The 262947-nt window shown below is 39.2% G+C and overlaps 12 protein-coding genes and 3 long non-coding RNA genes across 25 annotated transcripts; 9 read left to right on the forward strand and 6 right to left on the reverse strand.

Annotated features, from left to right (window-relative positions):
* Positions 1-15487: 15487 nt before the first annotated feature.
* LOC148414827 (uncharacterized) lies at positions 15488-36613 on the forward strand. 4 transcript variants are annotated; one of them, XR_015867527.1, is made up of 5 exons: positions 15488-15591; positions 17484-17788; positions 32683-32810; positions 34683-34854; positions 34950-36613. It is a non-coding gene; the product is annotated as an uncharacterized LOC148414827 (long non-coding RNA). The 4 variants fall into 4 exon arrangements; XR_015867528.1 differs by lacking the exons at positions 32683-32810; positions 34683-34854; positions 34950-36613 and adding exons at positions 18607-18684; positions 23171-23548; XR_015867529.1 differs by lacking the exons at positions 32683-32810; positions 34683-34854; positions 34950-36613 and adding an exon at positions 29957-30195.
* Positions 36614-65737: 29124 nt separating this feature from the next.
* On the forward strand, positions 65738-67927 carry klf2b (Kruppel like factor 2b). Its single transcript, XM_088430518.1, has 3 exons — positions 65738-66049; positions 66225-67149; positions 67246-67927. Exons 1-3 carry the CDS (start codon positions 65978-65980, stop codon positions 67419-67421), a joined length of 1173 nt encoding a protein of 390 aa, XP_088286644.1. The 5' UTR covers positions 65738-65977; the 3' UTR covers positions 67422-67927.
* A 2665-nt stretch (positions 67928-70592) lies between these two features.
* Positions 70593-92187, reverse strand: LOC148414829 (uncharacterized). The gene is given in 25 exon segments (XM_088429821.1): positions 70593-71738; positions 71741-71964; positions 72291-72307; positions 73005-73039; positions 76562-76625; positions 78442-78527; positions 80224-80284; positions 80360-80466; positions 80541-80649; positions 80733-80894; positions 82338-82535; positions 82622-82783; positions 82872-82944; positions 83401-83483; positions 84327-84504; positions 85777-85934; positions 87322-87576; positions 87653-87712; positions 88273-88398; positions 88489-88548; positions 89970-90065; positions 90175-90222; positions 91593-91682; positions 91768-91809; positions 92113-92187. Coding segments are annotated over 25 exon segments (2583 nt in total). The 5' UTR covers positions 92140-92187; the 3' UTR covers positions 70593-71676.
* A 581-nt stretch (positions 92188-92768) lies between these two features.
* On the reverse strand, positions 92769-96027 carry calr3b (calreticulin 3b). Its single transcript, XM_088428632.1, has 9 exons — positions 95831-96027; positions 95499-95600; positions 94981-95184; positions 94802-94896; positions 94520-94729; positions 94252-94365; positions 93734-93877; positions 93566-93658; positions 92769-93494 (listed from the first exon to the last, which is right to left on the reverse strand). The coding sequence occupies exons 1-9, from the start codon at positions 95925-95927 to the stop codon at positions 93306-93308; spliced, it is 1248 nt and encodes a 415-aa protein (XP_088284758.1). The 5' UTR covers positions 95928-96027; the 3' UTR covers positions 92769-93305.
* Positions 96028-100716: 4689 nt separating this feature from the next.
* On the forward strand, positions 100717-135806 carry LOC148414831 (dynein axonemal heavy chain 8-like). Its single transcript, XM_088428631.1, has 84 exons — positions 100717-100794; positions 100892-100990; positions 101088-101234; positions 101583-101780; positions 101858-101934; positions 102011-102110; positions 102177-102296; positions 102398-102533; positions 103075-103262; positions 103339-103419; positions 103529-103645; positions 104632-104751; positions 104811-104949; positions 105124-105197; positions 106257-106363; positions 106436-106511; positions 107081-107207; positions 107273-107448; positions 107723-107849; positions 108620-108855; positions 108926-109030; positions 109176-109289; positions 109372-109434; positions 109684-109784; positions 109864-110001; positions 110527-110767; positions 110836-111035; positions 111159-111312; positions 112468-112631; positions 113023-113125; positions 113282-113386; positions 113506-113667; positions 113823-114047; positions 114115-114287; positions 114360-114538; positions 114995-115182; positions 115250-115336; positions 115428-115535; positions 115650-115784; positions 116226-116387; positions 116463-116709; positions 116958-117199; positions 117317-117460; positions 117521-117752; positions 118109-118251; positions 118322-118456; positions 118616-118738; positions 119152-119365; positions 119441-119550; positions 119785-119948; positions 120342-120534; positions 120616-120738; positions 120932-121062; positions 121954-122107; positions 122195-122359; positions 122512-122738; positions 123152-123270; positions 123476-123579; positions 123665-123841; positions 124575-124742; positions 124829-125044; positions 125235-125372; positions 125440-125567; positions 126342-126510; positions 126589-126744; positions 126815-126970; positions 127210-127392; positions 127928-128033; positions 128111-128363; positions 128445-128635; positions 129219-129340; positions 129413-129528; positions 129665-129867; positions 129952-130025; positions 130199-130351; positions 131191-131346; positions 131431-131547; positions 131632-131733; positions 132290-132450; positions 133029-133185; positions 133258-133410; positions 134059-134248; positions 134779-134900; positions 134968-135806. The coding sequence occupies exons 1-84, from the start codon at positions 100732-100734 to the stop codon at positions 135253-135255; spliced, it is 12540 nt and encodes a 4179-aa protein (XP_088284757.1). The 5' UTR covers positions 100717-100731; the 3' UTR covers positions 135256-135806.
* On the reverse strand, positions 111831-123812 carry LOC148414832 (uncharacterized). The gene is made up of 3 exons (XR_015867361.1): positions 123449-123812; positions 122510-122726; positions 111831-118746 (listed from the first exon to the last, which is right to left on the reverse strand). It is a non-coding gene; the product is annotated as an uncharacterized LOC148414832 (long non-coding RNA).
* A 2914-nt stretch (positions 135807-138720) lies between the features above and the next one.
* Positions 138721-143534, reverse strand: LOC148414833 (retinal homeobox protein Rx2-like). Its single transcript, XM_088428874.1, has 3 exons — positions 142979-143534; positions 140827-141077; positions 138721-139696 (listed from the first exon to the last, which is right to left on the reverse strand). The coding sequence occupies exons 1-3, from the start codon at positions 143277-143279 to the stop codon at positions 139256-139258; spliced, it is 993 nt and encodes a 330-aa protein (XP_088285000.1). The 5' UTR covers positions 143280-143534; the 3' UTR covers positions 138721-139255.
* Positions 143081-164265, forward strand: LOC148414834 (caytaxin-like). Of its 5 annotated transcripts, none has more exons than XM_088428872.1 (14): positions 143095-143234; positions 151602-151697; positions 153853-153950; positions 154962-155017; positions 155096-155305; positions 155511-155669; positions 156923-157025; positions 157118-157249; positions 157326-157412; positions 158321-158419; positions 158512-158538; positions 159600-159647; positions 159873-159921; positions 163816-164265. In XM_088428872.1, the coding sequence occupies exons 3-13, from the start codon at positions 153874-153876 to the stop codon at positions 159910-159912; spliced, it is 1038 nt and encodes a 345-aa protein (XP_088284998.1). In that variant the 5' UTR covers positions 143095-143234; positions 151602-151697; positions 153853-153873; the 3' UTR covers positions 159913-159921; positions 163816-164265. The 5 variants fall into 5 exon arrangements, with proteins under 5 accessions (XP_088284999.1, XP_088284998.1, XP_088284996.1 ...); XM_088428870.1 differs by lacking the exon at positions 143095-143234 and adding an exon at positions 150501-150626; XM_088428871.1 differs by lacking the exon at positions 143095-143234 and adding an exon at positions 151289-151488.
* LOC148414835 (uncharacterized) lies at positions 156033-172011 on the reverse strand. 2 transcript variants are annotated; one of them, XR_015867395.1, is made up of 5 exons: positions 171968-172011; positions 171716-171802; positions 167703-167787; positions 157516-157562; positions 156033-157426 (listed from the first exon to the last, which is right to left on the reverse strand). It is a non-coding gene; the product is annotated as an uncharacterized LOC148414835 (long non-coding RNA). The 2 variants fall into 2 exon arrangements; XR_015867394.1 differs by having other exon boundaries at positions 157516-157565.
* Positions 165018-168384, forward strand: LOC148414836 (nicotinamide riboside kinase 2-like). Of its 2 annotated transcripts, none has more exons than XM_088428876.1 (8): positions 165018-165288; positions 165371-165461; positions 166453-166501; positions 166731-166908; positions 166989-167060; positions 167143-167249; positions 167938-168023; positions 168144-168384. In XM_088428876.1, the coding sequence occupies exons 1-7, from the start codon at positions 165263-165265 to the stop codon at positions 168021-168023; spliced, it is 609 nt and encodes a 202-aa protein (XP_088285002.1). In that variant the 5' UTR covers positions 165018-165262; the 3' UTR covers positions 168144-168384. The 2 variants fall into 2 exon arrangements, with proteins under 2 accessions (XP_088285002.1, XP_088285001.1); XM_088428875.1 differs by having other exon boundaries at positions 165021-165288; positions 168141-168384.
* A 1985-nt stretch (positions 172012-173996) lies between the features above and the next one.
* On the forward strand, positions 173997-178508 carry LOC148414837 (protein-lysine 6-oxidase-like). Its single transcript, XM_088429357.1, has 7 exons — positions 173997-174708; positions 175326-175434; positions 175511-175648; positions 176465-176621; positions 176783-176878; positions 176950-177062; positions 177138-178508. The coding sequence occupies exons 1-7, from the start codon at positions 174087-174089 to the stop codon at positions 177142-177144; spliced, it is 1242 nt and encodes a 413-aa protein (XP_088285483.1). The 5' UTR covers positions 173997-174086; the 3' UTR covers positions 177145-178508.
* Positions 178509-184608: 6100 nt separating this feature from the next.
* LOC148414838 (uncharacterized) lies at positions 184609-193422 on the reverse strand. The gene is made up of 3 exons (XM_088428656.1): positions 192412-193422; positions 190955-191593; positions 184609-187634 (listed from the first exon to the last, which is right to left on the reverse strand). The coding sequence occupies exons 1-2, from the start codon at positions 193339-193341 to the stop codon at positions 191072-191074; spliced, it is 1452 nt and encodes a 483-aa protein (XP_088284782.1). The 5' UTR covers positions 193342-193422; the 3' UTR covers positions 184609-187634; positions 190955-191071.
* Positions 193423-210357: 16935 nt separating this feature from the next.
* Positions 210358-236001, forward strand: LOC148414839 (unconventional myosin-IXb-like). The gene is given in 41 exon segments (XM_088429736.1): positions 210358-210657; positions 211853-212603; positions 216334-216428; positions 216490-216552; positions 216643-216742; positions 217394-217494; positions 219013-219136; positions 219244-219333; positions 219410-219526; positions 219650-219784; positions 219946-220058; positions 220144-220285; positions 220506-220695; positions 220768-220843; positions 220931-221023; positions 221166-221205; positions 221286-221396; positions 221479-221559; positions 221921-222031; positions 222155-222277; positions 222347-222496; positions 222695-222840; positions 222924-223268; positions 225678-225759; positions 225893-226090; positions 227175-227281; positions 227372-227454; positions 228092-228276; positions 228763-228870; positions 230897-231067; positions 231140-231181; positions 231293-231404; positions 231793-231866; positions 231946-232138; positions 232313-232441; positions 232787-232892; positions 233344-233475; positions 233552-233680; positions 233682-233834; positions 233916-234040; positions 234914-236001. Coding segments are annotated over 40 exon segments (5616 nt in total). The 5' UTR covers positions 210358-210657; positions 211853-211871; the 3' UTR covers positions 235123-236001.
* Positions 236002-236949: 948 nt separating this feature from the next.
* On the forward strand, positions 236950-252261 carry slc71a1-2 (solute carrier family 71 member 1-2). The gene is made up of 12 exons (XM_088430055.1): positions 236950-237200; positions 242224-242319; positions 243743-243805; positions 244562-244689; positions 244768-244882; positions 245609-245827; positions 246233-246346; positions 247333-247404; positions 247574-247686; positions 248689-248786; positions 248874-249031; positions 249453-252261. Exons 1-12 carry the CDS (start codon positions 237117-237119, stop codon positions 249663-249665), a joined length of 1473 nt encoding a protein of 490 aa, XP_088286181.1. The 5' UTR covers positions 236950-237116; the 3' UTR covers positions 249666-252261.
* Positions 252262-253077: 816 nt separating this feature from the next.
* LOC148414841 (zinc finger BED domain-containing protein 4-like) lies at positions 253078-257512 on the forward strand. 2 transcript variants are annotated; one of them, XM_088429876.1, is made up of 9 exons: positions 253078-253133; positions 253213-253436; positions 254202-254712; positions 254870-255013; positions 255249-255373; positions 255660-255814; positions 256154-256255; positions 256601-256917; positions 257150-257512. In XM_088429876.1, the coding sequence occupies exons 2-9, from the start codon at positions 253236-253238 to the stop codon at positions 257509-257511; spliced, it is 1917 nt and encodes a 638-aa protein (XP_088286002.1). In that variant the 5' UTR covers positions 253078-253133; positions 253213-253235; the 3' UTR covers position 257512. The 2 variants fall into 2 exon arrangements, with proteins under 2 accessions (XP_088286002.1, XP_088286003.1); XM_088429877.1 differs by lacking the exon at positions 253078-253133 and having other exon boundaries at positions 253191-253436.
* Positions 257513-262947: the final 5435 nt, after the last annotated feature.

The following is a 262947-nucleotide window of genomic DNA, read 5'->3' on the forward strand; positions in this document are numbered from 1 at the left end:
ACCAAAAGAGTTGAAAACTTTCCCATGCCTCTCATAGGAATGTGCCCACAATATATTACTCATCCTGTCAACTTAACGAGATAATGAGTTCTGTGGAAAAAACTTACATTTTTAAAAAATGCACCTGTGTTGTCTAGCCTGGAGGTGCAGAGCGCACACAACAATGCCACTTGTGAAATGGATCATTAGGAGCCTTGCATGCGCATCATCGCATCTGGAACGACTGGTATGAGGCCGCTAATAGCGTCGTACAGATTAGACAGACTATCTGGTCTGTTGTCATCGCCGCCGTCTGGTGATAAGAAGTTCCGCTCGGTTTTAACGGAGTTTCTTTGTGATCTTCGGCACACAGCAAACAATAGAGATGGAATTCATCTCCTCCGAGGTGAGACCGTGGCCGCCATCATTCTTTTAGCAAATGTAGCAAAATACTGTACATTCCTAACAGTTAGAGATCACAAATAGGGTATACATTTTTTTACATTGCTTGCTTGATTTATCAAAATTTGAATGGCACATGCATATTGAAGGCTTAACGTTTTTCAACAAAATAAAATTAAAATTTTGAGGTCACAATTGGGACTTACATTTTTTCTTTTTTGGGGGGGATGCAAATTGAAAGAGTTTTAGTCTTTCTTGACACTTTTTTTAAACGTATTTTGTGATTTCCAAACCGGGAGAATGGGGTAGGAAGGAGAAAAAGAAAGCTGCAGTCAGACAGACCCATTAAACTAAATGTTTGCGTATAAATGTGTTTTTAGTTGGGATTTACAGATTTCTACTGAGGTGGCTGCGCAAACTTCCATAGGTAGGGCATTCCAGAGGACGGGGACCGGGATCCAGCTAACTTTTTAGTCCCAAAGGGTCATTGACAAACCAGCGTTTTGTGACCGTAGTTACCGGACGGGACATACGGTGTGGTGATACTAATTTTGACGGGATAGGAAGTATTCCATTTGATGCCGAGAAACGTCCAAAGCAATAAATTAGTTGTACATATTGTGACTGTCACACAAGTGTAAAAATAAGGTATGCACTTTGTAGCAAAACCTAAAAAACGCTAACTTGCAAAAAAGTCTACTTCTGTTTTTGTGGTCGCCATCACTCGTTTCCTTCTTGCCAGATCAGTAAAGAAAAAGCAAAACAGCAGCGTGTCATTTCTACCTTGTCCTCTTCATTGTCACGAGGGCTTTTCTGACAGATGTTAAAAGCAAAACCGATGTAAATTGGATTAAATACTTTTAGATTAGTCTATACAGATAAAAAAATAATGAACCGCTCTGGCTCTCTCTCACTATGCTATCTATCATGATGTCACACTCGTTTCCTCTATGGCATCACTGATCCCCTTTTGTGATGACATAACAAAACATGTCAAAGGTAAAGAAAGTCAAACCAAAAGGCAAAACATTGTCACAGGCTTACACTAAAAATATACTTTACAGTTGAAATCACATGAAAATGAATCATAGTTTCTAGCCGGAGCACCTGTCATACACAAGAGCTTGTTTGGTTGCCACAGCGACGACACACAAACGATTTTATGGCTGATAGCGCTTGTAAAAAAATAACCAGAGTTGCACAATGCATGATGAGGCAAGAGCTAACCACTGTTAGACAGGTGTTCCGTGATAACAAAAAGGAACCCCGCGTTATTTTTCCTCCTGTCGCCTGGCAACGGAGGGAAACCCTCAACACAGAATCTTGACGTCAAAGTCGAGCCCATCATTAACTCCTGGCGTATGCCCCCATGATTGCGTCGACGTATGATGAGTCACCTGGAGACGGTTGACAGGTGAAGGATTGCAACCCGCTTCCTTCCCACGGAGAGAAGTGTTTGCGGGGCCGCGCGCTTTCTGTGTGGTCCTTGGCCCGCGCCGGGGGAACTTTCCAGTAGACTTTGCAACAATATTGCTTTAAAGCGCACACGCAGCTGACTGTTCAATTTAGCTGACCTTGACACACACGTGAAACCTCTGGACCACTGCCGCTAAGTGTTGGTATGCTAACATATAGTGTAATTACAACCTAAGAACAGAATGCATTCAGGCAATTACCTTTTGCCCCGTAGGCAAGTTCTACGTCTAATAAGTGATCAAATGCTGACACGCAAACAGCTGCTATGCTTTATTCGTTATACTGTGTAAGGCAAGAATGTGACCTGGGTACAAAAAAATGTAGTCAGTAGGCAATGGGGCGATATCTCGCGAGATTAGAACGCCGGAATATTTCTAGTCCCTGTAAAGCAGGGGTTTCAAAATCATTTTTTTCGTGGGCCACATTGTAGTAATAGATTCTGTCACAGGGCCGGAATAAATTTTAAGTGTTTGTCACACGATTATCTAGATTTGAAATCAGAGGCCGGTAAAAACTGTTTAAAAGACAGATCGGAACAAAAAATGGTTGTTTTTAAGTGTTTTAAGCCAGAAACTTAAATCAGCATTTTGTGGGCCACATGAAATGACGTGGCAAGCCGAATCTGGCCCTCGATGAGTTTTTCTTAAATGATAATAAAACACGCAGCCAAACCTGGTGAAAATTCAACAAAATAAATCTTACTACACCAAATAAAGTATGGACAAGAATGGTTGTTGTTGTTGTTGTTGTTCTTTTTTTTACTCAAAGGCTATTATTTTGAAGTCATTCCTTGGAAGCAAGTGGTGACAATGTATTACTTGATACCACACAACCTATTGCTGCTGAAGAGTCAGGTGTCGCGACTCGATACGAACAACCCAACTGCGTTCTGAAATTACATTCAATCGTAATCGTACGTAATCATGCTGGCATTTTGTTTTATGGTACGCCCGTTGCTGGTGTATAGCCTCTAGCATTAATTAGCCGCTAGCTAGCAGCCCTTGAGTGCGCCATATTACCATTCAAAGACAAATTAATATCAGAATATCACTTGCTTTGATGCTGACAGCCTGACACTTACCATTCGTATAAACCGAGCTGACTCAAATGTGTGTTCTGTGATTCTGACCTCAATTCATCTAGACTAATTTTATGGGTAGTTGTCCAAAATCTCAGTTTATATTTGATTGTCAAAATAATTATAATTCTTCGTTCATAATGAAGTAAAATTTGGTATTTGGTCTTTTAAATAAACACTAGCAAAGTAAGTGCTAAAGCGACTTGATAGGGTTGTTAAATCATATCCTGTATGATTGTTAACTGATTAAATTCTAACATTTGTGGTTCTCGGTAGGTTATGCTGTTTTGGTTAGCAAAAGAGTTGTCTTCAACACTGGAGTATTTAACATTACGTCGGGGCGTGACGGTCCAAAGCTCAGGTGTGGGTAAATATTAGCTAGCTTAGCGTCACTATGTTTAACTGGCACTAGATTTCCAGAGAGTTTTTCCTGCTTGAATTCAATCCCGGAAATTCAGGAGTGAAACCGAGTCTGCCGGATCAGCAAAGTGGAGTCGGTGCGTGCGTCCTCCTTGCTCCTGTCAGCGCATGCCGTGTGAATTACTACCGCTGCTGCTGCGGTAGTTCCCCAACCTGGCGGTGTGTCGGACCTCCCAAGTAGTCTCCAAATAAATCCCAAGGATTATTTTAGTACTATTTTTATAAATGGCAAATTGTCCATTTTTTGGGGTAGTCATTTTTCACAGTGTTATTTTGGCATGTCTGTGGCTAAAATACTATCAGAAAATAAGACAAAAATGGTAAATTACATTTGCACGCGTGGGCCACACATGGTTCTTGGATTCTGTCCAAAAACTACACTTTGCAATTCTCCAAAAGGTCATTTTCATTTTGAAATATTCTTATTATTCAAGGATTGTTATAAATTTGGGTTCAATTAGAATGGTTTACAGGTATTGTAAATCATTTAAAATTAAGGTTAACAGCAAATGAGCTAACATGAAAATATGTAAATATGGTACACTTAAAAAAATATGATTTCTAAAATTATATTGCCAAAATATAGTAAATAAATTAAGTTTTGTGTGAGATTTCCATTTCATAAAATGTTATATATAAGCTCGGTGGCGCATGGTTGGCAGTCCCCCTCACAGTGAAGGGACCCGTGTTCAAATCTAGCTGGATCTGGACTTCCTGTGTGGAGTTTGAATGTTCTCTTCGGGCACTCTGGCGTCCTCCCACATTCCAAAAACATGCATGGCAGGTGTATTGGACACACTAAATTGTCCTTAGGTGTGATTGGGTGAGTGAATGGTAGTTTGTCTCATTTGGCTGGCAAACAATTCAGGATGTCCCCCCGCCTACTGCCTGAAGCACCAGCAAGCCTGTGACTCTTGAGAGGATAAGAGGCCCCAAAAAAAAGATGGATGAAGCTAACAACTGCTCTGGTGTATCTTAGCACAAATGCAAACAATATTAAACCAAAATCAATTTCTTCACTACCATTGATGGCTATAGATATCAGAATTCCATTTTTACTGACCTGGCAATGAATAGGTTAGCTTATTCACTGCCTTTGACATCTGTATAAGTAAAAAAATCCATTTTAACTGGGCTGGCAAACAATGAGAATGTAGATTGTTTCATTCTTTGAAGAACAAAATGTAACACTGTTAGAGAATTAAACTAAAGCAAACTACAGTTAAAAGTTACCATGAAAACACTTTGAAGTAAAAACAATGTGATGTAATATAATCCTTAATATAAAAGTTTTTTTTTCTGAGATAAAACAGCCAAATCTTATAGTGTTCTTCAGCATAACTTAAAAACAATTCTAGCCTATCCATGAGACAATTATAACATCACAACAAGCATAATTAATCAATCCACACATTGTTGTATTCCATCAGGTCAATCTTATGCTAAAATGTTTTTTGTTGTTGTTGTTTTTTTTTTAAAATCTTATTTCTATTTTATAAAAATAGATATGCTAGTGGGTAGCCTGTCACTGTCTAAAAAAATAATTTAAAAAAAAAGGTAAATTGTTAGAATTAACCACCTAAATTTAATATGTGAAAATGCTTAGCTCTAAAAGTTCAACAGACTAGATGAATACATTTAAAGATGAATTGGTTTAAGAAAAAAGTACAGCTTTTTTCACATTACAAATGCTAGCCCATCATTTTTCAAATATTGTTAAATCCAACAACCGACTTGAGATGATTTAAAGGGAAATGTCTAATTCATGTAAACAAAAGGATGATTTATAGATTTAAAATAACCGGATGCTAATTCGACTGTCTATTACCCAGACGGAGCTGTTTTGAGTCGGACACAATCCGAACTAAATATAAGAAAGAAGACCTGGAAGTTCTTCTCTTGTTTTTCCTGGAAAGCCTCCCTGGATTCTGTCACGCCATCCTAAAAACACAAAACAAACACACCCCTGAATAACACTCGCTAGCGTTTGTTTGTTTTGCCGGTTAATAAACGTGTCATCCTCCAGTGCTCTTATCCAAACCAAAAGACAAAAGGGAAGACTTAACAAATATGCCAACTACTACGACCGCGGCGCAATGCTGCGACTTGCCCGTCATGCAGAAGGACTGCGTGGAAGTGATAGCACTAAATGGCTTCGGGTTTGCAAAGCAAACATCCCCGCTTAAAACAAATACAGGTGAGTTGTCATGTTCCAAATGGACGAATTGTGAAAAAAAAAAGAAGACGCACAAAAGGTTCCAAATAAATGTCTCTGGAGGGCCCTGGGAATCTCTGAGTCTTTTCTAGGGACACAAAAGAGGCTGAGTAGGATGGAACACCTGGCGTGGAACTTCAAAAGCCTTTATGGCTTTCTCGCATTCTTTTTTTTATATATCGTTTAGGAAAGGTTGACATACACAAAACCAACATCCGACACAGGTTGTTTTGGATCTGTGCTGGGTGCAATAAAATCTTAAGGGTACGTAGAAAAAAAGCGAGGATTAGGTATGTTTAAGTAGACCAATGCGGTCAATGAATCTGGGACCTCTGAACTGTGAGAAGAAACATGCTAACCAGTGTGACACCATGCCACCCTAATGTAAATTTAATAAAAAAAGTAAAATAAGAACACAGATTACCATGAGGCCCCAATAAAAGCTTTTAATTTTCTTAAAAATCCACAGTGCGCCCAACGGTCTGGTGTAAATCCGGTAAACATATTATTGTACAACTTTGATCACAGGGAAGTAAGGGAAGGAATACACATAGTATGTACGCTGGGAGCAATAAACCAATCAGAGAACAATACGTAATACGTACAGCACTTACGATGGAAGCGATGAACCAATCAGAGAGCATTATGTATTACATACAGTACTATGGTGGGAGCGATAAACCAATAAGAGAATACTACGTATTACATACAGTACATACGATAAAACAAAAGAGAACATTAGGCACATTTCCTTTTATTGTTGATCTTGAGCGTGCATCTTTCAATACGGTGTGCCTTTCGTAAGAGTTAAATATTAAAATAGACCCCGTAATCAAGACTGCATGTAAAATACGCTGCACAATATAATTCGAAAATATGGTATAGAGTTTACTGGTGCTGCTTTGCTTTTAGCATCAATTGTCTTGAATCTGTACAGAATACAATGAAATCTCAAGAGAATCTGCTGACCTCCGGGCCGACCAGTTTTTTGTTTTTTTTCACCAATGTGGGTATTTTTCTCTTTCTGCGTTCCTCTGGAAATGTGATCTTGACATCTATTCATTTTCTTTGTGTTGTCTTAATGCCCGAGCCACATTTTAGCACAAGCGCATGGCAACAGCAGCAAAACAAAAAGGAATTCTTCGGGCCCTGACCGCTTTTTTTTTTTTTTTTTTTTTTGACTTACTGATCATGTAAAAACCCTCTGTGGCAGCTCGCAGATTGCAAACATCAGGGCCTTGCGGAGCCTGCATGCTAACCAGCCCTAGAAATAGGCCCGGCTATTTCCGCGCACGATCTGCGGGGGGAAACATGTGTTTGACATCAGCGTCACTCTGCGCAAGCCAGCGCTGCTGCACCATTGTCCCCTTCCGATTTACACTCCAGTAACATAATTACACATCAATCAATCAACAAAGATCCAACATTTGGATGCTCGGCGGTGACCGGGGTGCGAGCCAGGCGGCAACAAGTGGCTTTGTTGCCCGCTAAAATCATAGTCATGCATCATATTTGAAAGCTCGTCTTGTGAAACGGTTTGAAAGGTTCAAGGATTAGGTGATGGCAACATGAAAAGAGGCATCAGACGCTGGAGGATTTTCCCTTAAATCAAGTGGGTCCAGAGCGGTTGCCGCATCCGAGCCGTCGTAAAAGATGAAGCCCTGATTCTTTTCAGAAAATCAAAACTTTATTCTTTCATTTTCCCTCATTCCCGCTTCCCTTCTGACAATTTAGGTTGTGCTCTACCGTTGTGATATGCATTGTTTCAGTTGCATGGGAATGTATTCGTCACCTTTGTCGTTTTTATGTATTTATCACGTCATATTGGATCGTATATACTGCTGCGACTGGTTTGTTTGTTAATGAATCATGATGTAGTTGCTATGGTCTTTGTTTGCTTTGTAGAATAGAATAGAATACATTGTCATCGTACACAGGTATACAATTAAATCGGGAGTGCCGCTCTAGTGAATATTAATCATTTAAAAATAATAACAATAATAAATAATACATAGGTAAATGACCAAATTTAGGCTCTATGTTCTCAATGTCACGAGTGTCAAGCTGTCTCAAGCCCTCATGTCGAGCGGTCTTTCTTGTTTCTAGTTTCTGAGTCTAGTTTTACGAGTCTATAGTTTCCCAGTCAACCCAGTGCATCTAGTTTCTGAGCTTCCAAATTTCTGATTTATGCTGTGGTTACAATTGATTTTTTGTATAAGACTTACTGCATGCATAAATAATATTTTGCACTACATGATATTTTGCACTGTATTATTAGCAACATTGTTTCCGTTTGATTGCTTTTTATTGCTATTTTTTTGAAATTGCTATTTAGTTGCTCGATTACGGAATGTGCTCTGCTGCTCGGGAAGTGAACAGAATAAGAATTTCATTGTGTGGCATAATAATACTATATATATGACGATAAAACTCTTGAATCTTCCTGCTTTCCAATTCCTTGTCCTCTCTGCTACGTGGCTAAAACTCTGCTCATCAGGGGACATTTGTTTGATGTTGCTTTTTTATTTTACTTACGTTACAGAATATGATGTTATGTAAAAAAACAAAACACATTTTTATTTTATACACATGCACTTTTACTTGAATTTTATATTATGTTACAATTTGCAGTTTGTATTGTACTCTTCTTGATGCATGTATTGCTATTAATTTGCTTTTTATTTAACTTTTTTCTATTTCCTATTAAGTTATCTTTTCAGCTTTACTTTTCTTTTGCTTATCATTTATTTTGGCTTTTTCACTCACCTTTGCCTTTGATGTTTTACTTTTTACATTACGATTGCTTTTTGTTTGACTTTTAAATTTTCGACGTTTGTCCAAGTAAGTCAATAAGGATTTGCTAAAATGCAAATCTCATTGGGTTCTCATTATATATGACCATTTTAAATTTGGGAACTGAATTTAGTGAGCATCGTGGAAGCCGACATGCTTTCATGGTCAACATAAAATGATGTGGTGCTGATCTGGCCTCTGGGGCTTGTGTTTGACACCAATGCCCTATAATTTACTTTTAATTTATCACTTTTCAAGCCTTAACTTTAACCTTGAATATTAATTTCTGAGACTTTTTACTTTTTCCGTTGTTTTACTTTACATTACGTTAATTTACTTTTTCTTTTTTGCTTTTGACTGTGCTCGAGTTTCTGTTATGTAGAGTTCACTGTTAGTCGACTCCACACCTGGCTGTGAAGGTTGCTGGGCTGCGCACGGATAAAAAGGCAACTGAATGAAGCTTAATGCATTCGGACTTGTTTACACCTTGAAGGCGTGTGGGGGGGCTCCTGTCACTCACTGGCTATGCACTGTAGAAACAGGCGCGTGCTGCTGTTATTCAAACCGCTTCCTGTGACCCAAAATTGGACGTGGGGCTGAAAAGGAGCAGACCAGCCAGCGAGGCCTCGAGACCACCCCCACCATCACAACCCCCCAACTTGAAGCCCACCGCTTTGACAAACCATGAGTGTTTACCCAATCAGCTTGCGGGGAAAAGGACCCGCCGGCTCTCTAATTTTCCAGCCTGCAGCCATATGGCGCTTTGGTGCCGTAACCACTCGCAGATGAGCCCCAAATAAGACGTTTGGGGTGCATCCTCTACACTCAAGGGGGGGGTGCTAAGTTGACTTTGTGCTGGTTATAATAACCTAACTGCAGATTATTCCCCCTATGTAATTTGCAGTGGGGTCAGGGGATTCCGAATATAGAAATCTAACCACATGAAGACGCTCAGACCCCGAAATAGCAGGTTTGATGACTATGTGCATTTAGAGGTGGGGTCTCCATGACTTTTTTTTATTTTAGCGGTGAGTGGGGGGCGAGCGGTTGAAGAAAGGCCGCACGTGTCACACAGCTTTTAGACAATAAACGTGACACGCACAAGTACAGAGATGTGCCTTAATGTTCATCTGGGGCCTCAATTAGCCCCGTTTTTTTTTAAGTCTTGCGGCAGCTTCACAAGCGTTGTTGATGTGCAGGTGTGGTCGCCGCCCACAGTGCGTGTGTGCGCTGTCAGACTTAATGTACCTCACTGCAATTAAACGCACACACATTTCTCAATGTGTAATTGCTACTTCTGATTTAGAAGCATTTGCATAGCAGTCGGGAGTTGTGCAATTGGAAAAAAAAACGCTGATACTTGTGATTCATCTGATTATTCACCTTTAAAAGGTGACAGACTATATTGTAGCAAAATGATTTTAATTGCTTGTATGCCACATCTTTGGCAGTGTGCCATTGGCTCCTTTGCACGCGAGAGTCCACGCCCCCCCCAAAAAACAGCAGAGTTCACATCTGAATAATACTCTAGGACACTCGTGACCCCACATTTGTTTTTTGAGATACGAGGTGAAATTTCAACAGTTTTTTTAATCTTGTATAGTATTTTTGTAATATCAGCATTACGATAGCTATTGCGCTATTTCATAACTCTACCATCATGTTACAAAATCAACACATCCTACTACAGCATTGGAAACAAAAAGAACATTATACTTACACTTAATTGAAGTGAGTGAATGTCGCAACGCTGCGGCAAGATTTGTGCAGTGGTGTAGAAGAAAGGTGTGATGATTAGGCAAATAACATTCAAGGTCACTGAGTTGTTACTCAAAGAATATAAAAGAATATATACTCTATGAAGACGCATTCCTTGTACAGCTCACTCAAAAGAAATCAAAATTAGAAATATGCAGTGCAAGCGATAAAGCCATTTAACAAATGAAAAAGTTGTTAGGTTGCCAGAGCAAAAATCGAAACTGTCAGGGAGAAAAACAGAAACAAATAGCGACAAATATTTTCATTGCAAGCACTTTTATTTTATTTTAGTTTTTGCTTGGGTCAATTATATCCCTCAACATTAACATTGTCAGAATCCTGTATGTTCTGTTTAAATGTTATTAATCTGCTTTTTTTTATTGATAAAGTAAATATCATAGAGTACTACTTTCACTTGAGAATTTTGAAGGGGGAAGCTTTTCCATTTAATTAGGAAAGATTTGAGTTGTAATTACAGGTATGTATTTATTTTTTTTCCTGGGGAGATAAAGTAGATATTTTCCTCTCTTTTTGGCAGTTTGATGAGCAAATTTTATAAATTCATGCAGCAAAAAATGTAACACCAGGGGGATAAAACTGGCTTTTAAATACGTACATTCAATATAGGCTTTAGATCATTTATACGAAACCATTGGCTTCAATACAGGCAGATAAAATTATTACTCTTTGTTTCAACGTGTGATCAAAAACAATGCTTGTTGAATATTTGCAACAAAGCATGGGTATCTTACCACAAACTTAATTTTCTGGGTATGAAACGTAGCCATTACTTTAGGCAGATTAATCAAATACAGATTTTAACTCTGCTCATTTTTTCAGCATTTCAATGTAGCTTATGAAAACAAACACTCAAGTCATACCAGAACGATTTTACTAATGATTACCAGAATAGATAAACTGCAGTTTCAGTAGAATCAAAACAAAAACTACAACTCATGACAACATTTTTTCCTGAAGCTTTTTTTTTTCCAGAACAGGACTTAATTTGAATAAATTCCACAAATGATTTAGAATGATACAGTACTTTTTACAGTATCAGACTGTGTGATATCATGCCAGACTTTCAAAGAAGTGACCCAGGATGTGCTTCCTGGTTGATTATTTTATCACAGCTCAATATCAGGGCCTTAAACACACATAATGCAAATTATTGTGGTGTTAATGATTGACATCCAACAGGAAATAGCTTAAGGAGCCCACAAGTGAGGAAATCCCACTTTTTGTCCCAAAAAAAAGCTGATAATGAAGAACAATTCATGTGTAATCTGTTAACTGCTTATCTGTTCTTCGTATTGATTTTTTACTGTTCCAGGCACTCTTGCTCAGTGTTGACCTCGATGATGAACTTCAGCCTTCATGTGTGCTCACTGTCACGTCTTCAGGCGAGTAACAAAAGTACTGCAAGGTGCTTTACTCACATGCCAGTGACAGTACGGCAGTGTACTGCAGGTCAATAAAATATAATTGAATAGGACTATGGAAAAAAAAATGTATGGAAATGCTAAAAATCCGTTGTCTCCCCCTGAAAAACAAACTTTTCTTATTTAATAGGGAAAAACCACTGTACGTATAATACTGAACAGCACTTTATAATAACAGTAATTACATACTAAATAAAATGCAAAGAATTAAACAGTTTGTGCATGATGACTTACTCCTGAAATCCAATTAAGAGGAAAATTAAAAGGAAAATAATACTCATAATATTATCAAACAAAGTAATGACAAGCAACATTTAAAAGGAAAAAAAACAACAACATTTTTCTTACACAATGCATATATAATGGTAACGTCTCCTTAGAGTAGCAACTTAGCACCTTTGATTTGTTCATGTCTTTGGGGGTCTCTGAAACAAACAAAAATGTCAGTTATAACCATCAAAATTGATTCTTTATGATGCACAATGAAACCATATGTTGCGGAGTCACTGCCTGCCAACCGTACATTTGACTATTCTGGCAGCATTTATTTATTTTTTTTCTATTTAGTAAGATTTTAATCTCTAACATAGGAAAACCCCCCATATCCATCAACTGTGAAGTTTCCTTTCGCCACTCAAAACACACCTGATGAGACAGGTGGCATTAGGGCAACAAGAGACCCCTTGGGGGTCTCCCGTCCCCCCCTGCTCTCCAAAACGACCTTCAGTCACCCCTTTGAACCCAAGTGGCGCTAATCTCTGTGATCTTTATCTGCACACTTCAAAAACAAAATCCTCTCTCAAAGTAAAGAAAAAAAAAACAATCCTAATGAGCCTAATCAGCTACGCCACCTGTTTTAGCATCCATAGGCAGCCCGAAGGGTGCAGCCTCTCTGGTGTCAAGCTTTTAAGCAGACGCCACCACCACGCTGGCCTGGATTTTTTCGCCTTGACCCATGCGGTTTTTCTCTCTCGAGTGCTCCAAAATTCCCATTGAGGTAGCCCCGGTCGGACCAAATATATCAAGCAATTTCAATTTATGACTCACATTTGGCTCGTTTCTAGCGCCCGCTGTAGGCTGATGTATTTTCAGGGTGAAAAAAAAAATGGTGTTGCATGGGAGCCTGACGAACGACACTATTTCTTTTTTGATCGAATGTCAGACTTTTTAGCCATTGGCACTGTTGTTTACAATTCCAACACTTGTAACTGAAAAAATGGGTTGAAATTCAATTTTCTAATTCGTCCACATAAGCTGCTCAGCAGACAATGCTGCAACAGTTCCAGTCTAACAGTGGTGAAGTATCAGATGACAGAAAAACACAAAAATGTTAGTTTTGGAGTTGTAGTAGCCTGTCATTCCCCGTTGAGACTATTCCAAGGGGTTTTCCGAAAAAACAAAAAACACACCGAAAAAATTGCAGTTTGTAACAGGCAGACAGTTAATTTGACTCTAATTGCACTGTGTTATTTCATGTTTACAAATACTTTTCTGCATACTTTTAAGTACACTCTGTTATTTTATGCATACATTATATTGTTTCTGTCGTCAAGCGGGTTCAAACATGCGGATTTTAGTCAAATTTGGCGTACTTGTTCATAGTGATGGAACAAAACTAATCTCTAATTTTATGTCAGCGGTAGCTAGGATCAAATTGATTTGAATAATTTGACATTTTAAAACTTAACGATTTGAAAATGAGTTCAATTGTAAATGTGAGGATTTTGCGCAGAATGTTGGATGAGTAACTTTTTTTTTGCATGAGCTTTTAATGTTAGTTTACTTTAAAACTGATTTAAAACCAGTTGTCTGAATATATTGAACATGATTTGTTCTGAATGTCTGTTGAGTTTCTTACCTAAATTAAAGTAAATTAAATCATAATATCCAGATGACTGAAAAACAAACAACTAAAAAATATTTTTATTTTTGGAGCCGAATTGTCCAGCCCAAATTGGAGCGGGGCTTTGAGAGCTACAGCTCAGTTAATTTTTGGCAAAAATGGGCATGGTGGACTTTGTTTAACCCCCTTATATCGAAGGAATTTTTACCAAATTTGCAGTAATTTTTAAAATTCGTGCTTTTTTTTTTTAACTTTATAGTTTGACCTATGACACTTTGAATTAGCGTTATGGATCCAATGACCTTTACAACATTTGTGATGAACTGTGCTCTCTCACATGGTCTCAAAAACAGTGGTGGTATTTATCCACCTCACTCAAATCCACCAATTCCGGTCTTCCTCCGTGGAGTTTGCATGATCTCCCCGAGCCCATGTGGGTTCTCTCCGGGAACTCCGCGCCTCCCACAGTCCAAAAACATATATGGCAAGTGTATTGGGCATACTTAATTGTCCTGAGGTGTGATTAGGTGCCTGACTGGTTGTTTGTCTCTGTGTGACCTTCGATTGGCTGGCAACCAGACCAGGGTGTCAACCGACTACTGCCCCAAGTCAACTGGGATAGCCACCAGCAAACCTGCGACCCCTTTGAGGATAAGCGAAAATAGGTGGAAATTTTTGAGGCAGATGTGCTAACCAGTCACGACTCTTCCGGTAGCAGCGACAGATTACTCATTGCGGCAAGTGCTGATGGAAAAAGGGTTTTCCAGATAAGTTCAACTGTGCAGTACTGTACACTTTTGACTTGCTGGACGTCTTAAGAGTCATTTCCTCAGCAGCTATCCGGGAGCTGGTGACAGATACAATTGCGGCGGGGTGGAACCCATCAGAGAAGGCAGTTTCGCAGGAAGGAATTAGTCAAACGTGTTGATTGTTCTTGTCCAATTTAACATAAGGCCGTCCCTGCCCTTGCTAATCATCCATTAGCCTCCTACGTGCACATTTGCCTCAGCTGCGACGGTTTTATAATGGCCTGGCTGCACATTGAAATTTCATATGGAGGACGGGAAAAATAATAACAGTAGCATTCCAGAGGGGCTGTAATTTTGTTCCGGCGGCTAAACCGTGTCCATTATGGTCAGGGTCAAGGAACACATGCAAGCCCGTCATCAAGGGGCACGGCGGTCGGCCACATCTGAGGCGCCCGTCGCGACTAGTGGAAAGTCGCAGCGTGTCAGCGCAGCGCGCAGCCAGTCGGTAGCCGCAGTCCCCCGGCTCCATCGCGCCCCCCACCCCTCCCTGACCACGCCGCACTCTAATTTAGGCACACATGTCCCCATTGAAATTACATACCCACCCTTCCCTGCAATTGACATGCTCTGATACAATGGGATTCAGATTTGCACGCCAATGCGTCGAGATGACGCGCGCATGAATTGTGGTAGTTACATTGGTTTTGAGGTTACAGTTGGGTTTACATTGAGTTTGCTCAGAGGGGAAATGCAAAACTTAAAAGTGATTTTCATTTAGCGTATACGGGAGCGCATATGGCAGCTGAAATTAAAATTGTAATATCTCACGGCTGAAAGATTGTCAAATGAATCACATCTGAGTTTTTCATAATATATATTTTTCTTTAGAAAGAACCAGACAAATGATAAAATAAATATTTTGTCTTCTTAAAAAGTGAATTAGGTCCACATTATTTGAACAGTGGGAATTGTATGCCAAGAAAACACAAGTTATTTAAATATTTCTTATTGTCGTCTCACACACACACAAATCAATCATGAATAAATAGAATTCAGAACAATAGTAGAAGATGTAGAGGAGAGAATCATATATATTTGGGAGTTAGCTAGTATAAATTGTATACTTACTAATTGATCTATACTTTGATCTATTGCATCAGAACAATTAGAAGGCATGCATAAGGCTTTGATCCATTACTTTGAAATAATCCAATTGGTTACTAGAGACCTCAATAATTTTGATCGGTTTTGACGTCTTTGATCAATGACGCCAGAACTATCTTATTGGACGCTTAAAGCTTTACTCAATGACACCAGTTGAATCTGATTGGACGATTAAAAGCTTTCATCTTTTTTGTATTCATTTTTCATGCTAATGTTGCTTCGCAGTTATGACTGAATGCTTGACGGGAGAACAGAGAACGCCTGGCTTAAAGGTAGGCATCTAGGTCACAGGTTCGAATCTGCGGCGCATGCCAAATGGCACGGCAACCGGTCTTGGGGAGGATACGCAATGTAGTGAAGATGGATGGATGGATTGAAGAGTGTTTGACTCAGCAGGCGCTATACAATGTTGAGAAGGTTTCATGCTGGATCAATTAGATGCAGAAGAGCTACAATTTTGAGGCTCCCACACTGGGTAGAGCACCACGCTGCCATTCCACTGACACAAGTCACTTTTCGATTTATGCTCAGCAAGCGACCAACGAGCTCAACAGAATGCGAGCCGGGTCCACTTGAAAAAAAAAAAAAAAAGAACAAGCTGCGCAGGAGACCCTGAGAAGCCAAAAATGGCGGTTAACTGACGCATGTTGGCCTACATTTTTTTGCAAGTGGGTCACCAAAATGTGAAGCATTTTTAATCATGAAGGCCTGGTTGGCCAGAAATGCTTTAAGTGTGGTATCAAGATTACAGTACAATCAAGTCCAACTGTCTGCACAGTCAGAAATAGAGTCACTTTCTTGACTTTAACGATACAGTCAACACTGGTGTACATCATGTTGGGTTTTGTGGTGTTCTTTCATTATTTGATCATTTTTAATAGCTGTTTATACGATGTCATGGACATTCCTCACGGATTGGCTGGGAGAAATCACATGAGGCATCAGGCATCCATTTTGAATCATGTTTGTTACCAAATATGGCTCCTTACGCTGGAAAATCATACACTATTCTAAATAAAAGTTATTATTATCATGATGGGAGGAATCATATGGTTCACCTGCCTCATACGAGGCGCCATTTGGCGCTATTTACCATGAACTCTTACAGTGCCATGGATGAGTTTTTTTGTCTTTTAAAATACTTGGGTTGTGTGCCTGTAAGAAGAATTCTTTTTTTTTTTTTTTAATGAACGGATAGATGACACTCGTCGCCAACGCTCTCCTTAATATTGTGCTGATTGAGCGCTGTCGCAATGTGCTGCAGGTATACACATATGCAAACTGTTATTTTGCCATCAAAAACACATTTTCACTCTTATTGTTCATGTTTTATCAAAGGGAAGGACTGTTGAGATGTTTGTGTCTAAGTTTTTATGTGCAAGGATTTTGTCCAAAATAGCATGAGTGACTGAGTGAAAAAGTGATTACTAAAGAACGGAATAGGAATAATAAGAAAGGAATCCAATCATTTGGTACCATCAAATGTCTACATACTCCGATGATACAATATTCTGTCCGCCTTGAAAGAGGCATCAAAATGCTCGGCTAACCCTTAGTCTTTTCAGATCATGCTTGGCACTAAAAATGTTAATGGCAGCGTTCCCCTCAAGACTATTAAAACGTTTTCTTTTAAAAATATTTTTCAACCGTTGTTGCTGCTTTTTAATTTTCCAAAACATGTGTGACATCATATCTATGGGATATACAGTCCCAGTGATTTTTCATGGTGGAATTTTTTTAACAAATTCTCCAAGTATCCTAGACTTATAAAAAGAATATATATGCCATAAGTTTGATCGTTTTGAAAAAAAAAAAAAGGGTTAAAGCAGTCCTTTTGGTCCTGGCGTCATATTTTGATGAACTCCCTACAGGGAATTAACTCCAAAGATCCCCTTTGTGTTTAAGGATCGAATGAGTGTACTGTTGATGCGTGGTGCATCCGTTTTGACTTATGTTTGAACCTGAACTTTGACCAAACCTTGTCTCGTGGCCTTAGTCACCAGTAGCCAAACCAGCTTGAAGCAACGACGTACAGTTCTTTACAAATGCTTGCATGAGTGCGAACAAGGACACTCTGCAAACGCGACTTTCCGAGCGAAGCTTAAGCCGTCGTGGCATTTTGTCTTTCGGTCACGCAAGCGTTCACTTGTTTCTCTTGAATTAGGAGTGTGCGGAATGTGAGGCTATCACAGAAACACACGTTCCGACACCGGAGAATGGCGGCAACGAGTAATCGAAAGGAGGGCGGAGCTTGTCGACTGTGAGAACGCTGTCAATGGGCAAGGACTGTAGGACCTCCACCAGTGATGGACTCATTGACAGACGAAATAGACAGTCCTAACATTCACACCCCACCTGGGAATGCCTCCCACAAGAACACACACACAAGTCCCAGAGTGGTCCAGCAGCAATGAGTCACAGCAGGGTGTGTTTTCATTCACCTATCAGATCCAGACTACGTACATGCAGGTAATGTGTGTGTTTTTTTTTTGTTGTTGCTTTGATTCGCTTGTGATCCGTGAAAGCACATTACATGTCGAGTTGTGTTTACAAGCAATAGTCTTAAGTATCACCAAGGTGACGTGGATTTCGATCCTGGACGGATCAGAACCGAATGGAAACTTGAAGTAACTTGACAAGAACAATGAAAATAGTCTTCTTTGTCTGGTTCTGATAAAACAGGCACTGTAATCACACATGAACAAGCTTGCACACAATTCAGTGCAACTTTCTGTGGATGATCAGCTCAAGTTTTTGTTTCACATACAGATGACAACCATATGAGCGAGCAGTAACATCCATATCATCTGGGATGAAAAACTGTAAGAAACATAAATAAACGTAACCTTGTTGCAAAATGGGCTTCTTGAGGCTTATTTATAGGTGAGCTCGTGGGAAACGTGTCTACCAAATCTCAAGATAAAATGAGCTGCACGAAGAAAAAGAAAAATCCAAGGGAGGCCACCAAACCAAAATGTTCACAGAAATGACCTGGCAATGGTTAGTTACCTCTAAAGAAAATGTCAGACTTCCAGTAACTTGATACTTTTTTTTGTGGCTGTCAATCATTCAGAACCTACTAGACCAAATAAAAATAATTTGTGGCCGTAATTTGCTTGATACTGACATCCAAAAACACCACTTAACTAAAACAGGCACATGGTGTGCGATTGTTTATAATACAAAGAGAAGTGGGGTTTCTTACTCTTTGTTAAAGTCTGTGTTTATGGATTGGATCCGACTGGTTCTAATAGTATAATGATACAGATTGAGTCATTTTGGCCTAGATCCAGTGGATCAGTTGGGACCATCCCTATTCATAGCCAGACTTACAGCGGATGATTTGGACACGTCGAGACACGAGAGTGAGTAAATTGGACCATGTTATGATCTGATTTTTTTTTTAACTCACTGATAGTGATAGTGCAAAGCATAATTATTATCTTTGTAAAATTGGAATGCTTTTCTAACAGCTCTTATGGTTGGGCGATATGTCCAATAAATAAATTTTGGATTTTAGCCGAACATTCTGCAAGATTTTAATTTTATGGAAAACATTTATTCAAAGGTGTGATTTATTTGTTTTAATCCTTTGGATAATATTCAAGCAAAAATAATGAATACTGCTTTAAAATGACTTTTAACAAACTTAATATTCATAGCTTTACATACAGTAACTTCCTTGAAAGGGTTGTCCTTTTATTTTGCCATTTATAACAGTTAAAATTTAATATTTTGTCTATGATTACTTTAGTAACACATATTTGTATCTGCTGTTGACTGAAAATGATGCTCAAAGTTCTTAAGGTTCAGGTAACAACCAATCACGGATTACCTGTTGATCATGTGACATTCAGAAACTGTGGTGAGTGGTCTTCGTCTTATGCTATTTTCAGGTCAAAGGCAAGTGCATTTTTTTAAGTATTGATTATACACAAAAAAAACAATTTTGTTTTCAAATAGGATTATTCAAACCCAAAGAAGTAGTGTTATGTTTATAAGAGTCCAGAAATTTGATCCCAGGTACTTATTTACATTTTTTTTTTAAGTGTTTGGCTAAAGGAGTAGGCGGCTCGGTGGAAGTGTGGTTAGCACGTCCATCGAGATCAATTGCAGCTGGCTCTGGCCTTCTTGTTTGGTGTTTGCATGTTCTCCTCAAGCTCGTATGGGGCACTCCGGTTTCCTCCCACACTCCAAAAACATGCATGGCAGGTGATGGACACTCTAAATTGTCCTTAGGTGTGAATGTGAGTGTGAATGGTTGTTTGTTTCTGTGTGGCCTGCAATTGGCTGGCAACCAGTTCAAGGGCGTTCCCCGCCTACCGCCCAAAGACAGCTGGGATAGGCACCAGCAAGCAAGTGACCCTATTGAGGTTTGGCGGCAATAGAAAATGGATGGATGGATGGCTAAAGGAGTGTCTAAAAATGGCTGTTACTAAAAGAATCACTTTCCAACAGAATTGGAACTTTTTACTGCTAAAAAAAATGGCTAAATAGACTATCATTTTAAATACGACAATGAAGTAGTTCGTAACTCTTGAAAGCCTTGTCTTGTAAACCATCATCCTGCATTCTGCCACTTTTGCAAAATCTCAATTTCACATTTTAGAATCCACCTCAAGCATGTAATCTGCGTTGGTCCTGCTTCCCTGGCCCGTTGTTATCGTGACGTGCATCAAACACGTCTGTCACGGCCTCATACAGTTCAAGGTTGTCTTTGTTTTCGCCCCTTGCGCTCTGGTTCATTCATTCATTTACTCAGGTGTGTCGTAGGGGCCCACAATGGAGGGCTATCACACAGTAAGTGCTTTTCAATGGCAATTTGTTCATTGTCACACAAGATGGAGCGAGGTCCATATTTGAGGGCCTCCCTCGGGGTGAGTGTTTACCCGCGAGGACAAACGAAGCCATTGACTTCCCCCCGGCGAGCTGTGAATGAGCTCCTTTTTGTAAATGCACATCAAAACAACCTCAAGCAAACGCAGGGATGCATTCCTCGGGCTGTTTAATGCGAGGGCAAACAGGCGACCACTTCAATAAAATACCTCTCTCGCTCGCTCGCTCGCTCAGGAATTGCATAAGTCGAGCCGAGAGTGGAAGTTTACCTGAATATTTGCCAGTTAAAAAGAAGGAGGGATGGGGTTTATCTCCTTGACAAGTTTACAGCCGATAGACATGCAAGCGGCCGTAGGGGTTGTAAGGAGGCTACCAAGCAGAATGTAAAGATGTTTAAAGCATATAGGAAAGAATAACAAGGTGGCAAACCTGATAGTCAGGAGTAAAGTATTTGATGTCTTCTTTGTGCGGCTCTGAAGTCGCTTTGCGAAAGACACGACTGGTCGAGCTTTACTGTTTTTTACTTTTTGCTTCCCCAGAGTAATATCATGTAGACCTCAATCTCAAAAAAATTGCAGCAAAATTTGTGAACGCTCTACATGACAGTCGCTTTTATTTTGAAGTTGTTCCTGGCAGCTTGTCGCAGCAGAACAGCTTGACTGTTTTTTTATAATGCAACTTTCTAATACAAACAACACTATGTTGTTCTGAAATCACATTCAAATGCCAATTCAGGGCTTGAACAAACAACTTATTTCTGCTGACATTAACGTATGGCACTTGTTGTCTATGCTTATATGTTGTCTATGTTATAGCGGCAAATTTATAAATTTGCCGCTAGCTAGCAGTGCTCGAGTGCTCCTTGATTGAAGTAAATGACTCCACCCAACTTAGAAAAGCCTGACAGTTGCCATTCCTACTGAACGCGTTTTAACAAACCATGCTTACTCAAATGTGCTTTTTTTTTTAGTCAGCAAATTGATCTCGCAGACCAAAATTTATTTGAATACTTAAAATATCCGAATACCACCTAAGGTCAATAAGTCTTTCACGCAGTTTAGTCAAGTGAATTGCAACTCCTAAAGTTGCTGACTTGGGTCTGACTCGAGGCAAGTCAAGTGATTCGAGTCCCCCACTTCAGATGAACAGGCACATAAAACTGAATGAACTGTACCAACAAGGATGAATAACCCTACGCACGGGCATAAAAAATACGCACGAACAGCTATGAAAACAAAATACGGATGTCTATTTTTTACATTGAAAAGACAATAAGTCAAGTCTGCTTTAATTATATTGTAACAAATGTCCCCCCAGCCCTCTGCCCACAAACCCCTTCCCATTGCAAACAAACGCCAAACGATAACTCTCCCTGCTGTGTAATTACCGAGGGGAAAAGAAGTTTATTTTTGGTGTCTGTAAACGTTTGACTTTTGCAATGGTGGCAGGGGTTGGGGAATGTATTTCACAAAAACGTTTTTTTCAACAGCTTACAAGTCAGAAGTCGTTTCAATTGGACAGTTAGTCTGGTAGAGGATCGCATGCAAGCAGTTTGCTGATAAGGACAGGTGCAAATTGCCCAATGTGCTGCGCATACCGTATAGATGGGGAGGGGGAGATTTTACAGATGAGTTTTAACATCTGGGTAAGAATGGCCTGTGTCAGGCTTATGTTTTTCATTTGGTAATTGACTGTACATCTGCTTCAGATTGGGGCTCGTTTCACGTTGAAACTGGTTGCAGAGTTCTGAAAAAAAAAATACAGGGTATACAAATCACAGACATGACAAGTCATTTCAAGTGCCAACTTTCTGATTTTATTCCGATACAGGTGTTAGTTTTGGGAATACAAATTTACAGTGTGATTCCGGATATTTTTTTCACATCAGAATTGAATGACTCCATTGTTTTTTTCAACCTCCGCTTGGTCTAAAGTTACTATGAAAGGTTTTGTTGCGTTCTTCCAGCCTTTCTTAAAGCCAGAAAGGTATTTAGGTTTTGTGTCTGGGATACGCTCTTTTCTAGGTTTCCTTTCTACATATTACAAATTAAAACCTTGTACAATATTTTCATCATTTTTGGGTCATTTTCTCCCACATCATTCTCACAGTATTTTAGCCAATGAATGGCACACTCCTGGTAGATAGTGTGAAAATTTAGTGGTCATGCCAGTTTGAATTTTGACATGTTGTCAGCATATGGGTGGAATTTCAGCTCCCTGATTGACTGTGTTTCATGATTTTCCTGTGATGTGAAATCCCTTTTATGTAAAGATCAATGGATTGAATAAAACACTGCACAAGGGTTAAACAATAATTAATACATTCAATATTTTTGCCATGGGTAGTATGATTATTGTACCAATTCTGACTTGGCCACTTCAGACCCATTTTTTTTTTTTTTTAATTTTCATAACAGATATGACATGATAGGCATGTCAACCAACACTGATGTTAAATCAAAGGGATATTGCTGACTGAATTTCTGCTAAATGACACATTAGCAACTTTGAATTGTTCCCTTGTTTGTTTTTTGGTAAGACTCACGATAGGTCAAAAGGTCTTCTGTTACTGAATTTCTGCTCAACTACACACCTGCCCTCTTATTTTCCCTTCTTTATTAATCTCCTTACCTCCACTACTCCTTCACCATCAGCCAATCAACTTCATGCTTAGCCTCCTCATTTTGTATCTAGCAAATAACTCTTCGTGATCCACACGCCTGTTTGTCTTCTATGTGATTTCTACCTATCATCTTTTTTTAATGTATTTAAATACGGATGAGGTGAAGTCTGGATTTAATCCGATCCGCCCACACAAGACTGACATTTCAGCCGACAGCAAATATGTGAAATAATTCTAGTGAATCATGCGTGTTATCTGGTGGATCACAATGTAATCCGGGTGTATCACATGAGATGGTGTGTCATCTGGAGAGATTGGGTAAAAGAATGTTCTTCAATGTAACGACGCTACTAATTACAAGTTTGAGGCACAACAGCAATTTTTGGTTTCAGAAAGAACATTGTGGATTTCGTTGGCCTTGACCCTGGCAGAACCTCTGTACTCCCTCACAAAGCTCGACGCTATCTGCGGTCTGCGCAACATCCATACCGACGCGTCAGGCATCTGCCAAGGGGCCTGACTAATCTCTATTTTGATGCAAGTGTCAACAACTCCCATGCAAAGACATGCAAAAGGATGGATGCACGGCCAAGAACAGCCAGAGAGGCACGCGGTTTCTCAGGATGGTTCGCATTCATGCTGCAACGTTGCGTTTTACAGTTTGGGTTGAGTGCTTTAAATCTTTACGTAAATTAGGTAACATGCTGGCGTTCAAAATGGATCCTGCACTTTGAGGCTGTGGAATAAAGTGAAGAAAAATCAGCAAAGAATTTCGATTTATGATTGGTTCATTGATACAAAGAGTACTAGCAGGTTATAATACTGATCATAGTGATAATTGCAAAGGTTCCAAAAAAAAAAAAATCCAACTTTTAGAAACTACACAATGAATTTCTTATTCTGTTCCCCAAACAGAATTGCATTTTACACAATGAAAAAACAGTAGTAGGTCAATAAGGGCAATGATAATGAGGCACTAAAATAAAAATCAGAGTCACATTCTGAACATATAGATGGAGTGGAAGATGCTAATTTGATTATTTATTAACTCATTCAATGCTACATTGAAACATATGTTGATGGGGTTTTTTTGTTGTTTTTCAGAGTCACATTCATTCCCAGTTACTTATATATGCACACATATATTTAAAAAAAAAAAAAAAAAAAAAAAAATATATATATATATATATATATATATATATATATATATATATATATATATATATATATATATATATATATATATATATATATATTACTGAAGTAATTATTTTTTGTAACAAATACTAAGTTAATAACTTCAGTTACTCAAATACAAATGTAATTGATTACTTTAGGAAGTGCCAAAAATAATTGATCATATTACTACTTGATCACTGACCAAAGTACCTAAGATGATTGATTATTTGATTGTATAAAGTAATAGATCACTTTAATACTCAAGTAATTTGTTATTTTTGTACTTTTAGTCATTTTTAGACAGTCCTTTATCATGCAAACAAAAACAAAAACATGTCAAATACATGTATAAGTACCTGAGATTGAATGTCTGGAATCTTTAAAAAAAAAAAAAAAAGAAAAATATTTTTTTGTGGTTGAATGAGTTAACTACATCAGTCATCAAAAAGTAACACTGCACTGTAGCTATTGCTCCAATTTGTCAAAATTATATTTTATTTAATGTTATGACAGTAAGTCAATTGAGTTGATTTTATATTATTCAGTCGCAATAACAAAAGAATATTTGATGTAAAATTTCTAAAATGTGAAAGTCTTGTTAAGTACAACATGTTAACACTTTCAGCTCTACTGATGTGAAAAGATGCCAAATGAAACCCTACCAGGAGCACCACTGAAGTCAAATACCTTTTTTTTTTCTTTTTTAAGGAACTGGGTAGTAAGGCTTTGAAAGGGAAACAACCACAAAAAAAGGAAACACACACCACCTACTAGTCAGTCAGAAGGCTCAAAACTGTCATTAAATCAGTGCAGCATATATGACAAAAAAATCAAAAATTAATTTCCATAACAAACAACAAATGATTCTATCTTTTCTGATTACGAAATCGCTTCCAGCATGAGGGGTGCAAGAGTTTAACAAAAGAAATATATTTTAATGAGAAAATAATATTTCATACATGTATGTACTCATTTATTATTATTGTCATGATTTTTTAAAATCTTATTTACATCATCTTGTTACTGCTATGCTTTTTAAGTGCTTGGGAAATAATGTTGTTGACTAATATCTCTGTGTGTGTGTTGAATAATACTTTACATTAAATGCATACCCACATTATACCTTTAAGCTGAAGAAGAAAAAAAAAACATAAAGGTGCCTAACAAACACTTAAATTTGGCCTGTGGAGAATATGTGAGGATCACAGAGTCCTGGTTTAAGGCATTGCTGCTGGCAGAGTAATAAGTCTCCACATGATTGCCTCCCCTATTATTTATTAGTGCAGAAAAAGTCATCAAAGCCTCTGGAGGGGATAATAGGCGCTTGCTTTTGCTCCGACTTGTCCGAGTTGTTATTCACAGATGCACCGCTTTTCTTTACGAGTCATCTTGCTGTCTGGGATATGTTGCTCATATGCAACGTTAGCACACGCTAGCATCTGCCTGTGCACATGCAAATGCTGATTTGGGCAGCGACTCTGACGAGGAATTGCACGTGCATTTGACGCGATTCGAACACACTGGTGGTTCCCGTGCTTTGCCAGCAACAATGCTTTACACGAAAAATGTCACGTCCATTTTTTTAATGTTGTTGTCTTTTTATTAAACACAATTTTGACAATTGATTGTTAAATTATAACATATAATATTTTGTCTTTTTATTTGATTCGTTCCCTGCGTCATTGCTAAGCTAACTGCTGTCATAGCCCATTTTGAAGTTGGGGCTCCAATCAAATGCCCACAAAGACATGTAAACGAGACTGCCATTGTCATTCCATTGAAGGAGCTTGGGGCTGCTCGTTACCTTCATTTTCTGTTAATAAAGATGAGAAAGGGGGCATTGGGGTTGGTGGGGGGCTTACTTTGCAGAGATGCTATCAGATGACAAGAGTATTTACCTCCATTCTCTGATGAAAGACTGGTTTACACCAAAAGGTGAACATTTGCTGTCTACCTTTCTGTTCTGTCTCTTTAGATATGCGGCAAAAGAACTTAAATGAAACAGAATGCAATTTGTAAAGTAACCTGAAAACGCAAATGTAGTATTGTACTTTGTTACTTCACTGGTTTTGACTTACTTGCACAATCGGAGAAGTTCTTTACTAATTGCGCCATGCCTTTGAAAGGCGATTCCAGCAGCGAAAAAATTGTCTATACCCGTAGGAGATAGAAAGAGGAAGGCCTCGGCCAGGGTTGCGTTAAGCTCATCTTATCTGCCACACATCTGCAGGGCTCTGCTTTTTGCATTCTGCAATTACAGCTTGTCACTCACAAAGGAGAAGAGATGAGTTAAGCTCGGCTCCAGGAGGCCGGCGGATGTCATTGAAAGGCTGCAATTTACAACCTGGCACCCCGTCAATAAAAGAATGAAAGAGTTTGTTTTGATTGTGCTCCCGAGCGGAACAACCGCAAGATGTTCTTTTTGTATCAGAGGTATAAAGGCCAAAATCGTTAAGGGTTACTTTGATTTGCCTACATGCTTGTCACTGTTGGTTTTTAAGGTTTCAGATCCTCAAATGCACTTTGGATTCTGCTGGCAACTGTGAAAGTGTTAGAATTTGATCAGTTCGCATTTTTAAATAGTACTGAACTACAAAATACGGTCAAATGTCTATATTTCTATATGTCACCGTGCAGACTGTTGTCATGGTATCATGAATTAGTGTTTGAAATTGTACTCAACAAAAGAGCAAGGCGTTTAAATTGTTGTGAACCTGCCTAGGTCCTTTTATACAAAGGTTTCTGTTCTGCAACTTTTAGCATGTCAACTGTTAGCATGTTAGCGACTGAGTGATGTGTTTCCATTGCTTTTGACCATATTTTGCATATCATGACGTTTACGGCGTTTGGAGTAAATGCAATTCTAAACAACCGCAGGAAAAAAAATACATAAAATGACACCAAAAGAGGCAATGAACTCTGTGTGTATATATATATATATATATATATATATATATATATATATATATATATATATATATATATATATATATATATATATATATATATATATATATATATATATATATATATATATATATATATATATATATATATATATATATATATATATATATGTACGTGTGTGAATATAATATGCACTGTGATGAAAGGAGTAAATCTAAGAGGTGAAGAAGTGTCCTCATTCCCATGCAATACAATACTGGAGGAGAAAATTAGCCGCCGTTTTGGGATTGTATGACCAGATCCAGTTACATACACATCCCTCCTTTTTTTTGTTTTTTCATTTCTGAATAATAGCCATCGCTATGCATTCCCACACTAGAATGGTTCATTGTTCCTGTAGCTGTTAGCATGTAAGCATTTCAGTCATAGAAATAGTATACAACAAGGAAAGTGCTGTCAGTTATGTCTTGCTATATGCTAGCCTAACAACTGTTAGTATGTTAGGTTTTATTTTAAATTCATTTAAAAATTTGCCTGACTACAGGGTATGATAATAAATCCTAATATTCTAATTAGCTACTCTGGTAACTTTCTGTTTTTGTATAAGTTAGCATCCCTGCTACATGTGCACTACATAAGTTCTTGTTAGAAGTTATATCCAACTTAATGGAAAGCTGTAAAAAAAATTCTAAGTTGAACAAATTTCAACGTCCAGTTTTAATCGGGACATTCACGACTGTGAGCCTTGTGTCCCAAATCTCGACAAATTTCACCAGCCCCGTTGAAGTGTCTTGAGTTTACAAAAGTCACTCCACAATATTCCGTTTTATTTATTTATTTTTGTCTAAAAAGCCAATTATTTGGACCATGTAATGTTTAATTACACAATTGGCAAAGTGAGTTATACAATAAACTAAACAAAAACTTAATTAAATTGTACTTTCAGGTTCTCTGGAACTGTAACTACTTCCTGCTTCTGTGTTGATGAATCATGGGAAATGAACTCAAGTCATAGTGAATTGCTCTGTCTGGTGTCGCATTGACAGCAATGAGACAGCAATGTTGTGCCAAACGCTTTTCAGTTTCATAAACAAAAGGTTTTGCAAAGAAAAACAACAACAAAAACTTAAACGATGGAAATGCAGTTGACTGGAGATGCCTTCAATAACCACTCACTCACCAGGACATCTCAAATGTCATTAGAAATACCAATTCAATGCACCAAATAGCGATGACTAGTCTGTGAGCACATAGCTTGGAGTACATGGTAACTTTTTATTATTTATTTGACAAACCAAAATCATGGGATACAAATTTTACTACACTGGCACAACACAGTGACCAAGCAAAACAGGTTCGAGCGCATTGACCAGTTTAGCATTAAGATAGCATCAAGGATTAGCTTGAGTAAAAACACAACTAGCGATTAAATTTGTTATGAGTAATTTGTGGTAGGAATAAACTGCATATTTAATTTTCATCAAATTTGTCTCTGTGTTTATTTGCGAAGAGTTGACAATCAGCATTTGCGTTTTTCTGATTACTTTAAACTTGCCTGAAGAGCATCTGTCTCAGCAATTTAGTAAATCAGAGTATTTTTAGAATATAATCTTATTTCATTTGTTTACATGTAGTCCTCTACTTTTTTCAAATACCTGCTTACTCTAAAATCAAAACTATCAACGCAAACGTCAAAATGTCAATGGTATTTTCCATTATTGTGTAGATAAGGCCTGACTGTTTGAAATTTTCCAGGATTGCATAAATTTGTTGAAAAATGATATCCACCCTCTCTCAAAATCTGATGCCATACCGAGTCAATAACGCGCTTCCCCTGCTGCGTTTTAAACATGTTTAAAGCAACAGTACTATCTTGGTAAATCACTGATAACTCTTTTGAACATTTGCCTCACCTGAAACCTATTAAAGCTCCAAGCGTGTGTGCCCAGCCCCCAAACCCCCCCTGCCTGCGTCTCAGGTTGCCCTAAGTCAGGTATGATGGCCCCCGAGGGCCTCGGGTTAAATCCCCCCAGCCCAGACGTCTGCGCGCAGGCCTAGTTTGCCCCCGTCAGGAGCCCTGCATTGTCCACGGGGGGCTCCGCATTGTGAGGGAAGCTCCTCTATTATTATAGTTATCTCTGTGAGGCCTGCATTGCTGCCATCGCGGCAGGCTCTGTGAGGTCTGAGGTACCCCACAGAAAAGGGCGATCACCCCCTTAACGGGAAGCAAAAAATGAAATGGAGGATGATACTTATTGAGACCGCAAAATGTAATACTCACGTCATTGGTATCTATAGACGCGGCCATGACCACACACGCATAGCAATAACATAGGTAACTGTCATGCCTAACAAATTCAAGAAGTGTAAAAAGTAGCTACAATAAGTCAACCACTTTCAGCCTTGATGTCAATACGTTACCAACAAAGGAGAAATACATATGCCATGCGAAATGTATTTACAGTAGATTTTACACGGAAAAATATTTTATATATTTCATAGTAGACTATTTTGCTCTTATGGCTGCTATATTGATGTGTTTTAGCCTGCTCTTGTCTACACAATCATTCTTCCGGTTAAACTTTATTTGATGGGACATACATTGCTTTTGAGCCTCCCATGCCAACATGGCCACCACATCGAAACGCTTTTTAGCGACTATGGGTTACTTTCGTCTATGTCTATTTATGACAGGAGAGCAACGTCAGCTAAAAACACGTTTCAGAAATGTACAAAAAAAAAATTGTCCTAAACAACGTACACATAAAAATGACTGCATCGTCATTCCTGCAATTCCCTTACTGTACTGTACACACCAAAACTATGGTACCCCTCGGGGTAAAAATAGATGAAATAAAGAAAACCTCCAGGGCTGGTGAGTGGAATTTCTCCATTGTGAGGGCAAGGAGGCCAGATACATAGTACCTGGGGGTGGAGGGGTTCTTTCTTTTGTTACCGCTGAATAGTGATAAGACCCTGGCTAAGGTGTACGTAGGGTTCCAAGGATGTCACCGCCAATGTTTGCTGAGTACTTTTGGGGCTTTGCAGCAAATTGGCTCTTGTTTTTTCTTTTCCTTTCTTCTTCCACTTAGGTGCTTATCTACGTTTCTGTTGATAAGCCGGAGTTGATACATCAACGTCAAGTCGGGAGGACCGGAGTGGGAATTGACTCCAATGCAAGCCGTGATAAAATATTCCACGTTGGAGAGTTTGCACACTTGATTTATGTGCCGCTAATAGCTATAAATCAAGCATGGACGTGTTTGTACAGTCACATGACAGAGTGGGTGCGCTTTGTGTGCAGCCGGATTATAAAATTATTACAACATTCCGTGTGTGTGTTAGCGTGTGTATTTATCTTCGCAGTCCATTACAGCCGACTCAGTTTTATTACCACGCCCACCGAGCGTTACCATGAAAAGACAAGACACTCTCCTGTGAATTGCTACATTCAGAGGTCTGAATTTTGCATTATTTTTTGTGCTGTTAAATAATTGGTTCATTTATTCATTGTAAATAACATGTAAGTGAGGGAATGACACACACTTGGCCAAGCAACGGCTTGAGTAGCCGATTGTCAACATACCTTTGCCCACTTAAAAATTTGGAAGGTAAATATAAAATGTGTTATTCTTAAAATAGTTCAGAAGCACAATTAAAGTACATCTTAATGCAGGGGTGTCAAACTCATATGTATCGCGGGCCACATTGTAGTTATATTTTCTGTCAGTTGGCCGGTATGACTCTGAAATAAAAAAATAAAAAAATAGGTGCGTTTGTCACACTTATAAATACTTTAGAAATCAGAGGCCAGAAAAGTTTCAAAAGAGAGACTGTGAACAAAAAATGCTTTTATTTCCCAAAATTTTTACAAGTTGAAGACAACTTGCAAATTTGTTATTTTAACCGGAAAGTTGAATTCGAATTAGCATTTGTCAGGCCACATACAATGACATGGCAGGCCGGGTCTTGCCCCCAGGCCACCTGTGTCTTATTTACAAAAGATATTTGTATAGTAAAAATGTTACATTATACTACAAGAAAAAGTACTTGGTAGCTTTAGCCTTTAAGTGGAGGCCCTTGAGCACAAAAGTTAGCCGAAGCGATGTAAAGGATCAGCAGCAGCAGCTCCACGCTAAGTCGTGGGAACGTGGATTCGGCCCAAAAAAGAAATCCAACTTGACCCTAAATCACGCAAAGCGAGGAGCTGCGATTCCCCTCGGAAATACCGATGGATGTTGTCAAGCGCTTTGAACGCGTGGCGGCGTGTCCAATAAATCCGACGGGGTCAAACGCGATCCAAAACTTTCCCATGGAAAAGGAAGGCAATGCGGGACTTCAGCACCTTTGTCAAAGACAGTCAGTCGTGGAAACAACCTAACTGACTGACAACTTTAGTACTGCTAATATGACCGCATCAGCATGACATTAATAATTCTCACAGTCTGTAATAAACTCAAAGTTTTGCCACAAAATTGCTACAGAAAATGTACCAGGCGTAATATGAAACCCTGGTTTAAAAAAAAGAACAAAAAACGCCAATTTAAACCTGTAACCTTGGCTTTGAGCCCTAATTTGAAACCATACACATAGTTTTACACTCTAACGCTGCCTTGAATCATTCATTTAAAACATGAACCCTAACCAGATCCTTAATTTGACACCCTAACTTCAAATATTAAGCCATAATTTGAAAACACTAATCTTGGCTTCAAACCCAAATTCTCTTAATTCTTGTAATTTGAATCCATAACTAGAAACTGTAACCATAAGTAGAAACCCTAAACTTAGCTTCAAAGAATAATTTGAAGTCCATCATTTTAATGCACTACTACTCTTTCACTCACATGCTATTAAAATGCTTTCAGACACACCATTAAAATGCTCTCACACACTATTGAAATATATACGTCCTCAAATACGTTTTTTCAGTTACACTCCTGAAACACAAGAAAAAAACTCACATTCTGCCGAAATATATTCACTCATGTGCAAATGAAACTCACATTTCTCGTTCATTCACACATTACTGAACCGCCACCATCACTTACACAACTGTTCTCACGCAAAACTATTTATTTGCTCATTTACACAAAAGAAACACAAATGTTTTTTTCACACTTACCCATTACTGAACCACCACTAAAACATTAACGCTCTCACACACTAGTCCCATGTACAAAACAGATGCTATCAAACACTACTATTTATTTGCTCATTTACACAAACGAAACCCAAATGTTTTTCCCCACTTATAGACTCTCACACACCACTGAAATGCTCTTTTACATATAACTGAAACTCTGAACACTTCAAACATTATTAAAGCACTCTCACACAGCCTACTAAAATGTTCTTTCCTTCAAAAACCATTGAACCATACTCACACAGCTGAAACAAAAGATTTTTATTCACGTACGCACTCATGAAACACTCATACACATTACCGAAACCTTTTCGCACATCGTCCTGAAACATGTTTCAGTGTGTGAGAGGTAACCCTGAATTGTGCACCTAATGGCCCGTCATCATGATCCCTCAAAGATAAAATAACACTTTTATTAATGCGATTGTAAATGGGAGCAAAGTTTGACCAATCAAGCCATCATCTGCCTGAAACGGGCCGTTCCTTCTCCTCATTATCAGTCCCGAGTGAACCCGGCGTAAGGACACTCGCGGAGCACCCCGTATCCCGACGTGACCTCCTCGCATCCCTGCGAGTTTTCTTGGATCACCCCTGTAAAACACGCTAATTAGAGACCCAGTACAGTAATCAGTCACTCGTGTTGTTTTATGGCCTCTTTTTCTGCTGTTAAAGTGTTGCCAAGTGCGGTGGGGTGAAGAGCGTCCACGAGGGCAAAGATAAGAGCTTTTTCTGTATCAGCTTCACCGTGTCAACACCTTTGTCCTTTGACCAGGATATGACTACAACACTCACAGTCGTGTGTAAGTATATGCATGTGTGCACATGTGCGTGTGTGTACAGGCACGTCAATTCTAATATGCCTTCAGGTGAAGCGGACTTGAAGACTTAACAAAGTTTTGGTGCCCTAAATTAAAGTCCAACCATAGTTTGAACCCCCAGTTTAAATCCTAATCCAGGCACGACACCCCAATAAATTTGAAACTCGAACCCGTCGTTCAAACATTTATTTGAAAGCCCAACATGTTTTTTTTAAACACAACTGGAAATGCTTGCCTCACCTATTCTAAAAATCATAACTACAGCTTAAAAATCCTACTAAGTCCTTATTTTAGAGCACCCCTAGAAATGTGTGTACGTTGATGACATCTTACCTTTTGTCGGGATTACTACTAAATTCTAACTTGTGCTTTGCGCTAGAATGTACAGCATTAGGATGAGACCTCTTATTAGTCTCCAGATTTTTTTTCAAAGTGTTTTTCCCTGTTAGTTGCACTGCGTTGATTTGCACACTATTATATGAGAACGTGATCTTCAGGAACTAGTGTGAAATGTAAAAGTCTATTAAATATCATGTAAACTGTGTTTAAGTCAACCAAAACATTTTTTTTTTTTAATTTCAATATTTTTATGTTTGATTTTTTTTTTTTTTTAAGAGAAACGGCTTTCCTTTGATTATGATGCAAATATTTAGGTAAATTACCCAGCATGCATGTATACTGTCTACACATCTACTTAGATTTTTTTTTGTACAAAATCCAAATATTTTGTGGGGCTAGCTTTCATGTAACCCAGTGCTTCTCAAAACGTTTCACATCCCCACTCGACACACTGACTATAAATAACATTATTATTGACAAAAATTGTATAAATGTACTTAAGCCTATTTAAAATGACAAAAGAAAAAACAATACAAAACAACTTTCAACAACAGTTAATTCTTTTTTACAGCGTTTATACGGGTCACAGCTTAGTCTAAAACAGATTTTTTTTCTTTAAAGTGCATCCAAGTGCCTGAAACTAAAAAAGCAAAAATAAAAATAATTTGAGGTAACTTCTACCAATTTCACATGACAACATTATGTAAAATACCTTTTTCCATCACAATTAAGGCAGTTTATTTTTATAACATTTTTTATACAACTATTTTCTATTAAATGTTGTTCTTTAATTTGCATAAAAGGCTACTTCTGCTCTTCTTCTTGGGACCTGGGTCAGTCAGGGCCAGAATTGTCCAAAATCCTTCTAAAGCTTTCCAAAAAAGCTGTCTTGAGTCCGTCGTTATGTTTTGTGAAAAGGCTTAAGAGGCCAAATCACCCGGCGTTGGCGTGCAGATGAGCACACCAGAATTCCTTCACCCAAAATCTCAAAGAGGCGTCGAGGCAAAGAAAAGATGTTGCGGGCCCGCGGCGATGACTCATGGCTTCTTGGGCAAATATTAGCTGCCGTATGAGTCACGGGCGCTGGCACATGGGCATGTGGCACACGTGGACTGGCACTCACCGGGCAGGTTCCAACAGCAGCACATTCCTTTTGTGTCTGCTTCTACAATGCATTGAAGTGCAGACAGTGCATACAAGTCTGCATGAACCAGCACGTGGATTTTTTTCATCAAATTATTACAGCCAAAATATTTACTGATGAAAATGGACAAATAGGTTTAGTATGCCTTAATATTACAAATAAATGACATCTAGTAATATGAAATGTAACCATGTTACTTATTTTGATATACGACAAAGATACTGTAAATGCATTAATTTAGCATTTCTGTAAATAGATATCTGTATCTGTAAATACATATCCTATGCATTGCTAACAAACGTTTTCAAAAGAAGACAGTTTTTGCCTGCCCTCAGTTAATTGTTTTTTGTTTTTTTGTTTTTTTTAATCAGGCACCAGCACAATAAATACTTTGTGCATGCGTTGTACTGTACATGTGTGGGAACAGGAGTTGAGTGGAGCAGGATCCTGCTGGTCCAGCCACTCGCCTGCTCTTCAATTCTTGTGCAAACAGCAAAGAAAAGCCGCAATGAGTCACTGCGTCAACACACCAGTTGTTTTCAGGTGATATCGCGGCGTCCACATCCGCCACTGACGCTCTGCTCGACTTTGCATTTGTATTGCAAGGCGAGTATCAATGTGTAGTTTTTGTTTCTCAGGTTTGTCGAGGGGACCACACACAGATTCTTCACACAAAGTCACTTCCTCTTTTGAACAGGATGTGGAGCTTTAACGCAGCGGCCGGTGAGGTTCTCCGACCTAACCGAGCTGAAACATCAGGGGTCTCCAAACCAAGATTTGTAACTTGGAGATGACGTTTGATAATGACTTTTCACAGGCCTGGCCTTATTATCACCCAATTTGGTCTGGCTTTGAAATGGTCATAAAATCGTCAAATATAAATACATATTTACTTTCAACACCTCAAAATGTTCATTGGCATTGGCCCTATCCATACATATACACGTGTCTTTTTGTACAAAAATAGTAAAAATGCAAAAATAGCAAAAGTAACTACGCTGTATATTTATATATGTATATGTATATGTATATATTTATATATGTATGTATATTTATATATGCATATATGTATCTATGAAATTGAAATATGAATATTCATTATGTCATAAATAGACTTGTAAAGACATTTGCATTAATGGGGAAATGCATGATAAAACATTGGGTTTTATATATTTCCAAAATTGACAATTATGGCAGTAAATGAGCCTGACATGGGCTAAATTTGACACCTATAGAGTGTACCTCTCGACATCCCGAGACGGCAGCGTGGCATATTGAAAGTCATCATGTTTTGACAATCTATGCAATATTTTAGCCTCCTAGAGTTTTTATTTGGTATGCTTTTCCTTTGATATCACCATCAAAAACATCAAAAATCCAGAGTTGGGTCAAAATTTCTCCCAGGTGTTAACTATTGATTGAATTTACTCTTAAATTAAGTGAACAAAATGCTGCTATTTTGTTGCAAAATGCTAATAGTTCTGGTATCCTTCAAGGTATTAACATTGTCACTCCAATGCTGACGATCATTTCTTCAAGTTTGACGGGCCGGATCAAAAAGCTTAACGGGCCGCATATGGCCCCTGTTTTGCCCATGTCTAGTTGCTACTGATGCTGCATCATCAGTTGGCACTCTGTTGTGGTGAGGAAGAAGCTTAGCTGATCGATTTACGTTCCCACTTTCACCTATGCTCACGAAGCTGTGGGTCACGACTAGAAGAAGAAGATTACAAGCACCTCCGAAGAGCTAGGAGGAGAAGCTCGGTCATCCAGGAGGGACTCCGAGTCCAGCTGTAATTCCTTCATACTGAAAGGAGCCAGCTGAGGTGGCTCTGGTTGGGATGCCTTCTGGATCCCTTCTCAGTGTGGTGTTGCAGGCACATTCCTGTCTGAGATGTGTCAAGTGGGAGAAGGTCCTGGTTAAAACACACTAGAGAGGCTCTCTGTCCTAGGAACATGATGGAATCCTCCCCCGATGAGGTGGATGAAATGTTTGCTAAACCTGCTGGCCCTGCCAGCTGACCTTTGATAAGCAGAAGACAATGGATAGCGGGAACTTATCTTGATATGCAAAAACGCAAAGAAACTACAAAATCCTGGACGTGGCCTTCTTGCTTTTGTTTTCTCTGGATACTCTGGTTTCCTTCCACATTTCAAAAACATGCATACTAGCTTCATTAAAGATGGTCTTAAGTGTGAATATAGACAGCTGGAGGCATAACTCTGAAGCAAAAGGATGAATGAATACATAAAAACAATATATTTTACTAAATGTTGAGCATATTTTTACATATACTTAGTGACTGCTTTTAGCATGCTACTGGTAATAAATGAAAGAAGAATGTCAAACTGGCCTTCATCTTTTTTGTACGTGGAAGAAAATGTTTCGACACCATTGCGATATTTGGCGTGGTCCCGGCAGGTGCCGGTGAGGTTAAGTTTAGGTCTAAAAGAAGAACTCGACAATGCCGGTCAGTTGACTTTTTGTGGCGCTAATCCATTTGCATGGAATGTGGCAATTCCTGCTGAACACCTGACAGGTGAAATAGAAAGCTACAAACCACTTTTTCTTTTTAAAATGTCAGCATTCTCATCCAGCCCGTGCGTTGTAAGCCGCAGATGTTTCCTCCTTCAGAAAATGTGAAACCCAAGAACAAGGATCATGTCGAGCTTTGCGGCAGGTTATACAGTTGGGCCGCTCCGGGGAAAGGGGGAAAAAAAAAAAAAAACAACACAGCTGCTCAGCATCGAGGCCAAGCTAGAAATAAAATATCGGGTTGCCATTGCCAAAAAGCTGTAGTGCTCGACTTATGGATTGATGAGGGTGATAAAGAGGAGTCTTAATATAGAGCATATGTGGACCCGAGAGCGCAGAGGCCTAACAAGCTGCCTGCGTCGCACCTTTGCTGGCTTTCTTTCAGCGGACTTCAAGGTTGTCTTTTTTGTGCGGTCGCTTAGGATCCTGAAAACTGGTCCCCGGGGTCTTTTCTTGCAGAGTGATGACTGACAATATAGACTAACTATTCTTGCACATAATCGAATGGATGGTCCTATTAGTGGCGCGCGCAAACTCGAAATAGACTAAAAAAATGTTTCTACCAAAGGGCTCCGTTTCATTTCAAAACCAGTGGAGGGCGTGGCATATTGCGCATTTCACATCAAAGGGGAAGAATTGAAAGAAGACACTATGGAGCTGAAATTACACCCAGATGACAACAACATGTCTAGGTTCGACATGACACCACCACTTAGGTGTGTGCCATTCCTTGGTTGAAATACCGCGAGAATGATGTGGAAGAAAATGAGCAAGAATAGATCAAAATACTGCACAAGGGTTATACAATTAAAACAAATTTGTTTTGCCTTTTGATGCGATGCATTTTGGGCTGTTTTTTTCAAGAATATTTTGATTTTTTTTTTTTTTTAACACTACTACCATACACTGCTCATACCTTAACATTGCACTCACAGGGCATAATGAAAATTGTGAAAACTTCTTAAGTCAGGCCACTCGTATCTCAAGGCGACACATTATTTAACTGGTGTGCCCTTGCTCATGCGTAAGTATCAAGAATTCTATAGTTGAAGAATAGTTCACATTATATTGAAAATGCATTTTTTAATGTAATAAAAATGAAAATAAAAATAAAAATAAAAATGATTACCAACTGAATTTATAATAAACTAAAACAAATTGGAATTTTAATGAAAACACCCTCTGATTTTGTCTATCAATTAATTCCATACATGAGCAGAGACTTTATTTTAAATGTGTGTTTATTTTAAAAGCGTTTATTTCGATAATATTGGTCATACAAAAGAAAGGTCAAACAGTCAATTTGTAATTGCTTTGTCATGCATTACTCATTGACCTTTTCTTTAATCTTGCGATATGAAAATAGGCCATATATTTACCAAAAAAAAAAAATTAACATGTACCAAAACTAATAAAACATTAGAATAAAATTATTTTCGGTTGGGATAAACCAAAAAACTTCAAACTGAAGATCATTTTCAAAACAAAAGTTAAAATACAAAATAAGATAATTAAAACAAAAAAATTCAAAACATATTCAGATTTATTTTTTAAATTAAAAATGATTTTACAACTCAAATGCTAGGGAGGATTCGTGATAGAAAATGAATAAATGCTCGATGACTGATGCATTTTCTACGCGGCGCGCAAAGTTTGCAATAAATGTTGTGTATCCCTCCAATATTTGCCTCAGCGGGAGGGAGGCGCACGGAGGAGTTTATCAAGTCCTCGTCAGCATCGCTTGGCTTCCCGTGGCACACATGTCGATAACCGCACTTCACTTGTAACGTGAAGCCGGCTTGAGGACGGGGGGGAGCCAGCCCGTAATTACAGGGCCGCGCCGGGGGAGAGCCATAATCACAAAGACCCAAATAGAAAGATGCGAGTTGACAGATGAGTGCAGATTGTTTGCTGCTTGTTTCTCTTTGATTTGCGGTCACAACAACGGGAAAAGCAGCTTTTGTCCTCTTGGCGTCAAGCTTGCTATTTGACCCAATGCTGACCGCTTGTTGTTTTAAGATGATGGAAACACAAGTGACCAAATATGTCCCGTTTTTTTACGCCCCATAAAAAAGACACTCCGGAATCAGTTGACATGCTTTTGCCTCTGGTGACTTGTTGCATGCATTTTACGTTTGGTGGTATGACAGACATGACATTACCTGGCATCTCACTTATTGCAGAATAAAGACGTCACTACCCCCTGGGTGTCCGGGAATTTTTCACTAGCCTGGCCTTATTATTACTCAACTTGGGCTGGCTTTGCAAAGGTCATAATACTGTCAAAGGTAAATATTTACTTTCAACCCCTCAAAATGTTCAGTGGCATCAGCCCTATGTATACATATACAGTATAACTTTTTGGAGGGGGGGGTGGGGACCTACAGCCCCCTTTGTGTACGAAAATTGTAAAAATGTGAAATTGGAACAGGAATATGTATTATGTCATAATTAGAGTATTAAGACTTTTGAAGAGTTTTGCATTATTAGAGTCCAGGCTAAGCCAATCATCAAAGTCACCAAAAGGCTTGCAAATGTCCCACGTTGGCAATTAGCGCAACTCTGTGGTTTTGCGGTGTCAACACAAAAAATCTATTTTGTGTCTATTTCCAGTTCGAGAGATGCCGTTGAAAGATTAATGCAAAAATCAGGGGAAATGCATGAGGTTTTCAATATGTCCAAATTTTACAATATTTCCAATTTTGAATGACAGTAAATGTGTCCTACATGGGCTAAATTTGACACCAAGAAGGTGTTGTCCTCAACCTCCAGTTTGCAAGTATTTAGAAGGGATGGCAGCGTGGAATATGGAAAGTCATCATGTTTTGACAATCTATGCAATATTTTAGCCTCCTAGTGTTTTTTTTGTATGCATTTGCTTTGATATCACATATCAAAATCATAAAAAAATACAGAGTTTGGTCCAGAATTCTTCAGGGGTTAAAGGGTATGTCATTTTTGCTAAAACTCTCAAAAATATGTAGGATCAATTCCATGCCAAATTTTGTTATGATCATGTGAGAGATCTTTCTAAAAATTGACCTGTCAAGATCACGTGATCAAGGTCAAGTTAAAAAATTTCATCCATAGGTCAAGTGACTAAAATTTTAGTCAATCTTCTCAATGATTTATAATCAATCTGGAATCCTTTATGAATTCCCTTTCCAATGATCCTTGATTTATGAAGATTGACCAAGTAGTTCCTGAGATATAAGGGTTCAAAGGAGGGCAACCACACCCCTTTTTGCCACAAATGCCAAGTGGAGTCTCCCAAAATCCAGCTTCGATTGATCTCAAATTTTAGATTTGGTGTTACACCATGATTGGGGGATCCAGAAATGATGAGGAACTAGCTAAATTACTGCTACACAGGTTAATTTATCAGCTCTTTGATTTTTAATTGGTTGTACTTTGAATAAATAAAACTTTAAACTGTACCTGGGTGTTTTTGTCGACAATATATTGCATTTCTATCAGTTACTGTACGTTCTTTTCTACAGCTTATTAAACAAGGAGACACAATAAAAAAGATTTTAAGGTCTCTCAAAGTTTACCGGTGCTTGGAGTTACTTAGGGAGTGCTTCGGCCCCTCCAAAAATGGGCTAGACGTGGTGCCTGTGTGAGTTACAGTCATATTCTAACTTAAAATGACACCCGAGTTGCTGGCTGTGGAGTCATTCATTAGCAGGCCTACTTCCCAGTCATTACAGACGGCACCATTCGATTGCTTGAGTTCATTAGGCTTCAGTAATCTGCAAGTCAGTCATTACAGGTCACATCAGGGCTTTCAAATCAGAAGGCTTTGTCACCTGAACTTTATGCAAGCGCTGGTTAATGTATGTCAGTCATGAGAGAAAACGCAGAGGGCCTCGTTGGTTGTATCATTTTTCACACCAAAAGTCATTCTTTTCTGTAGTGATCAAAACTCAGGCCCAGGTGTAGAGCTTTGTCAAAGGTCGCACTTGTGAAATCAAGTACGGGGACCCATAATCATGGGAAATGTCGATTTGAATTGGCAGCGAGCTGATGAATCGTTTGCATTCAGCCTCTGTCTCAGTGTGGCGGTGCACTGTTCCACAACAGCTGGCGGAAGCTGTTAAATGAGCAGAACCTATGACACCTCCGTAACTCGCAGGGACGATGTCATGGCACATATTTTCCATAGAAGTGTGTTATTTTAAATGGAGGCCCTGATTTTAGTGATTGTTGTTGACGCATGTGCCGTACGACTCCATCTGTTTTTTTTTTTTTTTTTTTTTAAGCTGTGAAATACATCTAGGCGTGCTTTTTGTGTCACACGGTTCTTTTTAGACAACATCTTAGGAGAAAATGATTCATTTGGTGATAAGATGAAGTTTTATGATCTGGCTTGGATGCGTATTATGAGGCTTGTGTGACTTATTTCTTCTGTGAAGGTCACGCAAAGTTCATTCATGCGTCAAACGCAACATCCGAGGAGCTTAGGGGCTTCCTCGGGAGAACAAACTCCCGCGCTGTTTTCAGCCTCGCAGCTTGTTACTGTCGCTTTAAAAGTGGTGCCGTTGCTCAATGGCAATTGCCTAAGACACCCCGTTCCTGGCAAATGAATACAGCGCCTTGTTCCAAATTTAGTGTTTTTTGCTTGCCGCTGCGCGCTATTTGCTCTGCCGTTTCTCAGGGTTGTGGGCTTCTTTAATGACCGCTTTGATCCCGTTCAGGTCTGGCGCTGGTGTTTACGTGACCCTGGAGAAAAAACTGTGAAAACATATCCCATTCTCTACAAGATGAGAAGTCGTATACTTTTGAGGTCTCGCACTATAGCGCCGGCGCTAATAGTAGAGACTTAATACTGTGATTACGGACACATTATACATTGGTCATGTGATCTTGCCGTCATTACAGGCAGTACCGCTGATTGGTCAGCTCTACAGTCCTTGTGTAAGCATTGGTTAGCCAATGTCATTGTTACGGGCAAGGCCAGTTAGTGGTCAGTGTAGTTACTCGCTGTTCATCCAGGTATGACCAGTCTACATGTCACAAAAGACCTTAATCATTATCATATAAAATGATCATAATGGTATTGGCAGGTCTACTTGTTGGCTATTCCTGTCCACGTCACGAGAGCCCTTGGTTCTGTCAGTTATTGGTCATGCAATCATTGGCTAGTCATTCATTCATTCATTCATTCATTCAACAGGCAGCGCCACTAGTAGCTTACTCTCAAGGTCTATTGTAGTTAACAAAAAACAAACGGAAAAAAAACTGAAATTGAAGAAAAATGCATTAATGCAAAAAAAAACCAAAACTAGTGTGGTTTTTAAAAAAAAAAACAGATAAAACTGAAATGAAATGTTAGGTTTTGTTAAATTATATTTATAGTAAAAATGTCCAGTTTTGTCTGTCAGTATAATACGTGGCTTTTTGAGGTTCATTTTAAATATATGTATTGTACGGCCGTACGAAACGGCGAAAGTAAGACTGTCATTTGCTGCAGTTTATTATAACACAATACTTTATTTTATTTATTTTCTACAAAGCACCAAAAATAAATCCACTTTTATGTTCTGTTGGTAGTTGTGGGTTAGTATCTGGGATTTCTGTTCTTTCTGTTATGGGCTTTTTGGGGGGTTTTAATAGCGGGTTTGTTTTTTTTTTTTGGTCATGTGTTTAGTTCATGTTTGGTTCCCCTTGGGTCTGTCCTCCTCAGTGTGATTGTGTCCACCTGTCTGTCCTCCAATCAGCTCTCTCTTCCAGTTGTTTCTCATCCAGGTGTTCTGTGTTGTCTCGATTATTGTAAGTGTATTTACTTTCTAATTTCCCTTCAGTCCTTGTCGGGTTGTCTAAATGTTTTTTATGGAAGTGGTTGTTCCTGTCAGTTCCTTGTTGTCCCTTTGTCCCGTGAATTAGTTTCCTTTGTTTGCCCGAGTTGAGAATCAAGTCTTTTTATATTAAGATTATTAAATCATTATTAAATTATCAATTTTGAGCGCTACTTTCCTCCCTTCTTCTGGGTCCACACTGATGTGCCGAATTTGGGACTCAAAATCAGATGACTTGAACTTGGACATAAAATAATATGATTGTGACATCCTATTGTATTGCATGTATTGTTTGTAGAGTGCTGTTTTGATGACATGTAACTCAAACGTTTTTCCAGCCATTGGGAGAGCAAAAAAACAAAACAGAAAAAAAACTGCATCTGTCGGGATGCTGTTCATGGTGTCACACAGGGGTGAAAGTTCGCAGTCCACGGCACCGCTTGGTGAGTGCAGATAGCAAACGTCTCTCTCCGCCGAGACCCCAAAGTCGCATGATGAATTGCAGCATTCACCTTCTTCCCGGTTCATAAAGACCTCTATGTGTTTTTGTCGCATACAAACATAAGCACGCCTCTTTAGCCCCAGACCCAAGTATGTAAAAACAGAGGAAATAGCTGAGAGAAAAGGTGTCATTTTTCCTCAGCTGAAAGCATCGACGTGTGTGTGTGTGTGCGCAAGCAGAAAGAGTAAGCAGCCTCTAATTCGCTGATCTCAGCTGATTGCGTTTTCCCGTCCAGACGGTAGACATTCCTGCAACCTGCGGCCGCAAGCATCGGGCCCCTCGCTTCCAGAAAACCTTGCTAGAGGCGCACTTATCCACATACACACACACAGGTGAAGATTTGTAAAGCCATGCGTTAACCTCAAAAGTGTAAGTTCAGAGGGTGTAAATTGTAGATGATTTGAGCAAAGTTGTCACAATGTCACTAAACAATTTGGGTTCGCTGTAGAATTTAGATGGAAATGCTCCATAGGTGCCCTTTATCCTATCAAGAAAATGCCATATTCTGACAATCCCAAACATTATCGTCACAATTTTCCTAGCTGTTAGCGTACAACAGTAAGATTTTCAATATGTGGCCGGTACGCTTTGATGAATGTTATATTTTTCCATCCCAAAATACAGTATACAAGGGGTGTGCCGCCTCCCCCTCAAAATCAAATCACTATTCTCACATTACACAATCCCGAATCTATTTTAAATGCCCTCAAATCACTATTATATAAAATAAATTCATCTTATGTAATTCTATAAAGACTATGACATTTGTTCCTAGCTTCAAAGAGTAGCAGTTGTGGTCCACATGTTGTTTTAGTGGAAAAACATGGCCGACGGGCAATGATGAAAATGCAGAGGCTTGAGATATGAGTTTAATTTGTTATTTGACCATGTTTGTAGCTCAAGACGCTCATACTGTAAACCAAATTTATCCCCATTCAATGAATGGCTGTTAATTGCACTAGCCTTGCCAAAAATGTACTGTAATGAATGCATTTGTTCATGAAACAAAGCACACATTCTATAATATTATACTAAAAAACATTCAGTGCAGACAAATTCAATAAAAGAGGGTGGGGGTAGTCCATGACAAATATACTTATGTAATTTATTGTAGGCTCAGCTCGTCTCTCGATTTAAGATTACGGCAGTAATATTCGTCATTGTTTTCAGAGGATAAATGATAGCCTTTAGTATTTTTATACGATCTGTCTGGGTTGTTGCACATTTACGCTCAGGTATCCTTTGTTGGAAAGGTAAAATATAAATACTAATTATTAGCTCATGTGCCTATGGAGTTTGGTAACTTGTTAGCCCTGCCACAACATATGACAAAAAAGATATTTAGACAACATTTTGTCATGAAAATGCTCATCATGTGCCCCAATTACAATGCAGATGTAAGCAGTTTGGATTCGTCATTATTTTAACTAACCAGGCATTCAACAGAGGGGTGACCTCTGCCAAGGCCAACAAAACTCATTTCATTTGAATTCCTACATCAGACTCCATGCCTGTTTTTTTTCTTTTGCCACTAACAATCACAAGCATTGTTAATAAATGAGGAAAATAAACTGAAATACACAATTTGTAATTTATCACATCATCTGGCATTACAATAACAGCAAAAGGCGATACCAGATTTTTCTTTGATGTAAAAATGACCTGTGGGTTTTTTTTTGGAATGAAATTCTACTACGCTCTCATGAGAACAAGCTCACATCACAATGTGAAATTAGAGAATCTGCCATCATCATGGAGTCACATCCGTGTGTGTGACTCAGGCAGCTTCTTTATCCAAAACCTGTGAGGGTCAGACACACACACACACAAAGTCCAAACACACACTTCAGCCGGACACGACCATCAGTTTTTCCAACACGAAGGTCCAAAAGGTTGCGGAAACAGCACCCCTGTGCCCCCACCTTCTCTGTCCTTCATGTCCTATGCTGCACACATACTATCGACAGGAAACATCTTTGGCGGCACAGGAAGTGTTACTCTCTAATTGGCCTGACGTGATTCGACAGAATCTCGGCCAATAGCGGGAGGGCTTATTTTAGGAGGTGGTATAAAAGAGGCCTTCAGACGGCACAGAGTTCTCACACTTTGGAGAAGAAGCATTAGTAAGCACATCTGCTTTCATTGTTGCTGTAAGTGCAAACTTTTGGACAGTGGTGGGAAGTTACAAAGTGCAAGCACTTTGCTGCTGCACTTAACCCTTACGCACAGTTTTTGTCCAATTTGACCCATTGTGACATTTGACAGCAATAAAAATATCCTTAATGTCATTGTGCACACCCGAGGCTGCTCCAGGTCAAAATTTCCTCAATCACAGTGAGTTACTGAACGTGTACATGACACAAATACATGACTTTCATATTACAGTACTTGAAACTACACGAGTATATTATTCATGGAGTGTTAGAAAAAGTCCCAAGAGCATTTGCAGAAAAATGCAAATGTTTGTCCTTGAGGGGACATGGACAAGGAGGAATCTGGAGACAGCGTAAAAAAGCATCAAACGATCCCAGATTCTAAGCATAAGGAGCGTACAGAGGTCAGAAGATGCTTTGACAATCGCAAGATCAGCACCTGCAAAAACAAGTATTTGGAAAAAAATGCACTCTTCCCTTTTACTGAAACAGCAATAAATGATTGCTCATCCATTCATTAATGTCAGACATGTCTTTGAAAGAAGACTGATAATGCAAAACATCTGCTTTTACTTAAGAAAACAATAATCAAGATTTTTGGCTTTTCAGACATGTTACAGACTAAGTCAGTAATGAAATCCTAATGAATTTATGTCAATGTGAAATAATGGCTTGTTTTATGAAGGCATGGGAATAAAAACATCTGAAAAAAAATCAAATTAAGTTCCAAAATAATTGACAGATTAAATGATTTTCCAAAATACTGTTTTTCCTGAACTATAAGATGCACTGGAATATCAACCGCAGCAGCAAAATTGAGCACAATGAACAATTTTGTCATGGATAAGACACACTGGACTATGAGAAAAATTGACATGGACACAGAAAAATTGTAAATGGAAATGGATGGATGGATTTTTTCCAACATAATACCAGTTAAATAGCAGTTAAAAATCAAAATCAATACTTCAAGAGTGCCTTCTTATGTCTTCCTTTGTTTGTTTGATTGATTATTTTAGTGAACATGAGCACATTGCACATACTTCCTATATACGATCATATGTACAATCATATATGTATATATAAAATTTGCACATCACAAAATTTAAAATAATATTTTATTCAGTTTATAGATCATTTTTATATTTTAATACGATCTTTTTAAAACGTTTTAAAAACAGTAATTGATTCAAATCTTTTCAGTCCTATTTAATAACTGACACAGTGAACAGATACACACATTTTCTTTACCGGTGCATTGTTTCCTGGTAACTAGCAAAAACATGAGAGAGAGAGAAAAAAAAAATAAGATAAGCCACACTGGACTATAAACCACAGGGCTCAAATCATGAGAAAAAAGGGGCGGCTTATTGTCTGAAAAATAGAGATATTGTTAGTTGCGGCACCAATATACAGCGGGTCTGTATGGAAACCGAACAATATATGAATCTTAGGTCAATATTTCAATTACCTTTACTTGTGTAATACAAGCAAAAATTAATTTCCACCCTTGTAAGCCATTTTAGTCTGTACTTTGCCTTTGCTGAAGTGAAGGAGTTGAATCCGCACTTCTACATTTAGTCGAGACATTTTAAGCGCTATTATTTCATCTTCTATTTACATTAAGAGTGTGGGTACTTTTGCCACTTTTACAATTCCTTCTACTTCCTCCTTATATATTTGAGGAGGCGTGAGAAGCCACCCGTGCAGCGCAGTCAGGCCGCCATGCGTCCAGTCGTCAATCACACCGCGGTTAAAAGACCCCACAGAGGAGGGGTTTTTCTGTGTTATTACAGAAGTGGTCAGACGCCTCACACAGCTCACTTTTTTTTATTGTTTGTCTTCACGGCCAAAAATATCATAACGGTGACGCCGTGTCGGAGCTCCCTGATTAGCGGCAGACAAAAGAAACTAGAGGGCCTCACAGGAAAGAGAACAATCAAAGCGCACATTCCAAGAAAAGTGCGACACGCACTGCTACATGGCGGGGACACAAAGGCTTTACCGAGGAATGATATCAGCACGCTTTTGGCTGATTAAATCATAATGTCTCTGTTGGCATGAGGAAAGAAAAAAAAAAACATGATAACAGCATTTCATAACTGGGGATGGGGGGAGGGGTCATCAAACAGGGATCTATTATTCTCCGCTAAATCTGAAATGAAATGACCATGGAAAATTATATACTTGTGGGAATAAGTAAACGTGGCCATCAAAGGCTGCTGGAATGAGTTTGTTTTAAAAACAAATGCAATCCAATGGAATTACTATGCTAATATATAGCTAATTTGTATGTCGAGTCACTCATATCTCAAGAAAGACTTTTCACGATAGCAGATCTAAGTCTCGGACAAAAACATAAAAAACTTGTTATGCAATCTACAATTTAACTGAAGTTATAAACAAAACCATCCAACTAGCTCAAATTGGGAAAAAAAAGAGAGAAATTGCCAAACTTACAATAACCATACATTTTCATTCTTCATCAATTTCTTGCTTGATGTCTTTCATGTTGCTTCTTCCATTTTTGATCTGTAATACTTTTATCCTGTCTTCAAGTGTTTCAAAATCAACAGCAAAAAATATATACTGTAGATATCATGATGTGCAGGGAATGGATGCGCTTTCTCCTGTTTCCCAATTGCAAAACCAAGCGCCGGGAAAAAAAACAACAAAAAAAAAAAACTGTAGATCCCGCGCTGTGCAGGGAAAAAAAATCCTGTGGCATTCTAATCTTGTGAGATAATTTTATGAGATATCATTCCATCCCTAATGACTACGTATATGTATATATATGCTCAATAAAATGGTCATTATAACATAAACATACATAGTGATATGCTAGCTAGTAAGATAGATGGATATCATACATCCAAAGGACCCTCGATTGTTTAATTTTCCAAAACACTCAACAAAATTGCATGCTGCAAATGAAATGTTATTTTTTGTTATATGTTGTCCCAATGCCAAAGCAGTACAGAATTAGCGGATTAAATTTTTTAGGGTTGACTCAAATGGCTGATGTGCTACGATTAAAACGCTGTAATAATTTGAATGTTGCGTCTCGGGTAGGATATGGTTATGTTAGATTCCCAATACTTTTGCACATTAAGTATCATTTCCCTCAAACGCTACCAGTCCCCTTCCCCCTGCGGTCACCACCTTTGACGAAACATATAATCACAAATCCAAATCTAAAAAAAAAAGTCATCCCTGGTTGAGAACAATCCCCCCCATAATTAGTGGGATTCTCTCACCAGGCCCCACCCCACCATCCATCTCTATTACAGACCCTCTCTGATTATGAGGCTATTTCTGGGTTTTAGGGGGGCTTCGCAAAATGTCTCCCATTCCTGCTGGTGCGTCCTCATGTGGCATGTAAACGACAGGGTTTTAGAGAATAAGTGGGAGCCCTGCGCACGATCCGGCCGTCCTCAACTTGTGTGCCCTAGCATAGCATGCTGTCGTAAGGGATATCGTTGGTAAGCTCCAAAATAAAGATTTTCCTTGTTCACAGTATTTGACCTATTACTGTGTTTTTTGTTGTTGTTTTTTTTTCTGTACAGTTCTTGCCCACACATTAATGGGAAGGGTTCTGGCTACAAAGGTGTTAGCCTATGGTGTTCAGTAGGACCATGTTAAGACTCGCCGCGATAGAGCTAGTCAAAATTTTCATCCACTACCATCTTATTTTTGTACTCCGGAGCCCACGGAGACGTATTAATACCGCGTTGCCTTGGTGGCCACAAATTTCGCTGCTCTAGACCTGCGATGCCAACAGATGGGCAAGTCAAACTCACAATTAGTGGTTACTCAACTTCAAGCTACAAATGTTGATACTGTGACCAGTCGATTCATTGGTTCAGCCCTGAATCAGTATAGCTGAACTTCTATAGAACGGAGCCAGTTTCAACAACCTCATTCAATGGGCAGAGTCCAGTCCATTCAAAATGTGTTTTAAAGTTACCATCAGACTGAACAACTGTCTCCAGCTACTTGCACTCTCATCATAGATCACGAGAAGTTAGAGTAGATGATAGCAGGCTAAAATGTCTGTCAATATGGTGGCCATGTAAAAAGTGGGGGTGTGCTTGTGCGCTGGTCATTTCTATTTTGGTGCATTGAATGAGTATTTCTAATGACGTTTGAGATGTCCGAATGTGCTAGTCTTCATATTATCACATATCTTCAGTCAACAACGTGAGCGGGTACACTGTTTTGTTTCGCTTCTCCCGTAGCGATCCGTTATTGAATGTAAGCACTGCCAGAAAGTTCAGCTCGCTATTTTTTGACTTGATTTCCCATGGCTCGTCGACACGGAAGCAGGAAGTAGTTCTCATTCCGGTTTGAATGTAAAAGCAGTCAGCTTAAATTCCTTTTTAATTGGTTTACTGTATAAATCATTATGATAAAAGTGGGATTGACATCCGCCCAAACAAATGGCTTGCTGGCCTAAAGAAAAAAAAAAAAGACATAATACCTCGGGACACATGGTCATCTTTTCATTATGTTTCATCTTCTTCTCATACCTGGTTTTTGATTTACATTTCATTCCAAAAATGAGCATGAAAGTGAAAATTTGTGGTGGTTGCTCTCTGTGTGGTCACAGTCTTAACGGTCTGATATGTGTCCTCAACTTGTCATCAGTTATTATTTATTTTATTGTTACAATACATAGTTCGAGTACCTGATGACTCAAAAGGTATTTCAAAACTTCTTCCTTTTTAATTTACCGTAATTCCCCAAATATAAGACTCTTTTTTTCCTAAGAATGAAGGCCAAAGTATGGGTGCGTCCTATAAATAGGAACTTAAAGATATATTAAAAAAAAAAAAAAATTACACTATTTGAGGAGGATTGATCTGTCAGCCACATTCGCCGAGTTTTGGCGCACAAATGAGCATTTTTATATCACCCATATTCTTACTTACAATAATTACCATAACGGTATGAGCTAAAGCTTGGACTTCAGTCGTTATTTTCAATAAAAGAACCGAGCAGGCTGAACCAACTTTCGAGACCATCCTTGTTCACACACAAGAATATTACTAAAACGAGAGGATCATACAAAGGTTATGAGCTCTCCAGAATGCCAAAGAACGGAGCTTTCTGCACCTGTTAGAGGACACGGAAAGGTATTCCATTTGACTTGTTTATTTATTGTGGTCTCTTGGCATATACACACAGTCGTTGACTTAATGAAACACGGATGGTGTGTAACTTTGGGTATTTATGGCAAAAATGAACTCGAGTTGGGTCGCGAGGAAATGGACAAACTGATTTGAGCGTAAGGAAATAGAAAAACTGCTTTGAACACATTCACTGTTAGAGTGGCGCTGCATTCATGACCGCTCCCAATGTGGGAAACCTGAAACACACTTGATTTAACCCGCAACAAATATACAATAATTTACAGATGTTAACACAAGATAATATGAAGAACAAGGAAAAATGATATTTATTCTGTTTTGCTATAGTTTTGACGCCAAACTATAGGTGTGTCCTTTACATGGTAACATAGAAAATACTAGAATTTGATGCTAAAATTAAGGGTATGTCCTATACACATGTTGAGGTTGTTTTTGTAAAAATCCAATAATTTACATTTTAGAGTAAAATTCATAGTTTTGTCAATAACTGAAAACTAATATCCCCGCCTGGTTTCTTCAAAACATGACATATATATTTATTTACAGTTCTTTACTCTTTTGGGAAGTTTTAGGCTACAGAAACCGTACTTTCATGGAACAGAAAGTCGGCTCTAGCAGAAATTTCCTTCCTCTGATTAGTCTGTTAACTGAAGGTTTGACAGCACTGTACTTTTATCACCTTTATTATGAACTGATATAACGGAGGACATTTTGCAATGGCTGCACAATATTTCAAACGCCTTACTTGCAGCAGAGAAGATCTGTGATTGCCTCCACAGTGCATGCGGCACACCTCGGCTTGCACACATCCACCGCTCACTACACACCACACATACATTTCAGGAAATAGTGGCCGAACTGCAGAGAAGATTCACTGTTCGAAAAACAGGAAGTGGTTAGCAGCTGCATGCAGCATCGGAGCGTAAAGAGAAGAGGACACCTGCATTTTGGCTTCCATTATGAGATGCGCCGTCCGCTGCACACGCCTTATTAAGTCTCGGAATGCGCATTCTCAAGGAGTGTGTTAGAAAGTCATAGCTCGCAAGGCCCTTTTGCCCTTAGCGCGCAAGAATCTGCAAAGCGCGTAAAAACTGCAGAGCAGGTAGATTAGTCAGGGATTATGCCTCTCCTCCAGGTGACATGCAGCAGCTGCCATTTGCGGGGGATCAAAAGGTGTTTAAACGCACCCCCTTATTCCATCGTCCCTCACCATCGGGTTGAATTGCACGACTTTAGCTTGCCGGCATGCCGACACTCGCAGCAAAAGTTTAGATGGGAATGGAAGCAGGCGAAGCGTAAATGAAGCGTCGTGACCTGAAGATGAGGATGAAGCGCTTGTGACAGCCAAACGGGATGTGAGGTGAAGGGAGGCGAATGAATTATTTGAGAATCTACTTTTCAGACATCTTGCTCGGAAAATCAAAAAAAGTGCAATCAAATGCCGTTCGCTAGTAATAGATCCCACTGGGGTGAAGTCTGGAACTCAATACTTGATTCAAGACCGCTAGGAAATAGTTAAATTCCACTTCGCTCATGTGGTCCAACCTCAGCCCCCAAGTTCGCGTTTGGCTTGAGTATTTTCAACTTTACCGAATAATTCAAGGGAGCATGGTGTAATAGTGGTTAACACTTCAGTCTAATAGTTCTGAGATTCGGAGTTTCGATCCGGTTCTCGGCATCTGCCTTGGCATGCAGTTTCTCAGGGTACTCTATCTACATTCCAAAAATATTGCATGTTAATTGAAGAGTCTAAATGTATTTAGTCCTGTGAAATTAATATGAAGGTCAAAAACCAACAACACCAAAACCTATGCTATCTTATTATGTTTGTCAGCCATGTTTAGATTGGACCTCCAAACAGGACATTTCGGAAATTCTCTAAAGTGGTCAAGTTTGTGGTGGGGCAGAGGTATGGGTGATTTCCAGCTTTACTTGGGTCAAAATGTCAGGCACACTTTGATCTTTGACCTTCTGACATATGCTCACACCTGTGTGAATGACTGACATAGTTGCGTTGATTTCAAAACAATGTTGCATGCATCCAGTTTTCAGATATGATAAGAAGCATGACAAAGAGGAGACTATAAATCACGGGCCTGAACGCAGGTTTTGTAGAAGCCTGAATAGCGACACGGGTTATTAAAGAGCAGCAGTAAGGAGCCCTCAGGGGGACCATCACGGCGGCTTAACAGCTCCTTCAGTTGAAGTGTTAAGTAGTGATAGTAAATACATCAATTAGCTACGCAAGCTAAACCGACAAGCTTTTCTTCTCAGTAATATATCGCGTGTGTGTGTGTGCGCTCAAGCGAGAAAGCTGCAGCGATTCATTGTCAAACGTGAAATCAGGTTACATCACAAACTGACAGGCCGATAGGAAACCGCGCTCTATCGACGCTACGTTAGCCGCCCCAAACGCAAACTTCCTGCCACATCAGAATATGAAATGCCGCGCGTGCCGCCTTCCACGCCGCCGTCCACGCCACGCCGGATCTCGTTCACTTTTGCCGACCGCCGTTCACAACCATATTAGTCAGTGGTAGCGATACCTGGAGAGCCGCCCTTTAACTGATTTAACCGACTGAATGTCACTATTTTGCTCCCAGGAATTGCTAACTGCACTTTTGCTGAGTTGTTGATAGTAGTTGATAAAACTGACAAGAAAAAGGTGCAACAAAAAGTTATAATTGAAGCTACCACTTTTCTCGTGAAGCTAGCTAAGTATTTGTATTAGTCATTCAAAAGAAATAGAACACTTGTCTTCAGTAGCATGGCATAGTAGCATGACAGTAGCATTTTTGGTCTATGAGCTAACAACAGCATAGCATTATTTTACAGATAATGCATTGTTCATCTTTGCAGATGAAGTTGGTTGGTTGAAATTAACATGCTGACCGCATTAAACTGAGTGTATTGAGGCATAACAGCTAACAACGATGCAACATTACCTTATAACAGATATCGAGTTTCTGTGTGATAATTTTACTATCAATTCACATTACTGTGAACAAGTGTGTATCTAAAGCAGTTATTTTACAGAAGGTACAATTGCACTAAATCGCCGGTATATTGTTTTTGTTTTGGGGTTTTTTCCAGTCTTGCGGGCTGATTTGTCGTGACATTGCAGTTCTTACTACATGTTTAACACTGCTTGTATAATATTCTTTGTTATCCATCACTGTTTTGTACCCATCACTCTCAATATCAAATACCTTTGCATTTGTTTGTATCATTTTAATGTGTTAAAGGCGTTTGAAAAACGATTAAATACAAATAATGATGAAAAAACATACCTTGAGTGTCTTTAAATTTCTGTATTCTAGATTTATGTACAGTGTCACAGATTTTCACCTTGCAGAGTGGTCTGGAACAGAATCATGGGCAATGAAAGGTGACCAACAGCCCAAAAGCAAGTGCAGTGAGAATGTACAGTAGCAGTAACTATGGGATGAATGAGGAGAATTTTATTATTTATTACAAGGGTGTTTCAGTCATTTGACCAAAAATAACACGGACCTGGCAATAAGAAAGATAGTGATATAGTTGGAATGGCGAATGTGAATGTCGGTATTCACGTTGAGCAGAGCATGAGAAGTAGATTTGGAGCAGACAGTGTTATGCATGTTGAATTTGAATTGATTCCAATAACTTTGTATATGATTGCATAGATTTATCCAGAGCACCCATCAACCTAGAATGTGATATCTGGATTAGAGGTTGGAAGTTTGATAGATCTCTGACGCTGTGATACCAAGTCTACTGAAGCAGATAGCATCATTTCACACCCCGCACCCACCACTAAATCAGGTTGTTTTACAGCCTTTGGATGGGGGGGGGAGCATTGGGGGGGTTTGGCCTGTGCCCCTTTGAGATAACATCAGTGATGTTCTAAGTAACTTGTCTGACCTTGTAGCTTCCATTCCGGAGGGACTGGTCTAACAGACCTGGGCCTCTGGGGCAAACTGGGGCAATACCCCCAGATACAAGGAGGCTAACTCTATAGCTGTGTTGATTAATATCAAAGGTCAAATCAGTACTGTGCATCAGAGCTTCAAGAGGAATCAAGAGGAATGGAGCTGTTTTCTTTAATCAATTTCTAAGTCATAAGAAATTAACATCACAATTAAGTTCTGTCTATTATGTCCATCACAGACAAACTCTGCAGGTTTTTAAGTTGAATTGGGCAAAGAGCTTTGCTATGGCTGGCTGCATTAGTGCCTTTTTTGTGATCGATAGCTGCGGCCGCTGGGTGCTTTGCATTTATGTGGTAAGCTAAACTTGAGACGTTTCTGCGGTAAGTAAGCTATTCCTTACAAAGAATTCATATCACTCTACGTTTATGAAATGTGCCATTGGGCTGTTTTTTTAAACCTATGTATACCAACTATCGGCGCAACTCACATGCTCTTTCATTTTCATATAACTTGCCCTCCCACCCACAATAGGAGCCTATCATGATAGGCCAAGCACAATGACAGCACATCGGTGTCCACTTTAGGGCGTGATTGAACTTTGTTTTCCAACTCCAAATAATTCAAGCACAAGAAGCGCGAGTTGTCAAAACGCATACAAAATACAATAAAAACAGATGAAATCAGGCAAAATCCTTATTTAAGGCAACTTGAGCGACCTCAACTAGCAATTTGGGAATGCTGTTTTTTCACTGCAAGAATACTATTATTTTGACTAAATGGCTGGGATCAAGGGAAAAATCTGGCAAAATTAGAAGTTCGGCACTGTAACCTGTTTTATATCAGGTAAACTCTCTTTTTTTAATCAGAATCCATTTTGATGAGGGAAGACATGAACACTATTCATTTTGAACAAATTAAAGTGAGATTATAAAATATGCTTCATGACGTTAAGAAAATAAGGCTCAATTAGGATAAATTAGCACCATGGGTTTCTATTTGAAACTACTTGACCAATGACTTTTAAAAGCTCATAAAACATCTTTTCCGTGACAGCAACACTGTCCAGTATGGTAGTAAATAGTTCAAAAGAAATCAAAGGTAATATTAAGGTCAAATCAGCACTTCTGCGTGCTTAACACAACTTGAAACATCTTCATCAAACATTTAACAATTTTCTTTTCTTTGAATTGAATATGAATGAAGATATTCTACAGCCGTGGTTAAGAAACGGATGGATGGATATTTTTTTTAGCTTTATTTTTCTGGTTTCAAGATCAAAGATATCTTTTAAATATGAACTGGAAAAATAAACTTCCATTTGCCTCATGTTTTCATTCATTTCTCTGTTTTAAGACACAACAAGAAGATCCTGCCCCCCAAATTGGCCTGAAACGCGGGGCCAAGTCCAAGTCCGGTATTGAGCAAAACATAACGCCATTGAGCACGTATAGCAGCAACAACAAGGCTTCTGTGACAGAGCGCGGTCCTGTGCAAACACACCATTGCACTCAAGGAATCGTAACCAGGTGCAGGGGAGGAAATACCTGGAGCATTCCACGCAGCAGGAATGTTTTTATTAGCCCTTTTTTTTACTTTTTATTTTTATTTTTTTACAAATGTCGCCATTCGGAGGTGTGTACGCCATAAGTGCACTGCGGGCCAGATCGCTCAATCAAGGGCAAGCAGCGGCTTCAATGGAGAACCTGTGTCTCGGGCCCCGGTGGCTTATGCTATTTGGACAGCTGGCACAGTTTAGTTCGGCATGTTCAAATGCGGCCGTGGAAAGAAACATAACAGAAAGAACTCCACGTTTATTCGATACTGTCACTGCACTGCGCTCAAGGTTGATCACGAACATATCAGTGGACAACTTGCGTTCTTTTTTTTCTTTTTTTAAATACTGTCAATTCGTTGGTATCACGAACATGAAAGCTGCACGCTGCAAAGAAGCGGCATAAATCCCAGCCTTTGTGGTAAATCTTTCAAATGTCAATCAAACTTTGACGGCACGCTCTGCATGCATTAAATGTCGTCGGCCGAAATGCATAGGCGCTGTACAGTCAATGTGGTTCTCAATTGGGATGGGACGAGAAACAAATCCCATGAGAACTGGATGAGATTTTTGCAATATTTGTAATAAAAACGTTTTTTTTTTTTTCAGTTTTCAAAATGTTTTGTTTTTACTGAGCAGACGTCTACAGAATTAGCAATCTAGTGTGAAAATATAAAAATCCAAGGAGAGCCAGGTGCACTTTTCAGCGACAATGGAGATCTTTCTTAATATTTAATAGTGCAAAATGCATACAGCTCCTGTTAGCTGCTGTATATGGCCATTTTCTTTTTTTTTTGCAGTGTTCCGTGTTGGTCTCATCTGCCAACATTTTACCATCTTTTATTTCAACTGGAAAACCAAACATGATGTTGTGTAACCATGTGTTTCATGATGGACCATCAAAATGGATCACTACAGGCAATATACGGTACATCCGTGTAAAACTTGAATAAATTAAGGCATACAACGTTTTGCAAAAGAGTCATGATAACAGAAATTAGCAAAAAGTTACTTCATGTTTCCATTGATTTGTTCTTAGTTTGAAAACTGTTGGCAGACAGTTTTTTTGCCATTATGTTTAATGAGTTTCACGTTTTACACTGAGACAAACTTTTCCTTTAACGTTTTAATTTAGTCACATGAAATCGGGAGCTTTATTTTTGTCATTTCTGGGAAACATAACCGACATTTTCCTATTAAACACAAAGGCAAAAGTTAATGTTTCTCAATTTAGCATCCCTCTTATGCCTGGCATACACACATTGTTCAGTGCAATTCAGTAACAAACAATCACAACTTCGGAGTAGTTTGTCTTTGAAGAAACCTTGAAAATGGCCAAAATGACCCATAAGTGGCTGTTGCGGACCATGATGATAGACTTTGTGTCCTTTCAAGCTTAGGTTCTGAAGACTTTTTGTAAGTCTACACATGATGGACATGCATAGCATAGCGTATGGCAACTGTACAATAACTTGCTCAGTGATGAGAGAGAGAGAGAGCGAGAAAGAGGGGGGCACTCAAGAGGCCACCCACTTGTCTGCAAGTTCTGCTTTATCATATAAAAAGCGCCTTTCTTCTCACTTTGCAGAAACATAACATTTTTACAGCAAGTGGATCAGTGTGTGAATTCATGTGTGTGTGTGCGTGTGTGTGTGTGTGTGTGTGTGTGTGTGTGTGTGTGTGTGTGTGTGTGCGCGCGCTCGTGTGGTGGGTTGGTATGATTTTTAGTGTTAACAGCTAGTAAATTAGGGCCCCTGAAGTGCTTCATTGGCGCAATGATATCCACATGCAGGCATCATTATTAGCGTTAGCCACGCTGACCAGACAGAGTGCTACAGTCATAGACTTCAGTATTACAGTAATAGTGAAGTCTATGCTACAGTATATCCGCAGTTTTTAACAGTTTTTTCGGATTTGTTTTTAGCCTGTCAACAATTTTTAATGACCTTGAGTTGTTGAGTTTTCATGTATCAGATTTTAAGCATATCTGTCATCAATTTTCTATCGTACCCAGGGAAGCCGAATACCGTTTTTATGCAGACCAAGTCCAGTATGAGTACCAAACTCTTGAGTAGTGATTGATACCAAAAATGAGTAAAATTGGTACTTTTGACAAACAACTTTTCAAACCCCATGAAAACCAAGATAGTTTAAAAGAAAGCCATATTTTTCTAATATAACTTATCCCTTAAAATTTCATGAAATGAATGGCAATGTTGTTTTCTTTTATTAATCATAAAACAAATACCTAATACCTATTGACCATCTTTATTTTATCAATTTGTAATTACATCTATTTCATTCCTATCATAAATACCAGTTTTATCATTTTAGTTTTGGTAATATTTCTGAACAGAGTTTAATTGTATGCTTTCAAAATTATTATTGTACAAGTTAACTAAAAATTGGCAGAAGTTAATCACACTTATTGATGATTTGATATTAGTTTTGATCATACCCATTGGGAGTTTCCACTGCATGAATTTGAATTATATCTGCCCTCAACTATTGAAGGCGTTCATCACATCAGTTTGAAATCAAAGTTTTTATCATACATTGATAATACATTTCATCGTATTTCAAGCAAAGGTTTTTCGTCTCGATGTATTGACAGGTTTTGATGTATCACTCTTGATAATTCCAAATGATCATCATCAACATCATTTTTTGTCTTAATCATTGAGGGTTTTTTTTGTCATTTATATCAACTATTTGCAACTGTAACTTTTTGCTTCAACCTTTTGACTGTACAGTATTTAATCTAATATATAGCTATTAACAGTTCCAGACACCGTATATTTGTGTATCCAGACAAATACAGTAATCTCAACGTATGTGATATTTTTTTTTAATTACCAGCTCTTGTTACTTGCTGGCCTCTCTTCCAGGTGATTGTTGTAAGTACATAATGTTATTTGCACGAAGAAGACCGGCTTGTGCAACAGTTTGAAAGGTGTCATATACACAATATTTGTTTTCTGTGCAGAATATCATAAATTATTAGCATTAGTGAATGACATACGACATACACATAATATTGTTGTAATGAGGCTATATGGGACACTGTTTAGTGTGAACCAGACATACAGTACATAGGCTGCAAAAAAAAAAAAAAAAAAGCCTAGGGCAATGTTTGTCTCACTGACGAGACGGTATGCTGTGAAAAGGTTTCACGTTGTGATTTATGCAAATAAGCGCAATTAAGATGAAGGATTCTTTCTGTTTGGTGGCTGTCACAGCTAAACTATATTCGTCTTTTGTGATGCTAATAGGCACAACGAGACTTCCTCCAGAGAGTTTCGGCATGTTTCCCTTGGGCCAATGTGACCGATGTCAGAGTTTGGTCCGCGTTGCCCACAATAAGTTGGAAACGTTTTCAGTGAGGGTTGGACTCTGCCAAGTCTGTCTTTTGTCACATTCTATTCATAACCTTTATGGACAGAAATTCAAGGCACAGCCAAAGCGATGAGGGGCTCCGGTTTGGTGACCTCAATTTTCCACCTCTGCTTTTGGTGGATTATGGGGTATTGCTGGCTTCATCAAACTACAATCTTCAACTTTTGCTGGGGTGGTTCTCAGTCGAGTATGAAGCGGTTGGGATACAAACCAGAATCATTTAGAGTCACAGTTTAACTTAAAACTGTCCAAATCTGTTTTCAACCTCTCATCAGTAATTAGTTTATGAATTCTGTCGTCTGCCATGAAAGCATGTTGATGAACTCGAGCCGCTTATCCTCACAAGGGTCGCATGCTTGCAGGGGACACCCTGAACTGGTTGCCAGCCAATCGCAGGGCACACAGAGACGAACAATCATTTATGCACCCAATCGCACCTAAGAACAATTTAGTTTGTCAATCCACCTGCCATGCAAGTTTTTGGGGTGTGGGAGGAAGCCAGAGTACCCAGAGAGGATCCACGTGGGTTTGGGGAGAACATGCCTGAACCGTGATGTGCTAACCACTGCGCCACTGACCCTGCTGATGATTTTTTGTGTTTCAACAAAATAAGACATATGTAAACATCTACTCTTAGTTTGACCATAAACAATTCTAAATCCCAAACAATTCTAAATAAAAAAAAGTAAAATAATTTTCAATACAATTTGATGTCAAATGAAATTTTATCAGATTATTTGATGAAATAATCTATAAAATATTTGATTCTATAAATATTCAATAATGACAGCTCTAATTGGTATGTTTACATCTTATTTTGAGACTCATGCAAAACTGAGGTTTCCAGTCCAACACTTAAGAGCCATTATCCGACCAAAACTTGTCCCCATCCTGTCCGTCCTGCGACTTTTTCCCCCCACTTTTTGTACCGAAATGTTTTAGAGAAATTGGAGCGGTACTGGAATGTCAGACTGTTGGCACGTGCTTCATCTTTTAGGCTAAACATTCTCTTACTCCAAAGAGGAGAAGGAGGAAGGGGGGGGGGGGCACTTGAGGCTGAATGCTCTCATTCTCTGCCTGCGTTTGAATGTGGAGCGTGCAAGCAGGAAAAGGAGCCAAACGTGCTTCCTGAGTGGGTCCGAGAAGGGGGAAACGGCTGTAATGAGCGAGGGGTGGGCGGATAAAAATAACTAGCTATATAAGCCCAAGCGTCGGGGCCCGCTCGCTCTCAAACATTCGCTGCCTCTCACTCTAGTCAGGACGTCCCGTAAGCTCACACACACACAAACACACGCAAGCACACCGATTTTCCATGGACGTAGTAACGCAAGCGGGCCGGTCCCCCTGCCGAGGTGACGGAACGCTCCTTCTTACAGACTTGACACAGACGTGATGCATGCTTGGCGTGAACCCCACGACAACAACAACACCGTCATGGAAATTATGAGCCTGTCCATGAAGTTTTCAACCGCCTTCTATTTGCTCATAGGAGTTGCTTCAATTTATGTGGCATCAAATCGCTGCAGCAGTTTTCAAACGTACCTCTTGATCGAGGTGGAAGACAGCGAGAGTCAATGAGGTTCCCCTACTAAACACCATCAGATTCAATGGCCTACAACTTAAATTCTAGCAATTGTTTGTTAAAATTGATTCCTAATCTGTTGTTTCCTATTAGGTTTGTGTTTATTTATTTATTTTTTGTCCAATGCCTCAAATGCCATTTTTTTTATTCCTTGGTGTTCAACATGGCACTAGACTTGAGCCCTATGTGTTTTTGTGTCTTATTTGTTTTTAATGTTTTGAACTTGTGTTTATTGGTTTGAAATTGTGTTAAAATTGTTTGAAGTTTGAGTTGTATTCATGAACACCGCTTTGTTGCAGCAGTAGCTGTTGCAGGCGTTGAGAATGAGATGAATGAACTGTCAAAGAAAAATACTTTGAGTGGCATGTTCCACACCTTATTTGAATACCCTCGTTCAAAGAACTACAACTGAAGGTTCCTGGAACTGTTTCTGGAAGTGTGACAGTTTATGGAAAGCCCACTGGACAAATAAAAGGCCTAAAAAGGAATGTATGGAAATGATTGACATGGAAGAAACCCTTAGAAACAACTCTTAGATGAAGTGCGGGAGAGATTATTGGAGCAAGTTTCAAAAACCAAATGATGCATGTGACTTCAGATGGAAATGCTGCAAGATTTGTGGCAGGCAAAAAGAAAGGTCCAGTTTTGAAGAGCAACCATTTAAACACCTTGTCTTTCAATTTCACTTGCTGGAAGAGCAAATCGTCTCCTATAACTAAAAGCAGCCAGAACCTTCGGTTAATGACTTGAACCTTGTTCGAATGAGGATGATTTTAAGCAGTGAGAACACGGGGCCGCCATATGCCTCGCCCAGATTCCTGAAAGCACGCCTCAGACAACAACAAAAAAACGCTCGTGAGAAAGCGGCGAAAAAAGAAAACAATGCATCTCCACCAAATGGGCAGCCGGCGTGAAGAGCCGTCAGCGACTCGCTTAGCCATGTGACAACGCGTTGATAGCGCAGACAAGTCAACAACTGTGCTTTTACAGTTGGACATTTTTAAACATACGCATATGTACGCACACAAAAAAATTTGCGAGAAAAATACAAACTCGGGGAGGTTTTTGAAGCAAAACCTATTTAAAGCAATAGGAAATAAATAGTGACAAATATTAGATGTAAAATTCAAAGATGCTCGACAGAAAATAAAAATGGCAAAAAAATCCAGAAACAGATCATACACACACAACACACACACACACGCAAACGTGAGTTGCTCAACGATGAGAATTGCGCAAACGTGCATTCGGGAAAGACATTCTCGGTATGGCTTCTGTAGAAATGTTGCTCATTGACTTTTTGCAGCCACGGCTTCTGCTTTCTGCTGGAATGGCTGCAAAGTGAGGAATGGCCAGGTCAATAAGGCAAACTTGACAATCCCGACAAGCTGCTTGTCTTGTTCTTGACCTCGCGCCTACAGACTGGCTCAAAAAAATGAGTGAGAGAAAAGTGTTCCTAGAGGGGAAAGCAATGACTTGAATTTACAAAGTCCCAAAGATAGTTCAACCCTTCATAATCCCCATTGGTTCACTTTACCAACATTAAAGCAGCAATGCCTTGTGTTTTTTTTCTCCTATGAAAATGTCACAAGCCATTTTAATCAACACAGTTGTGAAGGATATTGAAGATTTATAAAAAAACACGAACATTGAAGAGTAAAATTGAAAAAATATAGAAAGCAATGCAAAATATTAGATGGAAAACTCTCAAAATGACTAAAATGACAAAATAAATACAAATTTATCTGAAAATGTCAAAATAAATATTTTTTAAATATAGAAAATATGAAATGTAGAAAAGTCCTACAACAGTAAAAGGTAAACGGCATCGTATTACATTTTGGATATAAAATATAATACATAAAAATTACATTGGAAAATATAAATGGACAAAACACAAAAGGAATGTAATAAAAAATTAAAATGCAAAAAACTGGGGGAAAAATAAAAATTTTGGAAAATCATGAAAAAATGAAAACATGGATATTGATATCTAAAAATGAAATTTTAAAAATATTAGGTAACAAATAAAAATGCTAATTTTATATGTGTGCATATATATATGTATATATATATATATATATATATATATATATATATATATATATATATATATATATATATATATATATATTAGAGAGAGCGAGAGAGGGATACGGTATATGGAAAGTGGAAAGATAAAAAATTGCGCTAAACTTTACATAAAACAAAAGCACTATGACAAAATAGATGACTCATTTCATAAAGCACTATAATTTATGCATCTGATTGATTTGAGTATGTTATGTCATTCATGGATAACGATACCATTGTCAGTCTTACTTGGGGGTACATGAAGGGAAGAAATGTTCCAAAAAAGCTTTTCTCATTAAAATGAACACGTTTCGGTTTTACAGCTACAGTATGCATACTTTGCGCAAATTCACAAAACGCCGGTTCTCACATGTAGGGGGAACCTATTGGCTCACACAAGTACAAATTCTTCCCGTGACATTTATGTGATTGTTTTGAACTTTCCAAACACCTGACAAGAGGTTACTACAATTATGAAGTGAGCAGCTGTTGAACTGAGTAACAAAAGGAGTAAATACAAAATGAGTCACTAGTATTAACACCAGTTAAAAATTGCGACTCATCGTTTCGCCACGCTAGCAAAGCTACCACGTGCTACTTTGACGAGTGTTATTATGCGAAACCAAACGACAGCCGCGCTTCAGCTGAGCTTACTGGATCAGAGCTTCGTGATACGCTTTCCAGTTAACACGCACACGCACTCTGAAAGTGGTGTGGAAAGCTCACAGGTGATGGCCGAACATGACAGCTGGATGCTAGGTTGAGCTGTCCGCCTGTTTGCTTACATCATCGCGCCAACTGCTCACTTCTCTCACTGCTGTGCAAAACTGAAAACCCCCTTCCCTTCACATCCTCAAAGCAACAAACATTTGGACACAAACGGTGCAGCAACTCATGCAAACAGAAACTACAGTACAAGCATTCGTTCTCCACTATGAATAAATAATACAGCATAGGTTTTATCCTTGGTTTTATTGTCCTTGGTGAAGCTTGACTATATGACAAACTATATGAATCCCACTTGAGAGGCTACTCAGCAAAGCATGCCCTGCTGCAAAATGATTGGCGGATGGATTTGGGCAGGAAAGTATTTGTGAAATCGGATTGAACTGGTTTTCAAATTGTCACTGGAATGAGCAGCACAATGGGGATGGAATTTAGTGGGAAATTATGGAAAAAATTTTTTTTCTTTATTTTATTATGGCATTGCTGCATATTTGTAATACAATTAAAGAAGAACATTTTTCATGAATCAGATCAGAGTTATATTGGAGGTTCTTGTGAAATTGTGTATAACAATGATGAAACAGAACTGAAAAGGTGTGAATTTTGAACACCTACTTTGTTCAAAAAGAGATAGAATCAAAATGGAGTGTGACAAAATAAAAAAATAAAAAATCGAACTCCACATGAATGTCTGTACATATTTAAATGTCTATTTTGATTTCTTTTATCAGTGTGTGTCTAAAAATACGTTTATAAGTCATGGTCACATTATAATGATGCATGCGTTAAGATGATCATGTTTTGCTTGGGTTATGTTTTCGTATGAGAAGCAAAGTATTTACAATGAGTAATGTGTAGAAAAATAAGAGAAGGACAGGACACGTTTTTGTACTTCTTCCCACTATCTTTGAACGTGTAAAGCACTCATCTATGACCTCCATTAATAATTCTTTTTTTCCTTTTATACCACTCTAACTGTGTATTTCAATCATGTAAGTCGTTCACATGTTCGATCAATCAATGAACGAGCTCAGCATTTTGTGTGTGTCCGAAAATGTGTACATTGCATGTACGCTCATTTCATATTTCTTTCCCAAGTACTATCAAAACTTCTTGTATCGATCATGCTGGGAAAGCAAGCTGGAGAGCTTGTTGGAGTTGTAATGTAAATCCCCCCTCCCACTACCATTAGCAAGTGAATGACATGTTACCTTAAATCGTGTTTACATCGCAGCTGCTTTTTTAGCGCGTTGGCGCCTGTTTGGACAAGCCTGCTGGGCTTCCATCTAAACCCGCTTCCATTCGTTCCCACCGCTCACGTGCGCGGCGCCACGCGCGTAACACCGCATCCGCAGCGGGCTGATTCATCAGGCACACCTTCGGATAGATACTGTGCATTTTGCAAAGTCATGGTAAGTAGTCAAATATAAGTTAAGTTTAGTGTGATCCACTCCTAACATTTAAAAAAAGAGAGAGAGAAGCAGGTATTGCTTTATGATTGGTTATCGCTCTGAAATGATGCAACATTCCCCAAATATCATCGTAGATTACATATAGGGAGAAAATATTGGAAATATGCCTTGCTTTCTGTCCAGTGTTAAAGGTCAGCAATCTTGTCACCTAATTAGACGCACAGAAGTGCAAAATTTCTATTGTTAAACTGGTGATCATCTGCCAAGCAGTTCTCTTGTTTGGATGTCTTTCAGACGTGAGCTAAACGCTGTGACCGGAATAGTTATGTTTGTGTGCGCCTACACCGATTTAAAAAAAAAAGTGTTAATTTATGTCCGTGGGCTTTTGAAAATGTTCTCATTTTTTTCAAAAGTGCATTAATCACGACGGCGATGCCCTGACAGCACCGTTTTCATCCTTGCGCCAAATTACGTAATCCTCTACGGTTGCTATACGAACCGCTTGTGTGTGTTAGAAAATGTTTCCAGGTCCAAAGTGGGCGTGTCCTAAGAAGTGCGTCATTGAGCCTACCCTTTCCCTCCCTCGCTCTCTCTCTCTCTTAATAAAGGATCTCCTCTCACTCCGACCCGACGGCCTTCAGCACTTGGGAGTTTTGCTCGCGCGCGCAACTTGAACAGAGAAGTCCCGCTTTATAAAGAGCTAAAATTACGCGACGTCGACGTGGTTTCCTGGGCGGCAAAAGAGGAGGACTTTTATAAAGTGCCGAAACTCCGTGCACCGAGAACACTTGTTGCGTGGCGGTGGAGCCGCACATCCAGTAAGCGAAGCGCACGGATTGCGCGCAGCACTTTTGGAACAAAATCACAGAGAAAACATGGCTTTATCGGGAGTGATGCTACCTTCTTTTGCCACTTTCACCAACCAAAGGGAGAAAAGCTGGGAAAACGTAAGTAAAACCGCAATTGGCTTTGCACTTGAGAGAAAAAAAAAAGTTTTGTAAAGTTGTAGCACCACAGTTAAAATGATAACTGTTCTGCGTTTGAATAAATAGTCTCGTTGCATGGCGCGTTTTTTTCCCGTTTTGTTGCGCCTGTCTCTGAATGCTTGTTTTGACCTTCCAGAGGTGGAAAGCGGAGAGCGACAACAAGTTCCCCAGCGGCAGCTGCTCCATGCTGGAGATGGTGCACGGCGTGGACAACCTGTTCCCCAGGAAGGACGACGAGGATCTGAGCAACTACTTAGATCTGGATTTTATCCTCGACGGAGCCTCCGCCTACGTGGCCCCGGCCGACCCCGGCGCTTACGCCGCGACGGACGCCGTCGCGCCGGCAGCCTTCCCCGCGGGCGAGCAGCGCTCCCCGCCACCCCCGTACGGCGCCAGCCTCATGACCGAGCTCCTGCGCTCGGACGCCGGCTACGGGGCGACGCGCAACCCGCAACAACAAGCGGTGCAGGGCCGCTTTTACGCCGCGCACTTTCCACGCCAGGACATCAAAGTTGAGCCCCCCATGGACAGTTACGGCCCCGTGTTGGGCATGGTGCCCCAAAGCTGTAGCAAAATCAAGCAGGAGGGCAACGTTTCGTGCATGATGCCCTTCGAGCAGCCGCGCTTGGCCATCTCCCCGCGGGCTGCCAGCAGCAGCATGACGCCGCCGCTCAGTCCGGACGAGCAAGCGGCAGCATCGGACCTGTGCGCTCCTATGAGCTGCTTCGCCGGCCACAAGTACCACAACAACGCCCCCTTCCAGCAGCAGCAGCAGCAGCAGCAGCAACACATACACATGGCCTATCACGGCGCGCATCACCCGGCTTTCAGCGTCTACGACGAAGCGTTGGTTATGCAACAGCAGCAGCTGCCTCCCGGCGCGCAGAGAGCGATGCTCACGCCGCCCTCCTCGCCGCTGGACCTGCTCGAGTCCAAACCCAAGCGCGGGCGCAGAACTTGGCCACGCAAGCGCACCGCCACGCACACCTGCACCTTCGCCGGATGCGGGAAGACGTACACCAAAAGCTCTCACCTCAAAGCTCACCTGCGGACGCACACAGGTAAGCTCAGCTCGCCGTTTTATGCTACGGCCATATCGGGCTCACCTCTCACCCGTGTGCGGTGCTTGATCATGTTTTGCTTTTGCTTTCTGCCAGGTGAGAAGCCGTACCACTGCAGTTGGGAAGGCTGCGGCTGGAAGTTCGCACGCTCGGACGAGCTGACGCGTCACTTCCGCAAACATACCGGACACAGGCCCTTCCAGTGTCACCTGTGCGAGCGGGCCTTCTCCAGATCTGACCACCTGGCGCTCCACATGAAGAGACACATGTAAAAGCAGCCTGCAGGACAACAACAAGAGACTCTTTGTGATGTTGCTGTTGTTTTCTTTTTTGCATTATTTAAAGTGTTCTCCACATGACCAAAGTCTCCCCCCCTTAAATCTATATAAATATATTATTTCCAATCGTGTAGCTGGTACTACTTTGGTTCTATGAGAGCAGACCAATAAGGGGCTGGCCCTTGTACTGTGTACTTAGAACTGGAATGTCTTCGACACACAAAAAAGTGCCTTTCTATGACTCTGCTACTGTTAAATAAAAAACTCATGGTGACAATCACGTTGACAGGAGTGAAACGCACACCTAGTGTATAGACAATGTTTTTCTTCCCAAAGAAAACTGCCTCCAAGGATAATTCTCTCAATCCAGCCCCTTCTGTACACTATCAGGGCTTGACGTCCTGTGCATTATTTTCTACTTAAAGTTATATAAATATGTACATGGATTTTATACTGCCAAATGTGTATTTATTGTAAATATTAAAAAAAACAAAACTGAACATCCTTCTCGCTGTCATTGCTTCTTTTACTCCAAAAAGGAGCTGCAAGCCATCACGGCAGCGGCACCTAAGTGGGTTATACATGTTGCCATTGTGTAAGCACTTTAATTTTAAAATATGAGCACTTGATTTCCACTGCTGTGATGTTTTGCAGCTGCAAAAGACACACACACACACACACACACAAACTGCAGCCACTTGCGGGCTTTAGCCTATAAATACAAACACTCCATCTCAGTAATTACAGAGGGAGCCCGGAGCCGTCTGGACAAGGAGAGGGGGGTACACGGCAAAAGCCTCATCAGGGAGCCCTTCTTCCACTCGGCTTTCTGATGCCTCCCAATTATAGTCGCACATCAAAAAGGCCCCTAATACTACAATTACACGCTGCGCTTTGAAAAGCTGCTGAGTCCAGCGTATATGCGACGTCTGTGTGGCGCACGGTGTCATTTCAGACCAACTTCAGGAGCATTAAGTGCACCCAAGAAGGCTACCAATTAGTATTTGGACAATGACAGAGTTGTCATGATTCTTCTTTTCGCCTTGATACACCACCGCGACAGATTTCAAGTATTACAAATCAAGTCGGGATTGAAGGGTAGACGTTGAGCTTTCAATTAAGATGTTTTATGAAAAAAAGAGGAATGAGCCATTTTATGCAGAGCGTTTCTTTTTCCACAAAGCGGTATAAGCTAGTTTTTTTTGATTGACTAAGACTGAGGAGTTAGTTTTATTTTCACTTCAATATTCCATTTTAAAATGTTCCACTTGTCTCCACTAGCCTGAATGCGGCTTTCTGATTAATATTGCGTTTGTGGAATATCAATTAAGCTGCAAAGTCAACCTCTCGCAATCCTTCTCAGGGGGATGCCATTTTGCCTATTGCCGTTGACAGAAAATGACATCACAGTTGCTCAGGTAACAGACAATCACAGATCGGCTTATAAATGTCACATGACCAAACACGGAAAACAGGTGAGCTATGATGGTTGTTACCTGAGCTCTGTGATGTCATTTTCAGGTGACAGGCAGTGCCAAAATGGCCACTTATTGAGATGGATAAAAAACAGGTGGATTTTGCTGCTTAATTCATATTCCACTAACACAATATTAATCAGAAAATGTAAACTAGTGGGTGCGCACAACATTATTGTACAGAAAACCTTTGATTTGTCTTCCCCTTAAAGCAGCAAGACAAGTGCACTTCCACTTGTTTTTCCCCATCTCTGGGGTTGGCCACGTTGCCTTTTGTTGTCCACTGAAAATGACATCACAGTTGGTCAGGGCTCAGGTCACGGTCTTTCTGTTCGTGCATCTCGCCACCTCACTTTGGTCTTCATGTGTAAAACATACTCTACTGGATTGCGGTGAGACCACTGATTGGGGCAATATCATGAAATGAGCGAGCTTTCTTGCGTGTGGGAAAACGTTCAAACCCCGCTGCGCAAACTAGTTCATCGCACTGCATGATGTGGTATGCCTTGGATCCGTTCCTTCTCCATACTTTTCGCTCCCCATGATTTTTGAAACAAGTTGACCCAGGTTTTCTTCTGTTCAAAGTATCCGATTCCACAAGATATCTTTGATGTTTTTCTGGCTGGCTAACCTGGTTTTCCCGTTTTTCGATGTTACCAGTGGTTTGCACTTTGTTGTCAACCCTCCATTAACATTCATGAAGGCGCCTCTACAATGTAGAGCAGCACATTCGCTCTCTGCATTTAACGCTTCCCAGAGGAGCAGTGGGCAGCAACCGTGTCGCACCCCGGGAACTGAATCCAGACTTTGTTTCTGTAGTGTGGTCACTGGAACCGACTAGAAATTGACAGATGTTTTTTTGGTTTTGATAGAAACGAGAGAAATCAGAAACTCCACACACAACGGTTATATAAAGTAAGGGGTAAAGCCAGGTTCAAGGTCAAATTAAAGGGATATTTTGATTATTTAACAATTCTAATCAGTATAAAAATGATCTTTTGTCTAATAAATGTTAAAACAATGATTTTTTTTTAATCATGATTTATACATTTAAACTGAGACAGCAAATACCAGTCTTATAACAACACTGATAGCTGGTTTAGCGAAAACATAACGCTTCACTCCTAATGTGAAACCAAGTAGTAACTATCCAATGCATAAGCTCACTAGCTATGCTAATAAGACTAGCGTCATCATGGGTGTGACATACATAGGCTCAATATGGAGTTATTGTCATAATAAAATATTCTACTTAAATGTTACTTTTCATCAAGCTGTTGTCATACTTGGGTGGTACATTTTTGTGAAACCTCTGGCAATAAAGTTGAAAGTCCACACATCAATCGCGTTATTGTGGTGGATTTTACATGCAGTTGCAGTACATGTCTAGTCATTGGCTAAACATCGTGTGTTTAGTACAAGATCAAAAGGAGAAGGCCACTCACTCAGTTGTTTTGCACGTCACTCTCATCCATTCCGAGTCGTTGCAGCTGGCCTAGAGTAGTACAGTCCGATTTTGAAAGAACAAATCATTGTTCATATTCAAAAGAAGGAAGTGCTCACAGGGTCCAAAAATATCTCAAGTGGTCGATGCAAACATATCACTCTCATTTCACTTTTTCATTTAGGTCCAATATGAAACCCTTACTGTGCCCTGAAGCTACAAGAAGTGTTCAATTTCACGCAAAACCAATGTTAAATAGCAGATTTATTATTAACGAGATAAACACAACCTTCTCCCAGCATTAAATAAATCAGTTTCAAAGTCCATTAGCTAGTTATCACATAAAAGACAGAAGTCTAGGAATGAACGCGCTTCCCCATATGTGCCACATAACTGATTTGTGTTAAGGGTTGCAGAGGCATTATTTTCAACATTTTGGGCACACAGGGACAAAAAACAAACAAATCCCAACAGATTTCAAATCGACATGCACAAAAGGAGTGGCCTTGTAACATCGGTAGTGTGTAGCCCTTGAGGTTAAAGTGATGAGAATTGATGTAACAGTACCATTGGCTTCACACACTCTAGAGCCACAATGGAACATTTAGTGCTGGCGTCTTCATAAAATTGACAAATCAGCAGCAACTTTAGGACAAAAAAAAAGGTAGAAAATTGGAAAACAATCATTGCTGCTTTGGATTTAAGACTCAATAACTATGCAAAGGCACAAACATATTGTAGTGCAAGGGAATTAAAAAAAATGTGACATTCTGATTATCCAAAATATAATACATACTTTTTTAAGTATGCCTGCACAATCCAATGCATCAGCGGCATCAACATGGTGTCCCTACAAAGACAATAATGGCCACTTTTGATTGATACTAAATATTCATTTAACAATGTGTTTTGAACTCTTAATATACAAGTGTACAACAATTTGGATACAGCTCTTGCTTTGGAGCTCATTAAGTGTATGTGTAATGGAGCGATACAGTTTATGTGGAAAACGGAACATCAGAAGCAACATCGACCATCCCGGGTCGTCAAAAGAGAATTAAAAACTGTTGATTTAGTGCATTTCAGATTCATTCATACTATTCCTTTGACAGTATAGACAATATAACCGTGAAACAAAAAAAAAGTTAGTTTTCATGCAGGCTTTGGAATAAGGCAGCGTCAAGTACCCATCTGCTTCGTGTTTTCCCTAAATCGCTACGTTGTGTCCAGATGAAGCCACACTCGACATCAAGAGGATCCATCCTGGCCATGATTATAGTTGCCTTGTCGTTTGGGAGCAATGAACATAGATTACATGCTAAATATGGAGTCATTTGAGGCCAGTGCTTGGCAGGGGGGCGGGGGTCACCGGGCTCGTGCGCAAGGGTGGGCTTTTGGGAGTGTGGTCAGAGTCAGTGCAAACGTCTGCAGGAAGGGTGCTTTCAGGTGCGGGGCTGGTCGGTGGGCCCGCTCAGGAGCCGGGAGCGTGGGCCCTGCTGAGCGCGATGGCCAGCTCCAGGTCCCGCTGCTCCTGGAGCCGCAGTCTCCGCATTCGGTCGTGCTCCTCGCGCTCACTCTCCCGCTTGGCCCACTCCAGCTGCTGGCTCTCATTTCCAAACTGCGAGAGCCAAACATTGAGAGGTTAGCCGCGGAAACGAAACGGAGGCTAAAAAGGCGAAGTTGACCGGGGGACAGGGCTGAATTCTGGATGCAAATTTGGGTGGAGAAAGGACATCCAAAACATGGCCGGGATGATTTAACAGAATTAGAGGATGTTTCGATTGATGATACAGGAAAAAAAAAAAAAGCAATACAGATGATAAAAAGCACACCAGATGTTGCCCTGTGCACACGCGAACTCCAAATTGTTTGCGTTGGACGGGACGTGTTCATGATTGCGGCACATGCAAAAGCTTAGAGGCAGACAGTCTGACTGAACCTTACCTGCTCATCTTCGCAACCTGCCAGGAAAAAAGTACAAAAAAACAAAAACAAGAAAAAGGAAGCCCTTTGATAACTCTTCATGCTGACAAGAAAATTGTTTCTTATGAAATAAAAAGGGGGGAGGGGGCAAGGGGGATAAAGACAGGGCCGCCATGCACCGTCATACCTCTTGAAAACCTTTATGCGTGCAATGAACCACTTCAAGTTGACGGAGTAACTTTCAGGAAATAAATACATTCAGCTTACATAAGCCACGTTTCCACCAAGCATTAAAGTTTTGCTCAACAACGACAGGACTTTAAAATCTGCCTTGGAAGCTCAACCCCCCCCCCCCCCCCCCCCCCCCCCAAAAAAAAAAAAAACAACAAAAAACGAACAAACAAAAAATGTAAATGATGTAGGAGGTTGCCATGTATTACGTGTTCCCACCTTAATATACTTAAAAGTTTTCTTTCTGTGAACTCCCCAGACACTACAAAAACAAGGGATCTGCACTGCTTAGTGGAATTATAGAACGGAGCACCAAGGTGTCCAGGTCAGTCATGCAGGCTTTGCTTCTCCTCCGTAACAAACTCAGCCAGTAAAGTCGTGCAAAGTGCCGGAGAGGGTTACCAATGCTGGACAGCCATCTTTTCAAACAATGGCAATTGGTTCTTGGGCTCATGCAACAATAAATACAGACGGGGGAAAAAAAAAAAAAAAAAAAAAACTTACGGGGGCAGGAACATCTTTGGAAGCTCTACCTGAGCCTGCTGGAGCAAAAGAGAGGACACTTGACTGCCCGCTCTGGGGCGGCACTTTAAATCCAGATGTGCAATACTGTATTACACAATTTTGACAGGAAGCAAAGTGTGGCGAGCTGACAGCACGCGCACACACAAACACACACACACAAAAAAACGATAGTCAGCAAGGCGAACCTGGCGAAACATATAAGGCGATTTTGCCTACAAGTTTTTTTTATTTGATTTTTTCCGATTTTTAAACACAATGCGTAAAAATGAAACAAATTCAAATCAAGTTTTGCTTTAATTCTAGCTAGCGTTTAACGTACGTATGAATTCCCTCTTAGATTTGAAGTGCAAAAAAGCCTAGAAATACTTGTGTAAATGAAGCGTAGTACAACTTGTATCAGATTGGTAAAGTGCACACTTATAACCATTATCAACATTGTTCAAGATAAACATTGCAACTTGTATCTCTTGAATAAAACAAAGCATGTATGTATGTTATACTGTATATGTATTTGGGAGCTTGATCTTTAGTGCAAAGTGATGATACATACTTTCTTGTCTAAGATGCTTATTAGCTGTCTTATTCCCCTCGCAAAGCTTGACGTTTGACATAGTAGGGTGGGTGCTGAAATCAGTTTGTTGTGCTACTACTGACTTTGGTTTGCAACGGGCTTCAAAGAAACGTTTGCAGCGTGGTGTCACTTGATTCACGTCTGTCGCCGCAAACCTAAACCACTGATGATACAACGCCTGTCTTTTAGGAACAAACGGTTCGTTTTCATTAGCTGTGGCCATGCTGCGCTAGCCTGCTGCTTGGCTTTTGTGTAGCGGAAATGGGACAAAGGCAGAAGCTACTGAAGGTCATGAGGGCCAAAATGTGCCGTGGCAAACAGTGGAGGAATATTTAGGGGAATATCAGATACTATCAATCTCAATTATTTTTTAAATTTCCCACAACAATAAACCAAAATTATCCGGGAAAAGAAAAACAAACAAAAACCTTTCAAGATATCGTCCAGGCCTGCAATTGCAGAATGTCTTACATCAAGTTAAAAAGGTCAAAATGCATTTTTGGGGGGGCCCTGGCCCCACCATTCCACAAAGGTGACTTGTTCATTTTCGAGGCGATTCTTATCATGGCCAATTCTAGCATTATTTGTTTTGGGGTGCTGAGCTCCAGATCAGACAAGATACATGTATCTGTTTTGTACATTTTGACGCTTTTTGGTCATTTGCATTCAATAAGTTAGCGTGGCAGTAGTAGTAGTTATTTTGCTATGAAAATATTGCCTTTCAAATGCTTCATTTAAAAAGGGACTCAATTTAAAAAGAAAACGCTACTAAATTTAGGGTGTACTGGGATTCAATTTGGGTGTTTGATCACTATCAATAATGGGCTAGGACTGCATGGTTGAAAAATTCTACAAGACCTCCACTTAATAAGCAAGCATCCAATAAACGCACACCACAAATGTGTTTAGCTATTTTTTGTCGCAGAAAATTCCAGCAACATACAAAAAACAAGTAAAATTTAAAACATAATTAAAAAAATGGCCAGAACGTTTAGAGACTTTAGGATTTTGAGCTTTGAACTTCTAATTACTTCAAATGGGGGAAAAAATTTGCTTGAATTGATTGCATTCCATTTTGAAGGGTGCACTGTATTTATTATTCGTGCCCTACTATATTTTACATCGCCCACAATTTTGGGCCTTTCACTTCCCCTTTCCGAAAGAGGCCTTGCACACCTATGCCACTCTGCATGGTCAAGCAAAGGGGAACGGCAACTTTCTCACGCCACCGCTTCTGCATAAAAGCAAAAGTGCAAGGTCACAGCGGAAGGGCAGGCAATGGCCACGGCCCGCTCTTTTTGCATGACTTTACACGTTTACTCACAAAATGTGTGTGGACAAGAGCAATTCTCTGAACTATCAACATGATTATAAGAAGAGATCTGAATTTTCTTCCACAGTTTGAAACAGTTCCAAGATGTCATAACCTTTTTCAAACTGTCTTCAAAATACCCGAAAAATCAAATAAGAGAAGAGAGATACTAAAATGAATCATTTTTAACAGTTCAAGTTGATACCTTGTCTATATTGAATTTGATAACTTCATTTCATGTAGAGTTAATAACTTTCAACACATTTTTTCACTTGCTGTCGACTGAAAATGACATCACATGGTCAGGGCTCAGGTAACGACTAATAATGGCTCACCTGTTTCCTGGGTTTGGTCATGTGACATTCACATGCTGAGCTGTTATTGGTTGTTCCCGAGTTCTTGAGCACATTTGATGTCATTTTCAGTTGTGTTTTAAAGTATTATTGTACATATGTACATTTGGTTATCAAAGTAACTATCAACTAACTATAAATCTTTAAGCAAAAAATGATTGAATAGCTTTAGTATTCTTTCAAAGTAAGGGTGTCCAAACTATAGTCTGGGGGCTATGTGCGGCCCGAGAAATATGGAACTTGTTTGCTTAAATTCATTCATGATGGGCCCCATCCAGGGCCCCAACTATTTGTTTTGATCAATATTTTAAAAATTATATTCAAAAGTCTTATTTCCATAATGCCTTATTGAATTAGAGTAGCCCATTTAATACACGAGGGAGATTTTAAAGTTTATACATTTCTGTTAAGCCCCTTCGGTCATCGTCAAAATGCTCATTGTAGTCATGAGTGATTGTTTCATTAAGGTGATTAAAAAAAAAAATAATCAGCAAAATATTTTATAACTTTTTCTTCAGCTTAAAACCAAGATATTGGGGCTCCTGTGTTAATGATATATAAATATATAATTCAGCATCAAACGGTTCAGTTAGAAAAAAATGTTTTTAGTTTAAGTAAAGATTGACATTTTTTTTGTTTCAGACTAACCTATAACCTGTGTAAATCTCTGTAAAATGAGTTAAGATTGGCTGAAAGTTGATTAATATTGCTTTTTTCTTTTGTTAATATTGAAAAAGATACAATTTTGACCGATAATGATCTTATTTATAGTCACCACGGTGACCCCACCCCCATCCACCTAGGAGATGGCTTTGCAAAAAATAATTGAGAAGCACTGAACCAGAAGGTTGTGTCACTGTGAGCTCATGAGGTATCTCAAAGTTGCAGGTTTCCTGTTGACAACTTCAAAAGAAGAAACTACTTTCATTCTACCTTGCAACGTAATTAGGGAAGTGGCTTTTTTATTTTTTTGTTGGGGGGGCATTCTGGCACACTTGAGTTTGTTGCGCTAAAGCAATGCTTCTCCAATAGTTGGGATGACCCCAGGGAAAAGGCTTTGTTTTTGTCATGTGAAGTGTAATTGCAATAAAATAAGAAATTTCTGTTCTGAAGTTTCAGGCACTTTGTTTCACCTGGGTATTTTTTATAATAAAATATAATTGAGGAGCACTGTGCTAAAGGAACATCAGAATGGAACCCTTGAGTCGGGACTGTGATGAGCTCACAAAAGACAAGTATTTGCAAAGAACTGCTGCTTGTGCTAGCAAGCTCTACTCAGACACTCACAAACTATGCTTACCGTAGGGAGGGGCAGGCCGGTTAGGCACACTTTTCTTTGATGGCAAAACAGGATTGTCAGTCTTCTGTTAACATATAAGGACAGTGATTTAAAGAAAAAAAATCAACAACCGTCACTCAGTGAGTAGCCTCTGGCATTGTACTAACAGTGTTCATACATGTGGTTGAAACTGAAGAGAAATAAACCAGTGTGATGAGAGAGGCATGCTAGATCATAGCATTCAGAAAGTTGAAATGGAAACTGTAATTACAGTATAAAGATTACCGTAATTCCTTATACAGACACCGTGTCTCAATTAGTCACTGGGTGCAAATAAACGCATCCGCTCCAATAGACACCCCCCCCCCCCCCCACACACACACACACACACACACACACACATTCATACAACACTATTGTCACAACACACACACATTCATACAACACTATTGTCACAGTCACAAACCGACAAAACTGTTAGCAACTTTCTGTTAACCAAGAAAAAAAAAACAAACAAAAAAAACATCGCAAATACATAAATCTGACAAAGGCAAGAGTAAACATTTCATGAAAATGAACAAATTCTGCACAAAAACAACCTTAGTACTTTTGCATGTATCTGATCTAAGTTTGTATATATATATATTACAGTGTTAGATAACCAACACCAGTACAGCATCGACTTTTGCATTTGGTGCTGATGATATGGATGCAGTTATGGGAATGCGGTGTTTTTCACATCGCTTCATGCAGATTTCTCACTTGTCGAATGTTTAGACATCTGTACTGTACCGTACTGTAAGATTTTAATGGAGATATCAGAAGTGGGCAGTCTGTGATGACGGATTGTCCGTCAGTCCATCAGTGACCGACGCCTGTTTTGCCGATAGACCAATGAGTGACAGCGGCGAATAAGAATGTTAAAACGGATATGTTTCGTCCGTCATTGTAATGGTCAGGACAGACATTCCACTCTTTTGCCTGCTTGTGGTGTTGATTGCTTCCATTGACTAAAGGATGGACTCCCTAAACAGCGGACTATAGAGTTAAATGTGTGGGATGAGTAATCATAGTTCAGTACTTTCACATTAAAAAAGCCCTCCGGTCTCGTGTGGCGTTAACTTCAATCAATACAGTTACAAAACCAAATGCCGTACAGTTAGTTGCTAATTAGAACAATCCAAGGGATTTATGTCAACCCTCTGTCCAATTAATTGCCCATACATGATGTCCTACACACTATTAGGAAACTGAAATTTTGGCTATTTCAATAAAGCCAGGCATTTTAGAGTAAAGAAATTTGCACAGGATTCATCGGAGAATCCACAGGAGATGATTGTTGAAAGAATTATAGAGGCTAGTCCCATCACCAACTCTTATGCAATCATAACGCAACATTTGATTGTGTCCCGTCATTACTCGACGTCTTTTTGGTGTGAACACTAATCAGTTTGTGATAACATGTCTGCCGAGCTACTCCTTAAAAATTTGCTCTGTCGTAGTTAAAAATGTGTTTCTGCATTTCAGACGGACTGACGATCACAATTTGGTCTGGCTTGAAAAAATGGCTGACCCACGATGACGTAAGTGGGGCAGGGCACTGCCGACTGTCAGACCAGAAAAAATGTATGTTGCCCACCTCTGGTAGATTTACAGAATGTTTTTTTATTCTTTATTTGGGCAAAAATAGGGAACTGGCCAAAGTATTTTGAAGATGTCAGACTCACATTGACGCAACAGGTACACATTTATGTTTGGATGCTGCCTAATTCCTATGTTTTTCTTTTAACACTGTTATGATGCATCTCCCAATCGTGAATTTAAGATTGAAACAAAACAAATACTGAACTGTGTCACTTAAATCACAAAGTGTAAATCAATCATTGTTGTTTGAAACTCACCTTGGTCATCTGGCTAAAATCTGGAAACCCGGTGTTGCTTCTTAAAGTGTTGCCTCCAAAGAGGTGGTTCGGCACCCGAACCGACTCTGCAAACGGAGCACAGACAAAGACTTGTGGAGAGTTTTCAAAAGTTAACATAAAATTTACTCATGAGCCATATGCTTTAAAATTACACTTTATTCCAGTGAGGAACCCACGTGCTATTTTTAGGGCCCCACGGCTGCTCAACGTTCCATGACATTCGCCCAAGTACGAAAAAGTGGAGGGGGTGGCGGGGTCTGTTTAACCTGACGTATGCATCTGATTAGCTAATTAAAGGCGTCAGTTGGAGCACTGTTAAACCAGTACTGTGCCCAGCTTGTTTTGAAGCTTTGTGGTATGCCGCTTAATGAAAAAGAGAAGGAAAAAAAAACATACAGATGGTTACAGTGAAAAAACAAAACATTGTAAGTGAATATGTTTGTTGTGCATGTGCAACCACAAGAGGGCCCATTCATGTGGAGGCCGACCGTGTGTTTTCTTTTTGGCACAGTAAACCGACGTAAGTCCACAGTTGCTTCTGTGTTCGTTTGATGACGGGCAACGTGCCGGTCAGCGACATAGCGTCCCCTTTTACCTTTTACCCCTGTCGCTGACTTAAAACAACTTCCGCACTGAATGAAGAAAGTGAAGCACAGCAAGCGTTAAGGTAGGTGGTGGTGATGGTGGGGGGCGCTTCAAGGAGTGACAGACTTTCTGTTGTGTTAGGCTCCTGTCAACCTCCTGTTTTTTCCAGGATAGGTGTGTGAGTGAGGGTATTTTTAGTTTGCCTGTAGTTAAGTGAGCAGGCCCTCATCTAAAAATAGTCAAAAACCACGGGAACATCGAAGCCATGGTCAGGAAAAATGCAATTATGACATGTCATCCAAAAAGAGTGTTGCACAATGTTCCTTTACGTGAATAAGGGGTATTACATTTCAGAAAGAAATATTTCTATGGACAGGGAGGGGGAAGTAATGATTTCACCAACCAGTATGGTGTGTGTGTGTGTGTGTATATATATATATATATATATATATATATATATATATATATATACACTGTATATACTGTGTATATATATATATATATATATATATATATATATATATATATATATATATATACACTGTATATACTGTGTATATATATATATATATATATATATATATATATATATATATATATATATATATATATATATCCAATATATATAACCAAATTTATGCAAGTATGACGCTGGATATCAGTTGCTATTGCATGTCCTGTATTTAATGCTGTATGTATGTTGCTACAGTTCTTTAGTTTGGCTAATGGTGTCATATAGGGTTTATGTCTTAGACTATTAAAGCTGTAGGTTGTCAGTTATGCGTTGTTGTAATATCAAGCTAAGATCTCAAGCTGTCACTTCATGTCTGGTTGCTTTCAGATTCTAGTTGCCGATGATCACAGAGGTTACAATGGATTTTCATGCATAAAGATTTTTTGCTTTTCCATTTCCATGTCCTATTTGTTTCTGGGTCCAAATGAGTGAAATAGGGTTGAAATTTATGATTATATCATCTGTCAATCATTCCCATTTATATCAAAAAAGGGTTTCTTTCTCTCTATTCAAAAACAAGACATTCCTTCAAATTGACTGCATCAAACATAGCACATAAATTAAAATTTAGTTACTCGTTTGGTCTGTAACATACAGTATCAGAAAATTTTATATTAATCGCAACAATAGTTTTGTGTGATGGTATGGAAAGGTGCTAGTACCTGAATGCTTTGGTTTTGGGCTGGTGGATGAAAAGCCAAGACGAGCACGTACAGAGCCAGGCTGAGCGGAACAAAGAAATAAAGTTCTGTGATTGTGCTCAGATTCAATGCAATGCCTTCAATGTTTCACTGTCACCTTTACTGGTGGCTTGGGTTTTTCTGCAAAGGGGTCAGACGATGCAAACGGGTCCGAATTGCCTGCCCCACTAAAAAGATTACCAGCCGAGCTACTCTTGAAGGGATCTGCAAGGACATGGAAAGTTTGTGAGGAAGGAAAATAGGTTGCATTTTACTCTACTCTCATTCTTCAAAAGGACCATTGAAAGGATCTAGTTTGAAGGGGTCCTCGGTCTGGAAGGGGTCTGCTGGAGGGCCCTGTGCAGCATTGGTGTTGAACATGGCTAGCCTTGATTTAAATGATTCATCCTGAAGGGAGCGAAGACAAACAGTCATTCCTCCAACAGATTCGATAAGCCATATGACAATACTATATAAAATTGGATGCTCACCGCAGAATTCCTGAAGGCGCCGTTCTCCTTCTCTGAGAACAGGTGGCTCGAGTCTGCAATGTTATTTCCCCCGGCAAGGTCCTGCAGGGCGCTGTTGTACTGCTCGATGGTCTTCGTGAACTCCTTTTGGTTCTCCTGGATCAGTGACAGCTTGCTGCGAGCCTGAAAGCACCGCAGGAAAAACAAAAAAGACCCTTTCATCCACATGGAAAAACATACCGGGTTATTGTTGTACTCATGAAGGATTTGGCCTTGGTCAACCCTTTTCTTTCTTTCTTTGGCATCCTTTACCAATTTTTTTATGCACACTTTCATAGATTATTTAGTCAACACAATAAGGCAGGAGGTAGTCTTTTGGGGCATTCGAGGCAACTTCACAGGGATGCACTAACTAGCTTGTCAGATTAAAAAAAAAACGTTTTGAACTCTTTGGCTGCTGGGAAATGAAAGTAGAGACCTTAAGGAGGTTGTTTTTGTATACATCAAAAAATATACATTTCTAAAGTTAATTCAAATATTTTGTCAGTAACTCAAAACTAATATCCATCCATCCATTCTCAGGTGGCGGGGGCAACAGCTTCATACGGGAAGCCCATGCTTCCCTCTCTGCAGCTTCTTCGGCCAGCACTTCCGTGTGGCTGGAGTAGCAGGCCTCAAAACTAGTATCTATTGTCAATCTCGCACCTGCGCACTCAAATTCGGCTTTTGGGTGAAATTCAGAACAAGCTCCAAAAATCACAGCAGGTGTTTGATCCTTGAATTGACGAATAAATATCCTGGATCAATTACAGCTGGTGTTTAAACAGTCATCCTCATCATGCTGGTCACATTTTGACATAATGAGACCAAGACGACACCTAACAATAGATCAACAGTCCGTTGCCAGTGAACCTTCAAACAAGACGTTCTCAGACGGAAGTGGCCACTGAGCTTGGAATATCACAGAGTGTGATCAGCAGGTTGCAACAAGGCTATCGAGAGACTGGAAGAGTCACATAAAAACGTACAAGTGGACATCCTTTTGCCACATCACAAAAATATTGGCCGGAGAAGTCAGGGAGAGCGCTATGCTACTGATGTAAGCAGGCGAGCTTTTGGTGGTGGCGGTGTTACGGTGTAGGAAGGGGTTGTCCATTTGGTACAGAACTGCCGTACACTTTGCGAAGTGTATCCTTCAACTTCAATGTCCTAATTTCATGATATATCACTGTAGCCCTCAGAGGGGTTGAAGTCAAATCAGTCCAAATTTGATACACACACAGTACTTTCAATGTCGGGTTATGTGACTCTTTTGGATGGGCTATGACTTAAAGCAGATCAAGAACAGGAATCATTTGCGATATCAGATCTTCTTCTGCATCTGTAGTGTAGAAAGGCCAATGGGCTCATGCACTGTACTGTTTTCCTGGCATCCATTAAATAGCCTGACTAATAAAGTCCCCAGGTAGGTAATGTTAATATTGTCAGCATTAAAGAGAATAGAACCTGCAGAAGATGCAACAGAACTGTTCAATCACACCAAAGTGAGAATGCTATTGACATTTAAATTCTTGAGCTGGCTGTAGTTAAGCCACATAGCGACCATCTCTCTAGGTCCTTGCTTACCTGGCCGATCTCTTCCTGGGTGGTTTTGAGAGACTTGACAATGCTTTCCAGCTGGACGCGGCCCGTTCGCAGGCTCTGCTCCAGTTGTGCCTCCTCGTCCTGCAGGCGGCTCAGGTCCGCCTTGGTGCGGCTGACTTCTTTCTCCTGGCTTCGAAGGTCATTCTCTTGAGAGCGGATTTGGCTTTGCAGGGTAGAGATCTGTGAGTGGACAAAGATGATTTGTTATTTCATGAATAGTTTCCTATGAGGTTAGGGGGAAACAAAAAATCCTAAACAAAGCTAACCGTCTGTGACTCTTCCTGACACTTCTGTTTGATGTCGTTGAGCATCCCCTCTAGCTTAGAGCGCTGCAGTTCCATCTCATCCAGACGTTTCTGGGCGTCGTGCTTCTGGGACTCTATGTCCTGCAAACTGTTGCTCTCCCTGTCCAGGTCATGCTGCATGTTCTAAATAAATAACACATTTGGCCAATACATTTAGAAAATTTTATGTCTTTCTCGCCAGTGCCAATCTCTCAAGCATATTTTAGTTTACTTGAACAGCGTGATTTTGCCTTCTGATGGTTTCCTCCTTTTCTTTGAGCTCATGTTCCAGGATTAATTTATCCCTATAAAGGAAACACAAAGATTTCAATCAGTGAATGTTATCCATAGATGAATAGATACTTGGAAGTATAACAATATTTTAACGTTACAGCATATAACACACAGGGCCTTGATCTACAGAATTGACCAAACTGCTCTTGTACTTGAGCAAGTTGTGGCCACTGAATATAGACGTGTAAGTGAAATGCACTACAGTGTGATTCAAAGTATATGGAATTAAAAAAAAAGAAGAAGATGGCTGATTTGACTTGCTAATGATGACTGCTGCCGGACACTGCTTTGCTTGGCAGTTCCTCTCTGATGAAACAGCTGATAGCAGCGGCAGCATGACTCTCAAATGTTGATTTAATAAAAAATAAATAAAAGCCTGCCGTTTCACGAAGCTCATATACCATTATTTTCTTTTTCCTCAAAAGGAAGAGAAACAAATCCCGCCTCGGCTGCTTTGAGAGGCTCACCTCTGTAGTTGACTTATTTCCTGACTGAGGTCATCTAGCTCTTTGATGCCCGTCACCTCTGCGGGCGCTAAGGCAGTGAGGTCCTGTAGCAGGATGGAAAGTCCGAAAAAAAAAATGAAATAAATAACACATAGGAAAAGCACAGAAAACGAGTGATGAATTAGGATTTGGATGGGTGGAGCTCCCCCCTGATGTGTACAGCAGCACAAAAGACAGGAAACAAATGCATGTTGTGCGTTTTGAATAGCCAACCACACAATGCATGAAAAACACTAACAAGATGAGACAAAGGAATGTGCCATTTTTAATCATGATGTCATGCCAAATGCAGTTTGAGGAACTTTGACTGAGCTCAGTAACCATTTCTTTGCTCTATGTCCCTTTCAGGTTTAAAAGTACTGACAGAACTTTTAAAGCAAGAAGTTACATCACACGCTATTTACACTGACTTTAATGTCAAACACAGAAAAAGGATATTCTTTATTTTGGATAAAGACTATAAAAATAATTTAAGAACAAGCACTATTGATAACGTTTGATATTTGTTTGATTACGGATGTTACATAGATGTATGCATGCACATGAATATATAAAGCTACAATATACGCATATACAACAAGATTAGAAAGAAAGCGAAAATGAAACAGTAACAGTGGACATGTGCAGACTATCTGAATGGAGTAATTACACCCCCTGGTGGCAAATCAGCAAATACTGACATTTAAAGCGAGAGCAGTACGTTTACTTAGTGTTCCAACAGGATAAAAAAAAAAAAAAAAAACAAGTTATGTCAATCAGGATGGAAGGTAGGAAAAAAAGCAAAAGAACAAGAAGACGATTTAGCGAAGCAGAGCCAGAAAGCACAAAGCAGCGGTAAAAACAGTACCTAAACCCATCCATCAAGGGGCATTCAAATCAAGACTTACAGGAAGCGTTGCTGAAGATGCTGCCATACTTGTTGTCCTCTCTGAGGGTGGAATCATGTCTGGTGTGAGAGTAGTTGGTGGGTCGATGCCTTTGGTGATCTTTTGCTGGATCAAATGCATGGCCAGGGAGAACTGTTCCTGTGACAGCTTGCCCGTCTGCTTGGTGTCTGCGAGGCCCCTGCACATGAGAGACATTGTTGAAGGGAAACGACAGAAATCACAATCAGACTAATTCAAAAATGAGATTAAAAAGAGTGAAGGTGTTTTGTAACAATTTGGTTCAATGTCAATGTACACTTTCAGCGGGTGGAAAAAAGGAGCCTGGTAGAAGGCAACAACTAAGTCAAACACACTGAATATTGCCAAAGACATGGTGCCACTGAGGTTCAAGCTGTCAAGACATATGCAACTGGGATATTTCCTTTTTATATTTAAAAAAATAATGATAATAATCACAAAACATTTGAACTTAAGTAAAAAAAAACAGGACTTAACTTGGTCCTGTTATTTTGTAGGGAATTTTGAGAATAAGTGGACTTTATAATGAGGATTTTTGGGGCCAGTCATGATTGCCAATCAGTGATATTAAAAAGAACCGATCAGATCAGATGATGGAGGAATATTTCTATTAGAAAAAGTTGCGTATTTACTGCATATTCTTGCATAGTTTTGATAAAGTATCAATAAAAAAATATAACATTTATAAAATAAAGCATTTTGCCATGGTTTAACAAGTTTTACCATGCCCAAAACTGACAGAGATGCAAATAAAAACATCAATGATTTTTTGATGGCATTTAAGAATTGGCCAGACATAAAGTGAAAGTTCAAGCAGATAAAAACTACTTGAGAAAGTAATCAATGCAAACAGTGTATTGTGTTTAAAATACAATATTGTAATTAAAAAATTTTACCGCCCAAATACTCCAGGGAAGCAAATTATGCTATAGCAAACATTACTATAATTCAAAATGTCACGTTAGTGCAAATAAAAGGCAAAATGTTTCCCCTCAATTCATTTATACAACATATACACATTGTATTGTATTTTTCACATTACATTCGTGGTTGATGATTTTGTAAACGTGTTTTCATTTGGCTGGTATGGAATTCTTTTGAGTATAATTTTTAATTTTTTTTTAAACATTTTTGTTTATTTTGGAATAAATCTGTAACAAGATGTAGAAATATGGAGGCCTTTCTTTTTCTTTATGATGACACCCAACTTGCATGAAAGCCTAAGACAATGGCTTGGTGGGATGGGTGTGACAGGTATCACCTATTTTGAAATATCAATTACTGCCACCTACAGGACTGGAGGCTAACAACATTATGGCAACTTGTTTGAACAGTTGTGTGCTCTTCATAGGAATAGGATAGAATAGAACAATCTTGTTTAGTTCTTTATTTTTCTCCTTAAGAAACGCAAGATAGTCGAAAGAGGCCTCACCAGATTTGTGCTAGCATGGTCTGTGAGAGACTGGAGTGCATGAAAATCTCGATGACCTCCGTTCCATCGACCAGTCCGTCATTATCCGTGTCTGTCTTCTTGAAAATGTCGTTGTATCGCTCCCTATCGGCCACCGGCACCACCCATTGCTGCTCTGGCTGGAATTTACCAAAGCAAACATGATTTGTATTATTATTTTTATGATTACTATTTTAAGACAACTTAAGTCACACAGTAACAGAAAATTAAGTTTTAATTCTCTATCCATCCATATTCTATAGCAGCTTATCCTCACTAGGGCCACTGAAGCGCCGCCACAGCCACCATCTGAAATTGTTGTGAGTGAGTATTCCTGTATTTTGCCAGATTGCCAAGAGTGTTTTTTTTTGTAATAAAAATGCAGGAAATAGGACTTATACAAATTTATTTGCCACATTAAATGTAACCCTGATCAAGTTGTGATGTAATAAAATGAAAGTGACCATATGGGAAAGAAATGGGAGGCTTCACTTGCTGTGCATGGTGAAACCTGTTTGTCAAAGTGTCACAAGAGAACAACACCTGAAGCAATAACAAGGTAAAGAGTAAGCGGCAGAATGGTGGAATGTAGCAAAACAAGTTGAGCCACTTGTTTGCAACCAAATACAATTCTCCATGAAATGTCAATTTTGCAACCCAAACCGTTTCTGTCCTATAGATCACTAATACATCAAAATATACTATACAAAACATACATGTACACTTTGCTTGCAATTAATAATTTAATTGACCTAACACCAAATATTGCTAGATGGGCAGGTAGTAAATAGAATACCGGGTATATGTTTTTAATTAAGATGAGGATTTCAATTAAGATTAGTAAAGTATTCACTGAATGGTCTTAGTAAAAAAAAAAAAAAAAAAAAAAAAAAAAAAACAATGAATCAATAAAATAATTAAGAATAATTGATCATTAAAACATCTTTAGTTGCAGACGCAATTTTTTTTAATAACCATGATAAATATCTCATATAATATTGATCTCATGATTTATGAACTATTCATAATAATCAAGAATAATTGATTACTAAAATAATCATTACTTGCAACAGCTATAAAAAAAACATGATAAATATCCCATACAGGAATGTTATCATGATTTGTGAACTATTCCTATATTTTATTTTTTTTAAGCAAGAAAAGTAAATTATCCTACATGACAATGTTTAAGATTAATGAGGTATTTACTGATTTTACAAATATGTATGTACAGAATTTCAAAATCTGAATCTTAGAAATATTATACCTCTTAAAACAAGGATAAGATGCAAAAACAATCTAAATTACTTTTCTCAAGAACTAAAACCAAACTGTCATACAAATTAAATCGGGAAGTTTTGTGACATCACAATCTGTCTACATTCTGATAAACTTGCTCACAGACACATTAAATGGAAACCTGAAAAAAGATTACCTGGCAACCACAACAGAGACCGTTTTTACTTCAAAAGCCATGAAAAAAATAATGACAACATTTTAATGTCGTCTTATAGGTGTACAGCATACCTGTTTGCTGGCTTTAAAGGAGTGCTTTGGAGTTAGTTTGGCTGCCGGGCTGACAAAAGAAGATGCGCCGGCGAGGGGAGAGACGCTTCTCGTGCTGTCCTTGAGCGTAAATGGAGTGGACTTGGAGGGCAGCACGGCCACAGCGCCAGGCATGGTGCCCGCCACCTTTTTTCTTTTGGAGGGCGGAACGAGGGATGGAGGCAGGACGGTCGGCACGGGCTCTTTCTCCATGGCTCGGTACACAAGATGCATGACCTAAAACAGTAAGCTAAGCTGTGAGAACAATTGGAAAAAGGTGTTTTTTATGTAGACTGACAAGCTTGTAAGATACCACAATAAATTCTTCTTTGTCCAAGTAGCCATCTTTGTCTGCATCACCCAGGTCCCAAATCTGCATGGTGACAAAAGCACTCGGTTAACTTGGCGCTTTGAATAACTGAGGTAGAAAAGCGCTATACATGTGTAAGTCCATTTTCCATTTGGTGTTTTCCAGGGATTTTATTGAGTGTATTCCTACAAAAAGTGCTGAAGTTCTAAGCTATTCTTGGCTGGGGTTCGTTTTCTTGATAACGTCATAGCAACTTTTTTCTTTATTTTCTTTTTGTAAATAAGTATTTGTCCAAAAATCCTTTTTTTGGAAAAAGTGATAGCAAGTTGTCGACTAACAGGCTTGCATTTCTTTTTTGCTAAATCTAATATTATGCAAGGAAACTTTTTTTTTTACAAGCACGAGGAAGGAAATTTATAAAAGTTGCTCAAAAAAAAAAGTCACCCATCACCACAATGTTCTCATCTGAAGCAAACAAGTGGTGGTGCTAGAGCAGTAGTAGGAGCCCATATGTGTGTGGGCTTAAACTGACTTTTTTGCCACCCAGGAGTACACTCTAGTGTCAATTTAAAAGTAATATTAAATGGTCTATAGCAGTCACCAACACCAGTAGTAAACATTACCTTGCCCAACACATCCAGAGGTAGTTTGGAGTTGATCAAGACGGGCTTGACTTTATCCCCAGAGAGGAGGCCATTGACTGGGGTCAGACTCTCAAAAATGCCCTCGAATTTCCCTTTTTCATCGGGCTGGAAATCAAAACGGATAAGTAAAACAGGGGAAGAGAAAATACAGCATGATAGTGTAACATATCAAAGAATGTTAAATTAAAATCTCACCCTTATTGCCCAATGTGAATCAGGAGCTGGAGTGCTTAATAAAGGGCTGCTTGTGTCTCGCTGGAAAAAAATAACATCAAGTTCACCACATTTATGGAATGAGAGGTGCAACTACTATCCAAACTTTAGGCAGACCACTACCAAAACAAGACTCTTATCAACAAATATGTAAAAATGATCCGTTTTTAGACGGGTACCAATTCACATGACTACTATTGTGGTTGTACGTACTACACAGCAGCAGTGTTTAACTGCACTCCATCATACTGACAGATAATGTTTAATTATCTTTTGGGGAGTTTTTATCACCTCTACTGAGGTCATTCGCTGGTTAAACACAATTGTTATGTTTATTTGCTAAAAACAGCAAAAATAATTATTCATTAATTTGCCCTGGAAACTTAAATGAACCAGAAATAACAGAAACAAAAATAAATACAAATATAAATGAGTCCTCATTCTTCACACGGATGACATGTTAATTATGTACGTTGAGTAGAGCCAGTTGAGGTGGTTCGGGCATTTGGTTAGGACGCCCTGGTGAGGTGTTTTGGGCATGTCCCACCAGGAAGAGTATCCGGGGACAACCCAGGACACACTTGAGAGACTACTGTATGTCTCTCAGCTGGCCTGGGAACGCCTGGGGATTCTCCAGGAGGAGCTGGACAAAGTGGCTGGTAAGTGGGAAGTCTGGGCTTCTCAACTCAAGCTGCTGTCCCTGCGTCCCGACCCCGGACAAAGCTAATGGATGGATGGGTGACATTCACATACTATATCTATATATATTAAGCCACGGTTTATTTTTTAAAATACCTACAAAATGGGTCAGTTTGACCTGGAAAAGAATAAGAGGTATTAAGGAACTCAAGCTGCTGTCCCTGCGTCCCGACCCCGGACAAAGCTAATGGATGGATGGGTGACATTCACATACTATATCTATATATATTAAGCCACGGTTTATTTTTTAAAATGACTACAAAATGGGTCAGTTTGACCTGGAAAAGAATAAGAGGTATTAAGGAAGTCAATCTGAAGAACGATCACAAATTATGACTAAATTACATACTTTTTTCATTCATCAAAAAATGAAAGTGCTAAAATATAAACAATGTCTAACCATTTTGTTATGTTGCTTTCTCAGGAACAGGAATAGTGTTCCTTGTGTTTAACAATCCAAGAGTCACAGAAACATTTATCCATCCGTCCATTAACTGTAGCTACTTACCCTCACTAGGGTCGCTGGCTTGCTGGTGCCTATCCCAGCAGTCTTTGGGCAGTAGGTGAGGGACACCCTAGACCAGTTGCCAGCCAATCACAGGGCACACAGTGACAAACAGCCATTCACGCACCCAATCAGACCGAAGGACAATTTAGAGTATCCAATACACCTGCCATGCATGCTTTTGGAATGTGGGAAAAATGTGGCTCCCACCTAGCCGCCTAGTCTCAGAAACACTACTACTACTACTGCTGCTACTCACAAATTTAGGAGGTGGCACCGTTTGTGTGAGCTTGCTGATGCTAACGTCGAGCCCTGCCTGGGCCGAGGCGACCAGTCTCAAGGCGATAAAGAAACCCTGAAGGAGAAGTTGAGGGAAGGAGAGCAAGAACCACCCAGTGACTGATGCACACATCAACATACACAATGACATCAAATTTTAGTAGAAAAGAAAGTCTGTACGTTACCCGCTTGTCCAAATAGCCTTTTCGCTCTGAGTCAGCCAAATCCCATATCTTTGGGGGTGAAGAGTGGGGAGAGTAACATTTAATCTCACATAGGTGTACAGAATATTACTGATTACCAACCACTATTTCCTGGTGCACCAGGAAATATCATATCAATTCGGATTCATTTACACTGATATTTGTATCATTGCTTATCTATCAATGCCAGTAAAGTACAGTCAGTGACAGGCACAGTGATTAAATCACCTTCACTTAAATGCAGAAGTTCATAAAACACAATTCTTCATTGATTTCATCAAGTAGATTATATAAAGTCCACCTTGAGTTCAACTAATATACAGCGGAACAACAGTTCCTGATTAATCGCTCTAAAAAGAAAACTGAGGCAATATTTTCCATTGCAGATGATGTTAATTAATCTGTTATGCATAAAAAAAAAAAAACAATAACAGAAAGTATTAAGTCCCTCCTCAACTCTGAAACTGAAATGAAACTTAAAGACATGAAAAAGGTGCATTAGTGGTACGAAGGCTTACTATCGTCATCAGGACACTCACAATTCACATTTATCTGTTTGGGCAAAGTTGGTGATGAGAGTGCAGAATAAGCAAGCAATGCTATGAAATACATTAATGGAGGGTAATAACAAATTGGGGGTGTTTGGGATGAGAAATCTACATTCTAACATGGTTAAAATCTCCATACAGTTGAACTTCCATGATGAAGGTTTTTTTTTTAATAATCAGGAATAAAGCACTTAAAGAAAGATAAATGACTAATGAAATAGACAAACTAACAGAAAACATCACAACTCCCATTACTAAAAAACTCTTGATGGCATATGAAAGAATAAGGAAAGTAGAGGGGAAAAAAAGTATTGTTTGGAAAGGTAATCCACTACTTATATTTTACTAAGAGTTTCTTCTTGAATTCAATTGTGTTTCTTGTAGTATTTTTCAAAAGGGCCAACACTTGGGACTTTCTTTAGCCCCATTATGGCTTAATGAACAGTCACAATTAATAAGGTTAATATTAGCACCAAACAAATTCAAAATGCTCCAGATTAAAGCACACTCACAAGAACATACTTAATAAAATTGCATATATTAAAGGGATACTCTGTGCGGGCATTCAATTCCAGAAATTGAGTGACTGAATCACACGGGCAGGTGGATGACGTTGGTTTGGACCAATTTTTAACTGTATGAAAAACAAGCGACCGAATGAAAACTATTGTGACTTTCAGTGAAATATGATCTTCTGCAAACAGATTTTCCAATGTCCTGGACTGAGATGGCATTATTTGTATTTTTCCTTTGAGATGTTGTTGAAGCATCAGGATTTTATTTTTTCTTAGGCAAAATGTACCTCAGCTCAGTTAAGGTTGGGAAACAGTGTTGTGTATTTGATCGTCAAACCTTTCCGAGTGTGATGTCTGACAGCCCAGACTTTTTCAGGAACTGAGCTGCATCCCCAGCTGAGATTTTACCGCTATTCACTGGATCCAGCTACAAAAAAAGAATAAAAGATAGATCATGATGAATGAGAACTCTGTCGCGCAATCAAGTCATAAAAGTAATTAAAGTTCAGGACCTGTCTGTAGTAGCTCTCGTAGGTTGGGTTTCCACTCGATAACTGAGGAAGAACATAAGCAATGTCGATTTAAACATAGTTAAGCGTAAACGATTGAGCGGCACTGGCATTTACTCGCGATTTGTTTCTTCTTTTCTGTCACCCGTATAAACTTTAACGTCCTAACTAAAGGAAGTTTAGCAGCTATACGCACCCACAAACCAAGCTAACAACGTGTCCTAAACGAAGAAAGAAAACGTAAACATGTTAGACTATAATGTTATGTTTAGAATTAGTCATTGTGTCAAGGTGGCGGACGATAAAAGCGGAAAAAAGCTTTTTTGAAGGTAGTTATGAAGTGGTTACCTGGCTGAGAGTCATGAGCGCCGCCATGTTTCCTGGTGTCACGGGAGCGCGCGTCCATCCGCCTCATAGGGCGCGGGCACGAGCAGCGCAATTTGCGTCACTTTAATGATTCTGTTTCCAGTTTGGTTCATTGCTTTAACATTGCATATCTTTTGAGCCCTACTTTTGTACAATTCGTTCCCAGTCATAACACTTAAGGATGCATGTGTGTGTTTTATTTTATGTTTTATTTTTATAGGTAATCGTTTACCAAATACGTACGCCGACCATGTTCTCTCAGCAGGTAGCGCGACTATTTTCTTGAACCGGATTGGATTGTAACGAGTGGGCGGATTTCAAAACAGGACACGCGGAAATTGTACACGTTAACGAACACCGTAACTGTTTCCCTGCTGGTTTGGGCATGGTATGTTATAAACTGAAATATATACGTATATGCCTGTGTGCAAAAATTGTGCTCAAGTCTTGGGTAATGTTACATTCAGCATAGAATTTAAGTGGAGCTTTTTTAAAAAGTATTGGACATGAAAACACATCAAACTATAGGTAGCGTTTTACTGCTTAATATGGACATGAAAACACATCAAACTATAGGTAGCGTTTTACTGCTTAATATGGCTAAAGTGGCCCTTCCAGTAAAATACACAGCCGAAATATAAAAACTTTGGGAATCATTTATTCAGACCAAAAGAAATGCCTTGATTTAGTCACACGGGTAATGAATTCGAGGGTACTTCAGACTCCTTTCATCACACAATTATAATATAGTAGACAGTGATTTCACATCATTTGAAGGCATCGTATTTAGGCGTTTTCTAGTTGCACTGCAGGGTGGGTGAATGGGAAACATTACAATAGCATCCTTGAGGGTTTTTTTTTTTTTGTGATTTCAGTGATACACAAATTTTCCACAGCAAAAGTTGACACTTAAATATGAATAATTTCCAACAAATGTGGCATAGTTTACCATTCACTCTGGCGCAAATGTGCTGAGAAACAGATAAGGAGAGAAACTTTCTCTAAGAGTTAAAAAAAAAAAAAATCAATTTGTGCACCCAGCCATTATTATGGAGATGCAATGTTGACACAGTGGTGATGTTTATCTTCCCTTGATGTTTTTTTAAGGGTGAGGATGCACAGCAGCCAGAATATCCTTGGAATGTACAGTTTTTCTCTCTACAAAGCAGATCTTCTCAAAGCTCATCTTTGGGCTTTGCATCATCATCCTCATCATCGTCGTCATCTCCCTCATCCTCATCATCATTATCATCCTCGTCCTCATCTTCATCATCCTCCGCATGAGTGTCGTGTTCTTTGTTTTTCTCTTCCTCTTCCTTACGTTTCAGTTCATCTTGTTCCTCTTTCATTTTCTGCTCGGGTTCCTGTTGATGAATGCAAAATATTTAGTAGGAGCATCTTGTAATTTTAATTTACAGAGGAATATGCCTAATACCTTTGTGACACCCCATGTCTCATTTCCAATGTCCTCGGCTTCCTTTGCATCATCGGTGATCAGGAAGTTGTCGAAGATGGTGCCAGATTTAACCTGAATGCAAAATTGAGCTTTAACACCCTGGTGTCAATGTGTCATCAGCATTACAGGCGTGTTTGTCTTGCTTACCTGCCAAAGGTCGAGACCAATGACACCGATGTTGTCATACTTGTAGATGGTTGAGTCAGGGCTGTATTCGGGATTGTCGATTTCAGGGTGCACCCATGTTCCTTTGTAGTTGGGGTTGTCCATCTGCTTGGGTTTCCAGTCTCCCTGCACATCATAGCCAAAGCCTCAATCTTTGTGATGTTGTGTAACAAAAGCGTATAATTTACATAATTCTCGTCCGTGAGTCTAGCTTAGCAGGACAAAGATGCACAATTTCATGTTGGGGTGAGTTGCGTTGGATGTACAGCGTCATTTAATTAGTTGCTTTGGTGGAATCTTGAGCATGTTGAGTGAGATGTGTTTTGACAGACCGTTGCTCTGATAAAATAGTGCTTTGCTGCCCTCTTATGTCATTTATAGGAAATTATATTTGAAAGCGCTACTTGCGTTAATAGTGGTTGCTTGGGACGTTTCAGACATCTAGGAACTGGGAAAAAAAAAGAAGTGTCCTGCAAGGAAGCCGTTGAGCTATTGCCTACCTTGTATTCTGGGTTGGGGATCATGGGAGGCTCCCACTCTCCGTCCATGTCTTCATCCCAGTCGTCTGGCTTTTTGGCATCAGGGTCAGGGATGTTCTCAGGCTTGTCCCAGTCCTTAAGAGTTAAGACATTTTCATTTATAGTATCAACACCTCTATGTTGGCACTTACTGATATTTGAGCCATTACGTGTCATCCTGAGATATATTTACATAACAGTTGTTATTTCACACGACAGTTCACACTAAAATGTTACTTGTCTTGCTCACCTCAGGCTTGGTGTCGTTAGGGTCGTCGATCTTGGCGCGGTCATCCCAGTCTTCGGGCTTCTTGGCTTCGGGGTCCTTGATCTTCTTTGGGGGCAAGAAGTCCCAGTCCTCCTCTAGGCTGCCTGACTCCACCTTTTTGTTATCAATTTTCACCTCGTAGGTTTGGTCGGGATTTAGAATCAGCGTGTAAAGGTGGCTGAGTTCATCATCCTGAAAGGGGGAGTTTGATATGAAATCTGTTTTAGGGCAAGTCATCTCCTAAATGTATATAAATAAATTTACCTTGCACTTAATTTCCTTCTTAATGAGGTGATTCTGGCCCTTGTAACTTAAGATAACATGGACCTTTTTGGTGCTGTAGCCACAAATATCCGGGCCTGTGAGACGCAAATGATCAGCATCATTAGCTTGCAAGTGCATCAGTTACATTCAATGATGGCAGTGGCAGGGCTGTGACTTACCAAACATGATGTAATATGAGGACTCTCCATGCATGGCAGTCTGATCCAAGTCGGCCGGGAAGACCTTGACGTAGCCACCACCACAGTCTATCTTCTGCTCGTGCTTGACGGTGAACTGGATGACCAAACTCTTGCCTTCATTGCTGAATGGCTCAAAGCGGGCCGAGGATGCGTAGAATCGGGCATCCTGGCTTGTCTGGAGACCTAAAAAACATACAACAGGGGGAAAACCCAATTGGCTGACTGCAGGTTAGGTGTGTTTTAAGTCATTGTTGCAAAGATGTTCATCACATGTATATCATCAGTCATTGAATTGTGCATTAGGTCAATACCTGTATCAGTAAAGCCCATCTATAGTTAGCATATTTAATTTGACGTTATTTCCTTGTCAAAAACAGTATAGTTTTGCTTTCTCTTCGAGCATCCGAGAGACTAGACACAAAGTCAGCAGTCGTAACAGCACCTTTTATCTCTCATTTTGCGCATGATTAAAAACTTCAAAGGAGCATAACGCTCACCTTTGTCTTTCTCGGCGTCCCCAAAGAATTCTCCAGCCGTCAGTTTCCATTCGCCGTAGTCAGATTTGTGTTTGGAGTCCACCCAGCGTTTTCTCCATTCATCTGAACGACAAACACACAAGGCAGATTAATGACTTAACAGTTAGCACGAGAATACACCATCATATCCCTTACGCCCCCTTAAGAGGGGACTCCTTGTTAGCCAATAAAACGTAACACGTTAGCTTTAGCAGGTTTAAAACACAGTCGTCAACTATGAGTAGAATACAAGCGAATTTGACATTCGACGTTTATAGCCGGATATTAACTTTCGGTTTTGCCTGCAACCTTACCGCCATCCGAGAATTCTTCCCGAAAGTAAACCTTGGCTTGTACGCAATATGCCACTAAAAGCACCATCGCAGTAGACAAGATCTGCATTTTGCCCATCTTTTCTTGTCTCAGACTTCACGTCCTTCTCGGGGATCTTTTCAGAGAGACTTCACACTGAAGTGGAGTGCCTTTCCAGAGCCGCGCAAGCTAACAGATGTCTACATGCCATTGGACGAGCAGAGAGCGCCGCTGGACCAATCATAGTGGACCACGAAACATAGGACACTTCTGAAAACTGATGCGGGATCAGCATTTCTTTATGACATGCCTCACGCTTTACTACAGTACACCGATAGATGTCGTCGCTTCCCACATCGACGCGGTTGCGCGTGTTGGTTGGTTATAATCTCTAAATAGTTGTAATCTTTCTTGTTACAAAGATGTATACTGATATGAAATGATGTGTGGCGACGTATATGACGCAACTGTTAGAACAAATATACTTACAGGTGTGAAATATGTCGAGCCAACATAACGCTACGTTCAAAATTACTGGAAAGTAGGAAATCATCCACACTTAGCGTTACCAGGCTCGGATGATTGAAAGAAAATCAGTTTTAAGATAATACTCATTTCATTAACCTTTCGCATTCACAGTGATACTACCAAATGTACACTTTTGAATTATTATTATTTGTGTTAGTATTTTATACTACACTAGCAACAACTTCTCGAAGGCTTTTGAACGCACCATTGACTGCGGATATTCAAGTTTGAGACGTTACTCAGTTTAGCGGAAGAAGTTGAAACCTGAACTCTTTCTCGGAAGATCTGTATGACTGATTCTTCCGTAAATTACCTAATAATTCTATTTTGACAAAAGAAAGTGTTTTATATGGTATTTCTGTTAAAGAGTCATCTCATAATCGGGTCATTTACAAACTCATTATTTTCGGTTCAAAACAAAACAGAACAAACACTTCAGGTCCATACCCAATTTAATTGCTTTTCATAAATAAGTGTGCCATTACTTTTAATCCTTGTAATGTATGAAGAAAAAATGCAACGAAATTGTATAAATTAGTGAAGGACCTCAACTTTGTTGATCACCCTGAGCACCCCCTTTTTGTTTTTGATTTTTAATTGTATTTATTTTTAAACATGCTTCTCCTTTTATGTATACTTCTTAGGCTTGTCTGTTACAAATCTATTATTACTCCGAACAATGCCAAGATGTTCGTTTGATGCTGAAAAGTTAATTTGTAAAATAAAGTTATATATATAAAAAATATACATATAGTTTAGCGCGACTGTATGGCATAAGCGTGAATTATGACGAGGACCTCTTCAGACAACCATACATCTTCTAAAATAGCAACAGCCCACATACAACGCACACGTCAAAATGAGCACACTACAAACTTAGACTCAGGAAAACCAAGCACGACGTAAGAAGCGAGCACAGTGACGAGGCAATCGGACAGAGGGTCGAATTTAGAAACAAAAAAACGTTTGTTTGTTTTTTTCTTTTTTCATTTTAATTTTTTGTACATCATTAGCACTGGCATTTTTTTGGGAAACTAACGCTTATTGGAAAAACAAGCTGTTGTTTTTGCTTAGGTAGGCCAGCAATGCAGAGCAACATGTTCCGTGTTATTATTGAATTAGAATTTCATCATTTTAGTATTCAGTATGACCGCTGTAAGGTATTGTTTTGATATGATGTGAAGAACCGTCGCCCATAATTGATTTAGTGTGAATATTTTGAATTTATATGCATGGTTTTGGACCTTTAATAGGGTTTTCGCTTAATAGGAAGTCCGTTATAAATATAGTTGAGGTGATCATTTTAATGGCTTTTGAATAAATATACGTAAAACTCTTGTAAAAGTACAAAAGTGTAAGGAAAGCACAGTACTGTGATCATGTTTTAGACCTATGTAGCAACCAATCGGGTCTCATATAAATATTATGGATATTAATGATGAATTAATAACTGTTATTCACCCTTTTTAATATTTCCAGCAGAAACTGGAGGATTGCTTACACCTGCCGGAGCTTTAAATTATGGAGCCCAAAGAAGGGGCCATCAGTCAGGTACCGAAAAGTGCAAACATGATCACCGCAGTTTATTTAGTATATTACTGTTACTTTAATGTATTTAAATGATGGTTGTTAGCTTCAGGATAATTACAAGCATGCAAGGAAGGAACGAAAGGAGAACTTGGGGCCTACACATCACTATGTGATCAAAATGCTGGCCATTAGGTTAGATTTGACACCAGCTGGAGTGGAACAATTCATTCTGGACTACTCGGTGAGGATGCACATTTTGGACAAACTTATTATCAATGCAAACCAAATAGAAAATTGTAGCATTGTCAAAGAGCACCAATAATTACAAATGTGTTGTTGATGATCACTTTGTTAAAACAGGAAAAACGTCTAATCACTTTAATAGTTGTACTATTTCACTGTTGTTGGATGTAGCTGGATCCCCTTGATGATTTTTTTGCTGAAAATGGAAGTTCGACCCTTGCCTTTCTGTATCAAGAGGCCAAACATCCTGGTATAGGTGGGTGTCATCCTTGAAAGATGATCATTCTTTCATTTGCATTTATCTCATTCAAACTCATTTGAATTTAATTTCAGAGTGTGGCCGTGCAATTCCTGGGCCCCAAAAAGTGCTGCGGCTTATTCATGCAAATTTATCAGAGGAGCACCTCACAGGCATATATTGCTACTTCACTCGTATTCGAACGGATATTGCTTTGACTTCAGACAACATACATGAGGTAGGACAGTATAAAAAATATATATCTTCTTACAACATTTGATAATAAAAGCAGCAGTGTAGGTGACAACTGCATATGAATATTAATGACTATATTTGGATGTTAATGTGAACAACGGCAAAAAAAAAAAGCATAATTGACAGTGGAGTGACAGATGATAATATTGAACATGGTTTTGTAAAATGCTACTGCCAGTTCTGGCTTCTTTTCACAGTGTCTTTCAATTGGTTGGCAAATATTTTTTCTGCTTCTCAGGAGACCTTTTTTTCCATGTTTGATGCTCGAGAAGGCTACCCCAAAGCCATCAAGAACAGCTTCAACATTCTGCTGCCGACTTTCCAAGCACTGCTAAAACTTGACAAGGCGAAGCATAGATCCAAGATTAAGCCAAACTTTGATCATATATTTATGAACTGTGTGACAGGCTTAGATGGTAAGGTTCCTATCCAGTGGTATGTTTAAAATAGTCACAAATGGTGTATTTGTTGCCATAGTTGTCTTGTATCCACCCCAGTGATCCAGATGAGCTATCAGAATGTTAAACTGGCAGAAGCCCAGAAGGTTGACTTCAGCAAACTGATAACCTTTGATGACATGACCACAGCAGCGGCTGACGCTGAACTTGTCAAACTTCTGGAGGACATCCTGAAAAAGTGGCATCAGCAAATCGACCAGGTAGTGTAAAAAAGACACAATGCACAGATAAGGTCCCTGTAGAAATCACCATCCACTTTGTCTGTGATGAGTAGGTCCTGCTGGAGACTCAAGCGCTGAAGCAAGGTCTGGTCACGGAAGGGCCGCTGAGCGAGCTCAATTTCTGGAGGCAGACATTTTTAAAGTTCAACTCCATCCTCAGTCACATGAACAGCGCTAAGTGCAGGACAATTACAACCGTGCTCAGAGTTAACCGTTCCAAAGCACTGAAGGTATGGACAGTCTCTTGATGTTTATTTTCTATGGAATAAGTTGGGATGTAAACATACGTTTGATAAAGCACTGCTGGGGCACCAAGAATCACAAACTCTTAGTTGTTAAGAACAGATCCAAGATAGCAAAAAAAAAAAAACAACAATAAAAGAACAATAGAAACACAAAAATATGACAACTGGATAAGATGAATTTCACTAAGAAGTAGTGGATTTAAATGAAATTTTATAGATTTAAATTGCAATGTTTGAATCAGTTCCAGAAGAACCCTGCACTTGACTTTAAATCTTATGACCTGACAAACATTTGACACAATTAAATGGAAATTATTTTTTATTTCATTCAAATGAAAAAGCTAAATCATTTGATGCAAAGATTTGTTCTGTTATTGTTCGCATTTCTTTACTCACATTTGACTTCTTGATCTCATGGGAGATGGAGGTTCGACGCCGTGCTGCTGCTTCTACTCAGCCATTGCTTTTGGTTTTCGTCTTTGTTTTTTAAATACTAAAAGAGCAAGTTTTGTGTATTGTAATTTCATTTGGACTTTATCACCCGTGAACATGACAAAAATCAGGGTGTAGGAATTCTGTTGTGGATATTTTCCCCTGACAAGGCTGCAGGACCTTTCGCTTGTCATGGATTCCCTAACAATTCTAAATAATGTCACAGCATGAAGAAGCCAACTGCACCACATCATGTGCAAATAGCAGAGATGCAATGCTGAGACTCTCAAACTGGACCCCCTCAATGCTTCGGCTGCACCTAGCGATTCTGTCCATAAAAGTAATAAACAGAATGGGTGACAAAGGGCAGCCTTGGCGGAGTCCAAACCCCACTGGAAATGGATTAATCTTACTGCCAGCAATACGGGGCAAACTCCGCGATGATGATGAGGATTTTTATTATTAATGGCATTATTACTTTCTCAGTGCATTTGCGTTATGTTGTTTTGGTTAGATGTGGCCTGTTCTAGAGGCCAGGGTGACAGACAACTACAATGAGGCCAAGGACAATGTCAAATTCCTGGACACTCTGGAAAAAGTATGCCAGCCTCTTTATACCAGTGACCCGGTATGTAGTATCATTTATTTTTATAGTGAGGTAGATTTAAAAAAACTAGATGTAATGTTATTTACTATTGTCTCTATCAGGCCACCATTGTGAAAAGCGTGCAGAACATCATTAACGCCGTTCATATGATCCACATGGTGTCTCGGTACTACCATACCAATCAAAAGATCTCGGCCATCTTCATCAAAGTCCGTAAATCCATTGCGCTCCACACACGTAACATAAGATGCACAGTCTACCAACAGTACAATTGTAATCAAAGATTGATCCGATATGTGCAAACAGGTCACAAATCAGATGATCATAGCTTGCAGGCGGTACATTGCCAACAACGGCACGTCAATATGGGACCAAGATGTTAAAAGTGTTGTGAAGAAAATACAGGTAAATGATACAATCATGCCGTTTATGTTGCGTCAGAAATGCATTGAGCATTTGACTACTTTTTTTGTGTGTGTTTTTTAAATTAATCGTTTACCAGGAGTGCCTTGGTTTGTATCGGGAGTATGAGTCTTGCTTGGAGAAAACACAGGAAAAAACAAAGGAAATGCCGGAACAGAGGCCATTTGGGTTCTCGGAGATGCACGTGTTGAGAAAGTTTGAGGTCTTCTGCAAGCGCCTTGAGCATGTACGAATGATCTTTCATATGCTGACATTTATCCACATAGAAGCCTTTCACTTGAGACCTGAATTATAGTACACTATACTGTATATATTTCAAATAAATTGGAGTGCCAGAAAAACTAAGGTAGATTTATAAGGATTTGACAAGACCCCTTGTGGTCAGATACTATTAAAAAATGAAAACTGATAACATGCTAACAATAGAATGCAAGCTTGCAGCAAACTAGCATTCTTGATACAGAAAGCACAAAGGTGGATCAAACATAGGATATAACATCTAATACTTTTTCAAATTAAACTGAAAGATAATTGCTACCACATATTAAGCTTTGCTAAATTATACCCTCTGCAGATCACCAAAATAATGTCGGTATTCAAGACGTTCGAGTGCCTGGCAAAGTCCAATATCGAGGGCATGGAGGCGCTGGCGGGTCAGTTCCGCAAAGTCTCCACTGAACTGAAGAACAAGCAGGCGGATGTGTTTGCTTCGAGGACGGTGGCGTTTGAAGCCGACTACGAAACGTTCATGTCTCATATAAGCACCCTTGAGGTACGTGGCGAATCTGAGACCACAGTACTCTCTCCAACTCAATGCTATATATATTTTTTTTTAACTCCTGTTTATAGGAGCAGCTAAAGACATTCATGAATTCAAGTTATGCCAAATTCGACTCATCCCAGCAATCTCTCATTGTAATACAGCGGTGAGTGCAAACTTGATGATCCACAATTTTTTTTAAATACTTAAAGCACAACTTGTTCACGTTTTTGTTGTTGCAGTTTTCAGAAACTAAACATTCCCTGCCTCAAGGCAGAAATGCCCATTGCTTTGGGTTCTATTCTCAAGCTCTACGTCTCAGAAGTGGAAGCGGTGTCAAAGGTAGTGCAACTGACGTATTGCTCTATTGATATCATGCTCATATAATGTTGATAAATTTTCTCACAGCTTTTTGAGAAGCAAAACGAGGACCCGCCAATAGGGCGAAACATGCCACCAATTTCTGGGAGGCTTCGATGGGCCCGACACCTCTACAAGAAAATACATGAGCCCATATCATATATACGTGTAAGTTGGAATGACTTACACAAAGAAAAAATACAATGAGCTATCCTATACCAAATATTTCCTCTACTAGGATGACTTCATTTCATTTGATCTCTTTACAGGAGAACTCTGACATTCTGACTACCCCTGAAGGACGTGCTGTTGTCAAATTGTACAATCAGACTACAGCTGCGTTGCAACGCTTTGAGTCAGATCACCACAAAGCGTGGACAGCAGAAGTGTCAAAGCTGGATTTTGGTTTGTTCTCTAGCGATAGGAACCTGATAGGATAGGATAGGAGCCGCTTTTCCACTTGCCATCTAAGCTGGCTGTTGCCTTTTTCACTGTATTGTGTAAACTGTAATGGATTCCAGTGTGCAATGCAAGGATGAAGTGGAGATGCAAACTTTTTGGCTTCAGGCATTGAATCACAGGCAAATGAATGTGGAATATGGAATCATTCAATTCAGAGGGCAGCCATACGGACAAAATATTTGTGTTCAAAGTACGCGAGTGTTAATTAATCAAGGTCAGCCTCACTGTCATCGCAGTGCTAACATTGACTTCTCTTCCATTTGGTAGCATCCTTAAGTGTGCACGCTTGGACAAACAACCGTGCCACATCTGCAAGTTGTTACTGAAATGCATGAAGCATATAAATGCTCGTTTCCAATATGGCATTTTGCTTGGAAAGCTGTGTGAAAGTGTCTTAAGTCAATAGATAAAAAAATAACGCCTTAGCGGTACACAACATGTTGGGTGAAAATCGGAAATTCATATGTACTTTGTGTCTTTGCAGCTTTGAATACGACACTCTTGATTCGCTGCACTGTGACGGGAAAGTACTTGGTCAACTTTGATTCCAAAATAATAGAGGCCATTCAGGAGGCTAGCAGTTTGGTGAAGATGGGCCTGGATGTTCCAAAGCAGGCATTGCACTTCCTCAAAGTAGAGACAGATTTAAAGAACTATCACCATCGTCTCCACGTAAGTCTGCATCCCATCTTTTGCTGTCCTTGCTGTACATTGAAAACAACCTAACACTGTCGGTTTCCGCATGTAGACTGCTTTGTTGGAATACAAGCAAATTGTTGAAAACATACCAGCGGACTTCACCAACCTGATGATATCAAAGACCACACAAGTAAGCTAATTTGTGAATGCAAGCCAGTACATTCAGAATTTTGTGAGAAGAAGAAAAAAATACTACACTTGGAGTGTTACTAATCAGTATATTCGTGTCCAATTACAAGATGGACTCCCTGCTTCGCTACGGGTCAGTGATGGTCACGTGGTCGTCCATGCTTTTGGACAAGTATTTTGAGAATATTGAGGATGCCTTGTCTGAACTCAAGAGAATATTAAGTAAGGTATGTGCCTCAAATTAGAATGTCTGAGTGGTTTCAAGTAGGAGTGCAGCTGTAGTAAAAAATAATGCTCAGTGAAAAATAATGGCAAGCACAGACAACCAAACAACATTTCTCTTAATTATGAATAAATCGATTTGAATAAGTTTTTTACTATCAACTATCTTTTTTACTTATATTTAAACTCTGCTTTGCAGCACACTGTTTCACTCCTCTTTCGCCAACTCCTGTATGGGATGAATTTGCTGGCTGAAAAAGAATGTTGAGTAAATATGGTTTCTTTCAATGTGATCAGTAGGAACGGCAACAAAGTCAGACAGTCAGCATCAACGTGTGCCTTCATTTATGACATCTATCACTATATCATTATTATTTTTTCTTTTCATTATTATAATAATAATAATAATAATAATAATAATAATAATAATAATAATAATTATTATTATTATTATTATTATTATTATTATTATTATTATTACAACTAGGGCAAGTCGGTGAACAAGTCGTTAGTACATCCTCCTCACAGTTCAGGGACCCGAGTTCAAATCCACATCTTTCCGGCCTTCCTGTGTGGAGTTTGCATGTTCTCCCCAAGGCCGCCTGGGTTCTCTCCGGGCACTCCTGCTTCCTCCCACACTCCAAAAATATGCATTGCAGGTGTATTGGACATACTAAATTATCCTTAGCTGTGATTGAGAGTGTGAATGGGTGTTCGTCTCTGTTTGCCCTGCAATTGGCTGGCAACCAATTCAGGGTGTCCCTTGCGTGGATAAGGAGCTATAGAAAATGGATGGATGGATTATTACCACGATTATTTTGCACCCTGAATTGGCAATAGAATGTAATTTTAGAAGAAAATTGTAAGTATTGTATCTTGAGCCACAATTGCAGTAGAAAGACTAGTCAAGTTATCACATCAAGTCAAATCCTGTCAAGAAGATTAAGGTTTTAGGTTTTGTGACCTCAAATCATGTTTCCATTTATTCCAGGTACAGGACATATCTAAGGTTCACATTGACGAATACCTTCAAGACATTTCAGAAAGTGTTCTTTTTGAGCTGCCTGAAGATCACGCCTCTACAATTGAGCATCTTATTCATCTCATCGAGGTAAAAGGCAAAAACCGCTGGGTTATCAATTCATCAGCATCAATTCATTTCTTTTTTAGACTATGTGCCAAAAGTGGGTCACATCACTAGACCTTAAGTGCTATCATGTGAAGGACTCCGTGAACGAGTTGGGCAAAGTGTTCTATTCTATTTACAAGTATAAGCAAACCAAGAGCGCCACGGACGGACTCAGTTCTGGTACTTGCACATCTGTTTCTCCGCTCCAATCGATTGTACTGTACAATAAAGCGATTTTGATGACATTGAGTATACACACTCCTTGACCACATTCGTCAGCTTCTAACACGGCCTCCAATTGTGTGTGTGTTTGTGTTTTTTTTTTTTTTTTTACATTTTAATTTCATGTTATAGTACAGAAAGACACACAGAGGTCCTCCGAAGCATCAGAGAGCCAAGAGAAGTACAAAGCGACACGCTTCGAAAAGGTTTGTGTATTCACAAGTGACATGACAAGACTACACTTTTGAGTCAAGGGGGACATATTAGAAAATATCTCTTTGAAGGACCTTTAAGACATTCAACCGCACCCTAAAATTAAAGTTGGGAAAACTGCTCCACTTGATGGCACACATTTAGTGGAAGTTCAATCAATTTCCATTGCACTGGCCAAGAGCACCATCTAGAGGTGTAAAAAAAAAACAAGTGGTTCATAAGACTTTATTTTCCCATCACTACCTAAAATAACTTTCAGATTTTTATTATATATATTATTTTATTTATTATATTTTATTTAGTAATACTAAAAATATTTATTATACTCACATCACCTTTATTGAGTAACTCAATTTTAGCATTAGCAACATTCCTATAACTATGCAAAATGAACCGTCATGCTATTGCAAATAAAAAGCACATATAGCATATAAAATATTCATACAACATAGATTTTGAGGAGCCATTGATTGGTTGGAAGATTACGATTTTGCAGTGGATCGTCGACTTTGCGTACAATGCCCAAATCGTTTGATCACAGTCAAATTGATAGACTCGGTATACAGGCTAGTTTATGGTAAAAGAGTGTTTTGCCATTGGGGCTTACAAACCTCCATTAGAGCAGCAGATTTCCCAGCATACTTTGTTGCAGTTCTAATTATTATTTTTGACTGTTTATTGATATGCGTCCTTATCGACTGGCAAAGCTCAATATATTACAGGGGTGTTGTTTTTAGTCATGTATTAAATTATTGCTGCTTTTCATGTTATTGTGATCTGCTCACACACCAAGTGAAGAAGTTACTCCTATCACTCCACAGACAATGTGGAGATGTTATGAAAAAGGCAGCCAGCCAAGTGCTACCAAAGACACTTCCTTTGCTGATTTTAACACAAACGTTTACGCAGTTGTGGAATTAGGTTTGGGCTGTTTTAGCTTTTTTTTTTTTAGGGTATTGTTCAGTGCAATGTCCACGGAACCATGCCCACACAAGCTGTTGCACCTTCTAATTAACCAATAAATTAATATTTGGTGCCAATAAAAATTTCAGGACTTCACAAAGCAGTATGACGCCTTTGGTGCGAGGATTTTGGATGCACTGGTAGAAATGACAAAGTTATCTCTGAAGACCTTGGAGAGGCGAGTCTGTGGTCCTGAGTAAGTTCTCTCTCTTTCTGTTGAAGACACAACATGGATTTTTGATGTTAATAATAATGTTGAGAATTACAGTGCTTTCCAGAAGAGGATTGACTTTGGCTGGATCCCCATGATAAAAACTCAAGTGTATTTAAATGCACCCAATGTGGTAAGTAACGCACAGGAAACTTAAGGAATCCATCTTTAGCAGGAGTTACTCTGTGATGCCCATTTTGGGACAATTTTGGTTTTGAATTTTCTTGGACTATCGGTGACGCGCTCAATTTTTTTTTTTCTATGTAAGAAATATTTTGGTTTTCAATGATAAATGGTTTTGAAAAGTTAGCTTGCAACACTGATCCTCACCCAGGCTTGAACTTAAAGCCCTCATTTGAAATGCTAACACTAGCTTCAAATGCTATATTTAAAACTTGAAGTGCTCATTTGAAACCCTAACTAGATTTAAATGCAATTGTTTTAATCCTGAGCATTGCTTACAACCCCAATCATTAAACTTTTTTTGAAACCCTGATCTATATTTGAATCTCTAGATACGCACATTTAATAATAATAATTAATTAAATCATAAACCTGCATTGTCGTCCTAATTTTAAATCTTATTTAATCAATGAATCTTAGTTATGAAATCATGAATATATCTTGGATGTCACTATTAGTCTTGTTTGCAAACTAATCACCATTGACAGGAAATATGACATAATTTGTGGTTCTCCACAGGTGATGGTCCCCCCTGTCGAACAGATTCATCTCGCCATACATGACATGATTGAATGTGTCTTGGACGTCAGCAAGGGCATTCAATCCTGGGAGCTTGAGTACAAATATGATAGCGCTTCTCTTGGAGGTGAGTCTCCACAGACGAAAACAATACTGCTTTCAGTTGGAGTGATGCCCCAATCCTTTTCGCAGCACGTGAGAAATTGAACTTCTTCAATCGTGTCATCAAGCATGAGGATGTCAAAGCGATCATTTTCTCTATGAAGTCGGCCCTGAAGTTGCATAGGGACAATGCAGCCACCGTTCTGGATCGATTTAAAAAGAGGTTCAAGGAGCTGTGGACCGAGGACAAGGAGCGCGTCATCAAGGTACTGAAATGTACATCAGCAGGGGGATCGACTCGATGAAAAAAATTAAGGGTCACGGGTCACCCATTTCACCGGATATGTCCGAACCATCTCAGTCGGGCCGATCTTCATCTCTAAAACCTCTAACATGTACTTTGCCTTTAATGTCCTGACCCAATCTATGCTGGTCATTCCCAGAGTCCTTCGAGTCGTTCGTTACAGGGTCCAAATTTTGGCATGTCGCTCTAGGGAGTCTTCTAATGAGTCTGAATGACACCTGTTCTTTCTTTTCAAGGCCTTCATTGACAGCAAACCGTCCTTAATAGAGATCAAAAATACATTGCAGCACTATGACACGTTTGAGAGTGAAGCTGAAGAAATCCAGAACATCATCCTTGTTGGAATGATTGAGCTGTCAACAGGTAAGACAACATGTTTTCTTTTATGTCCATTTGAAGAGGAAGTCAAGTCAAAACAAATGGCTTTACATTACAGCTATGGGTGGGATCTCTCAATAGTGAAGAGAACAGCTTTTTTAATGTTCATTTAAATGGGATGTCATTGGCCAGATAGCAAGTTGAGTGTTGACAATCGCAATGGCGCAAATGCTATTTGCTAACTGTGCACATCTACCAAAACACAAAATGATAGAAACTTCAATCCATGCTCACAGTTAAACAGATTTGCCCAGGCATAAAAATAAGCCCCTAATGTTTGTTAATGCCTTTAATGCCAACCATTTACAAATAGTAAGAACCTGAGAGGCAATTTCAAGCATGAATCACACGTTGGGCTCGAATTTGGTAGACAGGCGCAACTAAACCAACTGGATATAATAGACCAACTAAAAGTAGGTCTATTATGTGACGCAAGTAGTATAACGAAAATTGGATTGATTTGATGGTGACATTTAGGCAGACAGATTCAGCTCCGTGGAGGTGTGTGGGGCATTTCATTAATTAATAGGAACAGTACGCATTTGCCATTACCTCTGAATCATTATAATAATCAATTAATTGAATGAAATATAATCATTGTCATCTGAAAAATATTTTTGTCAATTTCTTTTTGTTTCCAAGGGGAAAGATTAGGATTTTGAGATATCAATGTGGTCAGAAAAAGATTGAACTAGTAAGTCAAGGCACCCTTTTAGTAACTTTACATTGATTTAAGATGTGCTTTTTCTGATCAGGACATTTAAAGGAATCCTTAAAGACCGAGGCTAGGGCTTGGAAGAAGCTCCTGTGCAGCTATCTGCGTATAGAGTGCCGGAAGAACATCATCGACATTAGCCTTCAGACGCACAAGAGCTTCACGCAGCTGTCACATCCCATCACAAATCTGGATGATGTTCGCTGCGCCATGAAGACACTGGCCAGCCTGCGGGATTCTGAAATCAATACGGACATATTGCTGATTTCTACTCAAGTATATTTTGCATACTATTTGCATTTCTCTTTTACACTAGATCTGGAAAGTCATGGTTTCCTAATCACAGGATGCGTATGAAGTGCTGATCCTTTATGAAGCTGAAATGCCTGACAAGGAACCGGGAGAGGTGTTCGGACTTGGCCGTTTCTTCACCAGGCTTCTGTCGAAGGCTGTAAGTAGGGTTATGAAGATGCAAGAACTTTCCACTTCTGTTACATTTACAGTATATGTGTTTGTGTGTATAATTAAAGCTGCCTTGCCTATGGAGATCCATTAAATAAAATGTTGTTTACCTGTATGACCTTTTTTTCTCCCAGATGTCAGTTCAAGACCAGCTCTTCTGTATGCAGCCCAACCTCAAGAAGGACCTGCTGGAGCGCGTTAGCGTCTTTGAAAGAGATGTCAACAATTACATGGATGATTATGACAATGTAAGCTGCATTAGCCAATCTGTGTTGTGTATTGATCTACTGCTTATGTTCATATTTAAATTTATTTCTTGATGCACTGCAGGAAGGCCCCATGGTTGAAGGAATTGAACCGAAAGAAGCCAGTCGTAGGCTCCAGTGCTTCCAGGTACATGTGCTGGTTAATTATTATTTGTTATTATCTTGTTGAAAAAAGACTAGAGAGAAGATTGAAGCAAGTCTAGTTTGCTCAGTTTGAAAATTGCGGTTTTGCAATTCATTTTTTTCACAGTGGCTCAAACACCACTATCAATATAGTTACAAGTGTATTTGTTATTTTTACTTTTGATTTTTAGTGCTTTTGTTCCAGTCTTGCAATGTATATTTCTTGTAATTGTATCTATTTGTCCTAATCAAGGCCAAATTTTCCGAGCTTTGGCGAAACTTTACCACCTACAACTCTGGTGAACAGCTCCTTGGCCTGCCCGTCTCTGATTATGAGTGTCTTCAAAATAAAAAGTACAATAGCTCAGCCTTTCAAACTCTCAAAAAATAAGTACCGGTATCTCCTTATGTTAAAGTGTGTATTCCCCCTTAGGAAAGAGCTGGACCTGCTTCAGAAGCTCTACGGCCTGTATGACACTGTGATGAAGACCATCAGTGGTCACTCTAAACTTCTTTGGACACAAGTGGATATTGATAAGATCAATAATGAGCTCATGGACTTCCAAAACAGGTTCCACTTGTGTTTCTCATTTTAATACATGCAGAATGTATAAACACATTTATATAGTTTATTTATTCAATGAATGCAACCCAAATAAAATGCCATTATAAAACGTTATTAATTGTACAGCAGGATGTGTTTTATTCAACATTTCACTTTCACATGTGAAGAATACAATTGAAATCAAGTAAAACTCCTCCATTACTACTACAGATATTACAGTAATATGAATGTTTTTCTCTACAATTTGATCATTTCTATAAAAAAAAAAAAATATATATATATATATATATATATATATATATATATATATATATATATATATATATATATATATATATATATATATATATATATATATATATATATATATATATATATATATATATATATATATATATATATATATATATATATATATATATATATATATATATATATATATATATATAAACACCCCTCTGAGTAAAACCGATATATTACCCCAAAGCAAATTCGAGACATAACTGCAGCAAGTATAACGTCTGCTTTCAGATGTCGACGTCTTCCCAAGGCGCTGAAGGAGTGGCAGGCTTTCATGGACCTGAAGCAGACCATCGAAGACTTCAGCGAGCTGTGTCCCCTGCTCGAGATGATGACCAACAAGTCCATGATCCGCAGGCACTGGGACCAGATCTCCAACCTGACTGGTCACAAATTCGAGGTCGAGTCACCCACCTGCACACTGGACAATATCATGGAGGCGCCATTGTTAAAGTTCAAGGATGATATCGAGGTGAGCGTTTGACAATTTCCTTTCCCTTCTGAGGTTTCTGCATTATTCGTAACTCTTTACTCTTTCAGGATATCTGCATATCCGCCGTGAAAGAGAGAGACATCGAAGCCAAGTTGTCGGGTGTGAAATCAGTGTGGCATGACCAAAACCTGACACTGATGAGCTTCAAGGACAGGGGTGAACTCATGCTGCGAGGCGGTGAGACTACAGAGATCCTCACCTCTTTGGAGGACAGTCTTATGGTGCTGGGATCACTGCTCAGCAACCGGTGGGTAGAGTCTCGTCATCAAAGTTTTGACACTTAATTTGTTTTGTGTGTTTTGCACACATTCAAGCCTTTCAGCCTAAAAGGATTTTTTTTTTGTGTGTGATATTTTCTGCCTATATTCAGCTACTGCACGTTCTACAAAGCCGAGATCCAGGACTGGGTTTCCAAGCTGTCCACGTCAACAGATGTAATTGAACAATGGGTCATTGTGCAAAACCTTTGGATTTACTTAGAAGCTGTGTTTGTCGGGGGTGACATCGCCAAAGACCTGCCTCAGGTAAAGTTGCCTGTCAATCTAAATCTAAAAAGGACAGTAACAAGTTGCAATATTTATGAAACCCATCTAAAATACATTATTTAAATACTGTACTAGAGTAGCTGGTTGGCTGGCAATCATTCCACGGTGTCCTCCGCCTCTAGCCCAATGGCAGCTGGAATAGACATAAGCCCACCTGCAACACTAATGTGGAAAGCTGCTATCAAATGGGATCGATCCAAGTATTGATAGAATCAATATCAAATTCTGCATCAGTATTGTATCTAGACATTATTTTCTATGGGTTATGATGGGTTATGCAATCCCTTTTTTTGCAGTTCGATACTCACTCTTGAATAAATATAATTGTTTCATGAAATGAAATGGCATTACAATTAAAATAATTGAATACATGACAACATTTTGGAAAATTATATTGTTTTATTTGTCTGTCAAGGTTTACATACTTTTAGTTTGAGCTCATCAAACTATCAACTAGGTATAGTAGCACATAGTATACTATAATATAGTGTCTAAGAACAGCCTAAAATTCGATAAATAAATAATAAAAGTGTGCAATATTTGGTTTAGTGTGCTCTGTGAGGCCAACGGAAAGTAAACTAAAACAATGATATACAGTAGGTTAAATAGGTTAATCAGCACTACTACAACAAATCATATCAAAACTGTGCAAGACCAGCAGAAAATAAAGTAAAACAATGAAATCGGATAAATAAATATAATAAGTTAATCAGCACTACTACAATGAATCATATCAAAACAAGCTAGGAAAAATTGTCTAGACTAGACCATCTTGAGCAACTGATATTTTTTTTGACTGCAGAAGACAGACAGAGACTAAGAATATGAAGATTACTATGTTAGATAACAACAGCAGTCAAAATATGTGTTCATTGAATATTGTATATCACAGCATTGTTAAGAACCCAAGAAGGAAATATTATTGCATAAAACCTGTTATTTATCTGGATAAATTAAATTGAACACCATAATATTTTCTAAAGTATTTGGTATCAGTTTTAGCGATACTGCTGGTAGCATCTACCTGTTATTGATCTATACCAAAATCTCAGGTAGTGCACAACTCGATTATCAAAGATGAATCATTCAATTCGTATTTATTTTGCACTAAAATGCACACTCCCATTCATCTAGGAAGCTGAGCGCTTTCAGCAAATCGATTCAACATGGATCAACATCATGCAGCGAGCACAGAGCGTACCGAACGTGGTAGAGTGCTGTGTCGGTGATCCAATGTTGGCGGAGGTCCTGCCGGATCTTCAAAAGCAACTGGACTTTTGTCAGAAGTCACTCACAGGGTAAATGATTACTCTTTTTTTTTTTTTTTACCTAGTTAGTCACTGTACAAGAAATATTTGAGTAAATTCCCACTATTGCAACATGAAAATGCTACCATGTGGTGCCAAAGAATTAATTTTACATTAGACATTACTTTTGCCTGATCATAAAAACAAAACAAATAACTGCAGTGAATCACGAGTCAGTTCCCACCCAAAAAGGATCACAACATTTTGCATCAGACTTGAATAACAGTGTCTCATATCAAGCATTTTCACGTTAGTTGACTTGTTTTTTTAACTGAGCGTTTACCCACTTAGTAAACGCACATTTCCACCACCAGTTAAATGACATGATTTTGCATTGGCAACAGTCTTATGATTGCAACATAACAAGCGCAAAACATCGCAGGTACCTCGAGAAAAAGCGTCTTCTGTTCCCACGGTTCTTCTTCGTGTCTGACCCTGCCCTCTTGGAAATCCTTGGCCAGGCGAGCGATTCTCACACAATTCAGGTGAGCACATTTAATTTACCATAAAACCACAAAAATACTTCGCTGGGCATACATCATTAGGTGATTAATTAATAACGGACGATACAGACTGTGAATCCCAAATGGCAGTACAGTAATGTAAAAAATACATAAAATTTCATGAATTTCTGTTCTCAGGCTCATCTTCTTGGAGTGTTTGACAATGTCAATCATGCTGAGTTTGATTCCAATGAGTATGACAGCATTTTGGCTGTCCTATCTCAAGAAGCAGAGAGATTACCAGTGCGTATTTTGTTTATTGATAACCCTTGATTTGACCTCGGTCTTGGGTTGAATTAATCCACAAACAATGCGTTATAGATTCTCATATGCATTTTTTTTACATTTTTCTGCCCTTTCAGCTGGACAAACCCGTTCTTGCTCAAGGTCCTGTGGAGCTTTGGCTCGGGAAGTTATTGATTGAGCAGCAGTCGTCATTGCACACCGTCATCAAAGCTGCTGATGACGTGATCAATGACGAAGAATTTGAGCTCATACCTTTTCTTGACAAGTTTCAAGCGCAGGTCTGTTTTTTTTTTTTTTTTTAATCTTCTACTTTTGGGAAGTGTCATTGAGACATATTTTGTGAGGGAGGTCTATCACCATCTTCTTTGCTTCTGCTGGTCAATGTGCTATATGTGTTCTTGCTAGTTAGTCCAAATTCTTCTTCCTAATTTAGGTGGGCCTGCTGGGAATCCAAATGGTCTGGACAAGGGACTCAGAGGAAGCTCTTGAAAATGCCGAATTTAGCAAAGAGGTGATGATCTTCACAAAGAAGAAATTCCTGAACCTCCTGCGAACACTGATCAAGCAGACCACCTACGACTTGACCAAATTTGACAGGGTCAAATACGAGACTCTGGTTACCATCCACGTGCACCAGAGTGACATCTTTGAAGAGCTGGTAGGCTCACTAACTTACATGACATTTTTTGCCTTTGTGGACCACATTGATGTTGCTTTCTCTTCAGGTGGCAAAATCAGTCAAATCTACCAATGACTTTGAGTGGCTGAAGCAAAGCAGATTTTACTACAATGACAGCATTGATAAGGTCATCGTTTCCATCACCAACGTTGACTTTGTTTATCAAAACGAGTTTCTTGGCTGCACCGACCGTCTGGTCATCACCCCGCTAACTGACAGGCAAGACAACAAATAAGTGTAGCTATTGTGTAGCCATTTTATTTTTATAATTACATTTGTGGCCTGTTATAGGTGTTACATTACTCTGGCTCAGGCTTTGGGCATGAGCATGGGAGGAGCCCCTGCTGGGCCAGCTGGTACAGGAAAGACAGAGACCACAAAAGACATGGGCCGATGCTTGGGGAAGTATGTGGTGGTCTTCAACTGCTCTGACCAAATGGACTTCAGGGGTCTTGGCAGGATCTACAAAGGTATTTGAAGGCTTTGTGCTATGCTAGAGTCAATAATTTACTTTCTTACATATAATAAAAGACTCTGTAAGTTTCTTCTCCTGGAATGTTATGAAAATTAAGGCCTAAAGTTGTTTTATACATTGATCCAGCAACAAAAAAATAATGGTATTTGGTATGTAAAAACACAAGAAGTTAGAAAATTGTGACACCATCTGCATTTTGCAAGGTATGATTTGGTGTAATAGACAAAGGAGAACTTTGTTAAGTTTTAAAAGTTTGATATTTTTCCAAAAAATACCCTCCTTAAGGCATTTAATTTAACAACCCTCCACCACCCAAAAAATAGGGCATATTTTTCATCTCAAGTACAGTAATATTGGCCTTAATGACAGGAAGATGGCGATTTTGTTTTGAAGAAGCTATTTAATTGTTGCTATTGGCAGATTCAACTCATACTGTTACTTTTTTTCCCAGGCCTTGCACAGTCCGGGTCATGGGGCTGCTTTGATGAATTCAACAGGATCGACCTGCCGGTGTTGTCTGTGGCCGCTCAACAGATTTACATTGTTCTGGTGGCTCGCAAGACACACAAACCCACTTTTGTCTTCACGGATGGTGATGTTGTCGACCTTAATCCAGAATTTGGCCTCTTCATCACTATGGTAAGACATAGAAATTGACATGGCAGCGAGAGGGGCAGTGTGCACTGACAGCTTGTTCTCTGCCTAGAACCCCGGTTATGCTGGCCGTCAGGAACTTCCTGAGAACTTGAAAGTCCAGTTCAGGACAGTCTCCATGATGGTGCCTGATCGACAGGTACCCTTAAGATTTTTTTTTCATTGGTAGAGCTTCCCACATGTAGTATTTGTTCTAATGTAACAGACTTATTGTCTCTAATATTTGGCAGATCATCATGAGGGTCAAGCTGGCTAGTTGTGGATTCAATGAGAATGTACTCCTGGCCCAGAAATTCTTTGTGCTTTACAAGCTGTGTGAAGAGCAACTGACAAAACAGGTGAGACACAGCAACAAAGAGAAGACGATCGGCAGGCTCCTCAGCACAGCTCTGACACTGGAAAGTGATGCTACAAAGTAGAGGTTTTTAGTGTTGTTTTCTTGTGTGTTTCAGGTGCACTATGACTTTGGCCTGAGGAATATCCTGTCTGTGTTGAGGACACTGGGGGCCTGCAAGCGTGCGCGGCCTGATGACTCTGAGTCAAGCACAGTCATGAGAGTGCTGCGTGACATGAATCTTTCTAAACTGGTACCATAAACATGTCAGATCAAAACAGGGCTCTCCATAGTTAGGGGGGGTTTCTACTTAGAGGAAGATCTGGGCTTAGTCTTAGTTCTTTATAACTGTTTAGTTTGCAATTGCTCAAATTTACCATAAAGTTATGTTTTGGAAAGAGAACAGGAAATGGGAACAGATGGGGTACTAAAATGGGGGTGAGTGAATTTGTTAACCGTCAACAGTAAATACACAGGGGATTTCTATACTTGCGAAAGGATAGCCAGATGTGGGGTTGGTAGTGGATTTGAGAACGACTATCAAATAACACCTTGCCGAAGAAGCACTACATACACTACAGTGTTTGTAACCAGTCATAAATGTGTGCCACCGATGTGCACCTATGTGTTTAATAGTTTTGATTGTTTTTATTCGAATAACACTGACAAACAATAATTGTGAATTCTGTTTCAGGTGGATGAGGATGAGCCTCTCTTCCTCAGTCTCATCAATGACTTGTTCCCTGGGATCAAGCTAGACAACAGCACTTACAATGAGCTGCAGGCCGCCGTAAAGAATCAAGTTGACCTTGCCGCGTTGGTTAATCACCCGAACTGGAACCTAAAATTGGTTCAGGTATAACAAAACATAATGTTGCTCAAGCATGAGCTGATTTTGACTTTAATACACTGTTATGACCTCTGACAACAGCTCTATGAGTCTTCCCTTGTGCGCCACGGTCTCATGACCCTGGGGCCGAGCGGCGCGGGTAAGACCGCTGTCATCAACATCCTTATGCGAGCGCTGACAGAGTGCGGAACACCTCACAGGGAGATGCGCATGAACCCGAAGGCTATCACCGCACCTCAGATGTTCGGCCGTCTGGATGCTGCCACCAATGACTGGACTGATGGTATCTTCTCGACGCTCTGGAGGAGGACACTCAAGGCCAAGAAAGGTGATGTGAATGTTCAAACACCTATCCTTAAGTATCACAGGCAATTTTTAACTTTTAAATAACTCCACAAGATGTTGTTTGAAAGTTCCCTACCACAAATACAATGAGCAATGAAACTTATATTAGTATTGTCAAATTGTATTGTGTTGTACAATCTAACAGGAACAATAACAATCATGCAAGATAATTTTGTGAGGTACAAATCATTTGCAGTAATAGATAGCAGTAATGAGGAATTTTGCCTACAGGGGAGATCATATGGATTGTGTTGGACGGTCCTGTGGACGCCATTTGGATTGAGAACCTCAATTCCGTGCTGGATGACAACAAAACCCTCACACTGGCAAACGGTGACCGTATCACCATGTCACCAGCTTGCAAGCTGGTATTTGAGGTGCATAACATTGAGAACGCTTCCCCGGCCACGGTGTCCCGAGTCGGTATGGTCTTCATGAGCTCCTCTGCACTGAGCTGGGAACCCATCCTCAAGGTATAGTTGCCATCCGGCAAGGCAGACTGCCCAAATACAGGCAAATATCACCAAACAAGATTCGAATGGAGGTGATGATTTGATTCATTTGAAATCTTCTCATTGTTTTTGTTGTAGGGGTGGACAAACAAACGTGGTAACTCCGAAGAAGCCGAGAACATCATTAATCTGTACGACAGGATATTTTGGGACGTGTATTCATACATGAGGCAGAACCTCAAACCCAAAATGCCATTTTTGGAGTGTAACTACATCATGCAGGTACGGAAATCAAATTAACCGCCACCACGTGCTGATTTTGAATCATTTGTCATCTGGCAGTCTTGCAATATACTGGAAGGCCTAATCCCAACCAAGCAGATGGGAGGCCTGGTCAACGACAAACACTTGGAGCGCCTCTTTGTCTTCGGCCTGATGTGGAGTCTGGGGGCTCTTTTAGAGCTGGACGACCGAGACAAAATGGAGGGCTTTTTCCGAGAGCATAGCAGCAACATTGATCTGCCGCACACAAAGGAGGGAGAGACTATGTTTGAATACATGGTGGGGACAGATGGTACGCTCAGAAAAAATGAACTGTTTTTTTTTAAGTAACACAAAATGGAAAATTCAAGTTTTAAGTGTATGTAGGTGTAAAGAGTCGGTACTCTGAAATGCTTTTCATTTGAAATCCATCCGTTTTTTTCTTTTTTTCCACTTAGACTCAATTACAAGGACGTGAGTTCAAATGGACTGTAAAGTATTTTTTTAAATCTTTATTTGAGGAAACCTTGTCACAGATGTGTTAAACTTTTTGAAATTCTGGGGAGTAAAAATTGTGGGGTTTTTTTTGTTTTTGTTTTTTGCCAATTGCAACTTATTCTTTAAGGCTTGTGTGTAAGAGATGCACAACTGTTTGCATTTCACTTCCAGGTCAGTGGTGTCATTGGAATGAACATGTAGGGGAGTACGAGTATCCCACAGATCACGTACCGGACTACGCTTCGATCCTTGTGCCCAATGTGGATAACACCAGGACTGCTTTTTTGCTGGAAATTATTGCTAAGCAGTTCAAAGTGGGTTGCGGCTTGTTTCAAATAATGTACTTTAATTATGAATACTATATTTATCTTTGTAAAACCACAGGCTGTTTTGCTTATTGGTGAGCAAGGGACAGCCAAGACAGTGATGATCAAAAGCCACGCCAAAAAATTTGACCCAGAGACGGACCTGTTTAAGTCTCTCAACTTCTCTTCCGCCACAGAACCCATCATGTTTCAGGTAGAATGGCACATAAACTCACTGTTGTTTAAAAAAAAGGATAAAATTACTCAAAAATTACATAGTGTCAATTAGGTTGAGATTTTCTTTTTTTTATTATTCATACAACACAATTTATTTGTGAAATAGATGTTTGATTAACAATGTGTGTTGCAACAGCGCACTGTGGAGAGCTATATCGAGAAGAGAATTGGCAGTACATACGGACCGCCAGGCGGGCGCCGGATGTCAGTCTTTGTTGATGACATCAATATGCCTCTTGTCAACGAATGGGGAGATCAGGTGTGAGTCTATGTATATAGAAATGGCACAGCAACTTGAGAAAATTGACAATTTTTCACCCTGCTAAGCTAATTCGATCTGTCCTAAAGACAAAATGTAGTAAGCACACTACATAGAAAATATGCCGCTAGGGAGATATCGAGATCTACATAAATCTTAGTCTGTTTACTGTGGAAAGGCTGAAATTACCAGGATTTGGACAATTTTACATTCGACAAGGTCACAGAATTATTAATACGTTATCTAAAGAATTATTATTTAGTTTGATAATCAGTGCAGTTCTAGTGCATACATTTTCACTATACTGTATACTGTATATATTTTTTAACTTTCTAGCTATTTATAACTCAAACATTCAAAGATTCTCTTCATCTAATCACAAGGTTTAATAAGACGTGTGAAATATTTTCCAGATCACCAATGAGATAGTCCGGCAAATGATGGAAATGGGCGGCATGTACAATCTGGACAAACCAGGCGACTTTATCACGATTGTTGATGTGCAAATGCTGGCGGCCATGATTCACCCCGGCGGCGGGCGAAACGATATCCCGCAGAGACTCAAGAGGCAGTTTACTGTCTTCAACTGTACCCTGCCTTCCAATACCTCCATTGACAAAATCTTTGGTAGATATTCGTCATCAAAACTAAAGTTTTAAATTTAAAACTTCGGTGAATGATCACGTTTGCTGTAACACACAGGTGTGGTCGGCTGTGGCTATTTCCACCAGTGCAGGAAGTTTAAGGAGGATATAACAGCCATGGTGAAGAAGCTTGTGTCGGCTGGGAGGGTTTTATGGCAGTGGACCAAGGTAGTTTTAGGGGAAATTTTTTATATGTTCTTTTATGTTTGTTTATGCATTTTCAATGTTCAGCAATGTATAATGTAACTGTGGACTTAGACAAATATCAAATATTCTTGCTAAGAATTAAAAACTACACGAGAACATTATTCATTATGTTGGTACCGGTAGAGTGGAGACTTTTCTTAAGTGTCGGTTGTTGTAAAAAGTCAATGAACCACTGATATAATATATCTACATTAGGTTAAGATGCTGCCCACACCTTCCAAGTTCCACTACATCTTCAACTTGCGAGACTTGTCCAGGATCTGGCAAGGAATGCTGAAGGTTGAGGCAGAGCAGTGCAATGAATTCCAGACCCTCGTGGCCTTATTCAAGAGTGAATGCACACGTGTCATTGCTGACAGGTAGATAGATAAACCAGGACGTGATCAAAGTCAACACAAACATGGGCAGTACTTGTTGCCCTGCGTGAGTGCTCTGATTTGTACTCAAGATTGGGACACACCATGTCTAGCAGGTTTGGAATGTTTCACGATAACCGCCACCATTGCACAACAGAAAAAAATCAGAATAATGAGAAATAAAATTCAAAAGTTAAAATACAAAAAGTCCCATTCCATGTGACATGGTTTCTCTCGCCAGTTATTAATAACAGCCACCTTGCTAATGGAAATAAACAGCACCTACAAATAATGTATTTACAAAGATTACTTATAACGTTTGAGGCATTTTTAAGTCCAAATTAAGCTTTGCTTTTCAGTCAGATTGAAAACATTTTTGTCACTGCTTGTCTTAAGGTTCATTTGCTCCGAGGACAAAGAATGGTTTGACATTGCCATAACCCGCGTGGTCAAAGAGCACGTTGACCCCGGCCTTGCCGCGACAATCCACGAGGACCCATACTTTGTTGACTTCCTGCGAGATGCGCCCGAACCCACGGGCGAGGAAGATGAAGGCGCCTGTTTCGATGCCCCCAAAATTTACGAGCTGGTACGAAAAAGCTTCCTCTGCTCTTCAGGCTGTTTTGTGTCTTGATTGACTGTTACCAACTTGAAGTCATCTTTTTGTTAGGTGCCCAGTTATGAATTTCTAGAAGAGAAGCTAAGGTTCTATCAGGCGAGGCACAACGACGAAGTGAGGGGCTCTCACATGGACTTGGTGTTCTTTACAGATGCCATGACTCACCTTGTCAAGGTCAGATTAAGTCTGCACGTAACACATTATGAGAAACCCCTGTGCAAATATGTGTATTTGCACGTGGGTCCACTATACGCATACAAATTGGAAAAGTTGTCAGAAATATAAATATTCATGTCTAACATTGCTACCCGAAAAATGTATAGTGGCACAGTATCTATATTTTGTAACTTCCCGCCACATTCTATAGATCTCACGCATCATTCGCACGGATACTGGAAATGCCCTTCTTGTGGGTGTGGGAGGATCCGGGAAGCAGAGTTTGACTCGTCTTGCCTCATACATCGCTGGATATGAAGTGAACCAGATTACATTGACCAAGTATGGAGAACAGAATATATCATCAGTCGCATAGCATAATTGCACAAGTCTGATTTCTATATTTTTGGAAAACAAAGAAAAAAAAAAAACCACAAATGGGTATTTTTATTGGCACTTGCTCCTTTTACTTATTCACACATCTAGTTGAAGTTGTTGTTATAATATACCGTAAATAAAAATATACCTGTGCGTTCCAAAAACTGTTTCTTATCCAAAAACATTAAAATATGACTTAAGCAGTTATGATATATGGTCAACGATATACTCAGTTTATTAGCCTTTAGCTATAGAGCATTTGTAGCCATACACTACTCTAATATTGCATAATAACATGTTTTCCTCTTAAAACATAACATAATTTTTGATCAGCCATGCTATAAACAGTTTGGTAAAAAAATAACCCAATTAATGGTTAAAAAAACCCCACTCAACATTTATTTTAATTTGATACAAATTGTTGTTTTGTTTTGCAGAAATTAATCCCAACAAACTGGTTACTTTGTATGAGACAACATCAAATTGTCATGTTTTGGATAAAACTGCACAAAGTTGGGTCAAATTGACCCAGAAATTGAGTTGGTTCTTTTTCACCCCAAATTTTTGACTCAACTGTTTTTAGAGCGTAACAATGGAATGTTTTGATAAATTATTAAAAATGAAAAAAATGATTACTTGCACAAATAAAGCCCATTTACTTTATGTATACTAGCCTAGTAAGAATTATATATATTTTCCCCTTCAAATTATACAGACCTTGTGCTATCAAAGTGATGAAATGTTTTCATAATCTTTGCAAAATTATTTAAAATATAAGAAAAAATAATCAACCATCACAAATACTTAATGCAATCAATGTATTCATTATGGATTACGTTCTGTCTTTCCCTTTAGGTCTTACAATATATCAAATTTTATGGAAGATCTAAAGAAGTTGTACAAATCAAGTGGGGCCGAAGGCCGCGGCATCACTTTCCTTTTTACTGACAATGAAATAAAACAGGAGGCCTTCCTCGAGTACCTAAACAATGTTCTGTCATCTGGAGAGGTGATTACTCATATTAGAGAAAAAGTACACTTTCTATGATGTCCTGGTTTGAACCTCATTCAGCACCACTCATTCATCTTTGCGTAGGTCTCCAACCTTTTTGCAAAGGATGAAATCCAAGAGATTACCCAAAACCTGGTCCCAGTAATGAAAAAGGAATTTCCTCGCATTCCACCCACTTTTGACAACCTCTACGAGTACTTCATATCGCGGGCGCGGAAGAATCTGCATGTCGTTTTGTGCTTCTCCCCGGTAAGTGGAAAGTATCCAAAAAAAATACTCAAATGATATGATTAGTATACTACACTCTGCATGTTACTGTATGTCTATCCATCCATATATGAATGTAAACTTCAACAAGAACAGTTAACAGCATTGTATCCGTCTATCAATCATACTTACAGGTAGGACCAAAGTTTCGCTCGAGGTCCCTGAAGTTCCCGGGCTTGATATCTGGCTGCACGATGGACTGGTTCGCCCCGTGGCCCGAGGAGGCTCTGGTAGCGGTGGCTGATCACTTCCTCTCAGGGTTCCCCATAATTTGCTCCCCAGAGGTGAAAGCCTCCATGGTGACCACCATGGGTGTGTACCATCGCAAAGTGGCTGAGACGTGCGACACCTACTTTGAACGGTAACAACCATTTTGACGCAATTGAACAAGACGTTATTCTCATTTTGATGGGGTAGGGAGCTGGGTTAAATTCATTTTAGTGGCCGTCTTCGGTGGAGCACATGGTCCACGTGACAATGATTACTTTACTAGATTCAGTCTGGAATGCTTAACTTTACCATTTCTGGAATGCATATCTTCACCATTTTCTGCCATTATTGACACATTTTTCTTGACACTCTGCTAACCACATGCGCCACCTTGCCAAGTAAACTTTTTTTTAGGTATGAGGCGAATATGAAATTATAAAAGGCTATTTTATCATGTATAATTACAGTACCCTTGTGCACCGAAAGGAAAGCCTTGCACAAGTTTGCATGCACGCAGCATCGAGGTGTTATGGGTGTATCCCTGTGTTGTTTTGCATTTTACAGATTCAGGAGGAGAACTCATGTCACCCCCAAATCGTACCTCTCATTCATCAACGGGTACAAGACGCTCTACCGTCAAAACCACGAGCATATTAACACGCTCGCCGAGCGCATGAATGTCGGTAAGGACAACGCATTTCGGCCCCTGAAACCAAACGTACCGAGGACCAAAAGTGACGTTTAGGTTGAAATAAAGCTACAAAGCTACAGTATTTTCAGTTCCAGGAATATTTTAGTCCTTGGGTTGGGTTCCTTGGAAAAATGAAAATAATGATAATAACAGTCCCAAGGCTGACTTACCAATCTTATCGTACGTCTTACTCTCAGGCTTGAACAAACTGATGGAGGCCGCCGTGTCTGTGGCTAAACTCTCCAAAGAGCTGGAAGTCAGTGAGAAAGAGTTGGTGGTAGCCTCCGCCAAAGCTGACAAGGTAAAAAATACAAAAAAAAAACAGCACTGAGAGGGAAGCACTGGTTCTTCTATTCCACAACAATGATACGAGGTGTACGCTTTAGGTGTTAGCCGAGGTGATGATCCGAACTGAAGCTGCCACTATAATCAAGAACGAGGTCCAGATCGTGAGCGATAAAGCTCAGATGATCGTGGATGAAATCACACATGAGAGAGCCATTGCCGAGGAGAAACTGGAAGCAGCAAAACCGGCCTTACAGGATGCTGAAAATGCACTGAATGTGAGTTTCTGTTATCCTTTAGTACAGCTGGGTAATAATGCATTTTTTTTTGTTTACTTGCACATTGAAGTGACTTACGTTTTTCAGCTTTATTTTTCGTGTCACTTGTGTTGTTGTATTATTTGTTTTATGTTTTTAATTATTAACATTGAATTATATGCATTAGAGTCCCTAAAAAATGAAAATAAAAAATGGCTAACTTTGGCATCATATCCCCCTTTCTTGGATAATTGAAAACATTGCCAAGGATATAAAAGGGGTTTGGAAATGGTGACAAATGAAGCTCTTCTTTGTGCTGAAACTAGGCCCAGTTCACCTACGGAGAAATTCAGCCAGCTCATCATTTGTGCCAGGCAAAAGCACTTCATTTGCTGAATTTGAAATGAACTCGTAGGCCTAAATAGCACCCCCTAGCGGCTCACTGGGAGTTTTCATGTCGTTCCAGACGGCCTACTTCGAGCCAATGTGCATGATGCATTTGGGAACAAATGATCCGAAATTAAATGATCAAATTATCCTAAATTAAATGATCAAATAATCCTAAACTATTTCAATAACGTCATTTGCATCTCCTTTCACTTGAAGGAGGGAACAACCTGAGTATATTTCTTTTTGGGGGTTGGTTTTTTTGTTTTCTTTCTGAAGACCCATAGCAGGCAGAACAACTTTCAAGATTCATTTTAGTTGCATTGCTTATTGCTTATCGTTAAACAAAATAAAAAACCTTTTGCAGACCATCAAGCCTGCTGATATTGCCACTGTAAGGAAACTGGCCAAGCCACCACATCTGATCATGAGGATCATGGACTGCTGCCTACTGTTGTTCCAAAGAAAGTTGGAGACCGTCACTATGGATCCCAACTTGCCCTGTCTCAAACCGTCATGGCCGGATGCTCTTAGGGTGTGTCTGATTCCAGTCATTGTTTTGTTTTTGCTTTTTCCGTCATATCCAATGTACACGTGTCTCACCTTTGTCTTGGTGTTCAGTTAATGGGCAGCACAGGCTTCCTGGCATCACTGCAGCAGTTTGTCAAAGACAAAATCAATGAGGAGACGGTGGAGCTGTTGCAGCCCTACTTTGAAATGGAGGATTACACCATGGAAAACGCTAAGAAGGTGTGCGGCAGCGTGGCCGGTCTGCTGGCATGGACCAGGGCCATGGCCGTCTTCTATGACATCAACAAAGAAGTGCTGCCGCTCAAGGTAAGCTGCATCAGTCCAAAATAACGTTTGCTCAAAGAGGACTCGCCTTGCCAATTGTGCCTAAAATTTGGCTCTGAGGCAAACTTGAACTTGGCAAACATGAATGAGGCCACACACAAACTGTCGACAAGTCCATGCATTGAAGGTAATGCGATCGCTCATCCGGCCACTTTTGATCATTTTTGATTAGGCTAATCTGGCAGTTCAGGAAGTGCGCTACAAAAAAGCCAGTGCTGAGCAAATGCAGGCTCAGGCCACTCTGGCCGAAAAGGAAGCCGAGCTGGCCCTGGTGCAGGCGAAGAGCGACGCCGCCAGTAAAGAAAAGCAGGTGGGCTACGTGATTGACTTTGAGCTAGCCAAAGTGCATGCTTCTAAATTGGAGCGATTTCATTCAGGAATTGCTGGATCGTTCCGAGATGTGTAAGAACAAAATGCAGGCCGCCTCAGATCTGATTGGTGGCTTGAGTAATGAGAAGGTCCGCTGGACTCAACAAAGCAAAGAATTTAAATCACAGATTAAGAGGTAGGTGAAAATGCCATGTTTTTATATATATATATATATATATATATATATATATATATATATATATATATATATATATATATATATATATATATATATATATATATATATATGTGTGTGTGTGTGTGTGTGTGTGTGTGTGTGTATTCTGCAAAATTCTGCAAATGTTTGTTTACATTTTCATGTTACATATCTGAAAAACAAAGATCAGTGCTTTCTCCATATTGTGTTTTTCACTTTTATTCCCAGTTCAATGAAAGAATTTATTTGCGTTTGTATTTTTTTTTAGTTCTCTTTAAATCTTTAAATTTCTTAATTTGTTTATTCTTGCCCAAAACATTTTTTTACCTTTGTTTCTCCTCCAATGTTTGTTCATTTTTCTTAGGATTTCCTTCCGAATTTTGCATGACTTTTATTTGAAACACAAATAAATACAAAGTTTTGTTTTGGATTTTCTGGTTCTTTCTCCCCCAGTTTTTGTGAGAATTTTTTGGTAAGTTTGATAAGTTTTTATTGTTTACTTTTCAATTGTTCTAATTGTGTATGTTGCTTCCAAAACACAGAAAATATTTTTTTCATTTCTTTTTTAGTCTTCATTTGAAACAATATTAGAAACAGCATTAGAAACAACATTATCTAATTTTTTTGTTGCTTTCATTTGTCACGTATTGTTGTGATTTACCTGAAATACTACTAACAAAGGAAAACCACCCCTGTAATTTTAGCAGGCCTCATAAGAATGACTTTTCCGCTTAACTTGTTTCCTTATGTTAGACTGGTTGGCGACGTCTTGCAGCTCACCGGTTTTCTGTCATACTGCGGCCCCTTCAACCAGACTTTCCGCGACATGTTGCTGGAAATGTGGAAGGGCGAACTCATAACCAACAAAATCCCATTCACAGAAAACCTCAACCTGATCTCCACACTGGTTGACGCTCCCACAGTAAGGACAAGAAAAATGAGCCAATAGTTGAACTCATGGAGTGGTGGGAGGAGGAAAATGTGCGTGTGTCTGTTCTAGATCAGCGAGTGGAATCTTCAGGGGCTGCCTGGAGATGATCTTTCGGTACAGAATGGGATCATCGTCACCAAAGCGTCAAGATATCCTCTCCTGGTCGATCCCCAGACTCAGGGAAAGACTTGGATCACCGCAAAAGAAAAGGCCAATTCCCTGCAGGTATGGTGTCGTTCACTCATCAAAGTTGAAATTAAACTCCAAAATCTCACAGGTCTCGTCTCATCTACAGATTACGTCCCTCAACCACAAGTACTTTCGAACACATTTGGAGGACTCCGTATCTTTGGGCAGGCCGCTACTTATTGAAGATGTGGGCGAGGAGCTGGACCCTGCCCTCGACAACATCCTGGAGAAAAACTTCTTTAAATCTGGCTCAAACTTCAAGGTAATTCTTTGAAATGTCAGCTAGATGACCGTTTTGCCAGGTTATTTTTCTCTGACACACAATCAGGTATTTTTTTACATATACATATACATATATATATATATATATATATATATATATATATATTTTTTTTTTTTTTTTTTTTTTTTCTAATGGTATCTGTAAATCAATGAAGTGTTTTTTCCGTGTAGCAATGTGCAGCCATTCTAAATTAATATTGTGGATTTTTCTCTGTGGAGGTGAAAGTGGGAGACAAGGATGTGGATGTGTCCGCTAGCTTCCGGCTCTACATTACCACTAAACTGCCAAACCCGTCATATACTCCTGAGGTGAGCGCCAAAACGTCCATCATTGACTTCACTGTCAACATGAAAGGCTTGGAGGACCAGCTGCTGGGACGTGTCATCCTTGCTGAGAAGAAGGTTCGTCCAAATTTCAACATCAGTTTTTGTTACATTTCTGCGTCTTTTTTCATATGTTATGGGTGTTTCATTTTCAATCAAAACACAAAGAAAGTGTTTTTGTTGCTTTTATTTATTTGCAATCCATATTTAGTTTTATCCAAAACACAAGAAAGGTGTAATTGTGATGCATTAAAAAAAAAACAAAAAACAGCCTTATGTTACTGAAAATTAAAATTGGGGTAAAGGTTATTGGTATATTCTGATCCTACACAAAATTCCCTCTAAAATAATACATTGGAAATAAATGATATATTGTTGTATCATTATTCAAATGTCCATTGTAATCAGCTCCTTAGGATAAGATATTGAGCCAAAACTTTCAGTAAGTGTTAAATGACCACTGGAGAGTAAATTCCAATAGCAGACTTTTTAATTTAAAAAAACAACAAAAAAAAACTTGTCATCACTTGTTATTATTTTCTGTCTCTATCTCCAAACAAGTATGCTCAATGTCCACTAGTGGCTGCCTTTAATTATTGCGATGTTTTTTCAGGAATTAGAAAACGAGAGACTAAAGCTCATTGAGGATGTGACCTCCAACAAAAGGAAAATGCAGGAGCTGGAGGACAACCTTCTGTACAAATTGAGCACCACAAAAGGTCCCAAATCTCTCCCGTGGATATCTGCTGATTTTAAGGTTTGCCACATGAGGTTTTTCCTTCCGTTTGGGCCACAGGTTCCTTGGTGGATGACGACTCCATGATTGGCATTTTGAGCACCACCAAGCAAACGGCCGCCGAGGTCGGCGTCAAGCTCAGCGTCGCGGCCGAAGCGGAAGAGAAAATCAAGGCGGCTCAGTCCGAATATCGTCCGGTGGCGAGCCGAGGAAGCATCCTTTACTTCCTCATCACTGAGATGAGCATGGTCAACGTCATGTATCAGACATCCCTCGGCCAGTTCCTCAAACTCTTTGATATTTCGCTTGCCAGGTAAATGTGTTCATATCAAAAGTTCCGGGTGGTAGAAGACTGGTGGGAGGATGTTTTTCATCGTAAATATGAATTTTGCAGATCGGAGAAGTCTGCCAAAACGTCCAAACGAATCGCCAACATCATTGACTATTTGACATATGAAGTCTTCAGGTACACAGTCCGCGGGCTGTACGAAAACCACAAGTTCATCTTCACGATGCTCATGGCCCTTAAGATCGACCTGCAGAACGGCAAGATACAACACAGCCAATTTCAAATACTTATCAAAGGTATTGTATTCAAAAAGTACATCATTGTTTTTATTAAGATGTTTCTCTCCACTCTGAAACATCCAGATTGATACAAATTGTATCTTTTTAATTATTATACTGTATTTATTAAAATCACTTATTTATACAGTACAAATATATAGGTTCATCATTGTAGAAACAAATTCATTGAACGAGTTATGATCTAATAATCCTCCTGAATTATTTCAGTAGACATATATATATATATATATATATATATATATATATATATATATGTCTACAGATATATATACGATCAGAATACGATCTACTGAGATAATGCATTTGTTATTGTTGCTTTGTTATTTTATGCAGGTTTTATATGATCCAAAACTCAAGGAGCTGATTTTAATTTTGATTTTCAGTTGCTCTCCTGCCTGATTTTTTTTTTTTCCCAGAGGCAGTTATTTTGCTGTCTTTTTGGTTGCTTATGACCAAATTTTGTGAGTGTTTGTAATTTCACAGCAACAAAATGAGATGATATTTTGGTTATCTACAAATGTTGCTGTTGACATGACAAGTAGTCATTCCAAATGCATTTAATTAAGTGCTTTTCCTGCAGGTGGCGCTGCACTTGACCTGAAAGCGTGCCCTCCGAAGCCCTTCAGCTGGGTCCTTGACATTGTGTGGCTGAACCTAGTAGAACTCAGTAAACTGCCTCAGTTTGCAAACATCCTTAATCAGGTGAGTTTTTCTGGATTTCACAGCTTCCGATTCCATCCGTGTTGGCACGCTGCCGCTCATTATTTGTTGCAGGTGGCAAAAAGTGGAAAACATTGGAAAGTGTGGGCCAATGGTGATGCCCCTGAGGAAGCTGTCATCCCAGAAAATTACAACAACTTGGACGTCTTCAATAAACTCATGCTTATCAGGTACCCCATTCTTTTTCAGCTGATGGATTTAGTGACTGAGAAGGGGTAGTTGCACAAGTTCTAATTTTTGATAGTAATACAAGGAGATTACTTGTTCCAAAAACTTTCTGTAATATAGTCTTGGTTCCCTTGGCAGGTCCTGGTGTCCAGATCGTACCTTGGCTCAGGCCAGGAAGTACGTAGGTGAATCCATGGGCGCAAGGTTCGCCGAGCCCGTCCTGCTGAATTTGCTGGGCACGTGGGAGGAGAGCGACATCCGCACGCCGCTCATCTGCTTCCTCTCCATGGGTTCAGATCCCACCAACCAAATTGAAGCCCTTGCTAAAAAGCTCAATGTTGGTGAGTCTGCTGAGTCGTGAAATGTTATTTCTTTTTTCAATTCTTTTTAAAAGCCATGCCCATGTGTCCTCTTGTGTCTCCAAGGATGTAGGTCGATCTCCATGGGGCAAGGACAAGAGGTGCATGCTAGGAAGCTTGTCAAGGATTCGATGGAGGAGGTTTGCATTAGCTGTTGTATGCATTTGTCTGGTTTTATTCTTCCATCTGTCTTTTTTTTCCACTACTATGTGAAATTCCACTCTAAATGAACATAGTGGTTCCACTTTTTTTTCAGGAAGCTCAATAAGTAATATTTTCATTGGCTGTTTTCGCCCGACATTGTTGCCCACAGGGAGGCTGGGTGCTTCTGCAGAACTGTCACTTGGGTCTGGAGTTCATGGATGAGTTGTTGGAGACCGTCACATTTACCGAGACTGTCCACAAAACCTTCAGGGTGTGGGTCACAACTGAACCCCACGACCTCTTCTCCATCACGCTCTTACAGGTTGCCATTTTATTTGAATTGATTGCCTTCAAAGCAATCTGCATATTTATTTATTGGCCAACCATATCAAATTAAGGTTGTTTCTCTAAATCACAGGTGTCGAACTCCAGTCCTCGAGGGCCGGTATCCTACATGTTTCCAAATCTTTTCCCTCAAAAACACCTGATTCAAATGATTGGGATCATTTTAAAGCTCTTGCAGAGCCTGCTAATGAGCTAATCATTTGAATCAGGTGTGTTGGGGAAAGAAAACTGGAAAACATGCAGGATGCCGGCCCTCGAGGACTGGAGTTCGACACCTATGCTCTAAATCATGTTTTATTTGTAATTTTTTCATTGGCGGAACAAAAATACACGTGTTGTTAAGTTAAGATGTGTGGTTAGGTTATTAAGTGCTTCCTCTGTTTTTATCCTAAACTCAAAAACTTTTTTTTTTTATTTTCCACATTTTGCAAATCGAAAAAAAAAAAACACAATGAAATTGTACTTTTGTTGTCATTTTCTCACAAAAAAATTAACTCAAAGAAACAATTATTGTGCCTTTTAATTGAATGTTTTTCAAATTTCAGAAACCGCAAAACAATATTGTTTTTTGCCGGAAAAGTACTACTATGTAAATTTAGTTCTGTCTCTCTCTTGCTCTCTTTCATTGTACTGTGCATATATACATATATGTATAATATTGCTATATAATACAATATAATAGAATACAATACAAGTCTATTTATAGGCTCCAAAGGTGACACTTGATATTGCATATGCATGTATGATATTTTATTGCTCTAAAATAAAAACTATTGCCACAAGACTACTCTCACTTGAGAATCCGTGTCCTCGCAGTCCTCCATCAAGTTCACCAACGACCCGCCGCAGGGACTCCGCGCCAGCTTGAAGCGAACCTTTGTGAGCATCTCGCAAAACCAACTGGAAGTCAGCAACCTGCCGACATGGAAGCCGCTGCTGTACGGCGTAGCCTTTCTCCACTCCGCCGTTCAGGTAACACGCTCATTTACAGGAATTTTGTGCGAACATTTTAAATCGGCCCATCATTTAACTTATTTGTCAACTTCATGGGCTCAGGAACGGCGTAAATTCGGACCTCTGGGATGGAACATTCCATACGAATTCAACTCTGCGGACTTTACAGCCAGCGTGGAGTTTGTGGAGAGACACCTGGATGACTGCGGTCCCAGAAAGGTGAGCATAGACAAGCACACATGCGCCACACTTGTGTTACCTTTTTTTTTTTTTTTTTTTTGCTAACCGTCCAAACTCAATCAGGATGTCTCCTGGGTGACTCTGCGCTACATGCTAGCTGAAGTGCAGTACGGAGGCAGGGTCACAGACGACTATGACAAACGCCTGCTCAAATGCTTTGCTCGGGTAAGGACCCCTTTTACTGTTTACGTTATCTGTACATCCTGTGATTATAGTTGGTAAAATGAAACTCAGCAGATTTTCTGTGCTGTCTAAACGACAACACAACCTCATGTACAACTGTAAAAATATCATACATTATAACCCCCCTCCGCCACCACCACCGCAACACATACACACATATTTCAGTCAGAATTCAGGTATTCCCTGATTTTTTTTTGTATTTATATTTTTTTATTCTTAATTTGTTTGCATTATTTTATTTATAATTTTTTAATTATTTTTTTGAGGTTTTTCTCAGTGGAGTTTCACCATTTCCTTTTTTTGCTATTTATTCTCCCAATTCTTTTGTGAGAATGCAGGTATTCCCTGATAAGTACCTGACTATAATTATTTTTTGTATTTGTAGCTATTCATTAGAATGTTAACATTGTTTTACTTTTTACTCATAATTTGCATTATTTTATTTTTTTAATTATAATTTTTTAATTAATTTTTACTCAGTGGCGTTTCACCATTTCCTTGTTTTTGCTATTTATTCTTCCAATGTGTCCTATTTCAGGTATGGTTCAGTAAGAAAATGTTAGACCCCTCCTTCTGCTTTTACACGGACTACCAAATCCCGATATGTAAGACCATCGAGGAGTATGTGGAATACATTCAGGGCTTGCCTGCTGTGGACTCCACGCAAGCACTGGGGCTGCATCCCAATGCTGATATAGTGTAAGCTAGTTTTTTTTGTCAAACCAAGAAAATACTAGACAGTATATGTTTAAATAAACTACTAAAAACAAAACAACAATTTAAACTTAATTCCACTTAAATTACACTTAGATAAATCTAATTAACTATATAAAATTCAAAAGAAATGAAATGTACAGTTGCAGTTAATAGCATATGAGAATTTAAATGAATGACATTTCATATACAGTATTTTTCGCACCATATGGTGCATTATTAGGCGCAGTTTGATTATGGGCTCTATTTCTATACTTATACATAGGGCGCACTGTAAATAAATACGTAATGTTCTCTGACTGGTTTATTCCTGTTGGAGTTCTTATACTGTGTGTGTGTTCCTTCCCTGACATAATTGTGTCAGTGGTATCAGTCACAAATTCGCACAATATTTGCGACTTATTGTATGGAAAATATGGTAAAACTTAAGAAATTAAATACAAAATCGAACGCTACAAATGAGCACTGCATGTTGAAAATAATATATTTAAAAAAAAAACAATCGGAATAGAATACAATTTAAAAATGACCTTTGTTTATTTGTATTTATATTTTTTCATTAGCTACCAGAGAAATACGTCTGCCGAGGTGCTGGACACCATCACCAACATCCAGCCCAAGGAGAGCGGCGGCGGTTCTGGCGCTACCAGAGAAAGCATTGTGTACAGCATGGCGGAGGACATGCTGGACAAGCTGCCGCGTGACTACATACCTCACGAGGTTCTGCTGGCTTTTGTCGCAAATGTCAGCAGCTCAGCCCATCCTCTCATTATTTGTCTTTGCCGGCATCAGGTCAGAGCCAACCTGAAGAAGATGGGAGCCCTCAACCCCATGAACATCTTCCTACGCCAGGAAGTGGACCGCATGCAGAGGATTATCTCGGTGGTGCGTAGCACCCTGCAGGATCTGAAACTGGCCATCGAGGGCACCATCATCATGAGCGAGGTTGGTCCGCAACGTTGGCTCTGCTGCGGATGGGATAGCCATCCTTGAGCTTATATGTATTTTGAAATGTCATTATTTAATGAAAGCAAACCAATTATTTAATCATGAAATTGTACAATGCTGTCTTGAGATATGAGTGCAATTCACGTGATCGTGTTTGTGATTCAAATCATATAACTCAAATAGTTTAAGTTTCCAGCCCATCCTGCCCCCTACCAACCAATAGTTGGGTTTGTGTTTTTAAACAAGGAAAAAATGCTATTAATACTATACATCATGATATTATCACAATACAATAATTTGTTGATTAAATATTAATACAAGTAATATAACTGTGTAAGTCACGCTGCATTAGTTGAATGGCAATTGTGCTTCTTGTGGTGTGGCTAGCTTGCCCATCTTGGTCAGTATCAAACAAAAATAAATTGTTCATTGTGACATCTTAGTTACCCTCCCAAGTTATCAGTGCGGCACTAATATCAGGCATTTTAAATAAAGTAAATAATAAATTACTTAAGCAACAGTGTTACTGTTTCTGTCTACATGTGATGCTGTACCATTTGCGTTCATCCAGTTGCTGAAAGTAAAGCAGCGCTTCTCACTTAATTTTTACGAGCTTTGCTTGTTTTTGCCGTGTTTTCTTGGCAGACCCTACGTGATGCCCTGGACAACATTTTTGACGCCCGTGTGCCCAATCTGTGGAAGAAGCTCTCGTGGGAATCTACCACCCTTGGGTTTTGGTTCACTGAGCTCCTGGATAGGAACAGACAGTTTTTCAGTTGGGTTTTTACTCGGCGACCCAAAACCTTTTGGATGACTGGTTTCTTCAACCCGCAAGGTGAGTGATCACATAAAACTACTGATGTACACTACACATCAGAATGGATGGATTTTATTTTTACATAAAAAGCCTTTTTGAGCATGAGCATTATTTTGTCCATAATTCATTTCATGACAATATGTAAAAGTTGTGATGTAAAAGTAATATCTTTAAAACACATTTTGCCACTTGCTTTCCATTGAAAACGATGTCACATGCTGTCACATGACCAGAAATCAGGTGAGCTGTGAAATGTCATTACCTGAGCCTTGATTCATTTTCAGTCAACAGAAAGTGACAATACATTTTTATAGGCATTAACTGTGCATAAAATAAAATTTAGTCATCAAATTAAGTAATACAATATTAATGCTAAAATGGCTATGTAAGTGGATCCCGTTAAGTAAATCATGAAATTACACTTACAAATCACTTATCACTAATCATAAAAGGCGAAAGGAGGAACTTTTGCATCGCCAGTTAACCCTAAACTGACTTGCGATAACCGCTTTCAAATTCACGTTCCCTGATGTCAACGTGCGTTCCAGGTTTCCTCACTGCGATGAGGCAAGAAGTCACCAGAGCAAACAAAGGCTGGGCTCTGGACTCAGTAACCCTAAACAACAAAGTCACGAAGAAGACCAAGGAGGAGATCAAGTCCGATCCAGAAGTGAGCTCTTTGTTTTTCTCCCCCCCTTGCACTTACACTCGCTCATTCCATTGCATTTGCTCCACAGGAAGGCGTGTATGTTTACGGCCTGTTCTTAGAGGGCGCGGACTGGGACAAAAAGAACTCGATCCTCTGCGAGTCGGCCCCCAAAGTGCTCTTCACGCCCTTGCCTGTCATTCACATGTTTGCCATCAACTCCACCGCCCCACCCGACCCCAAGTACTATGTGTGTCCAATTTATAAGAAACCCAAGCGTACCGACCTCAATTACATCACCGCCGTGGTGCTGGGCACAAGTCACCCGCCCGACCACTGGATCATGCGAGGCGTTGCCCTACTCTGCGATATCAAATGAACGCGTCGATGTACATTGTCACACTTTTTGTTGTCAAATAATTGTATAAAATATTATTAATATTCATCCAGCTTTTACATCTTTTCTTTTTTTTGGTGAAGAGCAAATATGTTCGTCACAGCATTTGACAGTCTGGATATCTTGTAGTTTGTTTTGTTATGGGCGGCACAGTGGAAGAGTGGTTAGCATGTTCGCCTCACAGTTGTGAGGTCCCCAGTTTGCGTATGGCTCCGGCATTCCTGTGTGGGCCACTCCAGCTTTCTCCCACAATCCCAAAAACTTGCATGGTGGGTATAATGGTAATGGACATTACAAATTGCCCTTGTGTGTGTTTGTGAGTCTGGGTTCAGGGTTTTCCCCACTTACTGCCCAGACACCTGGGATAGGCACCAGCAAGCCCATGAACCATCTGAGGAAAAGCAGTAAAGAAAATGGATGGAGTTTTGTTATTTTGATTCAGTTAGTCATAATGTGTTCATAATTATAATGTTATTAGTATTTTTGCAATTGTTAACCCCACACAAGTATGTTTCTGATCAAGCTCCTAAAATCTGAAGACACCATTGGATTTTTTAATGAGATTAAAATATCAATTATTATTCAAACATTTGAAGGTTTCTTCGATGTCTTGTAAGGTCACTATCAAATTTCCCAACTCTTTTTGGCAATTATGTTCGGCCCCGTGGAATACTTGTTACAGCCACTAGAGGGCGTTTTTGTCAATCACTGATATCTTCTGTTTTTGTTCCGTTATTTTTTTTTTCCTTTGGCATTTCAAGCGGACACCAGAAAAGTAAGTGGCGCCAGCCATCAAGCGCTCTCCGCCCTCCCAAGTGATCCCCAATTATGTCAAGCGGTGTCCCCCTTTGAGAAGTGCTCCGCATCAAACCTCATTAATTCCGCTCCTTTCCCTTATTATTTCCACCGCGGACCCCGTCTGTTCGTGGGCCTGTTAACTGGAGACGTGGCTCACGCTCGGCTGAGCAAATAACATCACTGCGTGTGCGTCATTAATGCCCACTGAACTGCCTCCTGTTGCTAAATTAAGGTGCCTTCATTCAGTTTACACTAATTTTAGAACAATCTTGACTCTTTCCAATCCTTTTTTTCCCCCTCAATACTGGAATCCCGTGGAAACAGAGTTGATGCTGGTTTGGATATTGTGCCTCGTTCACACATGAAACAATAATTGAAATATTTGGTAAACAACCGAATGTTAATCAAAAGCAGAATATTTTGGTTTCTTTAAAAAAGACACTTTTTGCCCAGATAACAGCTTCATTTTTCTCTATAAGATTAACATAAGATTAACATGTGGATGATGCTCTATGGCCTGGAAGGACTTCCTGTTCACAGCTATGGCTTTTCAAGAGTTAAATGCTTGCATTGATTAACTTCATGAAGTTTTTGAGACAAGACAGACTTTTTTACGGTATCAGCCTTTCTGGATAAACATTTAGTTTTGATTGCTAATAAGAAAAATTATCTCCAAATTCCTGTTTTAAAAAAAAATGGCTTGTGTCAAACATTGTGGGAGCATTTTTAAAGGTTTTGTATAATATTAGTTGTAAAAACAGTCTCTACGATTTTAAAATATCAAAAAGAACTAATGTACTCTTTTTAAACTCAGCAACAATATGCATGTCCTGCCATCTCCCGATGTTGATGATAAAAATGTTTTTCTTTGTGTATAAACAAAATTGGGAGATACAGATGCACATATTCTTATATAAAAAATATGGACATCCAAATATTGTGAGTTGTGAGGCATTATACTATGAATAAACAAATGTACTTAAAAAAATAAGATGAAATAAATTAAAACTTTTTTTAATTATAGTTTCTTCAAAATAGCCACTCTTTAGTCTGATTACTGCTTTGCACGCATCTGGAATTTTTGAGAGGAGCGTTAAAAGTTGAAATGTTTTTCACTTTACTGGCGTGGCTTTTCAGAGTTAGTTCGTGAAATAATTTGCTTTGTCAATGGGATTGGCGCCAACAGTTGTGTTGTGCAGAAGTTAGGTTAATAACTGAATGGTTAATGATAAGGTCCAATCATGGACAACAGTTAAAATCCATATTATGGCAAGAACCAGTCATCTAACAGTCATCCAACTCAAAACAAGTGGCCATCATTACTTTAAGAACATTTTCTCTTCATTTCGGTGCAGGTAAAGTCACTCTTAACATTCCCTTCTCATCTGTTGATTGTTTTCTTATTTAGGCGCAGCACACAAACTAAAGTTCCGGGACAAATATAACTTGCTATAAAATGGACACAACACGGTGGTGGTGGAGGGCAATTAGCAGCCCGAATGGGGGGGTCCTGTGACACCCCCTCTCGGGCCTGATGGAGTGGAGCCTCATCTGCCTAACGGCCTGGCAAATATCCATGGTGGGCTGCCATCCCACCCATTGTACACCGCCTCTCATTAAGAGCAGCCGAGTCAAGAAAAACAAGTCTTACAGTAGCGCTACTGTAGCTTTAATGATTTGGGTTGTCTTGCATTCGAGCTCAAAAGCATTCAAACACGATTGTGGTTCTTCCTGTTATTTTAAATATCCTTTAAACATTAAAAGATGATCACATTTTCAAATCATCTAAAGGGTTTTGTGTAGCAATCAGGTCAAGAAAAGGCTTTTTTATTCAGGGGCATCTGAGGACATTCAGTCTATGACTGAGGATCTGCTCTTAATCGCTTTAAAAGCAGTAATTAGGTGTTAAGAGGCAGGCTTGTCTGTTTAAATTAGCCTCTGAGTGGCCAGATTACACTCTTTAACTTGGTGGCAGGCTTCTTCTTGTTGCGTTGTCGTGTGGGCCTCCAAAACCATAAAGGAAGCGCAAATGCTGAAATTCAAGTTGAGTGTGCGCGAACTAAGATGTTTTTGAAATTGATTATTAGCTTTTCGTTTGACTCGAGCACAAACTTGAGGTATGAACGCTTTATGGTGATAACAAACTCAACTCACTTCAGTAGGTGCAACAGTCAGCCACGATAGGCTGTTGCTAGTCAAGAGATTTGTCTCTTGAAACGTTTCAAGAGCTGCAGGGTTGTCAAACTTAGCCGCCGTGCTTCTCCCACATGTACTGACAAAATCGGAAATTAATTGGGGGGGGGGGGGTGTTAAATGTTCACTATACGTTACCTACATGCGGTGAAGAACATTTTGATTTCTGTCAAATCAGTGCAACTAATCTGTGAAGAATAGGTGCTTTAAATTTAGTAGCAATCAGACAAAATGGAGAAAGCCCCAAAAATGGCCTTTTTAAACTCAAATGTAAGGCTTTTTGTGTATTTCTGATCATGGGTTCTCGCAGAATTTTTCAGGGTCAACTCGAGAGTAACATGGCTACTAAATTTCATGTTTGCTTCTGGGCTGAATTTTCAAACAGGATTTGGTGGTGATGCCATTACTACCAAGCAAACAATGAAGGCAGATGCATTTGAAGTGACAGTTAAGACATTTGTTTTGTTTTTATTCAGCTGGAATATTGTTAAACCTACACATAGGTCCCCTTCACTGGAGGTACGAAGTTTGATGGTTGCATTGATAAAAAGACATGATGTGCAACTAATAAAACACAATTTTCTATTTTTCTTTTAATATACTGTATATATACATTTATATACTGTATATCTGCTCTGTAGTCAATGCAGATGGGGAAAAAAGCAGGCCATCTCAAATGACTACGGTAAATCAATTTAAAAAAAAAGGTTATTTACACCTGGTACTTGCAGTTAACTAAACAAAAAGGTTTCATAAAGATATTTTCAAAGCTTTAGACTCCATTCAAAAGGTTCTTGGACATTATAAAAATACTAGGGTCCTTCTTCTGGCCTCAATAATGTAACCCAAGACTATCCGCAATCTGAACAAACCATGGTCCTCAATAAAGTCTGTCAAGTCTTAGTTCCTGGGTAACAAATCATCCAAAGTCCCTGTGTGTAGTTGTCACAGTTGGTAAACATTCACTGAAGCTGCACAGGAAAAAAAAGGATCACATATGTTGCCAGGTTTTGTCCATGGACTGAATGTGCTCTTTGGCCTTCATCCTGAGTGCTGCGATACTGGAGCTCCTGTCGTCCTCCATTGGGAATTTGTCACTGAAGCCAGGTGGGCATTGGTATGGCGGCGCCCCCCCCATGGGCTGCATGCCTTGCACCAGGCCAGGTGGCCCACCGAGAAAACCGTGACTCGGGTAAGTCGACTGCAGGCCCTGCGGCGAGCCCATGAAGCCCTGGATAGCGTGCATGGGCGTAGAACTGGAGATAGGCGAGGTGAGCCAGGGATCCAGGGGCATGGGGTTAGCCACAGGCCCAACACTGGGTGCCATTGGGGGCCGGTTGAAGGAAAGCATGGGAGAGTCATGCAGCTTCATGGTAGTGGAGTCTATCTTTTCCTGACGTCTCCACTTGGCACGTCGGTTCTGGAACCACACCTGGACACAGACGCCGAGTTTAATCATCAAGTCGGGACCAGTAGAATCTATAGAGTCATTTCAAGTTTCTAAGATCATCGTGTTGGAGCACCACAGCTTAAAGACAACATAAAAACAAGAACCTCTTTTTTGCAAGTCTTTATGTCACTGAGCAAGGCATTGAACCCTAACTGTTAAGGATGCAGTAACAGTCTCTTCAAGATGCCCTTATAAAAGAGAGTTTATGGAATAAGACTTGCTCCAGACTAAAAAAAGTCACTTGGAACTGGTCTTTGAGCCCATGTCCCTTCCAGCAAGGCAATGTCACCAAACTGGTTACAGTAGCTCATGCGCCCAACTATGTGGCTTTAGGTCATCCCAAGCTGACAGTTTAAGAAATCAAAGGATCACTTTTGACAAAAGAACTGACAAAAATATGGAACATGGGGCTGGTTTGCTTCGTTATAGCCCCTTGAGCAGGAATGCCCAACTCAAGAGGCCTACCCAATTCAAGGTGTTTTTGATGCTACCCTCTTCCGACATTTCTAAAATGATCAATCTCATCAGCAAGCTTTGCAAAAGCTTGATAAAGAATATGACTGAACCCAAACTGTTAGAGGTGCACCAGCTCAGTTTCTAAATATGTGCTCTTGGAATGGAAATCAAAAGTCAAGTCTGTAAAGACAAAGGAGTACAAAGACAGATACCCACTACAGATTAAGATTCACTAAGATCAAAATGATGAAATTTGGGACTAATTTTGTGTTGATGTCCTTCTGCGCAGGTTTTTGGACTCAAACTGTTTTAGGGGTTGCTCATCATACAGCAGCCTTCATCAAGACCACTTAGCCAAACTGTCATTTATATTTGTGCTTGTGGCATAGTGGACAAAGAATGGCTGTCAGCAGATGCTGGCCACAGTACCCGGAAGCACCAGCCTCAAAATAGAGCAGCGGGGAATCGGAAACAAATTCCTCTTGATGCCCTTCACAATTTTCCATTTGAGTTTCATAAGTCTGGACTGGAAGATTTTTTTTTTCTGTAAGAACTTTAAATCAGCGATTTGCATGTTTAAGATTTGCTTTGGCCTAAAATGTGGGGCTAGGATTTTCACAAAGGGTGATGCTTACTGACTTCAAATCCAGTTTTACCTGCACCCGGACCTCTGGCAGGTTGACCTTCATGGCCAGCTCCTCACGGCTGTAGACATCCGGGTAGTGGGACTTCTCAAAGGCACGCTCCAGCTCGTGCAGCTGGTAGGTAGTGAACGTGGTCCGGTTTCTGCGGTGCTTCTTCTTGCCGTGCTCCTCCTCCACAATGGCCTTGGGGGAGTCCTCGGCCAGGTCCTTTTGCATACTGTTCATCTCTCCATCACACTTGTCGCTGGAGAAGACGTCTGATGCTGAAAAATGACAAAGATTGTTATAATATTTGCATAACTGAGTGCCTCCTGCCAAGCGTTTCTGGAGATAACATCCTGATGCAAAGACTAGTGAAATCTGACTGATGTCCTTGGCAGTGGGTCCTTACGACAGGGGGTCTCGCCGAGCCCCAAGTGACATGACATCTTTCACTGAATTCCCTTAAAGTAATCCCACGGGAACAGATGCTACCTAACAGTTAAGTCCCACTCTAATCCTTCTACGCAGTCCGCATTGGGTCCTATAAACTAAGACATTATAAGACAAGACAGGTACTATCTGGTGACGATGACAAAATGTCACAGTCTCTAGATTAGGTCACCAAAGTATTAGGAACACCCCAAACAGTTATCCTTTTAATGGGAGGATTTAGGTTAGCAATGTTGTTGTTTTTTTTTGTCTTTACTTATTATTTATATTTACATATTAAGAACACTTTGGTAAAATTTTAAGAACCATAGGTGTTAGAGTAACTTGTTAACAACGGGCATTGCGTGATTCCCTTCATGGCAGTAGAACCATGTGGCTTCTGCCAGCCAATTAGAAAAAAAACATCAATAATCATTTAAAAATAAAAAAAATCTTTCAATTTCCCGATCTTTCAAATGATGTATTTTATAAACTTTACCTTTTAATCAAGATGTAATGAATGTCATATTTTTTTTTTAAATGTCATTTTTGACGCTACAATGCAAACTAATATTTAACACGTTGTTACCATAGAAAAAGGTGTTCATGTTTTCACTATTTTTCACTAAAAAATTAATAGAAAGAAGTTGTACAAAGTCGGTAGTATCTTAAGACAATGGTTAACCCTTAATCCTGGGTTCGATCGAAGGTTTGGGTGATTCGGTTTCAGGGTTTGATTTGGCAGTCAAGACACACCGGACTCGTCGTGTCAATTTGTGATGACATGCTTTGCTTGGCCATCACTGACTGCAGACGATCACGTTACATAGCTTGGCCAATCGATGCTGCCGGCAATTTAGTGCGCTCAGTAGGTAACGTGTGAATAACGTGATCGTACGGCGTGTGACTTCATTCTTAATTCTGTAATCCATACTATGTTGGGCAAAAAAAGACAGTGATCGGCTCCGGAATTTTTTTATACCTTTTGTTTTGAGAATACTTTTCGAGGACGCTGGACATAAACATGGCAAAAGGGAATATAATTTACTGTGAAAATGACATTGGCAATTTACAAGACGAAGCCACATCACACTGTTTTGAAGCTATGTCATTTGTTATGAATTCATGCACTATGTTTGTTTAAAGAAGAAAAACATATGCTTGTAACTTAAATTTGAAAAGAATCATTTTTAAAAACAAAATGAAAATCATATGGGATGCATTTTCACAAAACCAGATTTGTTGCGGAGTTTAGTTCTGAGTTATTGATGAAAATACATACCAGTATATTTGACTGTATTTTGTGATCAAATTATGAAGACGAGATATTAGTAGACAATGTGCACCACTGAAAGATGAATGAGTCAAAATTTGAAACAGGTTTTCTCAAAATGAGGGATATTAACTTGGCAACATTCAAATAAGTGTAACTGTCCAATTTTGAGCAACCCCCATATATTATATATAATTTTAAAGGGAATTAAGTGTGAAATTAGAATATATCAATCTTGACTCATTTCACATTCACAGAACTACAAAAGACATTTTCCAAGTATATTTTTCAATCAGCATAGTTTTTTTTGTAGTTTTCACTTTTGGTGAAAATCACACAAATAGTAGTTTTTAACTATCATCACAAATGTCTTAAACCAAATATATTTTCACTTTTACATTTTCTTCTAACTTGTACACTAATTCCACCTCAAAGCATTTGGTCAAATGTTTCACATGAAATTGTTTTGCTAGCACTTACCGTGATAAGACGAATGTTGGGAGTTGTCGGCCAATTGCGAAAGATGCCCGTACGGATCGTGCTTGTCCGGAAGTTGCGAGTTCTCCCGCGTGACTTTCTGCCCGTGGTCGTCGTCTTGGTGATGGCTGTCGTGGACGGCGTGGTGGTGGGGCAGAGGCTCCTGCTCCTTGGCGAATCCCAGGATCACATCGATGCTGTGCACCTTGCCCCCAGAGCTGGACCCGGCGCCACCTTTTGCCGTTTCATAGTTCTCCAGGTAACCGTCTTCCACCATCGCCATGGTATCCATTGACAAATGCATCCGAGCCTTTTTTGAGGGGGGCGGGGGAAAGTGGATGGAGGCTCTAATATCACTTTGCGGTTTCTCCGGCCGAACCCCGATAGTCGGACATATTTGTCTTCTGAGTAGTTGGAACCATTGAAGTGTCTTGGACTCCAAGGAAGGAGGCAATCTTACCTACATTTGCTACCAGTCGCAGATTAAACATTGCCCGCGCTGTCTAAGTGGTCTACTGACACTATCCGGTTGCGAGTGGCACTTGTTGCTCCATGTTTAAGACCTCCAAATCCCCTCCACCCCCGTCCCCCTGTCCCCCACCTTCCCCTCAAATGAGCAAACCTGATGACGGCATCCTGTCTTCCTCCAGCAAACCACACTCTCTTTTAAAAGAAAAAAAAAACAAAAAACAAGAATGCTCCGTGAAAAGAAAGACAAACGGAGGAGGGCTTGTGAGGTATATTAATTGGGATCCTTTCTCTTTAAAAATGACTGATTTTTTTTTTTTCCTGTCCAAGTAATTGCTCCAAATGTGCACACATTTAGGGCCCAGTTGGAGGCCGTCGCTAATGAAGCCTTGACAAACTTTCTTTCAAAAAAGCCATTGTGCGCCAGATAAAGGCCACTAAGCGAGAGTTGTGCACTAATCCCTTCATTACGCACTCCAGAGACAAAAGAGATGGATGGACTTTTAACTTGAATGCGTAGCCGCGGGAAACACCCTTGAATTGTTTCCCTTTTTGATTATATGCCACCAAAAACCATGTTGAACACCATCCTGTCATTTTGTGGGCCGAACTGAATCAGCATTATTCAGAAAAGACACCTGAATCATTTCCCAATCATCTTGTCAAACCTACTATTTTGTGACCCTCCAAAATAAAAGTAATATCCGTAATATTTACAGCTGAAAATGCTAGGCCCTCTCAAATGAAATGGCCCCTGAATCATATCTCTTTATTATCAAAACTGTGTGAACACCCTTTAAAACTTTGCCTGCATGTTATATTGTGAGTCAAATCAGAAAAGTGTTTACAATTCAAGAGTCTGTCTTGTCGTATGTTAATGAGTTTAATATGTCCATTAGGGACTACAGTGGTGGCTTGACAAAGTGGACTTGACAAAGTGACTCAGTTCAACTCGGTAGACAAGCAGCACATTCCAAAGAGTGGACGATACTTCAAAAAGAGACTTCAAGTTGTTTAATCCAACACTCAGTTAAGGTTTTCTCTGATAGTTAACAGAAATCTAGGAGAATCACACATTACATATTGATAATAATAATAATAATAATAATAATAATAATAATAATAATAATAATAATAATAAATCTTACTCTTCAATCCACTATCTTAACGCTTTAAGCAAGTGGTATTTGGAGACAGTGTCCCAACATATTTAGACATTAAACGTAACTTTACACACAGTCATATATTCTTTATCCTCTGTGAAGAGTTGTGAAAAGTAGACACAGCTATACTGTACAGACGTCAATGTACAGTACTCTATAGCTTTCTGTCTAATATTGGCTCCAAGTGGCCATGTCAAGCATTTGCATTAATGAGAAAGTTTGGCAATAATCGTTTCATTCTTTTGAATTGTATTATTCATCTCAAGACAGTATTATAGTGTCATTTTTCTTATGAAACATGAGACATTTTTGGGGGTGTTGTTTTGGAAGGTTGTAAGGGATTAATGCCATTTCCATTAAATGCCAATATTTGATTTGCTTTATGAGTCATTTGACTTACAAGAGTGGTTACAGAGAAATTAAAATCATATCCTTAGACACTACTGTAGTAAAAGTTTACAGTATTATTTTTGTTTTGTCTTTGGTTATCTTGAAGAATATCAAATACAATGAAAGTAAACAAAAAATAGGAGAGTAAAAAATGTAGTGTAAACCTCACAGATATAATAGCAGAAGCAACATTGCGTTCTTAACTTAATGAAATCAAAATGACAGATTATTTTGCTGATTAAAAGTAAAGTTTTGGTTCACTAAAGAAAAAAAGCTAACAGGAATGTTTCTTAAAAATAATGAAGGAAAGACAAAGGAGTGGCTGCGTAATGGTAGGAATGGGATTGGTCGCCGGTGTTGAGGAGTCTTTGCAAGTTTGTCATCATATGCTGAATGGCCCGGCCGAGCCGAACCGTCTCAGCTCCGGCAGAAGGTTGTGCACAGATCAATCCGGTTCTTTAATGAGCCTAAAGACTTCTCTGGGTATATCCTCTGCTGCACGCCATATATCTAGGACGCCCTTTTCTCTTTGTCGTAATACAATGCTGCTCAATTTTATTTTACAAATTCTCCCCCAGAAAATAGAAAACCTTTATACCACCCGACTATAAATAAGATTATTATGAATAAAAATAGTATAAATATGCTGTACCTAAGAATGTAACCATCAAAGTGTTTTAAAAAAAAATAATGCCAAGTCTTATTTTTTTGCAGAGGGGGGCGGGGTGGGGGTAGTCCCCAACAGGGGAGGTGTACTATGACCTCGGTATCTATCTGTAATGTAATACATCTGTTATGCTCTAGAAGGGGTGGAATATAAACAGGACAACAACCAACAAAATGTAAAAATAAAACAAAGTGAGGGCTATAAAGTGAATACTATTCACATCAAAACATGGCGGCAGAAAACTCGCACAGTCGTAATTAGTGAACATTACTTTAAAAAGCGAGGCCTCAGGCTGTTTGTCGCCACTTTCCGTTGACGTTTACTGTCAAAGTAAACAATACAGAGAATTACAGCTTAGGGTTAGGGTTATCTCAATTTTCAGTGCTCTGGCTTAATACTAATGATAAATAGCATCTATGTTGTGTTGCTAACACCCTTTAACCCTTTCAGCACCATGGATGAACAATTAAATTCCGGTCAAATAGGTTTTTTATGGAGAAGAGCTGACACCCTTGACTAATGCTGTCCTAATAAAAGCAAATTGAGCACTGTAGTGCTAACTGTGACCATTAGATGGCAGTGTTTCCACACTTAGAACGCATCTATTACTTACATCAATTCTAACTGAAGAATGGAAGTCAATCTTTCAGCAGCACCCATATTTACATTGACATAGTACATAATATTCTACTTGCCTTGAAGGGTGAGTGAAAATGCCAAATATACTGGCCCTCAAGAGGTTTCCTTTTCTAATAGTGCTTGGCACTGAAGGAGTTAAACAATAGATTGAACACAAACTGTGCAGCAGCACATGTAGACAGACAATATAACTGGACTCAGCCATACATTCTTTATCCCAAAAACTTCTAAAATGAGATAAAATTATTCGAGTCACAAGAACTGTGCCCAAACAAATGAATATTGTATCTCAAGACACCCATGTAATGGATAGCGTACGGTCGCTCCAAACGACTTCCTGGTAAATGCATTTCATCCTTTGAGTTTGTTGTCTAAAGACTTGTTAACAAAATTAAACCAATCCGTCAACATTAACCTTCTTTGCCAACAAGGCAAAGGGAGTTTGGTGAGGTAGTCGGGGCATTTTTACATCCCTATCCAAAATATGCAAAAAATGATTTTTTCATTTATTATTATTTGTTAATTTAAATTTCAATCATTTTAAGGCCAACAGCTTTTCTTAATCGATAACATCACATGACAATATGAGTTGGTAATAGAGATAAGTGGTGCATATAATCTCAGGAGTCACTGGTGACACCTAGCGAGTCATTGGCAAGCGAAATTGATAATCATGTTATCACATTAATATATTAAAGCTGTCTCTCTTTGCTTGTTTCCCCCACCATTATCCTAATTGAATGCAAATTGGTTAAGCGGGCGCTGTGTAGCTACCAAGCATCTTAGATTTATCAGATGACACTTTAAGCCTGCCACATCCTATTAGCCACAAAGCGGCTAATGAAGCAAAGGCGCTGTGTCAGCTTGCAAAGGAACGAGGCAGGAAGAAAGGAAGCAAGGTAGAAAAAGAAAGGGGGATGGGAAGAGGGGGACAGGAATATGATGGAGGGGAAGGGCTGCCGCCTGACCCCATGTGACCATCGTGGAGTCAAATAAACTGTGTGTGTGTGTCTGTGTGTGTGTGCGTGTGTGCGTCCGTGTGTATGTGTGAAGGCCTTGCTAGCCCTATATTTTTTTTTTACTTTACTTATGAAATAGCAAATATTTTCCAAGGTGAAGCGGCAGACCAAGCTGTTTGGCGAGCATTTCAAAAACCTGTAGAGCTTTTCTGCTGCTTTATCTTTTAATCTTTTAGTTTGCCAAAATGGGCAAAGGGGTTTAAACCCTTCCTGCTTTCAGCCAGCTTAGGCTCCCTTATTACACACAGGATTGAAGACAAACTCTTCAACATTACATTGACTGCTAGTGTTCTTCTGAGAGCTCATTGGAAAGGCAATCGCACCTTGTCACTTTTCGCGACCAATCAGCTTTTATTGTTTATAATTTGCCGTTTTCAAAGGTGTGTGGAGAAGGTTTCTGCCAACTAGAAAGTGAATGACTACATCTTGTCTGTGTGAACTGATTGTGTGTCATCTATTTTAATCTAATAATTAACTTACCTTTTAGTTTCTGTATTAAGTTTATTGGGCATATTTCAATACTTGAATTTAATGTTTTTTTTATTTATATATGAATTTATTTTAATAAATTAGGTTGTAATAAACATTTAAAAACACTTGGCAAAATGCTGTATTTTTTCTTCGTTTTGATTTAAAACATAATAGCTAATATTGTCCTGAAGTTATTATGTACATTTTAATACATATGTGTATACATTCATATCAATTATATTATACATTTATATTTTTGAAAATCATTTATCATTTATCATGTGGAAATTACTATCTATTCAGTCTATTATGCTCAGAGTGATTTTTTGTTTGTTTTGATTAGATAAATCCATCCCTCAAGGTGAAATAAAATCTTCCCTAATTAACTCGCCAATGTAACTATTGTTTAAACTCTTTAATTAATTAATCTTTTGTAGCTACCCATCAGTCTATCTAGGTATCCATCCATCAATCTATCAATCTTGCTGTGTGTAATCCATGTGAGCTGCAGGTCAGAAAAGAGTGACCTGACATAAGGCGTGCGTTATTAAAAGTTCAGAGGGCACACGGAGTAAGTAGGTGGCTTTGAGCAAAGCTTTGGTGGACTGCTTGTGGTGGTGCAACAGTAAGTTTGGGACGTAACCCTGTCAGCAGGGTCATTGCAGTGGCGACTGGTGGAGTTTTCACTGGGGGAGTAGGGAGAGGGCCGCTCGGTTTATTTAGTGTATGTTTTTTTTTTTTTTAACTTTGTCATTTTAGTTTCCCCTGCGCGATGGATGAGTGGGTAGCATGTCTGCTTCGCAGTTCAGAGTCCTGAGTTCAATTCCAGCTCGCTCTAGCCTCCCTGTGTGGGGTTTGCATGTTCTCCCCGAGCCTGGATGGGATCCGGCCACTACGGCTTCCTCCCACATTCCAATAACATGCATGGTAGGAGTATATGACACTCTAAAATGTCCTTAGGTATGATTATGTGCTTAAATGGTTGTTTGTCCCTCTGTGCATTAAAATGTTGTCTGTTGTGTTCACAGTGGATGCTTGTGACAACACAGTTAAAGGGGTCTGTTCAAGAAGAGCATGGCCGCCCATTTAATAAGCTTAAGTGCAGCTTGGCACACATTGTCGCTCTTGCGCTTATTCTCTTGTACTACTCCTCTTCCTTTTTTACCCTTTAACCGCCTCCTTTTTATTCTCTTATCTGTGGAAAAATAAAGCTCATTGCACCAGGCTTGGTTTGAACTACAGCTGCCGAAAAGGTGACGTCAGTGTAGTGACTGGAGATGCTAATGTGCTTAAATAATTATTGTTTTAAAGTGTGCTGGGCTAAGAGGCGTGTTTAAACAGTGACATCCTGACGCGGGAGCACCTGGCTGATCGGCCCCATATGAGGCTAATCCGATCTTCTCTGGCTCTCGGCTAATTTGAACCCAAATAAAATAAACAAGACACCTAAAAGCTGCCCCGTTAAGCCGCACTGCATCCGTTGATGTCATAGCGTGGTGCACACAGCAGGAAGTGCATGTCGTCTGATACGCACCACTACCTTGATGTTTATGTCAACACAAAGTTAGAGCTTGGAAAACAATGGTCTTATATATGCTTTTGAGTACCAGCAAACAAATGAATGGATGGATGGCTGTATGGATGGCTGGATGGCTGGATGGATGGATGGATGGATGGATGGATGGATGGATGGATGGATGGATGGATGGATGGATGGCTGGATGGTTGGATGGATGGATGGATGGATGGACAATCAGGAGACATTGGTGGACCGTATTAATTTTGATGGACAGATGGTTGATTGTTCATGACTGCATGACTACATTGTTCATGCCCAACTATATATATATATATATATATATATATATATATATATATATATATATATATATATATATATATATATATATATATATATATATATATATATATATATATATATATATATATATATATATATATATATATATATATATATATATATATATATATATATATATATATATACATACATATATATATTTATATTTATATATATAGATTTTTTTGTCTTGAGTTGGATCCAAAAACACTGTTACAAGTGCTAAATTGTGGCAACAGTTGCAGTAATTATTAATCTTGAAAAAGCATACTTGAACACAAATAATGGAGCAACACATGCAGACATATAACAGTAGCCACAGCCAAACAAAATATTTTTTGTCATTTGTTGAAAAATTGGCACTAGCTTAGTTTCACTTATCTTTTGTCATCAAATGCAGGTGTAGTGTCTGCATGCTCTGCACTGCCCTCTGCTGGCCCAGGCTCAATTTCCATTGCATTATCATAAAGAACAGACTATTAATTGAGATTATTGAGTTATGTCAGTAATGTGTGTTTTTAGTCGGTTTTCAGGTACAAGTACAGTATTGCCTGAATTTTCTGAATTAATAGCACCTTCTAGCGGTTGCTTCTAAGCACCGACATCCATTATCTGCACAACGTAACCTCATTCATACAAATCATTGCACACTGTAACCTCATTCATACAAAACGTTGAAAAATTCTTCACAAGCTAAATTCCATTCATTATTTTGATGAAGTATCCATCATTGCATCATTGAGAGGTGTGACCCATAACTTGGAGACGTGTGCGTGTGTGCGCATGCATAGGGCACGTTCATTTAATCGGGTGTGCTAATCCATGCTTAATGCACATTTAGGTCAAAGTTTGTCTTCACACTTCGCCACACCTCAGCAAAAATGTGGGCAGCAGCTCTTTTATCGGAATCTCATTTTAGTAGAGGCAGGAGGGTGCATGGCAAAGGAAGAGTTAGGGCCTGCAGCTTTTGACGGTCAGTACTTCACAGATTTACACGCACCATAACACCTTCTAGCGGTAATACAAAGTGGTGACTCATTGGGTTGACTTTTTTCCCTTGATACCGCTTTATATATACGGTATTGCTATATATTGTAATATGTATAATTTGTTTAAAAGTAAATGTCAGTATTTTATATTTTCTTATATTAATTATTATCTTAAATTATTTTTTTTACTGTTTTAATGTTTTATACATTTTGAAACTGCAATTTTACTTTTATTTTATTTTGTTAAATGTATAAAAATGGGATACTTAAAATACCTTATATGTTGCCCTGCAAAAGTAAAAGTTCAACCCTAACGCTTTGTGCTCATTTTTTTTCTTTCCATTGTGTTACGATTCACGTTCACTTCCTATTTGCTTTCAGTTGCACCTTTCTCAGGCAGAAGGAAAGCAAGCGTTATGAACTGACAAGCCTCGTCAACAGCACTTTGTCCATCCAAACAAAGGGCATACTCACTCACTGCCCCGAGAGCTTAGTATGTTTTGATGAAAGAGGGCGGGAGAGGAGGAACGTTAACATGCAGCAGCAGGAAGAGTGAGAGAGCTTAAAAGGGATGCCGAGAGTGGAGGAGGCGGAGGATGCGGTTGCCTGGAAACAGCAGTGGAAACCTCCACCCTGGCCAGTGCGTGAGCTCCTTTTAAAAATAAACACGCGAGATGACAAATAGAAGTAACGTGACGAAAAAGAACAGAAGGCAGAAACGTGCTATCCCGGAGGGACTGAATTCTAAAGAGGAGGCTGGTTTGATTACATAACCAGCATATGGATGACATCATCATCACAGGATTAGAGGAGGCGTGGTTTTAGCAGAGGGGACAGTCCGCAGAGGTGAAAAGCACAGAAGGATTATTTGTTTATGTTCTTTTTTTGGGGGGGGGATCCAAAAAGTAGTATTGTAGGCTAGGATGGATTTGACAGCCTGCCGCTCCTGTTCCTAAAAGGAGCACTCCCAGAGGCTCTTTCTCGCCAGACGGGGGATGCTCGGCCCTTTTTGAAGACGCAACATCGTCATCGCACCACACAGGAGCTCCTCTGATGTGAGTACGCACTCGGAGCAGCTCTGTCCATGCACGGATGCTGTTTGTGGTCTTTGAATGGCAGACTTGACACGTTTTTTTGCCCATTTGTGTTCTGCGATTTCGTCAACCAAGATGTTTTTAGCGAATTATGTCAGGTGAGAGGCGGGGTAGACCTCGAATTGATCACCTGGCAATCACCAGTCATCACTGATGGTTTTGTAAATAGAAACAATTAAGATACCGTATGTTTTTGTAAACGCCAAAACACATTTTACGTGTTTTTGTCATCATCAAAGCCTGAAACATTTTTGGAAAGAGAGGTGAAAATGTGTGAGGGGCCAACCTTTCACCTTATGGTTGCATTATTTTTTCCTCAGTTTTCGTCCATAGTTACTTTGTTGTAGTTTACAGGTTCCCTCTGCTAGTAGGGATGTAAAGCCCAAAATTCACCTATTCACCTGGGCTAAATGTGACCGACGCTTACTCCTTGTGGCTCAACCCAATAGTCAGCACTTTGCACTGGAAAAATAATGAAAATTACATATCAACATACAGTGTATGTATTTTTAATCATTTTAGGTACAATACTAAGTCATAGCATGCTCAGTAGTTGACATATTTTCAAATATGGTTGACGGTTCTGATGGGGCACCCATTTATTAATTTTATACCAGAGGCTGCGGGCTGGTGGACATTTGAACATGGGCCAACTGGGCCAGATTTAGAACATGTCTGATCATAGTTGATGAAACCTTTCATCAACCTAGAGGAACTGTTTTATGTCAACTGTACTTCCATAGGAGCATGTCCGTCTCATAGTTCCCAAGTTCAAATCCAGCAAGCTCTGGCCTTCCTGTGTGTGGAGTTTGCATGTTCTCCCCGAGGCAGCATAGGTTCCGTCCGAGCACTCCGGCTTCCTCCCACATTCTAAAAACATGCATGGTGTATTTGACATACTAAATTGTCCTTAGGTGTGATTTGGTGCGTGAATGGCTCATCCAGGCCCCGAAGGGTTGGCTGTTTGAATACCGCTCTGTCTAAATCATGTATCATTGTGTCCGTGGGCAAGACACTTCATCTACAATAAATGCAATATGGCTTTCATGCCTCCGTCAACCTGCCCCAGAGCAGCTGTGTCTACAAAACTTAACTTACGACCACTGGTGTATGACTTTGTGTGTGAATAATGAGTCCGGTGTAAAGTGTCTTTGAGAGTCTAGAAAAGTACTATACCAATGTGATGCATTATTATTATGACTACGTCAGAAATCGGCAGTTGCTCCATTGCGGGAGTGAACATATTTACATTCTGTCCAACGAATATTCAGCACAAGAGAAAAATCATACGCATCCATACTGTTGTTCCATGTTGATTTTTTGTTTGTTTTTGATTTACTTTTATTGAATGATAGCATGGACTTGCTTTGGTTAGCTTAAAAGGTGTCACACAGTATTGCTCTATTGATACTTTGCCATCATCACTCTGCTGCCACAGGCCATGTTATCGATAAATGTGTCTAGTGGCTTCTTTTTAGCCTTTGGCCCTTGACGACCTTCATAAGCTGGCCGCCTCAATTTGGAATCTGATTGGAACAACCTGAGCAGTGTTTTGTAGCCAGGAGGCCTTTTAGTTTCCTCGTAGCTGTTATATATTTATTTGGGGGATGGGGTACTCTGTGACCGTCTATCTCACGTATCATTTCCAAACCAGTGAACAAATGGGCTATACAATGAGCTCTACTCCTCACTCAACTTATATGCACATTACTGATACACGTGATGTCCACTCGTGCATGGCTCACCATATTTTGACCAATATACTTTAGACAGATAAAGACTTTATTGCAAACTATAACTGAATGGCCATATTCACATATGGGAAAAAATAAAACCTTTTCAAAGAAATATTTTGTTTCAAACTGGATATATGTTGTTTATAGCCATCAGTGGCTGCAGCACAAAAATCTAGCCAACTATCAAAGCTCAAAATCTGTCTTATGACTTCATTTGGAAGAATTAGACACATGAACATTTGAAGGGCTTACAAACAACTTTAATGGGATTCCAACGTTTACATTTTATGAGCTATGTTGTACAAAGTGACCAAGAGGTGAAGAAAATGAATGTGACTCATTGATTAATAATCCAAGCTTTTTGTGTTTTTTAACTTCAGTGAGGTCAGGCTCCATACGCCATGGGCACAGCCGAGGTCACTTTACGCATGGACAGCATGGAGGTGAAGGACGAGTGGCAGGACGAGGACTTCCCCAGGTAATCTCTTGAATCCTCTTTTAGGGAATGAAATTAGTGCAGTGACGCCTTGAGATACAAGTCAGCTGATTTATGAGTTTTGTGAGATACAAGCAGTCCAAGCCAAATGGCCTGTATTTTCATTTGACATGAGTTCAAACCTAAAGGACCCAGATCATGATATTTTTACACTCTCCATAGTTAAATATATGCATATAAATTACATTGACAAATTGGCAAGTTACGTTTTTATTATTAAATATGTGTGGCTGCCTTGCTCCCTTTATGATGTTCAATGAAGGCAGTCACATAACATCCAGCCAGCCATCATCTTAACCGCTTACTCTCACGAAGGGTAAACGAAGGAACAAAAACAGGCCTTTTACTGACATCGAAATGCAAAACAGTGTCTACGTACAGAATGTACTCCCTGACACATGTTGCTCCTATCAAATCGCTCCCTGTGGGAACCCAGCATTCATAACAAATGTTTCGCCTGAGGATGACTGACATCCGGCTGTGTGACTCCAAACACACATTTTTGCCACCACAGTTATGTGGTGGGGGCGTGAGGGGGTCGCACGCTTGTGTTTGCAAGGCGGTCTTCAAAGCATGGTCACATGCACAGTCATCATCCACAAAAGGGCACAGATGTGCAAACGCACGCCATTGAGTCATGCATGAACCTGCAGCGAGTTTACTTGTGTGACGTCGAATTCGATTACGTTGCCCTCTTTTCTAATGTCAATCACGGCTGTTTCCATCCCACCTTGGCGCGCAACCACGCAAATACCACACAAAATATTACAGACAGTAATTCCTTTGGAAAATATTAAGTGAATTAGTATATATCTTACAAAGTACAATGTTATAGAGTATTTTTTTATTATTTTTGGGGGAGGCTAAAATTAATAAACAATATATTATCTATTATAGGGTAAGATTACTTGAGATATGAGTTATTTGTAACAGTATTTTATCCAGATGTACACTTAATACTCTTCCACTAATTTTTGTATTGTAACGCCACAGGCCTCTACCAGAAGATGGCGATACCTCGTGTGGCCTGATGGACAACAGGACCACCAGTATGTGAAGTTTTTATTATGTTTTTTTTTTTTTTTTTTACATCATGTCATGTTTACTTTACTGACTTCTTGGTTTAGATCCCCCCAGCAGCCTGAATGTGGGTGGGTCGGCCAGGGACCAGTCAAAGCGACGCACGCTGACCGCCCCCGATATGAACCTGTCACTGGAGCACAGCGAGGGCTCGCTGCTCTCCGACGACCTGGACATCAACGTGGACGATATAGAGACCCCCGACGACACTGACTCACTGGACTTTGCTAATAATGGCAATGAGCTGGAGTGGGAAGGTGAGTGCTGCTTCGCCAGGTACACCACTGAGCACCCATGACATCAAGTTGAAAATTATCAAGACTATTCGATGTTAGTTTCATCAAACATAGATATGAGTAAGGACGAATAAAGACACTTGTCCTAACATCCAAGACATATATATATATATATATATACACATACCATACACAGTCCAAAGGCTTATTTCCTGTTTGTATCTAGACGACACCCCAGTAGCCAGCGCCAAGTGTCTCCCGGGCGAAGGCGAGGAGGAAAGAGACTCGTCGGGCCGCCTGTGGAGAACTGTCATCATCGGCGATCAGGAGCAACGCATCGACATGCAGGTCATCAGACCATACCTCAGGGTAGTCACGCACGGGGGTGAGTTGTCATTGAGATCAAATTGTCACTTGATGATGTCTCTAATGATGTTCTGCTGTTCAGGAGTTTGATTATTTTCCCCTACAATGCCATTTCATACCATAAATCTACCATAAGTGTAAAAGTGCCATTCGTGTTCAATCCCACATTTCACCTCCGTTTTGATTATTCACTCCAATTTCGGAGTAATCCAATTATGACCGGAAATGAGTCACTTGAAATACAATTCATGAAAATTATGATGCATTACACCTCTCTCCAATAATTGTACACTCTGATTCATTGCAATTATGCTATAATGATTCATGATATTTATCATGCAGTACAATCTCATTCAGTCCAATTGTGATGATTTCACTTCAGTCACTGTGGCAAAATGGTGCTTTATTTGCAAATGTGATACAAAAAGAAAAAAAAAACCTCCTATTTTGACATGGTACAATCCACCTCAGTTCTGAAACAGAATCTATACTTGCAATATAGTGCTTTCTACTCAAATTACGATACACTTTACTGATATTATTTTTATTATGATTAACTTAAAGTGCACTACAGTACAATGTGATTCCTTTACATTATGATGCCATTACCTCCCAGTAGCATACAGACAGAATTAGTGAGGTACAATACAATGCAATTTGATTCATGGCATTTTAAAACAAACTAAGATTATTTTTGAAAATAAATGCCATTCATTAGTCAAATTTGTATTTGAATAACCAAGCATGTTCATTGTAGACCTGCCTCCATCCCCATTGTTTGAAAACTGTCATCCACTATGATCCACTGAGGATATAGCATACAATAGGATTCACTCCAATTAACAATACCACATGATACATACAATCCTTTTTAGATACACTTCAATGTAAATCAAATTACGGTATAAAACAATTCACTCTAGCTGTGATACAATTCGCTTCAATTATAATGTTTCACTCCAGTCGTGTTGCAAAGTGATGGACTCCTTAATGTGAAACACGAACCAGTTTTTATACAAAATAATTCACTCCCATTGGGATACAACTTCCTCAAAATACTGTGCAATATGATCTTGTCAAATTATGATGCAATTCAGCAAGATTACAGTAATTTCACTCCAAATGGCACAATATACATGATGATGCGATAGAGAATGGTATAATGCGTTACTACCTACAACCTATCCCTATTTAGTGCAAAAAAGGACACTTCAAAGTATCTTTAAAAAAGTGGAAATCTGGATATTAATGCTCTCCATCTCGCCCGATCAGGCTATTACGGGGAAGGCCTGAACGCCATCATAGTGTTTGCAGCCTGCTATCTCCCAGACAGCAGCTGTGACGACTACTCGTACATCATGGAGAACCTCTTCTTGTAGGTACTTTGGGAGGCATGCTCATTCTCCACTTCTGTTCCCTCATTGTGTGTGTGTGTGTGTGTGTGTGTGTGTGTGTGTGTGTGTTCAGGTACGTGGTGAGCAGCCTGGAGCTGCTGGTGGCCGACGACTACATGATCGTCTACCTGAATGGAGCCACGCCACGCAGGAAGATGCCCGGCATCGGCTGGCTGAAGAGATGCTACCAGATGATTGACAGGAAGTAAGACTCTCGGATGGTGTGCTCATCAAAGCGTGAAACGACGCTGAATTAATCCTGTTTTTAACTGTCATCACAGATTGAGGAAGAACCTCAAGTGTTTGATAATTGTTCATCCGACGTGGTTCATCCGGACCATTCTAGCCATCTCCAGACCTTTTATTAGGTTTGTGACATTTTCTAGGAATAAAAAAAGTTTTTCAGTCTTTGGTTTGTCAAACATTGCCTGACAAAAAAAAAAAAATCCTGAATTGTAGGTTAATACTTACCAAGGAGGTTTTCTGGGGTGTTTCAATCAAAATAGCACATTTTGGTGCTTCTGGAAAATAGGCAAAATCAGAAAAAAATAGATTAATTTATAAAATATATAAATTCAACAGACCATAAGAACAAAAATGTTATGGCCTTTAATGGCCACCCCATTCATTTGTCACACTCGCTTTAGACTGTTTTAAAGTTTAGACATTTGCCTGGAGGTTAATTTCAACTAATTAAATCTCTTAGACTTGGTGTACATATATTTTGCATGTTTATGCACTTTGAAGTAGGGCTTCTAGCAAGATGCAAATTTTTCTTATGCTACCCCTTGCTTATGACATTTAAAAGTTTGTTGTCATTTTGTGTTTTACTGTGGCGTATAGAACATAAAAAACAAGCAAGAAAGAACAAAATAATTGATTATTATAAGGTTTATAAAAACTAAAATATTGTATTTATTTATTTATGTATTTATTTTTGTAACCTACTAACCAGGAAATGGGATGATTTTTTGTAATAATAATAATAATAATAATAATAATAATAATAATAATAATAATAATAATAATAATAATAATCTTTTTTAGATAAATAGTTAACTAAATCCTTTGAATAAGGAATTATTTCAATGTACATGTATATTAATTGTTCATAAGTATGGACTGCTGAGGATAGAAAAAAAATACATGTGAGGTCACGATATTATGAACAACTCTCAGTAAACAAACAGCCCTTTGCATTCACATTTACTCAATACAGACATTTTCATGTTAAACTGATAATCGCGTTTATTTTGGGTTTGTGTGTATGTCGCAGCGTGAAGTTCCTGGACAAGATCCGCTATGTGCACACGCTGGACGAGCTGAGCCTGCTCATCCCAATGGAGCACGTGCAGGTGCCCGAGTGTGTGCTGCAGTAAGTAGTCTCGATCCGTATCTTTTCAAAACAACAACAATGGAACCTACTTCATGCTGATTTTGACCCGCTTATCCGTTCTGACGCTTCAGGTATGATGATGAGAAGATAAAAGCGAGGTGAGTGTCACTGCAATGATGAAATTTAATCACTTTTCGTGAGCAGCTTGTTTAGTTCTGTCAAGCTATTAAAAAATCGGCACATGTTGCACCAGCGTGGCTTTGTAGTCAAAGAGTACAGGTACTAGAATGGCCTGCCTGCAATCCTGACCTGCCTAACATTGACAATGGTTAGTGTTTTGCATGTTGGACCGCCTCTGAAACGAGATGGTTCATCTCATTGGGTCGATCCAAAATAAGTTTGAAATGTGTGGTGCATTATGAAGCGCAAAATTTGAAAATGGAGACCCCGGACTGTTAAACAACTGAAATTGGATATCAAGAAGGAATGGGAAAGAATTCCACCCACAAAGCCTCGACAACTGGTGTCCTGTTTTTGTTTTCCAAGGAGCCATTATTATAAATGTTAGTTACAAAATTATTGTTAATTAGAATGTATTAGATAGATAGATAGATAGATAGATAGATAGATAGATAGATAGATAGATAGATAGATAGATAGATAGATAGATAGATAGATAGATAGATAGATAGATAGATAGATAGATAGATAGATAGATAGATAGATAGATAGATAGATAGATAGATAGATAGATAGATAGATAGATAGATAGATAGATACTTTAGCTTTTTGCAGATGTTGAAGGACGCCAGCCTTCTGAGGAAGTACAGTCGGCTCTGTCCTTTCCTGCACAGAGCTTCTGTGTTGGTAGTCCAATCCAGTTTATTGGTTCGTTTTGTAAGCATGTTTTGAAAAAAATTGTTGTACTCAGCGATGTGAAAATTACTCCTTTTTTGTTTCCTTGATATCATTTGATTAAAATTGTGTTATATTTCATACATATTAAAAACTATAGTGTCATCATCACATTCATGTTTTCATTATTATATCATGACTTTTATTTGTATATTTAAAAATATGTGTTTATCTAGCAAAAGCTTTTAATTCAAATAATTAATTACACAACAGTTATTTTGCTAGAATAACTTCATCTATTACTGTCAGTATTATCAATATTGCTGCATTTCACAGAATTATTGAGTGTTTTCTTTGTGCTCAGATTGGAGCAAGAGCAGCAGAACGCCAATTTGCCACCGCCAAAAGAGAGGTGACCTCATTCTGTACACACATCTTACTAAGGAAACATTTTTTTGTAACTGCATCATTTCCTGCGGTGGAGGGGTGGCAATTTGGTTAATTTATGCTTCAGTTCATTTTTAAAAGTTTCAAATATGACCTGTAAGCATTGGTTTTCTGCCGATGACATTTTTGAGTGATTAATTGGTGTAGGCGTCCAAGTGACTGAGATATGTTCTTCCTTCCCTCCTTCCAGGCCGAAAACGACAACGGCCGAGATTGGACGCGACATCTGACACGCAAAGGTAAGCAAGCAAGCAAATATTTGTAATGTCAGTGCTCTCCCCATCTACAGCGTAATGCGAACCTCGGGGAAATTGTACCACCTCAAAGATTTCTTCGCTCTTCAAGTAGCACCTTAAGAACGATAAAATACAGTAAGATGCTAGGCTCAAGTGCTCATCAAGACTTCTAACGCTCTTTTTACCTCATTGGAACAAACAAATGGAAAATATAGCATCCCTGTCAACCCAAAGGCACCATAACGTGATAATATATTTTTAAATGATAAAATCTTGTAGGACTGTACTTTATATAAATAAAAAGTGATAACATAATTTAATAAGTGTATGATTCTTTGCTTTAATTCAATGGGCCTCCTGCTGTATGTGCTTTGACCACCAGGAGGCAGTAAAATATAGTCATAGAATCAGAAGTGGGCAGTCCGTCTGTGTTGACGGAATGTCTCGATTGACCAATATACATTTTGTCTATCATTTGAATCCGCAGTTTTAATCGTCACCACCTGTCACCTCAGCGCAATGGTTTATCACGTGATCCAGTTAAATCTTCCAAATTTCTAAGAAATGTTCCAACTGACATATTATTTGGAGCTTTAAAGCATGGGCACAGTTTGAATAGGCAGCAAGCATACATAAAAAAAAATCAGGAATGCCTGGCTGAGTGCTAGAGTATTAGCATGCAGCAGATGCAATTAAGAGAGCACATATCCTTAAAGCATTACACCAAGCAACGTTGTTGCCACATCGAAACAACTGCATGGCCCGGAAGTCAATGTTTGCGCTTGTGTTTCAGACCCATGGTTTGATGAACTGAAATGTATACTTCACGCAATCTTATTCTGCCCATTCATTGTACAGACCTAAAGTAAAAAGCAATGTTTATAATTAATTTATTATTTTAATTATTTAATTAACCAATGGGCAAAATCGCAAACTGAATCCCACTCGGATATTAATGTATTTTTCCTGTACTTAAAAATAAAAACCGCACTGGATTTTTTTTTTCGTACTTAAAGTCAAAAGGCTTTGTCGTACAAATTTAATATGTGTAATATTGAACTCAGTGCTTGTTTTGCATACCCTTAGAATGAGCCTGCATAACATGTATGTCACTGGAGTCATCTAGCACAGTTTTGCTGCCATAAAGAGTTTGAGGTTGGGCTGGGAATGTCAGGAAAGTGGAACTGCGGGCTCAATAACCCCAAGATCCTGTATTACAGTAGCTGGTGAACTGGAGCAGCTGGGGTAGGGAATGTACAGTGAGCTACGATGCCAAACACGCACTTTGACAAGTCACGCTCGTATACTTGGCAAGTCTCCACCATTTCACTTGAGGAGGGTCAGCAATGATAATAAAGTAAGCTAATAAAATCAATAATACTGCAACTTGATGGACGATAGTATTACAGTTATGTAGTGAAGAAATTTATTGCATAATGAGTGTGACATAATAAAAGCATATGGTTCATGTAGCATGTAGCCCTCCTTGTAAAATGAGCCGCTAGCTCCATTTTTATCAATTTTAAGTCAAGTGCAGAAATAAATATGTCCTCAAATAGTAAAGATAATCAAATTTTACTTGCAATTTTGACATATTATGGAACTTTCCATTATTTGTAAACAGTAATTGTCTTGATTCATCAAAGCAACTAAAGCAGTGCTCTAGCTTGGATTTAAATAACTTTAATTACATTTGACAGATGTTTGGACTTAGACTGGTACTGAACTAACAAAATCCATCTATTAAATATTCTGGATATTATCATATATCACTTATATGATATAATTGAATACAAAATACATATATTGTTAAACAAATTCAAGTACACCTAATAACCAAATATTGTTTTGACTAAATTTGCCCAAATTTGAGAAAAGCATACATTTCTTTAAAATCATATATCCAAAGGTCGTCTTAATTGCCAACTAAATCACCAAGTAAAAAACCAACCAGCTTTAAAAATTAAAATCATTATCCTAATAAATGACAAACTTGGTTATGACATCTTTTTCCTAGTTTTTTTTCCACCACAAAAAAGATTTAGCATCAATTTTCTTCTTCATGCAAATGTACAGTAGGCAAAATTTTCCACTTGTACAGGTAATAACAGTTGTTAATGAAAGATTTAACTACGTGTTTTACTTTTTCTTTGTTTTTTGTTTTTTTCTGTGACAGTTCTCCACAACATGGATCTGTTTTACTTCTTTAGTACATGACGGTTCAGAATGACGCTATTACAATTATTCAATGAAGATTTTTGGAACATAGGATTAACTACAAGTTTTTTGTTGCTTTCTCTTTGACTTCACTTAAAGTGTACTAAGGTGTGTGTGTGTGTGTGTGTGTGTGTGTGTGCGTGTGTATGTGTCACTCGATTTTAGCACCTCATATTCCCTGAAGACGCTAGCGTTACATAAAGCGCAGCTGTTAATCTTTTTAAGTCGTCCTGTACACACGCCTGATAGGTTCTATTTTTGACGACAAGCCGCTCCCGGCCAAGTCAGGCATGGCAAAATGATCCGTATCGCATATGATGTTCTGGAATCGGAGAAAATGTGCACTGCGTCCGTCTTGCCATTCAAGGGGGCTCTAGCTCTATATGCCAGATCGCTTTCAACTAGTCTGGGAATGCTCAGCGGGGTTCAAGCCCGGGAAGAAGCATTGACACACTTTTAATTATTAAGTCATAGGCGGCATTTCATATGGTCCGATCTCGGCTCAACTGAGCTTTTCGCAATATGTACTGTACTCATGATTCCTTGAGAGACTGCGTTCTCTAGTTGTTTTAGTAAGATACAGGAAACAGCTTCACAACGTTGGACCTTTTCCACAAGAATTGGCACTAATGGCGGTGTATGCGCCTTGGCCACGTGGGGGCAATCTAACACTGATTCGGGCTTTAACGATAATCCTCTGTCCTTTGCAGCTTTTTTGCCTTATAGCGGGTATGTGTAATGTTATTGCTTGTGCCCCTGGGAGCTTTAGGGGCATTGCGGTAAATTCAGCAATACACACCCCTCTTCCGACTGTCCGCCCCCCCCCCCCCCCCCGATTATATTTAAAACAAACTGTTGGTCATTAAGAAGTTTTTGAAATGTATAATAATTTAACGTATTCATTTTTAACAACCAAAAAATACATATTCTAAACTTGGCAGTTTTACACCAACATAAAGATGTACTTATGCACAGTAACTAATTATGGAACGGAACCCTCAACTCTGAGACTGAATTTGCATGTAGCTGGTTTTATTTATTTTATTTTTTTTCACAGACTATTTTTTGCAATTACCCACAAGATTCAAGACTTCATTTGGACCAATAAACAAGGCTGTAGAAAAATTGCAGACTAAAAACTGTAGGTTCTAGTTTTACTATTATTATTTTTACTTTTATTATTTACTGCTATTCTATTGAAAATTGAACACTTCCACGATGTTTTGTCAAGAATGCCGATAACAAATATTTAGAGCCAATATCAATTTGTAGTTAAAGGAAAATACTGGCGCAAAACCAACTTTTCATATTTGCAACATTTTGTGGGTTCCTTTCTTCTTACACATTTTTCTTTTAAAATAAAATTCTCGCAAAAAAATGCTCAAATTTCCCCAGGTCAGCAGCTCTCCTTATCAATTTAACAGAGGAAGTAAAAATATGTATTTCTCTTAAGTTAACGTCAGTTTTAAATTGATTTTACGTTTACCGTTTAACACCACTAGGGGGCATATCCTCATAGTGTCTGACATCTGACACTTGACATTTACCACGTCCTTTGTCTCTTTTTTTCATTTTAACTTGAAACGGGTTAGATTTAAAAAAAAAAGTGCTATGGTGTTTTGACCAAACTTGTGGTTTAGATGTAACCTTGAAACCTGATCTGGTGTGGTTATTTTGCAGAGCTTTGGATGGTGACGATTGCTCCAAATGAGAAAGCCTGAGTGGATGTGGAACATGCAAGACAATCATTTGTCATTCACATCCCTGCAAGGACAACATGAACATGCACAACCTTGGACTGAAAAGCTTTACTCTTTTTGTTCGCATGAAGAGGATGTGCATATTTTTGAGGGGAGGGAAAAAAATGTGTCTTAAAAAATTTGTCATTATGAATGACGCAGTATGTGGTTGATGTGCAATGATGTTGTTTTTGGACCCTCTGTGAACAATGCAAAGGTGGCATGCTTGTAGATATCCTTTTGTTTTCTGTTATCCGTGCGTCGTTTTCGCCTGATGGAATGTGTCAACAAATGAAGCCTATTGAAAGATGATAGAAGAGATATTTATAAAAATGTGATATGTTATTTGTAAAGTTTGAAAGGGAACTGTAATAAAGAAATGTCATCATCATCAACTTCCTCTATACAACCTTAAAGCGCTGGTACTCGCCTCATTGCCAAAATGCTTTTGACAATTGACGATCAAAGATATAAATCATATATTTAGGGAAATACTTATTAATATGTCACCTGACAGCTTGTGGGAGAGACACTTTCCGACAGCCTTAATTTAAGATTTTTTTTTTTTTTGTCACATAGCCACATTTACATGTAAGCCTTTTTTTAATGGCCCTGAATGGTAAGTCTATCTCCCCACCAATAGGCAGATATGTTTGCAACCTTTCAATTCGTACAGTTATCACGTGCGCGGCAACAGCTGAAGCAAAGTTAATTTTCTCTGACATCTACACGTGAACGAGATATGATATCAAGTCATTTCAAGCCATAAAAACAGCACACATGAGATACACGCAGCTTGCAGTTAGTCAGCAGCTCTGTCCAAGCAGCAGGAGATTTTTTTATTTCATTTTTTATGACCCTCTTACAGTGGGGGATGACTTGCTTGGGCTGCTAGTCACATGGCTTGCTGCCTCAAAGTCGGTCCAGTTGCATCAGAAAAATGTGTGACTCCGAGTGAGCTAAATTTAGCATCAGAAATGCACCGCCACGGTTTTCCCCTTGAAAACTCCCTAACACTTTTGATTCACCTGCTAAGTATAAATTTAGGGCTACTTCCTAAAATCTCATCCGCATTTGCAGCTCGGCATCAAAGCAGTGTTTTAAGAAGCTTCTTGGGTGCCACATTCCTGTCTCTGACCCCGCCTAAACAGGTGGAACATTTTTGGGCCTGTATGCAAATGAGAGTCTGCCTCCTCCAGAGAAAGCAATCCGATTGGTGCTCCAGGTGGCTCTCATCCTTTAAATAGCCGATGGCGAGATTGCCTATCAATGAAGTAGTAAAAGGGGGGAACGACTGAAGTCCGAGAGGGAGGAGAAGGCTTTGCGAGTCTTAGCGTAGTTGGGTTCCCCATCTTTTAGTTACTGAATTCCAAATAAAAGCGACCAACATGAAATTCATTATCGGCATTGGAGGGTGAGTATTCAATTGATCACAGAGCGCTGTGATCCAGAGTTCCTTACACAAGATCATTTCCATTTGTCCATTGTACATACAGAGTGACCAACGGGGGCAAGACCACCCTGACTGACAAGCTGCTCAGGACATTGCCCAACTGCTGCGTGGTGCACCAGGATGACTTTTTCAAGGTAAGTGCTGATGGCCATGAAGGTACGCTACAATGATTGCACTTGAGGACACAAGCTTAAAATTCTGTCCCGTCGTGCTAGTAGCCTAGTAACACAAGTGGCTGATGGTCTCCTGGACAGCCAATCGTCAAGGCCGAGCGTTCCTTCTTGAAGTCGTGCACTTTGCTGAAGCTCAGGTCACCTTAACAGACTCGCCTGCAGTAACTGAGTGGGAACTAGAAATATGTGCCACTCAGTTTTCATCTTGCCCCATTTTACTTTTCTATTCTGAAACACTGTCCATAGGAATAATTGAATTAACTTCCAAAATGTTTTCATGTTGTCCCCTTTTGTTTTATGTCTGTTCTGCGGGACATCTGAAATAAATCTATCACCTTCGATGATATAAGTAATTTATAAGATCAACTAAATAAATCCCCCCCCCCCCCCCCCCCCCCCCCAAACATTTTTATCGGGCGCCTCTTTTGTCCTCGTCCCACGAGATATCTATTCCATTTGACAGGTCAACATAACGAATATTTTTTTCTCATCTTTCTTGGTCGGTAGAATAATCCAAATTAAATGTTTTGATCTTGTCCTTTTTATGTGTCGTCTGAGATTCCTGGCCCATGAGGTCTTCCAAATGAACCCTCAAAATATGTGTCCTGCAGGATCTAATGAATGAACAACCACAAAAAAATGTTGTCTCATCACTTTACCAGTCTGTGAAATACCTCATCGATAGATCACTAATTTTCTCCTAAACCATTTTCATTTCATCCCTCTACTGCTGTTAGAGACCTTCAAGCAAGGTTGCTCTCCAGAGCTCCTGAATATGCTAAGCTATCCCATCTAAATCCAATCAAAAAAGCCCCCCCCCCCCCCCCCCCCCCCCCAAAGATTGTGTACTCCTTTGGGTGGAGACGGGTCCTTGACTTGCCCTGTCCAGGTGTGATCAGCTGCGACGGGTTACTAGGTTGCAGCAATGTTTCACTGGTGACTGTTATTTCAGAAACCCGATCAAATAGAAGTCGGGGAGGACGGCTTTAGACAGTGGGATGGTAAGAATGGATTTTCGCGTAGGAAAACCATATGCAGTAATGTACTTTTCCTTTCCTGCACATTACCCTTTTTTTGGTTTGGTAACCATCCAATCCTATACTTAAAAATGATAAATTCACAAGGTATTCCATGTGAATGCCAGAGACATTCACTAATAGTGACTAATGTGTGTTAACAGTACATCGGTGAGGCCCATTGTGCTAAAATTATTTTCTCCCCCCCTGCCAGTTATCACGGCCTTGGACATGGAGGCCATGGTTAACACGGTGAAAGGCTGGCAGGAGAACCCAGTCAAGTTCGCCCGCTCCCATGGCGTCAGCCTGTCACCCGAAGCCGTGGAATGCGACTCGGACCCGAAGGGGATCCATATACTCATCGTGGAGGGCTTCCTCATCTACAACTACCAGTGAGTCAACTGCCTGCCGACACGTCACTGGTGACTTGCAGACCTCAAAAGCTCATCATAACATTATCTCATCTCTGTAGGTCTCTCATTGACGTATACGACAGGTGCTTCTACATTTCACTTCCTTATGAGGAGTGCAAGACAAGAAGAAGGTGATGGACTCCCTCGCTATTGTCATGACAACGGTCACGGTTATGGCAGTCCTCTAATATGGGTCTCATTGTGTCTCCGCAGTATGAGAACATACACAATCCCCGATCCTCCTGGTCTGTTTGACGGCCATGTTTGGCCCATGTATCTGAAGCATCGCAAAGAAATGGAAAGCCAGTGCGGCAGAATAGGTATGTTTAACTGAGCAATAGTCAGCTAGCAACTTCCTTTTGGAGGGTACGCACTGGGAAAAAAAAAAACACCACAAGGTTTTTTTGTTTTTGTTTTTTTACTGGTCGGCTAAAAATGGGCTAGTCTGGCTAGCTTCTTTTTAGACAGAAAAGAATAGGCTGCTATGTTAGCCTACCTGGTGAGCTAATTTAGCAACTAGTACAAAAAAAATATTTGCTGCATGGGAAAAAAAAGTATGCCTAACTAAGGACATGCTCTGTAACTATATAACCATTGGGCAAGAAACTCTACCTATTTAAGTTAGCCTGACTGGAAACATCAACTATCTACTGGACGTAGGCTAAGCTATCTTGGCAGCTCAATCAAGCTAATAATTGGACTAAAAAAAACAAATCCAAAACCTCAAAATTTGAAGTCATCCAGGAACATAGGACAAAGGAACATAGACATACCAAATGAATTGTTCTTCCTGGTCTTGTTTGTAGTCCCTTGTTAGCTGGCAGACTTCATAGGGTTCCATCATTTGGACTCCCGAGCCTATTAAGAGAACCAAATGGAAATTGTGACGATGCGTTTCCTTGGGTGTGGGTCCAGACTTCAAGGACAGCAGAGAAATAAAACATACTTTTGTTAGCAGCCTTCATGACATCCTAAAAGCTGGTTACCTTTTGAATCTGCCCCATTTAGAGCACCTCGATGGAATGATGTCAAAGGACGACATCTACTCCGTCGTGTTTGAAAGCATCCAGAACACCCTTCTCAACAACTCATAGGTACATTCACCATTTTGATAGTATTAAAATGACGTATATTGTGATTCCAACAAAAACAACAACAACATTTGTCTGTGTGTAGATATCTAGCAATGACGTTTTTTTTTCTGTCCACAGCAGGATGGCAGCTGGAAGGATCTTGTGTATAGATAATGTAAATAACAACAGCCTTTTTGTTGACATATACGCCTTGTAGAATGTGTAAATAGTTGTGCTGAGCTACACCTGTTATCTTTTGTATCACTCTGTCTGGAAAAGATAAAAAGCCACCCGTTTTGGCACGGGTTGAATGAACGCACATGTGCAGGTTGCTGGTCACGTTTGTCAAGCTAATATGACATAAAGTCAACAAAGCACTTCAGTTTGTTTCCTGTTGTCATTTTCAATGATTACCATGATTTATGAGACTAATGATGAGATTAAATCAAATATAATACGTTTATAATATGCAATGGACTGTTGAAGCAAAACTAACAAATATGACTGATTACTGGATTGTTTTTATCCTTTCATGTTTTTTAAACCATTGAGGCACTTAAAAAGCAACTAATACAATCAAACTCTTATAAACATTTGAATTCTCTAAAGTTAAATTTCCAGATTATTACGGATCCTTTAAGAATACCTTGATTGTAACGATATATGAATCAATGACATAACGTGCTTTTTTTAATGTAAAACACATACAAACATAACACAGTATGATTAGATGATTAATGAAGAACAAATATATTCTTTTTAATTTACGTTTAAGTGTAAATTTATACATAAATTGACCTGGCAGCGAGAACACTGAGGTAAACAGGTGACATTTTTTTTTTCTTGGCAGATATCATTGACTTATACCGATTGCAAATATTGTACAATAAATATACAAATTTTTAGCATATATTATATAAAACATACAATGAGAAATATTTTATAGGATTTATCAGAAAAAAATGATAAATTCAAGTTCTTTATATGTAATAGTATACTCATGCTGTGTGTGTATCATACTAGTTTTATAAATGATACACAGTATAAACATTAGAGTATACATATATCTTTTTCATTATCACACTTGAATGTGTCAGATCATCAAGCCCATCCTAAAACTCTCACAGGTAACCCAAATAAATAGTAAATATAGTTTCAGAACGGAGATCTATGTGGTCCTATGTAAAAAAAAAATTCAAAAAATCCTTCTCTGAGATTAACCACATTATTTGGAGGGATTAGCTCAATTTCATTGGTCACATCCACATCTGATAGGCTATATTGGAATCAAGAAATTACATAAATAGTACTTGACAAACTAAGTGGGGCTAGAAGCGCTACCAAAGAAGCAAACTGTGCCACTACCTCAAAAAATTTCCAAAAAAATGATTTTAAAAATATTAGAAGGTTACAAAGCCTTTTCCAAGGCTTGGGACTCTAGTGACTTGCGGTCAGATCCAAAAAATGGGGGATCAGAACAACCAGAATGACTCCAAGGGTGTAAAAAACACCCAGGGGAGTGCAAAAGAACTTAGAAGGGCATCTGAAAGACAAAAAGTACATCAAACAAAAATAATTCAGATGTGACCCAAATTTAGGAAAAATATTCTATGGACTGACTGAGACAAAATGTGGGCTGTTACTTTTACCATAAAAGTAACACAGTGGAAACAAGTGGGAAAAAAAATGAATATCATGATAGAAGTCAAAGATGCCTTTTTATGAAACCTTTTTTATATTATTGAGGAGGAGCTATAACCTTGAAACATACCAGTAAGTCCTCTTTTGACTGACTACAATAAAACCAAAACGTTTTGGTGTCCTGGAGTTAAAAATACAATTGAAATCCTTTGGTCTTTATTTGACACTAGCTTTTTGTGATTCTCACTGGCAACTCAAGAAGAAAAAGAATAACCAAGCCGCAGTCTGTATCTCAAACGGATTGACTCACAAGTGGAGGTACTGCTGATATCATTTTAAGTTGATGTTAGCCAACATTCAAGTGTGCTAAATCAGATATCAGCAGGGGTTGAAGACTTGCACAATGCACAGCGGAACAAAATGTACGGGCAGTCTATTCCTAAGTTCGTAAGATATGTAACAAAAACTTTTGAAGTGAGTCTTGTGATAGTATGTTTGAGAGCGTGTGGGTTTTGGCATACCGGCACTTGAGTAGATGGCAGCTGGTCTGACATTTTATATTCAGGCCAAGTGCCTGAGGTGTCAGAAGGGAGAGAGTTATTTTAAAAACATGCCACCGGACCGCAGGTCGGTTGTCGGGCGGAGGTGGGGTAAGGTGACACATCCACAACGAACTTTCACGTCAGCCGTCACCATAGCTAGAACCAAAAATAGAGTCGGGCCCTCCTTACATGGAGGACATGGGAGATGAATGTGTCTGTGGCCTGTGTGTGTATTTTTGATTTGCGTTTTTGTGTGTGTTTTTGAAAAAACATGGGGAGGAATGAGGAGGAATGGGTAAAAAGTTGCAATATTCCGAAATAGCATTCATTTGTATGGAATTTTTTTAAATGGAAATTTATAATTCGATAAGAATGTATTGTTTTCATGAATTAAAAAAATAAGTAATTCTATAAGAGAGTGTATTGAGTATATTGTATTAAATGTATTGAGTGTATTGTATTAAGTTGTAAGTGTATTGTTTTAAGAATTTTTCAGCATTTTGAGCTAATCTTTTTTCATTAGTTATAATTATAAGAACAATTTTTGTTATTTGAAGGATTTTTGTTATTTCTAAAGATAAAATCTCATAATGAGAAATGAAACTTGCATTTTTATATAAGGAAAAAAATATTTTCTTTATAAAAAGCTGGGATTTCACAAGAAAAATAGTTAGTGCATTTTTAAGCAAAATATAGTTCATAATAAAAAGAATTATGTTACAGTCATAAATTTTTAACTCATAATGTAATCATTAGCATATTTTTCATTATAATACCAATAATAACAAAAACAATAATAATTAACACACCATACAATTGTTGTATCAGTACTGTACTATATTACCAAGACTGCAATGTACATTAATATTAATTATAAATTACATGACTCTTAAGTGACAATAACTATGCAACTGCACAATTCCAATGAGATCCAATGCAAGAGCTGTATCCTAAGTTCACTTTTGATTGACAGGCCTTAATTAATGAATCAAAACAGCCTTTATTGTCGGATCTTGCCACACAACTGGGATGGCTTCCAATGAGATGAGCATACATACACAATGCACACGTACACACTACACTGCTATAATAAACCATCAGGTGTCTTTTGGAGTCACGCTGATGTGTTTAAAGACACACACGCGAGAGAAAAAGTTGAAGGCTGGTGCGTAAAATTGGCACTTGTCAATCACACAAGCTATCTTTGTCTCGTAAAATTGGCACTTGTCAATCACACAAGCTATCTTTGTCTTTCTATCTATCTATCTATCTATCTATCTATCTATCTATCTATCTATCTATCTATCTATCTATCTATCTATCTATCTATCTATCTATCTATCTATCTATCTATCTATCTATCTATCTATCTATCTATCTATCTATCTATCCATCTATCTATCTATCTATCTATCTATCTATCTATCTATCTATCTATCTATCTCTCTATCTATCTATCTATCCATCTATCTATCTATCTATCTATCTATCTATCGTTGCATGAAAAGAAGTTGTTTTTCAGCATCTCACCTGCAGTGTATGGCTCTTAATAAGTTGTGTATTCCACATTTCATCATCATCATCATCATCATCATGAAGCAAGGCCATGGAGGGCACCTATACAGATTATAACATATATTCAAAGCATCAAGTGTTTTATTTCCAAAGCTGAAAGTAAAGGTTAGTTTGCCGCCTTCTTTTTGGGTGGCAACATTTTGATGTGATTGCTTTACTTTCCACACACAATTAAGTTTCAATTCAGTATCATATCATAATACTTACTGGCTATTATTTGTGCCTTTTACATGTCCTGCTCTGGGAGGTCTTGTGCCAAACCAGTGCCCAGTCTGCGGCGTTCTTATAAAGAGGACGGGAATGCCACCGGGCGGGGCGTGAAAGGCCGAGAATAGAATCACAAGCGGAGTGGCCCTATTTGGACCGGCAGAGAGTCCCTTGGTCTTGATGGCATGTGGCAAGTGGACGGCTCGTACAGACACGGTGTGACAATGTCAACGCTGTGAACTGTGCTTGACATCCGAATTTTCTATTGTGGCCTAGTTTCATATTTCACAACCACAGGAAAACAGGAAATGGTACTCCATAATATTGTATTTTACGTGCAAAAAATTGTTCATTGAAACATCTTTAACCACCAGTTCATGAGCTCATCAATCAGTACATTGCTAATAGTCCTTCTGAAACCAGGATAAAGAGTCTGTTACACCTATTATGTTGAATCAAATTACTTGAAGGATCAAAGCAACATAAATGCTATTTAGCTTTATCATAAAACTAGCAGCCTTAAAGGATAAGATTAGGGAGTTGTCTTACTGTAAGACCACAAAGTGTTGATGAAGGTGAGATTAAACATCTTGAAGGCTCCTTTTTAAAGAATTGTTCTCGATTTTCCAAAGTGCTGCTTGCTGTGAAGCGAGTTCAGTTCACTGTCGCATTACAAATTTTAAACAATTAAATTGTGAAAACTGCAAATGAAGTTGATGATGATAATGGTGATGATGATATGGTGGTGCATTAATATTAAAATGTATTGTCATTGTTACTATTCCTATTATTACTAGTAGTAGTAGTAGTAATAGAAGTAGTAGTTTTAGTTGTAGTACTTTATAAACGATGTGGATTCCCAAATGCCCGTGTGAAGTTGTGCATGGTAATTCAGTTTGGCAATATTGCCCTCAAGCTGTAGAAGTACTGTACTACAATATGTATGTGTATGTATATATATATATATATATATATATATATATATATATATATATATATATATATATATATATATATATATATATATATATATTTTTTTTTTTTTTTTTTTTTTTAATCACTTTTGCCACAACACATTTCTACAACGTTTCAACAGACCACTAAAAGAATAAAAAAATATATATTTATTTTATAGTAATATGTTAGATATTTTTTAAGGGCTAAATTTTGGATTTTTTTTTGGAAACAGTAATTTAAAGCAATTTTGTTTAAAATCTTTTGAAGTTATTTATTTTCGTTAAGAACTGCAGAAAGGTAAAAGAAACAGTAGTTTTGAGCTATTTTATTTAAAATATTTTATAAATATGCACTGTAAAATTCATTTTTTTTAAAAAGTTACAAATTTTAATGGTTTCCACATTGGGTGGTGAAGCGGGAGAAAAAAAAAATACTTTTGACTCATTTGACACACAGTCATTTAAGACTGTGTGTGATGGGTACCCGATAAATAAAAACATATATATATATATATATATATATATATATATATATATATATATATATATATATATATATATATATATATATATATATATATATATATATATATATATATATATATATATATATATATATATATATAAATATTTATATATAAATATATATATATATATATTTATATATATATTTATATGTATATATATATATATATATTACATTATTATATTTTTTTTAATTTAATATTTTCTCATGTGAGTGGCCCGAAAACAGCCACTAGGGGGGGATAGTTTGTTTGCTGTGATTTATTAGAAAAGTTTATTCCCCAACCTTTTATCCTCATACAGTACTACTAAATGGGCAAAGTGGTGTGTGTACACGTCGGACGACCACACCCCCAGTTAACATCTATGCGTGAAAGTTTACTCAGCAAACTATCTCACGAGTGAAGGGTTAAAAGTAGAAGGTTTGACCACAGGCGCTCAATGGACTGAATTGGATAAGGGACGAAAAAGAAAAAAAAAAAGGGGGGGGGGGGGGGGCGGTAGAATGGGCGTCCAGCCCACCCGAGTCCTGACAGAAGTGGACCTGGTTGGGCAGCAAGACATTTACAAGCGTGGGATCTCTTAATTGTTCACGTACATGAGTTTGTTGTGTTTTTTAGACTTGTAGTTTGGTTGCCATGGCAATCGCGTCTCTTGTCTTCTTCTGTCTCGGTCACGGACTATTCCTAGTCACCAGCGGGCAACAGCAGCACCCAGAGCCGGCGCAGGGTGGCCCCTGGCGCCACCGAATCCAGTGGGAGAACAACGGCCAGATACACAGCCTCATGAGCACCGGCTCCGAATTCGAAGCCCCGGCGCGCGTTTACGTCAGCAGCCGGGACCGAGCGACGGGATCAGGCAGCAGGGTGAGGATCTCACCCGGATCCCCCGGAGCTCATCAGCCACGCGTGGGACCACACCGCGGCGCCCCGGTGGGCTTCACGAGGGATGCCCTCAGATGGGCCAGCGGTCTCATCGTGGACGGTTCGGTCCCACGTGGCCGTGGGGATGTACCGTCACGCGCGCTCCCAGACGCACGGTCTGCCTTCAGGTACCCGGAAGGGGACCCCGGCCCCCCCGCGCCGTACCACCCGCTGGATGAGAACGCCTCTGACGAAGCGGAGGGCATGTTTAACGACGACTCGCAGCAGTCATACGGCAATTCGGTATTGTACAACATGTACCCCCCCAGAGGACGAGCGGGGGCCCACGCGCGACGACCCCCTGACCCAGGATACGGGACAAGATACTTCCAAAACGGTAGCTAACTTTATTTGGCAATATGGCGTATTTTTAAAATAACTATTGCTCTTTGGTGCAGAATAGTAAAAACACAAAAATAATGATGCCACTATTTACTGGCTTTCCTTGTACAGTAAGTTGTCAGATTTCGTGCCACTTGCCCATACAAAACAAGCGAGGAACCAGGCAAAGCATGATTTTAAAAAACTATTTGATGTAAATGACGTACACTCAGCGAAAGGACACCCCACGCCTCAGTTCGATGACTGACTTTGTGGTTATGTTAACCTGCGGCTACATGCCTGAGACACTCAGGTGATGAGGACGAACGAGATGGATGAGATAGCTGCAAACTAACCACCTGATGGCCTGTAATTTTAGAGCAAATAATTCTTTTTTTGTCAAGATATATCGCAAATGAAGAATTAATAAATGAAGGAAATACAATTTTAAAGAAGACTTTTCATCTTTGAATTGCACAGCCAGTCCAATCAAACACTCTGGTGAGCTACACGTGCCGCAGGTTTCCCACCACTACTTTTACTCTGTCACACATTTTGACTGCTGCTCTTAGGATGGATCGAAGAGGTATTGGTGAAAAAGCACACACTCTAACCTAGACTGTTTTCCCTCAGGGCTTCCTGACCTGGTGCCAGACCCGTATGCCATCCAAGCGGGCGCTTACATACAACGCATGCAGATGTTTGCATTGCGTTGTGCTGCAGAGGAAGACTGCCTGGCCAGGTAATACACACACATACCTATACAAAAACACACATGCACACCGAGTTAGTTTGTGATGTGTAAATGTGGCAACTAGGTCAGCCTACGAACCCTCAGTGCGAGACATCGACTTCCGAGTGCTCCTACGCTTTCCGCAAAAGGTGAAGAACCAGGGCACTGCAGACTTCCTTCCAGTCAAGCCCAGACACCAGTGGGACTGGCACAGTTGTCACCAGTAAGTCCTTCAATCATTTAATATAAATATATATATATATATATATATATATATATATATATATATATATATATATATATATATATATATATATATATATATATATATATATATATATATATATATATATATATATATATATATATATATATATATATATATATATATATATATATAAAAATATATATATATAAATATATATATATATATATATATATATATATATATATACACACACACACACACACACTACAGGGGGTAGTAGAAAGTAGCAATGGATTCATTGTAATCAAATAGTTACAGTCATAATTAAAGTGTTGTTTGTTAATCTAATTTTTAATTTCTAACTTTATGCTTTCTGTATGATGATTAGATCCTTTTCTATCCATCAAGCTTCTTGGGGATTGAAAAACAAAGGTCAATCAAAAATGGAGCAGCATAAATTTAACTTGAAATAACAACATGTTGGCACCTTTGAGAAAAATAGTGATAAGAAGGAGCTTGCTTACCACAGAAGCAGCTCAAGTTTAGCCTACCCCATAAATGCAAAGCACCCCATCTCCGAATGCAGCCACAGCTAATGATAGCAATTAAGCCTCTAATGTAGTGAGCCATAGCAAAGCTCTTTACCAAACTAGAATGAGAAAACTCCATGTTTGAGCAAGTCTGTGATGGGCAAGATGAATGATGTTATGTTTTAATTTTAATCAACACCATTCTTCCTAATCAACACCATTCTTCCTGATTGTTGAAGCCAAGTTGCTGAAGGTTGCAGCCAGCCAGTCTAATTTACATGCTTTTGGGTTTCTTCAACAGACACTATCACAGCATGGAGGCATTCAGCAACTACGACCTCCTGGACGCCGTCAGTGGTCACAAAGTGGCAGAAGGACACAAAGCCAGTTTTTGCCTGGAGGACACAGGCTGCGACACGGGTGTACGACGGCGCTACGCCTGCACGGCTCACACCCAGGTGATGCGGCCCCTCAATGGCCAAAACATGCTCCCAACTGTAATCTAGACCAGCTCTTATACAACATAAAAAAATAACAAATGTGGGAAAATTGGCAAAGGACATCCTGTGGAACATTCCTGCTGTTTTGTGATTGAACGTTTTGTTGTAATATTTTTAAGGGTCTGAGCCCAGGCTGTCACGACCTCTACGCCGCCAACATCGACTGCCAGTGGATCGACATCACCGATGTCACACCAGGAAACTATGTCTTGAAGGTAAACAAAAAAAAAAAAATGTACAAAATGAATTCATTTCATTGAGATACATTTTTTAACAACTTCATCAGATCACCGTCAATCCCAACTTCTATGTACTGGAGTCGGACTTCACCAACAATATTGTGAGATGCGACATCACGTACACGGGCGTTTACGTTCAGACGCGCAACTGTCAAATAAGGTGCCCGAGAGCGATTCAATTATGTCCGTCATAAACGTTAATGCAAGCTATTCACATTTTATTCCTGTTTTTCAGGGGGTGAACATCCTTCAAATTTCAACAGAAACTCCTCACATGTTTTGGATCATTCCATCTTAACATGTTGCATTTGATAACATTCGTTTTTGTTTTATATGTGATCGTCCGACATGATTTTTTTTTTTTTTGCTTGAATGATGTTTTCTGTGGTGGAAAATATGTTGTGATGTTTAGACAAATTGTACAAGAGACTTGATTTTACATCCATTTGTTGACTAATCTAAAAGTTGACTAGCATTTCACAATGACAGTCAGCGCTTGAAGTCAATTCATCTGAAACCACGCAGCTCTACATGAACAAAATAGACGCTAAGAAGAGAGCAAAAGTTGGTGGGTCTGCGCAGCAAACAGTGCCTCAAGGCTGTGGAAATAATTTACTAAAAAAAGAAACTTGTGACGATCAGTTGCAAATTATGCAAGTCTGTCCTTAAATATAAACACAAGTGCTTTGCATGATCATCGGAAAAGGTACCCACTAAGATCCAAGAAAGAAAGAGAAAAATGTCATCGGTTAATCAATTTCAGCAACAAGTTTGAAATCTTTCTACCACTGTGACCAAGGACTCCTTTCTGCATTTTTTTTTTCGAAAAAAGTGAAAAATTTATGAAACGTGTATAACACACTAGTACTTGTTTGAATGAAGGATTTTTAGAGACACCCTGAACTGGAAACACGACACAGATAATTGTCTTATACTGAAAAAGAATGACTTTATTCTCTATTATATGCAACTTTTTTGCAACAATATACAACCTTATTGTTATAGTTTTACTTTTTCTCACTAGTGTAAGATATTCTTAATACACAACTTTAAAAAAATAGATGACTTTATCCATGCAATATTATGACTTTAAGCTAAAAAATATACCGCTTTTTTATTGAAAATTGTGTTTAATTCTTGTATAGTTATAACTTTAGTCTCAAAAATATACAAATCTGTATTTAATGTTTTCTTGTAAATCCAATAACTGTGGGATTGTAATATCGCTGCTTTTTCTTAAAATTGTACTTTTTTTTTTCTTCAACAAGGTAGAAAAATCTTGAAAAAAAGACATTTCTATACACACAATTGTATTTCTTATTTGTACACTTTCAAAAGTATGTGAGTAATTTAATGAGTTTGAAATGTAAATTGTGTCTTTAGAACTGTCAGAGCTCCGTGAATTGCTGGTTGCCATTTTATGCATGTTGTCAAATGTTGACTGTAACAAAAAATAAAATGAAACAAATTAAGAGCCAAAGTGTAGAGGAATGTTCAGAGAGAATGTGCAATATGCCTTAAAGTTGTGTAAAACTTTTAATAATGCTTGAACATGTTTGTTAATTTTATTTCATGTCAAATTTGATACAATAAAAACGATTAAGGAGTGATGTGTTTTTGTCCACTGTTTGGTTAAGATCTTAGCTCAGCAGATGACAATAGCACCCATGATCTGATGTTGCAGAACTGAGTAACCGCATTTCTGAGTATGCTTAAACGGTATACAGTAGGTGCTGCTCTTTTGATTAGCAACTGAGTTTAATTACACTCAATATAGCGGTTAACAGTATCTAGTGTACAAAGTAAGCTAACTGTTGAGTAGTTGCATACACTAAGAACTAGAAACACACATATGTGTATACTGTACAGTATATTGCCTTTAAAGGTGCTACTGTTTTGGTTAGCAACAGTGATGATGTGGTTTTAGGAGAAAACAATATCATTATTACCCTACGACAAACTTGGATGCACACAATGGCGTGGAGCTGCCACATGTCTCAAATCTACTAACACTTAACTGGGAGTGAATCCATGAAAACATGCTGTTGTTTTGATTGCCAATGGAATTCAAGCTGAGCTCACCCTCATAATGTCAGTGACAGACATCCCCCGTAATCTGAGATGTTGGCATTTTCTTCTCAGTTCGGACTATTTGAGGAAGTAAAGTGTTCAAGGACTTTCCAGGTATTTGCTTTGGTCCTTGTGCACGGCGACTGTAGCTTGCGAGACTCTTTGCAGGCAGACAACGGTGGCATGTTTGCTGACAGGCCTCTGTGAAAGCCGCATGAATGAATGCCTTCTCAGCCGCCCTTCCTCCAGAGCGCAGTTGAAAAAGAAAAAGGCCACCGGCAAAGACAACCTTCATTGAAACATGGTTTTAGTTGCCATTAATACAACAAACCCACGCGAGAGTGAGTCATCATGCAAAGGGCTTTTGTTTCTTTCCTGCTGGTGGCGAGAAATAACAAGCAAAACCAAGGGAGAGCAAACACGAAGATTTCAAACAGCATTTTTCAAGGCACAGATGTTGGTTATTCACAGCACATTGTGGCAGAGTTGCTCGGAGATAAATCTCGAATTGAAATGGTTTATGTACAATGCTGCCAAGATGCTTCCTTGCCAAAGTAGATTGTCGGTGTTATTCAAAGTGTCTGGAAAGTGCGTCCAACTCCTGTGCGGTACTGTTCAAATCAGAATGTTCTGGACCGCACCCGCAGATTGAAATGTCTCTGAGTTAGTTGGCTGTCTACTTAGGTGCTTGCTGTGCTATAAAATACAAAACATTAGCGAAGGTGATACATGTCATTTCAGTTTATTTTTTAACCCTGAAATTGATTAATATATTTATTAACTTTTGGTTATTGATTATAAACAAAATACTAAAAAAAAATACTAGTAGAATGATTTCATGTGAATGTAAAGGTAAATCTATCACTTGATTGATTGCATTTGCAGTTGATTAATATTGGATTTGTGGAATTTTATTCAAACAGCAAAATCCAGCCCATTTTTCTCTATCTCAGCAGGAGATCATTTTGCCAGTTGCTGTCAATTGAAGATTGACATCTATGGTGCGCAGGGCTCAGGTATCACCCAATTCAAGATTCAAGAGTTTAATTGTCATATGCATAGTGCTGCTACACAATGAAATTCTTATGTTCACTTCTCTGAGCAGACTATATTCCAAAATCGACCAAATGATAAAGTAGGCAATAAAACAGAAAAAAACTGTAATAGAGCAATAAGGTCAGTAATAATGAAGCACTAATAAATGAATAGACTTATATTCTGTGCAGATTATGGAGTAGATGGAGTGGAAGAAACTGTATACATTTGAGGATGATAGTGCAAAATATCATGTTATGGCTCACCCGTTTACTGCGATTGAACATGTGACATTTGCAAGCGAAGCGGTGAGCTGTAACTTGTTATAAAGCAACTGTCTTGTCATTTTCAGTTAACAGCATGAGCCAAAATTGACTTGGATTAAAATGGTTGAATTTAATTTACCCTGTCATCATGTATAATAAAATTACAAAATGAGATTTAAATGTTATATTTGTATATTTATATATTTATATTTAATATTTAAACTTTTTTTTTTGTTTTTAAATGACTTGGCTCAGCTGTCGCTTTTAAAAACAAAATATGACCAATTCTCAGCCTTTGTGTGGACTCATCATTCCAGAATTAACTTCACATGTCTGAAAAATTCATTTAAATATGCTTTCCAATTATACCGTTTTGTTATTCTTGAGTCTGAAAAGGGGACCATTGAACTTTCACCATCAGTTCAATGTACAGTTCTTCCAACTCAGCTGGCCTACATCTTTTTAGACCGGTGTGTCATTTTAAACATGCCATGCTGTGGAGAAGACTGTTTGTTCAGCTGCAGCGTTTCGCACCAACATCTGGAGCCAGCCTCTGGCCGAGCCCCGTGCAAACGCTGAGGCGCGAAAACATTCAAGCTGGTAAGGCCAAGTTTGGCCCGTGCCAGTACAATACAGCACACAGGTGGGCACAGTTCACCATCTGCTTGTACAACACACCTCAGTTGGGCATACAATTTAATAAGTAGTTGTCAAACCCAGGCTGTGTGAGTGTTGTTGTGGCCAGAAAAGCATGCTGCACTTGTGCTGACAGTCAAAACTAATCATCATAATCAAGCTTGAGGGGTTTAATGCTCTATTTTCTAGAGCAGTGGTTTTCAAATGGTGGTACAAGTAGCCCTAGGGGTATGTGAAAACACTTCGCAGGTGACAGGAAATAATTTATTGCTTTGTATTGCCGTGACAGTGACAGACAGGTTTCTTTTCCAATTAAGAACAAATTAATGGGACCATGAAGTGACTCCTTGCTAAAATGTGTTTTAGTGACTCATTTGCAAAATATGAACTCTTTATGTCTTTAGTGATGCAATTTAGAGTTACTTGGCCAGAAAAAAATCTTTCATAATTGAACCACTGTTCTTGAGGGTCAACCTCACAAGGAGCCTTGCCTTCTTCTTTTGAACTCTTTTTGAAACTTCTTTCATCTAACTCTGCTGTATGCCAATGATACGCCAGCATGCTTGGGCATTACATGAAATGCAAATAGATTTTTTTTTTCCAGTGAAAGGTTTTTGCAAGGTTCTATTGAAAAACTTGTAAGAATCAACTTTCACTGCACTCAATTGAGAAAGCTGTTACAGGGAAGACACTTTACGGATGGTGTTTGAAGACGTTCCTTCGGCCAATCTTTGGTATGGGTGGAGGTCCTTTCTCTTTAATAACCCAGGGCCACTTGAGAACTGACATAGACACAGGAAAGCATCGTGGCAGGCCGCTTCAGGCATGAAGTAGAAAAATTCCTCGGCACTTCTGTCATCCGCTTGAGATTAAGAGCAGCGTCAATGCAGACGTCCTGGAAGGCTCCAAGTCTTGAGTAGGGACCCATGATGAAATGTTTTGCTTTCAAGTTGGGTGGTATGGTGACTTGGGTGGTATTCACAGAGGGATGCTTCTCAGGATTTACATTTTTTTTTCATCGTTGATTCGTTGCACTGCAACTGTGTACCTGCCGGCCATCTGTTTTGTGCACTCCAGATCACACAAAAGAAGGCCTTTTTAAATCTATTTTGAATATACGTGAACTCACAAGAAAAATCGAATCGCTAACAAAATGTATAAAGAAAATAATTAAATGTTGAATTGTGCATGTGAGGTTCTGGCTGTGTGTGGTGGCCAACAGCAGCTTCTGAGAGTGTGCCTAGAGTAAATGACTGAAAAGTGCGCAGGCAGTTGTGGCCCTCATTTCAGGAAAACTGAATGTGGACCCAAAATACAGGGAAGCAGGTTGCGTTCAAAGAGTAATTATTTAACCAAAACCGGGTGGAAAATAAAAGGGCTTACAAAGTAACAACCAGCAGTAAAAAGATCATATTTTCTCTATAATAAGTTTAAAAATAGTCAGTTTTTGTATCACTATTTGAAAAGTTTGTACCTTGAAAGTAGTTAGTGTTTGAGAGATACTGAAAAAGTAGTTTGGTGCAGTATTGCTACTTTGTTGCTTAAAGAGTTATTAACTCAAACAACTATTTTTTTATGTCAAATAATATCTTCAAAAACACATTTTGACACTTGATGCTGACTGAAAATGATGTCACATGCTATATAACATAACATAATATAACTTAACATACAGTAACATAACATCACCTCTGCTCAAGTCTCTAATAACGACCAATCACAGCTCACCTGTTTTCTGGGTTTGGTCATGTGATATTCAAAAGATGAGCCATGATTGGATGTTAACTGAGCACTGGGTAGCTATAATTTTCAGTTGACAGAAGTTGGGCAAAGTGTGTTTTTAAAGGTAGTATTTGTATGTGAGTAATAACTTAGATAGAAAATTATTTACAGACAAAATATTAACCTTTTCCTGCTGAAATCTGATAAGTAAGAAAAGTATGTAACCCTTTAAATACAAACCGTTAGTAGGTTGGCCACCTCTGGCAATAAGCAGTTACAATATTTGGCATAATGTGTTTTCCATCCTTGAGCGTCTTGCAGAACAGCCTTCTCTGACCGACAAAAGCAAGGAGACAATAGAGAGTGTTGCTCTTGGTTCGCCGTCTCAAATTCCAGAGAAACTCCGGTATTTACAAAACGCAAAAAATGCATTCCTCTTTCCAGCGGGATTGAAAAGCCTTGACGGCAACCACGCCGGGGCTGTAAACCATTGGCGCCGTGCTCAGGCTGAATCAGGTAGTGTGCCTTTGAAGGTTAACTAGCCTGTATCAAACGCACTCAAGAAAATCATTTGACACAAAGATGGAAGCAAACGCATACAGTTCACAATGCAAAATTGTAGATCTAGTAATTATGTTAATTATGCTAATTATGTTACATGGGGAGCATTACTCAAATGGAGGCCGTCATGTTTTTTATACCTATGGTAAACCGAAGGAAAAAAACAAATTCTAAACACAATTCAAATTGTGTTTTGCTTGTCGGTTTCCGTCTTTTGTGCAGCCGAGCAAGTTTCTGCTTTCTATGTCAATCGCAAATAAAAACAGAGGAGAAAAAGAAGGTTTGTATGCCAATCTTAAATACAAGAAGATGTAGAAAAGAGGAGCATGGAGCAAAGTTGCATTGGACCTTAGGATGACTACAATTATTCTACGCATTTTAAGTCACCCACCAAACACAAAAGAAAAAACCAGCAGAGACTTTGCGATCTTCAGATCTCATCACTTGCTTTAAACCAGTGCTTATCAAATCGTGGGGCAGGCAGCCCTGGGGGCGGGGCGCGAATGACCACAGGGAAAAGGCTTACTTTTTGTAATGTGAAGTGAAATTGCAATAAAATAAGAATTTTCATTATTTATTTTTTTTTAGTTTCATGCACTTTGATGCACTTCGTTTTTTTCTGTTTTAGACTAAGCTTGTAAACGCTGTGAAAATAATTAACAGTAGTTGAAAGATGATGTATATTGCTTTTTTTTGTTAATGTTAAAACGAATACAAATTTAATTATACTTCCTCAATTTTTATAGCTAATAATCCGCTTGCCTACCTTATTATTTGTTCGATTATGGAATGTAGTCTGTTCGGAGAAGTGAACAGAATAAGAATGTTATTGTGTGGTACAGTATGACTATGCATATGACAATAAAACTCTTAAATCTCGAATTTATAGTCAGCGCGTCAAGTGGGGGGCATGAAAAGTTTTCTCTTTTCTAGGGGTGTCTTGGCAAAATATGCTTAAGAAGCACTGGTTTAAACCAACCAACCAAACATTTTCTGAGGGTTCGGTGCCATGCAATGATTGACCAGTCCGCCTTTTGCGGTGTGATTCCTAATTAGGAACATGTTTCTAAAAGATCCACATAATACTATCTTACCCTCAGAGACTTTCTATCAGTGATTCAAACAGTTGGCTCAGAGATGGTTGTACTTGTTGTCAGGCCAAGGCGGTGAGCTGTGATGGCAACAGGAACCCGTGAGAGCAGCCTGGTGAAATTCTCAGACAAGATTTAAACAAACACACATAGAATCGCTGGCCAAAACCTGGCCAAGTTAGCATGTGCTTAAAAGAGAAGAAGCAGCCCTGACAAAAAGAGTGATTACACAGTGCCATCTCCTGAGCGACAGGAGTTTTCCATATCCCCACTTCTCCCTTTTGGGGATTTATCTGCCATAAATCACTTGACAAGGACACTAAAATGCTAGAGTCACGTCTTTTTATTTCAAAGTTAAAATGTGCGACATTCAAATCTGCATTATCTCTTCCACCAGATAATTGAGATGTCAAATTGATTTATTTGAGAAACATACACAGCGAAAAATGTGTGCCTACTGCACTTCTATCTCATCTGGTACACAGAGAAAAAAAATCCATTGTTTTTAAAAACAGGTTTAATGATACTCATCTACATTCACTTGAGCTGCCACTGTCTGCTGTTAACTGCAATAAATTAATCATGTCATAAAAAGATAACTTTGCTATTCCCCTATACACAAGTCACTTTATCACAGTGCTTTTCAATTGTTTTCTGTTAAGCCTCCCAGAAGACAAAAACATCCCCCCTCCAACCCCCCCAACTCTCCGCTGCGCTTATAAATAGCATCATTTGTCAAGAAAATTGTTATAAGTACAGCTCTGTATAACACTGTATCCGAACATGAAAGAAAACAACAAAGAAAGAAATGTTACACTTATCACAAAGATTCACAAACATTTTTGTTAGTCTGTAACAAAAGATTGAACCTGCATTCATTTGAATGAAATTCAAAATAATTTTATCTGTTTAAAATATGAAGATTTTTGACCGGATAACTGATACTGAAACATGTAATAAAATCAATAAATAATAAATACAAATTGATCATCAACTTTACCCCAGAAACACAAGCTTAAAGACATTTTAACATACGAAACAAAAACAAACAAAACTAAACTAGTAACCTTCTGAGCATTTGTATGAATGCAGGGACTGACCTTTGAAGTTTGAGGATTATTTTATTTGAGCACTGCTTTATCATAAAGCATGATTCTGAAGGTGAGGTATATATGCCCCCTAGTGATACATAAAAGAATCACTGCCTGGACACTCTTCAATACAGCATACATTTGTATTTAAGTACTAGTTACTTTCATGACATTTACTTTTTATATCTTTTGTGTGCAGTATATTTTAGTTGTGTCATCATTTAAGTACATTTTTAATGGCAGTCTTCATGTTGAAACTGTTCAGGCACTTTATGGAGAGCAACGTCGAGTCATTTTTAGGTGGAACTTGGTGTGGTATGTTTGAGAACCACCAATTTGAAGGAAAGTGCTTGTGTTGCACACAGAGTAAGCCATTGATTTCCCCTGCCTGTGAAATAGCTCAGCAAGTACGTTTAAGTGCTATGTTAGCAAATTGTAAAAGACGTTTTCTGTATTTAAATGACTGACATCTGGATAGACACAGGAGGAAGCATTCAAGGTCACAACCTATACAAATTTAAAGCTGTAACCAGTGGTTAAGTGAGCCTTACGTCCTCTTTTTTGGTGGTAAATTCTAGAAACATTCATTAAAATTTACCACATCCAAATGAACCATGATTTTAAGTATACAGTTGCCCTCAAGTTTGTTAAGATCGGGCAGTGTTAAACGGCAAATCTTTGAATAATTAAAACCTGAGCTGATGGAGATTTTTGTTTTTGTGGCCTGAACCACATGTGCAAGCTAGCAAGGATGAGCTAATATCTAAGAGGCCAGGAAAAAATCCTCAATCTTGATTGTCTACAGCCAAAGAAAAGAATGGAGATCCAATATGGTCCTGCAATTCATCCAAGTCATTTTTCTCCAGGTTCTCCAACATTTTGGATTCAAACTAAGAGCTATTATCGAGGAAAAAAAAATCCACAACACCTATTAAACATTACTTCGATGTGTACCTTTTTTAATATTGTGAACTGTTCAAGCTGTATATTCAAAACCCACACAAAAATAACTTTAAGACAGAATTATAATATAATATAATATAATTGACTGTAATTTCCAACAAAATAAAGCTTTTAAGGTTTGGTCTTATCGTAACAAGGTCAGAAAAAAAGTCACGCTATCAACATAGCAACTTTTGGCAAAATCACCTTGTTTACATACATTGCTAATGCTACCTCAGTATTGCTGGTATTTCTGAAGTTTTGTTAAAGCTGGGCATTGTTCTCTGTGACTATCACAACTACACACTTTTTTTTTTACCTTATTAACAGCAAGTTTTGAGAATTGAGTTTATGCCATGGAAATTAACTCTGGACGTAAATTGCTGTGGTGAGAACTGAAGCCAGCAGCCACTATCGTGCAACGCCTCCCACAAAGCGCACCTTACTCGATTTACCCGTGTCATTGATTAGTCAAGTGAGGCTACATTGAAATCTTGCTTTCATTTTTAAAACTGAAAACTACCACTTTGATTGTGTTCAGCTGACCTAAATTCACATTGTTTATAGCTATACACATGCATTGGTTCATGAACAATGAATGATGAACAGAGAGGACATGGTACCCCCTTCATGAATCGCAAAATGAGTGATTTCAGTATGTTGAAAACCTTTGATCCGTTGCTTCCAAACCACAAATGTTTTGTGCTTCTTTAACTCATCCACTTCCAATGTTGGCTTCTTTAACTCATCCACTTCCAATGTTGGCTTTAGATGTCAAAAAAATGTTTTTGCCGTGTGAATGAGTTAACTTATTCACAGCCTTTTACAGCCATGTAAGAAAGAAAAAAAACAAAACAATTTCAACTGGGCTGGCTTGAAATGAGTTTAAAACTATTCAATTTCATTGCTGTATTTGCAGAACCCCAAGTTACGGCTTGGATAGACAAATGTGAGAACCCCTAATTTTTGAGTCCGCTCAACTGCTGGATCACGGGCTATCCAGTGTGCCTATAATTAAGTCAATTCGTTTTTCTATGACATGGTTCACTTTTCACTTTGTATGGAAATGGACACTTAATTTCTTCAATTACAGAAGATAGATGTGCTGTGACATTTTTTTTTTTTTTTTTTTACTAACTCTGGCCGTGGGCGTGAATCCTGCCGGGAAGCAGCGCATCTCGTCTTGGCGCTTGTTTGGTTGCAGTTTATCCATCAATTTGTTTGGCAGCTCCACCACCGGAATCTTTCAGCTTTCATAGGGTGAGTTTTCCGATCAGAAATATCCCTGCCCCGAGGCCACACTCCACAGCTTCTCCTGCTGCAAATACGTTCCCACAACAGAAAGAGAAATAATTAACGTTGGCCATCTTTGTGAGTTCAAATCTTTTCATCAAATCGGACTGTGCATTCAAGATGTACTTCAGCTCAAGGATTTTCTTGTTAACTAACATTGGCAGAGACCCAAAAAGCAGCGTGTTCCTCTCTTTCCGTGTTGAAAAGAAGGCCTTTTTTTCTGTGTCCTTGTGAGTCATGTTCCCTTCACTTGCTGTGATTTTTTTTTCTTTTAAATTAAATTAGCAAGTTGTTGTTCATGATAGAGTCTCTGCACATTCCAATGGAGCTGTCAGACCTTCACAGAGGAGAGTAATTATGCTTTGATTAGAATAAATGAAGTATAATGAATCGGTTACTTCAGGACAAAGATTTAAAAAAAAGTGAGGATAACAAGCACAGATTGCTACAACATCTTCAACTAAAATCAATAAGGGATATGATTTTTGTTACATATTTATTGGGTATAGTGGTGTAAAAAGCATTAAAAACCAGATTGAGAAACACTGTTATAAACTATGATATGTACATTAGAGCTCAAAAGAGCAATGTTTTTGCTGTGGCTAAACTTTTCACAATTTAAGAATCTAATTTCGAATTTTACTTGGGGTCTGTCAACATTAATGGTTTGACTGTGATTGGATTTCTTAGTGAAAAACAATGTATGTGTGGCTGAGTAACATTGCACCCAATCTGCTGTGACAGTCATTTAACATCGAACCCGCTGCGGGTGACTAAATCATTCAGACCTTTAAAATGTCAACAGCATCACTTGAATTTGAAGAACGTTACTTGCAAAAAGAGATGCTAGAATTAGTCTGTGAATATGCATCCATCGATTTTCTATACTGTCTCTACAGTGCATTAGTGGACCCTATATATATATATATATATATATATATATATATATATATATATATATATATATATATATATATATATATATATATATATATATATATATATATATATATATATATATATATATATACACACAAAATGTTTGTGCTTTCTTAGCCTATCCTTCATCATTCACTGAAAACTTACCTATTTGCTGTCTTGGAACACTTTTTGAGAACCTCAATATGCCACTAGGTGGTGCCAAAGAATCTGTTTTTTCAAAGCTGTGTTGTGGGGGGTGGGCATCAATTCCTTGCGGAGCTGTACTGTTTGACTACGTTGATTTTATTTTGCACCATTCCAATATGTTGGCACATGTTAAGCATTTTTTTCTTTTCTTTTTTTTTTTTATAATGAGGTAATTATCGAAAAATATCATATGAACCACAAAATATAGCATGTAGGCTCACATTCAGCAAACCCTTGACCTAACATGCACATATTTGAGCTGGAGAAATTCAGAGCACCATCCAAAAACGATTGCATAATATTGTACGTATGCCTCCTTTAAAAACAAATTCAACTCTCATCAAAGTGAATGATCTCGTTGGAGCTAAACCGACTCATGTCCCGTGGTTGTGGTAGAGGAGGCGCAGTGAGGTTTGCATGGACGCCGCAAATATACCGAGCGCTCGCCTCACTCATATGGCAGGTGGCCAGGGGGTTTTATGATTAAAACCAGACTGTGCTTGCCCAAAAAGAAAAATACACTGCAGTTGCACATAGTCTGCACCAGAGGGGAGCACAAGGAGTCAGCCACAACATCTGCAAAGGTGGTCTTTTTGGGGGAGGATGGGGGGGTGGGGCATTTAACCTTTTAAGTGGGCTTTCGTGCTGATGTAATGGATAGTCATCATGAAGAAAAGTTGACGATGGGTTAATTATAGCAATTTTGAGTCAGAGCTGTGATCATCCTGTAAATATGATGACGCCTCCGTTGTGTCACATGACTGCAAGCTATAGGCCGCGGGGGTCTCTTTATGCCAAAATGTGCCTCTGAGCTGCCGCCAGCTTCCAATTCAGGCATGACTAATGCACAACAGGGGGGAAAAAAGGCTACGTTTCACGATTTTATCTGCCTTTGTATCCTTGCATTTTAATGCTGAATAGACACAAATATAAAATGTAATAACCTATCGGGCCTGAAAATCTCAAGAAAAAAGACACACTGTTGTAGCAGAACATATTTTAAAACGATGGCAAAATGACTCGTGCTATATTTATGAAGAAGTATGGATACGTATAAATAGACTGGCAAAATATGTACCAATTTAATGTAGACACTGAAATGTACTTGAGTAGAGTAAATGCTGCATTCTTTTTTTACTGTCTGTTACCTACATCGAGCTGCAAATTAAGGGGGGAGACTATCAAGTATTCATATTTATTAATGTATATATTTATATAAAGAAATCCATCTTTTTATGTCAATCCATGTAGGTTGAAAAAAGTAACTTATTTTGACCAAACAAGAAGTAGAAAGTAATGTTTCCTGGTGTAGGAACTGTAAATCAAATGTTGCCAGAAGAAAATAGCTTGAAACAGCTCTTTTTAAAAGGTACCAAGCACAGTCATAAGGTATTTTTGTCTGGTACTTCTTACTATGGCTTTTGGATTTCAACAAGACAGCTTTTACAGTGTTGACTGGGAAGTCATGTGACATCAACAAATGCAGACACGCTGCCCTTCCCCGCCGCCCACACACAGAAATTACACACACACTCTCTCTCACACACACACACACACACATCAAAAACACATAAAAACCCCTTTTTAGTCACAAGCAAGAGAGCCACAATTCAGTTCCCAACTGTGACTAAGCTGCCTGTAAACATTGACAACATCAACATTGTAAAGCAGTAGTGGGAGGAGCTCTGATCTGCATTTACAATCTAAATTCTAATTCATTGCGCCCTAAAATTGTAATAATTTGTTTTCCCAACAGCCGCCTGCTTAGCGTTTCCAGGGTGATTACAGAACGTTGGTGTTCTTTTGTTTTTTTTTGTTGTCCAATCAGATGTCAGCCTTTACGTGCAGCCAGGTCAATCTAACCTGTTCGGGACCTTCAGAATCTGTCGTGTTGTCCAATAAAACGTAAACAATATTGTAATGAGACTATTTCTTTCATTCAAAACTTTTTACAGCTGTTCTCTATCACCTAAACACTTATGCTCACATTAATGATATATTTAATGATCAGCTTCTTTTTGCATTATAAGTTTAATTTTCTTTGGGCAATTTTTCATGTCATTAAATAAATCTCGATTCTGAGCTGCTGTGTAATTGTAAAGGTATTAAGAGGTGGATTAAATGAGATAAGTCCCACCGTTGAACCCCCTTACCGAATGCACAGTCGCCACTGCTTTAAAGCATAAGAAAGAGGTTCTATTGTGTTTGTGAACTTACCATGAGTTGTTCCCCTGCTCAGAATTACGCTGACCTCCACTCACCGCAGCAGGATATCATGTTTCAAGCCCCTATGGCACTGGGGCAGACCATCGCCGCCACCGCCTCTCCCCTTCCTCACACCATGCTGTTGTTCTGGTGACCTCTCCAGACGTACACGGGGGTCCTCGCCGTTTTGCTGGATGAGTGTGGGTCTTTACCGCAATGCCCATTATGCGGGTACAGGGGAGGTTTTTGAGTCCTCGATCGCAGAGTCGTGCTGTTACCGATGACAACTTCAGGATTTAAGCTCTGCGAATGGGACTCTGGGTTGTCCGATTTGTGGTCGGGATACAGCAGAGGTGGATGCCCGTTTGTCTGTTTGAGATCCTTCGCGTGACCAGGCGGGGTGAAGCAGCGGGTTTTGACCACAGATGCCATGTGAACTGGGGAGGGGGAGTTTGTTCTCAGGATGATGCGCTCCTCATCCGATCGCCTTGATGATTCGACAGGGGCATGCTTGCGATTAACCCGAGGTGACATGGCATGCTCCTCTCGATGAGCAGTGGTGAAAACGTTGCTTGTTGACCCACAAGTGATGGTGCGTGGCTCCTCGCCAAGGTCCATACTGCCCGTGAGATTATCAATCTGCTCGATGACCTGATGGGAACAAATGGATCGTCTCTTAAAAAAAATCTACTAATGCTCCAAAGTAGAACCTTCGTGTAGAGCAAATGTTATCATCGTGGCTGTTTTAGAAACATATTACCCCTTTTGGGGAAGCTCCTTTGCTATTCCCTCATGTCTCCAGTCCATGAATGGCAACTAGCCTCAAAAAAGAAAAAATCCTAACTACATAATTTTACCTCATGATTATTGTGGTCAGGGTAATTCCACTATGTTTAAAGCACAATTTCTATATAGATTTGTTAATAAATTATTTTTGAGACACCCACTTTTGATTTTCACATTTGCTTGAGATTTGCTTGTCTTCGAGGTTACATGTAACAGTGTAGAAATCAGTCACAAATGAACAAGATCCTAGGCAAGAAGCAAAAAAAAGACAGCAAAGGGGAAACGGCAAAAAAAACAAAAAGGAACCGCAAAAATAACACATCAGACGTTGTTAAATTACATAAAACAATGCAAATTATTAATCTTCCTTTTATTGTCCCTACATCAGCCGCAAATAGGCAGAATTATTGCTGAAGATGATCTAGGGGCGAGTAAGGGTGTTATGGATGTGTCTGGCAAGTCTGCTGCTCTCTAAGATAAGTTGATAGAGCGTTTATTAATCTAGGAACTAAGGATAAATTCTAAGTATAGTAGTGTCAGTCTTGAGGCCAAATAGAGGTTCCAGGATCATGCAAACCTGATGATTTGCTCTCCAACTGAAGGAGTATTGTGGGTTTGAATGTCCTTATGTTGAGAAATATCAGTTGAAAAGTTAGGGCAGCAACACAACAAAAGAGTCTTACCTCTTTCATCTCCACGTGAACCTGCTTCAAACCTCCCAAGACGCCCTCCAGATCTGTCACCACTTGTCGAATCTGATCTCTCACTGAATCCTGCGAACTGACTTGTTTTGCTACTAACGAACCTTGGTGCTTGTGCTGGTTGGCATTTGGCACTTCTGGACTGATGATGGCTGTGCTACGTGTGCAAACCTCCTTTGGTTTGTCTTGGTTGAAGTGCTTTTGCGGGACTTCGGTCGGGAAGAAACTTTTGTGGGGGTGTCCGTTACAGATCTCTCCTGATCCACCAGAGTCCTGATGGGTATCTCTTCTTTTTGAGGGTCTGGGCTTTGGTGCACAGTGCCCATTAACCATTGGAAAGGGATGATCTGAATGGCCATTTTGTAGGACGCAAGTAGAACCATTCTCTTCTTTATCCACTAATACATTATAGTGGACAGTCCTGCTATATCCATACGCTTGACCGTTGACCCGCAGATGAGGGAGTGGATGTGGTATCCGGATGTGAAAGGGGTGTGCCCTTGCGTGGTTGTACGCAGACACACACTCACACTGCTCCCTGAAAGACTGGCAGTGTCTCGCACCAAGTTCTGACGAGCGGCTCCACTGGGCAGGGTTCAACTCCCACGGGGGACTGAATCGAGCCAAGTCATCTGACTGGCTGAAAGGGAACACAGGCTGTCTCTGAGGACTGCAGTGACCACCTCTGGATGCCCTTCCCCCTGCGTCCTTAACCCGAGGACGCTGCATGTCTATGTGGCCATCCAGATGTGGGTGGTCTGGCTGTCTGCCGGATGTCGCTTGGTACCCGGATTCACCGTGGCAGGCGCAGTGTTGGCAGCGGCATGGGTTGGCAATGCCATTGGGCTGGAGAAATCGGCGGTGTCCCGTTGCATAACCGCTTTCTGTGTACATGTCCAAAGAGGCTCGCATGGAAAACGGGTCCGAAAATTCTCTGCAGATTCTGTGAAGTCGCGTCACTCACTCATTCTGTTTTCCTCATCTAGTGCCTCCGATAAAACTTCTCCTTAGCTCTTTCCCCCCACCTCTTTGCTCTCCACCCAAGACGTCTCCCTCCCCTTCCTTCCTGTCTGTTGTTTCCCCCACTTCTCTTCTCTAGCTCTTTTCTTCCCCTCTTTTCTTTCTCCCAACTTTTTCTCCTGTTCCGCTCTCCTCAACGGGGCCCCTCTCCTCCTCCTTCCTCCCTCTCTTGCCTTTCCTTTTACCTCTCACACTTCCCTGCTCAGGAGTCTGTTTCTCTCAAACTCTTACTCTGTCTCTCTTTTTCTCTCTCTCTTTCTCCTCCGCGCTCTCGATTCCTGCGCCTTTCCCTCCCCTTCAATTCACTCTCCTCCTCCTCTGCTCTTTCTCTTACTCCATTTTCAGTCCCTCACGTTTAGTCGGCAGTACCTGGATTTTTGAAGCCACTCTTTTGTCTCCCTGTGAAATCCAGAAGTTCTGCGGAAAGGGACTCCATATGGCCATGGGTCCCGTGGAGAAAGGGAGCCAGGTCTGGAGCCCAGTTCATTAGTCCAGCTGAAGTCCGGTAATGCACACCGCAATTAAAACAGTGCCTGAGATTCTTCTGCCAGAGACGGAGCGGTAGAGGAGGGGATTGTAGGGAAGAGGGTGGGAGGAGAGAAGCAAAAAAGGGGGTAGGTGGGGTTTCCGACAACAGCGAACAGTGGTATGGAAGTGGGCAGCACTCTGAGTCAAGGAGACATTGACACTGCCTGGAACATTTCGCACCACGCGCTCACGCACTACCTACATCAGATTTTTTTTTTTGTCATTTGCTATCCACGCCAAAGTCACTCTGTCTTTGTCTCCATGTTTTTAGCTTATGTGTGGGGCCACAATGAGTCAAATTGCGGTGGCCCTTTCAGAGCCATTTAGGTCCAGTTTTTTGTTTTGTTTTTCAACCTGAATTACTGTATCAGTCAATCCCCACATATGTATATTATTTTTACAAACCACCTTGAGTGTTGAAGTGGCTTGTTCTCTTAGATGATACAACGTTAATGACTGAACAAATATGCAGTTTTAAAAAAGTGCTGTAGTCAAGACCACAACAACTGAGATCAAATCATTAGTGCGATTGAGACAAGACCAAGACTATATGTATAAAAGAAAAAAGGGACCAGTATCATTTTTCATTACAATTGAAACAAAAACAAATTCTGGAACTGTATGTGCTTTTTGAAGTAGTAAAATGAAACAAAACTAAGCTAATTTGGTAATTCATGCCTACATATTAGGTCGGCTCTGTGGAACAGTGCTTAGCAAATCTGCCTCACAGAGTCCTGTTTTAAAATCCACCTCTTTTCAGCCTTCCTGTTTGGAGTTTGCATGTTCTGCCCAAGCCCGCGTGAGTTCTAGTCAATGGCAAGTCAGTGACGCTAGTGAGAATAAGCAGCTATAGAAAATGGATGGATGGATGTCTACTGATCACAGTAGTACTGATCTGGTCTGGATTGAGTTTGGGAAAAATTTAAGTCTGCCCTATAGTAGCTGAGACAAGACTGAGTAAATAGACCTTTCATTCTGCATGACACAAGACCAAGACCTTTAGGATGTGGTCTCAAGACCTCCTAGAAAACTATATATTGACAATCTTGTAGTACAAGGATTACATGTGATTCCAGTGATGATGGCATCTGATGTGATAGGATTCAATGATCATGATGAGTTTCAGATTGAATTATTTGAAAGTGTTTGAGAAAATATTTTTATGAGAATCCCTCAATAATTCTCAAAGTTTGAGAAAAGAGTAAACGTCAAGCTTTTGCAAAAACCTCAAAGGGACAACCATCCAAAATGTAACCATTTCTTAAACCTGGGGAAATGTGATTTCAAATTCCAGCATTTTCAAGACTTTTTAAAAAAAAAAATGTCAATAAAGAATAGTTTTCACATATTTTAGACAAGTGCTGTCTAAAGATATATCCAAAAACCTACGATCTCAAATCTAAATGGGGAAAGAATACTTTTCAAGCACTTTAGAGTATAGTTTACAATTGGTTCCATGAAAATTCAAACTTCAAATTCAAGCAGTTCCAAAAATTTGAAGCAGATATTATTTCAAGAAAAATTATCCAAATTGAGCACTTACCAAAAAACGTGCAACATTAAATTTTAACCTGGCTTTGTTTTAAAATAGCATGTAAGAGTTCATTCCTCTCCCGCTAAGTCAGTCTCTGAATTAACAAAAAGTGGCAAACGTCGAAGAAAAGGAGGACAACAAACTTCAGAGTAAAGGCCCTCTTGTCCCCACCAAGTGTAGCCAGTGTCTATTTTCAAAGAAAATAACAGGAACTCTGGAAACAATGGGTTCTGCGAACGAGAGCTGTAGAGAATAAGCGCAGAGGAGGATGAAGGGGGTTCATTTGTCCCAGCAGGAGGATGAGCAGTCTGCTCCCATCTGCTAATTGTTTTTGTAGCGGAAGCACAGCTGGTGGGACTTTTACCTCTACTTAGACAGAAATGATCATTTCATCTAAAGTAACACTTATCAGTTTATTTTGGCTGCAACCACTCATAGTGAAGCGAAACACAAACTGTTGCAATTTTGTCAGCAACTATGCAAGCAATCTGGCTATAGTTTCTCTGAAATGCTGCTCAGCCTACTTTGAATAGCAGCTGAAACACGGCATGCAAATGTGTTCCATGTGCTTATATAATCACATTTTCAGTGTACCACAAAAGCGGCCACCAACCACTGGGCCACGGAACAAGACAGATCAGTAAGACATTGGTACAAAATCTCCTTCCACCCATTTTCTAGAGCTGCTTATTCTTATTTATTAAATACATTTGAATTGGAAAATTTGGATCGTCTTCTGATGCCTCCATATGCAAGTCAAGTACAGTAATTGTATATTTGTTCAAAAAGTAAGCCCACAAGCTTGTGAAATGGAAATTAAACATTAAAAAAACCCACCTTTGCAGAGTTTCTCTACAGAAGGGCTGCCAATTTGAGGTAAACATTTTTGACTCGTTTGAGTATATTACCCAATATGTGTGAATGCATTTTCAAATATGTTAAAACATATTTGCAAATACGTTCAAACATAAGCCCAATTCTAACAGGGCATAATGCCATAGCATAATGCCACGACATATTCATGAGTATACTCCATGGCATTATGGAAACAAATGCTTTGTTTTTACTATTTAATCTACAAGTATGTTAAGACATATTTGCAAATACATTCGAACATATTTGCAGTATGTTCATAAGTATTTGAAAATACCTTTAAACAGACTCATATGTCTGAACATACTTCAAACGAGTTTGTTGGTCAAGAATGTTTCCTTCCATTAGCAGCTCCAAGCTTCTGTACCTTTCCAAAAAAGGGAAAAGTCCATGAAAAAGAAAGCTGCATTTATGAAGTTATGCTAAAGTACAAGTTTTAGATCTGTCATTGCTTGAGCATTGAGCGTGAGACTAACGCATTTCTGTCTAGCTTTACTCTCTCACACAAATCTTTGAATTTCTCATGCTATGAAAAAGTACCAGTGAGAATAAAAATCTTTCAACACAATGACCACTGTCAAAATGAATGCGGGACTGGTCTGCCTTCAATGCGCTGCGTAACCACCTACCAACATTCCCCTATTCACTTTGGGGTGCTCTAAACAAACACCTTTCCAGGTGTGCGGAACAAGCACGGAGCCACGCGTGAAGAAAGACTATGCGGGTGCAGCGCATAGCCCCTCTCTGCAGTAGTCCCCATTTGTTGTTTGACACTTTTTCACCAGGTGGATTCTCAGTGCCGCTGACCAATGGAGAGAAGGGCAGACAAAGAGAAGCGGAATTGAATAGAAGAACCAGAATCTGAGGTATCCTCCAAAATCAAAGGATGCCAACTCAGAGTAATTTGCTGTTTGTTCAAAAGTGACAAGAATGAGACTATTCTAGATGTAAGCCAAGATTGCACTGTGTTGACACCACAGTAACCCCCCCACTCCCCAAACGACCGTTGTTTCACCCCAGGATTATTGTTACAGGTGATTGTCCCCCACGAAACCTGCTCAGCATAATACGTAGCGGACAGCCACGCAAACAAGGCAATGAAGCTTTAAAAACTGAAAAAAAAAAGAGCCGCCTGAGTATCTTGCATCTATTACCATCATGTTATTTTTGTGAGATTTCCTTCAATTACAGAAAAGAAAATTATGGAGTAGAGTAGAGGTAATACATTTTTTGTGTCATTATCTCCCATTACAACAGAATGGAACCAGCTCATTGAAGAGGAAAAAAAAACAGTAAGGCTCCCACTAATTACAACAGCTACATTTAACGTAATGAGCTCTATTGTTACTGCTTATAAGCCTCCCCTGTCCGTCAAAATGTTGCTTTATGCCAAAGGGTCACCAAACTTTTTGAAACAGGCTGCTACTTTTGGGGTAATGGTTAATGTGATGGTCTACTTGTTTGATACAAATCTCTGAAATAACAAATGTAATAAAATTACCTTTAATATTGGTCTTATTTAATTACAAATGATTACTTTTTGTAATTCTATGTTATTATCAACAAAAGAACTCGTTGTATTAATTTTGGGGAAGACACAGGCCATGTTAGCGATTCTCACAAGTACAAAAACTAGAAGCTAAACAGCGTTCACATTTGATCGGCTTTGTTTGCCTGGAGTATTTGGAACAAAGCCTTTTCGAGTAGACCACATTGAGATAATTCGCAACCTGGTTTCCAAAAACGGCACCCTGTTGTTTTGCATGTTCCTTAAGTGGGTGAACAGTTCCAGCCTCCCCAGATGAAGCTGACGGCATTTGAGTCACATCCCAGTGTGGGTACATTGCCTCCTGCTGCATTCTTGATTGTGAAGTACAAGGCAGTCTTGGATAGGCATGATGTTTTATTCATGGGCGAAATGAAGTGATACCTGGCAAATAATCAACACCATGAGAGGTTTGCGGTGTTTGAACTTGGAGGCACCGCTGTAATCTTTTTTTGGGTTTAATCTGTGTTCATTGACTCTGACTACAACGATCTCATGAGATGACGTACATGAACACAAAGAGACCTCAGGGTACTGAAGCCAATTTATCTTAATGCACCAAGCTACAGGGACAAGAATCAGGCCACTAAAACGTCTTAAAATCCACGCGACAATAGCAAAAAGCACTAATGGACGGGGTGATTACAGTGAGGGTGGGGGTCGGCGTTGCCTTGAGTTGTGTCGGTCCACAGCCGCACTTGGTGTCACGGCAAAGAGGAACAAAAGAAAGTGAAAATGACTTGCTGGGTTCCATTGGCAAAATGTTGCACTCGCCGAGAGGACTTGAAGGCAAAGTACATGGAGAGGTGGAGGAAATTCTTTCGCCAAGTTTGACTGCTGACTGGTGAAAGGGAAAAGACAAATAAATGAATATAATCAATACAATTTTACCCAATGCACCTTTGACTGCTCTTCCTGCTGGTTGGTAAAGCAGATAGCAAACCATCTTTGACTGAGGCATACTGTGCAGCACGATACTGGCACAAATAATTTTTGGGATTAAATATTGGGAAATTTAAATCAAGCAAATCTATGTTTAAAAATGCTATTGATGTGCTCATTTGTCCTTTAGTTGAGCTATGGGCGACATACTGTAGTTGAAAGGCTGGAAAATCAAATGTCGAATGGAATAAAGTGTAACTGGTAAATTTTGATGTTAGAATTTTAGTTTGAAGTGATCATTCATTGTTATTATTATTATTATTATTATCATTATTATTATTATTATTATTATTATTATTATTATTATTATTATTATTATTATTATTTTACATTATTACATTATTTTACATTCAATCAAAAAAATTGCACGATGATATTTTCTTCATTAAAATTTAGAGCTATCAGATTAACAGATTGATTGTAATCAATTAATTACACTAATTGTTAAAGGATTTTATTTTTAATTGCATTCATATCATTTTTAATCTCAAGTTTAGCCTACCACATAAAAGCAAAACAGACAGCTACATCTGCAGCCTTTGCTGGCGATAGCAATTAAGGTGCTAATGTAGCTAATGTAGTCATAATCAAACATAAATTGATAACACACCACATTTGAGCAAGTGTGTAAGAGACAGGATGGATGATGTTTTATTTTAATGTTATTTTCTGATTGTTTGGAAGTTAATACAATAAAACTGTACTATTTCTCTTGATGGTCAAAATTAAAGGTTGCAGCCAGCATTTGGGACTAGTCTCAATTACAGCAAAAGGTAAACAAGGTTACAACAGCACCTTTTCTTTTTTTTAAGTAAATAAATTACTTAGTCACTATTTTTTATTTGCTATATATCTATATTTTGGTCTGTCACAGTAATAAAATGTATCTACATTTTAAAAATGTTTAAAATACTGGGACGGAGATCAACCAAAGATGAACCAAACAGAAGCTGAAGAGCAAGCAAAGAAATTCCACTGGTTGGATTTGTTTACTACATCTGCCTACACCTGTTCTTATCACCTAAATAGTTTTTCAAAAAGCTGAGCTCCATATTGGTGGGAGAAAATATCATTGATGGGCATTAATTAAAAAAATCCACTTTTAAGAACTAGGTAGAAAAAGCAGCAAGGGTGAGTTGAATGAACACAAACTATGACTGAAAAACAAGTTTCTGGACAGGCAATTCATAAATGAGTAAAATTGAGGTAAACTGTTTGATTACATGCTGAATTGCTTCCTAATTAATTTCTGCTGATGGCCACAGCTGGTGTAGCCACCATGGAGCACTTCGTTTCCTGCCTGCATCTGTTTTTCCTCCAAAACTCATGAGTGCATTTTAAGAGGTAAATCCACCACCACCAATTCTAATTCATCTTAATGGAATTCTAATCCACTACCATTTTCTGGGATTATCGTCAAACACCAAGTAAGAAGCATATTAATTTGAAAGTATCAAATTCCAATGATGCACTTAGTCACTGTTCATAACCTTTTGAAGCCATTGACTCACCTGTATGATGGAATGAAACAGTGACAAAATATTAAGTGCATCCGCGCTCAAATTAATTGATCCACTTATTCGGCATGAAGCTGTCTGGAGACTGGACAGTTGAAGGTCAGGCAGGGCCTGATGCCACTTCCCAAAAAGAGTGACCCAGATAGACACACTAGATTGTTAATTAGACAGTACCACACAGAAGAAGCCCAAGATGAGTGGAATGGGATGTGGCCACTGCTAATCTCCATTACACTTCATGAAAAATCTGCCAGTTTTCTACCAGGGTTGCTGTTCTGTATAGAGGGTCCTCAGTTTAAGACTGAGTTCTGGTCTTACTGTGTGACCTGATTTGTATGTCATAATGTGGCGTTATCACTTATATACACTAACACAGTCAAAATTACAGTAATTATTTGTCTGTACTCTCAATCAACCAAATGAAAAACAAAGCAGCTGTAACCGAGCGTGCATTCTTGCACCGTGTGGTGACTTTTTCTAATGGTGTTACACAAAGTATTTTATTGTGCACTGTTTATAACTTTGAAATGTGAACATCACAGTAAAAAGCTTTATTAAAAATAAGTCAGATGAAAAACAAAATTATGACGCTAATTATGAATGCACAAAAACACATTTTCCCCACTTGCTGTCAACTGAAAATGATATGACATATGCACAAGGCTCAGGCTACAACTAATCATGATTCAGCTAGCAAATGTCACATGACCAAACCCTGAAAACAGGTGAGCCACAATTGGTCATTAACTTAGCCTTGATGCCATGTGATATAATTTTCGGTCAGCAGCAAGTGTAAAAGATGTGATTTAAATATTTTAACTATACATGAAAAATCATTTAGTCATGAGATTTATTGTAGACAAATTACCACAGTTTATTTACGGCTAAAAATTGTTAAGGAAGTTTGTTATACACAATAATTAAATAAAGAAAACAAAATAAACACAAAATGAACAAAATATTTAAAAACTGTTAAATGAATGCAAGAAACATAGGACACTCGATAATCCAAATACTAAGTGGGCCTTGAACCAAGTATTTTTTTTTTTCAGGGACCTACAGATACAGCACACCTCTAAAACTGTTTATATCTGTCAGGCATCAAGTTCGTTGTTTTATATGATTTCAGTGAGTGATTTCTACTTCTAAGACTGTGAAGTAAGTTAAAATGTTATTTGACTTTTTTTTTATTTTAAACAACGTGAATTAATTCACTCAAAGTCAACAACTTTTAGGTCAACCAAAGTGAGAACTTGTATTCCATTATGGCAGTTCTGCAGTATTGCCATAACCAACAATGGAGATTACAATTAAGATGATGCACAACCTCATTTGGAGAAAGCTTGTTTAGTCCTCCATGTACTTTTGCAAACAACCACTAAAAGGGAGCTGGCCAACTGCCGGGAGACCTTGGCTGAACCACTTTGGCGGAAGAGCTGAGCCCTAAAGAAGAAATCTGCTTTTTTAAAATGCAGACCTGGCATAGCACCACGTCCTGACTTGGCGCAGGGCAGATGGAACCGCTTATTTTCCTAAGTGGCGCTCTTTTATTTAGTGTCGGCATGTCAGCGAGGGCTGCAGCATCTCTGAATTATTGTTAGCACTGAGATAAAGGCAATGTGTAATGTGTCAGTATTGCTTTCAGACGCCGGTCCAATAACAGACCATTAAGCACGATACATAGGTGGTCCTGTTAAAAACAAGTGCTGTCGAATTTCTTTAAGTCAAATACTCCAATATTGTAAGCACGGTTAGCAATAATTTGAAAACGTCAGCGTAAAATAAATGCCTTTACTGTTCTGATGCCAAGTTACTGTGTAAACACGCGTATAGACACTTACCTCAATAGCCTGCTTTTCCTTGAATCTGTGCACAAGGTAAACGCAGATGGTCTACTGTTGTATATGAAGGCAAAGAGTAGTGGCAGTCTACTGTTCTATACTGGGTTCTGAGGCTGGGAATCATTGACTAATTTTTGGGTCTGCAATTCAATTTAGAATTGATTTTCGATTCAAAACATTTTTTGATTCTAAATTATATGATTCAATTTGATTTAAAATGATTTCTGATTCAATCTTTAGACGTGCAAAAAATTGTCATACTACTTCTTTCTGCTTTGCAAGACAATAAAAAAGGAGACAAAGTGTCATTTTTGGTTATTTACAATTACAGTGGACCCCCACCATACAACATTAATTCGTTAATCATAAAATAATAATAAAAACTAAATGAATAAAGGAAAAAAATATTTTTCTTTTTTTTTTTTTACCTTTGGAGTGAAGTGGCTCAGGCAAGATACGGCCACATTCCCTAGCGAGAGAGACGATGTGCGTACCTCCTTCATATTTCTTGATTATCTCCAGCTTCCTTTCCATATTAATCCTCTTCTTACTTCTCCCTTAACATCCCTTGCATCTTGAGACCCATAACTAACCAATTAAAGGTTGATATAAGCACTAAAATGCACAATAAATGTGATATCATAAGCACTCAAAAGGAGATCAGCTCTTTAGCATACCAGGATCTCAGTGACACCATGGCACCAACCAATAGCAGACCAGCATCTTAGGGACACCGTAACACCAACCAATAGCAGACCAGCATCTTAGGGACGCCATGACAGCGAGCAATAGCAGACCAGCATTAGGAATGCTGTAACAAGGGGACGATAAAACTTCGTATTCCACTTCATAATGTGAAAAAAATGTAAGGTAGGGATGGGTCCACCTGGGGGGTCCACTGTACTTTACTTTAAGTTTCAATTTGTATGGAATAGGCTTTTTTTCGAAAAAAAACAACATGTGGAGAAGATGCTCTTCGAAGATTCCTATAAATTGTAAAACTTTTATAGTATAATGTAAGATGAAGTGCGTCTGTATCATAAAAACGATTTCACAGGAAATTACCAAAACATGAAAAACTATTGCACGAATAATGTTTTTCAGTACCTTTATAACTACAAAAAAGAGATGAAAATAATTGTGTTCAAGTGAAAAGCTTAAGTGAGAATATGGGCAAAGCATGAACATATGTGCCAGGCTGCTAATGTGTGTGGCTGTGAGCATATCAGGAGCATTATCAGTCATCAGGGCCGTGACCTTCAACCTCCATTGGTTAGCAACGGAATGAAATGTTGCTTCACACTTACCGCTGTGTGTAGCTTTCATGCGTCACACCAGTTTGCAAAACACAAAAAGACGGTGTTGCTCTTGACGTCCGTGTGTCACATGTCAGTACCATGACTCGTTTTGGTCAAGGCACTGGCAAAATTTCTTTAAGTCTCTGTGAAGCATGATGGCTCTGATGTCTGCAACAAGTGAATGAACCCCTTGTTTTCCATTACAGCGTAAGGGCATAAATCTTTGCTCTCAATCAGGATGCTTTGTGCATCCTGACGTGGAAGTTTGACTTTCAGAATAGGCTGCATTGGTGACGTCATGACGTAATGCGCCTCCAACATAATATGGAAGCTGATTGGAAGTCTGTGTGAAAGTACAAAGAGGTGAGGCAATATTCTGTCTGCTGACTTCCACACTAGAGCCAAAGGTCAACCAATTATCAGTTTTCTGTCAAGGTTGTTATGCTGTTTTGCTGATTAAAACTGTACACATTAGGGGCTTTGCTGGATTGTGTTTGAAAGGAAACGGCGGATAAATGCTTGGTCTTCACAGTCCAAGCAATATTGCGTCTTTACTGTGCCCTGTATAAAAAGTTGGCTAATGGCCGGTCTTCATCATGGCTCAGATACTAAATCACTTAATGAAAATGACAAGATCTGGCCAGGTTTAGAGTAAAAAAACCTCTTAACCTGAATGCTTCTGAAGTTTTACACATCTGAATTTCAGAGGAAAATAATAGGTTGCAAAAAAAAAAAAAATTGAGGATTGAGACGCATGGTGTCTCAGCTCAGTGAGCATTGGAGCTTTGGGATGAGTGCAGTGGGAAGCGAGACAGTCGACGTTACAGCTCGGAATATGACTCTCACGCGCTTCTGCAGGGTTCAAAGTTCATTGGTGCTCTATTCACCGATGTTGTTTTTACTATTTAGCATGTAACCTGATGCACAGTAATGATATCTTGGAGGTGTTAGGGTATGAAGTCACTACATTTTGGATGGCGTTTTGTCATTGTAAAGAACATTTGATGATGTGCTGCTTTGTCATATTCGGAGGCCGTTGTGTATTAAATGCAACAGTGCCCTCTATGGCACCTATCCCAGCAGAACATTCAATATCTTGCTGCCTGCCTACTTTGCCGGCCCTCCCATCCTCCTTCTGTATTACATTACTTCAAGCTGAGAATGTGAAGAATGTCATACAATTCACTTCACTCTCCTCCAAGATGATGAGTACTTATGCCACTTGTATACTGCTGGCAAAAGCCAACATTTTACACTTCTGTTGCTATGCTACATTTGTGATACTTGTGCACTGATATGAAATAAAACAAAGTTGACCTGACAAATTTCCTCTGTTTGTGGTCGTATTAGATTCCTGACAGAAGTAGGAGATGTGCAATGTGTTTGATGCAATAAAGCCACTTAAAGGACAACTCCCTGCAGTACTCAGCTGTGGAGCAGCAGTGAAACACTTTTTTATGTATTTCAGTTTTTTGGGATTTTTAGAGAGTGATGCACTTACAGTAGCTCATGTGTCACCCCTCACCTACCATTAAATTATTTGAGCATCTTCAATTGCATTAGCGGGTTACTCACGCAATTGTTAGCTAGTTAGCTGTTGCTACTCCCCCCAAAAAATATTTCTTAGGGTGATTAATTAAGCGCTAACGTGGCTAATTAAAAAAAAAAGTCTGAATTGTAGAACAGATGGGGAAAATAAATGTATATGTATATAGTCATAGTAAGCATCATTAGGTTTTTGTAAATACCTAATCTAAGGCTGGCAAATAACTTTGTGTGTTTTGTTAACTCTGATGTGATATATTTTTGCAGCGATTCCACGAGAAAGTGGCTTCTCTTAACTGTACATCCTGAACTTTTTACAGAGGAGGCAGAGGAAACAAGTTCCTCAATATCAACCTTACAGTCATACTATTAACAGTCACCTTTTCAGTAGAACAAGGGTCGTCACATCTAATAATAATCAAGAAAAATAAAGTGATACAAAAGGTCATGGCTTTGTGGAAGAGACATTAGCACCAGTTTACCTTAAAGTATGTAACCCGTAGCTGCATTAATGGACTGGTCAGACCTCTGGAGGTCAGCCAACCCATTAGCCCAGGAATCCACGCCATGCGCTGCCCGCAATTCCAGACAGGATCTGGTTTCACACTCAGAAGCTGCTGCATAGTCCAAAACAAAAACAGTGACCTCCTGAGAGATGAGACATATGCATACATGAAGCAAAGGACTGACTGATAGCTCAGACTCCTGTTCAAAATTCAGACATACAATGTATCTTATTCAAAGATACATCATATCATGTTCTTTATACTACATTTATATTTGTATGAGCAATTACAAAACATATGAAAATTGCATTTAACAATTATCTAAAAATAAGTGTTCTAAAGATACTAAATCCCTTCTAAATTCCAAAAAAAATTAAGTAAACAGCACATCTGCCTCTCAGTTATGAGGTGTAATGTAACGTTGAATGCTTGTCTCTCTGTATGTTCCCTGCAATTGGCTGACAACCAGTCTAGGGTTTCTTTCAACCAAGTTTTTTTTTTTTTTTTGGGGGGGGGTCTATTCGACACCTGTCCCGTTATCCTTTCTCCTTTCCTTCCTACCCCGTTCCTATTTCCCCACCCCTTACTGCTTTTCCCTCTTTTTTTCCCCACATGTGCTCCTCCCAACTCACTGTCGCACGGAGCAGCGAGACGAGCACAAGACTGAAAAACATGAACCATAAAGGCTTGAAGGCCTCGTCTGCAAACCTGCTGGTAAGCATTCAAAATATATCACGTTTTGGATTATATAAAATTCCAATAAAATAAAATGACTCACTTTTTAGCTGACTGATGGACATTAAATGGAATAGGAATTAAGAAAGGTTAATGGGACGTTTCACTTTTTCTGTCATTTTCACGCTAGTGTTATTCTTTGTAATTGTAGCACCATGGTGTGCAGTAGGGTAGCCTGTCACCCTCACATTTCTGAAGTTTGAGGTTTAAATAGGAGTTCCAGCCGTCCAGGTGTTCCACCCGTGCTTGCACAGGTACTCCGTTTTCCTCTCACATCCCACAAAATGCGTGTTGTAGGTTCATTGAAGACTTCAAATTGTTCATAGGTGCATTCTAAAATCACTTAGGGGAAAATAACTGAAGTATATTTCCAAACCTTTTTTTAACCAAGGCACATATTTTTTATTTCAGAGAAATTTCACAAGACACTGCCAAGCAAAAGTCACAAAACGGAAATGCAGTGAGTGTACTGAAATAATTATTAGCTTGTCTGCATTTACTCGTAAATATACTTACACAGTGTAGGCTTGTTTAGATGAGCACAAAGCTATTACGGAGTTCTAGCAAAAGGGCGGCATATAGATATGTAGATTAATTGTACCGTCTGAATAAAAATCCATGTTGCCCAGGTTGCCCATAATTAACATGTGGTATAAGTGGTGAAAATTACATTACTTCACTTTCATGGCGGATATAGATTAACAAAGCTAAATTGTTTTCAATAGACAGTTCATGGTGAACTGGGTGAGACCCCTACACGGAACAGTGAAAACCTCTAAGTGATGCTCCCTACCAGAAAAGCTTATAAATTGCCATAGATTATCAAAACACTACTTGTGTCTGACTTAAGTTTATCATCTCTGATCAACATAGTTTATTGACATCAAAATGCCACAAGATGAAGGTAAAGCACTACTGTTGTCTAAATTAAGATCCTCGACTCACATTGACATAGTTCATTGGCAAATAGATGCCACAAAAATAGCAAATAGTGGAGGATGGGAACCCTCCAAGAATATGCAAATAGGTGAATTTTGTTAATATTTTATTGCAAATATGAGTTCTACTACATGTAAAAGGGTGGTAAACAGATTTAAATTCACAATTGACTCATTGTCAAAAATAGGGGTGGAAAATACAGTGGCAATGCGTTTGGTTGGGGTGGTAACTGCCAGTCTGTGAAAGTGCATGTAATTATTTACAATAAAACTGGATAATATTCCAAGGCACACCGATGATCTATCACAACATGCTAATGGAGTGGAACAGTGGTTGGGAATCACTTGTCTAAATACCTCGCATATCGATCCAGCTGGTATTGGCTCGAGCTCTCTGGTGAGCTTAATGAACACAAGTGCTATCTAAAATGGATGAGTCCATCTTCTATTGCAAAGTCTTCAATCTGAAGTTGTATTTCTTGTCTCATGGCTATCATCACCTTCTTGTTTGTATTTTGTCCCTCATTGTTGTCTTGTTTACACCAGCCTCGCATGAAGGCAAGCGCTTTGCAGGTATTGTTACTCACCCCAGTGATGACATGTCTACTCTGCAATCGAAAACAATGACAAAGGCCACAGCTGCCTCTTTTCTGCCGCGGGTGCATCTGGGTGGTGAGTGACATAATGGTGGGAAAGCTCAGGTAACCTCGCATAGATACTGTTGATCACGCTTTTGGTTACTCTCACGAAAACATTTCCTGTATTCTATACATCAGTGTTGGGGAAAAACATCTAATACAGTAGTCACTCATTTGTAAGTATGACGTGATAATGTATAATTTTCTACAAATATTGTATTTTTGCCAGTCTGTATACTGTAGTATATGCTAGCAACATATGGGGACGGGGTATTAAATTTGAGTGCCTTTTCATTGGATGGTGAAAGTTCCAGTCAACCTGTGTACCCACCTATTTTCATTAATAAGGTACAATCATAGCTGATGTTTTACTAGACATGTTCACATTTTCACACAGTCAGTAAATTTGTGTGTAAATTGTGACATCATCACTCATGCAACATAAAATTTTAGGGTAATAGTAAAGTAGTCATTTATATTTTGCAAAGTAGCCAAAATAAACATCGTTCTTGCACTTTTGCTGTAAGAGTCTTTAAGGGTAATGTTGTAAAAAGTAATTACATTCATGTAAATTATCTATGTGTTTTGAGAACAAAGTTTTGGGTTTTGACTATCCCTGCTGACATTTGTAAATATTTTCATTCAAACATGTTTGCTATTTAGATTGTGTCCTGCTCCTTGAGCCCTGGGAATGAGTATATGTGTTTTTATCCACAAATCTCTCTCATGGAATTCCATATGGATAGCCATGGGCATTATTGATCTACACAACAGGACTAAACATGCATGTGAGACGTTAATTCGGATCCCTTTTTTGGCCTTCATATTCCATAAAATAATGTTTTTATTTTTCCCTCTGTGTTCAGATTTCACCTGGAAGCTTTTCCTGCAAATATTCATAATACGACAAAACCACGGTCTTTTTTGAAGACGCAGAACTTAGCTCACGAGTGAGCATGGATGCTAAAGTGTTCACAGTGGCTAAGTTCAGCGTCTGACACTGAAGATAACGCATCAGAGCAGTAAAAAAGGAATGCTGTCAGCGTCCTAGCTTGCCCAGGGACACTTTAAAGTCATTTGGCTCCACTTGAAGTTTTTGCTGCTTCAGGTTGTGTACACGTGTGCCTACTGAACTGGACCCAGTGTGTCTTTTTTGGAAGACTGGCTCAGTCCAGCAGGAACAAGAGTGACAACTTATTTGACAACATTCATTAGAGGACCGGATACACCATCATTCAAGTTGTATCTCTCCAACCTGCATCAGGCCCTCTAATCTTGTTCTTCAGGCCATCCCTGAAACCAGCTAGGATCTTAGGAGTCCAGGGTTTTAGGTGGCTTCTTCAAACCTGTGGAATGAGCTACTTCAAACTATCAAGCAAGCCCTCAACTCTGCAGGTGTTAAAATCTTGCCTGAAGAAACATTTTTATCCCTTAGTTTTGAAACATAGCCTGAGTTACTGCTCAAGTGACACCATGTATGATTAATGTTTTTAATATTTGTGAATTTTGTCCTTTTACTTGTACAACACTTTGGGCCAGCTACAGTCTTTTAAATGTGCTATATAAATAAAGTGGTATGATATGACATGGTATGGTATGGCATTGGTATGATATGGAAAATCTACTACTACTACTACTACCACTCCTACAACACGTTTGACACCAAAAGCACAAAAATGTGTAGGCAAAAGGATATTAGGATGTTACAAAAAAAATACATGCTACGTTACAAAAGCTGCACACTTATGAAAATGTACAAAATCCATTTATTCATATAGATGAAAATTAAAAATATATAGGCTATAAAATATATATACTAGCAAAACACACAAAAATACTGGATGAAAAATATGGATATTTTGGAAGATATTACTTTAAAACTGTAATAAAGGTCAAATTCCAAATCATCAGTAACCTTATGAAAACAGGACTGCAAGTGTAGCTATTTCAGAATTGGAGGCTTCTTTTTACGTCTTAATTTAAGTTTACGTTTGTTTAAGTCTAAGTCAAAGTTTAAGTAAGGAATGAATGGATCCTGCAAGTTAGACGTTATTATTTGAAGTGGTTGTTGTTGCAGTGCAAGAATAAAATACGTACTGATGTATCTTCAACAATTGATGAATTAAGTAAGAGAACTGAGAACTGGTTTTTTTTTATTATTATTTATTTTTGGGGGGGCTGGGGGTAGGTTGTTGTAGTAACACTTACCTGCCTTTGGAGGGTACCCGAGCCCATAAGCTCACCTGTTAAAAAAAAAAAAAAAAAGAAAGTTACATTAGCAAGGCACGTGCTAGTACGTATTAAAAACTGTCGAGCGAAAACCTTGTTCGATGAAACTCCTGGCTTTAATTCCCCTCATTTCTGCACTTTTCGATAGTTTAAATTCTACTGAGACAAACCTGTGGACTGTTACCTCGAGGTCACGTGCGGGGTGTGGGGGTGAAAATGTAGGAAGTCACTTTCAACTTTGCAACAGCATGCAACAGGAGTTAAGACGTCACACCAATCCTGAAAACTTCTCCGACATACTTCCCATTTATTTTACAAGCATAAAGGAGCATGATCGCCGCCACCGTAACTTTTAAGTGGACTTGAGTGATTTCTTTGCCTACTACCTTCACCGTGGGACAACGCAGGTGAAGATAGTTGTGTACGCCCCCCCGTTGGACTTTTTTTCGTTTGTTTGTTTCTTCTAGCATACAGTACAACGAAAAGAATCCTCGACAGAAGTGCCAAATCAAGATGAAATGAGTGTTTTATGTTAAAGGTAAGATCAATTGTAACAACGTTTTACCTGAGCTCGTGTCGCTGAGTTGATACGCAGGGTGTGTTTGGGTTTAAGGGAATTGTTGAGATTTTAAAGGTTAATTTCAAAAGGTAGTGTTTGGTAAAAGCAACCCCTTTATTATTTTACACAAAACATTTAACGTGTCTCAAGTTCTTTACTTAAGTATAAATTAGCCGTGCTTCTCTTAATTTATGTGACAAATATTGCCTCACCTTGAAAGTACAGTACAGTATCAACATCACGTTCAAATAGATTTTTTTATTGAAACATTTATAAAAAGTTTAAAAATGACTGCATTCATTTTGTATGTACAACCATTTTTATGTTAACTACCATTTAACATATATGAATAATCTATTCTCTCACTTTTTCTGCTCAGTGTAAACAAAAAAAAAATAATGTTAGACTTGGTAAAACCTCTGTCAAGTAATGATAAAATGATTGACATGTAAACTATGGTAAAATTTTAGAGAATACAATTGTAATGATTGTTGCTACTCGATTTATCACCTCTGAAAAAAAGTTTTTGCTTTCAGTTTCTCCCATCTGGTGCGGCAACAACAAAGAAAAAAGTGAACTACAAGAAGACACATTTTATACTATAAAGGAGTGGTCTGTTTTGTTAAAACTATGAAATACAAGAGGCACCTAATATTTTTACGATTTTGTGTCTTGTTTTTGTATTTCCATCCAATACTTTCAAATTCTAATATTTGTTTTTTTGAAATATTTGAAATGATGGCGTATGTTAATTATGAAATCCAATATCTTATTATAGTGATTATTTGCTTTATCCTTGCTTTTATTTAAACAAGTTTTGTCCTCATTTTGTAGTTTTGGATGTTAATAGTACATCTCAATGTACTGAATGGTTTCACCTGTGTCACTCTTAAAGTCAAATATACAACATCTTTTTACTCACTGTTACAGTGTATTATAATGGCATAATTATGCCAGTTGTTTTTGGAAAAATACAACAATGTCTAAAAATACAAAGAGCTCATTTGCATCAATTCAAGATATGTGGTTTACTATGTTCTTGAGGATTGAAAATCTGCACTTTTTTAATATGATTATAAATGACTTATTCAATTATGCTATTAGGTGGTACATTGATCATGAATTCCGTGAATGGTTATGATGTTGCTTACAAATCTTCTCATATTGTATCCAGATTTCTTCCTTATGTCAGGATGAGTACTTCTGATGGAGAGGCCCGCGTCGTGCAGATCTATCAGAGGCTATCTGAGGATGCAGCCGCCTACTGCCCGCTGCAGGTTGGTGCACAAGACACAGCCGCAACGGTGGTCTCCAACGCCGTGGTCACCCTGGGGCTGGATGCCGGCTACCAGTACAACCTTGTGGAGGTGAGGACTAGCCATCATGAGGAGCAACTCCTGCATGACGATGACTTTCCCCTGAAAAGGGTCCTATTGTGGCCTCCAGAGGCCCAGAAGTGGCATCCGCAGAGCCTTGGGTACTATTTCACCCTGGAGGAGGCCAAGAAGAATCCCGTGGAGGTTTACGATGACCTTTGCAACCTTCCCGCTGTGACTGAAGATGCTGTCGTGGAGACTTTACGATTACGTTTCATGAAACACAAAATTTATACATACGCCAGCAACATCCTGGTCGCACTCAATCCCAACAAGTTCCTGCCGGTGTACTACAACCCAAAGTATGTTAAGTTGTACGAGAACCAGCCGCTTGGCAAGCTCAGCCCGCACATCTTTGCCATGGCCGACCAGGCCTACAGGGCCATGCTTAATAGCAAGGTGGACCAATGCTTGGTGATGTCCGGCGAGAGCGGATCAGGCAAGACTGAGAGCAGCAGCTATCTGGTCCACTGTCTGACAGCACTCAGCCAGCAGACGTACTGCAGCGGCATGGAGCGCGCCATCCTCGGGGCCAGTCCTGTGCTCCAGGTATGATCTATATTTTTTTCCCATTTTATTTTATTTTTTTAATTAAAAAAAAAACCTTTATGTGGCTTTTTAGATGGCACAAAAAATCAAGGTCATATTATTGAGCTAAATGACATTTCTTCTTTTATTTCCGTTTGGTGCTTTGCAAACACTTGGTGTGCATTACCACGACTATTTTAAACATGCTAAAAAAGGTGACCGCGACCAGTAAACCACTATAATGTTTGCCAACTACTAAAAGAAAGTAGTAGTGGTAGCAGTAGTCACAGCAACTAATTTTTGACGTATCGCTAGTTAATCATGCAGCGTAGTCATCTGTCTAGTCAATCATCCATCCATCCCTTCCTCCCTCCATCTCTACCTTATCTACCTTTCTTACGCTGAAATGGATACTGCTTACACCAGCAGTTCTCAAATAGGGGTACTAACCCTGTACTTCAGATTTAAACAAGGAGTTCTTCAGGTATCAGCACGTTTAATTTATTGCATTTTAATGCATTACGTGACAGTAACAGTATACTTTTTTTCCAAATTAAGAGCAAATTAAGTGGAACATAAACAACTTATTGATACATTTCCACAATGTTGAATGCATTGATGTTAAGGTTCATATGGATGCAATTTTCTGGCCGATGAGCCATAATTAAAACAGCTGTGGTTGTACGATCTAGCTCCTGGCGTTGCTGCATAAAATATGTCCAGAAATACCTCTACAAATGGAGCTCCAGAGTTTATTAAATCAGATACCAATGGCAGAGTCTCTCTCACTTTTTTTCCTCTCCCTCTAATTATGCTTTGCGCTGGTTAGGGGGTACTTGGCTGGAAAAAAAAAAAAAAAAAAAAAAACTTCACAGGGGCTACATGATTTAGAAAAGGAGGAAAACCACTGTTCTCATCCAGAATGTTTCAGGTCTGTTCATCGGTATTTTTCTTACCTAAATCAAATATGTCAGCTAATCGAGGATTCCATTGTTCTGTCAGTATACTATTGAATGTACATTAGGTTCAATACAAAGAGATTTGAAAATATTTTCTTTTGTGTCACAGCTTAATCACTAACCATTCGCAAGTACTGATTTTTGGAGATTTGTTAAGGCCTTTCTCAGATCCTCTTTTTTTATTTTAGAACACATTCATACTCACTTCTGCAACAAAACAGAAAGCAAGCAGTACAGAAAACACGTACAGGAAACACTTCATGTTTGTATTTCCTGTGTAAATTTCACAAAAAGTGCTGAGTGATCACAAAGCATGGAAATCCCAATGTAATGTTGTTCTATTAGAGAAACTACCTTCAAATTTGTTGAACGTCATTAAATTGTAGAAATTTGTGGGGGATTTTTTTTTTTTTTTAGGTGGGTTTAGGGGTGGTGTGCTTGGGGGTTGAAGCAGAACTAAAGAACTATTTCCCGAGGACATTGTGACCAAATATTAAATAAGCTAACGTGCTGCATTAGCCTGGATGCTTCGTCTTTTATTTCCAATTGAGTCTATGCCGCATTGCTGCCTCTCACAGCTTGACCTAGGTACTAATTGGCTTGTCTATGTTATGGTCACCTTTTTTTTTGGCAGGAGTTGTAGTCTGTAATTGCGGCAACTACTGTAGTGCTCACGGATTTGAAACTAGACTGTATGCTAATACTTGGTGGCGTATCATTGTGGGTTAGAGATCTTGTGACCTACATATATCTGTAGCTTAAAAGCATGTTGTGGTAACAGTTTGACGTACCAACACAAAATTTGGTAGGCATGTCACTAAAAAAAGTCTCAAAGAAAATGCCCTATAAAGACACAAAGTCTGTATTTTGAATCAAAGCAGCCTTTTTAGTTTATATTGTTGAAAATATGTTTGGTATTTGGAATAACTAAAAAAGCCAATTTCATTTTGCCACACAAAATTCTGTAGGCAGATTTATTATGCAAAATGACCCCTCCAAAAAAGTCTCACAAGAACCAAGTAACAGGAAAACTAGAAGTTTAATTGCTTTTATTTTTCTTTGCCATTTTGAGGATTTTTAGTTTGGCTTCCTGTTTGAATACACATTGAAAGACAGCGCTCTTAGTGTTGTGGCCTGTAGCCAAGCCATTCATAACTAGATCACAATTAGGATCGAAATGCAAGGGCAATGGAACGTCGCAACTGGAATCCAAACTCTTGTGTGTGTGTGTGTGTGTGTGTGTGTGTGTGTGTGTGTGTGTGTGCGTGTGTGTGTGTGTGTGTGTGTGTGCATATTTGTGTTTGTGTGCCTCTGTGTGAGAGAAGGGATTGTGTTAACAGTTTAATGGAATTGTTTTGGTGCATTTTCCACCCACTGCGAGGATTCCCCTTTGTCTCGATGACTCACGTTAGCTGTGCATTTTGTGGTGTCGAAGTGCGGAGCTCCATAGTGGGAATGTGCAGGGCGTTGTCTTGGAGAGGTAACACCATAGAGGGAAGGTGAAACATGTCAGAACAGGCTTGGCCAGGTTTGCAATTGAATGCGCACACCACATCATGCATACACAGTCCCATACACACGCACACACACACATCTTCCTCTTAAATTATTGGGCTAAGTCATACTTTAACAACAAAAATATTTGCCCTGAACATCTGATGGTTGCTATTGCTGGCAAATTGACTACATTTTTAGTTAAAAAGTTACATGAATTCTACACCTGAATTGAAATTATTGATAGTGTTTTGTTTAGTTAAAAAAAAAAATGAAAAACTACATTTTAAAATGTAAATGACGTGCTTCTTGAAATGCTATGTTCTCTGGTTCCCTTTCACTTGTGCCTGGGGCATTGGTGGAGTTCTGTACACTAGGTGAATAAAACTCAGGAACAACATCAATATGCACATGTGCAGTAAACTACATTTGTTTAGTCGCTGTATTACAAGACATTACATTAGGTAGTGTAAATCAATACCATATTATGTAGGAGATATGTGGTGTCTACTGACACTCTTGATATAAACAAATCTGTTACCATGTAGACAGCACTCGCCATGTAGCAACTTGCTTCATCTTTATTCCTGCATATCCGCAGAAAGTGTCCAAGTGGAACATTCCTATGATTCCGTGTACTATCCCAGCCACTATGTATTGCGAATGTACTGTTTAGGTGTAGTTGAGAGTCGTATGCGTTGGCCTGTTAAGACATGACCATCAGCAAAGTTCCTATTGGAATGAGGAACAAACCGTGCTCCCTTTGACGGCTTGGGTCTCAGATAAAGTTGGCTTCCCTGTGGGGAATGGCCTGTGTGTGTGTGTGTGTGTGTGTGTGTGTGTGTGTGTGTGTGTGTGTGTGTGTGTGTGTGTGTTCTTCCTTGGTGGGAAGGAAACTTACAGTATGCCACACTTATCAAAGTAAGACACACAATCACTTCCATGACGCTGGTAGAATTCCAAGTTGTTATTTCATATAAATACACCTGCTTATATTTGGTAGCAATCTAACAACAAAAAAAGGCAGGATATGTTTGTTTTTGAGGGATCCCTCCAATGGACAGTATGATTCTTGAGGCTTGCGTTCTTGAGACTTTGTTTTTTTTTTCTTTTTTTTTTTTTTTGGTGAATCTTTTCATTATAGATATGTCCACCATGTTGCTAAGTGATAACTGGTTTCACGAGGTGAATTTTCAAGAATTCCTGGGTCTGCTTCAAAATGTAAATTTCCCCCAGAATGACTCCACAATGTCTGCATCATAGTTCATACCCACATGGTCTTCCTGTGTTTCCAACAGGCTTTTGGCAATGCAAAAACTGTTGCAAACAACAACTCCAGTCGCTTTGGGAAGTTCATCCAGCTCAACTACCTGGAGAGCGGCGTCATCCGAGGGTAAGAGCTTATTGCTAAGTGGTAATCAGTTAGCGATGTGCTAACGCTATTGTTTCTTTAGGGCAGTTATCAAGAGTTACCTACTTGAAAAGTCCCGGCTGGTTCACAGAGATAAGGGGGAGAGGTAAATGTGAAACACACCTTTCCAAGTACCATCTTCATAAAATCTTTTCACCACCACAAAAGCCTTTATGACTGTTGGGTTTACATGCAGGAACTTTCACGTATTCTATTACCTACTGGTGGGAGCATCCAAAGATGAGCGGGAGGAGTTTTGTCTGTTAGTACCTCAGGATTATGTCTACCTCAAGCAGGTACTTTTGCTTTCTATCGGGTGAGGTAAGGTCTGAGAATTCAATATTGTACCAGCAAGACATTTTCCATATGGTTATAATGAACTGCTGGAAACTGACTTATTTTCATGAGTCTTTTGACAACCCTTCAAAGGCATTTCTTATCTATAAGTACCAGACAACCTTGGGTAGGGAACATAATGTTTTGAGCAGCCAACAAAAACATAATTTTACAGAATCTGAAATCCAAATCATGTGATTAAAAAGTATACACCCTGTATATTGAGGCTTTAAACTTTGACACACTAGAATAGATATTTGAAACTTGTACCGGACAAGAGCCACCTCATAATGATAAACATACAATTGCCTAGTCACCTGGAACAAGACATAAAAAATAATCTTGGCCATAACCAAAATGCTGTTACTAAGTCTAATGAGGTCTGACCACATGGGCGCTATCCCTCTCTTCAGCGCCCATTTGATCTCTGTTGCAAACCTAAATAATAGTACTGTACCTACCAAAGCACACAAACACTCTTTTAAATGTATTTAAGATGTAATTTTTAATGATCATTTGCACCCTCAGGACTGATGTATCGTCACTCCACAGTATTCTGTACTTCAATGTTTGATTAAGTTAATTTTGTATCTGAACTACTTGTTCCTCAGGAAGACCTCCACTTGGACAATGAGGAAAAGCTAGTGCAGGAGTACAAGAGGCTCCAGCAAGCCATGGAAATGGTTGGCTTCCTGCCTTCTACTAAGAAACAGTACGTAAAATACGCTTTGAAAAATTACCATATTCTTACAATTACAGTAAACTGCCTTTTTTCCTTTTTTGGGGGGCTTTAAATGGACAATGTGTAATATTTAGACAGTTATCAATATTAAAAAGCCACTAAAAGTTTCGCTAAGGTGTAAATAAATGTGTTCTATCAAATCAACATACTTTTTTATTTATAATCATTGGGTCGTCAAGTAATCTCTATTTACCTTTTAATGGGGAGCACTGGTCAGATGGAGGCCATCAAGTTTTATTTTAGCTATAGAAAGAGTAAAACCTTCGCCAACGTAATTCAAAATATGGTGGGGTTATGATGTCAGTTTGTGTCTTCTGTGCAGCTGAGCAAGTTTCTGATTTGAATGCTAATTACAAATAAAAATGAAAAAAAAAACATCACAACGGTGCAAAAACGATCGGTTTGGGAGTCAGGAGAACTTGTTATTCTACACTTTTGAGTTCACCCACCAAACACAAAAGAACACGCCAGCAAAGACATCGCAATACAAGAAGAATTTACCTTTGAAAGAACGGCCAAAAAGAGCAGCTGTGGCTTCCTTGTATCACAGCTGGTTGCCTGTTTTTAATCCTTGTGTGCCGGGATCGCTGTCCTGTATTTTACTTTACTGGTAAGAGTTGTTTGCCTTTAAAAAAGTGTGGAAGTGTTGGATTTTTACCATGGAGTCCGTACTGTGCAGCGCTTGTGTCAATCGTGATGTGTCTGTAGACTTCCCGTCAACAGCTGTGGCCTCCTTGTTTATGTCGGCGAAAGTCTCGGTTTAACTAACCGGTGTTGTCATATTTGCCCAAGTTTTGTAGATTCCGCGCTATTGTGCACTGAAACCAATTGCGAATTGTACTTGTATTTCTTCGCTGTACTTAGCACCTCCCAGACTTAGAAGATTTTCGGTTAGGGCCATTTCAACACACTTCCTTGACATCACTGTACAGTAAAAACAACACAGATGCATCTGACAGTGAGGAGTGGTCACTTGCTGGAAAACGTAATCAAAGAAGATCATCTTTAACACTGCTTAGGGAACTCATTTACACACCTTAATTAATCTGACAATTCATATGTTCCTTGGTATTTGCTGCTGTTAACTTTAGCTGCGGCTAACTTTTTCATGGTGTTTAACACCAGTTAAAAGGAGCCAGCAAGTATTAAGATTAAAACAAAAAAAGCCTCAAATTTCAGGTTCAGTCATGGAAGTCAATTATCAGATGGGAGATTGGCAATTAAAAGGTCGTAAAGCTAGAATGACGTCAAGAGGGGGTGCTTATTTTAACCCCATCAAGTTTCTGCAGTCTGCAATGGCATCAATAACAAGTTCAAGCTTGACAGTGTCAGAGAAAAATGTGGCATGCTTGTCAGCGAGTGCCTGAGAGCCTCAGTTTTGATGATGAATAAGAACACAAATTGACAGTTTTCTACGTAATGTCAGTAGTGTTTGTAAATATTACATACATTTACAATCATTAAAGCAATGTGTGTGTTTATGTGCAGCATATTTTCCACACTCTCAGCAATCTTACTTTTGGGCAACGTGACCTTCACTCTTTCGGAGAACAATGAAGCTTTGGAGGTTGGGCCGGCGGACATATTGTCCACCTTGTCTGACCTCTTCAAGGTATGTTAAAAGAGGAACAATTATACTGTAAGCATAATGTTTTCCAACAATGCTGTGTTTGGAATTTTTGTAGCTCTGTCAATTAAATTTCCTTTTGTTCTTTTCAGGTCAAAAAGGAGCTTTTGGTCAAGACTTTAACGGAAAGGAGATGCTTAAATGGCAATGACGTAGTGTTTTTACAATACACGCTAAAGGAGGTACACATTGACTCATTGTGCATCTGCATTCTGTTATTTAGTTAGAACTGAAGTTGATTACTTCTTTTGTTTCAAGGCCCTGGCGGCACGTGACTCCATGGCAAAGTCTTTGTATGCCTTGTTGTTTGACTGGATTATTCTTCACATTAACCATGCTCTTCTCAACAAGCGTGACATGGAAGAGTCCATTAGTGTCAGTCCAATTTATTTTTCTTATTATCTTGTGATATGCTACAGTATCTTATGTTGTGTTACAGTACACTTTGTTATGGTGCACTATGTGAAGTTTCTTAATGCAGCACTTTTTGTTGTTCAGTGTTTGTCCATTGGAGTTCTGGATTTGTTTGGCCTGGAAAACCTACACACAAACAGTTTTGAGCAGCTGTGCATCAACTACAGCAATGAGAAGCTTCAATGTTTTATTAACCAGCAAATCTTTATACATCAACAAGTAGGTATTTCACACACACACACATATATATATATATATATATATATATATATATATATATATATATATATATATATATATATATATATATATATATATATTGTCCTTTGTGCCACATGTGTAAAGTGCTTTCTTTTTGCTACCAACAAACACATTTCTAGGAGGATTACGTGTCTGAGGGCATCAGTTGGCAAACCTTTGAGTACAGTGACAACAGCAAGTGTATTCATCTTATCAGTCAAGGCCTCTTCAACATGTTTGATGAGGAGAGCAAGTGAGCCCATGCTCAATCAGATATCGTGTGTCTTGCAAACTATATAATAAAATTGATATCATGTCTCTATCTGCGTTTTTGTTAGGCTCCCTCAGGCAACAGATGAAGCACTGTTGGACAAGTTAGTGCTGCAGCTCAAGGACCACTCACTCTTTTCAGCCTCAAAGGATCGCGAGTCATCATTTGTAATTCAGCACTTTGCTGCCAGTGTTACATATTGCATCAAGGTGAGCCTGTTATTACCACTCTGCAGTGTTTAACAACTTTGCTTGTTTTAAAATAAGGCAGTTCAGAATAACAGGATAAACTTGTGTGGCCAAGTAAAGGTTTCATGTTGTTCCATTATAAGTATATGTTGTATAAATATTGTGCTTCTATAACTTCAAGAGGACAGAACAAAATCTTATTGATATAATCCAATTTTCAATATTTGTTGTGTTTTTGCAGGGCTTCTTAAAGAAAAACACAGAGCATGTAAAGCCTGAAGTCGTATCTCTTCTCCGTGGTAGCGAGCGGGCATTCCTGCATCAATTGGTGGCATCCAGTCCTGAGGCGGTGTTCCGGTGGGGTGTCGTCCGGGCCATCTTTCGCATCCTGGCTGTATTCAAGAGCTTGGGACTCAAACACGCGGAGAAGAGTGGGTAGCTTTAGTGGCAAGTTGGAAGTGGAGCTGTCGTGTGTCATACATGATTTGTGTTTGCCACCCCAGGGGCCATGCGACGCGCCTCCCGAAAATCCCTCAAAGACATAAAACAGAGCACCAGCAAAATGGACAGACTTTCCAGGTAGACCTAGTTGAAAATACTTAGTACGTAAGCCTGTATCCAACCTGATGTCACTACAAATAAGCATTGTTTGTCGATGATCCACAGCAACAGCTACACGCTGGACTTCTCTTTCGATCGCTCTGACGAACATCCCCTTGATGTCTTTGAGGACATCTTTGCCAACTTTGAAAAGAGGAAGTGAGTGAAAAACCTGCTAGGACATCAATTCAGTGACGCTGCTAAAGCACTTTGAACTCTGAACATAAAGGGCAGCACTTAATTGGAGTAGCTCAACACCACTATATGTGGAAGTGCTGTGTTCATAATATATTTTTTGCAGGAAAACTAGAGCCGGTCGACAAAAACAACTTATTCCAAAGGTGAGTCCATTGTGTGATTGTCCTGATTGCTTGTGTGTCAACCTGAATGTTTTTTCATGTTTTGTACCCTCCACCATCAGGATCTCATGACTTTGCGCTCACTCCAGCACATTGTGGGTCATATGGCACACAATCACACCCATAAATCTACCTGCCAACCGGCAACTGCTACCATTTGTTCTCAGTTTCAGGTCTGTCTGCTCAGTTCTTAGCTATTACGTATTCATTGAATCAAACCCAAAGATGGATTACCACTTCTTCCTTCCCTCACAGGTATCACTCACAAAGCTGATCGACACTGTTGAAAAAGCTGAACCTCTCTTTATTTTTTGCTTGCGCTCCAATGCGGAAAAGGTACACTTTGTGTTTTATGTACATTATTGTAATGTTGAAATCCACAAGAAAGTGTTTTGGGTCAGAGCGCCAACAATATGAGTTCTTCTTGGAACATTCCACATTCCTCAAAACACACCAATTTTTGCTAGCACATGGTGCTGAAAAATATATTTTATTTTTTCCAAAATGACTCTCCATCGTAAGCAGATATTCTGCACCGATGACCGGTGGATGAAACTTTAAAGCTTTGTTTGCTATCTAATGTGGAGCAGGGCATCACAGTTTGATCATCATTCAAGGATTCACTGTGAATACTGGAGTGCAATGGCCCATTCATATCTGCTTATAGTTTAAATTGAGTTTTTCTTTGTCTTTGCAGAAAGAATTTCACTTTGACAAAGAACTTGTGCACCAGCAAATCCGCAGTACAAGCCTCCTGTACATGGTTCAAGCACAGAAGTCTGGCTACAATGCCAAATATAGTTTTAAGGTGGTCCTTCATTGGTATCATTATTATTATTTTTATTGTTGTTATTATTAGTATTATTATTATTATTATCACTTGAAGTAACTTAGTGAGCACTTTTTTTTTGTTTGTTTGCTTTGGTGACAGGAATTTGTTGAAAAATTCCGCATGTTACTTCCAAAAGAAGCCACTGAGTCCCCCGAATACATCACTAAGCTGTTCACCAGCATGGGCTTGGATCAAAAGACCTACCAAATTGGAAAAACCAAGGTACTTCAAAGTTATAATTCGGGGCAAAACATAATTTTCACTTACTCTTCCTCGCTAACTGTATTATAGGTGTTCCTTAAAGAAAAGGAGAGGCAGCAGCTGCAGGACACGCTTAACAAGGAAGTGATGCGTCACATCATCGTCCTGCAGCGTTGGTTCCGTGCATGTCTGATGAGGATGCACTTCCTGCAGAAGAGAGATGCCTCGCTTATTATACAGGTAGGTTTCACAGACTATGCAGGTATCACATCAATTCAAATGAAGGGTGGTATAAGGGTGGATCGTGGGACATCTCTGACCTTTAGGGACGGACTGCACCCTAACTTACTTGTTTCAGCAAAATGATCAGCGATTGAAAATTTACATTATAATGCTGAAGAAGAAGATTGTGCACATTGATTTACTGTTTTATTCCAGAGGAACTGGCGTGCATATCACGGAAATCGAAGCAAAGCCGCTGCGATCATCCAGACAGCATGGCGGACTTCACTCAAGAGGTGTGAGAAAGAGCATAAAACAAGCATTATAGAAAATTCAACAAAAGGCCAGCCTGTCCGAAACAGGTAGGCTCTATTTTTTCCCTATATAATGTAAAAAAAATAGGAATGAATAGGAGTAGATCACCAGAGCTTGGACCCTTGCACAGTTTATCAAGAAAAGGACTACGTCGGCAACACAAAGTGGATGTGAGCCCCAACAGAAGTGAGCAGGCAGACTCCGTCAATGGTCAGTCCTCTGCAAGCAAGGAGAGCCGAGGGGGTCGCGGCTCCCCGCCACCCTTCAACCGGCCCCTGTCCCTGCCTTTGGACCCCAGAGTTAGCGAAGACATAACAGGCACTGTTGACTCCCCTAAGAGCAGCTCCCTCCAGCGCTACAAAGACACAGGAGACTTTAAGGAAAAAGCCGAGAGGTGGCGGGAGAGAATAAGCGACGAGTCAAGTCCAGAGTTGAACAGGCGGCGGCAACAAGATAAGCGCAAAGATGACTTTCGGTAAGTGTAGACACAACAACTACATATGCACCTCCGTCTTTCAGGATGGATGTTTAAGCACACGATTTACAGAAGGGATCTTGTACTCGAAGGGTATTGATGCACATAAACAAATCACTATACGAATGACTGAATTAAAGTGTACCTCCGGGAATCCAAAATTAAGGTCTTGATGGCTAAAGGGGGCAATATTGTAAAGTTTGAATAGCTGGTCTTGTGTTTTTTGTGTCTCATCCTGTATTTGCCTAAAATCACCCTTGTTAGTTTTAAAGGATGGACATTTTGGGAGCAGATGTGACAATAATTCGTTTACTGTGCTGTTCCTTTGCCTCACTAAGCGATAAGCCAGATCGTTGTTGACATTGATAAAATTGGGTATTCTGACAAGGAAGAAATGGGCCAACATGGATATTTGAGCCAGAAAGAGCCTCTGATTCAGAATCTGGTAATGAAAATGGAAAAACTGATTTGTCAGCCAAAGAAAACACTGTGTAGCCTTGGAGAAATAGGGCGGAAATGGGGTTGAGCTGGAGGCTGCTGGTTCTATCAGATGCCAAAGACTGATATTGAGTGATTTTTGTTGCCATCAACACCAACTTGCAATGGATAAAAAAAGACCAAAATGCTTAACTTTAAAGGCTGATTTTCCTATATTATATTGATATTGTTGCCCCCAAACATCACTGGCTTGATCAACAATTGCGTGCATGCCGCTCTCGATCAGCTGTCTGACCAGTGACTTTTTCAACAGCACAAAGCAGACCATTCTTTCTTGTTGAAATGCAATCCAGACATTGCCCTGCTATTTTGCTTTACAAACCTGGATATTCTTCTCTTTAAATCGCTGATTGCCAGAGCCCTCCCCTTTTTTCCCCTAACCAAGCCCTTATTTTGTTGCTAAATGCACTACCTAGGTCTCTTTTCCGTCACCCCATTTCAGTTTTGCTATGCATTATGTATTGATAAGGTGCACAATATTAATTCTTGCCAGCAAACAGCGGTCGTGCTTAATGCGTCAATCGCAGTGGAATGGTATGACATTGCAAGTCAAGTCAAAAGTCAGTTTGAAAAAAAGAAAGTCAGCTGAAAAAAGGTAGCTAAATAGGGTTGCTCTCCAGGAGCAAAAGATTATCAAGGAGACCCTTATCGCGGCCATGTTTCCGGGAGTAACTTCAAAATAAAAGCTTCCCAAGTCCGTTTGCATCATACACTAGTCATTAAAATGCAGTTTATTTTGACATGTCACAAAGTTAGGCTGTTTTACTAAAATGGAGTAGATCAGCGGTCCCCAACCACTGGTTTGTTTACCGGTCAACTGGTACCGGGCCGCGTGGGTTGCACTTGAAATAATGTTTTGGAAATGATTTAGTCACTTCACAACTCGGCCTCCAGCATCACATATGGCTGCCACAATTGTTTTTCTGACAGAAAGTTTCCGTAGGCTCGATAAGCTTGCTCTAATAAAGCCAGTGTAATCAAAATATAATTGGATGCGGTATTGTTCAAAAACAGCAATTAAAATGAACATGCGTCTTATTTTAACTGCACTTGCTTGAATGTTCAAAGAGTCGCACATTAAGAAAGAATGATGAACATGACATGTACAAAACATGACTGACTACAGGTACAAAAATGCATATCTTGTCACTGATCCCGTTTTTTAGTGCTGCCGTTCGTTTTACTATTTTAAGTAAACTTAAAATACTGACCAAAGCACAGGTAACATTATTAAGCACTTAAAAGCCATACATAAAACAATCTGAATTTAAACCTTGAAATTCCCGCGTGAACTGAGTGTGTCTTTTTGTACCATGTAGATTGCATTTTTACTGCATATGTAACATTGGAGTGTGGTTTGTTGGCAACGTAATATACAGAGGACCCTTTGAAAATATGTGCTACCTGTTTGATCCATTTTTTTGTCCCGAACCCACTCGAGGGTTGTTACTGTAGTTCATCCAGTCAAAATAATAATGGATGATCTACAAGGATATTTGGGGAATATTTTGGTGAATTAATCTAGATGTAGCTTTTGTACTGTACAGTGAAAAGGTATGGCATCTGTATCTTATTCTATGTAACTATAACAGTGGATATCTACTGAGACATTTGGAGTATACAGTACTAGTGTACTTGTAAATACACATACCGTACAGAAGAAATGTGCTTGCACAATTAAGACGGGTATGACTTCATCTGTAGTTTATAACAAGATTGACGACCTATTTGGGTTGCTTTAGATTGTTTTGGTTTTTTTTGTCTTTTTTTTTTTTTTTTTTTTTTTTACTTGGACAAGGAACATTGTGTGCTTTTTTTGTTGTTGGTTGCATATTTGAATACACTCAAGGGGTATAGATGGCTGTCACCTGAAATCACTCGTTTTCATTCCCATGTTCCTGTAATCCACAGACACAAGGGGAAGTCCATGTCCGCTGATGAACTGTCTAAAATCAGCTCATCTGGCTCAGATAGCTCACCGTCTGGTAATGAGGTAATGTTTTAGAAATACTGTTTTGGATTTTTTTTTTTTTTGTATTTAGCATACAATAGAGGCTCTTTATGTATTAAACTACACAAGCGTCTTGAGGACATGTGCTTCATCAATCTCCATGGCCCCCTGTCAGGTCAGGGTGCGCTTGCGCAAAAATCCCAGGCGCAAGAGGCGCTTAGCCTACGCTCGCAGTGGCTTGATGATTAACTTTGCCGGCTCCAAGGAGAGCGAATACTGGAGCTTTCCGCTACCCCCCTTCAGTCCCCGTGCGTCCACACTGAAGACTTCAGCCAGTAGCGCGGATGTCCGTGCCCTCAAATCTCATGTTAAGGTACAGAGAAGAGGAGACTGCTACGTATTGCACTTCTTGCATGTGCATGTCCCCCAAAAGGAGACGAATGGCTTCAGGGTTGTCATTGAGCATAAGAATGTGCTGTTGCTTTTAGAAAGAAAAAGAGGGTTTTATTTTGGTTTCTGTTGTTTTTGAGACATTGGGACAGACATCACCATTTTGCAGATTTTTCTTGACTGGAGATCATCATGTACCATGTTGTCGATACATGAACCTGCAAAGTCCATATAGGAGGCCTATACCAAGATTGGACTGTGAGGCGGACACGAAAAACTGCTACGATTGTGCTGCCTTACTGCTGCCTCATATATTTTTTTTTAACTCATAGTTTTGATGAGTTTCAAAAAAACGTTTTCAAGTCATGTCATCCTATTGTGTGAATTCTCAACTAATTTTGCTGGGTATATACCTAGTCTTCCATACCAATTATAAAATGAATCATGTTTATGTCATCTGGACTAAAATATCTACTGTATTAAAATGTTTTATCACTATATAATTAAAAAATCAATAATTTTATTTATTGTTACCAATGACTACGATAGTACAAAATTATCATCTTTCAATTATTTGAATGTGTGCAACTATCATAAAAACAACAAGATTCGTTTAAAAAAAATCAAATGTAGTCAGGCTTTTGCTTGTCATAAAAAAATGATAAAACATCATTAAAATTATATTCAAAGTATGTTTACTCCATTTACAATTATGATGATTATTCTCATATTAAACTAGTTTTAGTGCTTGCAATGCATGTTGATACATGTAGTATGTGAACAAATAAAGTCAGTAAGTTCCTTATAATTTAAATAAATAAATAATTAGCCCTTTATTTTTTAGCTCTATGTTGTGTGTGCGCTCGCATGAAAAAGGGGGAAAAAAAGGGGGATGGTGGCCATAACACATGGTGCAGTTTTGCATGCCTTTGTTTAATGGTGAATGTTTTTTTTTAAAAACATAAAAATGGTGTGGTGGTGGGAGAGCTTCAGGAGAGCTGGGGTTACTGAAGACTTGAGGATTCTTTAAAAAACAAAAAAAAAAACTGTTGAAACATTCATTGTAGATCACCACTGAGCCGGACGGGTCGAGGTACAGCCTTCCTGCCCGGAGCTCCAATGAAGATTCAGCACAACAACGCTCCAATCAATCGCAACTCACCACTCCTGAGAAGTAATGCCTCACTCTGCATAGTGCACCCACTTGTTTGTACAAAGTATAATTATAGACATGTTGTCGAATAAAAAATCTTTTTTGTCGCAGAATTTGGTTTCTTAGTAGATTCCTGCGTAAGCGGGCGCCCAAGTTACCCGCTAACAACGACTCTCCCTCGCCTAATAAAACTGGTAAGTGTGTTTATAATGGGCTACTAAAGATAGGACCATTACAAGTGTGGTTTTAAAATGCTGCCATCTGGTGGTGTACCACAAATAATATACCGTACATTATCTCGTCACCAGCATTAAATATGTTTATAGCGTGCTTTCGTTTCGGTACTGTAATGACACACGAGCAGCAAATTTTGAGATTTAATTGTACGTCTACCGTATCAATTTACTAGCCTTAGTAGTTGATTATAGTAAGTAAATACAAAGTCATAATGATAGAAGACATTGCATTTATGATTGTTTCTGTTGGTGTATCGATAGTCTATATTGTAAAAAATAACGTTACAATTTTGATATTTGTTGACAGTGTTTAGATTTTGGATCTCAAGACATAGAATGTTCACAGAATCAATGTTTATTCCCAGTGTTTTGATATGGTACTCTTACCATACAACTAATACTGATATTTAAAAATGTTGCGATATACAATATACTATACTGTATATGCATGTATATTACACTGTTATATGATGGTGTTTTGGAACAGCTCTTCGCGATATATAACAGTAACTATTGGAACTTATACATAAGATGGTAAAAATTTGATATAACATTATTTAAGAGAACTTACTGTAAATGTGTTGTTTCCCTGTAGTGACATTGCCCAGCTACAAGCCTCCCACTTACAGGATGCCTGAGCAGAGCTCCGGGCGGATGGCTCGCAACCCAACCATCAAAATCAGTCGGGCCACACGGGCCCTGCGGTGGAACGCTTCATTAGACCGAGAGATCCAAGACCCCAAAGAGCTGCGCAACTTGGATGAATTTCTTGGCAATCAAGTGAGAGCAGGGGGGAGGGACACTTACAGATTTTACATAGATACAATGCTGCATTGTCCACTTCAAATAACTACACCCCCCCCCAAGAAGCAGCATGCTAATATATACAGTAATAGACCAAAGAATGTGAAATCATATAAAATATAAAATACATAAACATTACAGATTATATTTGACTAAAACATAGTCAAAAATTTTAAGTCCAAAAATATTAGATGAATGATAGATAAAAGTAGAAAATTACCAAAATCCTAGAAAACATTATGAAAAATTGTCCCTATTAAAAAAAAAAACAAACAGAAAAAATTAAAACTACAAAGATATATGAAGTTTCAAAATTAGAACTTAAAAATAATTAGTTTAAGATACAGTAATGTTTGAAATGGATATTTTCAGTTGTATGTAAGTGAATCATAGCAAAGCCACACGATTAGTGAATGTTACTTTACGGACCACCAACTATTTGTTTATTCTTTTTTTCTTCAGATGAATGACTTACGAACACGAATCAAAGACCTGTCACCAACGGAGAACATGTTCCTCACAGCCACCATGCAGTTCAGGGAGACCATAAAAGGCATGTTCTCTGTCCAGGTCAGTGCAATGCATTTCCATAATCAACTTAGACCATATACATATACAGTGGGCCCCCGTGTTACGAACTTAATCCGTTCAGCGGCTACGCTCGTAACTTGAACTGCTTGTATGACGGGCAATCCAAACCAATGTTAATTAGTGAATGCGTGCAACGCGCGCAAAAACCTTAGGTAAAAACATCACTACTTTATACACATATTAAAAATGAGTAACATAATCTACTGTACAGTTAAATTAAATAACATATACAAAGGAAAAATGACATTTACCTTTGGGGCGACGTGACTTGAGCTGGGTGGAGGCGGAGGGGAGCAGAGACCAACCCGCAGAGTTTATTGATTTATTTTCTTAAACGGGCACTTTTCTCAAACTAGAACATATCACCAGCGATTTCCTTCTCTTTAATCCATAATAGAAGAAGCCTCTCAATTTTGTTGTCGATCGAGGTCCGTCCCCCGGCAAGGAAAGTCTTGCCCTTAGAAGATTGCCGAGCGGTTATGGCCATACTCACAAGCAAGGTTAACCATGCATGCGCCTCCTTCGTATTTTTTTTTTTTTATTATTATCTCCTGCTTCGTTTCTATTGTCATCATCCTCTTACTTCTTCCTTTACGGCCACTAGCAATTTTAGAAGCCATGTCTAACAGATAAAGTTTGCAAAGTCTTCACAACATTCCTCCCTTCCGTTTTTGACGGATTTTCTCTCCTTCCTTTCCTCCCGACCAGCTGTGCCATCAAGCTAGATGAAGGCGTTCGACCAATAGCATATCGGCATTTCTGTGACTGACACCGTGACTGAAACAGTGACTGTGACATTGTAAGAGCAATAGCATATCACCGTTAACGTGTTGTGCGTGAGCAGATGATTTTGTTAATGTAGCAAAGCGAGGTCAATTGTACGTACACATTGACTGGCAAAGCGTGGCGAAATCATAGTTATAACCATCACGAATATACAAACACATTTAAAATTAATACCATAATCTACTTCGAGTTAATTAAATTAACATGAAAACACAAAGGATAAATTACATTTTCCTCTGGGGCGACGTGACTTGATGCGAGTGGAGACGGAGGTGAGCAGAGACCAACCCGCAGAATTTATTGATTTATTTTCTTAAACAAGAACTTTTCTCAAACTAAAACATATCACCGGCGATTTCCTTCTCTTTAATCCATAATAGAAGAAGCCTCTCCATTTTGTTGTCGAGCGAGGTCCGACCCCCGGCAAGGAAAGTCTTGCCCTTAGAAGATTGCCGAGCGGTTCCGTCCATACTCACGAGCAAGGTTAACTATGCATGTGCCTCCTTCGTATTTTCTTATTATCTCCTGCTTGGTTTCTATTGTCATCATCCTCTTACTTCTTCCTTTACCGCCACTTGCAATTTTAGAAGCCATGTCAAACAGATAAAGTTTGCAAAGTCTTCACAACATTCCTTCCTTCCGTTTTTCACTCATTTTCTCTCCTTCCTTCCGTCCCGACCAGCTGTGCCATCAAGCTAGATAAAGGCGTTCGGCCAATAGCATATCGGCATTTCTGTGATTGACGTGACGCCGGCCAATAGCATCTCCGTGACTGACTCCGTGACTGAGACAGTGACTGTGACATTGTAAGAGCAATAGCGTTCGACGTTGCCGTGTTGAGCGTCAACTTCTTAATTAGATGACGTAGCAAAGCGAAAATAAATGTGAACACAATGGCCGGCATGTCGTATTGTTCCTAAGACGGAAGGTTTGTACGTAAGTGGGGGACAAAAAACTCCGCGGTCCACGCTCGTAAGTCGAAATGTTCGTAAAAGAGCGTGTTCGTAAACCGGGGTGCTTATATAGCTTACAAATGATAAAACATTGTGATTTACATATTTTCTAGAGCTGTTCCTTAAATATTGTGAGAAATTATTAATATTATTGGGCTTCACATAAACTGGTATATCTTTGTATGATTCAGAAGTAACTCTCAGTTTTAAAAAGGTTGATAGTTCCTGATTTTTCTCTCACACAATGTTGTATATGCACTCCGCAGAAGCCTCAGATCGGCTACAAAGATCTGATGAAAGGCTACCAAAACAAAGTGACCTCTCTGGCAGGCTCCAAAAATAAGAACGAGGTGTCGCTGGTGGTCAACTTGTTTCAGTCAATGCTGGACGGTTTCATCAGGGGGGAGATCAAGAGGATGGAGTTGGAGCCAGTCAAGGTTAATTTTGCTGTTGTATTATAAATAAAATGCATTATAAATATATTAAGAAAACATTTTGGCTTACTTTAGGCTGCCAAGGCAACAAAGAAGAGAAGAAAAAAGGACAAATGTGTAAGCTAACCGTGCAAACTCTTTATTATTTTGCTTTGGGAATTCAAACAAACAAAAAAAAGCCTATAAATATATTGTTAGATTCCAAATATTTTGTTTTTGTTCTGACAGCCTGATGGGCCACTTGATCACCGTTTTAGCACTTACCAAGTGAACATCATGCAGTCTTGTGACTTGTGCGGCTCTTACATCTGGGGAATGGAAAAAGCCTACATGTGCAGCGGTATGTTTACATGAGAAGCTATATGCTTACCGGACACTTAAATTGGTACACAATGCATATTGGATGATGAAATGCAATGAAAATTTCATACCATGATGGAAATTAGCAAAATGATGAGAATACAAGAATATTGTGCAAATGTTTGAAAAAACAACATATAACAACATATTAATCATATAATTTAATGAATTAGATACATAAACATTCAACCAAAATACACTGAAAATCATTGTCACCTGTTATTATGTATGAATTTTACTATACAATGGCTCCTTTTACACTTACAATGGTTAAGAATGTTACTAAAAACATTGTTTATCCGGTAAGTACATTTGGTCAGTATGTTTTTAAGTCATGTGTTTAACTGAGTCTTGTGTTTGCCTTGTAGCTTGCAAGTTAATATGTCACAAGAAATGCCTGAGCAAAATCATCACTGACTGCTCAACACGCTGCGCTCGCCAGGTATGAGGAGAAAGGCCTTTAGAAAATGATAACAAAAAAAAACGTGCACTCACAATTAATGTCATATTTATTGTGGCAGGACGACAGCGTACCGGGTGCTCTTCATTTCGGGGTGCACGTTTGCGTCTTAACCAGCAAGGCCAACCCTGTGCCCAAGGTGGTGGAGCTACTGCTCATGTATGTGGAGATGAACGGGCTCTACACCGAGGGCATCTATCGAAAGTCGGGCTCCGCGTGCCGCGCGCGGGAGCTCCATCAAATCATGGAGATGGGTAAGATGTGACAGGTCTGCCCGCAATTATATAATGCTTGATGTTCAGTACATCTTAAAGAGCAAATCAAATTCTGACTGAATTTTTGAGGTTGGCATTTATGATTGTACATTCAGTGCTCCTTGTGTTAAATTCTGAAGATTTGCAGACTTGCATTGATTTTTGTCATGTTAGATCCTGAAGCGGCCAATCTGGAGAACTACCCCATCCACACCATCACAGGACTGGTGAAACGTTGGCTCAGAGAGCTGCCCGAACCGCTTATGACTTTTTCCCTCTACAGTGATTTCCTGCATGCTGTGGGTGAGTCTGTACGAATGTTCAGGGTTCCCTTTTCACTTTGTGTTTCATAAAACTATTTACTGTAGATGGACTGTCATACACTGATAATACCGTACATGTTGTCTTTACGACACTTTACTGCACTGCTTTATAGCAGCACCTACCCGATATACTGCTCAGCTTAACGTGGAGTCTGAAGCAGAAATGTTGTTTTGTTGTAAAAGAAAATAAATTTGGGTCTGGTTTGAAAATCTTACTGTGTACATAGTGAATAATGTTCTCAACTCAACGATGTGATCTTTTTCGGAAATTGTTCAGTCCTGTCTGTTGGTCTGGGAGTTGATTAACTCATTTCTTTTTTTGCAGAGTTTCCGGAGAGGGCTGAGAGAATAAGGGCGGTCTACCAAAAGGTGGATGAACTCCCCCCTGCCAATTACAACACCTTGGAGCGGCTCATCTTCCACCTTGTCCGGTAAAAAGACATTTTATACAGCAGTTGGCATCATTCACTCATATAGTGGTTCTCAGCTGGGTTTTTCTTTTGTTTGTTTGTTTTTAATTATGTACTTTGTTGTGAAATATGTATACCTCCTGGCCTAACCAGTACAACACATTTTTGGATGAGGAAAAAATTACTTAAAATTCAGGTTGTTGCCATCGATGTCTTATTTGTTCAACTTTGAAACACAATTCGATGGTGAATTGTGTTGATTCATTTTCTAACAAATTTGCTCTGAAAATGAAAAGAAAAAGGTGCTGTAAATATGTTTGCAGAATACGCACAAACTCAAGTATTATTGATTAATCGCAGATTTGTGCACAAATTGATGCATACGAACGGTTGGTGAATAAGGCTTGTGAATGTGTGTGTGTGTGTGTGTGTGTGTGTGCGTGCATGTGTGTGTTTGTGTGTATTGTTCCAGAGTGGCCAAAGAGGAAGAATACAACAAGATGACGCCAAGCTCCCTCGCCATCGTTTTCGCCCCGTGCATCCTTCGCTCCCCCCACTCCGATGACCCCTTCCTCGGCATAAAGGACGTGGCCAAGACGACCACGTGAAGTCACGCTCTACAACACATTTGCGTTCTACATGTGGTTGGGTTGCACATTGACGTGTATGTATATGTTCAGGTGCGTGGAAATCCTCATTTCGGAGCAGTTCAGGCGCTACAAGGAGAAGCTGCAGAACATCCATGAGCTAGAGTATGCTGAGGCCTTGGCTGTCAATCAACTCAAGCTGAAGAGACAAAACACAGTACGTTAAGGGAAAAAAAATAGACTTAGTGGTATCATATAATGTATGGCTTGATTCTCAACAGATTGTGGAAAAACCATCTGAGCTGGAACTTCCTGACCAGACTGATTCAGATGAGAGGACTCTCATTGAAAGAATCAAGTCCATCAAGCAGGAGAAGTAAGAGCCGATGGCTTCATGCTCGTTGTTGACTTTTTATGTGGAGATTCACAGCAAAGCCTGTGTGTAACTCCTCGCTAGGTTGGACTTGGCCTGCAGGTTACCCGATCTGGAACAGGAGAACTCAGACAACGAGATCCTGGACTCATCGTCTTCTTTGAGCACGGAGAGTCTGGATGAGCGCCTCGGCAGTTTGGACTCGGAAGGTCAGTAAAGAGGTAACGTGGCCTAACCTTTTAACTTTTCTCAAAATGGTTTTCAACATGCTTACAAATGTATCAGAAATCTGACATTTGGTCTTGAAGATATGTAAGTTTTTTGCCTGTACTATGCACATTTCCTTTACGAAATTGTTCAGAAACAGCAAATTTTCCTTTGGTGGGGGGACATTTGGTCTCACTCTCGTGTATATTGAGTGCACTCTTATTGTACTTTCGACCACTAGATGTCAGCATTTAGTTTGAGATTTGAAAGTACTACCAACTAAACTGGAAATAATGCACTGCATTTCAGCACAGCCTGTTTTTTTAATGAAATCATTGAAAGTGTTTTGCCGATGCGTTGTTCATTTTGTAAATGCACATCTTTGTGTGATTATTAATTTACATTGTGAGATGGTTAGTTTGCTGTGTTTGAAAATGGGGATTTATTTCCTATAAACCTATAGACAGATGAGTACATTTTTTTTTTATATTGTCCATTGCTGTTGTTCCCTCTCATATATTGCTAGTGTTGTTATTACAGTATTTTAAAAATGTTTAAAATTTAAATGTGATAAATTGTTTAAAATTGTCAAATTGTGTATTTAATTAGAAAAAAAATAAATTGTGTATTTAATTAGATTATCACAATTAAACTTATTGAAAAGGAGTTTTGCAATGTAACCCACGCAATGGAGAGGAGTTACTGTACACCTTTGTTAAAACATTTTAAATACCTCTTTCATGGATCTAGAAGATTGTCGGCTGTTACATAGCATCCTAGTGGACTGACGTGTCATCACACTACAATGTTGTGTGCATGCACCTGACACGAACTGTGTATTTTTATCGTGTAACACTGTGACGTATCGACTGCAGCAAAGGCAACGAACGCACAGCTGGCAGACAACACGGCGAGGAAAGTCAGACGCATGGCGGAGGACATCATCAAGCCCGAGTGCTTCGAGGCATCAAACTCACCCAGCTTTGATGGCGAGCAATCGCTCAACCGGTGCGTTGACAACCTGGAAATTGCTTACATTGATGAGGAGGAGGGGGAGGAGGACGACGACTCGACTGCCAGTTAGCATCACCTTGACGTGGTGTGCACTTTTGTCTTTTTTACTTTGTCCAACTGCTGGTGCTGCCATTGATACTTTGATAAACAAGGCAGCAGATTTCACTACGATATTTCATTTTGAGTGGCGAAACCTATGGCCTGTGGACCATATGCAACATCACCAGAGGATTTGATTGTATCCGCCATGCCATACTGAAAAGACATAAACCCTCAAGTTTGACACACAAATTATTAATAAAGAGTTGCAACATCTCTCTGCCATCACATTTTGAATGGCCGACGGAGAACATCCCCACCCATTTTGAGTGACCCACTATTGTCGTTTTACTCCACACTAAATGTATCAAGGTATTGAATATTGATCACTTCCACAAGAACGACATATGGACTATATGACCTAAAAGGTTTATTACTGTACAAAATAACAGGTCTTGTATTGTACATAGTATTTCCTGCTGCTGTGTTTTGTATTGCATTGACTGATCCAATTTCCCTATTTGTTGCCTTTTAGACTGACATTCCCTCACGTTTAGATTTTTTTCTTCTCTATATGCACACCTGTGCACCTATGTCAAAATAACCATTTTAGACCTGTTCCTTAAACTGGCCATTTGCCTCTTACTAGAATAGTAAAATGATAACTCCCATGTAGACAGTTGATTTAGAAAGAAAGCAATATATCAATGAGCACTTAAAATAAGTCTGCTGTAAAGCCTGTAAAAAATGCTCAGATTAAGAAAGGTTCTTGGAAATTCCTTAAAGGTTGCACAAGTTAGGTCTATTGCGAAAAGATTAAAATATTTCAACAAAGCAATGTATGTTGGCACACTTCTTTAGCTTGTTTTAAAAAGCACAAGCATTAAAATAATAAATAATTTTTAAGGGGTTTGTGATTCAATTTGGTGATTCAATGGGCTAGAGGTGTCCATGCACCGGTTCATCTAGTTGTGCAAGGTGAAATAAAACGACCATAAATATATTACTTACCTCTTGGCAAATAAACTTGGCCTTTGCCATTGGGGGAGAGGGCGAGGGGATTCTTTAGACTGTTCATAAGTGGTGGAACATGAAGTCGCAAAGATTAAAAAAGATTAAAGATGAAGGGGGGGGGGGGGGGGGGGGCATTGAAGAGGATGAAGTTTGGCAAGGTTTGGAAGTGCCTTGAAGAGGTATAAGTAGAGTTTCTGACTGAAATGTTTAACAAGATGTTAGTGAGAAGAGAAGATAAGTTGTGGTAACTATCACGAGTAGAGTAGTTGAATCTGTAGCTGATGGTGGAAGTAATTGTGAGCACCAGTATGGTTTTATGCCAAAAAAGAGCCCTACAGATGCAGTATTTGCTTTGACGATGTAGATAGAAAAGTACAGAGAAAGTCAGATGGAGTTACATAATGTCTTTGAAGATATGGAAACAAGCTTTGGAAGGGATGCGATGTGTGGTAGAAGAGTTTAAGCTGGAAAGGAAAGGTGTACAAGTCAGTGGTGAGACCGATGATGCTCTTTGGTTTGGTAAGATTATAGATGTAGTTAGTTGGAGCGGGAGAGGAGGATGCAGGGGACAAGCTGGCAGTTGATTCGCTGAGGCGATCCCTAAAGGGAAAAGTCAAAGGAGAAGAAGAGGGAGGCGGCGTAAGTGTCTATTTACCCACATTGGCCATTTCTGTTGCGTCATGGCCCCAAAAGAACCCGCCATGAACTACAAAGATACACTAAACCGACTGATTTTTACTCAACCAATCAGACGTAGGCTTGCCGTGGCGACCAATCGTAGGCCTCGACTGCAGGTCTAGGAGGCGTGGCCATGTTTGGTTCCGGAAGAGGGCTCCTAGCGATCTGGTGTTGAGGCGGAGATGAGGATTCATCTCGTTAGTTAGCTCGTTGCCATCTGTCTTCTGGTGTAACGATCACAGCCATCGACATCAGCCGAGCGCTCGACTTGTGTCGTTGTTGAGGCGCCACCAAGATGACCCACTGACCACCGAGAATGGATATGAGCGAACAATGACTGGGGAGAAAAAGAAGAAGAAGCGGCTCAACCGCAGCATTCTTCTGGCCAAGAAAATTATCATAAAAGATGGAGGAAGTGTGAGTTAAATATTTATTTATTTCCGAAAGCCGACAACGCTTGCAAAACTATATATATATATATTAAGTTTGTATTTTTTTTTTCGAGAAATGTTTGTAGGTGTCACGTCGTTTGAGTATTTTTCATTGGTAGGGGGTTAATGTTAACCGTTAGCCCGGCGCTGTGGAGCCCCACCGCTTGGCGGCTAATGGTTAGCTCAGCGGCCTAGCGATAAATGTTGGCCGTTGCTCTAACACGTCACGTCAGCAACCGTTAGGGCTTCCCCACTGCAAAATGAAGCAGCTCATCTTCTTTTGGATTTTTTTTCACCGAAGTGAACAACCGACAATTGGTTAATGTTTAGCTCGTACAAATTTTCCCACCAGTGACAGTGAAGGGTGTTGATAGGCTAAGCTAGTTAGCTGGCGTCAAGTTCCACGATACCTTGTGGCCGACTTGCATCAACTTTCTTGGCATGGTTTTTGTTTTTTTTTCTATTTTGGGGGGGATTTCTGAACCGCCCAATGAATATTATTCAAAAGACGTCGCGCTTATGTCACAACGAAGCTCACCATCTTTACCTGTTAGCTCAGTAATAGCACATTGGCTGTCAAAACACGTATCCTATGCAGGAACATTAAGCTCAAAGAAAACTGGTGAGGCAACCGAGGGTGTCTACATTAGATTTTTAAATGTTATAGGCAATGCTAAAATTGCTCAAACTACTTACATTTAAAATAAGAGAAACCAAGGAGGAACTTTACAGCAAAATGTAGTCACTGACACAGATTATTTCTTTTTAGCAAAATACCGCAATTGTTGGGCTTCCCTTTTAAGAAATGAAGTAGAAGTATTGCAGTTTTGACTAAATGAAAGAATATAAGACGAACACCTGAAGAATATTGTCCTTGTACAGCTGGTATACAACGACATATAAAAGATACTATAAATATATAATTAAATATACTTTACCTTTTGATTTTGTTCTGTGCATTAGTTTTCAATCCATTAAAATCAACGGTTAGAATAGCTGAATTTCTATGTTTCCTCTTTAAATACATGGGCGAGAAGCAGGAGATATTGCTTCCTGTGTGGCTGAAGCAGCAACCACATGCACATCAATTGATGCATGTAGTCATAGCGCGTACTCTCACACAATACATTTAGCTGTATTTATTTTGTCAATATTCATGTTTTTTCACAAGGACTGCACATGCTGACATTCAACCGTTTTTCTAATTTCTTGTGCATGCATGTGAAATTTTTAGTCTTTCTGTCCTGCCAGAAAAGCAACTCTAAGTGCAATGCAGAGTCAAGAAAGTACATTGCTTTTGACTTTCACATGTATTGGTTCGTTAAAGGGCCTATAACATGATATTTTATTCTTTCCACAGTGTACTAATGTGCATATAAATTACAGTTGACACTGGTGATTTAATTTCGGATCAAATATGAGTTTTATGTTACTGAAATTTCTAACCATAATTTGCCTTGGTAGCAGAGACTTTGCTGTCTTGCACCCTTCATGCGTAGCTTAATGACGACGGGCCACACAATATGCATCCATTCCTCGTCTTGAGTGCTCATCCTCACTAGGCTAACAGCTGATGGATACTATTCCAACAGCGTGAACACGGACCCCAAAAACAGGTGTTTTACTGATGTTAAAATACAAAGTGGTGTCAATACACCGCTCTCACTAACACTCCATCCTCCTATAAAATCAGTCCTCGTGGGAACTTATTCATAACACTAGTTTCACTCGCGCGTGAATTATTTACTACTGACGCTGAATGTCCGGACGGCTGTTTGTTCCCAAACGCTAATTTTGGCTACTTACCCTTTTCTACAGTAAAACGTAGCCAATAAATGAAACGTTGCTATTTACATGGCCAAATCGGCCAAACGAAACTAAAAGACGTGAATAAGGTGGGCGTGTATTTTTTATTTTTTTGCACAGGCAGTGCAGAAGGGTGTAGGGGAGTTGTTAATTGCTCCTGTCTTGAGCCTGTCATCATAAGCGCACTTCAAGCCGTATTCATCTGCACGGGTGGGGCTGGTGCGAGAGCACAGAATAAGTAAAGAATGCTTATAAATCCATTAATAAGGAAAATAACACTTTGGGAGTGTTTAGGTTGAGAAATCAACATTGTTAAAAGCTCCAAATAGTTTACCTTTCATGTTATGGCCCCTTTAAAACATCTGGCATTCTGTCTGCTATGATATGAGTAATGTTGGTATTGTTAAAGATGGGTGTAAATGCTTGGGGGAAAAAAAAAAACAGGTCAGAAAAAAAAGCAACACGCCTGCTGTTCAAAAATGCTATTATTTTAAATTGCAACAGAGGCAAATTTTTGTTTTGGGTTCATCTTTTTATATTCGACTCCAGAGGAGTGGTGCCTCACCCTTCATGAATCTCACCACATGTCACTGGTGTTAATGTGGGGTAGAGCTGATACATCCTTAGCACTCAAAAAAGCTTGAATGCAGCAATTAAAAGAACAATAGACTGCTAGTATGCATTTCAAGTGTGGCCAAAAATAATGTAGCTGGGCAGGCTGTTGGAACAGCAAGCTGTCCGTTAGCATGTTTGCTTATGTAATGTCTTGTTAAACATGCGGAAGACAGACAAACAAGCTTGTTGGCTTCTACACACTCAAAATTGTTTTAAGCCATAAGCAGTCTTAAGCACAATTAGCTACTAAACATATCTAACATTTTTCTTTTTTTGTGATTGGCCATGTGTGCGCATTTAACCCATTTCAACCCATCCATTGCAAAATTCTATTTATGAGCCTTAATTTATTTTTCATGAAGTACTGAAAAACTACAATGGTGTAGATTAAATGTGTGCAATATAAATGCATTTGAGCAAATTGGTTTGGTGTGTTTTCACAATGATCATAAAACATAGCTTTTCATCAACTTGAATGAGACAGGTTGTGTTTCCTGGGTGGAGTTACAACGGACACAATTTGGTCGCAGGCTTCCTGCACACATTTAGCGCTGCACCGACCATGGAAATTACATCCACAAAAAATAGTATTACTGTTACCTAATTGTTGCATCAGTTAAAGTAACATCATAAATCCTGTAAAAGAACACCATAATTCCCGTTGTTGTACACATGAAAGTAATTCTACCATAAATCTCATGAAATGCGCACAGGTTAAATATCAAAAAGTTCTGTGAGGGAAATAAAACTACTGGAAAACATTATCAGCGTGGCGCAGGTTATAGTAAGTCTACTGTAAATTAAAATTTGCAATGGGAAAGTGTAAAAGACTAAAGATGCCTGGGTTGAAAAAATATTATAAAAAGCTAAAGCGCAACTTTGTAAATCTACAAAAAAATGCAGTGGTTATAGTAAGAATCTCAAAAGTGCATGGATTAAATTAAAACTCGGGTCAGAAAAGTTCTGTAAATAAAGACAGCTATCAGGCAATTAAAATGGTTTTAACTAATTAATCACAAAATGTTCTGAGGTTGCTCGCATTTTTCAACATCTTCTCAATGAAGAATGGAACAAATATTTGAGTTATTAAGCTGTGGAGAAAAATTTTAAAGTAAATCTAGGTAACCTAAACATCCACCACCATCTGATTTTGCGCTGGTGGCACTCCTCTCAGGCGAGTTGCAAAGTTAGAACAGTTCATTTGCCAAAGAAAGTAAATAAAACTGAATTCACTTTAACACTATCCAAAAATATGATGTTAATCTTCAAAGTTAACCCCACCTGCTGCCTGAGGGCAGCTCAGATAGGCAGCCGCAAGGTAATACTTTACTTTTGACAGTCTTAGAAATAATACAGTAAATGTATGTAACCCTTTAAAAGTTATCTGGGTTCATGTAACACTCTTATAAATCTTAATACTGTTGATCAAGCAAAATATCACATCTTTAAATGTCACATTTTGATTTTGGATTTTTTAGGCACGCTTGTATGGTGTGCGTACAACTGAAATGATGTGGCTCCATTCCAGTGGGGCCCTGGTTCCCAATAATGCTTATTGTGCCGGCCGTCAAAGCCTCCATTATCAGCCGCGCACTAGTGAATAGCAAAAACAGCCTATTATTATTTAATGTGGATGCTGCAACATCCCTAGGCAGGAGGCTCTCACACATTTTGTGCGTGGTTGGAGGCCTTATTGTCACATTGGTTAACATGCACAAACTCCAGTTGAATAGCTGCCAGCATCCGCAAAATGGCCTGTTAGGCCATTTGTTCGCTAGTGGTCAAAGTTTCCCTATCTTACACAGCACAGGCAAGCTTTTAAGTATGTTTTAATGTTTAGTCATAGGTACAAAAAGTTTTGAAAGAAATGGTCACAAGACTTCTTTCAAATCAAACTAGAATAAAGCCGTAGAATAAACAATCTTTCATTTTTTATTGTTAATTCATCTCATTACATTACACAATTTGCTTATTAATTTATCGTATACATAACAATAGCATAATAGCAGGCAACGCCTGACACTTATGGCTTGACAAAGCATGCCACTGTCAATGTTAAGCTCTGTATATTCAAGTATTTTTGATATGTGTTTTACATGTATTTTAATCACGTGAAATGATAATGAGTTGATGATACATTGGTTAATTATTCATCATTTAGTAAAATGAAAGCATTAGCACAGCTTTTCTCATTGTTCAAATTGTCAGTTGTCATTTTCCCTCAGTGTATTTCTTTTAGTAAATAAAAGGCTAATAAAATAGATCATTAACTATTTTGATTGCATAATTTGTATTTTCCCACAAGTTATTTATTTTTGTTTTTCTTCATGTATCTTTATTTATTCATATTTTATTCTACTTTATTTTTGTTTTTCTTCATGTATCTTTTTATTTATTTATATTTTATTCTAGAGCAAATCTCATATTTGACAGTATGCATGTTATTAAATAATTTTTCGTTAGCTTTTAATAAAACTATGTAATTTAAGACTAAATTATTATTTTATTATTAGATCAAAGCTCAACGGCTCTCAAGGAAGCACCCCAGGCTAATCGGTATGACCCCTCCCTTCTATGTTTCCATGCAGCCTCAGGGAATCGGTGAGCCCAGCGTCTACCACGCCGTGGTTGTCATCTTCCTGGAGTTTTTTGCGTGGGGTCTCCTCACTACCCCTATGCTCACGGTAAGCCCCAATACTAACACAGCTGTTTTGTGGACGGGTGCCACACATGGAAATTTGGAAATGTTTTTCCCCTCATGATCACGAATTATTGGCGTTAGTTAGCTCAATCCTCGCCAGTGATAAGCAAAGTCTGGAAAGAATGGAGAGAATGGAGTAAAACGAGATCTTCGGACATGTCAGAAGCTGTTTTTCTTGTTCAAAATGTCACCTGGTAACAGAAAAACTGTTGATGGCAGTTACTTTTGAGTTTATGCCATGAAAGAAGGGAAGATATTGGATAGACCACACACAAAATTCAGAAAGACAAGCTTTTCTGAATGTCACTACAACTGCTCTCAAAATGCGTACAAAACTTGAGCTACCTTATGATTACAAAGATACAATTATTGACTCTTACTAGTTAGCTTAGTTGTTTAAGTTCGGGACTTGGTGAGATCATCAGAGGGTGTTGTGAAGGCACTTGAGTTGTTTTTGCTAATTAACATCTGTCAGCAACAACAGCCTACGCAACGTTGAATTTTTTCCACTATTTCAAGGAACACAACCACATCCCGTTGCATGCTTGGACAAAATATTTTTATTTGTATTAAGTTTAATTTCATTCATTTTTAAGTTTTTTTTAACGTATACGCATTTTTCTACTTTTTTTCTTTTAATAATTTTTAAATTTTTAATATTCATGACTTTATTTTTGTAATATTAGCCACCCTAATGCCAGCTTAAATCAAAGATGTCACCTTTTAATTTTAATGATCATATATGAATAATTTAATTTGTGTAATATAATGTATTTATATTTGTACTGTATTTCAATTTTCTTTAAATTGAAAATATATATCAATTCAAAAAGCGAACCGGTTAGTTTTTCATAACTTATTGTAATTAATACTGTAAACCAGGCTTATCATAATCATTCTTTTTTCATTCATTTTCGTATTTACTTGTTTTTAGTCCGTGATTTTAACCTAGTAATTTTATAGTAACACAGGAATTCAACCCTTTAAGGCCCAAAAACCAAACTCCAGTTCTCAAGGGCCTGTGTCCTGCATGTTTTCCAAATCTCTCTTTGCAACACAAATATTTGTATTTTATACATTTTTACCTTATTCAATTGGAATTTATTACAGCATCATAAGAGACCTTTATTTCTCTATTCATTTTCACCTTTTTTACGCCTAACCATTATTGTTCCACAGACCCTGAGCTTGAGTTGTGTGCCTTAAATTCGACGATACTGTGACAGCAATGATGCAAACAATGTGCACATGTAACAACGTGTGGACTTTGAACTATACCACCATTGATTTGAACTCCAATTTCCCCTTCACTTGTTTCTTTGCTACCTCCATGTGCATCCATTATTGTATTTGTCATACTACATTATTCACTTTCATTACACTGTTAACTGTGTATTGTTTTGTAGGTATTGCACCAGACATTCCCCCACCACACATTCCTGATGAATGGCCTCATCCATGGTGTCAAGGTAGAAAACATGCATCTGCTCTAAATAGCTCAATTTTGTGTACATTTCTCAAGACTAGTGATGCACACTATCATAATATCACCATTGTAGTGAGCACGATCAGTATGATTGAAATTTTGCTTTAAAAAAAACACACACACATCAGGGATTTATTAAAATAGCCTCTCCCAAAAATCAATAAAAAGATATATTTTTAAGAATTACTATTCTGTAAAAAAAAAAAAAAAATTCAGTTCATTTGGTTTGATTTTTTTGCATGAGAGGGAGGGACAATTCCTATTTTATGCTATCTCCGTTTTTGAGCATGTTGAGTAGGGGATTAAAAAAAATATATAAAAAAGCCAAATAAGATAGTTATAAAGTGCACACATGTTTGACAAAGCAAGTACCAAAAGTACAATCGAACCATTTTGGAACATAACACACAGATGTTAGACAATTTTTTTTTTTTTTTAGAAAATAATACAAATATTAGTTTGAAAGTACATAAATAGTATCCATAATTTTAGGCAAAGCCATTATGAATAAATTAAAAGAATTTACAAAAATACACCCATTTTAAAAACATCTTAAAATACAGAATTTGTGACAAACGGTATTAGTTGAACGGGTTAGACATCTATTAGATCAATGGGTCTGTACTTTATGCATCCATTTCAAACCAAAAATCTTTGATAATTAATTTTTAACTGTTAAGATCTATAAATGTTGGGCCTCTGTCCTCTCCTACAGTTTGAATCATTTTCTCATCCGCAGGGCCTGTTATCATTTCTCAGCGCCCCGCTCATCGGGGCGTTGTCGGACGTTTGGGGTCGCAAGTCCTTCCTGCTCCTCACAGTCTTCTTCACATGCGCGCCCATCCCGCTGATGAAGATCAGCCCATGGTGATCCCTCAGGATTTCAGTCGGCGCCACGCATCCGTACACTAGTCTTGTTCTGATCTGTCTTTTCCCTCTTTCCAGGTGGTACTTTGCCGTCATCTCCATGTCAGGGGTCTTTGCGGTTACCTTCTCTGTCATCTTTGCATATGTGGCCGACATCACGCAAGAACATGAGAGGAGCACGGCCTATGGCTTGGTGAGGAAATTTTGCAGCACCTAGCATAAATTAGCTGCTAGCTAGCAGCGCTTCTGTGTGCCCTGAGAGCAGTCTGATTACTTTTCCGAGGGGCAATATAAAATACGCAGATTTCTTGCTTTGAGGCTGACAGCCTGACAGTTGCTATTCGTACTGATCTCTTTTGAACAAACTAGGCTGGTTGAAATGTGTTCTCTGGTCATCACTTTTCATTGACCATGATCCTAGGAGAAAGAATTTTCTAAAATCTCAGTTTATAATATTTATGTACAATAAATTAGCTTGTTATATAACTTTGCCTGATAAAAAGAAAAAAAAAGAAACCTGAAAAATTTATTTGGGCATTATTTTACGGTATATTTGTGTCCCGTCCCATCCCTGCAAGTATGTCAATTTGAAGGTAAATTCAGGCACTTTTTTTTTTTTTTCAATACTTTTTCGGCTACTTTGTGCCTTGAGATTTTTCAAATGTGCCTTGTCTAAGGTTTAAAAAATTTGAAGAAAACTCTAGTGTAGGGGACACATAACAAGCGAGATGCCTTGTGCCAATCAAAGTGGTAGGTGTCAAGTAAGCCCTTCATTATGTCATTGTGGGTGGAAGAAAAGGTCATGAGATGTTTGAAAACCAAGAGACTAAACAAACAGGTTTCCGCCACCTCAAGGCTTTTAGACAACTCCCTCCACCAATTTTATTTTGTTGTTTTGCCACACCCTCTTGCTTCGCAGGTGTCCGCCACATTTGCGGCCAGCCTGGTCACCAGTCCGGCCATTGGCGCCTACCTGTCAGTGGCCTATGGTGACACCTTGGTGGTCATCCTGGCTACGGCCATCGCGCTGCTGGACATCTGCTTCATCCTCGTCGCCGTGCCCGAGTCGCTTCCTGAGAAGATGAGGCCGGCATCGTGGGGTGCACCTATCTCTTGGGAACAGGCCGATCCCTTTGCGGTGAGTCAGCACTACCGGCTGGGTCTTGGAATGTTAATTACACAAGAAAAAAGATTGACGTACACCTTTTAAAAATAAATATTTGACACCTTTTCTAGATGTGTGATGCAGTACAGTTTATGTTGATTGATGGCATCACTCTGAATTGGGCAAAAATCCAGATTAAAAGAGGAATTACAATAGCTGTCAAACACCTCCCGAGGACCATTTTTACTGTGTTTCTTATTTTCGTTTTTGTTTTTTGCAAAATAACAAATTGATGACTGATTTATTTATTTTTTAAATGTTAAAGATTGCTTGTTATAATTTTATTGTACTGTATTTAATTATTTTCCACTCTTGGATCCCTCAGAGCCATCATGTTGATGTGGGTGGTAATTTATTGTTGATGTTGTCACCTTGCAGTCTCTGCGCAAAGTGGGTCAGGACTCGACAGTGCTGCTCATCTGCATCACGGTGTTTCTCTCGTACCTCCCCGAGGCGGGCCAGTACTCAAGCTTCTTCCTCTATCTCCGACAGGTAAGCTGGTCAACAAAACCTACGACCACCAACACTTGCAAAAGATGCTCGTAAATACATGCAAACGCATCAAGATGGCTAGACCACACTTCAGATGGATATTTTAGAGCAATGTTTTCTTACCGGGACCACATATATTCCACTTTCTTCGAACTTGTGCTATTGAATCTCGTTTATGTTCAAATTATTTCTTTTAGCATGGCAAACATTGCTAAACATTGGCAGAAATGCTTTACATACTGTTGATGCTCAATAAACAGTAACAAATTGCTCCATCTTGTGATTGGGTGTTGGTTCTTTTAAACTCACCGATCGTGATTGGTCCCAACACTCTGTGTGTGTAAAGCTTAATTTTGCTTTGTGCAACATTAAATCTTTCACATCAGTTTGGCAAAATTTGTTTGAAATTGTATTGTAAGTTTGCTAGCTGTATAGAATAGTAAAAAAAAAAAAAAAAAAGCTATGTGCACTTACGCTGCAGCTGACTGTTCCATTTACTATAGGTTCCATGTGCAGCTCTGACTCACTTGGTTTAAGTAAACAGTGTTGTTTAAACTGATCCCAACAATCCTGTTTGTGTAAAGCCTAATTTTGCTTTGTGCGACATATCTTTCACATCAGTTTTGTAAAATTTGTTTGAAATTGGATTGTAGCTTTGCTAGTTGTATAGGATATTCAGTTAAAAAAAAAAAAGCTAGATGCACTTGTGCTGCAGCTGACTCTTCTGTCGACTTTATAGGTTTCACATGCGTCTTTCAACTTACTTGGTTTAAGTAAATAGTGTTGTATAAACTGGCCAATCAAGCTGAGGCACTCCCCCTCCCCCTTGACCTTTTCTGTCATTTATTGAGTGCATTGCGTAGCCCCTTTAATTATGACAACAGTTACTTTTTTAGTGTAGTTATATAAATAGACAAAGTGGAATCTATTACTGTTTGTTGAAGAAGTCAAACAAAGCCTACTGACACTTTCCAAACACTCTTTAGGTTATTCGCTTCTCATCGGAGACGGTGGCTGCCTTCATCGCTGTAGTAGGGATCCTCTCCATACTGGCTCAGGTTCTGTCAAAATATGTATTATTAGTATTATTTGTTGTTTGTTGTATTTGTTTGTTTTGTTGTTGTTGTATGTGTTTTGTTTTGTTGTTGTTATTGTTATTGTCGTTAATGTGTGTCAAGTCAAGAGATGTGCTCATTGATTCCCTGTATGCGTGTGTGTGACATCTAGACTGTAGTGCTGGGCATCCTGATGCGCTCAATCGGCAACAAAAATACCATCTTGCTGGGCCTCGGCTTCCAGATCCTCCAGCTTGCGTGGTACGGCTTCGGCTCGCAGCCCTGGTCAGTAAACAGCAACGGCACCCCCTGCATTTTTTGTTTCATTAAAATCGTGGCCACCCACCTCTGCACCATGCCCAAATTAGTCCACGGGAACATCATTACCTTAGGAAAAATAAATAGTCACAACCTCCAGTAGTTAAAAATAGAGTCAGGTGATTGTACTGACTTTTTTTTTTTTTATAGATGCATTGTTTATACACTACCATTGACATGAAAGCGTTAACTATTGATCCTATTTGCCATCAATCAAAACATCAATCAAAGGTGTCGAATTTAAGCGTGTAGTCTTTACACCATTGTTCATTTACTGACATAAAGCCCTCATCTGCTAATCTCATTTGATGGAAGAAAAGAAATAACTAACTTCAAGCAAAAAAATCTGTTTAATAAGTGTGGCGTCGGAAATATTGAAGAGGAAACCTCCCACCAAAAAGATGTCTCCCATATTCTACTGAGTAAATAATTTGAGCAAATGTTTGTGTACTTCAATTTTTGGAACACAAAAGTTGTTAGTTTAAATCCTGGCAGTTTAATTCATGGCAGTTTGTTCTTGTATTTCTTCCTTCTGCCACCTGGGGGAGGCATTGTCTCACTTTTTCTTTCACTGCCCTACAGCAGTGGTTTCCAACATTTTTGTGTCACGGACTGGATGAAACACGCATATTCCTTTCCCCTTACAAATGAAAATGTGAATGTTTAAAAAAAAAAAAAAAGGATTGTACATATAATCCTACATATAGCATTGGCATCATTGCTTCTTGCAAATGTGCACGATCAAATGAAGATGGTAAGGTAGTTGAGGATTACTGCCCTAGAGTAGCCTCAGAGGCTATTGTAGATTTTTGTTCATAGGTGCTGCTGTTTTGTATAGCAACATTGTTCCACTGGGCTTTACTGTTAAAAGTAGCATTATGAATAGTTGAGTTTCAGTTGTCCCTGAAGTACCCGCTAAAGCTGATGACATGGTATAAGTAGCTGCTATGGTATAATCCTGCATTGCAGGATGATGTGGGCCGCTGGCGCTGTCGCAGCCATGTCGAGCATCACGTTCCCCGCCATCAGCGCTATTGTGTCCAGGAATGCCGACCCTGACCAACAAGGTGAGTTTCTTTTGTTCGCCAGGCATTATTTGCAGGACGGAAACAGCACTGATCTTCCCCTCCCCGTATCCTTATTTGTCCTTCAAGGCGTGGTCCAGGGCATGATCACGGGAATCCGAGGCCTGTGCAACGGTCTGGGTCCTGCGCTCTATGGCTTTGTCTTCTACCTGTTCCACGTGGAGCTGACTGACACAGACGCCTCGGAGAAAGGCGGAAAACCCAATATGGCCAACCCCACGGATGAGGTGAGTTCTAGCAACAAAGCCTAATGGTAACCTTTGGGTTTGCGATAGACATTCAAGATTCAAGAGATGTATTGCCATATTTATAGTTGTACCATACAATGAAATTCTTATTCTGTTCACTTCCCTGAGCAGCAGACTACATTCCATAATTGAGCAATAAATAAATAGCAAGAAATAGCAATAAATAACAAAGACAATGGTGCTAATAATGTAGTGCAGAATATCATGTAGTGCAAAAAAAAAGTGCACCTACCAAATTATATGTTGCGAAGTGAAACTGGATTTTGAGACTGAAATATCAGAGGAAGGGGCGAAAAAACTGGGGGTTTGAGTTAAAATCTTCATATTAGCTCCTTCATATTAGCAACCCGACGGCTCACGTTCCTGTCCCTGTGGTCTCCTCCGCCAACCTTCCTTCCAGAGCGCCATCATCCCGGGCCCGCCCTTCTTATTCGGCGCCTGCTCAGTGCTACTCTCCCTGCTGGTGGCGCTGTTCATCCCCGAGCACACGGGGCCCGGCGCCCGCCCCGGCGCCTACAAGAAGCACAGCAACGGGGCTCAAAGCCACTCGCACAGCCCGCAGGGCAGCGGGGCCGAGGGGAAAGAACCGCTGCTGGACGACAGCAGCGTATAACCTCGGACCACTTTTTGAACTCGTGTGTGAGTGCGTATGCGTGAGTGTAAGTGTGTGAGCGGCGCCGGGGTTTCAATCTGTTACTTACTCATCACATGCTGCCAGTCAGGAGGAAATACCTAGCGGGGACCCGGGAAAGCAGACCACTGTAGAGACCACTCGAACCGGCTCAAAACTCTCGTCTTTGTCTTCACTGTTTTCTTGGCTTGCAAAATTTCTGGAAAACCTTCATGAGAAGTTAAGAATTGATGTAAATACCAAGTTTTTAATGTTGGGGGTGGGGGACACAACCCTGATATATATATATTTTTTTTGGTAGTATAAAATATTTTATTGACCAAGTTTTTCTTTGAAAAGTAAAAACCCAGCCTTTACTACTTACCCGCCCCCAGCAAAATGTATTCAGGATTTTATTTTAAATGCACACACCCTTCCCCCCCGTCATAAATACCAAAAGCCCCATTCAAAATGCCAATTTAAAAAGTGTCTTTCCCCCTGGGCTTTTCATGTTGTGCCTCTTCATTTTTTGCAAACCTTTCACTTGAGGTATCACATTTGAATTCTGCTTCTTTTAGACAAAGTCTTGTTAATTAAACAGAACTTTAAAAGATTCTTCAAATGCAAATGAGCTCCAACATGAAGAGGTGAGAAATTCCAGCTATTAACACTCACCTCCTTTAATACTTGCCAAAAAAGGGAGCTGTGAACTGCTTATAAAGCTTCATCCACTTCATAAAGCTGACTGAGAACACAAAAGTTGTTTACACTGACATTCTTAAACACCCTTATTGATTCCATCCGTCTCTTGACAATGTTGATGGCATAAACGTTATTCTATATTTCGGAAATGATTCATAAAAACACTGAATTTAGAGTATTTCTGAATTTTTGACCAGTCCTCTATTTTCCTCAATTTTATTTCAATTTCCAAATATGAGCCAACCTTCAGTTTAGTAAAATTTCAAATAAATTCCATTTACCTTAACTCTCATGGATTGGTTCTTAGTTGAGGTTTCCAGAATTTTGCAACCCTAATGTTTGCTGTTAATTCTCTTTAAACCTCACGCTGTACACTTTGTTGTTTTCCCCATTTTTTTAATGAAACAACTGTTGCCTTCAAGTGACTTGAGATAAATATCTAGAAGAAAATACAAATGTATATGGATATTACGTAACCTGTATGACGACCGCGGTCCGACAAGGCGTTGTAATCGGATCATGTTGCTCCCATCGGAGCCCCAAAAGAGTTAATTTATTTTCCTCCCCACTTTTGCCCCAATTCCTACCTTTTGTCTCCATTTGTCCCCCACTTCTTGTTTTTGTGCGTCTGTTAAGCATCATGCTTTGCCTCCTTCCCACTTCTTGGTAGTTATGCAATTTTACCCCAACTTCTGACCTGCTATCTGAAATGTTGTCCTGTCTTTACCGCGCTTCCTATTTTATGTGTTTTAATTCTCATTTCCTGTCATTTTGTCGCCCCCCCCCCTTCTGATTTTCCTCACCTTCACTTTTCCTTTCTAGTCTTTGCCCTTCCGTCTTGCTTTTCCATTTTCAGTCACTTTCTCCCTTGTGTCTCCGTCACAGATTATATTGTTAATGCATCAAAATTCAAAACATGAATACATGACTTGTTGACAAAACATGCACATATACGGTCCTGTCTGTGAAGTCCCCCCCAAAATGGACCCCTAACCTATTACGGGATTGGAAACCATCACTCTCGAGGAAAGGTTTCGGTTATGCACGATGCCATTCAAGCTGGGTTTAAGTTTTGATTTGAGAAAATCAACAGTTAGTCCCTAAACTGAACAGATATCATCTTTTACGGCGGCGTTTCCTCTTCAGCTCCATTGACCTTGATTGTTTTTGTGTCATTGTAAACCTTTCAAGTGCATTTCAAGTAATTCGCCAACTGTTTAACATTTGTGCCATTTTTTTTGTTTTTGCTTTTGTTTTTTGTTTTTGTCTTAATCTGTGTTTCTTTGTTTGCTGCCGATTGAAAATGTAATGTTTTTATCTATATAAATATGTGTAGCCTTTTATTTTATTTTTTTTAAACTGGTATAAAAATGGGATGCCCAGCTCCTTCCATGACAAGCATTTCACCTTTTTTTTTTTTTTAACTTTATTTTCTTCCTCACTGAACACTTCAAAACAAACGTTCCCGCAGGATTAGACAACCTGCGGTTAGTGGGCCAGATTACAGCCCGAGCCAGTTTTTGATGGAGCCCTTTTTTATGTTATATTCAAGAATGGGTTGTTGTACACCAATATATATATTTTTTTAGATGTATCATATACTGGACCAACATGTACATTTGGAGCTACACAGTGAATAACTGTTCAGTTTGAACAGACTAAAAAGTGACCTAAAATTACAGATTTTTTTTTTCTTGGTATGGGTGGTTCTGGTTGCAGATTTGATTACATAGGACTACAAAACAGTCAGTGAAGCCCACCCGCTCTCCCCTTCTTTCTCTGTGTGCCTACAATTAGCCAAGAAAACGAGTAATGGCGACATTTAAGTCAAGGTGGTTATGATGTAAATATGGGAAACTAATGAAGCTATTTATTAAAGGTTTATTGTACAATTCAATGGCTTTTGTTCATTTCCTGCTGCGTTTAAAGGAAGCATTTGTTTGATTAGCACAATTGTATTTGTGTAATGCTTTTTAAAAAAACTAGATGCCATTTGTTTCAAGCAAGTTTAAGTTATACAGTATTTGAACAAATATTTGTATACAAATGAAATAAGAATAAGCACATATATATCACCTTAAAAAGAATTCTAAAATAAAAGGAACATTTTGGTTTAATTGAAAAAAAAAATTACAGTATGTATATTTGTTTTTCTTTTGTCAAATGTTGGTTTTGAACTACACAAACATTTTTCAACGTTAAGTTGCTCTATTTTTTTGTCCTTTTTATCAATTTAAGACAAAACATCTTTAAGAAATTCTACTACAGACGTTTCTTGAAAACCAATTTGGTTGTATTTTTAGTTTAATACAATATTTTTTTAAATAGATGAATGTGTGAAAAAAAAAATGTTCAACAGTCTTTTTATTGGTTCTGAAACCTGTCAGTAGATGAAGTAAGTCAGAAAAAAAGTAATTGGTCGTTTAGTTATGGGAGCAAATAAGGCAGTGCCTCACCTGATCCAGCAGAATACTGAACTTATGTAAAATTGGCGTGTAGTATATATATATATATATATATATATATATATATATATATATATATATATATATATATATATATATATATATATATATATATATATATATATATATATATATATATATATATATATATATATATATATATATATATATATATATATATATATATATATAAACTGCGTTTTACTTCCAACATTTACCCCACAAATACGTCACTTTCTTCTCGCTACATTTAAAAAATGGCTCGTTACCTGATAGTACTTTTTTCAGCAGTTGCGGAAATAAGGTAAACCGCGTTTGACCAATCAGCTTGGCTGCCGCTAAAATTTGAGAAACCAGGTACGTCACGCGACTCTCATCCCCAGATAACCTGTAGATCAAATCAGACATGGGCAAATTGGAAGCACCGGAGACTCAGGAGGATATGCCTGCAGTCACTCTCTCTCACCCATGGCCATACCTCAAGGATTTCTTCGAGTTCGCTGGGGAAAAAAACAATTCGTGGCGGATGATATGCTTAATGTGCGAGCCAAAACGCGAGTTGCTCTCCTTCAAGAACTCTTCGTCGAATCTCCGAAAACATGTTGAGGTAAGTTAGCTAAAACAAAGTCATCGCCCTTATGACGCTGGTTATTCTCTAGTTAGCTTCAATACCAAGGTAATAACGACGATAGCTTGCGAATGGCGTTAGCTGACTTTTTTTTTTTGACAAAGGTCGACTTTTTCATTGGTTTTATCTTCTACCAAGTTAAGAAAATTAATTTTACAGGGGTAGCCCATCTTTAGCAAAATTTTGAGGATTTTTCCATCACATTTCGATTGCTACAACTGTTTAGTAACTGTGCCTTTAGAGGTATCGCGGATTGTTTAGAGTTGCAGTCCGGGCTACGTGAATATAGCACGTGCACTATGGCGTCACAGAATGGCCGTACTTCGCATGCATAAGCGGAGATAGTGAGCGAACAAATACCATTCGCCATTTGTTTCAGTGCATGATAGCGCTGAACCTACAAAACTTGGGCGAATATGTCAACACTGATTATTATATTTACCCCGGTCTTTAGCGGACATGGATTTAAAAAAAAGAGCACGTGGATTAATAACAAGCAGCAAAACAACGAGGGCAGCGGGCTAGAGCGAAGCTACAGGCGATGTCTTTGCGTTTTTCAATGTCCAAATTTCTGCCGTGGAAGTGTGTGGAAGTCGCAAACATGATGTAACTAGATCCTTCTGAAAAGTAGCACAAAATGTCAGGACACTCCCCCAAAGATTTTCCATCTGAAAACAAGGCAAGAGCTACTCGTGTGTGTTTTGATCAATTAACTAATGTTGGCTCTCACTGTTTTCCCTCTAGAGAAAGCATGCAAGCTGCATTGACCAATACCCTTCGTGCACAAGGAAAAGACATGCAGATGAAGCAGCCGGCAGCTCCACCTGCTCACCCAAACTGCTAAAGGTCTTTGACCACAAGGTAGTCTCCCAGAAGGAAGTGGACAATCACTGCCTGAACTTTGTCGTTGCTGGGTTACATGCTTGTAGTGTCATTGAAGAAGAGGCTTTCATAAATCTAATCAAACACTTTCAGCCGAACGTCAATCTGATGTCTTGTGGCGCACTGAAAAACAAAATAGATGAACAGATAGGGAAAATGAAGGAAAATATCAAAGCTGCCATGCGCGAGGTCAACTTTATCGGAACCACTACAGATTGCTGGACAGCGGATCGAAAAGGATACATTGGAGTCACAGCACATTGGATACATCCCATAAGTCTGGAGAGAGTCTCAGCTGCATTAGCGTGCAAGTACTTGGAAGGGCCTCATGACTTCACAAAACTAGCTGACGCTCTCACAAAAATACATTCCGGTATGGATGCTTCTGTGTACGTTTTAGAATACGATCTGATTGTTTAACCCATAGTATGTATGAACCACCTTTTCGGATAAAAGTGGATTGGAAATTATACGTTTTTGATCCCTGGGAGAATTTAGGGGCTCGATGTCCAACTCCTTTGTTTGTCCAGAGTACAACATCAAAGACAAGATCGTTCGGACAACAACGGATAGTGCGTCCAACTTCTTGAAAGCCTTCCAAGTGTATGGGGCAACTACCGATGAGACCAACGATATAAAACCATTTGTAGCATATCAAGGTCAATCGACCTCAGGTGAGTACTACACACACACAGATGGTGTCTAGGGTCTTCTTTCAGTGCAGCTCCTCAAAATGTTAGGTGCTTAACCACCACTTATTTATCAGGTATCCTGCCAAGTACATGGCACTCCAGGTCATGGACCACAATAGCAATAGGACAGGGTATAACCCAGAAATATTCTGAAAAGCGGTCTGTGGATCCAAATTGATTTTATGTTGTATAATTTTATTGATATTTTAATGAACAGAAGAAGATGGCCAAGACGACATTGGGATTGAACCTGTGGAAGTCAGTCCCTTGTTGGAGCAAGATAATGGGCTGGTGTACCACCTGCCAAAACACCACCGCTGTGCGTGTCACCTTATGAACCTGGTAGGTGATATTTCTTTGAGAATTTTTTTTCTTTAAAACTTTACTTTTCAAAATATCATTCTAAATGTAAAGTGGATGACACGGGCTAGTGGCCAAATCAGTTTCAGCAAGATGTTTCCGTTTTATTCACAAAAACGTCCCATTTGGCATCCATTCCCACTTTTACATTTAAGGTGATATTTGGACAGTTTTTTTGTTTTTGTTTTCTTTTTAAATAAAGTTGCCTGTTACTTCTTTAATTCAAGAAGTGAAAAAAACATTTTACATGGTCCTTTGATATCAACAGGTGGCAACAGTTGACGTGAGAGCTGCAGATGCCAATCCTATGTACAAAAATCTTTCTTGTTCATCCTTCGCCAAGTGCCAGAATCTGTGGAGTAAGACCAGTAGCTCCACTGAAGAAAACTGCAAACTCCAGCTTGTGAGACCATGCGATAAGAGGTACACATTGCACCACATTGCACTCTGAGATCGGTTTACTACTTTGAACAAGTTACAGATGTAAAGTGCAATAGCAGTAGTTCTCAACCAATGCAGTGCACCCCTGTTTGTTATCATGTTCCTACTACCATCCTTGGCACCCCGTCATTTTGATCATGTCCTGTATATGTGTGTGTGTGTGTGTGTGTGTGTGTGTGTGTGTGTGTGTGTGTGTGTGTGTGTGTGTGTGTATATATATATATATATATATATATATATATATATATATATATATATATATATATATATATATATATTACTTTCATATGTATATAAATATTTTTTTATACATTTATAAAGGTGGAATTCTCTCTTCTGTGGTGTTGAGCGGATTGTTCGCATCATAAGAGAACAGGGGGAGGGAGCCATCGCAGCTGTCTGCAGCGCTGCGATGACTACAATGTAAGTTTCCATTAGGCTAGTGCTTCTCAATTATATATTGCAAACCACCCCAGGAAGTTTTTTAACATAGGTGAAAGGAAAAAGCAATGTAAACCAACTGATTCCATAATTATTGTAAGAATACGTTTGTAGAACATATACTCATATACTCATATACTGTGCTCAAGCTAACCAACCCCTGGTCTTATCGTATGAATGTTAAGCCTACGATATAGGTGTCTTAGACAGAACATTTGAGAACAATATATTTTGATATGTCAATTTTTCAAAACACATCTGACTATCTCAAGGCACACCCCTTGAGATCCGCCGGCTTGGATATCGATGTTTTCGTGTGTTTCTCAGGTTCACCTCTGCCGAGATTGCCTTTCTCATCGAATACACAAAGACTATGAGCCCATTTGCAAAGGCGCTTGACATTCTTCGGGACGAGCCCAACGTACAGATGGGGTGGCTCATACCCACCATCTCACTGCTGAAGTCTAAGCTCGACAGCATTTACACCACCTCCAAATACTGTGGGCCCTTGGTGATGGCTCTCCAGGCGGGACTTGAACGTCACTTCGGAGCGATGCTGGCAGATCCCGAACTGATCGCTGCAGCCATACTCGTCCCTCGGTTCAAGAACCGTTGGACCAAAGATGAACGTGTTCTCCACAGCGGTATGTGTTGGTTGAAACCATGTGTTGGTTTCAAATGTGCTCATCACTATCAACGTTCACATCTGTATTTAGCCCTAGATACAAACAATGTGGAGGAAACTAATTATAACTAGTTCACATGTTTGTGATGGAGCTGTGCTGTTGTGTCCTTGTCCCTCCTGGTACCTCTTGACCTTTCCCTCCCATTTTGTATGTATAATCCTGATTAGTTTTTGATTTCCCACCCCCATAGGCCTGGACTACATCTTGGCAAACATGAAGGAGCAGAGTAGTGCAGCACAGTCGGGTGAGTCTACTCCTTCGTCAGAAGAGGAGGACTTCTTTTTCCCGATAAATCAAGAAGATCGACCAAATAGTAACGGCAAACAACTGCAGTCCTACCTTTTTAGTTCTATGGATAGCTTGGACTCCCTGAAAATGTTTCCGTCTGTCTGTCAGCTGTCCCTTAAGCTAAACACGCCACTGCCTGCCTCAGCAGCCTGCGGGAGAATTTTTAGCACAGAGGGAATGATTTTCAGTCCTAGCAGGAATAGGCTTAATCCCGAGAACTTTGAAAGTTTGCTCCTCTTGAAGCTTAATAAAAAATTTTGTTAGATTTCTTGTCCGGCCTTCACACTGAATGACTGACAGACTAATTGACTCACTCATTGACTGACTTGTCTTCTTACTAACTCAACTTACTTATTGACCTTCTCTCCTCTAATATAGTAATTTTCCGAGTGGCGTGATGGACTGCCTGGCTCAATAATAAAATTCTGCTGTGAACTACATAAAAAAATGAATGGTACTACTGCATTAATAACTTTGATTAAAAAAAAATGACCAATGAGTATGATTTCATCCCATTTAAACTAATCCCGGTTTTATCCAGTAGACTGAAGTGTGTTGTGTAGACAACAAATTCATCTAATGTCAATAACTTTACAGTGAAGTACAATATATTCTGGTCTAGCAGGTCTTCTTGAACATACTATTCATCTTAACGGCACAGAGGAAACCAATTAGAATGGTGATCTTTGGACCGTGGAAACACATGCTTTTTTTTTTATTATACTTTAAAGTGACACTGAAGATTTAGACCATTTTTAATTAAAAATGAATAAATTATTAATTTTAAAAACTTGCAAACAAATGTGTTCTTAACAACCAACAGTATGTTTTAAATGTACTTGTAGGTCTAGTTATCGTGAAAGTACTTTTACATCGAAGACATTTGCATCAGCACTTATATTCAAGTCAATTTTTGCATCTGTAGCTTCTTTGACTCAAGTAAACTGCCTAGCAACAAATGACTAACCATCTGTCAGAAGGAAGCATATTTTTGCAATTAAGCCTGTCCATTATATAGTACTGCTGTGTATTATTGTAACGTGCTGATGCGAGCAAATTGAGTGAGAGGAGCAGCAGCACTTCGGAGGTGTTAACCTGCAAGATAATCCAAGTAACATTTATAAGACTCTTAAAAGTTAAGCCGTAGCCTGGCTTCAACCCATCATTCTAACACCTGTGTAAGAGCATTCAATTTCCTGTTGCTTTCATATCTGGTACTTCCTGAAAGTAAGTTTGAGCAATTATTAGTAATATCCAGTACATGGTGTTTGACTGGCCTGCAAACCCTCTCCATCCCACCTTTGAGCCGACACTCATCCCACCAGCTCCTGGTACTTATAGCTCTTCCTCTCATTGGCCTCCTCAATGCGGTACGGCGTGCTCAGGGAGCACGACCTGCTTGGTGGACGTTGACATCAGCGTCTGGCCACATTCTCTGGGAACTTTGGGTGTTTCCCCAGATCAACTTTCAGCTCTCAGTCTAGTGCCATAGCTAGCAGGCCAGAGGAAGAGGTCCTGGCAGCATCTGGTGGTTCTTCTCCAGCTCTATAAATTTTGGCGTGGCTAGCGAGTGATGGTGTACCCCGTAGCTTTGTCTCTCCTCAAATTGATGTCTCTTTCATCCAAACACTTGTGGAGCTGAGTTTGAGACAGTTTGAAAATATAGTCCTCCTTTTAACAAACACGCAGGCCTCTCGAACAGCCCTGCAGTTTGTTTTACCCATAATTTGAGGAAATGCTGTAGTTTTACTAATAAACGCCTCTGCAGTGAGTTACAACCACACAAAACAAATCCGCCAGTTTAACTACCCAATGGAAAAGTGTCATGCTAGATTTAGATCACATACTTCAATGGAAGTTGGCGGTAGCGTCACTTGACTGTTCTAAGGGGTGGCGGGTCACGTATTGTGATGCAAACTTGCTGTCATAGCACATTTACCGCACAGGCCTCAATTAGGCCGTTGGCGTCCCAGGGTGGCTCAAAATGCGCGCCACTCCTCAAGCATCCATCCATCACGCGCCTCGTATTTTTCCAACGGGCGCTCGGTGGCAGCAGGAAGGAATCTTGGCCTGGGAAGGGGAAGCGGGGCGCAGAGCGGCGTGCGTTGGCGTCGAGGAAAAGCCCTGGGATGAATCACGCGTGAACTTTATTGTTCTCGCAATCGGGAGGGAGGGCGCGAAGTTGTCGTTCCCATGATGTGTACGCACGCTGCACATGACTTCCTGGCACATGTTAGTAGACGAACCACAGAGATGTGGCAGCTTCACCAATGTTGACCTCTCTCGTACCGCTCTTATCAGTTTTTCGTATTCATCATATTCAGCGAAAAGGAAACAGACAAAAACCAACAAGCACTCTTCTTATCATGCGCCAGCAACTTTCAAAAGTGTTGAAAATTTGGTCATCAATTATGGCCCTTCAAACATCACAAAATAATCTGCCAATTTTAACTTTTTGCCGATACATTGGTAGATACCATGAACCTGTACTTACTGTATCTAAATCCTGGAATTTGTTATCAGGCCATTTTGTGTACCTGCCAATTGAAAACAAAGGCAATACTCTATTCATTTTTACAACCATTGACTAGGTGAGCAATTTAAAGTTGTGCAAGGAATTGACATAAATGTCACTATTTTACACACAGACTAAGTCACAGTTTGTTTCAGAAAATAAAAATCAAGTAACTACTGGGAACAATATGCTGTGAACCAAAAACATTGTTTTTCTTCTTAACATCTTATTTAACATTGACCGCTGCTATTCGCAGGAAATAGCTGCCAGAATGGCTGGCAAATCGCAAAATTCTGCATATAATCGACGCCGGTTTAAATCCTTTGGAAGAGAAAACATCATTTCGATATACTGTATATATTTAATCAATTTGTAAGTATTTATTTTTCAATAAATTGGCATTCGCCTCAAAAATCTCTCATGTTAAAGGATCTGAGCTAAAATGGGATAATCTTGGTAGAAAAATAATGGTACAGTTTATGGGTTTATACCTTTAAAAAGTTATAGTCCATACATGTCACATAAGAAGGTAGATTTGGACTACGGAGCAGACAGAACACGGAAGTGGGAGTATACACAAAAATCCGAACGTAACCACAGTGAGCATCAGAAACGAGAATTAGTCTTGCAGCACTTGACTTGGAAACTAAACTTGTGAAAAGAACTCAAGTTTGGGAATTAAACTTGCGAACTAGAAACCAGGGTGAGAGCTTGAGCAGATAGGACATAGAAGTGGAGAAAGTAAAAAGTCTTTATACACAAAAATCTGACTGAACCATGACTCGGAAACTAAACCTGTAACTAAGCCTGTAGAAAATGCAAAAGCCAACAGTTTTTTAGGGCAATATAAGAAAAGGTTGGAATTTTAAAGTCAAACAACTGCTATTGAGACTGACAGTAAACACAATTTATCGATATGGAATGATATTTAAACTGTAAATTTGTATATATGCTTTCTGTACTCCGATGTCACCTTTTCCCTCTGAATCAACCCTGGGAATATTTTGTTCCGAGCACCACTAAATCCAGACCGCACTCGGTGAAGATTCTCACAGGAAAATCAAAAAAAGCATTGTTGAAAAGCGGAAAGCGAGTCCCCCTTGCACCACTTCCGTGATCCCAGACAGGAACATGGAAAACCGCATCTCAGCTCTTCTCACTTCTCACTTGTTTTTGTTATGTTTGCCGCTATCACCTCGAGCTGCTAATTCTCTAGCTTTAGTGAACGACTTGAGAAAACACGTGCCGGCTTCGGGTCAGGTGAGCTCGTGCGGTATGAGAGGACACAGAGTACCCATGTGAACTTTCTTCCGGGGGCCTCAGATTAACCTCATTATGGCTTTGGGACTATCGACGTGTTTTTTGTGGCTCACACGCAAACAAGTGACTCATGGTCACAGACCAGGCCGGTGCAAACACCTTTGTTTTTGCTTCAAAAAATCAAAAACAACAACTGGACAAAAAAGACCGTAGTTCATCCAATTTCAAGACACCCAAATGCAGAAAGATTGCTCCTGAACATAAGAGCCTCCTCCATATTTCACAGTTGGGACGTGGTTGGTTTTTTTTGGAGGGTCTGCTTTAATTTTACGCCCCTGACTACCATATACTGGAGATGTATTTTACCAAAACGTTCTAGTTTTGTGTCATTCGTCTATAGGACATTCCTCTAGAACAGAGGTTCTCAACCTTTTTCTGTGATGTACCCCCTGTGAAATATGTTTTCAGCCAAGTACCCCTTAACAAGTGCAAAGTATTTGGGGGTATAAAAAAAACCAAACTTCAGTCATCAATTTCTGATTCATTAGACTTTAGAACCTTTCAAACGTCATTTGTATTGGCCCGCAAAAATATAATCAACAAAATATTGGATCATAGAAGAGATCTGTTATCAAACAGAAATTACTTAATAATCAATAAATATTTGTTCTCAAAATAATGCCGGACCTTGGGTACTTGGTTGAAAACATTTCACAGGGGGTACATCACTGAAAAAAGGTTGAGAAAAACTGCTGTAGTACACCATCAGGCAATGCCTGTTAGCTTCCACCCTAATTTGTTTTGAACTTTTGACGCTTTGTTTGTGTCACGAAAATAGACACTGTTATTTGCGACTTCTCATTCGCTTCCAGTCAACAATGCATGCTTCCGTATTGAGCCCTTTATCTCTGTGAGCTAATAAAATGGCTTTTTTTAGCCCTGCACGCGAGGGGACAGAGAATCAAAAAATGCATGGGAACGCCTTTTCCAGGAAGTATCAGCGTCTGACCGTGAGGTGAACATCCGACGTTTACAAGTCCTCAGCGGAAAAAGCGTTGAATTCAGCACGCACCACCGGCGAGGGAAATGGCCACTAGGAAGACAATGAGCAGACGTGCGTGTCCACAAATCTCACACCCGACGTCAATCTCTTGAGACTTTAGCTCAGTGAGCAGGATTAGACAATGTTTTGTCCCCAAAGGATCCACAAATGATTTTTAAAACTGGACAATTATGAGACATTTTTTGAACGAGGGCGGCTTGGTGGAATGGTGTTAGCATGTCTGCCTCACAGTTCAGAGTCCCAAATTCAATTCCTGCTGGCTCTGGCTTTCCTGTGTGGAGTTTGCGTGATCTCCCCATGCCTGTGAGGGTTCTCTCCGACTTCCTTCCACAGTCCAAAAAATGCATGGTACTCTTGGTATATTGGGCACTCTAAAATGTCCTTAGTTGCGATTGGGTGCATGAATCTTTGTCCGTCTGTGTGCCCTGCGATTGGCTGACATCCAGTTCAGGGTGTCCCCCGCCTATTGCCCAAAGACAGCTGGGATAGGCACCAGTAAGCCTGCAAGCCAAGTGAGGATAATCGGCAATTGAAAATTGATAGAAAAATGGATAGATGGATGGATAATAATGACAGTAATGATATAACAACAACAATGACAATAATAGTAACTGATTAACAATAAAAGTTGATCATAATAGGTATACAATGTTAATAAAAAAAAAGCTGATTAATCACTTTGAATGGGTTTTCCTTTTCATAGCCCAATATCGATTCATAATGCCATGAATTGATATGCCACATCAAATACATGGTTGATATATTGGCCTGTCATTTCGATCGAGGTAATGCGTGATTCTAACACAAGGTGACGCAAATCTAATGGTAAACGAGAGCCGTATGGCGTGCACTGTGATGAAAA

This window comes from Hippichthys cyanospilos, chromosome 12 (genome assembly GCF_059441005.1).
Source record: "Hippichthys cyanospilos isolate Australia breed blue-spotted pipefish chromosome 12, RoL_Hcya_1.0, whole genome shotgun sequence".
Classification (NCBI taxonomy): domain Eukaryota; kingdom Metazoa; phylum Chordata; class Actinopteri; order Syngnathiformes; family Syngnathidae; genus Hippichthys; species Hippichthys cyanospilos.

Bases quoted from the DNA above. Each gene is read 5' to 3' on its own strand.
- klf2b (XM_088430518.1), top strand. From the start codon at position 65,978: ATGGCTTTATCGGGAGTGATGCTACCTTCTTTTGCCACTTTCACCAAC. The intron at 66,050-66,224 runs GTAAGTAAAACC...TTGACCTTCCAG, and splicing joins GGGAGAAAAGCTGGGAAAAC to AGGTGGAAAGCGGAGAGCGA. The intron at 67,150-67,245 runs GTAAGCTCAGCT...GCTTTCTGCCAG, and splicing joins TCACCTGCGGACGCACACAG to GTGAGAAGCCGTACCACTGC.
- calr3b (XM_088428632.1), bottom strand. From the start codon at position 95,927: ATGGGCAAAATGCAGATCTTGTCTACTGCGATGGTGCTTTTAGTGGCA. The intron at 93,878-94,251 runs GTAGGCAATAGC...TATGATGTGCAG, and splicing joins TCCCCAACCCAGAATACAAG to GGAGACTGGAAACCCAAGCA. The intron at 93,495-93,565 runs GTATTAGGCATA...ATTCATCAACAG, and splicing joins AGACATGGGGTGTCACAAAG to GAACCCGAGCAGAAAATGAA.
- LOC148414831 (XM_088428631.1), top strand. From the start codon at position 100,732: ATGATCCACATGGTGTCTCGGTACTACCATACCAATCAAAAGATCTCG. The intron at 109,785-109,863 runs GTACAATAGCTC...ATTCCCCCTTAG, and splicing joins GAGTGTCTTCAAAATAAAAA to GAAAGAGCTGGACCTGCTTC. The intron at 131,347-131,430 runs GTAACACGCTCA...TCATGGGCTCAG, and splicing joins TTCTCCACTCCGCCGTTCAG to GAACGGCGTAAATTCGGACC.
- LOC148414833 (XM_088428874.1), bottom strand. From the start codon at position 143,279: ATGCATTTGTCAATGGATACCATGGCGATGGTGGAAGACGGTTACCTG. The intron at 141,078-142,978 runs GTAAGTGCTAGC...GTCATTTTTCAG, and splicing joins CCAACATTCGTCTTATCACG to CATCAGACGTCTTCTCCAGC. The intron at 139,697-140,826 runs GTAAAACTGGAT...GTCTGTGTCCAG, and splicing joins TGCCAGAGGTCCGGGTGCAG to GTGTGGTTCCAGAACCGACG.
- LOC148414834 (XM_088428873.1), top strand. From the start codon at position 153,874: ATGGGCACAGCCGAGGTCACTTTACGCATGGACAGCATGGAGGTGAAG. The intron at 157,413-158,320 runs GTTTGTGACATT...TGTATGTCGCAG, and splicing joins ATCTCCAGACCTTTTATTAG to CGTGAAGTTCCTGGACAAGA. The intron at 158,539-159,599 runs GTGAGTGTCACT...CTTTGTGCTCAG, and splicing joins GATGAGAAGATAAAAGCGAG to ATTGGAGCAAGAGCAGCAGA.
- LOC148414836 (XM_088428876.1), top strand. From the start codon at position 165,263: ATGAAATTCATTATCGGCATTGGAGG. The intron at 166,502-166,730 runs GTAAGAATGGAT...CCCCCCTGCCAG, and splicing joins CGGCTTTAGACAGTGGGATG to TTATCACGGCCTTGGACATG. The intron at 167,061-167,142 runs GTGATGGACTCC...GTGTCTCCGCAG, and splicing joins GAGTGCAAGACAAGAAGAAG to TATGAGAACATACACAATCC.
- LOC148414837 (XM_088429357.1), top strand. From the start codon at position 174,087: ATGGCAATCGCGTCTCTTGTCTTCTTCTGTCTCGGTCACGGACTATTC. The intron at 175,435-175,510 runs GTAATACACACA...TGTGGCAACTAG, and splicing joins GAGGAAGACTGCCTGGCCAG to GTCAGCCTACGAACCCTCAG. The intron at 176,879-176,949 runs GTAAACAAAAAA...CAACTTCATCAG, and splicing joins CAGGAAACTATGTCTTGAAG to ATCACCGTCAATCCCAACTT.
- LOC148414838 (XM_088428656.1), bottom strand. From the start codon at position 193,341: ATGCGAGCCTCTTTGGACATGTACACAGAAAGCGGTTATGCAACGGGA. The intron at 191,594-192,411 runs GTAAGACTCTTT...TGTTCCCATCAG, and splicing joins TTCACGTGGAGATGAAAGAG to GTCATCGAGCAGATTGATAA.
- slc71a1-2 (XM_088430055.1), top strand. From the start codon at position 237,117: ATGACTGGGGAGAAAAAGAAGAAGAAGCGGCTCAACCGCAGCATTCTT. The intron at 245,828-246,232 runs GTGAGTCAGCAC...GTCACCTTGCAG, and splicing joins AACAGGCCGATCCCTTTGCG to TCTCTGCGCAAAGTGGGTCA. The intron at 246,347-247,332 runs GTAAGCTGGTCA...AACACTCTTTAG, and splicing joins TCTTCCTCTATCTCCGACAG to GTTATTCGCTTCTCATCGGA.
- LOC148414841 (XM_088429876.1), top strand. From the start codon at position 253,236: ATGGGCAAATTGGAAGCACCGGAGACTCAGGAGGATATGCCTGCAGTC. The intron at 256,256-256,600 runs GTAAGTTTCCAT...TGTGTTTCTCAG, and splicing joins AGCGCTGCGATGACTACAAT to GTTCACCTCTGCCGAGATTG. The intron at 256,918-257,149 runs GTATGTGTTGGT...CCACCCCCATAG, and splicing joins TGAACGTGTTCTCCACAGCG to GCCTGGACTACATCTTGGCA.